This window comes from Phoenix dactylifera, chromosome 6 (genome assembly GCF_051530095.1).
Source record: "Phoenix dactylifera cultivar Ajwa chromosome 6, Ajwa_hap1_PhDact_Kaust_v1.1, whole genome shotgun sequence".
Classification (NCBI taxonomy): Eukaryota; Viridiplantae; Streptophyta; class Magnoliopsida; order Arecales; family Arecaceae; genus Phoenix; species Phoenix dactylifera.
The window spans coordinates 30191739-30462500 of NC_143195.1; the positions used below are offsets into that span (position 1 = coordinate 30191739).

General features: G+C 40.3%; 15 protein-coding genes and 2 long non-coding RNA genes across 33 annotated transcripts in view; 11 read left to right on the forward strand and 6 right to left on the reverse strand.

Moving 5' to 3' along the window:
* Window positions 1-6837: 6837 nt before the first annotated feature.
* Window positions 6838-8004, reverse strand: LOC103702768 (heavy metal-associated isoprenylated plant protein 45). Its single transcript, XM_008785327.5, has 3 exons — window positions 7613-8004; window positions 7390-7465; window positions 6838-7310 (listed from the first exon to the last, which is right to left on the reverse strand). Exons 1-3 carry the CDS (start codon window positions 7658-7660, stop codon window positions 6988-6990), a joined length of 447 nt encoding a protein of 148 aa, XP_008783549.1. The 5' UTR covers window positions 7661-8004; the 3' UTR covers window positions 6838-6987.
* Window positions 8005-17563: 9559 nt separating this feature from the next.
* Window positions 17564-18673, forward strand: LOC120110844 (copper transport protein ATX1-like). The gene is made up of 2 exons (XM_039126695.3): window positions 17564-17760; window positions 18292-18673. Exons 1-2 carry the CDS (start codon window positions 17637-17639, stop codon window positions 18555-18557), a joined length of 390 nt encoding a protein of 129 aa, XP_038982623.2. The 5' UTR covers window positions 17564-17636; the 3' UTR covers window positions 18558-18673.
* A 2169-nt stretch (window positions 18674-20842) lies between these two features.
* LOC103702895 (heavy metal-associated isoprenylated plant protein 44) lies at window positions 20843-27314 on the reverse strand. Its single transcript, XM_088723612.2, has 4 exons — window positions 25470-27314; window positions 22225-25118; window positions 21564-21639; window positions 20843-21406 (listed from the first exon to the last, which is right to left on the reverse strand). Exons 2-4 carry the CDS (start codon window positions 22252-22254, stop codon window positions 21090-21092), a joined length of 423 nt encoding a protein of 140 aa, XP_088579738.2. The 5' UTR covers window positions 22255-25118; window positions 25470-27314; the 3' UTR covers window positions 20843-21089.
* A 9466-nt stretch (window positions 27315-36780) lies between these two features.
* Window positions 36781-44074, forward strand: LOC103702766 (uncharacterized). 6 transcript variants are annotated; one of them, XR_603356.5, is made up of 6 exons: window positions 36803-37335; window positions 41709-41789; window positions 41894-41923; window positions 42033-42248; window positions 42320-42418; window positions 42555-43754. It is a non-coding gene; the product is annotated as an uncharacterized LOC103702766 (long non-coding RNA). The 6 variants fall into 6 exon arrangements; XR_015988026.2 differs by having other exon boundaries at window positions 36800-37335; window positions 41709-41923; window positions 42555-44074; XR_015988027.2 differs by having other exon boundaries at window positions 36800-37335; window positions 41894-42248; window positions 42555-44074.
* A 16346-nt stretch (window positions 44075-60420) lies between these two features.
* LOC103702894 (B3 domain-containing protein Os03g0120900-like) lies at window positions 60421-68018 on the forward strand. Its single transcript, XM_017841739.5, has 3 exons — window positions 60421-62405; window positions 66256-66453; window positions 67722-68018. Exon 1 carries the CDS (start codon window positions 60843-60845, stop codon window positions 61887-61889), a length of 1047 nt encoding a protein of 348 aa, XP_017697228.1. The 5' UTR covers window positions 60421-60842; the 3' UTR covers window positions 61890-62405; window positions 66256-66453; window positions 67722-68018.
* Window positions 68019-90612: 22594 nt separating this feature from the next.
* LOC103702765 (subtilisin-like protease SBT3.3) lies at window positions 90613-94855 on the forward strand. The gene is made up of 10 exons (XM_008785325.5): window positions 90613-90955; window positions 91150-91241; window positions 91324-91421; window positions 91502-91657; window positions 91745-92358; window positions 92485-92549; window positions 93242-93505; window positions 93595-93709; window positions 93853-94024; window positions 94115-94855. Exons 1-10 carry the CDS (start codon window positions 90848-90850, stop codon window positions 94654-94656), a joined length of 2226 nt encoding a protein of 741 aa, XP_008783547.5. The 5' UTR covers window positions 90613-90847; the 3' UTR covers window positions 94657-94855.
* A 6013-nt stretch (window positions 94856-100868) lies between these two features.
* On the forward strand, window positions 100869-106166 carry LOC103702764 (nascent polypeptide-associated complex subunit alpha-like protein 4). Its single transcript, XM_008785324.6, has 4 exons — window positions 100869-101010; window positions 101102-101174; window positions 104840-104973; window positions 105598-106166. Exons 1-4 carry the CDS (start codon window positions 100936-100938, stop codon window positions 105937-105939), a joined length of 624 nt encoding a protein of 207 aa, XP_008783546.4. The 5' UTR covers window positions 100869-100935; the 3' UTR covers window positions 105940-106166.
* Window positions 106167-108329: 2163 nt separating this feature from the next.
* Window positions 108330-125436, reverse strand: DCL1 (dicer-like 1). Of its 2 annotated transcripts, none has more exons than XM_008785322.6 (19): window positions 124068-125436; window positions 123840-123953; window positions 120431-120641; window positions 119891-120285; window positions 119581-119803; window positions 117993-118165; window positions 117765-117887; window positions 117424-117584; window positions 117086-117319; window positions 116833-116983; window positions 116407-116589; window positions 112154-112315; window positions 111975-112070; window positions 111256-111884; window positions 110809-110909; window positions 110533-110732; window positions 109531-110448; window positions 109228-109392; window positions 108330-109004 (listed from the first exon to the last, which is right to left on the reverse strand). In XM_008785322.6, the coding sequence occupies exons 1-19, from the start codon at window positions 125064-125066 to the stop codon at window positions 108444-108446; spliced, it is 5799 nt and encodes a 1932-aa protein (XP_008783544.4). In that variant the 5' UTR covers window positions 125067-125436; the 3' UTR covers window positions 108330-108443. The 2 variants fall into 2 exon arrangements, with proteins under 2 accessions (XP_008783544.4, XP_088579739.1); XM_088723613.2 differs by having other exon boundaries at window positions 120431-120600; window positions 124068-125391.
* Window positions 125437-131814: 6378 nt separating this feature from the next.
* Window positions 131815-162041, forward strand: LOC103702761 (serine/threonine-protein kinase ATG1a-like). 3 transcript variants are annotated; one of them, XM_008785320.5, is made up of 13 exons: window positions 131815-132377; window positions 132454-132571; window positions 132710-132768; window positions 136326-136390; window positions 152056-152149; window positions 152236-152316; window positions 152414-152525; window positions 156965-157016; window positions 157186-157325; window positions 157392-157756; window positions 159173-159461; window positions 159561-159631; window positions 161532-162041. In XM_008785320.5, the coding sequence occupies exons 1-13, from the start codon at window positions 132129-132131 to the stop codon at window positions 161766-161768; spliced, it is 1932 nt and encodes a 643-aa protein (XP_008783542.3). In that variant the 5' UTR covers window positions 131815-132128; the 3' UTR covers window positions 161769-162041. The 3 variants fall into 3 exon arrangements, with proteins under 3 accessions (XP_008783542.3, XP_088579740.1, XP_038982621.2); XM_039126693.3 differs by having other exon boundaries at window positions 131848-132377; window positions 156965-157001; XM_088723614.2 differs by lacking the exon at window positions 159173-159461.
* Window positions 162042-164902: 2861 nt separating this feature from the next.
* On the forward strand, window positions 164903-170904 carry LOC103702760 (protein DMR6-LIKE OXYGENASE 1-like). 2 transcript variants are annotated; one of them, XM_008785318.6, is made up of 5 exons: window positions 164903-165191; window positions 165275-165522; window positions 167361-167682; window positions 168832-169079; window positions 170036-170176. In XM_008785318.6, exons 1-4 carry the CDS (start codon window positions 164949-164951, stop codon window positions 169075-169077), a joined length of 1059 nt encoding a protein of 352 aa, XP_008783540.3. In that variant the 5' UTR covers window positions 164903-164948; the 3' UTR covers window positions 169078-169079; window positions 170036-170176. The 2 variants fall into 2 exon arrangements, with proteins under 2 accessions (XP_008783540.3, XP_008783539.3); XM_008785317.6 differs by lacking the exon at window positions 170036-170176 and adding an exon at window positions 170523-170904 and having other exon boundaries at window positions 164904-165191.
* A 3145-nt stretch (window positions 170905-174049) lies between these two features.
* Window positions 174050-178446, forward strand: LOC103699838 (aminopeptidase M1-D-like). Of its 3 annotated transcripts, XM_089924013.1 has the most exons (5): window positions 174050-174415; window positions 174488-174637; window positions 174723-174749; window positions 174835-174937; window positions 178269-178446. In XM_089924013.1, the coding sequence occupies exons 1-4, from the start codon at window positions 174182-174184 to the stop codon at window positions 174847-174849; spliced, it is 426 nt and encodes a 141-aa protein (XP_089780139.1). In that variant the 5' UTR covers window positions 174050-174181; the 3' UTR covers window positions 174850-174937; window positions 178269-178446. The 3 variants fall into 3 exon arrangements, with proteins under 3 accessions (XP_089780139.1, XP_089780140.1, XP_089780138.1); XM_089924014.1 differs by lacking the exons at window positions 174723-174749; window positions 178269-178446 and having other exon boundaries at window positions 174835-174977; XM_089924012.1 differs by lacking the exon at window positions 178269-178446 and having other exon boundaries at window positions 174050-174637; window positions 174723-174977.
* On the forward strand, window positions 178308-180620 carry LOC108511134 (aminopeptidase M1-like). Its single transcript, XM_039126692.3, has 6 exons — window positions 178308-178446; window positions 178544-178587; window positions 178766-178833; window positions 178915-178992; window positions 180133-180210; window positions 180318-180620. The coding sequence occupies exons 3-6, from the start codon at window positions 178771-178773 to the stop codon at window positions 180513-180515; spliced, it is 417 nt and encodes a 138-aa protein (XP_038982620.1). The 5' UTR covers window positions 178308-178446; window positions 178544-178587; window positions 178766-178770; the 3' UTR covers window positions 180516-180620.
* A 9180-nt stretch (window positions 180621-189800) lies between these two features.
* On the reverse strand, window positions 189801-190823 carry LOC148703207 (uncharacterized). The gene has a single exon (XM_088723323.2). The coding sequence runs from the start codon at window positions 190821-190823 to the stop codon at window positions 189801-189803; it is 1023 nt and encodes a 340-aa protein (XP_088579449.2).
* A 7811-nt stretch (window positions 190824-198634) lies between these two features.
* Window positions 198635-201087, forward strand: LOC103702759 (transcription factor SPEECHLESS-like). 2 transcript variants are annotated; one of them, XM_039126689.3, is made up of 4 exons: window positions 198635-198994; window positions 199330-199977; window positions 200068-200562; window positions 200686-201087. In XM_039126689.3, the coding sequence occupies exons 1-4, from the start codon at window positions 198914-198916 to the stop codon at window positions 200770-200772; spliced, it is 1311 nt and encodes a 436-aa protein (XP_038982617.3). In that variant the 5' UTR covers window positions 198635-198913; the 3' UTR covers window positions 200773-201087. The 2 variants fall into 2 exon arrangements, with proteins under 2 accessions (XP_038982617.3, XP_038982618.3); XM_039126690.3 differs by having other exon boundaries at window positions 199336-199977.
* Window positions 201088-218352: 17265 nt separating this feature from the next.
* On the reverse strand, window positions 218353-221674 carry LOC103702758 (flavanone 3-dioxygenase 2-like). The gene is made up of 4 exons (XM_008785313.6): window positions 221307-221674; window positions 220960-221207; window positions 219432-219756; window positions 218353-218882 (listed from the first exon to the last, which is right to left on the reverse strand). Exons 1-4 carry the CDS (start codon window positions 221502-221504, stop codon window positions 218640-218642), a joined length of 1014 nt encoding a protein of 337 aa, XP_008783535.3. The 5' UTR covers window positions 221505-221674; the 3' UTR covers window positions 218353-218639.
* A 31935-nt stretch (window positions 221675-253609) lies between these two features.
* On the reverse strand, window positions 253610-255487 carry LOC148703208 (uncharacterized). The gene is made up of 3 exons (XR_015988035.2): window positions 255226-255487; window positions 254594-254700; window positions 253610-253780 (listed from the first exon to the last, which is right to left on the reverse strand). It is a non-coding gene; the product is annotated as an uncharacterized LOC148703208 (long non-coding RNA).
* Window positions 255488-263618: 8131 nt separating this feature from the next.
* LOC103702757 (protein TRANSPARENT TESTA GLABRA 1-like) overlaps window positions 263619-270762 on the forward strand; it is a 12912-nt gene continuing 5768 nt past the window's right edge. For 2 of the 5 annotated variants that reach the window (XR_001879185.5, XM_026802869.4), the window contains exon 1: window positions 263621-264994. Coding sequence is in view for 2 of the 5 variants with exons in the window: in XM_026802869.4 (XP_026658670.3) it covers window positions 263898-264980 (1083 nt within the window). In the remaining 3 variants the exon portion in view is untranslated. Of the gene's footprint in view, window positions 264995-270059; window positions 270145-270762 lie in introns of all 5 variants that reach the window. The other 3 variants (XR_001879186.5, XR_015988037.2, XM_008785310.6) reach the window with 3 other exon arrangements.

A 270762-nucleotide genomic window follows, 5' to 3' on the forward strand; every position in this document is an offset into this window, starting at 1 on the left:
AATTATTATTTCTTAATGTTTAATTAATAATATGCTTTTTAATATTTCTTTAGATCTAAACCTTGATCCGACTTGACCTAGACCCAACTACAGTGGGTTAGGTATGGTTATTGTTTGTTTCTTCCAAAAGCTCTCACAAACCTTGATCCCGCAGTCACTTTCCGAGACACCTAAACTGACTACCCAAAAACATTTGTGTTGGGGGGCAGAGGAGAGCTCGGGATTTAGTCCCACATCGGAAGAGTAGCGGAAAGGATAGTGCCTTATAAGGATGGGCCACCCCTTCTGTCGCAAGGTGCCCCTGGTGGGACAAAGCCGTGAGGCATAAATTGCCGTGCACAAGCTGCGCACGATGTAAAGCACGTGCGTATTCTCCTAAAGCGGACAATACCTTACTCTGGCTGAGCTGCTCCAGCACTCTCCATCTATAAGGTGCCTTTTGGACAAAACCGTGAGGGTAGCGCACGACGCGCCCAAGCGGCTAGCACGTATGTGGACCCCCAAAGGGTAGCGCACGACGCGTCCAAAGTGGACAATACCTGCGCTGGGATGCAGTCACTTTTCCGCTCTAACAGATGGTGCTAGAGGAAGGGATCCTTCGAAACTTCCTCGCACAAATTCTTCCCGTTAGGAGAGCTAGTGTTGGGGGCCGGAGGAGAGCTCAGAACTTTAGTCCCACATTGGAAGAGTAGCGGAAATGATTGTGCCTTATAAGAAGGAGCCACCCCTTTTCTCACAAGGCGCCTTTTGTGGGATAAAGTTGTGAAGGAAAAATTGTCGTGCACAAGCTGCGCACGATGTAAAGCATCTGCGTACTCTCCCAAAGCGGATAATACCTTGCTCTGGTTGAGCTGCTCCAGCACTCTCCATTGTGCTGGGACGCAGTCACTTTCCTGCTCTAACAATTTGCATCCATTTTTTCAGGACTAACTGGGCCATAGGGTTCAGTTTCTCATCTTGAACCAGCAAATCCTGATCCCTTAACGGGCTTCTAAATATCTGACTCCGTCATATATAGGAGCAACTTGGAGAAGAGGAGAAAATTAAGTGGTTTTCTGCAGGATCTTTTGCAGAGGGAAAGAAGGGAAAAGGTCTGAACTGCCAAGTTGAGATTAGTAACCGAGGCTTTCGGCATGAAATTTCACTCATTGATGAACCCCTCCCGATGTCCCACCTCATAGGATAAGATATCTAGGTTTGTAAAAGATTTTTACCCTGGAATCCAGGTTTTTTACGCAAGAAATTCCCAGCAGGATTAAAATCTGAAGGGATAATACAATTCAAGATTCAAAACTCTGACCCCTTGCTTGAAGCGAGGAGGGGGTGGGCCACTAAATTAAAGCTCAAGTTAGGTCACGTTGAACTTGACACACCCTGAATGACCTTAGTGGGGGATCTGAATAAAGTTTACAAGCATGGCTAAATATGCTTAGCCAAGGGTTGGATCAAGTCTAAAATTGTCCCTTGAAAGGAAACTAGATTAGGTCTGTGTCATCCTTGTCACAATGTTGAACTGCCCTGACTTTAGGCAACTCTCTCAAAAATGTACATTGGTTCAAGTTTCTTTGAGCTCTAACGAAAGTACTGCGCTGAAACATCTAAAATTTCTAGCAAATCACCAATTTTTGTATAACTGATAATGATGCTTGGAAGTGATTGCCAAAACTGTCACTTGGGCTCATAAAGTACATTAATCAATATAAAAATAAATTGGAAGGCATGTTGCAAGAAATTTTTGTTGTTTATAATGCAAACTCCTTGAGAGGATCATGACTTTATATCCTATTAGATGGTATGAAGACTTGATATGTATGTTGAGATCCAACTCAACCTAAAAACTCAAACCATTAATTTTGAGCCCAATCATTTTACATCATTCATTTTCCCTCTCACCAATTATTCTATATGGGACTATGCCTTACACATGATTTTCAACATCTTATTAAACTCTTCGTCATCTTAAAATATAGAAAAATGTAAACCAGCCCAAAAAAACAGAATATATTTATGAAATTAAATGATAACAAGAGAAAAACTATTTTTAATTGTTATACATGCTTCCTCTAAAATTGTAATAGCCCAGTTCTCTTGGATATTGGACCGGCCTAAAGAGGCCAGGCCCATCCGCCCTTTGATCGCGGGCGACGTGGTCGACCGATCCTGGAGTGCTGGAGACGATGACTCCAACCTCCCCGATCGTGCCGGACCCCGAGAGAGTCCGAGGTAATCCAACCACCGGCCGGATAAGGCTGGGATCTCTCTAATTAAAGATCGCTTCCTCCTATGTTGAAACCATCGCAAAACCTCGAAGAGTGCCACCGGTTTCAATCGCTTCTTCCCGAGTTCCTCCCTCGATTCGTCGCCGGAAAGAGCTGCCAGAGCGCCTCGCCGGACTGAGGTAAGCATTGATCGCTTTCCTCTCTTTCTTTTCCTAGTTTCGTTTCCATCTTTGCTTGGGTTTGGGTTGGCAAATCGCCGCAATACTATCCGAAACAGGGGTGTCCTGTTTCGGCCCCATTTCTTCCGAATTGCATTGCCGCCTGTCGTCGTATTTGGTCGAGCTTCGCCGAGCGTTGTGGCTGAGGAACTGCCACCGAGGCTGCATGGGGCGCTGCCCCTCTTCCATTGCTCGGTTCTGTGCCCGATTGGGGAACAGCGGCATGGGAGGCCACGGCCGCCTCGCCGCAGGGTTCGCGCAGCACGGGCTGCGGCCACCTTGCCGGCAACCCACACCGCCCTTGGAATTCCTTTCCCTCGTCGCACCTCTTCATGGGGACTCGAACTCGGGCCATGCAACCCCCGAGTTTTCTCTCTTCGTTTGCTTTTATTTTACCTGTTCTCCGGTCACCGTCACAGTGGCCGCCGCCGTCGGCAATGACCGTGGCTGAGGCCGGCGGTGGCTACCGTCGGCGGTGTTGGCCACCATGGCTGCCCCTAAATCTGTCGGAAGAGGAAAGGGAGAGACGGGCTCTCCCCTGTTTTGGAAAGAGGAAGAGAGTCTCCTTTCTCTCTCCTCTCTCTATTCTATCTCTAGTTTCTCTCTTCTAGTGTCTGCTCTATTTGACCTGGGTAATTGGTAGAAGAGGCCTAGTGATCGACCTTGATGGACGCCAATAGGCAATCTAGGTTACTAGTCAACTGTTTGATTTTCTTCTGATGATCGAGTTTGATTTTGTAGAAGCAGAGTTATCTATGCAAATAGGTTTTGATCGGGATACTCTACTCCCTAGTTCATAGATCATGAAGTGGGTGCTCTGTTTAGTCAGTCTTCAGTTGAGGCAAGAATCTTTGTACGTAGTCACCAACATAAATATATATACATATTTATTGATTTGCACTGCTGGATTTGCATCACGAGTTTTATATTAACAAATTTGTTTTGACATGTAACTGTATGTTTTATATAATTTTCGGTATAAACATACTTGCATGATAGTATATATATATCAGATTTTGAAAACATGAATATATGAATAATATTATCTTGAATTTGAGAGAAATGTACTGCGTAAGTGGAAAATGATTTGGCAAGAGTAACATATAAATCAAACAGGTAAATATGGTTTGGACTAACCTTATCATGGAATAGCCTTCATAGGCTTATGTGTCGGATAGTGTCTATGGGCTTGCACATGGAATAGCCTCCACGAATTTATGCGTAGGATAGCCTCCACAGGCTTACCCGTGGGATTTTGTCCATGGGCTTATTCATGGAATAGCCTCTACGAGCTTATGCATGGGATAATGCTTATATGCTTACGCATGGGATAGCCTCTACGGGTTTATGCGTGGGATAGCCTCCACGAGCTTACGCATATAATAGCATCCATCGGCTTACACATGAGATAGCCTTCACGAGTTTATGCGTGGAATAACGTCTACGGGCTTACGCATAAGATTTTATTAGTCTTGGATGACTATTGGTTAGTCTAAAACCGAAAAAATATTGCTATAAAATCTGAAAATCAAGTTAATGAAAAATGAATGACATGACATAAGAAATTATTGTTGAATGATTGGTTAAATTTGATATACATACATACATACATACATATATATATGTGTGTGTGTGTTTGTGTGTGTGTGTGTGTCTCTGTGTGTGTGTATCTATATATATTTGCTTCTTTGATAAGATGATAATGAGGGTTTATGTGCATGTAATTTGTATAAGCTTTCTGAGTATTGATATGGTATTCATTTTACATAGTATTGTTTATTTGATTATTTTTCTATAACAGCTAGAAATTTTTACTGGGCTAAAAAAAGCTCATATTTTTCTTTGCAATTTTTTTCAGAATTGCAAATTGCATAATACCTGGCTATGGTTGATATCACAGGTGGAAGGGATGAATAGATAGAGCATTTTCGGTTGGATGAATGAATATGGTAATTTTGTACAAATTTGTTATTTATTATGATTTTTTGTTCATAGATATTGAGATCGTAATAAGTTTTTCGGGCCTAGCATATTTTGTAAGGCTGCCTTAGGAAGTTAATATACTTATAAAAGAGTCATGCTGCATGCATGGTGAGCTATTTGATGCTATTATTAAGTCTAATTAATAGTTCAATTAATTTGTGGCCTCCGAGTGCAAAAGAAAATTATATAAAGTATTCTAAATTGAATCTTTTTTTGCCAAAAGAAGATGAGCCAGGAGCCTATTGAGATCATGGATTGCGGTGGAGGCGAGACGACCTTCTAGGTGACTAATACCCAACCCCAAGTGACTTTACCACCTAAACCAATTTTCTCAAACTGATCATTAAGAAGTACAAATAAAACATAACCTTCTTTTTTTTGGTGGATATAAGAAGTTATAGGGTCCGTAAAGATACATCCTTGGCGATCAGCTCTCACAAGATCCTTCACTTGAGTTGGAACACAGTAAATGTGCTTCCCTTTGTGTCTGCTGTCAAGGACTCTTCTTTACTTCTTCCCTCAGATTCTTCTTCTCATTGCATCGGCAGGACAAGGAATCATGGAAACATCAACTACCCAAATGACGAGAGCATAATTTTTTGCATTGATTTCCCATCTACGGACTCTGATTTGTATGTAATCTCTTGTACTTTGTGATGTCAAACAGTTCCTATCATCAGATCATCTATAAGAAAGGGCACGAGATTCTCGTAAAATGGGACCACTTGGCAAATATATATGCTCTTATCCTGTGATTTGGTCTTGCATTCTCCACCACCCCTCAAAAAGCATCAGCTAGGGTGGTAGCGTCTCTCTCAGCTCCCTATGTCCTCTGCATCCATTGGTTGTCTGAAATGCTGCATGGTTGTACTGTCCTTTTAGAACCGAGGAAGATGGTGGACAAAGCATTTGGAAAAAACCATTAGATGGAAAATGGATGGCAATCAGGTTTTGAGCCATGTGAATGCCAATCTAAATGAATGAAAAGAAGATGCCTCCAATTGTTCGACGAAGGAGGAGTTTTATGCACCAATATGCTCTTACGTACAACTTGGCCTATCATTGCTCATCTAAGCGCCAGAAGGATATGGACCTTGGCATCTTGTGGCAAATCAAAAAGAGCTTTATATAGTTGGTTATGTGGAAAGGTCGCATTATAAAGTTTTATTTTTGTTCCCAAGTTAATTAATTTCTGGCTTACTGCCATTGAAACAAGACAGATCAAACATTGTTACAGGCTTGACAGCTTTTAGTTTTGCTGGCGAAGGCTGGAGTTGGTTTTTGTACTGCCAAAATATAGATGACAAAATTAACTCCATACTTTTCTGATCGACATAATTTCTGCAGTTTCTGATCTCATGAGTCATGTAGGTTACATTGAACATGAGAGAACCAAGAACAATTTTGTCATGGTTCCGACAGTCGATTCTACAATACAGCCAAATTTTTTGCCCGTACTTGGTCTAAATTCTGGATCAGGTCAAGCCTACGTTAGACTCAGCTCAGTCAGAAGCATTTGCAGACGTAGCAATGGCATGGTTTATTTGCAGAAACAGGACTAGATCACCACCTCCTGAGCTTGTTCTGGAGTATTGGTTTACTTCTTCTTTCTAGTTAATTTCATGCAATAATACCAGTCCCCTGATCAGCTTAATAAGCTGAACTTCTGCCAAACTTACTTTAAGACCTCAAGGTTCAACAAGGATGATGGAGTTTTTCTTTAAAAAAGGGAATGTACCAGAGAGATGGCATTGCCCCCAAGAGAAACTATGGATATGGTCCCGTGCAGATGAAGGATGGTAATCCTATGGAAAACAAAAACTGTTATGATGTTTTATTCCACCTGTGATTTGGGGGCTTGTGAGTATTTTTCGCATCGAGTGCTAGTATTAATTTTGTTTTTGGGAAAAGGAAGAGGGAAAACTCTTTGCCTGGAGTTATCCGAGTCCAGTTGCTCAAGAAAGAACTTTTCCAAGTTCTGAACCGAGAACCTTGGGTAGCTCGGGGTGCAAATATTGGGTTACTGTCAATTCACTTTTAGCAGTCAAGTATCATTGTAACATTTGTTTTGGCCTTTTTGAGACCTTTCTGTCTGTACTATTCTTGTAATGAATTGGTGTACATTAATTATCTTCTTTCTTTGCAAAAGGAACTTATGATGAAATATTGTGCAAAGAAGTCATCTATTGTTGTTTTCTCAGAAAATATGTATAGTTTTTTGTTATTATCATTGCTATAGCAATATGAAAGCTACCTACGAGTTTCCCAGATATATAAGCCTGATTTCTTTACCATGTTTCCAAGGTAGCCTGCAGCACAAAATTGCACATAATTTGCCAGATAGTGGGTCCATAAAGAACCCTAGAAATTCTATTCCATCTATTAGTTACCCTTTATTTTTATTTTCTTTTGTCTTTTTTTTTTGTTGCCTCGCTGTAGCGCAAGAATATATTCTGTGAGAGAAACATACATGAATCTTTTTCATAGGTAGAACCACTAGAGAAATCCACTTGTCTTTCTTTGTATTATCATACTAACTAAACATTAGAAAAACACAAGCGCCATCTTCACATGATCACGCATGCATGAACATTGTCGTCATTAAAGACTGCAGCCATCTGATCATCAACTATCACAGAGTAAGCTGGGTCAGGAAAATATCCAAGCACACTTGAGTTATATCCATGCCGGTAGTAATTATAAGTTGACGTGTACGTCGAGTCCTCGAGATATTGAATGGCAAATGGGTAGTACTGAGAGTCATAAGGGTACGGCCAGAATTCGGCCTTCCTTCCCGTCCGCCTCACCGCCTTGAGGACCTTCCTCTGATCCACATATCCAGTGACAGTCACCTTCTGTTTATCCATGTCTATGTCCACAGTATCAACCCCTGTAAGAAAATTTTCATCTAGTCACCTGGACTAGAACCTAATGATAACTTTTAGTTGATGGAGTTTGGCTAATCTTACCATCCAACTTGGAGATTGCTTTCCGTATTCTCTTCTCGCATCCTTCACAGTCCATGTGGACATTAAGCTCCACAATCTCAAGCATGCACCGGAGGAGAAGATAAAGAGTACATTAATTAGAACTAACAAGGAAAAAGAAATTCAAGGAAATGGGCTTTCGCGAGTGTTTAGAATGAGAAGAGTGTTAACTATGAGCTTAGATATGTGTTGCTGAGATACTTACGGTCAAGGCATTGGACGATGAGGTCCGCTGCCGTTGGAAACGGAACATGGTGTCCTAGGAGTTATGAGAGCTAGAGCGCTTTATATAGATGAGGAAAGGGGAGAGGGATCAATGTGTGTGATGCAATGGGGGGATTACCTTTTCCCAAAAGGAACATTGCTTTTCTGGCTGCAAAGGGTGGCTTACTTTACCCCCGGGGAACTTTTTACGTGAGAGCATGGAGGTAGAAGATCATACATATAACTTGATGCATTCTTGAAGCATTCAAACACGAGTGATTGATTGTGGTATGTTGTTACTCCACATCATCATGCTTTAAGCGAAAGAATTTTTTCTTTAGGAAATTAAAGAACCCATTTTATTTTTTGCATGTTGAAATTTACATTGATAGAAGGCATCGTATAGGGCTTGGAAGGGAATATTTGTGCCTGCAACTGAAAGAAAACGAGGAATTGTGGCGTTAGTTTTACGCCAGGATGTCATATAAGGCTTCCTTTCTTTTGTTACTGTGTTCTTCCTTACGTTTCTAGTTTGCCGATCCCTAATTAATTATACCAATATTAGAATGAAAACGACATTGTCAATTAGACAACAAAGATTTGGAAATAATGCACTGCAAATGGGTGAGCAAATAGAAGTTTTGATTGCGATATCAGCTTGTAGTTGCAAAATCGATAACTGAGTGGTGGCATAAGAGAGAGAGAGAGAGAAAGCCAGTTTTGGTTTCAAAAGATAAGAATATCTTTCGTGACAGCTTTTGGGGAGAATTTAGAGCAAAATCAATGATAATTCTGACTCTCTTCCAATTGTTTGATTCTTCATTTGGGTTCCAATTTTTTTTCCTATTTTTTTCCAGTTGTTCTTTTTCTCTCTTTCAAGTTGTCATGTAGTTTATCTATTTTAATAAAAGTCAGGTGGCTCCTTTTAGCCTCCCTTTATCATCAAAAAAAAAAGAGGAAAATAAGAATGAATGGAGTACTCTAAGAAGCAAAGAAACATAACTAGAAGACCAATATTGAGGCATGAAAGACATACTCCTTGGAATAGCTTATATTTCCTTAAAGATCAATGTAGAGAGCTAAGACTCAGTAGGCTATAATGAAATCCTATGAGATAGAATTTCCAAGTCAAAGCACTATATTTTTGGGTTCAATGATATACCATGAATATATATATATGCACACATGCACATGGTTTGAAGCATATTATAGATATATCCACCCACACTTTAATTACCAAGGCTGAAATACTTAGGGATGTCCCATTGATCCTGAAACATTTGATTGTTAGGTAGAGAGGTGCGATCATTAGAACAAGCCCCAGTTCATGTAACGTTGGTGTTGACTTTCTTTATCTATAGACCAAGGAGTTATATATGGCTCCCTTTCATTTGTTTCTTGCTTCTTCCTCTTGTTTCTAACCTGTTACTCCCTAATTTGGATGTTGGAATTCATTGTGACACTGTCAGTTAGCAAAAGATGTTGAAAATACGACAAACTGGCATAGAATATTGATGCGGAGGAGCAAAAGTGATAATTAACAAAGGCTTTGCAAATTTTATCAGTGTATTGTATATAAATTTTGTATCATAGAAAAAATGATAACCATGAGTTAGCCTTTAGGCTGAAAAAAAAAAGTAAAAATAAAAAATAAAAACAAGCATTGTGATGGGAGAACTGAGGCCGGATATGCCTTTTTTTTCCTATTTTCTTTTTATTCTTGGGTAAACATCTTCTATTTTCTTTACAAATGTTGATAATATTTCCTTATATGCATTTGAAATATTTGCTCATGTCTTGATTGCTCATTGCGAGCCTAAACTTTAGTTGTATACATGAAAAAACTAATTAACAAGGGGAGTCGATCAATTTTTCCTTTGAACATCATACTTCTTGATATTTGTATTACTTGGTTCAAGTCATACTATGGATGGTTTTTCTCTCAAAACAAACTTCATTCTACCCTTTTTGGTTGTTCAGTACCAAGATGCAACTATACTACAAGAAACCCGGAAGTGGTGGTCCTAGAAGCCTGAAGTGCACTACAATCAGAACAGGGTGTAACTTGCGAATCGAGCAAGGGTCAAAGCTTCAGTAAAAGAAAATGATGTAACTTGGAAGCTCATTTCCCTTGAAAGCCCTGGCAGGAGACCCATAGATAACTAAACAACCAAAAATATAACTATAAGGAAGAATTTTTTTATAAACCTAACAAATGAAAAATTATTGTTAGCACAATTGCACCAAGTCCCATCAGAACTCCTCTGGCCTTTATCAGTACGTAGGACGACGTGTACAACAGCAGTCGTGGAGGAAACGGCTCGATGACGTGGCAACAACCCAGAACGCACACGGTGGAAGGTGGCCCCACTCTCGGGCCTCGCTGGATGGTAACTCTCAACATGTAGAAGAGCGTTTGGGCCCTTCGCTGGAAACCCGAAGCCCTAAAAGATTCCTTTGGAACCAGAGCAATCCCTTTTTCCCCTTTATTCCTCAGTTGAAACGGAGGCTGGACGGCGGTGATTTTCCGCCAATCCACCCTTTGTTTTTTGGTGCACCGGTGCCACACTACACACAGTTGTGAGTACGCCACAAGCAATCAGAAAACAAAACATGAGCTAGGCCCTGCGGAATGAAGCCAGTGTCATCTAATAAAAAAAGCCTCGGAGTGATGAGCTGTGAAGGAAGCGACCAAGTCAACTGCACTATTCGTCTTCCGAAATATATGAGCAACCCAGAATGAGTCGAAACTATCCAGCAAGTGGCATACATTTATGACCAGTGAGTGTAGATCTGGCCTTGTACGCCCACACATGATCTACTTAATTAGAGTGGCAGAAACATCCTCCAAGAATATCCACCCTTTCAAAGCTACATTCGGATGCCACCACATGCTTCGAAATATTTGAGTTATGGACTGAGTGGCCCATCTAGTTACTCTGGAAGTGTCCTGTGAGTTAAGAAAAAAAAAAAATTGTCTAGAGCCTCAGTTATTTGTTGTTTTCTAATCCTTTTGATGTATTCAATCATCTGTTTAGCTTAAAAAAAAGAAAAGAAAGGAAAAAAAAAAAAAAAAACCTGAGCCGCTTCATTGCTGACCATATCGGCTGCGACCAGCAGCATCTCGGAGCCGGCATCGCTGGATTTTGGCGAGCTAGTTGCCCGAATCTTCTTCCTTCTCTTTTTCCTTCTCTACGCCGCCTCTCCTCTTCGATAAGCACGATAAAAAGTCGATGTTCTTCACCTCTCCTTTATTCTCCTTTTTTTTTTTTTTTTTTTTTTTTTGGTAAAAAATAGGAGGGGAGGGGGAGGGACCAGCCCACCCACGTAGCAGCCCCATTACTGGGCCCCCCTTCCACTAGGGAATGTTCGATACAGGTCGCAGGTTTCGCGTGCCTTCCCCGACCCGTGGGCTCACCCCACTGGGTTCACCGCCTCACGTGTGGGTACGTCACCCCAGCGCCACCTTGGTACAAGTGGAAGGAAAGCATAACCGCCAACAAGCCAGCCGAGCGTGGGGCATCCGGTCCCCTAATTTAATCGACGCCCGCGCGTTTCGAACCCGGGCAACTTGGGCGGAATTATCGCCTCCTTACCACCAGGCTACTACCTTGGTGGCCCTTTATTCTCCTTCTTAGATCTACTCAAAAATAGCCATGTCTCCCGCTGGATCCATTGTTTTTCATGTCTCTCTCTCGTTTTTCCTCTCAGTTCACTGCCACAACCATAGATTTTTTCCCCTTTTTTTTCCTCTTCAATCTGCTCGGAAACATCGAAAACCCTCACTAGTTCCATTGTTTTTCATCTCTCTCTTCCATTTTCTCTCGGATCATAGTTGTGACCGTAGTTTTTTTTTTGTTTAATCGCTTACCCTCTGAATTTTATTTCCCATTGACCTTCGCTTTCTGATCCATGATAAGATGGCGAATTTCTTCGCCGTATTGGCGAGATCCTCTGCCAGGTTGTCCTACATCTCCCCGCTTCACATTTTCTCCTTGGAGATAACCGCTACCTCAGATTTATTTTTTTTTTTTCTGTTTTTTGCTGCTTCGACTTGCACTGAATCACACAAAAAAAAAATGCTGGAATTAAAGAGCTTCATTTTTTTGCTCGGGAAAACTTCCGTTTTTGATCCAACTTTACAAACAGAATTTTGCAGGATTTTTTGTTTTTGTTTTTTTTTTTTACACGTTTAAACGGAATTAAAGAACATGGGAAGAGGAAGGCGGCCGCCCCCTACGTGAACGTCACATTAGAAAAAAGACCTATGGACAGGGAGAAGGGAGTTCTTATATTATTTTTTTTTGGGGAACTTGCTCAGCGGCCCATTTATTGGCCGAACTTTAACATTAAATCCCTGACCGGTTGTTTAACAACCGGTCCATATATATTTTAACATTGCTTTATGGGACAAAAATGCCCCCGCCTCTCCTATTCCCACCGAAGAAGGAGAAGAAAAAGGCAGCCGCCGGCCACGGCCCACCCCCTCCTGCGCCTGCCGCCGGCCACGGCCCACCCCCTCCCGCGCCCGCCGCCGCGCCCGCCGCCCGCCCCCTCCCGCACCCGCTGCCCCCTTCCGCGCCGCCGGAAATACCTCCGCCCCCACGGTGGGGAGGTGCCAAAGAAGAGGAGCCGCTGCCCCCCCCCCCCCCCCCCCCCCCGGTGGCATCCTGCGGCCGCCACCGTCCGACCCCCTTCCGTAGCTGCCGGCCTCGCGAGAGGAGAAGGAAGAAGAAAGAAGGAGAAGGGAAGAAGAGAAGGAAAAAAAAAAAGAAAAAGAAAAGAAAAAAAAGAAAATGAAAGAAAAAGAAGAAAAGAAAATAAAATAAAAATAAAAATAAAGTTAACTGTGTTCCTAGACAAGTTAACTGTGTTCACAGACAACTTAACTGTGTTCACAGACCTGGAGTCGACCCCTTAACAGCACGAGTCGACCCCTGCTCACCTGGAGTCGACTCTCAGGCTTTCCTAGACAAGTTAACTGTGTTCACAAACAAGTTAATTGTGTTCCTAAATAACTTAACTATGTACCTAGACAACTGTGTTCCTAGACAAGTTAACTGTGTTTCCAAACAACTGAACTGTTTTCCTAGACAACTGTGTTCCTAGACAAGTTAACTGTGTTCCGAGACAAGTTAACTTTGTTCCCAAACAACTTAACTGTGTTCCTAGACAAGTTAACTGTGTTCAAAGAAAACTTAATTGTGTTCCTAGACAACTGTGTTCCTAGACAAGTTAACTGTGTTCCTAGACAAGTTAACTGTGTTCCCAAACAACTTAACTGTGTTCCAAGACAACTGTGTTCCTAAACAAGTTAACTGTGTTCCTAGACAAGTTAACTGTGTTTCCAAACAATTTAACTGTGTTCCTAAACAACTGTGTTCCTAAACAAGTTAACTGTGTTCCTAGACAACTTAACTGTGTTCCCAGACAAGTTAATTGTGTTCCCAAACAACTTAACTGTGTTCCTAGACAACTGTGTTCCTAGACAAGTTAACTGTGTTCCTAGACAAGTTAACTGTGTTCTCAAACAACTTAACTGTATTCTTAGATACCTGTGTTCCTAAATAACTTAACTGTGTTCACAGACAACTTAACTGTGTTCCTAGACAACTGTGTTCCTAGACAAGTTAACTGTGTTCTCAGACAAGTTAACTGTGTTCTCAAACAATTTAACTGTGTTCCTAAACAACTGTGTTTCTAGACAAGTTAACTGTGTTCCTAGACAAATTAACTGTGTTCCTAGACAACTTAACTGTGTTCCCAGACAAGTTAACTGTGTTCCCAAACAACTTAACTGTGTTCCTAAACAACTGTGTTCCTAGACAACTTAACTGTGTTTACAGACAACTTAACTGTGTTCCTAGACAAGTTAACTGTGTTCCTAGATAAATTAATTGTGTTCCTAGACAACTTAACTGTGTTCACAGACCTGGGGTCGACCCCTGCTCACCTGGAGTCGACTCTCTCAGGCTTTCCAGAGAGCTGTTTTTCTGCCTGATTTCAGGGGTCGACTCCAGCTCTTTAGGGGTCGACCCCAGCTCTTCAGGGGTCGACCTCAGCATAAGTCTACAATAATTTTCTAATAACAGTTAACTGTGTGCACAGTCGAAATAACTGTGTTCTGGGGTAGAATAAGTATGTTCCGGGGTACACAACTTAACTGTGTTCCCAGACAAGTTAACTGTGTTCCCAAACAACTTAACTGTGTTCCTAGACAAATTAACTGTGTTCCTAGACAAGTTAACTGTGTTCCCAAACAACTTAACTGTATTCTTAGATAACTGTGTTCCTAAACAACTTAACTGTGTTCACAGACAACTTAACTGTGTTCCTAGACAACTGTGTTCATAGACAAGTTAACTGTGTTCCCAAACAATTTAACTGTGTTCCCAAACAATTTAACTGTGTTCCTAAACAACTGTGTTCCTAGACAAGTTAACTGTGTTCCTAGACAACTTAACTGTGTTCCCAGACAAGTTAACTGTGTTCCTAGACAACTTAACTGTGTTCCCAGACAAGTTAACTGTGTTCCCAAACAACTTAACTGTGTTCCTAGACAACTGTGTTCCTAAACAAATTAACTGTGTTCCCAAACAACTTAACTGTATTCTTAGATAACTGTGTTCCTAAACAACTTAACTGTGTTCACAGACAACTTAACTGTGTTCCTAGATAAGTTAACTGTGTTCCTAGACAAGTTAACTGTGTTCCCAAACAATTTAACTGTGTTCCTAAACAACTGTGTTCCTAGACAAGTTAACTGTGTTCCTAGACAACTTAACTGTGTTCCCAGACAAGTTAACTGTGTTCCTAAACAACTTAAATGTGTTCCCAGACAAGTTAACTATGTTCCCAAACAACTTAACTGTGTTCCTAGACAAATTAACTGTGTTCCTAGACAAGTTAACTGTGTTCCCAAACAACTTAAATGTATTCTTAGATAACTGTGTTCCTAAACAACTTAACTGTGTTCACAGACAACTTAACTGTGTTCCTAGACAACTGTGTTCCTAGACAAGTTAACTGTGTTCCTAGACAAGTTAACTGTGTTCCTAAACAACTGTGTTTCTAGACAAGTTAACTATGTTCCTAGACAAATTAACTGTGTTCCTAGACAACTTAACTGTGTTCCCAGACAAGTTAACTGTGTTCCCAAACAACTTAACTGTGTTCCTAAACAACTATGTTCCTAGACAACTTAACTGTGTTCACAGACAACTTAACTGTGTTCCTAGACAAGTTAACTGTGTTCCTAGACAAGTTAACTGTGTTCACAGACCACTTAACTGTGTTCACAAACCTGGAGTCGACTCTCTCAGGCTTTCCAGAGAGCTGTTTTTCTGCCTGATTTCAGGGGTCGACTCCAGCTCTTTAGGGGTCGACCCCAGCTCTTTAGGGGTCGACCTCAGCATTAGTCTACAATAATTTTCTAATAACACTTAACTGTGTGCAGAGTCGAAATAACTGTGTTCTGGGTAGAATAAGTGTGTTCCGGGATGATTTAAATATGTTCCAAGCTTATTTAACCGTGTGTCATGTTAGATTAAGTGTGTTCCAAACTTATTTAATTGTTTCAAGCTTATTTAACTTTATTTTTATTTTTTCTTTTTTTTCTTCTTTTTTTTTCTTCTCTTCTTCCCTTCTTCTTCTTTCTTCTTTTTTCTCCTTCCGCGAGCTGGCGGCACACAGTTAAGTTATCTGCGAATACAGTTAACAAGACTGTGCACACAGTTAAGTGTTCTTAGAAAATTGTTGTAGAAGTGAGCGAGTCGACCCAAGATTCTTACGAGTCGACCCCAGCAGCGCAGGAGTCGACCCCAGTTCAAACTTTTTTCTTTTCTTTTTCTTTTTTTTTCTCTTCTTCCCTTCTTCTTCTTTCTTCTCTTCCCGCGAGGCCGGCGGCGCCGGAAAGGGGTTGGGCCACGGCGGACGCTGGAGGAGGGCGGGCCGTGGCCGGCGACAGCCGCAGGACGCGGGACGACGCCCTTCTTCCTCTTCTTCGGCACCTTCCCACCATGGGGGCAGGGGCGGAGGCATTCCCGGCGGCGTGGCCGCGGGAGGGGGCTCGGGAGGAGGCGAGTCGGGCCGCCGGCGGCCGCGGGAGGGGGCAGGCCGCGGTCGGCAGCAGCCGCGGCTGGGAGATTACAGTTTGGAAAGTCTCTGAAATTCTTCTTCTTCGGAAGGATGGGAGATCATGAGGGAAGGGGCATTTTCGGTATCTTATTTTAAAATAAAAGGGGCTCAGGGACCGGGAATTACAGTTTGGAAAGTTTCTGGACCGGTTGTTTTAGATTTAATTAACAAGGACTTTTTGTTACAGTGGAGTCTTTAGAGGGATGGAAAAGTCAATTACCCTTTTTTTTCTGCAATGGATAATTAATATATTTTTAGTATGAATATATTAAAAAAATTAAAAAATAATAAATTTTGAAATGCTCTGGGCAACTTTTTTTTCCAACCCAAAGAATGATTGACCACATACAAGATCATTCAGTAGTTCGAATATTTCGTTGAATCCAGCCGATCATTGTAACCAAGTCCTGCTCTCCTTCTCACTCATAAGTAACCGAGTCATCTTTGCTCTCCTTTCCGCAATTATAGTAGCCGAGATCCACCCCAGCCTAATCATAATATGGTAATTTAAAGCTAAATAGTTTTTCTTACTCTTAGGCCTTGTACCCCTTATCTGGATTTTTTTTCTTGTTACCCTCTATAGATACACCGCATGAGTTCATACAATGCATAAAAAGTAAACGAGCTATCAGTCATTATATCCACTACTAGCCCCTGCCAACCATGTTATGCAGCCAACGATCATCACAAAAAAAAAAAAGTTTTACCACTTCGACAACCAAATATTTTTTTTTCTTTCCATTTGCAACTTAATGGTAGAAAACCTAATCAAAGAACGGTATGGTTATTAGTGGCTGAGCAGTTTTCCTCCATCTCAATCCATATGCCTCCATCTCAAACTAACCGCAGTGCTCTGTTACATGTGAGGCACCATTGGATCGTAAATAAGAGGTGTGGTGTACTCCACCCACCTCTGTGCTTCCCTTCAAGGCATAGCATGAAGATTCATATGGCATATAGAGCCAACCCAATCCTTAGGCGACTGAGGCGGTCGTTTAAAGCCCCGACCTAAAGAAGGCCAACTGCAGGTAAGGCCTCAAAAATAAAACAAAAAGAAAAAAACCCTCCTTAGTAAGTTCAACTTAGGTCGGCTCACTTGAGAAAATGTCTCAAAGATAAAACGGAAAGAAAAAATGTCCATCTTAGTGAGTTCGCCTTAAAGCATCCAAATGCATTGAGCTGCTCCTAATGGCATAACTATAGAAAACCACACATGACTGTATCAGGCTCTCCCTTAATGTAGTAGTTTAGATAAGACCGAATCCTAGTCTATCCAAATCCAAGGTCACCCACTTTCACCCTCACCTTTCTTTGGCGGATTTAATTATCTAAAATATTAGAAAGACAGAAAGAAAAAGGAGAAGGGAATACTAATAGATCTCCTAAAGGCTTTCATCCTCAACCTACCCGACCGCCACCACATGCTTCCCAACTTTCCGAGCTAAGATCCCCTTTACACGACCGCACACATGGGAGCCAAACCCCTCATCGTGTCAGCAGAGCAACGAAAACCTTAAACCACTGAAGTGTATCATGACACGTCTCATCACTCTTTTCCACTAATAAAACCTTTCCTGCCTACAGAATTGGACTCTCACCAGCCATCACATTGAAACTACCATAACCACGTCTCCATCAACAGCAGTGAAACAAAAAAGAAGAGCAAGGAGATCAAAGTAAAGAGAGACAAAGGAGAATGGAACCGCAACCAAGCCACGCAAGCCTATGCCTATCCTTGTCTTGTTATTGGTATGGTAGGGACTCCATTTGTTCTTGCTTTAGGGCTTCTCAGAGGTTATATATATATATATATATATATAGCATAGATAGCCCCATGAAGAGATGGTCATCACTTGAATACTTGGGACAGGCGCATGCAGGCTAGTTAAATGGCAGACTTGCAGATTGTTCCGGCAGGCAAGCATGTAGAGGCCCAGCATGTGGAGATGAAGGTGCCACTCTATTCCTATGGCTGCGAGAAGAAGATTAAGAAGGCATTGTCACATTTGCGAGGTAGATATCCAACCCATGCTTCACAATATCAAAGAATATCTCCTCCTCATTGGGAGTGTTTTGGAAATTCTAACTCTAGACAGCTCAGTTCATTTGGATATGAAATATGGATCTATATAATCTTCTTCCATTGGAGTAGCCATTGGCAAGAATGCCCTTTCTTGTGGGTCTTTTTAACATATGGCATTTTTACATTTTTAACAGGTATTTTGAGGGTTTGTTTATGAATTTAGGTTTTTTTTTATATCATTACCCCAATAAACAACTTGGCAGGAGACTGGAGACAAATTTCAAACAACAACAACATGATTTCTTGTCCTCCCCTTTCTGATAAAAAATTAACTATAAGTTTTTTTTTCCAGTTCACTGACCATATTCTTCATTTCCAAAACATTCATATTTGCCAAACTTAATGACATTAGCTCATATTCTTGGTTTTTAATTTAATGATCTAATTGAAACATTTATAAGTATTCCAGCTAATAGGCTAACGAATTGTTCTATTGCGTTAATAATTGTTCCATTATGCAGGGATACACTCAGTGCATGTTGATTACCACCTTCAAAAGGTGACAGTATGGGGGATATGCAATAAATACGATGTGCTTGCCACCATTAGGAAGAAGAGAAGGGAAGCTTGCTTCTGGAACCAGATGGAGACAGAGTTTAAGAGCAAGGTTGCTGAGGAAGAGGCTGATGCTGAAAAAGCTCCCCACCGTGCAACTATAAACATGCACAAGCTTAGGAAGTTGAGGAAGAGGCTGATGCTGCGGCTTGTTTCTTCTTCATTTCCATGACGAAGTAACTCAAGTTCTCTCCTTCCTTTTCACGCGCGCGTGTGCGCGCGGAGAGAGAGAGACTAATTAAATATATATCATAAGAGATTGGGCTATTCGAAATTTAGCCAACCCAATGATAACTAGAATGAACCCAATGGGAGACCTTGACTGATGGATTCTCTCTCTCTCTCTCTCTCTCTCTCTCTCTCTCTCTCTCTCTCTCTCTCTTATGTTGTTCATTTAAGAATATGAATGCTTCAAAATGCAGGTTTTTAATTTTTGTATCTGCTTGATTTTAAATATCATATACAAGGACAGATCGTCAATACCAAGCAGTGTTGGCCACGCAATTTGCCGTTCATGTTCCACAATGCGTATTCAAGATTCTTGTAGCAGTTGAGCTTCCCAGAGATGGGTAGAGCAATAAGGAGGCGGCCAAAATGTTGGATCATGAAATGGTAGGGGCTAACTTGGAGTGTCTGATCATGCAAGGAGGCAATGCATGCCAAAAAAATGCCAAGATGTTGGTGAGGCGGAGTCGGGCCATGCCCCTGCCCGAATGCGGCCTGATTTTTTTTTCGGGCTTAGGCTTAAAATTTTCATGATAATCTAGGTCTGAGGCTAACCCAAACCCAATTGGACCGGTTCAAATTACCCATTTGGACAAAAAATAGATCCGACTCGAATCTGATAATATTTTATAATATTAGTTCACAGATAAATGAGCTAGTTAAAAATTGAGCTTTTTCTTATGATACAACTAAATAATACATAATGTATTATTTTCAGCTAAACTTATCTTAATTTACCTTTTACTTTTTCATTATTCTTTCTAATTAAATAACAACATACAAAAATAAATTGACTCGGACTTGAATTCATATTTGAATTTAGGTTCGGGTTGAGATCCGGCCAATGATATATTTAAGCCTGATTTAAAAAATAAATGACTTCTATATTTAAGTCCAAATTTAGTTTGAATTTTTTTGGGCCTAGCCAAGTTCAGCCTAAAGTCCTAAAGTCGATCCGATGGCCCTCAGGCAGCCCATTTCGACTGCTACTCCGACTGAGTTGACGCGGCGCTCCACTAAAGCAGTAGTGGCATGAGTATTTAGGTGATTCCCGAGCCTAGTCTCCCAATTTCTTCCCCAAGTTACCGAGAACCAAGAGAGCCTCATATAATTCTATAAAAGCATATGCGCCGGAAGTCATGTTACCAAAGAATTCAGAAACCTTAGATATCATGTATAAGAGGGCCTAATCTCGTTCTCTCTCGCTTTCTTCAATTCTAAACTATACCTATGATATACTTCAAGTAGACTCTCTCTTCTTTTTTCCAAGCACTGATGAAAAAGATTACATTTTTAGAAAGAGCATAGACAAATCCATCAATCAGAGGGTATGAAATAAACAAAAAATTTGAATGTTGAAAAGCACCTTCAATATGGTCAAAACTAAGATTCACTGTCTCGGTACCGAACTTTGTACTGGTGCCATATTCGTACAATATGATTATAGTACGGTATAGAATTTTTTTAGTGTACCGATATGCTACCCATACCGAATATCGGTACCTAACCAGTATGGCGTACCACGGTCAAAACTGATATGAACCAAACTCAAATGTTGATTATAGTTACAGATGTTGATCCTACTTGTAACATACCATCTTCTTCTTCTTCTTCTCCTAGCAAGGTTGTCCAGCCAATATACTAGTAATGGTAAATAGTGGAAGAGGTTATCATGCTCCTAATGAAGGAAATTTTCGTTTGTGCGGTCCCCAAATAAGGAGATACTAGAAATCATCTCTAAGAAGCAACCGGGTATGTTAATTTCATTTCCAGCTAATAAGCGATCCATATCCTAATTTCAAGGTTTCTAAAAGTTCTTATCATTGCGGCCTAACTTCTCCATGGATTTTGCAACAATGATTTTTATATTTTAAATATTATTATAGCTTGCAAACAATTAGTTGGCTAAATAATATCATGTTTATATTTCTTTCTCTCTTTTTTCATGTGACCATAACAGATGGAAATGCGGCTCAAATATATAGAATTCCTGCGCATCCGGCAAGGCCAGAAAACAGTTTTTAAGTTCTAGACAGTGGACATTACAAGTCCATAGCAAGCCAGTGGTGTGATGAGCCACATGAAACGCTACCCTGTCACTTGACTGCTTACCCACTACGAACCTACCTAATAAGGTCTGTGTCTAAATAGTAGCTAAATCTGAGAACCTACTTGTACTTTCGTCCATAGAAACACTAGAATCTCATCATTTCATTTGCTTGGAAAAGCAGCTTAGCAAACCATAATTAAACTGATGATCATGAACCTTAATTACAACCAAACGCGGATCACAGGTGATACATATATACGTACATTTTATGCCTATATTTCACATGCACAGCTACTATTATTACCTGGTAAACATGCACGTACACTCTCCACAGAGCCACAGATCACCCCATGCACCCATGAAAATAATTAATAACCTCATGCATGCAATGCACCAACATCATCACACCAAGTAGTCTATCAATGGAGGTTACATGACATGGCATGCATTGACGTCGTCGTCATTAAACATGTTGCTGACACGGTCATCGCCTCGACGGGGCACCGGGACATGGCCGTGCTTGTCCCCGTTGTAGCCATGCCGCCGGTAGTTGTAGGTGTCACGGAACGACTCCTCGTCCCGGAAATAGTTGGCAGCCGACGTGAAGTAGAGCGGGAGGTCCGGGTTAGGCCAGAACTCTGCCTTCTTGCCGCTCCGCCGCACCTCCTTGAGCACCTTGTTCCGGTCGACGTACCCTGTAACGGTTACCTTCTCCAACTCCAAGTCCACCTCCACTGAATCAACCCCTGTGATGTAGAATTTTTCCGTTATACTTGGCTATTCTTTTTGCTCTGATTACATGACGTGTTCAAAGAATGATATAAATTTCATAATTTTAGATACAGGGGTAGTAGTAATTGGTACCGTGTTAAAACTTTGTTAATTAATTAGGATACTTGTTACCTCTAAGCTTTAAGAGAGCATTTTTGACAACTCTCTCGCAGCCTGTGCAGCACATCCCCACTTTAAGCTCCACTGTCTGCAAAAGAACAATTAATGGGAAAATGAAAATTTTTGACTAACATGAAGTTTGTGAAATGATACCTCGTATCATTGTGTTGGATTACATAATAGAACTTAAGGTTCTGAAAAAGAAAGAAATATACTTCTTTTCATATCCAAGTTAAAGCAATAATTTATTGATCTTTTTATTTATTTATTCATTTATTTATAATAGTCAAGCAGCAGCATCTCTCTCAAATGTAGGACATGTCCTACGAGAAGGGGAGCGTGCCAACTCAAGTACGCATATGCTTATTCAAAATTAACGAAAGGTTGGCAATCTTTGTGACAAACCCAAACCATGATTTTCTTCATTTGTTACCACATGTAGCTATTGATACAGTAAGAGAATTATTCCGATTCAACAACAAAACTATTCTGGCCATGCCTTCCTTCTGTTTATTGTTCTATCTAACAAGTGTAATACTTCTGTTTGGAGCAACCGTGCATATGTGATCAGATAAGAGAGAAGACTCTTCTGTTTTCTTTTATTCTCTAGATCGCAAGAACAAAATTATGTAATGGTAGCAGTAAATTAATAAAACATGAGACGAAGGAGAACCTGCAGCGAGAGGGGTCGTCCCTTGGCCATGTTCGTCTTGCTGATGTAGCTCTCCTGCTGTAGTAGTTGGTGTTGCTACTACGTCGTTGCCCTGATAGCCAAAAGGTACGTAACAGATGGTGGAGAGAAAGAAGATGATGGCTCTTCCTAGAGCTGTTGCCATGGCTCACAGGATGCATGATATAATAAGGAGGTTTGGATGGGATAAGAGATTTAGAAGGCTGGCAGCACAAGATATTCCCACCAAGGCATCGCTTCCTGTCATAGCATTATTAAATCTCTTACCTAATATTCCATTGGTTCCCCTCCGCACCTTCTTTCTTCTCGGCCTCGTGCTCAAGTTCTTTTGAGCCTGGGGAATGGCTCTCCTCACCCTTCGAAATAATTTAACCTTTGGGGAAGGGAATGCTAGCTCAGACCCTTGCCTCTATTTAATGCTTGAATTGTGGGTCAAGACCCGACCAGAAGGACATGGATATATAGCACCAAGAGAGATACATGCAAACATACATACGTACATACATACATATAGTTTTAATTAAAGGGAAACAGTAATGTGCGTGGATTGGGAGAAATTATATAGATTAGATGCGAAGGAAAAGTATTGTAATGTGTTCTTTATATATGCCTTCTCCCGGTCTCAGGCTACATGGCTGCGGACTTCGCTTCTCTGTTGTCGTCTCAGTTTGTAGCTGGCCGCGATAATTATGAGGCAGCGTGGTGGCCCGACCACTTGCTGCACTTCTTTATTTGTTACTTTGATCAAAGGCTGTGCCTAGCAAATATTGACAGGGAAATCAGTACATAGCCATTAGCGGGTTCGGTTTGGATCTGCATGGTGGATCCGATTTATTAATAAGTTGCACTTGCTTGAGTCTAATCCTCACTTAATTATGCACTTCTGCATTTCTGATTCTATGGATTGCCCATTCATTTGTAGCATAAAAGAAACCTAGCATTTTTAGCTAAATAACCCGGCTAGTTTTATTTATCTTATTTTATAAAATTTTAATTTATTTTATTTATTCGAGAACTATAATGGCCAAAACCAGGATGAGGACATGACCGAACCTAGGTCAACCATATCCAATTCTCAGTGCGTCTACCAGATTAAAGCCTCATACTCAAAGCCTAAATTATAATCAAGATTCAAGAGTGCATTGGCGCAACTAAATTCTTATTTCGGGTTTTGCTCATTGTTTTTTATTTAAAAACGGAAGTCATCAAGTTCATTGTAAAAACAAATAAATAATCATGCCCATTGTTGCCACCAGCTATGTATTCATCAAAACTGTATTCTATCTTAAATGAATTAATCATACTGTATGCTTCTGGACTGTATCCCCTGCAGTAGTAAATAGACTGAAAGGAAAGCTAAGACCAAGAGGATTACAAGTTGATTCAAAGATATAGAGCACATAGAAAGACAAAAGCAGTGCTCGATATGCCAGAGCCAACTTCATCAAAAGAGTCGAAGTCATATTTTAGAAAAAGCAAAAAAAAAAATGAGGTTTTAAAGTACTCTTTTAAGTACCATCCATCATTGCACTTTAAGTATCTATATACTTTTTTTTTTTTTTTTTGGTACAATGACTGCTCACTCTACTCTATTCTAATGTAGGTGCAATACGCTAGCTTCCACCGTGAACCTTTTGAAATCTATGTGGCTCATTTAATGGAATAGGCAAACACTGCATTTTTAAACAGCAAATTGGGAGCAAGTTAATTGTTGATAGTAGTGGAGGAGATTCTTAGCTTCCACATGGAACCAGGGTGTTTGTTATAAAATTTGTCACCGCAGCCTGCTCCTGACACTTGTTTCTCAGCTCAACAGAAGGAATAAAGTTCAATTTTGCTTGCCACACACTGACCTTCTATTTTCTTGTTTATATTTACTAATCATTTTAATGTCGAGGAAAAGAATGCATACTGAGAAGTTCTTGGATAAAGAAGAGGCCAAAGTAACTGCACTAAACACGGATAAGAGATTGCAAGAATAAAGCAATCGAGGTACAGCAAGCTGTTGACAACCTTCCATTTTTTAGAGATGTTTCTTTCTTTCTTTCTTTTCTCTTTTTCTTGGTGAGGACAACAGTAGACATGCTACCATTTCTAATCTGACTTTGGAATCATTTTTTTAAGCAAGTACTGAAGAGAGGTATGCCAACCAAGATAGGCTATGTTTACCTGATCATAGTTTAAATCTTATATGCATGCCCTCTTGAATGTTCAAACTTCAAATAATCTTGGAGAGTTATTACAGGTGTTAATGCTCCACATTAACTTTTATCATAATTACTAATAACGGTTATTATAATAAATGACGTTATGATCTGCAAAAGGCCAATCCATGGCTAAATTATGAAGATTATTGCTTTCCTTAAATATTATAAAAACCTTGTTATGAAGTTAAAAATGCTGAAATATTAGTTGTTTCCTTCTTATCCATAAACCATCCACCTGTTCCCTTGGTTGTGCTGCAGGAATATCATGTCATCCATGTTCCCTGAACTGATAAGCGTGTACAAAACAGGCTTGAGCAAAGATCTAGACATCCAAGAACCACAGCAAAATTTTGAATATTGTCTCTTAGCAACCATAGCCCACAATTTGGTGTGGAACATTACCATCATCATATGTTGCAAAAGATTTGTCGAACATTTTTTTGTTTTTCTTTCGAATGCAAAATGGAGGAAGTAAGGAACTTTCCCCATGATTTATTAGAACAGGATCTGTCGAACTTAGCAAGCATGCTGCTGAACATTTTGAAAATTATATCCAGATCATTGTTGTTTTCTATCCATGGTATCTCATAAGAAAAGTAACCGAAGCTTAATACGTGGTCTGATTTGCTCATAGGCTACCTTTTTGCGCATCCTCAATAAAAGCAAGCCCTGCAAAGAGAACATAAAGCAGACCAACTTCCTGAGGTGATGCTCTGTATTTAGATAGAAAGGAATTTACTAGATTCTTCAGAGCACTCTTCAAAGAATAACTATATCCCTTCTGAGAGTTCCTTTGCTATTAAGAAAGAAGTGGAATATATGCAGGTGCAAGGATTGGATGGAGGTGACAATTTTGTGCTTTAGTCAGTAAAAGAGGGCTTGGATAACCAACAGTTCATTGAGAAAACCTGGTAGACATCACTGTTTATGGATCCCTAAGTAATCCTAAAAATGCTTTCCAATAAGACAGGATGGTGGAGAAGGAAATTGGAGAGGAAAGGCAAGGGACTCAGTTATCACCTATCACTTTTACTTGATTCTGGCATGCACATGGTCGTCCTCGTACCAGCTGCAAACACGAAAGGAGGTTGGATGGCCCTTCAAATGCCACTGTTGATGTTGTTATTGTTGTATTTCTTGTTGTTTCAATTTTTCTTATTCATACATATTCATATACACATTCCAAGCTTTGGAAAACGCACATGATCTTTTTTTAATAAAAAAAAAATATTGAACTATGTGGAGTAAATTTATTAGGATTAGATTATAAAGTAATGTTTAATGATTAGTGAAAGAAATAAAAATTAAAAGTACAAACGATGAGCCATGGAAATTAGAATCTATGTCATCAATCATGATATACTATTATAAATATCTAGAAACCAAAATCATCATACCTATATCTCAAGTTAGTGCAAAAATGAACCATTAAAATTTTGTTAATGTACTAAAATATAAAATAGTTATGCAAATTAAGAATTCATTAATCTTGGCATCTACTTGATCTATGAGTTAGAGATCTCCAAAACTTCTTCAACTTTACATATTTTCAGATGTGCAGACCAATATTAAATATGTATTTCTAATTTGGATAGCCTATCATTGGTTTCAAAATGTTAAAAATTTTATTAAAAATTTATCATATGATGTGCAATCCAGCTCTATTTACTAAAAACATGAGTAGAAAAGGAAAGGTGAGACTTCTACTAAATCTTTTTTTAGGAACTTCATCTATGTAATGCATATGATGGATTTTCTCAAATAAAAGAGGCAATTGTTATGGTGCACCTTTATATTATTTTATAAAAAGTTAAGATGTCATATAACAGCAAGATTTTTTTTTTTTTTTTAAGGAAACAGATCTATTTTATAACCGCTAGCGGTTGGACTGGAAGGGACAGCTACTATCCCAACACTGTTCCATCACTCATCATCCAGTAATACAAAAGAGTAATGCAGCATAGACTGCAAAAAATCCAAACTTGAGTTACCACCAGATCACCTAATACCAGCAAGTACAAACCCCCTCATCCACCATGACATAGAGGAAAGAATTTGTAATTACTGTTATACCAGAAAGCTAACAATACAACATATTCGATGGCATCTTATATAACCAACCATACTGAAACTATATTATGGGATTCTACTACAGCCGATCTACCGCCTCAATTTTCGAATAATCTATTTTATATAGAATTATACAGCTGATCTATACTCGAATGGTGTATTTTTTTCCGATCTACCAAAGAAAATGGAAAGAACATTGTCAGCAGGAACAGAAGCTTGTCATCCCTTCAGGTACAGTGGATCCAGAAATTAATCATGGATCCAGAACTTAATCAAGCCTACCGAGTCCCTTCAGAACAATCAGGCTAGGCAAAATTTCAGGGGTACAAGTATCTTTATATGACATCATAGCGTGACACACTTTTCTTTTGAGCCTGACAGAGAATGCTCGAGTTTCCATGAGATTGAAAGAACAACACGGAAAACAACAGTCCTAACTTCATACTTTGTACACAGGATTGGTTAACTTTAAATACAAGGATACAGTTTCGGTTAACTTTATCTACTCGACAATGTGTGCTAAGGTCGCCAACCAGCGGATTATATTAGACTTAGAGTCAAAATTCTCAAACTATCAGATCATTAAAAATATATATTTGCATATATTATAAAATATTAAAAAATATATTTTAATTAATGTAATTCATAAATTAAAGTCTAAATAGGTCTAGGTCAATAAAATAAGTCCCAGCTTGAGCGTGGATCAGTTTCAGATTAAGCATCCTTGACTTAGCAAATCAAGTTTAGTTCAAATCTAAAGATCTTAATATAATATATATATATATATATATATATATATATATATATATATATATATATATATATATATATATATATATATATATATATATATATATATATATATATATATATATATTGGTAAACAATATACAAACTCTAGCCGACCCAACCCGCCAATTGGCATTCTGAAGGCTGTTAAGAGTTAGAATCTGATTGTTTGATCATAAAACTTTTGAGAGAAAAGCATACAAGACTAAATCGTATCATCCTGTAAATCATCACTGATAATATGATTACAAAAATTAATCAGGTTTGGATTTTAAAATTATAACTGAATTTATAAAAAAAAGATTTAAGAATTAAGATTAAAACAAATGGGTTTACTAGGTCATGGTTCTCAAAAAGTCTAATGAACTTTAGATATAGTAGTCTCTCTCTTCTTCTTTTTTTCTCCCAATCGAGGCCTAAGCCTAAATTGCTACATTAATTATTCTTTGAAAAAATCAGGAATCAAGTCAAGATTGATCACCTGATGAATTATCTAATATTCACTGAACAACAGCAATATGGATATCTGTTTAATGTTAGCTGATGTGTTATGTAAAGCAAAACAAATAACTGAAGCACTCAATCACCTGATGAATGATTTAATATTCACCGAACAGCATAAATATGGACATCTGTTTTATGTTAGCTTAAAGTAAAACAAATAACTGAAGCACGTCAATTTGTTATAGGCGTCACCTCTTAACTTAGAAAGAGACAGCCAAAGTTTAATATTCTGCAAGCTTAAAACTTGAAAAACAAAACGTTTTTTTGAGGCGTAAGGGAGGCAAAAAGCCATCAAGAATTTTTTTTATTGAAGAGAAAAAAAGCTACTTACAAAATTACATAAAGGAGGGAAGGATCAGCGAATGTTACAGCCCAGTACCTATATCTTCCTAAAACAAAATTTCCATCCAACAGGAAAAACTCCAATTCTGCCAAATAAAATATCATACTTGGCCTACAAACAAATGAAAACCCATTATTTACTATTTGGAAACCACTTAATATCAAGAAAGTAAATAAAAAATTTACAAATATGAACCTATAGTAATTTATTAAGTTTGTTCTAGGCCTCTAAGCTGTGGCCACCCAAGCCCAACCTCCAAGACACCATCTATTTTAACAATATTCTAAAGTGTCTTCGACCTCTCCATCCATTAGATTTTTTTATTTTACTTATAGTCTTTTCGTTTCAATAGAAATACTGGTACCATAGACATGCGTGTTGACCCCATCCACTGCCAAAAGTCTTCACACACAGCACCTTCCTAGTTTTCCCAATCAACGCTACTAAAGCTGACTTGATTTCCCTCACCACCAACCCCCATCATAACCTTCCTTTCCACGAAAAGCATCACAGTCCCCCCCATCTCCATTTGCCCCCCCATCTCGTTCGAATTAGGAAATCACCAGGCCAAATTTCCCCCTTTTTTCACTCCTTTTGTAACGAATTCGACACAGAGACTAATTAACAGAAATAAAGCTATCAATCCACACATAAGAAGAATAAGACCAAGCAGCCCAAAATCCATTCACATAACATGATTTACAAGCACAAAGAGAATAAAAAGAACAAGAAGAAGAAAAAAAATTTCTAACCGTGAAAGGCATTAAAGATGAGAATTATATATAGTGGAAGAAAAAGACAGACAAGCTCATGTATATACCGATCCAGGCCGCGAAGAACCCTAACCCTAACATCCGAACCGATCAACGGGGGGCTGCGGCTGCGGGGCGGGCGTAGGCGGGCGGAGGGAGGGGGCGGGGCGGGGAGGCGAAGGGGATGCTTCTGAGCATCAGGAAGCGCATCCGGCGGGGGAAGGGAGCGTCGTTGAGCAGCTGCTCCAGCACCCTCGCCACCAGCATCGTGTACTCCTGCAGCAGCTCCGCCACTATCGCCACCAGTATCATCTTTCCTTCCTTCAAACTCGAACCCTCCTTCTCGACGATGGTTACAGAAAGCGAGATATAGTCTCCTTCACAAACCTTACGGCGGACGTTCTTAGGGATTTTTTGGGGGGCAATCCGTATTTATAGGGATTCACAGAATGATTAAAAGAGGGTGGGTTACGGTGGGCTCTGCTCCTGGGATTACGTGAGGGTCTAGAGCGGTTTGGCGGCCGCGGGAGCTTAAAACCGGTGGGCTCCGGCCAAAACCGGTGAGGGTTAAAAAGCCAGAGCCCCGTCCTCGGCCTTATCCCATCACTGAGATCCCATCACCGTCCACTATCGTACACGTATGTCGGTTGAGGACCTTGAGGCTGGTAGCCTCGGAGCTGGGTGAGGGGGTGAGAGTTTGCTTAATCTCATGGGAAGGTGACTCTAGCTTGGTCGTACTTAAGTTGGATTCGCGTGACCGCATTAGGCTGCGGTTTTATATTTCCTGAGGCTGGGGTTTCATACTTTCATGGTGTTGATCCGCTTGCTATCAAGGATAATCTTTTCGGCCGTTGAACCGCTCTTGGATGCCAGAGTAGTCAGAAATGTAACAAAATAAAATAAATATGTTTAGTTGAAGGATTATATTTATACATAAAGTGATTATTGATTGTACTAAATTATTGAATAGCTAATGAATCAATCCAACTGCGAGGCACCATGCACAAAGCCGAATAAAATAGAAAAATGCGATAAGTATGCCTATATATGTGGCACTTCATGATTGGACTCATCCATCAGCCGAATGGCCAATCTAATTCAACCGATAATTAGTATCATACAAAAATTTTTTTAGGGAGCTCAGTAGTCATTGATTGCTTTATCAACTCTACCATGTATTTTGGAAGAACTCTTTTGCGCAACCACAAGATAGTTGGTACTTTCTTCTGTAAGAGACTAGTTTATCCTTAAGAAAAAAAAATAAAACAATAGTTCAATGGATCAATTTATTTGGAACGAGTCCCATGAATTAGGTGATGTCACATTAATGAAAACAATTGACTCAATTAGTTATCTCATAGGACTTGTCCTATTAATACTCCATATAGTTATCCTCTTAGAAAAAAGTTGGCCTTCGCCTCTGGGTCGTCTTTTTTAATAGTGGAAAGGAGAGAGCATGGCCTAATGATGAATACAGTGAGGAATATAAGATGAAGTTATAGTGCCAATGACCAGATTTCTCTCATCTTAGAGCGCATCAGTAGACAGTGCTACTAGATGAGGGCCTCAGGGTAGTGCTGAGGTCTAGAAGAGAATCCATTGTTTTGTCAGAACAACCCCAACTGAGGAAAGGACTGGTTATTCTGGCTACTATAGTTGCAACTGTAGATTTCTTGTTCAGGAACAACCTTGTGTTTCTCTCTTTTAAGATTTGCCAGCAAATAGCTAAAACTAATTGGTCCCAAGTCCTAATCTTAAGTTTGAATATGTTATCCATTCAGTCCAAAAGGAGTGCAGGGACCCAGATAGACTTGGTGAACTTGCAGTGGAGCAGTAGATTAATCGACTCAGTATCACCTTCACAAGGAAATACCCTTTTCTTGCAAGCACTTCCTCAGTGCGCTCGTGAGCTTACTGATTCTTTCTCCCCTTCATTGTTGTGGTTGTTAGGCAAATCAAGCTTCCAACTGCTTCATTTCCATTGAGAGTACACGCCGGCATTCTTCCTAGGAATTATTAAGTACAACTTGAAAAAGAGAAGAATACTTGCCATCCCCCATTTTGAATGCCTACCAATTCCAAAAGAGCTTTTCCCCGTATAGGAGATAGTCTCGCATATGATTTCCTGACTCTAGGTCCCAATAATCTGCTAGTATAGTAGGATGGACATGGCAATTCCATGCCCATATTGCTAAGAGTGAGCTTCTCATGTCTTCTAGCTGGGCAATTGAGCAGAGAAGAAACCCAATCAATCCAGAGTTTAGAAAAGCGTCTAGCTGCCAACAAGTTGAGCAGAAATCTCCAGTCAAGTTTATCAAACGCTTTCTCAAAATCTAATTCGCAAAGAGCCCGCTTCTGCCAGAGTTCTTGCAATGCATCACAACTTCATGCACTGACGAGAAATTCTCAAAGGTAAAACGTCCTTGCATGAAGGTTTATTGTCCATCATTAATCGGGTTTGGATGTGCTCTCTCCTTCTAGAAGCGAGAACTTTGGTCTTTGATTGAAAGGGAGGCGTGGCCGCCCAAGAAGCGAGAACTTCGGCGGTAACTTTTTGTTCTCCATTCAGTAAACTTTATCGGTCTGAAGTGCCTCCAGGAACAGGGCACAAGTATGCATAATTTAGGCAGGAAACATGTAGCTTCCCTTCATGAAAGTGATCAAATAGAATGAGGAGGTCTTTCTGTAAGAAGTCCTACAAATGTTGAAACAATATCATCAAGTAACCATCCGGACCTGGGGCCTTGGTGCTGCCAAGGCTGAAGACCGTCTTCTTAAGTTCTTCGGCCATGTAAGGGTGCAATTAAACTCTGCAGGTTGTGAGTTTCATTGCCATGCAACAGTTGCCATGCAAGGTGAACTCATGATTATCATGTTGCAAGTTTGCTTGATTCAGCACTCTGAAAATTCTTGGTTTTTTTTCGCCGTTATGGGGCCACTACAGTTTTGTCTCTTGCTTTCAAAAATTTGTATTGAAAATAAGATTTAAATTATTTGTTCTACTCATGTGCTTAATTTATTTATAATTGAGCCTTTTGACTTAGGGGACCAGATATAGTAGAATATAACAATAAAATTTTATGATTATAAAAAAAATACTAGAGACTAGATACACTATAATACAATAGTAAAATTTTATAATTTGATATATATACTAAATTTGAATATAATATTTAGATCTTATAATCTATAGGGATTACACTGAGGTGATATATTAAAATTATATGTGCAATATGCAACAGCTGTGGTATCCAAAATTATGCAGGATTATTTTGGATTTTTATTATGTTTAGAATAAGTGGCACCTTTTTTTTTTTTTTTTCATCATAAGCCTTTGGCTTAAAAGTCCCCTTGGAGCTCCAGCTTTCTCGGATGCCCATCCTGCCTACATCTTGAAGGATTTCTAGGGCATTGAGCAATTGTCACTGGTAACGGCCTCCAATTCATGTCCCTTCAGCCATCAATGTTGATGACTCATGAGGTTGGACTTTCAATGTCAGCACGTCACGTACCGCAGCACTGTTTTGTTTGGCAGCAGTCGTTTTGAAGTAAAAGCCTCTCCTTTTCGCGAGAGCCGCTGATTTTTTTCTGGAAACAATATCAAATCATCCTCTATTACGTGGGATATTTGTCATGATCATATGATGGAGTCTCCGTCTTTAGGTCAAGTCTCACAACAGTATAACGAAAGATAAGGAGAGGGCGATGTTTCCCTCATGGACTTCAGATGAAGAGATAGGAGACTTTTTCACCAAAAAAAAAAAAAAAAAGAGATAAGAGACAGCGTCCCATCGTTTTGTCCGGCGCTTCATGTGAGTAGGACAAGTCTGATAAACTGGATAAATACAAATTAAACAACGGCTATCATTCGGAGGCATGCGGCACCGCTTGGCGAATTCTGTGTGCTAGAATTTTCCGCCGAATCCTGGACTATTGACTGTGGAGGTGACCGAGTATGTGAGTTCAGCACAGTGGTTATCCCAGGGTTTGCTCGGAGTGATCATGATTCGGCCATGTTCGTATTTCTCCTCGATCATTCAAATCAGGTTTCTTTGTTATTGAGATAGGTGAATTCTTATAGATCTATCCCCCGAAGGAACCGGACATGATAATTTTTCATCATCCGGCTCGAGCAAGAACAAGAGTACATCGAACCCATATGAAGTCTTACCATGAGCGGATTGTATCCATTGGGCAAATATGGGTTCGATCAAGATTTGTTAAATACTTGTAGGCCCTTATGGTAGGCTTATCATGCTGCTTACGAATTAGGCGAGATGAAGCTCACCGTTGATCCATAAAATATACAGATTACTAGAAAAGTTAGGCTCTCATCATGCCTCACCCAGAAAGACAAACATAGCTGTTGATTGGATGGTTTCATATGTGACCGACCACTTCAGTAGTTTTATCTTATGGACAGTGAGTTTGTGCCAAGATTTTTATGTAGGCTTCTGCTTTTTAATTTTGTTGGCCACATTTGCACTCAGTGTGTGTGGGCCGTGGTTATATCAAAAAAAAAGATTTCTCTTTTTTTTATCTTTTCTGTAATCAAATTTAATTAGTTTAAATAAAGAATGGTTATTGTCCATTCAAAACAACTTATGAGTTACAATTGCAAGTTATTTTATACTTAATTAAGATAATTATAAGTATCCTAAATTGCAGACATGGTATTCTTATAATGCCACAAAAGCCTAACAAAAATACCACAATAATTCCCGGTGTAACTTTAAGTGGCATTTTTTACATTTCGCAGGCATTTTTTTGGCATTTTTTTTTTTGTCGTAGTTTCCATGATCTTTTTTTTTTACTGGTATATACTAAATAACTAAAATGAGTTAACAACTCCTACAAACAATATTTATGAACTAAGATTGTTCCATCTAAATTTTCTGCATATCGCCTGCTAACCAAGCACATGGCCTTGTTCTTCTTTTTTTTTTTTTTTTGTGGTTCTTTTGAAGTGAAAAAAAGAGAGGAGGTGCCACCAAGGTGGTAGCATTGTTGGAACGGGGTTTTGCTTCCACCAGCGTGGTCCAAGTTCGAAACACACGGGCATCGATTAAATGTTGAGGACCGGATGCTCTCCGCCCGGACACGCTCGGTGGGAATACTATCTGGTCTAGCTAGCACTGAGGTGGCGCTGGGATGACGTACTCATACGTAGGATGACCCACGGGTCAGAAAGGGTATGAGCAAAATTTCTACCCACATCGAACATTCCCTGGTGGAAGGGGGGCCAGAGGGGCCCAGTAGAGGCTGCTACGCGGGTGAGGTTTCCTCCCCCCCCCTCCCTTTTTCCAGCAAAAAAAAAAAAAAAGAGTTGAGGTGATTTTGTATGATCAACCAAACTTGATTGTCGGGTTGATTCTCCCACATCATGACCACATATCGTGCTAAGATATATCGGATCAACTACATATCATGCCTTCATTGAAGCAGGCCTTATTTGCTTGCAACTACTACATTATACATAGAGTATTAATTTAGGGCTCCATCTAGATTCGCCTCAACCTGAAAATGTCTAAACCACTCATTTGCTTGGTTAGAATTTATATATAATGATATGACTATGGGAGAACCATAACCTAATCAACTTGGCCAAACACATGCCAGTAGAGCACAACACCAGTTTAAGTTGGGTTGGTCTGTGGAAATCCTGACATATAGGTAAGTTGGTTCAGGTTAGAGTTAGAAGATACATATGCAAATTTGGATTATTATATGCATATAGAGCTAAACTATAATTTTAAAATTAAATAAACTGCTGAAGATAAAATAAAAGGACCATGACATTTTATTTACATTCAATAGCACATTTAAAATAATAGTAACCTCGCAAATGACAATGAACAAAAGTGGGTTTTATATCCATATAAAAATGAGATCAAATACTCTATTGATGCAACAACATCCAGTGCTAAGTTTTTACTTGGACAAAGGTTGAGGTGACTTCTTATTGGGCAACGTTGTGGTCTTTTGTTAGATGATAAGGAAAACCCGAGAAGATTTAAATTATTTCGTTATATAAAGTACATAGTACTAAAAACAAGTTTTACTACAAATGCCTTGCCTTCCAACCAACCTATTTTTTGATACATGTTCCAACCAACATTCGGATCACTAAATTTAGTAGCAAGATGTCACATAAAAAAAGGAAACAAAGAAAATGCTTGATTGACCTGTTAATGTAAACCTCTCTCCTCCATGAACTCGTCATCTAACCATTTTATAGTTAAATCGCCCATAGTCTACATCCAAAGTAGTAATATAATCCGATAGCTCTTCACAAGTTTTAATTAAGTTCAAATTTTTTTGATCTATTTTGCTGCAAGGCTTCAGCTAGAACAAATGATAGCGAGAAGTTACACTGCTAAGTTTCGCATGTTGCCCTGCGTGAGTTCCCAATTGCCAAGGTTGTGGGCTATGTTATATCCATTAGAAAATTTCCATCTTCATGAGATCTTTGTAATGAGCATCCTTTAAACACCATGAAACCTTCAGAGTTCAAAACATCCTATAGAATACAAATTTTAGGGAAAATTTACCACAAGCACACAAGTGGTGATAAGAATACAAATTCAGGCAAATTGGTTCTATGTTTGTCGACTTTGTTTGACACAAACCGGTCTCACAACAGTAGGACTCGGACTGTGGCCTCTAGATCTATTGGATCCTCTCTCTCATGTTCCTCCCTCCGGCCGGTAAATATACACATGCTTTAGAAGGTTTTATTTGAGCTTGGGCCTCAAAATAATTCATGTGAGGATCAATTACTCAAGAAAAAGGATATCATGTAATGGACTTCACATTCGGCCGGTATATTTATTTACTTATTTATTTTTTTCAAGTACTAGGATAGATTGAAGTATGACCTAATAATAGAGTAAAGATTGTTCGAACATATATATATATATATATATATATATATATATATATATATATATATATATATATATATATATATATATATATATATATATATATATATATATATATATATATATATATATATATATATAAAATATATTATATCATATCAATGTAAGAGACATTGCTAACTCAACTAGTTCACAACTTAGCAGCATAGAGAAGGAAATGAATGTTTTGGTCATCAATATGCAAATTAATTGCTTTTCAGTTAACAAAAAAGAAAGAAAAACCCAGGCTCTATATTACATTTATGTCGATCTCCATCCCAACCAATTACTATTAATCAAAGAGAGGAAAAGTAAACAAAATGGTCCAAGTCCAACCCAAAAATCTGAATTGGGCATTTTAAAATTCAGTATCTCACAGGCCAACTTGGCCCATTTTGTGAGTCCAAGACGGTTAAATCCAATAAACACCACACGTGTCCTTCCTTGGTTCCCTCTGCACCACGTTTCTTGATTTGGAATTCTTGAAGGGCTCGTTTGGTTCGCGGGAAGCATTTTTTCTCCTAAAAATATGATTTCTGAAAAACAAATTCCTACAAAGAGTATACCTAGAAAAGTACTTTTAGCATATTTGGTTGATTATGAGAAAGTGACAAATTTTCAAAGTGCTTATGTTTGGTTGACCATCCACTTTTCTGAAAAAATTATGTATAATTTCTATTATGCTCTTAATAAAAAATAGATCTTTAATACTTTTTTAATGCTGAAGGGTTTTTTGAGAAAAAATAAAAATGGAGTGATGTCCGCCTCATGGAAAAGTAACTTTTTTTCATGGAAAAAACTTTCTAATGTTTTTCATGAAAATTTTTTTTCATAAAATATGAAAATTATATTTTCATGAAAATACAACTTTTACATTTCTATTTTTTGAAAACTCCAACCAAATAAAACACATCTCATTACTTTTCCGTTGACCATACTTTTTCTTCGTTTTCGTTGACCGCATTTTCCCATCCCTCCCGCGAACCAAACGAGCCCGAAATCTCGATCCTTCTTCCTCCTCGCTAGGGCCCTCCGCGCCCAACGTCGAATGCTCCCGATCGGCCAGCGGCGGACCACCGTCACCGCTTCGTTCCTCCTCTTCCTCCTCCTCCATCCTATCGCCGTTGGCTCCTCCTTTCACTGTCTGTAGCCAATACCCCGCCTTCCCTCAGCCGATCTCCGCCGCCGGCGACTGGCCTCCCTCCTCCGCCATGGCATTACCGCTTTCCTCTCTTACCCCTGGTCTCCGCTCTATGCCAAGCAGTAGTGTCTTCGAAACGGCTGCTCTGTATTTACCCTAGTTATGCTCCGCTGGCGGTGGCTTGCCGGGGTCCGGCGATGATGGCCTGCAACATTTGTCAGGTCTTGAGAGTTACGGGGAAATAGGTTCTGTCCCTTGGAGTGGACCCTTTCGTGGAGAGGAAAGGGGAAGAGAGAAGGGTTTTGGTGGTAGTTTGTCTTGGATGGACCGCTCTTCGAGTTACTGTCCTCCTTGTTGTATGAAGGTATCTCTCTTCCTTTTTTTGTTGAGAAATAATGCGTTGCTTGCTTAGGTTAAAACCCTATATTGTGTTTATTTGATGATTGTCATTAAACGTTTTGGATTACGATTATGAAGCGACCTTTTTTCCTGCAATATCTCCATAAAGATTGTTTTGCATATCAATGAATAACCTAGCCGTAGAAGTACTACACATATGGCAAATTCTTGCCCCAGCTCTTCAGTGAGCAAACCCCTGAAGCACCTGAATAATGGTCTTATTAACAACTTTGGTTTGCCCTTTTGTTTGTCGACAAAAAACCAGCACATTTTGATACCCTTTTGTCTGGCGTACTGCATAATGCATATCAAAGTCTACTTAAATACCCTGTATCACATTAATGATGTTTTTTGCACAATCCAAACTGTATAAAGAACAACTCTGCTTCTCTAATGGCATCCAAAGTTTTACAGGTAATCCAGATTGCCATCTTACTCTATCAGCCATGACCACAAAGATTTAATCATAAACTTTCTAACTAGATTGCAATTATTCAGCTTATTAATGTTGCACCAAACACAGTTGTATGCATTAGAGTTTGCATCATTTTGCATGTTTGCCAATGGCATCATATGCAAATTTGATGGCATTTTATGTACACCGAAATGCCCTACAAATAAAGAGGCACGAACTTCCTTAGCCTCCGCTGGCTATCCTTTGGAATACACATCTTTCCATCCTTAAGTTGTAAATCACAATCCAAATGGTATCTATCAATGTTATCCTCTTCCTTGAACTGGTTATTTGTTTGCTTGAGATCACCATCTTTAAGATACCACACCTGAAAAACAACATGTCAAAATTTTTTTGAAGCATATAATAACTATACTTGTGTTTGCATAGGGCCTAGATAGCAAGTCAGTTGCCTACCTAGTTTGCATGGGTGGTCGTGTAGGTGCTTGGTGATAGTAAGCGACCCTCACCAAGGCCATTATAAATACAAAAATGCAATTCAATGCCCACTGAGATGACATGTATATTGTACTTGATAATGCTTAGTCTTCTTCATGTATTGGATTAGAAGATTTAATCATTGAAAGAATCCCATTCACTTGAAAATGATGCATTTGTTGCAACTTAGATTGAGTTTCCAAGTACTTAATGGTCCATGATTCGTTTGGGAGCTGATTTAAGGCCTTCTATCAATTTGAATCAAAGGGGAAGGGAGATTGCATGCAGGTGTGGTGGTGGGAGGTTTGGCTTGTTAGTGGTGGTAGGAATTTATAGGAAGATAGGGTTTCAGACAAAGTACGACATACCATACCGAACTGAGCAGAATGGAGTGTATCGTACCATATCGGTTTGGTACCGATATGTGGTACCGGAGGTGCATTGGTAGGAATTTATAGAAAGATAGAGTTTCAGACAGGGCATGCCATACTGTACCAAACCAGTCCGATGGTGAAAGCAGGGGTGGGGCTCTGTAGGAGGGGGAAGGTGGAAGAGGAATATGCTGAAGTAATGGAACAAACAGGGTAATAAGTTTGGTTCCGTTACCATATTCGATGCAGATAAACCAAGTAAGTCCGCACGAGAGTGTGGAATCTGTGGAAGCACATCTAAAGATAGGTTAGTTGATGGCCTCATGTCAACTCTTTGCTGGTCTTTGGCCTCGCAACTCTAACTTCTCCGGACAATACTTGAAGTTTCCGACCTTGCACCAGTCGCCTCTCATGGGATCACAGTTTTACACCAACATGCAAGGAATTACTCCCAACAAGAAATTGAAGGAAAGCTTCAAAACTTTATTTGTAATTACTTATGTCAAAAGAGGACAACTACAACCTGTTCATGGGTGAGATCTCCTTAAGCCAATAGGCTTTTCTAGTTCCTGTAGGATACAAATTCTTAAAGAAAATAAGAGATAAATATTAAATAAATAGTAAAAATAGATTCCTAATTCATAATATACTTCCAAATCATCTAAAATTAGTTTCTGCAAGAAAGAAGTATAGAGATTTGGGGAAAAATAAAAGAAAAATCGTCTAATAAATTATAGGCAATGGAATGGCATTTTTCAAATTTTCTAGAAGTTCATTGGCATTGATATGTGTTTGATTTATCATCAATAACTTCCTCATCGATCCTTGTTTTGCATGATTCAAGATGCATTGGAAAGCTAACTCATAGCCGGACGTTATGGAAGTGACTTATAAGAAAATTAATAATTTTGCTGATGTCAGTGAAGCTTCCTTTTGGACCGATGTGGTTGAATTATCTTTTCTAATGAGGTTTGAGATGAACTTTAAAATACAAACTTTAAGCTTCGACAATCCTCATTTATATGGGTTGCTCTAGTGAGATCTCTTAATACGATTCTGAATCTCTAACTTGGACGACTGGCAGATATGGGGACCCTTAGCTGCATCAAAGGAACAATTAGTATCGTAGAAGATATGCATTGTGTCTTCAAGTGATCTTTTCTGCAAGATAGCATTGTCTTGCTATGATTCATAGTTGATGAGTGTCATCTTTCTCAAGTAATTGTCCACCTTCGATCTTATGATTGCCCCTTCATGTAACCATTACCATGACCGATAAGACTCATTCAGTTATTTGGGGTTAGCTTTATTAATTCACATTTTCCAATAATTCCTATCAAAAGTTGCTTTTGATATTATTCTAAGCTTTTCCAAATTTTCTTATGCAACTTCCATGCACTTTTACCAAAGTCTTTCCTTCCACTTTCTAAATCCTTTGAAAAGATGATCTTGTTTCCTTACAGGAGCGTTTTTATAATTTTGCTGTATTATTCTATCTTTGGGTCTTCGATGCCCCTGCGCTCCTCAGCTTGGTGAAAGTGATGTCTTATTCTTATTTTGATCTTCATGAGAGGCTTCTTATGAGCAGCTTTCTTTCTCTCCTTAGCTGTTCGAACAGAAGGATACAATTTACTTTTGGACCATAGCCATGACAATGTTCAGCATACAGGTCACAGAACTTTTAAAATTTTGAGTCACTTACGATTGCAAACTATCTAAGAGCCAATCCTCTTGAATCTTTTTGGTAATATGTTTTGACCAACCTTATGAACTTTATGTAGAACTTGATCCATTGTGCTTCTTAGTTGTCTAGTTGTGTGCAAGAATTCCTCATTGCAGGTGATAAATTGGGATTTGGGCCTATATTTCCTGCCATATCTTATCCAAACTAGTGGATCAAACACCTGTCTCAAATCTCAATCTTGATATATTAGCTCCACCAAAGCATTGCGCCCACGATGAGATTGTCAACTTTCTCAGCTTTGCTATGTAAGAGCTCATTAAGTGTAGGACCCAATTCTTGGGTGCTCCATGATTATGAGAGCTTGGAAGGCCACTGCCTTCTCCATTAGAGTGATTGTGGTCTTGTATGATACCATAGCCGGGTAAGTCATCCTGTCTCCATGTTTCATGAACTTGGCCTTGAGCTTGCTAGATGGGTGCTTAAGGTGACAAATACATCATTGATGTTGCTTGCGAGTCCTCAAGCAAAGTCCTTCAATCTACAAAGGTGACATCTGAGCATGACATTTTGATTCTATATTGGCGAGGCCAAGATATGGGTTGGAGGCCTAGTTGGTTGTCCATATCAGCCTAGTCCTCCCATCTCCCTCGACAAATTCCTCATCATGTTGGAGTAGCAGGGGTTTGATAGGAATGCTGAAATGGTGGGCCTGGTGATGATTGATGATGGATGGGGATAGTCTGTTGGTGGAGGTGAAGTGCTGGATGGAGTAAGAGGCAGCAAGATTTGGTTGCTGCAAAGTTTAGCATCCCTTATCATTGTGGTGGCTTCAGCAATGAAGGATAATAGATGTGCAGTAGACTCAGGTGTGCCTGCTGGGAGAAACATTCAAGTTATTTTCTTATAATTCCAACCAAAATATTTAAAAAAGGATATCCAATCTAGATCCATTTATGGTAGTGAAGAATTACAGCAGGGGTTTAAATTTCAGCAAGAATATTTTACCAGGGACATTATATGAATAGCAAAACATAGAGAGCTTATCGCGGTTCATGTAATAAATGCCAAAACACTTATATTAGCTTTTAAAGGTGAAAAATTTGTTGCAGAAACATGTGAAACAATCTTCTTTAGAATAAGATGGTTCTATTTCATCTCAACTATTTAATTTCTATTGTTAGAATCATGTGTCTTTATTTCTAATGAGTTTGTTTGACTTGCAAAATCTTCATGGATAATCTGATTATAATGTTCACAATCTTGATATGCTGCATGCTCAATCTAATTTTGTGCTTTTTTTTTACACCAGAGAACTTGGTTGCACTGTTGAATCCTGTTTACAGCATTCCAGATATGTCCATGTTTATGAATCCGTCCTGTTTTTTGTGCAGTTTTTACATGTGATGAAAAATTAAAGCATGGGAGATCTAACACAACATCTTCCAACAACCAAAGAGAAGTTTGATCTCATTGTCTGTTTTGTATTGTTGAGCTCTACTTTTCTTTTCGAGTGTTGGTTAATCTTGTACATTGTTATCTTTTGCTGAGAATATTCAATACAAATTTCATTTTACAGGTTACATAATAAAAATGGTTCTTTTATCTGGTATGCATTTTGGCTGCTTTATTTGATGCTTCAGAAATATGTTCATTTTGCATGGCTATGTTCGCCAAATCCACTGCAATGAATTCTGCCTCCATATGACTGTTCTCAGGACTTCACCGGGGAAAGTTCTAATGTTTTTGGGATTGAGGTTGCACCACCTCAGTTTGAAGTTTCAAAGACTGATAATGGTCTGAAAATGAGCAACAATAAAGGTGCCAGGGGCCAAAGGCATGAAGTGTAAGAGTCAGTGGGCTTGGTGTTGACAATCATAAAGTCAAACAATTTTGAAGGTTTTGATACAGATTCCAGGACACACATGGCCCAGGTACTGCTTGAGCGTGTGACATCTTTTCTTCCTATCAGCATGTATGATACATGCCTATTCATTTTCTCCAGGCCTTAATAAGGTTTCAAGGGGAGGTTTTGACTAGGAAGAGGACCTTCAGACTATTTTACAAGACTCAGTAGCCTGAGGCCAAAGTTGCGTTGTGTTTGGTAAGTATGAACTTGCACACATGAAGCTTGAGATGGAAAATGAAATGCTACCAAAAATATTAAAACTTTGATATTAACTGAGGATTTATTGGATTTCCATGTTCCATCCCTGACAAAAGTTTGCTTCTCATTGCAGCAAATTCTCATGATTCATCAGATGTGGAATGTAAGCCCTCACAGTTGACCAAACTAGAAGTTTGAATTCGATGAACTACCTTAACTGGAATGATGACCAAACGATGCAGCAATACTTCAACCAAGGGGGGCTGATGGAGGCAAAAATAGTAGTACGAAACCTCATGAAGTTAAAACAAACCGGGCGGATCAATTTCGTAACTGTTGGAGGTTGTGGTGGAACAAAAGAAGCTCTGTGCAGCCATTGCCGCTGGACTGAACCTAGCAGAACTTAGCTGTCAGCAAAGCTTGCTGATTTGGGGTTTAGTCGGCAGAACCAACAATCATGTGCTCATGATGAACCTAGCAGTTACTTGAAATCCTGTGAAGTAACCACAAACAAGACAGATGTGGTTGATTCCTCTGTTATGGCTAGACTCGAGAGTTAAAAGGACGAGTAGATGCTTCAAACTCTACCGGTGCATAAGAGTATCCAGAAAAACTGGACTGTGGATGCTTGAGGCTGCTTGAAAACAAAAGAGACTGTGTGCAGAATTAATTTAGATAGTAGTGAAAATACAGCTGGTGTTACGCCAGCAAAGATTTCTGATTTGGCTTTTTTTCAGCAGAATCAGTAGGCATATACTCCAGATGAACCTAGCAGTTGTAGGCTTCGTGATGTAAAGACGTACAGGGCAGATGAGGTTGATTCCTCTGTCATGGCCTGACTCAGAATTCTAAAAGGATGGATTGATAATTTAACTCTATCAATTTGGGGGAGCATCCTATGCTGCTCCACTCTGTAGACGTTGAAGGTTGCTTGGGAAGAAGAGATGCCTTGTGCAGCTTACTCTTCAAGTGGTGCAAAAAATAAAAAATACTGCTAGGCAGAGAGTCAGAAAATTACACGCTGACAAGGGTTGCTGGCTTGAGCTTCCTGCAGAAGAACAGCGTATCTGAAGTTGAACCCAGCAAATCTAGCAAAACTTGCCGACTCGAGCTTCATGCAGGAGAACAGCGTGTCTGAAAATGAAGGCAGCAGAAGTTCAGTACCAAAGAGCAGTTCCAGCATCCAGCATCTTGCATCTTGATACAAATGCCAATGATGAAATTGAACTGTATATCAAAACAACAATTCAAAGTCAGCATTCAGAGAATCCCCTGTAAAAAGCAAAAGACAAGCTTTGGCCAGCAATATTTTGGATCCTTTGTTTCAAGAAAACAATGATAAAGCATGTCATAAAGGTAAAAGTAGGTTCTAGGAACATAGAGCCGCCCAAAGACAGCCTTCCGGCCATATCAGCAGGTTAGAAGACAATATTAGCTACAAATCTATTCCAGCTTTTTTTCCCCATGGATCGAGCAAAGTTAATTTTTTCTATCATAGGGCGCATCATCATAGAAATTTTTGAATATCGGGATTGGCGGATTTTTTTCATGGAAATAAGCCTCCTTTTTTCCCAGTGAAACCAAATCCAAGAATCACAATGTTCGGACTCGATTCTTGTTAAAAATTTTATGATTTTTATGAATAATTTTCAATTATTATTGTTGCGGACTAGATTGAATCGGGTTGGACTTGGGTATTAGGCTGTGGGTTGGACCAGATTTCAAAATTTTCGATTATTTCTTTCCTTATTGACCGGCTCTATTGGGTCATTAATAACTCAATAATTCTGGTTTTCATTGGATGCCATGGATTCACAGCAGAGAAAAGTAGGAGTTGGTTGATGGTGGGTTTAAAAGAAAAAAAAAAAAGAAGGTGAGGGTAAGTGCCCTAATTCCATGCAGAGAATACGAAAGGAGAGACAATTTGAGAAGGTCCACTCGATGCGATATTTGGTCTATTATCAATCCTCTAAATAAAATACATCATATAATAGTTATGGTAAATAGTAATAAATTATTACTATATTTGTAGAATCCTTTCATGAAACGTTATGGGCTCCAAACAGCTTCCATCAATACCATAGAGTCCAAATTTTATCCATCTCTTTCATTATTGATGTGACTATGGAACTCGCCGGTCTTGCCATCTTTGAACTCTTTATCACACTCTCCTTAATATGGTGATACTTGTTAACCAAAAAGAATCAGCCGAGGAATGAACTGAAAGTTTGAAACTGTAGCTAACTTTTATTGGTTAGCTTTTCGTAGTACAGTTGATGCGCATTATTAGATGTCTAGGTAGGAAATGACAAATTCTTGGATTGTTGAGTTCCACTGTGCAAGGACCGAAGAGCGAGAGATAGCGAGGGAAGCCGAAAACTTTGGTCCCCTCAAACAGCAACGCCTTTGACATCGGTAGTGTGGGCTGCTGTTGTGAAGCCACCACCATGGGTTACGCCCACAGTGAGAAGGCCCACGACGAAAGAAGGTGGGGGCCGAAAGGAAAGGGCTGCCAAATTATTTCACATCAAACACTCCACCGCCGAATCTCGCCCGCCAACTAAAGATGATTACAGGAACTGAGATGTCATCCAGCACCGTACCTTTGAAAAGTCCTCGCCCACGGACCAATCCCATGATTTGGACTTCTCGGCCCAACCAACCGATCCCCAAAACTTCTTAGGCAACCCTCAACTCAGAAACGATCAGATCAATCCGAAGAAAGTCCAGGTACATGTGCGGATGGAAATCTATATGAGCTGACAGCACTCAAAATTGTATTTCCTGCATCTTCTGCAAATCGATAGTCGGCATCCGAGGGAAGGGAGCTCAAAGAGAATTATCTTAGACCAAATAAAAAATGTTATGCCTGTAATTGTCTCATTCCGTACGTCAAACAACTCCTTAAGATAACAGCGTGCCTCTCCAGCCCAAACCGGACAAAAGAAGAAGAAGAAGATTTAGAAGGGGGGTTAGTATATATGCATATATGTACATATGATAATAAAATAGCCAGCAAACAGCAGGCGTCGTTTTAAAATAGAGGGAAGAGGTATTTAATCCGTAGTTTAAATGGTGGGTTGGCGTTAATAAATGGAGCGCGTTGGCAGAGCGAACAGCTGAGCAGCTGCTGCCGGTGATCTCCAGTACCTTTTTAGAGCATTGCAACCAGCAGCAGCAGCAGCAGCAGCTGCAACAAAGACAGTTTGTTTCTGCCTTCTTCTTTTTCCACACTACCTAACAGCTTGGATGAACAAAAGTAACTCTGAAACTCCCCCAGCAGTAAATCTAGCTGTGGAGAGTTTCTTTATTTCTTTCTTTTTCTCTCTCTCTCTCTCTCTCTCTCTCTCTCTCAAGCTAGCCGCGAGGATAGAAAGCGACCCAACAGCGAAGCTTCAACGGTTTTCGCACGGGGAGGAAGGGTGGGGTGGGGAGAGCTGACCGGCGGGCTGCCGCGCGCGTACTGGAAACGGGCAGGAATCATTTAGCCATCTACGTACACATGTGAAAGGGCCAGCCCCGCTTCTAAATTACGAGATGCCACCTATCCTACCTAATGTCAAGTAGCTACCCATCGGATTCGGAGGGGTATGGGGTGTGGGGGCTGCTACTGCTGGCGGAGGGACAAACAATAATTAGGCTATAACTGTTTGTTTGAAGGGCATTGCTCTTCTTAATTTCTAGCTGCTCATTCGACGCTGACACTTCATATGTGTGTGTGGTTGTGAGTATGGGCTAAATGGGCAAGCCTTGGAATAAGAGATTTAAGATCTTTTTATGTTAGCATAATTTCAGCTATAATTTTTATTTTTTATAAGCACGGTTCTGTATCAACCTATATTACTTTTTTTTGTTAGCATAATTATGTTAGAGTGACTTTAGAGTGATTATATAACAACTTGTATCAATCAGTAATATTTTTCGTTGTTAGTGAGATCCTATATTAGTCTATATAATTTTTTTGTATTAACATTGCATACAAATATATATATATATATATATAACTATTAAAATATACTGGACATGATGAGAAAAAATAAAATTATTATTATTATTTTTTAAATATTTTAACACTCTTCTTTATAGAAGGGAAAGGGGAATAAAAGGAGAGGGAAGTTGACCGATCGAATGGAGAGTGAACACGGCCGAGAGGAGAATTAATTATGGGGGGAAAAGGATGGAGTTTGGAACTTTTTTTTTTGTTTTTGGAGGGGATGTGGTCCAAGGCCTAGCTAGTTGTGTCTTATATTTAATGAGTACGAAATTAAGCACACCATGATGCCCGTGTACTCATGCTAATATATAAGACAAGGCCCTTCCATCTGAATAAATGATGATAGAGGGTTGAGAGAGAGAGAGAGAGAGAGAGAGAGAGAGAGAGAGAGGGGGGGAGGTAGCAGGAGGTGGAAAAGGAGAGAGAGAGAGAGAGAGAGAGAGAGAGAGAGAGAGAGAGGTAGCAGGAGGTGGAAAAGGAGAGGGAGAGAGAAAGAGAGAGAGAGAGGTAGCGGGAGGTGGAGGAGGAGATAGGTCCCCCCATGACGAGCCAGCTTTTAATCTTTGGGGCCAATGCCCATCTGGGTCATAGGTGTCCACTTCAGAAGACCCTTCCCTCTCTCTCTCTCTCTCTCTCTCTCTCTCTCTCTCTCTCTCTCTCTCTCTCTCTCTCTCTCTTCAAGTGGCTTAGCTAGGATCGATCATAATGCAGACATCTACAAGAGAGTGATGGGTTGGTTCCATGCCTTTCCATAGGAGTTGTCTCTGGGGACATTCCAAGTGGCACCCCCCACATGGCAATCCTGGTCGACAGAGATACCCTGCAGGCTAAGGGCATGGGGCTCCCAATACCGGCCAGGCAAACATCACCCCTTGCAGCATTTACGTACATGGCTCCGAAGTCCATGTTTCCTCTAGTCCATAACTTGGCAAATGCCCTGCCTTTTAACAGCGGCATCCCCAGCAACTGCCATCGATCCCGGCCCAGCTACCGGGAAGCTCAGGCCTGTTTCGTGTGCAAGACTCGCACCTCATCTGCCCATGATTGGTGGCCCCTTCTGGAAATCACTCCCAACTTCGCTCTCGGTGTATAGCCGGGTCCCACAGGATCATCACTAACCAGCAGCAATGGGGTCTAAAGCTAATCAATGGTGTCCCTACGATAACATGTGCCATTGTACCACCATCTCCTCCAACCCCGCTGTCATCTTCCAAGAAGGTCCCCCCCTTCATGAGGGAAGGCACGCATCACGGTGAGCCCCTAGCTAGAGTGGTCTCTTGGGATGCCTAAGATTCACTCAGGGCCTGTCGCAATCTATGGCAGTGGCGCAGCCCCTTGGCTTCCCATTTGCCGTATACATAGATCTTAGGAGATATGGGTACTGTTGTCTTCTACGAGCACACCCAAGGATTGCGGGTGGTAGGAGAGGAGTCCTTTTCCGGAGTTTGGGAAGGGGAATGGATGGTTAGTTGTCAAAGAGGAGACGCCCATTAGGTAATGTCCCTTCTGAGCTACATGGAAATGGAACGCTCTTATTCTATTCTCTGCTGGAAGGTAGCCCTCAGTATGCAGTTCTATGATGAAGAAAGTCTTCTGCTTTCGTTTAAGATGACTTCCTTTTCACCGTTTGCCGAATTAGTGTAACCCCATCTTTAGCTATCTATTTAAATACATGCAGGTAAATGCTTAAGTGTGTTGTTGGGCCTACTTAGTTTTCCATCTCTGTCGAGCTCGGCATGCCATCCTCTTTTTAACTAATATAGGCAGTAGACTTGTGGCTATGGTTGCTGAGGTAATACGTCATTAATACATGATATTAAAATATGAAATGAAGTAACTAGTACAGTGTTTACCATCCTACTCACTGATGGTCTCGATGCTACTGTGCTGTTTTAATTAAAATCAGTAATGAACAGTATACAATAGTACACAAGCGATGGATGAAATAAATACATTAGCAAATATTCATCATCCTGCTCAGTTCTTTGCAGTACCTTTTGTGCCAAGCATTCGCATCATAAAACTTAACCTAATTCAAAAATTAATGTTTGAGACAATGCCATATGATGCGCAACCTGGAGTTATCTCTACCGATACGACAGCTTATAACCCTTGTATATAGATGCAAAAATCCATTTGCCAAAGAATGCTCCAAAGTAAAGTGAATATCAAATTCCTTGAATATGATTGATTTATTTCCTATTCTAAGGATTGAGGTCCTATTCAAAGAGACCAATTATATATATGTTTGACGTATGCTGTAGACATAACAAGCTATCAATCATACCTATATAAGAGGTATAAAATGATTAGATATTTTTGTCCTTTCAGAACTTAGTGGTCTATCACGTTCCAATGAAACATGATTTACCGACATATATATCTGGAATAAAGAAGTGAATTTGGACTTACCCCAACGGTCATACCTAATTGCCTAGCAATAATTTTTCTAGGATGACAATTTCATGAAACTTGTGCCATAAACTTACCCCCTCCACCTTCGATGAGAAAACATATAATCGGATCCACAACCGATAATCCAAGCTGTTGGATGTGATCTATAACCTCTAAACTACTTACACATAAATAATCATCTGATTTTGAGATTTCTAGCCCATCAAGTGATCAAAAAATATATATAATTTAATTTTATTGAGACTGTCTAATTTTTTAACTACTTGATGCATAAATTGGGAGTCTCTAAATTATATGATTTGTAGTATATAGGTGATTTAGAGATAGTAAATCATATTTAACGGCTTGTATCATCAATGTAGGGTTCTTATTGTTGTATATAGATCCGACCAAATCTGAGTGGAGATCTATTCAAATGTAGCCAAGTCTAGATACATACATACACACACACATGTGTGTGTGTGTTTGATCAACCAATTATCATTAAAGACTCGTTTGATTTGCCGGAAAAGAAGGGGAGAAAGTGTGGTCAATGAAAAACAAAGAAAGACCTCTTATTTGGTGAGAGTTTTCAAATGACAGAGATGAAAAAGTAGTATTCCTATGGAAATAAGATTTCTATGTTTCATAAAAAAAAGCGATATAGAAAAGATACTTTCCTACCGGTTGAGAATTAGAAATTTTTTTTTTCAAAACTACTCTTAAGTCATCAATATTTATGGATAACATTTTTTTCTTTATTAAAGATATCATAGATATTTTACATAATTTTTTAAAGCAATTCTGAAGTGTAGCCAATCAAATATATATAAAAAACTTTTTTTTCAAGCACCATATTATTAGAAATGGGCTTTTCAGAAACAATATTTTGATAAGAAATTTTTTTTTTATGCGAACCAAGTGTCCTAAGAGAGAAATAAAAACCAAATACCGGTTGATATTAACGATACAAATCTTCTTTGTACTTCTATCAGCCTTGCCAGCACAGTTTTGTTATGTAACCTACCGAAGGGTCGTGGGATTTGATAGGTTTGGCAGCCAAACGTGAAATGCCCTTGGCCTTTCTTAGTTGGAGGAGTGCATCATCTGATTGCAGTAGCCGTTGGCCTTTGAAAGCTGCATGCATGGCCGTAAAGTATCAACATCATTGCTCAAGGTACAACTTCAAATAAGCCTCCAGAGCTTTATATTTCTTTATTTGTCCTATTTCATGTGCCCTTTCCTCATGGCATTAGTAGAGTATCTGCATCATTGCTCAAGGTACGACATCAAATAGGCCTCTAAAGCCTTATATTTCTTTATTTTTTTTCTAAATTCATCTGCCCTTTCTCTTGCTTTTCATAAACTTCATTATGAATTAAAATCTTTTATCTATTTTAGCCCATACTTTAAATATGGTTAATTTGCAAAAAAAACAAAACACCCTAAAAACATTTTCTCAGTTCTCTTAGTATTTTTTTTCTAAATATTTAATTACATCAACACAATCATAACAAAATTTGGGGCATCTTATCTACCAAAAAGAAAGGTGGTTGGCTAATAATAAGAAGTAGACAGAAATTGGTCTGAAAAATTTCGGTCCAATTGTGAGTATCACAAATTAATGCATGTCGCAATAAACATAGGCATCAATTTTCTATCGGTAACCACCAAAATAGTGCTTCGTCCCAGAAAGTAATGACATTTGCACATCTTGTTGATATTTCGTGGTTTGCATATGAAGACCTGTTAAGAATTTGGGTAAAACTTATTCAGGCTGATGCTAATAAAGTATTTTTGATTGGTCCCAGATGACACTGTTCAAGAAAATTTATCATGCTTTACATATCATTATGCTAATGATGGTACAATCCAACAGATAAGTTACTTGATTATTTTATATATTTCTCTTACACCAATGAACCTAGTTGTTTATTTTTTTACATGTAAACACTTAATTACTTACTGTCTACTCAAAAATGTTAAGTGTAATATATATTATTGATAAATTTTCGAACCATTGGTTAATAATTTATGTTTTTGGTGTTGGAGGTTACTTGATATGGCATTAGAGCTTAGATTTACAAGAGAATGTGAGTTCAAATCCTCTCCAAGTTAATTTTTTATTTAATTTTAATCCTTTTAACTTATTTATCCCTCCATTGCGTCAACCAAATCGCATATGTGAAGGTTGTCAAACTTGACATGTATTGTAATATTTTTTGGAGTCTAGTAGTTAGTTGAAAAATGTAAAAATTATCAACACAGCATCAAATTATTCAAAATATCTACCCATCATGAGTAATCAAAGTCCTACAAAAAATGTATAATTGCCCAAATGACTTTAATAGTTATATCAAATGACAATAAATAATGATGTAATGTTTTGTTCAAGTTACTATATGGAAAGAAGTGCGACATCTTTACCATATCAATCTCATTCAATCTCTTTTCAAAAACAAATGTATTTGATCGACCTAGGTCCCCACTCAAGAAAAGATTGGTAGGAGTAAGAAAGTAGGGCTAATTCTAGTTAAATTAAACTAGCCTTAGAAGGGCCATAACTGGGATAAATGCTTCATAATACATCATAAGGATATGGTGGTCCCAGTCAACTACTAGATTCCATCATTATCTTTTCAGAGTTTCTTAATAATCTGGTTTTATTTTGTTATCCAACATTGAAAAAACAAAAGGGGAGGAATTGCTTGATCAGAATCTTTGTTATCTATCTAAGCCACTTAATTTATTGGTTCTAGTTGTTTATCAGATGGCTAGTCATTGTCTAACATTAAATTCCAATTTGTTAAAAAGTCCTTCATCATAGCCTCGGGACAACTAAAACCTGTCAAAATGTAATTTTGTAAATTTTTCTTATTCTACAACAACAACAAGCCATGATTTGATTTAGGAGAATCCTATTTTTGAATAAAAACATATAAACCATGAAGGGATAATGTTTGTATAAACTTTTTGCTTATTTATCTGCTTACAAATGAGTGTTTCCTCCTAAGAGAGAAACTAATGATCCCTCTCGAAAATTTTAGATTTTTTTTTTGAGGGAATAGATAGAGATAATTATGAAGTTTATCACAATTTGAAATTTGACCTACTAGTATCATCCAAAAAGGATGGTTTAAATGTAAATAGAGGGAACAAAAGTTGTTGTTTTACTTTGTATACAAGTATTGAGTTATCCATCTAATCATCCGATCGCTTAAAAATCTCATCTTGAGATATTTTTCGATAGCACGGAAGTTATAGTAAAAGTTACTCATTTGATATATAATTTTCTGATTATGACAGCTTGTATGCGACACAATACAAGCCATTAGAGAAAGAATAAATAAGAAAGTTGCATATTAGCTATGTCACTTTTTTTTAATAAGGTGCTTATGCCATGATTAAGACTATTAAATATTCTTCAATCAAATTATCCCACTATCTTAACCAATATAATGCCAAATACAGTTCCAGTCAAATAAATAAATCAAATATCCAATAGAAAATCATTGGCATGTCTATATATTGTTGCTGACAGATTTTGCACGAGTTGAGGTATGCATAAGGAGGTCAGAGCTTAGACCTATTCTCATAGCTAGCGTTCCTTCAACCAGTGTTTTAAGAAAGCTATCCATAGGTACGGAGGGATTTAACACTCCTTCAGATTGAAAGGCATAAATGAAAGATTCTGATATCAATGTTGCCATAACTCATAAGTCCTTGCTGCAAACACAATTCCTCTTATTTTAATGATACATGTTACGGAAAGCCCTTGGTGCTTGCAAATCCCTCACACCTACCGTCCCTATAAAGAGTTGGTTTGGAACGAGAGCTCCATGCTTTGAGAATGGTTTTATATGTTCCATCAAAAAAACTATACATGTCTCATCTTGGATGACCTATTCCAACATTTACACCTAAAAAGAGGTATATAAATAATTTTTTTCCTAGGAAAGGAAAAAAGGCAAGAGATCTAATTTTGCAAGGCCGAAGTAGAAAACTTGCCCCCAATCCCATTAGAGTCCAAAACTGTGGCGGCTGGTCAGTACTGTATCTAAAGATATATTACTTAAAAGGTGAAGTAATAAAAAAAGAATTTGTACCGAAAAAGAAGCAAGGACGAGACCAACGAGGTCTCTGTAATATAAATAAACGAGTACCGTGCCTTCTTAAACTAGGTGAGGGGCAGGCGGTGTCGCTGGGCTTTTATGGGGGCGTGTGATCCCCTCTTGTTTATAACGTCAAGAAAGCGTTAGTTGTCACATCTTAGACTAATCCTCCCTCTTCCCGCCCTTTTATTGCTCTCATAAACCAACGTCAGGCCGAGATGGCCCGCTGACGTTGGTGGTCCGGGATTTTGCTCGCAATAACCCAAGCATGAAGTTTGAACCAATTCCATGAACCTCTCAAGTTTATTTCGAGGAAATAGATGTGTTGGTTCCCCTCGAGTACCTCATCTAGAGGCATTGGAGAATGGATGCATGGCATGCATGCACCAACGAGCAAAGGACAAAGGGAGCTAACGGGTGTGATGTGGCTAATCTAGGATCCATGTTTCCATGGCACATAACATGTCCATACCTTGGAAAAGTTATGCAACTTGAGGTGGTATATTATTGCAATTGAGTTTGCTGGCTGCGAAGTGGTCCTTTTAAATAGTTATTTTATATAAAGTGGGTGTTTGTATGGGACCCAAAGGTTAGCACCAACTTAATTTGTTTGCTTCATGGAAAGATTGTTTTTTTATTGAAATATTTTTTCTGCCAATCTGATTTCTAAAAATATAATATTTGAAAAAATAGTTTTGACATATTTGATTTACCATAGAAAAGTAGCCATTTTATTGTGGCGTATTTTTAGTTGAGCATCTATTTTTCTAAAAAAATGTGTAAAATGTCTATTATATCCTTAATAAAGAAAAAGATTTTATCCATAAATTTGAATAGCTTAACGGTAATTTTGAGAAAAAAAAAACATTCTAATCCTAATCAGTGGAAAAGTAGATTTTTCATATTTTTTATGGATTTTTTTTTCAATTAAATATAAGAATCTTATTTTTATGGAAATACTATTTTTTGAAATGTTTCTTTATTTTCTTGTTGATCATACCTTTTTTTTTTTAGAGAGAGAACCAAATGAGCTCTTAGATTCGATACCAAGCGAAAATGGCCAACTTATAAGAGCACAACTAAGCTTAGTTTATTTATTTATTACCTATCCCTTGCTTATTAGGCTAGTCGAAAATCTGACGGCAAAGGTGGGCGGTGAGCAGTCTACCAAAAAACATAAAAATAAAATAAAATAAAATAAAGGAGGTTGGCGTTGAGCTTTGGTATTGGGCCATCGCTGGGTGCTGACGATAGCCACTACATGCTGCTAAAGCAAGTTGGCACTCCTCATATAATGCACAAGGTTATGTGGTTTTAACAAAGCTAATGCATATTAATGGTGACAGTTGGGTGTCATGGAAATAGAAGATACAGGAAAACTGGGAACAGATCATGAAGACACGGAAAAATTAGATGAAAATAACTATGGTGTGTATCTACGTGTATGCATGGAAACTTTTATTAGGGAGTGAGTGGCTTGGCGTACATATGCTATCATGCCCTAGGAGGCTAGGATGGACCAAGTCAGGACCATCCAACGCACACTATTATTGGGTTGTCAGGGGCTGGTCTTTCTTCTTTTTTTTTTTTTTGAGGTAACAAGGACCGGTTCTTAAAACCAATAAAAATGCCAATAATGATTAGCTGCATGTGGTGAAATTTTTTGTGATGTCGCTTTATTGGAGTTTTAACACTAGGGCCAACGAGTAGATCTCGTGGGACTCCTGCAGCGGATCTTAAAGTTGTAGCCCTAAAGAGCTGAAGCACTTATATATTAAGGGACATGGTATGTGAAGTAGAAGCTGCACAGTGCATGCCATATTTGCTAAGAACAAGTTCAAAAATTTTATAAATTGCTCTATCCTATGGATGCTAATAAGTTTAATCGATAAAGTTATTGAATCTTGGATATCCATAACCATTACAGAAAAAAGAGGGTTTTCTGATGGTGATCCGCCGATACTATAAAGAAGCATTGTTAATTTAGTCATTGCGCCAAATTTTGCCAACGCTAGTGAATAGCGTTGGTATATTACGGCGTTTAAAAGCATCAGGAGTGGAAGTAGAACTACGACGACGCTTATAAACATCGTTGGAAGCTTAAGCTAACACGACGCTTTTTAAAAGCGTCGTCGGAAGCCTTAGTGCGCTTACGCGACGTTTTAGAAAGAGTCAGGGGCCTAATCGTCTCGAACCTAATCTTCCCCAAGACGACACTTTATAAAGCATCGTCGGAGGCCTAATCGCCCCCTAAGATGACACTTTAGAAAGTGTCGTCAGAGGCCGGCCTAATCTTCCCCCAAGACGATGCTTCATAAAACGTTGTTGGAGGCCTAATTGCCCTCTAAGACGATGATTTAGAAAGCATCGTCGAAGGCTAATCCCCTCCCCCCCCCACCCCGCCCCAACAAAATTCCTAACCCCGATCCCCCTTTTCTCCCCGATCCCAACCCCCTCCAACCCAGCCATCATCATCCCAATCCCCCTTTTCTCCCCGATCCCAACCCCCTTTCCTTCATTTGATGGCAATCCAGCTCAAGATCTCCGACTAGAAGCAAAGAGAAGTAGCGACGCCGGTAGCTAAGTGAGAACCCTAGATTTTCGTCTTAGGTTGCCGGAGGCAAGCTCCGGATCCTCCTCATCACCGGATTGCCGCCCAACCCTTTTCCTTCCCGATCCTAACCCCCTTTCCTTTATCTGATGGCGATCCAGCCCAAGATCTTCGACTAGAAGCAGAGAGAAGCAGTGATGCCGGTGGCTGAGTGAGAATCCCGAATTTAAGTCCCAGGTCTCTGGAGGCAAGCCCCAGATCCTCCTCGTCATCGGATCGCCGCCCAACCCTTGCAACAACCCCATCAACGACCACTACCTCCTCAAATCTGTGTGGCGCGGGGCCCCGAGTGGTGGAGTCTTGGGCAGTAGAGTCGAAGGCGGTGGAAGGAGGTGGATCGTCGCACGGCCACGGGGCCTTGGGCGGTGGAGTCGAAAGCGGAGGTTGGATTGAGGTTGGGGTTGGGGGTTAGGGAATGCTTCCTGTGTTATTTCTATTATAATTTTTAATTTGTAATTTGTAAATATGCTTCATGTGTTATTTCTATTATAAAAGATAATTTGACACAAGGAAAAGAAACATCATATAAAATGGGTATTTGTTGTAATATGTTTCCTATTGTAATTTGTAAAAGAAACATCAATAAATTGGGCATCTGTTGTTCCTCTTGTGTTATTTCTTTTCTAATTTTGTTCTTTTTTAAAACTTTTTGGGATTATTTATCTTGTGCTATTAGAAGAAGACGAGGTTAGAATGTTTGTTAATCTCTCTCTCCAGCTAGATTTAGAATTTTTTTTTGGCCCCTAGAAAAAAAAATTTAAATAATTTTTGTAAATAACTCTATTAGAATAAGTACTTTCAATGCTTAAAAGCGCCAGGAAAGCTTTCATTATTACCAACGTTTTTCAAAAGCGTCAACAAATAAAATTTCTACTCTAACATTGCCGATATTTTTGCGATGAATATGCATTAAAGCGTCGGTATATGCATTAAAAAGCGTTAGGATTGTTCTTGTTTTTTTTGTAGTGAACCTACATTCTAATTTAGCATGTCATCTCAATTTCAGCCAAGCCTCCTTCCATCTTCGCTCTATAAAATAGAATCTCATAAATTGCAATGTCTAAATTCATATATGGCATGCAGTTTAGATGGATCCCTTCCGCATCTATGGTGTGCAATACATGTCATCTGTTTTGCAAGTACCTACAAAGTGAATTGTGTTCATATGTAAAATAATTTTCTCTTCTTAGAAAAATGATAAAACAACTAGGAGGAAGAATGGTTTTTATTTCAATTAAGTTGCATCATTATAGACTTTTATAGGGACAAATAGATCCTCCAAGTTCCTCCTTCGGTAGACATAGTTTAGGGAAAAAACATAAACTTGCTTTGGAGGAGGAGAGCGGCTGACAATGGGAGGAAAATATCGACTCCTCAACCGTGAAGATGATGCGCACAATGAAATCCAAATTTCTTCAAATTACCAAAAACATTTTTTAACACTACCTCTACTACGTGCCTTTGTACAAACTACTTTCCAACAACAAAGCAACACAGCTCCGAATTCGTTTCATTGAGTCCACAAATGAAAGTACACAGGACCGAAATGTACCACCCTCTAATAATATGAACTTGGTCTCCCTCGCATCCAATTTAGCTAGTGATCGAAGGTATCATTGGAGGAAGCTAGAGACTTAGTTCAGTCACATCCAGTGAGAGGAAAATGTCAGGGATGCATGAAAAATTGTGCTGGAACAAGATCGATGGTCGAATCCATACCCTTCGGTGTCACGAAGCTCTGAGATGGCCTTTAGACTTGCCCGATAACCGAGAAAGGGAGTACATGTGGTGACCTAACATGCAAATATTTAATTAGGTTAAGTCATATTTTCATGTACATCAATTAAAAAAATGGCTTCACTCTGCTCAGTGTAGATTGGATATAAAGCTCAAGCCACTGCCATTATATCTGGTATTGAGTTAGCTTTCCAACCATCTTGAATGTTGTGCTGACGTATTCTTGACAAAGTTTGAGATAATTACAAAAATATCATTCCATGGCTTATTGATGTAAGGATAACTCTTTTAATATAGATAGTGGGTGGAGTTGTTGATCATGGTGCCCTTTGAACGAGTGTGATAGATCTCGATGGAAATAAGGCTGTCTTGATGGTTAGATAAACAGTTGCTAGGTCTTCTTAATTTGCCTTTAGTATGCTTAGTTATTCTTTGCCATTAGTTTCTAAAATTTATTTGCTTTCTTTACTCCTAGAGGGAACTTAATTTCTGTTTTATTATTTTTTCAAATTAACTTAGCCTTTTTGGTCTCTTGTTGAAGCTTTGTGCATGTGATGGATTAGATGATATTCAAGTTGATTTTCTACTAAAATGATGGTCTTTATTGTCCTTTCACCTTTGATGATTTGAGTTTTTTATTTTCTTTGTGCTTACTTGTTTAACTATGTGGATTTATATTATAGGGTTTTGCTTTTGTTTTTGTGCATGCACGGGATTCCAATTGATAGTTTACCTCGGGTTTTTTTTTTTTTTTGAGGGGTTTCGTTAGGTGCTACATGTGTACCTTTGATTTCTTATCTATGAATGGGTTAGAATCTGCCACATCCACCATGTCCATCTTAGAGGCATTTTGTAACAACCCAGAACTTCACCCAAAATGGCTAGCCGGAAGGTATTATTTGGGTTCCTTGATCCTGTATAAGTACCCAAGATCTACCCAGCGAATAACCGATGGGGGATTAAACACACGCCCACACGGGTCCTCACATACTCCCCCCGTTCAAGTCCTGGCGTTCTCGTCAGGCTAAGAGTTCATATCTATTCAAATCAAATCACAAACACCACGATTGGTCTGTGGTCAGCCCCAATGGATCCGTGTTGCAGTGTCCCCTAGTCCACATAGGTTATGGGCCGGGTCCGCTCTGATACCATTTGTAACAACTCAGGACCTCACCTAAAATGGCTAGTCGGAAGGTATTATTTGGGTTCCTTGATCCTGTATAAGTACCCAAGATCTACCCAGTGAATAACTGATGTGGGACTAAACACACGCCCGTACGGATCCTCACACATTTATAATAAAAAAAAGAAGTTGAAGAAAAGAAAACAAGTCAGTGGAGAATGGGAAATAGGATCATGTTAACAATGTTGAGGAATAATAATCCTACGCTAGATAGGTTCATAATTCTTATGATACGTATATACTCTTGGGTATATCCATCTAAATGCTCGGATTTTTAGATAAGATTTAATATGGTATTAGAGCCCACCTATTTTTTGCTTATCGAAACCTCCATGTCCTCATTTACTAATCCATATGTCACCCCTTGTCCCATGTGAGAGGAGGTATCGAGGAACAATAGTTTCATATCAGATAGGTTAAGAACTCTTGTTGTACGCATATATATAGTCTTGGAGCCATCCATCTAAATATCTAGATTTTAAGATAGAATTTTTACAGACATATCTAAAATTCATTTGAGAATAGCATTTATAACCAGTCAAAATCTGATTGGAAGTTCCAACTTATCTTGAGAGATTAGAACCCCTAGCTCTCTGAAATTAACATTATGTTTCCTAATGAATAATACCTTATCTATTAACCATTTTACATTTAAATTCATACTTCATCCAAAAAGATCTCAGTGGGCGTGTTTTAACTAGGGTTCGAATCCTAAATCTCTTCCTAATTATGCCTGCTGAACTAAGACTAGATTCAATTACAAATATGTTGCCAAGTGGAATAAGTTGGGGTTGTTGAGGTCGTTTTGGGGATTTGGAGATATATAAGATTCATGGAAGATTTAATTGAGCAGATTTAGATGCCCAGTGCTCCAATGACAAGATGACATATCCTTGTTCGAAACAATACCGGTTGAGGTGCCGGCTTCATATTCCGAAAATAGAAAAGGTGGCACACATCAAATAGAATTTCTAACATTTTCTGAATGCTTGGTACGATTTGCGCCATAAATAGCCACAATATCCTGATAGGCGATGGCGTTGGGTTTCCAGTACGGACTCGTTTCCCTCAGGTTAGAAAACACACCCCATTCTTCACGGAGAAAAAAGATAAAAAACAGGGGAAAGATCACATCTTTTGAACCACCAAATGCTTATTTTATTATTTCACCCGAAGGTCGCTCTGATCAGAGCTATCAGCTGAGACCTTGTTCATGTCATCAGACACGTCATGCATGGACGAGAAGGCGAGAACGCCCTCCCGTCCAAATCCAAGCGGGATGAGAGAAGAGCCAGGGTTACTACACCGGACTCGGATGCCGATCTCCTCCGTCAATAATATTAAACTCTGCACTTGGAGTCGTGGCCATCGCATGATCACATGTTTCTATTGCCTTTCCTTTCTCCATGCGTCGAGGCAGGGAGGGAGGCTTAATATTTAAATTAAAAGGGGTCAGGTTGGTGTGAGAAGACTCCCTACCCTCTCATGTACCTTCAGTTTTCCCTCTACACTCTTTAAGCTAACGCAAGGCCAATGCAGACCTCCTCCCTAGTTTTCCAAAAGTCAAAGAAACCCTAAACCGAAGCAGGACACAAAAACACTGACACCACTATTATTGCTCCCTCCACAAATCACGAGCTTTATATTCCTTGTATATAAAACACACCATCATAATATATATACTAGTTGGGGTATCACATAGTTTTGTTTATGAGCCCTGTATAATATTGCATGTGTAGATAGATATATGTTAATTTTTTTTTTGACACAATAGCAAATCAGTCTCAAGATCAAGTTCCCTAGAATAACTGGCTTTTTGGGGCTTATCGCGAGCCATATATAAATTCCCAAATGATGAGAGGGACAAGCTCCACATGAGCCCAACCAGATAATTCATGGGCCCCCCTCAGCCCCCCACTCCCCTCTCTCCGGTATAAAGCTAACGTACCAATCCTATCTTTCGTCTCTCTCCCTCCCTCCCCCCTAGCGGCCTGTGCTTCTCCCCATCCTCCCATTTGGCTTGTTGGAAGCTAAAATACCCTCCCCGCCCTTCGGGGAACCTTCGAGGCAATCGGTTGGCAGCGCCAGGAAACCACCCACGTCCGATCTATTCCCCCAAGGGATCAGCAGTAACCCGCCGAATCTACTGCCCTCCCTGATTTCCAGTCAAAGCTGAAGGCACCGACCGATCCTTTCTCCCTTGGCCTCCCATCAGATCTCTCGCTCTCAAGACAAATCATCAACAGGAATAGAGAAGGAAGAAAAGTATAGAAAGAAAAGAAAAGAAAGTGAAAGATCTATCATACCACAGGTGAGTAATAGTAGTAGCAGAAGCAGCACTAGTTTTTATTTTTGGTTCCTCAGCAGCTCTTTCAGACCTCAAAGTCAAGATGGATTTCACACATGGAAGAAGAGATAGGTTTTACGGTGAGGATGATGATTCCAAGCACCCACCTCTTGTTCCTTCTTCTTCTTCTTCTTCCTCCCCTTCCTCTTCCTCCACCGTGCTCCGATGGTCCGGTGGAGCGTCGGGGAGCGGAGGGGGGAGCAGCAGCGATGCTCCTTATGTAGAGAAGGAGCACATGTTTGACAAGGTGGTGACGCCGAGCGATGTCGGCAAGCTCAACCGGCTGGTGATCCCAAAGCAGCACGCCGAGAAGTACTTCCCGCTCGACATGTCGGCCAACGGGAAGGGGATGCTGTTGAGCTTCGAGGACCGGACGGGGAAGCCGTGGCGGTTCCGCTACTCCTACTGGAACAGCAGCCAGAGCTACGTGATGACCAAGGGTTGGAGCCGCTTTGTCAAGGAGAAGAGGCTTGATGCTGGGGATACTGTCTCCTTCGGTCGAGGTGTCGGTGAAGCCGGCCGCGACCGCCTCTTTATCGACTGGAGGCGGCGGCCTGAGGCTCATGATCCGCTGCGACAGCTGCCGCGCCTTCCCCTCCCCCTCCCGGGAGTGTCGCTGACCCGATCGGTGAGCCCGTGGGGCGGCCGGCTCTTCGTCCCCCCAGCAGCAGCAGTGTACGACCACGGCCATCAGGGGTACGGGTACAACGCTGCATGCCCCAGCAGCGGGCAGCTTCTTTTCTTTAGGTCGGCAGCGGCAGGGCCGCCACAGATTGGGGTGCAACCAGGCGGCGGAGGCAGCAGCGGGGATGAAGTGGTGGCCGGCGTGCCAATGGTTCTGGATTCGGTGCCGCTCGTCCACAGTCAGGCAACAGCAAAGCGGGTCAGGCTATTCGGGGTGGACCTCGACTGTCCTGAACCGGACGGCAGTGCCGTCGACGACAACGGTCTGCGTCTCAGCATGCGCCGGATGCAACCCCGTTCAACAGCCCCAGTTCCCCAGTGGTCCCAAGGTGGTGCCGAATCTTCGATGGCCTCCTCGCCCTCGCCGGGCAAGGAGAAGCAGTCACCGCTGGATCTTGACATGTGAAGGCTTCAAAGGAGGAAAATGGGGAGGGAGGAAATCATCATACCCCTCATGATCTCTATACCTGGAAGTGGGATGGACATTGAACTGAATGAGAGGAAGGTTCAAAGATTCTTTCTTTTTAGCGCTTGGCTTGTTGGAGCATGAGGAATAATTGGGATACTTGGCATGAGTGGGGTTGGGAAGAAAGGAAGGAAGCATCCACATTAAATTTTCTTTTCCTTTTCCTTTTCCTTTTCCTTCTTTTAGATTTCCTACTCCAACTGTAAATATATTATACGTATAGATCCCCCTTATGCCCTACATAGGATAAACATCTTCCATCTGTGTAACCTACATTAGTTTGGGGATTTGCCCTTGTTCCGTCGCCTGCGTTGGTATAAGCTCTCAAGCTTCGATATTTTTGCCTTCAGATTACTCATTGTTGTGCTGCTAGGTTGTTTCAGTCACATCCTCCTCACATAGCTCCAAATCACTGGGCACGCCTTAAAGAGGACAGACAGTTATGGAGCAAAAGAGGTCAGATCTCAATCCTTCTCCATCCATTTCTTATCTCTTGTGCATTGGGATTTTATCTTTGCCTGTCATGACAGCAACTCGTATGTTGTCATTCATGCATGATGGGTTATGATAGGAGTAAGATGTGCAGAATTCTCTCTTTTTTCCTTTAAAGAAATTATACTATTTTAAGTGGTCAGGCTTTAGTAATGGACTCCAATTGATGAAAGGAGAGTACTGCTAATGCTAATAAAGATTGGGACACCCTGTTTAATGTGTTGTAAGAATTGTAATGGATGTGTGTTGAATACCATCCAAGAGATCTTTAAGGTGGCAGAGAGTGAAGAAGATCGTTGCCAAGATGATCATGTACTTCATTTAAGAAAGTTGAATGTCGACGAACTCGCTAACCTTTCTGTTGCATTATAGTTATTTCTAACTGTACTGAGGTATACCCACAAGAGATAAGATGTTGGGAGCACCTGCAGTGGGCGTCGTATAAGAGGTAACCATAATAGGGAATGAGTGAAATAGAATTTTCGATATAAAGTTCAGTTGGTTGGTCATGTACTTGTAACACATACCAAGAAAACAAATAAAAGATAATCAATCAATAAACAAACGAATTAAAGGATAGCAGCTGAAGAAAAGTCGGTACTGCGGATCTGATTTCAAGATTTGTTTGGGATAAAAAAGAATTCGAATGTAAAAACTCATTCTCCATGACTACCAGTTTTATAGACAGACAGGGACTTGCTAATAACCTCATCCCCTCTTTTATAGCTTTGTCCCGGAAAAAAAAAAAGGCAAAAAAAAATTTTTTTTATTGGTTTTTTTTCCTTAGTTTGGTATTAAATTCTTAATTTTCCATTATTTTCATTTTATCTTGGTCTCCTTTTCCCTTTTCTTATTGATAGCTTTGACTTTCTCTTGGGGGACCTTGTGAGAACTAATGAATGAATCTTTTGCTCATTTCATCAATAATCTACAATTTGGAACTCCTGAAACTTAGATGAATTCCCTTAAAATATTTGAATTGGGCATCCTAGATGCCTCATGAAACTTGAGTATTTGCCTGCCATGTCTACAGGACTGTGGTGATAGGTCACATTACAATGCGCGTGATAATTCTATGAAAATAACAATAGCTACCTTTTACAATCAGGGAATGAATAAACATAGAATTTCTTTTCTTTAATCAAAATGGTGGGTGAAACTGATCGAATTTCAACTAGTGTGAGAGAAGATTTTGTAGGCAGTTTTTGTGGAAACTCAATTTAAGAAGGTGTTCAAACCTTTTCTTGTTTTTTAAAGAAGTGATGAGTGTTCAAAGGTTTTAGACACTGACCAAGCTTCTATATGTATCATAACTATACATACTTATCCACATTATTTTCATCATAATTAAGAACATTTACAGTAGTATGCATGCATGACTTAGTTGAATGAACCAAGTAATGGTCAATCAGTCATTATGACACTATGTATGGAAGCTGTTCCTCAGGATTGCCTCGATGCAGGGTGCTCCTAAGATATGAAAGCATAAGGTTGCCAATAATGGGATAGCTATTTCTTCTCGTTACATTCTAAGCAACAAAATTTTACTCATTCATCTTGCATGTAGATCATTAACTCATTATAATATTGATAATAGCTGTACAGTTTGATCATTAGTATTGTATAGATATCCTAGGTATCAAAAGATGATCAGTTATCCCATCTTTTGTGTCTGTAGAAGAAGAAAAAGAAACAAATATATATCTTAATTATATATAAGTTGGTAGATATTAATTATAATATAGCTAACTCGTTTTCCATTGTTGTTATAGCTTATTTATTCAAAAATGTAGTAACCTCCGTATGGTGGATATATCTTATAAATACATGTCTGAAATATCACCTTCATCGACTGTCCTTTTATCTGTGATGTTTTCTTCGTTTACTTGGACTATTACAAAGCTTAATATTTCTTGAAAAAAAAGAAACCGTTATCCTTATTTGAACTATCATATAACCTATCCTCTTTTTTTGGATAAAGAACTTACCCTATCTTTTCATCCATAGCTGACATACCTAGTCGTGAAACTAGGCCAGCACTTGACATCTTATGCTATACTACAACTGAAAACAGCTACATGTCTTTCGATTCCACGATGCATTGTGTGGCCACATTTGCAGAGAGACTGAAAACAGCTATATATCTTTCCTGAGGCACAGTTCGTTTGTTGAAGGCCAGCTTCGAGGCTGCAAGTCTCCTTTTACCTGTTTAGTTTTCTTTTTGTCTTTATACTGCTTGAAAGCTGAGTTTTTTCATGGTTGGCAATTTCTGTAGTAAAAAAAAGTTTGTGCATAAGATTATAGTACAGTTTGATTCAACTAGATTTTTTTTTTTCCAAGATTAGGATTTTAGTAATTTAGTCAACATTTTAAATTATCTATCTTTCTATGGGCATTTACCCATCTATCATAGGCACATGAAAGCTCGTGTAGTAGTAAACTTCTAACTCAAAGCTTTCCCTTACGTTCTACCAAAAAAAAAAAAAGCTTTCCCTTACTTTTTTTTCAATTTGTTTCTAATTATTATGCTTAAAGTTTGAATGAAGGTATAAATATATGAAATTAAGTCACAATACGAATCCTATTAGAAAAGGTTAAGGATTATTCTAATATAGGTAACTGCTGGCCATAATTTCCATTTTAAGGATTATTCTAATAGCTTACACTTTTTTTTTTTTTTTGATGAACTAGTAGCTTGTACTTGAAAACTGTAAGTGAATTATGTATGGCCTCATCATTATGATAACTTTCATTATGGACATGAAAACCTAAGATGGATTGTGTAAGTAAAATACTTTCAAATTGTAACCTAGAATCTTATCCAAAAAGGTTAGCCAGAAATTATCAATTGAGATTTTATTTCTATTTAAGTACCCAAAATCTTTCCAATGCACGACCAACAGATCGTCATATATTTAGCTAGACAGAAGAACTAAGACAAATTTAATCTATTCAAATTTAATTAACCTTCTAATTCTACCGCTAATTGAGTTAAGTGTCACATATTTGAAAGATGAAGATAACTGAGAAAATCATGATTCACTTTCAAAGGAAGATATGATATTTTTGAACTTGTTGAACCGCAATGCTTCTTTATCTGAATAAATCACACTAGGGAAGACTTATGAATTGAATTTATTTAAAAAATCCTAGATGAGATTTCATAATAGTTAGGCCAAGGAAAAAAACATGCAGGGAGTGGAAAAGTTCAATGGATTTAACAGGAAAAAATACATAAAAAATAAAATAGAAGATGAAAAATTAGAAGTTGTGAGTGGGCGAGAGAATTAGACCCCCCACACACAGTATGTCTCATTAGAAGAAATTTTCTCTAACAAAAATTGCTCGTTATAGTATTTCTCATTAGTAGTTCTCATTTACTATCTTTGCACTGTATCATAGAGAAATTTGAATCAACATTATTAAAAGATAAAACTAAAGGTTGTAGTAACACATATCGAGTCAAGCAAATTATGGTCCTTAAAAAAAAGAACAGGTTATTCGCAAAATATTTTTTTTTTAAAATACAGTTATTTTATTCAAGTCCACAGGAGTTAGGTATTTGGCGCCCCTCTCCTACTCATAAGAGGTCCTAGGTTCAAACTATATGGTGACATTTCCATCATGTTTCTTTAAAAAAAGATATTTTATGTAGCATGCATGCTCTTATAGCTCTTATTGTTTGCTATATATGTGGTGGTGCAGTAATATTCCATGATGACAAGAGCTTCAATTTTATCTATTTAGGATCCATTTGGACTTGGATTAATATCTTACTAATGTAATGAAATTTTCATGGCGGGGTTCTTGGCAGAGTTCAATTCTGATTGCATAGATCTTATGAATTTAATAAGATGGCAAAGCTCTGGGCAGATTTTAATTCTGAAGATATAGAACTTATATATCAATGTGACAAGATTTTCACGGCAAGGTTCTTGGCGGAGTTCAGTTCTGCAGAAAAGGTGGAAGTGGGTGGAGAAGCCTAGGCGACAAGCAATCAGTAAAAGTACAGGTAAGATAAATCACCTTTGCTACCACATTTATTATTTCTTAAAAATAGGATTACTTGTGGCTTGAAGCTACCGTAATCTCTTGGAACCATCCCTCTTCCATCACAATTTTTAGCTTAAACCTCTGCCATGAAAAATTATTGCACTGATAAGATCTTCCGGAATCCATTTAGGCTCATCCGGAATCCATTTAGGCCCTTAATATTCCTCTATACCTTCTACTAAAGAACTTTTAGTAACCATGCAATGTTATTGCAACTCAACCATATTATCAACTAACTACAAGGATGTGATTATTAGTGGACTTTTACATGCCTCGAAACAGAAGCTGATGTGCAAACCTAAGGAGGAATTAATCATTTAAAGCATCTGTACTTCCATCATAAGTTTGTCTAATTAAAATCTTAACAAACATTTTGGGTTAGACACCGCTTCTTAGCAACTCGAAATTATATTCAGGTTCTGTTCTTAAATGGTGTATCTCCAAAAATTTAGACTTAAAGAACTATAATGTTGATGGACCTATTGCATGTATTATACCCAGCAATCACAGGGGGATTAGTCTTGGCAAAAAGCCCCCCATTTGCCATATGTTCTCACGTTTCCTCTATCATTTATAAATTCTGGAAATACAATAAATTATTATGGTGCCATAAGTCTATCTCGCAGAGGGTTTATTGTTTTATGTCCCTTCTATAGATATAGTAAAATACCAATCTTTTACTTGATGCTGGTCAAATGCCAAAAGATGAAAGTTCAATACCACCTTTTGCCCTTTTCTTGTTTAACTACGTGTGACTTATTGATTTTTTTACCAGAAAGTTGTAATATAAACACGTCCATGGTGACCTAAGGTTTCAAGGATGGCACATCATGCAAGACTTCTACTACAGCAGACATGATGACGTTTATAATGCCACACAGATATTTTATCATATTATACCACATTTCTCATCCGAAAAAATCCTTGATATCAAAAAATACAAATTTTTTTTTAAATTCCTTAATCATCAAAATCTTCTTACATGGATATGATTTAAGGTTGATGTGCTTAAAATGAATTTCCTAGTGCAATATTCTTATTCCATATATTTTCGTTTTCATTGCTTGATGTAAGACAAATTGGTTACTCATTTAATCCTTAATTCTCATCTCTTTGTAGAGAAACATTACCTTAAGAAAATTACAACTTTTACAAATTCTAATTATTTAAATATCTCACTGCATGGACACTGATATGCTCAAAATCACTTGTTTTTTTATGAAACAGATGGCGCACACAATCCTTGTATATGTGAATACATCTAATAGAATCAGAAAACTGAGTCAGGATATAAGAGATATCAATTGAAGCCATGCCGCCAAAATGATCTGCAATGAAGGAAGCCACCTATTTTCTGGACACTTTCGAAACACTACTTTTTTATTCTATATTCTCATTTCCACAACTTTGCTTGAAACAAATTGTTCCAGAGTTTTGTCCTCATAGCCTTTTTTGCTTTAGAATAATCCTTGATTTCAAGAAAAAAGAGAAAATAAGTTTTTTTTTGGTGCAAACGACACCCAATATTTTGTTCAAATTTTATATGAAATCGTACCTAATCACTATTTATAAATTGACTTAGAAAATATCTATTTAAATTATAATTAGGCCCTTCTATTAGGCTACATCAACCCAAGTAACCATGGTCCATGGTTAGGTTAACTAGGATGGATATTTACTATTCTATCCCTAGAAAAAGGGAGCAGGAAAAAGAAATGGAAAAAAAATTTCTCGCTAATTAGATGCTAAAACCCCTCAAGATTCCTCAACTGCAACCCCCTCTGTTTCACCCTTCTTCATCCCCTCATTTTTCTCCTTGAAATCCTATTCGAGAATCTTAGGTCGAACAATCAATTGACAAGTGTTGCGACACCAACTAGACTGGTAAGGATGGCCCAAAATCTATCCCTAAATATTAGGGAGAAGGGGTTCCAATCTCCATATGCAACCGCATGGCCTCCCTTCACCAGCGACCACTTTCCTTAGGACTTCATCCTCTCCATTACCTGCCAGTGCTCCATCACCATCCTTATTGAGGATGACGACCCTATCAAGAAGACCATCAATGCCATCCTAATATATGGACCCTAATTGGGTTATCATTGATGGCAGCATCGAGTGGTGCAAGAATAATAGGCTCCACTTCCACAATATCTCTGCTTTCGTGCCATCACTGCTTGTGGCCTCCACCACCTCTTCAGAGGCATCTCGCTTGACAAAATGGTGCCCACCATAGCCCATCCCTTATGCTCAAGGACTACCTCCAGGGCTTGTCACAATGTCCATTACGTATCTAGGTTTACAATGTCCCCAATGTCACCTTTGATAGTGTCGGTAGTGCCAACAACTTCATTATGATAGTTCGTGTAAACATGACAAGATCTTCGCCAAGATATCCTTTACAACATTAGTGGTCATGCTAATTGCATGCTCACCAAGATCTTCATCAACTAGAATCACAATAAGTTCAACCTTCTTCCTTCTTCCCTGAGATTATCGCCAATATCTTCAAAGCTCTATCACCAACAAGTATAGGGAGGGTGAGTTTGTGGATAAGATCTTTAACAAGATTAAGATAAGAGGACTAGGAAGTGGATGGTCTAGTAGGTGGTAAAGCTCTTAGTTACTGCCTTCATGATGGCTACGGGGCCCCGGGAGGGGGGGGGGGGGGGGGGGGGGGGGGGGGGGGGTGGGGTTTAGATGATTGGGATAGGTTGCGATGTCTCAAGAGCATCTTTAATTAGAATGAATATATAATAAAAGTTTTAATTAAACAATGAGAAGTGTCTAATTGATGATGTACGATGGGACTAAAAAAGAAACATGAGGAAGTAAAGAGAAAGAAAAGGAGGAAAAAACTTTTGGGAAGAGGGGTAAATCTATCCTCCATGTATAACAATTCGACAAACATTTAAGAAAACGACTATCTACAAATCTATTAAGTTAACTAAGAAGGTTTTTTGCAAAAAAGATCAATATTTTTGGTGATCTGATTGGGAGAAGAAAGATTTTCTCAACCTACTCAATTCGAATCACTCAAAAAAAAAGATAAAAGAAACTGAAAGAACTAAAGTAGAGCTTAAGTACTCTTTCTTTCATTAATGAAAAAAATAATGACTCTATTTATAATGATGAGCCCGTCCTTGCACAATTCGGATTAGATTTTTCTTCTTAATTCTTTCCTAAAATAAACATCTCTATAGAAGTAAACTAAAAAAAGCTAAAATTCTTCCAAGAGGTAGATCTCGACTTCTACATCAATTCTGCCTGCTGTCGCTCCATTTGATTCTTCTCGAATTGAAAGATAAGCTCGATCAAAGTTTTACCAGAAAAGAAAACTTTTGGTTTGACCGATCTATTTCAAGTCCCAAATAATAGAATTTGGGCTCAATCGCTAGGGATGTCGTTGTCTAATAGGTATGGCATCACATCGTATATCTCAAAAAATTATCTATTTTTTTTCAAAAAATGATAATCTCAATCGGGTGTCACATAACCAAGTTTTAGCTTCCAAAAGCTTGGCCTACGATTTAGCTTCTCGATGTGACGGATCTTGCTCATATACCCTGTCCATCTCCTACTCATACTAACCAAAATAGTCTACATCGAGTTTGAAGATCTTCCTAGATCACTTTATGAATAATGGTAATAAAAGTTTATATATCATTTCAATAAAAAATTAGGTGTGATTTGTAAAAAGCTAAAATATTCCAAATTCTCTAGTCATTAACCACAACCATGTACTCAAAGATGAACCAGACAGTCTTTTTTTATACTATTATTTGTATTTCCAAAACTATGCTTAATACAAAATGGAAAATGTTTTCAAGAAAAAAGACCATGGGGCTGTAGAAAGTAGAGGCTAAGAGCTTCCAAGAAAAAAGACCATGGGGTGGTGTAGAAAGTAGAGGCTAAGAGCCTCCAAGAAAAAGACCAACATCTACAATGACCAACTTCCTGAGCATGGGCCCGAATAAGGTAACTATGGGGAGAGGGAAAATTAAAATCTAATTTTGCTAATACTGAGCTAGAGGTAGCGTCTACCAATCAGCAAAGATGTGAGTAACCATGGATTAGGGAAAAGAAGTGAGTAGACTCCAAGAAGCAGGAAGGCATGGGTGGGACGAAAGTGCTGAAAATGTCCTTCCAAAGCCATGTAATTACTGCTTGCAAGTCACCTTCTATCCATGTATCCCTAACCATATATAAAACAAAGTGGCTACTTTGATCCCTCTCCATGCTTCCTAGAGGTCATCCATTGGAGCAGTTTTGCCCATGGAATGATATTCGGCTGCATACATAAGATTACCTTCATGGTCTCTGATCAGAAACCCAGAGCAAATCATAAGCATTGCCTTAAATAGAGCCGTCAAAGTTTAGTTGAATATAACCATGCTTGGGGCCGACTGTGATGGAAGTATAACATCCAAATTGTGGACTAGCTTATTCAAACAAAAAATCTTGACCTATTATCTACAGTGGACAACTTTAGTTATTTTTACAGCCTTAAAAAAAAGGAGAGCCCTATTATTAAGGCACAAGCTAGTACAATTTTTTTTATTATTATTAGAAACCTATATGTACTTGAGCTTTCTGTCTATCTGAAGGAAAAAGGGGGCATGCAAAATAAAGAACGCAGCGATAATCTTTCAATAGAAAAAAGTACACACGCACACGCACACGCATATATATATATATATATATATATATATATATATATATATATATATATATATATATATATATATATATATATATATATATATATATTCTTGCCAAGCCACTTTCTTTGTTCTTATTCTCGCTAGCTAGACCCCTGATGACATTTGACTAACGAATAGTGATGAGGCCATTGCAGAAGTCTCTTGTCTGCGACACCTCATTTAATAGAAGCATACATAAAGGCGTACATATCAGAGCATCAGAGCACCACTTTTGTCCTTTTGTAGATGCTCTACTTATCTATTAAATATGAACAAAGATGGATGAAGTGATTGGAAAATCACTCAGGCTTGGGCGATATAGAATTAGTGTTTCAATTAAAAGATTTCGAAAAGATAAGTGAAAATGTAGACCAGGAGATCGATAATGCACAACATGTATGATATGAGCTACTGTTTGGATTAGGTGGGATATGGTGTCCACCAATAACGGAAAAATTTGTCACTCGAATCCCTTGAAACCCCATACATAGACAAGTTGGAGATACATTCTGTAGGCAAGACTTGATTTGCTCCCTTGACAGTAGGATGGGTCTCCACTGCTGAGGAAGCTTTGGACCCTAAGCAACTAAATCAATGGCGGGCGTGAGCACCCACTCTTATTACAGGTTCGTATAAGACTAACCTTACAGAAATTCCTGGAGTAGAACAGATCGTTCACTCTCAAAGGATGTCTCGCCTAAGATAGAAGGCAACCGACTAATGTTGTTAAATATGCTAGGATATAAATCAAGAGGCTTCATTATCTTAAAGTGGAAGAAGAAATAGTTATTTACAGAAAAAAAAAAATCTTCTTTTGCATGATTTTCTCCATTGGCCATTTTCCTTGGTAATTGACGTAACTCCCTTTAGTGGTTCCCAATGAACAATTTTAATTTGATTTTTTTCTCAGAGGATGATTTAGTAGTTCATTCGGATAAAAACTATTTATGCATGGCCTCTCTTGCACGACTCACAACTAGCCAGCATGATTTCTCCAAGTACCCAGAAAATATAAAGAAAATTTTCCATGTAGACATCTTAGTCCTAGTATGATTAAAGTTTAGAAGAGAAACTGGGAAAAAAAGTGCACTTACAATTTAACGGAGGGTTGGTTCCGCTCTCCAACACCTTGTGCACCCGGCCCCTTTCTTGCCCAAGGGAGGAAAAATTTCTAGATTGAGATGGGTATTAAACTGCATTGGGCAATATAACTTATATGAAGATGAAACCATTGATGCCGCCATGATCTCTGAAACCAACCTTACTGCAATCACAAGAAGAAGATCCGAATGTGCTCGTCATCACCCATGAGCAACATCTTGATTTTCCAAACCTAACTGCGAGTATTCTTGATGGAGAGGACCTCACAAGCATTCTCAGATGAGTTGAGGATCAAGTCCGTGGGGAATGTCCTTTTATAATGTTCCTAATCCATGAGAAACAGTATCAGAGCCAATTACAAAGACTGATCAGATGGGCGTTATCTCCATTACAGTTGCGTAAAATTTAACTTTATCACAGCCGCCACCAAATATATCTCATTACCTATTGGAGGCTTATCTTGAAAATTAGAGTTCAGATCGAATTAAAACAACTCAAACAAATTCCGATACGTGTTCATGTGGGTCACAAATGGCTGGACTTCTCATTTGTTACAGGACTCCACTTTAAAAGCTAGACCTCTAAAGACCATAGTCAACTAAAAAGGGTAAGAGAAAAGAAGAACATGGCTTTAGAATTCAAGAGCAGGTTCCATTCTTTAACCTGTTGCACTTCTCGTGATCAGACTATCACATTTTATCAGCATCCCACTTCATCTCTTTTCCAGAAAAGTGGCTCTAATAAAATGGGATCCACAAATAATTGCGAGATCAGAGCAATCTATGCTTTTTATGTGCATGAACATGCCAACTCCTATCCTCCATTATTGTCATCGCATCCATCCTGAGTATATAACATTTTATGTTATTTAAGTTTCTTCTATTTTTCAGAAAAAAAGTAACAACACAACGTAGATATACTTTTACCCCAGCTTCTCATCAGCGTTGGGCAATTTATTAGGCATCAAAGGATGGTTAAAAGAGGGCTAATGAGTAAGGCCCCCTTTGGCAGAGTTTTTGGAAGTAGTTCAATTTTGAAGCTTCTCTAAAAAAATTACTTTTAGGCTCCATAAAAAAGCTGTATTTTTACCAAAATATCCGTAATAAATTATTATAATTATATAAAATACCTTTTTATAATCCTGAAAATATGCGGGAGTCCCAACAAGAAACCCTAGGCCGTCTGCCCAGCCACCGTCTCCGGTGCCGACATCCTGGTCCTAGCCACATGAGACGGCCTTGTCCAGGTACAAACCCTTATCTCCTCCTTCCGCTTTTCAATTCTTGGTGGTTCTTGATTTAGGATTTCACGTTTGGAAAGGCCGGAGGGCCCTTCTACCCGGTCCTGACGGAAAGGAGACATAGCGAGCGGAGCTTCTTCGACGAGGCCCAGCTCTAGATCCTAACCTCGACGACAACTACACCAAAACTCTTGCCAATTTCACCAGCCGAGGCTTCACCGAGCGCGAAATCGTTAGTCTTTTTTTTAGCCATTCTAGAATCACAAACCCTAAAAACCAAAAAAAAAGCCCACCGCTTGAGGTGATTCTCTCCTTCCTGCACAGGTGCATAGCATCGGGAAGCTGCATTGCCGTTTTTTCCGGCACCAGCTGTACAACTTCTTCGGGACCGGCGAGCCAGATTAATCGATGGACGTGGAGATGGCGGCGGAGAAGCGGGCCGCGTGCGGCGCCAGCCAGCGACGGCAGTGGCGCCGTCGTGGGTTACCAGCCAGAGGGGCGGTTCGGGAACCACTACTACATGCGGCTACTGGAGGGGTGGGGGAAGAGAACATTGCTTTAGTCCACGGTCAACAGGAAGGGATTGAGGAATGGCACATGGCTCCTAGAAGGGGGAGAAAAACCTATTCTTTTAATGGCTAAACAGAAACTGGAAAGAGAATTTTTCTCAAAAAAATCAAAAAAAAAAAAAAAAAGCTTACAAAGCTTTTAGCCCAAGTGATTAGGTAACATATATAGACTATGATCTCTGCAACTACCATCTCTCATCCTCTACTAAACCATATCGATTTTTTGTGTGTCAAATATTTGACATTTAATTAACTAAGAATCCAGCATACTGTCCTAATGTAAAATGTACAAAATCAAAGACATCTCAAGGAATTATCAAATACACTCCTTAATAAGCATGAGAGAGAAAGTATAGGAAACAACTTAGGCCTTAACTCAAAATTCTAAGGCATAAAGTTGATTTCTCAAACTTCAGTTAACATCTGCCACCAGCTAAGTAGTGCCTGACCAATCTTAACTGTTGATCTTGATGGCTGATCTATTACTTAAACGGAGGAACATGATAAATAAGCCAAGTAAGTTCTTGATTACATCCATTTAGAAGGTTGTGTCCCCTAACCTCTTTGAGATATTTGAGCTGCTGCATTCCAAAAGAAGGGTTAATACCTATTCAGTTAGTATAATAAAAACTACCGCAGCAACTCGTTCAAAAGGGAGCAGATTATCTAAACATGACTACAGTGATTAGACCCTGAGTCACATACATAAAACAGGAAGAAACGAGCTTGTCATTTAATACTGGTCACAAGTTTCCATATTGAAGTAAGTCAAGTTATAATCTACGCAGACACATATGGGAGTCTATAATGGAATATGAAATAGACATAGCTTTAGGCGATTAATCTTTTGTATCAGTTGTGGAACCTATATCATGTGGCGACCATACATAACAGCATAATGGTCATTCTAATGGCCTCATGAAACAAACCAATGGGGCCTTTTTTTTTTTTTTCCCTGGAGACATCACTATTTATTCTAATATATATACACACATATATTCTATTGTATATCATTATAATATTACCAGAGTATGATAAGTTAATTATGACTCTGAGTGATGTAACAGATCATTTTGTACGATTTAAAGCGCATATATAATACTACGGTGAGGTGTTTACCAATGGGACCTGTTGCTGGAAATTGGACCCGGGGCAGTCTTCGGTCGAGGAGAGGGAGCGGCGATGAGTTCTCACGGCGGGGCGGCGGTCCGTCGGCGAGCGGTGTCCTCCGTCTGGGGCGGTCGGAGAGAAGGGGCGGCAGGTCCTTGTGGCGAAGCGGCGATCCGTCGGTTAGCGGCGTCCTCCGTCTGGGTGCCTGCACACGAACCGGTGGCCGGATTTTCCGGCGCCGGCCCTCCGACGCTCAAGTCAAGGAGGGGGCAAATAGTGTAGAAAGGGAGATATATAATGTCTGTAGAGTGTATCAATCTTCCAACCCCCTCCTGAGAGGCCAAGGCTCCCTTTTATAGGCGGGGGTCGGTTTACCTGCGGTGTAACAGGGCGAGGCCGTAGTACGGCTCGGCATGTTGTTCAGGTTGGCGCATGGTCAGGCGAATCATTGCTCTGATGTCGGCGGTGAGGGCGTCGTATAACCCGAACTAGCACGCTGTCAGACGAATTATTGCATTGGTGTCGGAGGTATGGCCGAGATCGGAGACTTATCATAGTTGACTAGACTCTGCTGGGCTGATTTGCCGTGGAGAGCTGAGAGTCCGTAGATGACAGGAGCCATGCGCATTTATGGTGGAGTAAGCCGGAGATCCGCATTTATTATGGAGTAAGCCGGAGATCCGCATTTATTGTGGAGTAAGCCGGAGATCCGCATTTATTGTGGAGTAAGCCGGAGATCCGCATTTATTGTGGAGTAAGCCGGAGATCCGCATTTATTATGGAGTAAGCCGGAGATCCGCATTTATTGTGGAGTAAGCCGGAGGGTTACAGCGACCATGCGCAGTAAATGCCAGAGGGGCGTCAGGGTATGGTCCTCGGCCAGACCTCTGAGGCGCACGGCCGTAGTAGGTGGCTGACAAGAGTAGACCTCGAACATCGGGGTTTTTCTTAGGTCGGAGGTCTCGAGGTCGGGCGTTCCGAAGCCGGACGCCGACTTCGGCCGTCCGGGGTCGGAAGTTGTACGGCTTCTTAGGGGCATTTATGTCATTTGGAAAAAAATCTTATTCCCCCCAACAGGACCGTTATTAATAATGTGGGATGATGTGGATAACGTGACTGCCTCTCTCTCTCTCTCTCTCTCTCTCTCTCTAGGGTGACAAATACTGTGACGAGAGAGAGAGAGAGAGAGAGAGAGAGAATGGAGTTCAAGCATTAACGTGGTGTCTTATAAGACATTTATAATGTCTTAATATAACATTCCATATTTCTTTTGTAATAGGAACTGGAGGGACGAAGGGTAGGCGTGAGAATCGATAAGAGTACGTCCAGGGTTTGCATGGGACCACGTTGAATTTTCTACGCATCTGAAGCACCGCTTTCCCGTGATCTTTATACCTCAACGCCGTTTTGGAAAAACCTTCCATGTCGAGACGCACGGCGAACAGGAAAAAAAAAATTGTGTGCAGATCGGAATATAAATGAAAAAAAAAAAATCAAAGAAGTTGAGAGAAAACGATTGAACGAGCCCAAAGAAAAGCAAAAAACTAAAAGAGAGTAGGATAGATTCTAGGCACAAATTTTTTTTAGTGGCTATTTAAAAAAATAAAAATTATAGACCCCTCTTATTAACGAAGTTGTCAATCTAGTGATTACAAAAAAAACATGGCATCCTCTGTTTTTCTTATTTTCATTGCGTACCTTTTATTGGTATATATTATATAGTCAGATTATACACACCAAGCAAATTAATTATATAGTAACCCAATATACCAATACAAAGTATACGACCAAGTAATACACACTTAGCAAATTAGTTATTTAGCAATTCAATACACATCTCTAAATAAGTTGATACATAATTTTTAGAATACTATATTTACCAGTACACACTACATGACTAAATGATACACACTTATTGACTTCCTAATACATACTGCAAGCCTCTTTCATATATACCCAACAGTAATCTAATGCACATCTACAGATAAATCGATATATGATTTTTAGAAGATACTTTGTATCAATATATACTGTATAGTCAGATGATACACATTAAGCAAATTAGTTATCTAACAAGCTTACACATCTCTAAATAAATCGATATATAGTTTTCAGAATATGATGTTCATCAGTATCAGTACACAGTACATAGGTTTCTACCTTTGTCTAATATGCCAAGTGTGTATCACCTTACTATGTACTGTGTATTGTTAATTATTATATTTTAGAAATGATTTATCTAGAGATGTGTATTGACTTTCTAGATGATTAATTTATCTGGTATGTATCACCTGAGCATATAGCATATCCTGATAAAAAACACATTCTGAAAACGAGAAAAAAGAGGATGCCGCATTTCTTTTTTTAATCACAAAATTGGCAACCCTATTAGTAAGAAGAGTTTTTGACTTTTAGATTTTTTCTTGAAGAACTAGAAAAAATATGGCAAAATAGAAAACCCACCCCATATTTCTTCCTCTGGTGCACACCCCGTATGATTTTTGTTCCTTTATACATATATCCGTCGTGACAATCAGCTCGGATTTGCATGCGGAGATGAGAACATATATTGCATGCTCATCAGCTTAGTTTTTTTTTTCCTATTAAATATTAACTCACTAATAAGCTCAATCCATGTAATTATTTTTCTTTTTTCAAAAATAAAATATATAATTATTTATCTTTTTGAATGTATTTTCTTTCTTCGATGTTTAGAGAAGATTATAGGATGAATTTTGTTAATTTATTATATTATAAATGGAAGCATTTGAGTGATTTCTCCATTCATATAAATTAAGTTTGCCAGTTGTGGTTTATGTTTAGCTAGACCCAAAAGCTTGAACCATTAGGTCTGGGATCTTAATACCTTTGACTTTAGTGATTTCCCCAATTATAAATTATTTTTTTCTGGATATGTTTTATGTCTAAATAGACCCAAAAGCTTTATATCTTAGACTTAGCATCTTAATACTTTTGGTTTTATTACTTTTTTTACCATTTATAAGTATTCCTATTTGTGCCAAAAAAAGTAATTTTGCTATATATGATTTGTGTCTAACTGAATTCAAAAGCTAAAGCTGTTAGCAAAAAAAAGAAAAATACTTAGGGGCACTTATATGAAACCAAAATGTTCATTAAATGTTGGTTTGACAGCTTCATTACTAAACACCTTTGTCTTTGGTACCACCACCTCTATGCCACACGGTAAATAAATTTTTCATATACGCAATACCCACTCTCTTTGCGTTATTTAGGGAAAATAATGGAAAGCCAATGCAAGAAGGCTTGATATACATATTAGATCCAACTGGATCCAAAAATTCAAATTATTAGATCTTTAGCTCGACCATGTCTATCGATGTTTTTCGCTTGCTTACACTTTGTGTAAGACTACATTTTACACATGACTTTCAAAAGGAACTACCCCAAAAGACTTGTTCTTCTAGAATTTAACATGTATATATGCTTTTAGTAAACTAAGATGTCAGCCTCTAAATCTATCAAACAAAAGAAAACTAAGGTGGCAGAACTAGTCCTTTTTGGTTAATTGTTTTGCAAACTTGAACCTCATAAACAAATAAATAATCAAAAATATAAATAAATAATAGTATAAATAAGGTATGCTTCTTAGAGAATTTTTGGTAAAAAAATTATTTTATTTTCGTATTTGTAGCTAAGGCCACATACTGACAAACAACAAACTTGGTATGTTAGTCGATGCACACATGGATAGTAGACATGCACACAATATAAGCCAATTCATATAGCTAATATATCCTTACAAGTGGCTCCAAAAAATAAGTGTATATAATGGTTCAAAAAAAAAAGGTTCCCTTTCATGAAAATCTTACAATTAGTTTTTTTTTTACAAATTCCCTTACAGTCAAAACATTAATTCATGGAAATATAACATTCCATATCTATCACTGTTGTGTCATGCAAATCGTCATTAAGCAAGCTAATATTTTTCCACCGGCTCCAACCACAACAGCTCAAAACATGGCAGCCGATCCGTTAAAGGGCAGGACGAGTGGGACCCTTCATGCACTACGATGGCTCCCACGCCCGAGCCGTAGAGTTAAAAAGGAAAAGTTTTAAAACGAGAACATAACTTGCCAGAACTCTTCTTTTTTAAAAACAAAGCACGGAGGCACAGAGAAGATGGATACAGCGGTGAAAAGTGTTGTGGGAGAATGGACCGTTGTGGGAAGTCCAAAAGCCTGGCCCCTTCTGAGATAAGGGACCTTTGGACATTGGCACTTTGGTGGGTTGGTACATTCTTTGCATGCCACCTTCCGCTGTTTTCCCTTCTGGTGTACGTTGGAGCAGTCCTGATCAAAGAAGGCCTTGCTTAGTGGCCTGCAAGAGCTGGCAGCGAGGCAGGTGGAGCAGGACGCCAGGATCCTTCTGCATGAGAAGTTGCTGTTCGATTCATGGTGTGCGGAAGGGCTACTAAAGCAGTACTTGGTCCATGTTTGCTTTAAAAAGGAGTTAGATTTCTACTCATGCTTGAACTAATTTAGCAATTAGGTATATGCCATAACCCAAGACTTCATCCAAAAAAACTAGCCATAAGATATTTTTTTAGATTTCTTAATTTTGTATAAGTACTTAAGATCTACCCAGTGAATAACCGATATGGGACTAAACACAAGCTCGCACCTGGGTTTAAGCCCTGACGTCCTCATCAGGCTAAAAGTTCGAATCCATTCAAATCTCATCATAAGCACCACGACTAGCCCGTAATTAGCCTCAATGAGCCAGTGCTGCACTGCCCCCAAGTCCACATGAGACATGGATCGGGTCCGTTTTGATACCATTTGTTACGACCCAGAAACTCACCTAAAAAAACTAGTTGGAAAGTCTTTTTTTGGATTCCTTGATCCTGTATAAATACCCAAGATTTATCCAGCAAATAACCGATGTGGGACAAAACACACGCTCGCACCCGGATTCTCACAGTATAGTTCTATATCAACCAAATACCGTCCAGTCCAAATCTTGTGGAAAGAAAAAAAAAACTCCATAGATCTTCTTTTCTTCTTGCAGTTCAAAAGCTAGGATTTAGGCTGAATTTGGACTTACTCTTAAAAAATACAATATAGATGAGCTAACTGATCCGATTTATGTAGGAATATCCAAACATATCCTGTATTTGTATAGTATTTTTTTTTATACCTTTAAGAAAAGTAATCGTATGTTTTTATAAATTTTGTAATTACATAATAAAAGAATAGAAATGAGTTGCCTGATTGATAGCTCTTATGAACTTGTTTTTAGGATAAATAAACCAATTCATGTCAAACAAGAAGGATGTGCAGGAGATTTTGGCCAAAAGAGCTCTAGGCTATTCCTTGGCCCCTTTTTTTCTATTTTTATTTTTCCCTCTTCTTAGAGAAAGCAAGAAAACCTGTTCGGCAGAAAGACGCACAAAAAAATGGAATTCTTCGCAAGAAATTGGTTGCTGTTGTGTTTTTTCTTAGATTTTTCTAATTATTTAATCTCATTTCATACATGCTTATCATCAACTTGAAGAATGTGTGCCTACAACTTCACTTTCTCTGTTGGTGAATGTAGATTAGTTATAGTTAACTCATGGATGATAATGAAATTATTTTCTTCACCTGATTCCCCATTACTATGCGTCCTTCCTGACAATCCTCCATATGATGTTTAATGCTCGCCAAGGAGCATACGCCATGCAACAAGGTGTCATACTAGTTAATACAAAGAAGCATGGTGCCGTCGAATCTTAGCTGAGGTTAGAGCAGAGCTCGGACGATCTTGAGATCAGCTAGAGACGAGTTGAGCAGACTGAACGAGGTGCAGGGGGTAGATCTGTCACGCCTCAGATTCAACACTCAGGTCTGAAATGGGACACGGCCGCACACGCCCTAGAGTAGAGCCCTAGAGACTATGCTAGGCCTAAAATATGAGCATAGTTCATACAACACCAACAATTAAACTAATCCACTTACATTAATTCTTCAATAGTTCAATTACAAATTTTTCGATATCCATCAATTTCAGCAAATAAAATAACTAACTAACTAACTAATGACTTGTTGCACGAACTCTACATCCCTCTCATTTGAGTCTATATCTCCTGTGACTCTGAAAAAAATAAGAAGAGTATGAACTTTTCTAGCCTAGTAAGAATCCCGAATTATTGCACCATAAATAATAAAAAAATAATCAATTAGCAACACTAGATAAAATGAATATTGTATCAATACTCAAAAAGCTCATGCACATAAGATCGCATTATCATCTTTTTAAAAAAGCATATATATATATATAAATATATATATATATATATATATATATAAGATATAATCAATTGTCCAATAATAATTTTTTATGTCATGTCATTTATTTCTCATTAACTTGATTTTTATATTTCTTTTTAATTAACATCCAATACTTTAGACTAACTAAAATCATAACTTGATCCACAACTAACAAAATGTCATGCGTAAGCCTCTGGTAGCTATCCCCATAAGTTAGCCCATTGGCGCTATCAAGATTGCACACATAAGCTCGTGGAAGCTATCCCCATGCATCATCAGCCCATGGGCACTATCTCATGACAAGATTAGTCCAAATCATATTTTGTCTGTCTGATTTTTATGTTACTCTTGTCAAATCAGTTACCACTTCTACCATGAATTTCTCTCAAATTTAAGGTATTTTTGTTCATATAATCATGTTCTCAATATTTGATACATATAATAACCATACGAATATATTTATACTAGAAATCATATAAAATATATTATCACTTGCCAAACCAAATTTATCGATATAATTTTTACGATGCAAATCCAGCGATACAAACTAATAAATACACACATACACACACACACACACATGTACACACACACACACACACACACACATATATATATATATATATATATATATATATATATATATATATATATATATATATATATATATATATATATCTGGTGACCGAGTACGGAAATTTTTTTCTGCCAAAGACTGATTAAAGACAATGATCATTGACCCGCTTCACGGTCTACAAGCTGGGATGTAGAGTACTCCGATTAGAACCTTCTTGCATAGATGACTCTCTTTTTACATAATCAAACTTGAATATCAAAAGAAAATCAAACAACAGATTAGTAACCTAGACCATCTACTGGCGTCCATCACCAAGTCCCCCAAGACCCTATTACCATCTACCAGGGTCAACTAGAGAGAGCGACACCGAGAGAGACAAAAAAGGAAGAAGGAAGAAAGAGAAACTAGAGAAAAAAATATTGTAAGGAGAGAGAAAGAGAGAAGAGGGAAGAAGAGAGAGAAATCCTCTCTCTCTTCTCTTCATGATAAGTCGTCTCCTTCTCCCTCCCCCCTCATAGGTCTGTAGGGTGACAAACTTGGTGGCCTAGCCCCCACTCGACGGTAGCCACAGACGACTGCAACCCCAGCCAAACCGGCGACCGGCGATGGCTAGACTCGATGGAAGAAGACCGAAACAGGGGTACCCTATTTCAGCTGAAATTTTTGGTAATTGCCAGCCCAAAATGAAGTAAGGCCCTATTTGGGGGAGCTTTTGGAGAGCCAAAAACAACTTTCTGGCCCTCTAAAAGTACTTTTAGATTAAAAAAATGATGTTTGGTAAAATTTTTGAAAAGCTGTTTCAGCTTTTGCGAAAAGCTGGAAACAGCTTTTGGGGAAAAGCTCCAATTTGGAGCTTTCCGCAAACGCTGTTTTTAGCTTTGTCGGGAAGCTATTTTTTGGACCAAAATACCCTCATTTAAATCACACTTTTTTCCCCCAAAATCCTCATCCCGCCTCTTCCTCTCTCACCCATCCTCTCCCTCTCCCTCTCTATCTTCTTCTTCCTCTCAACGTCGTCGCCTCTATTCCTTCTTCTTCTTCTTTTTTTTTTGGGAGCACGTGGCTGCCCACGGTGGCAGCCACCATGCCGGCCACCACCCATGACCGGCGATCCCTCTATATTTTCATAAAATAAAATAATAAATAAATTAAATAAATAAATAAAAAGAAAAATAATGAGTGAGTGGCAAATAATCTGATCTAAATAAATAAATAAAAATATTAGTAATTATTTAACCAATTTTATCACCTAGCTAGAAAATTTGTTAGAGAGATAAATGGTCATTAGAATGATGAAAAATTAATTTACACTAATAATTATAATATTTTATATATTTATTATTATATTATACTATAAATATAATATTATATTACATTATATCATAATATATTGATATGTTATGTTAAATAATTTAATATTATATTAAATTATTATTCTATAATACATAATGTTATAGTACTATATTATAATAATATTATATTACATTACATTAATATTATACTATATCATATATTTATGTATTAATACATATTATATTTTATTATGCTCTGTTGTATAATACTAGTAATGTCCTTTACAGTCATTTTGTCACACAAAAGTACTTTCTCAGTTTGTTTACCAAACACATATTAAAGTGTCACAGCACTTTAGAAATGTAGTTACCAAACAGGAAACAGCTTTTTATAAACGCTCTGCTTCAGACAGCTCTACTTCCAATAGCTCTACTTTCAAAAGCTCTACTACTAACAGCTTTCCCAAACATGACCTAAGTCGAAGGCTAAAATGGTGGAGAAAGAGAAGAGGATGAAAGATTCTTCCCTTGGTCTGGCGAAGCCTTCGACGGGTCTTTTCGGTGAGGAATCAAGGAGGAGACTTGAAGGAAAAGAGCCGGAATCGGTAGCGATTCTCGACGATTTCGGTGGTGCAAATCAAAGGAGGAGGAGGTGAACCTTAAATAAGAAAGAATTATTATTTGAATCACCTTGAACCACCAGATTTTCTAGCTTGATTGCAACCAGGATCGGGGAAGAAGGAGACTCCCAGTCGGAGTCTTCTTCCCTATCTCCCTTATGTGCAGTGCACGTGAGGAGTTGAGCTTGGAGCCCATTGGGCCGGCCTACAGGCCTATGGGCTGCTACGGGCCATTATAAGATCTGCTCCAAATGTGGTACGCAAAAAGTCCACTTGCCGAAGAGTTTTGGGCTGAAAATTCTTCGATGACTAAGTCAGAAAGGGGACAATAGTATGGAAGTAAGATATTTTAGTAGGTTGGCCGTCATGAAAGCCTCATCAAAGAACTCAGCAATGCTAATAGAGCACATAACCTCTAGGTCGGCCAGGAGCCGCATGGCCTTAACCAACTCCATCACCACTGCAAGGGTCGTCAAAATCGATTCCAACTCTCAGATAGACCAATGCAAGGAGTAAACCCTGGAGGCACGGTCCAGAGCAAAAGGGTGCTCCTAGCAGATGGACAAGCCCGGATCGGACCGAGCCAAGCCATGGACCACGAGGGCGGCCTTGGCAGTGACAACCAAAGATGACTCTCCCCTTGGCCTTTAGGGGACTCTGACTTCGGCGGCCGCAGCGGAAGAGGAATCCCTCTCAGCCTTCGGGGAACCTCAACTTCGGTAGTAGTAGCCAAAAAGTGCTCCCACCTCGGCCTTTTCCTCTGGGGGACCCTAACCTCAGTGGTTGCGGCCGAAGAGGACTCCCCCTCGGCTTTTCCTCTCGGAGAACCCCAACCTCGGCAGCAGCGATCGACTTCATCTTCATATTCCTCCTCTGGCGAATCCACATGAAGTCGGTCTTCATGGCGGTGAGAGATGCAAAACGAGAAATAAGGTCAAAAAGGAATGCAATAGAGCAGGAAGATGGAATAAGAGTTATGGAGGAGCTTACCTAGGGGGTCGGTTGAGCTTAGTCCAACGTTAATTAGGGTCTCCTCGGACAACAGCTCCTCTAGGGCAGAAAACTCGGATCGAGATTCCAGAAGTCTGTCCAAAGCCCTTTGATCGCCATCGGACAACCTCAGGGGTCGATTTAGATCAGTTTGAGACCCCTTCCACATGGTCTCAAACTCCTATAGCTACTCAGAGTGAACAAAAAAAAATCTCTCTTTCCATCCGTGGATGGAAGAGGGAGTATCTCGGATCAGATGGTGATCTTTTTGAGGAGAAAAGTGCCACCAGCTACTATCCTGAGGATGTTTCCTCGGAAAGAAGCATCCTCGAAAGAGAGAAGTCAAGGCCTAGATACCTGAGAGAGAAAAAAGAGAAAGGAAGCCGATCAGGACCCGTGAGGAATTCAGAACCAATTAGGTCAGGACATGGGCTATAGGCCCTCATCAGTTTGACAAAAAAGAGATGGAGTGGTAGCCTCAGCTCGGCCTGCAGAGTCTCCTCATCAAGCTGAGCCAAGAAGGAGGGGTTGAGGTAATTCGATCACTAGGACCGGCAAGCTCGAAGACGAACTTGTGAGGAACAAAATGCTAGGCTCAGGCGAGGTCCATCTCCTCTTGTGTGAGGATGGACGCGTCACGATCCGAGCCTGATTGGACCCCAAACTCAACCGAAGGTGACGGTTGCCAAGTCTGGAGAGAATAGTCTGACGACCAACTCCCCTCCGAGGCATTAACCTCACCGTCGCTCATGGTGGGGGAAATAAAGAAGAAAATAAATAAAAAGATGAAGAAGAGGACAAGGTAGTGAGGGAGAAGACAAGAAGAAAGGCTGAGCAGCCAAAAAGTGAAAACCCACCAAAAAATGGAGAAAAATGGAGGATGCTAGTGCTGGTGGATTGAAAGATTCGCTGGAGAACCACCTGAAAATTTGGACACTTGAGCACTCGGACGAAGGAGCAAGCAAAGCCAAAAATGGAGGCTGAAAGTGGGGGACACCCTCATATGGAGGCGCAGGCACCCCAATCAAAGGATCGATTCAGTTACCCAAGTAGATCGAGCCATGTGTCAGCTTGGGGTACGGCGCGGACAATCCACCAGATCGCTACATTAATAGCATCTTGGAGTCACCCCATAATGATGACGTCTTGGGATGGCTTAGATCCATCAACGTTTCATAAAGACAGATTGGCGCATTTATTGCCCATGACAAAAGTCTTGCCCTCGATCGAAGTGACAACTTGACTTCTATCATCCGAACTAAGATGCAGCTCAACCTCGAAAGTCGGCAAGTGTTGAAAAAAATATTGGGCACCTCAACCTCAGCACTAGACCAACCTCTTTAGCCTCGGACATAAATCAAGGAGAACAACGATAGCCCCGGTCGAGCAGCCGACCAACTGAAGTGATTGACCTTTGCACTGGCCGAGAAGCTGATCTACCGAGGAGCCATCAGCCGAAGGGAACGATCAGCACATGACGACAAGGATTGATAAGCCGAAGGAAAGCCTATAGTTCAGCACCACAGCCTACGCCCTACCAACACTACCCACAGCCCACATAGACTGGCACGCACACCTTGGTCATACTATCGGCCATTATCCGGCCATTATTGCGTGCTACATCAGGCCAAGTAATGACAAATCGGTCTTCCCTATATAAAGGGTCATCCCGAGGAACTTAGGTACGCATGTAATATTACTCATGGAAACCAATCCTTATTGAAATTCTCTCATTTCCACGTTGTTGCCTCGTTATTCTAACTTAGGCATCGGAGGGTCCTTCGCCGAAAACTATCCGGCAAGCAGACTTTTTGCAAGCCACATCCAGAGGAGATCTAACTCCTGCACCTCGACCAGCTTGCTCAGCTCTTCTCCGGCCTGAGGGTCATCCGAGTTGCACTCCGACTTCAGCCCAAATTCGGCGACAACAAAGCCTATCTATAAATTTAGCTATAAGAGTTGTTATCATAAGCACCACATGTTGATGCTATGATTTAGATCCAATACTTAAAGAACAGCAGCAAAGTAGTTTTACGCAATGTATTTTAAATTGTTGACTTGTTATCTGATCTATTTTTAATTAAATAGTCAGCAAGGTGGCTTAAAACACTTTGAAGTAGATCTTTTACGTATTCTTTTGGCATTAGTGTTACGGTGCTGCCTGTTTAGGACACTGTTCGGTCCAACAACTTTGCCGGGTGGGTACATGGCCATGGTTGAAAACTTTCAACAGTCCCAAGCAAGCACTGTTCCAGTAACTATTCCAAGTTGGACCTTAGGATTGGGTTCCCGAGTTTGAAAGTCCTTTTTTGCCGACAACCCGTAGCCTTTTGCAAATTGTTTCGCCGGATTTTGGGTCAAAAAGCGAGTTGTGGGTGGTGACTTCGATTGGTATAACACCAATGCCATTGCCTAGCTAGCCTTTGATATATTTTCGGTTATACTTTAGCCTTTTGCGTTGTGAATGGTCTGGTTATACATATGTATATATTTGTGCATGCATGTACAAATATATGTCTTTATATACATATGTATGTATGTTTGTCTTCGTGCTACAGCATTCTAACTTTGTAGACCAAAGGTTTTATATGTTTTTTGCTCACAATTTTGATCACTACTCTGGACTTTTTGGTTTTGTTGGAGTATCAAAGTCCTAATGGTTAGCGTGGAGAGGGGGGGAAAAAAGAGAGAGAAGAAAAGAATGGAAAGCAAAGGGCGGGCTTGAGTGAGACATTTGAACTCTATTTGTTGCTGTGAGTTTGGCAGGTCCCTGCGATATCTTGGGTTCTGAATTGCCGTAGTTGTGAGTCCGCTGCATTGGAAATGGGCATACAGATCAAACACCTGAGGTATGGGCCATGTCCATGGATCAGGACGCATGTTAATAGCCTTACACTTGCAAGATAGCTTGGCACCGGCCGCACAGAGGAAGATTTGCATTTTCGGTTCCTTGCAAGATGATTCCAGAGAATTGAACTTCGATTGCCTTCATGATGGAGGTGGTGCAATCAATGAGGACTGTGATGTTGTTGTTAAAGCATGAGTTAACGCTTAGATCATGTATAATTCTAGTAAGCATGATTTTGTGATTCAGTCAGTCTGCATGGGTCGGTTCCGGATCAACCCGGTTATAAATGGACGGATTTGGCATTTAACCTCGGAACCCAATGGCTCGCCCAAGATGATCCAATCAGTGACTCTCAGACCTGATATTGTTGATACTTCTCTATTTTTTTCCATTTGGTTGGTTGGCATTTTTTTTTCTTGCTTAGGGAAAGGGAAGAGGAGGGTGAGGAGAACCTCACCCGCGTAGCAACTCCCACTGGGCCCTCTCCCCGCTGGCCAGCACCATCTAAGTAAAGGCAAACTAGATAGCGACTCCACCGGGCAAACCAGACGAGGAGTATGCCGTCCCCACATTTAATCGACGCCCGCGTTTTGAATCAAAGCCTCGTTCCCACCATGCTACCACCTCGGTGGTGGTTGGTTGGCATTTAAAAGGGAAAAAAAAAAATCATAAAAAGTGCCGGATAAGATAAACTACACAATTTTAGAATATGTGATTGAATTCTATCTAGTTTTATCCTTAATTAGTTCATGCCTATCACATTTAATGGATTTCTATGTTTACCATGATTATTATGATATGTTTGAAATTAAATTCAATTTTGTTGTATGTGACCTTTTAATATCATATTTTGCTTTATTTTTTAGTTATTGGTATGATTAGCGAGCAAAAATTTAAATGAATTGGTGGATGGGCATGGCCACATGAATTTATATATAATAATAGGTTAGATATGGCTTTATATTTTCCAACTTAATTATAAATAGCTTGGTTATGGGTTAAAAGTTTTTTTGACCTGAACTTGGTCTTATCCGACTTAAACCCAACCTGATCCGACCCATTGCCACCCAATTAGTGGATCTAGGCAGTATTAGGCCATGTCCCATGTAATGGTCTCAATTGAAGCTACAGAAGAGCCTGGCCCAAATCTTGGTGGGTGGTTCGTTGTAACCACGGCCCAAAGCTGACCTAAATACTCACTATTTAACTGGGCTTTCGGCCCCTTGTTGAGTGTTTCCATAGCTAAATATTAGCATATTTGACTGCCCTAATGAATTCGCATTATCCAACAACATATGGATGAATTTTGCCAACAGAACGAACAACAATTCCAGTACTGTGAGAAGGACCGGACATGCACAACGTATGTGTAAATTACTGATCTTACCAATTGCATGAAGAGAATTACTAAAGAGAAATGGTTGAGTAAGACATGAAACCCAGAAAACAGATGAAAAAAGTTCAAAACGCCTATAAGCAAAACCAATTCATGCAAAACAAGAAGGACGTGCAGGAGATTTTGCCCAATAGAGCTCCAGTCTTTCCTTGGACCTCAATGCGGACTTATGTCTATGATTTGATCATATAAATTGTCCAGGATATATACAAAACTAATTTCTACGTATCTGACTTGACTTGAATCCTATCTAAATTGTATTGCATATTATTTTAACTCTTCGAACCCTTCACATTTTTCATAAAATTTACGGATTTTAATTTACAATTATTATTGATAAAATTATTTTAAGCTTACCAATGGTAATATTTACTTGATACTTGGACCTAATTTGTGCTCGATCCAAACCTTGGTGAATGTTGAGCAGGACCAGTTCTTGAATGAATAGAGAATGTGTACCCAGACCCAACCAACCCAATCCAAAAGATGGAACCTGGGCATGGAACAAGACCATGCGTATGCCAAGCCGGGACAAAATGGTTACTGAGAACTAGCCGTGATTGGAGACGGCGTAATATGTGACAGATTTGTCATACTAAGGGCACCAAATGGATGTTCTTCAAACAAACAAGGACTTGCCCCGCAGAGGAATAGAAGAAAAACAAAGAAATAATGCAATCTAGAAGCAGAGACTACTTGCAGGAATAAACTTTCATTAATAATGGGGCCATTTTTTATAAGTTGCAGAGTTCCTTCAAAGGACCGTTACTTCTAAAAGATCGTTGTCGAGGACCAGCCAAAGGCTTCCACTTTCTCCGAAAGTGTGGCATTCTTCCTCTTGGATGAAGAAATCGTGGCTGATTTTTACTGAGAAGGCTTTAGAATAGTCACTCCATCGCCATTCTTTAATGTCTTCCTCCTCTGATAGCGCCTGGTCTCTTAATAGGGAGGTAAGTTTATCGTATTCTTCTCTCCCTCTGCTACTCAGCCTTATCGATCTCATTGAGATTGGAGGCGCTGAAGAATTCAGCGACCGTGGTGTTGGGTTTCTTTGCGAGATGACATGGCGTTGGGTTTCTTTGAATGGTTCGTCGCTTCCCCAAGCATCGTTCCAAAATGAGATTTCATTACCATAGGGAGATTCCATTTCCTATGTACCTCGCACCAATTGCTGATTGCCACATCAGTGTCGTGAATTGAACATAAATCTCACCGGTGATTGGCAGCAATGCCTTCATTCCGTAAACATATCCTTTGTAACTAATCTAGGGAAGTAACAATTGTGAGCAAGATTTAAACAAAATTGACCGTAGAATTATGCTGTCAATGAATATGAGACAATATCTAGATAAGAAGAGAGTCGTTGCTGACGACAAAGATCTGCAATGATTGAGGCTGACGAGTGTGAACTTAGAGAAGACATCCCACCTCCCTGGCCTTTCCACCACCAAATGGTCACCCGGCATCATCCACTACCAAATGTGTGGCAACCAGAGAAGTGAATTCTCCAATTTGCTAATGATTTTATATTATCCATACCGACACATTTTTGCCGAAGCAGCAGCCATTGGCCTATAAATAAGGCTTTAGCGTATCACTTCCCCAAAACTGAAAAAAATGGGTTCCCAGCGTCCTCTCTCGTTTGCTTTACTAGCATTCTTAACTCTGCTTAGCTCCCAGGAGATGTTATCTGGACTCGAAGCATCAAATAAAGAATCAACTAGAGTAAGTTTCATGAATTATTATCTCATTGCAATTAATGCCATGGGCTCGTAGATTTTTCCTTTTTTTTTAATTCTGTAGATGAAGGATTGTTTAAATCCCACCCGTTCTCATTTTATAAAAGAATATGTAGACGTGGTGCACTATGGCCAACCAGAAAAGAATAAGTGGTTCTTTACTACTGGATTTCTGATCAGGTGTACATTGTGTACTTGGGAGAAAAAAAACATGAGGACCCTGACCTCGTCACCGCATCGCACCATGAGATGCTCGCTTCTCTTCTTGGGAGGTAGCTTTGCTTCACGGGCTGCTGTCTGTTTTTGGCCAAAACTTTTCTTTCAGATATTATAACAAAGCTCGTCGCATTCCAGCAAGGAGGAAGCTCTCCAATCAATTGTCTACAGCTATAGGCATGGATTTTCTGGCTTCGCCGCAATGCTTACAGAATCACAAGCAAAGAATATTGCAGGTTTGATGTGTTTTGTCATCAAGTAGCATCTAAATTGAGCTGCCTGGATATAAGCTGTTAGTGCGTGTTTTCTTCGGCAGAGTTGCCTGAAGTCGTTAGCGTGATGCCAAATCGAGTGCATCGAATTCAAACGACTCGGAGCTGGGACTACCTTGGACTACACTATCACCAACCTACAGGATTACTCCCCAAGGCTAAATATGGAGATGGTGTGATCATCGGAGTTATCGATTCAGGTCAGTCCCATTTCAACCAAGGTCTGGTAAACTTTTCTAATGATTAGTGGGAAATAGAATATTCTGATGCCAAAGTATGCTTCTCAGGCATATGGCCAGAATCAAGAAGCTTCAGTGACCATGGGTATGGTCCCATACCATCACGGTGGAAAGGTAAGTGCGTGGTAGAACCTACATTTGGTGCCAACAACTGTAGTCGAAAGATCATCGGAGCTCGATATTATGCCAGAGGCGTCAAGGCGGAGGACCTCGTCGGTGAATACATGTCTCCCCGGGATTTCAATACTCATGGGACGCATACAGCTTCCACTGCAGCTGGTGTGCCGGTGGATAGCGTAAGCTTCCACGGCCTTGGTGCGGGGATGGTAAGAGGAGGCGCCCCTCGTGCTCGGCTAGCCATATACAAGGCATGCTGGGGCCAGGCAGGGCAATGCTCCGACTCCACGGTGCTCAAGGCATTTGATGATGCTATACATGATGGTGTGGATGTCATATCCCTGTCGCTCCATGGAGATGGATATCCTGCTGGTTCGTTGCCTGCAGTTATGAAGGGGATCACGGTGGCTTTCATTGCCGGAAACCAGGGCCCCGTGCCACAGACTGTTAACAATGACGTCCCGTGGGTCATCACGGTAGCAGCAAGCTCGATCGACCGCTCATTTCCCACGGTCATCACCCTCGGAAACAATCAAAAGTTGGTGGTATGAGATTGCCCCTCTGTTTAGCGATTTTTCAAAGACTTGTATTATATGTAAGACCGTAGACTAAAGTAACGTATCACGCTCGCATTTTAGAAGTATGAGGTTTTTTGTCCTTTTTTTTGGCAGGGCCAAGGAGCATTCTACAAACCAGACAAAGACCACCAGTTTAAAGAACTAGTCTATGGAGAAAGGTATGGTAGGAACAAAATTTTGGCCTCTGTAGTATGACATTAGCTTCAATGTCCGTATAGTTATGCAATGTATCAGGGAGGGAGAAATGGGATAAAATAAAAAGAGTGGATGATAAGTTTTCTTTTTTTTTTTTGTTTTGGATCTATAAAAAACCGCCAATATGACTTGGGTTCTATAAAATTTGTTCCCTGGGTAGAAAGGTCCACAACTTATTGACGACAGCAGAGACCTTCAGGCTTCAGTTAATGATAAAGGTTTGCTAATGCTTTCTTAAAAGATAAGGTTAGTTAATAAAGATATGAATCTCAAGTCTGACATGTATTGCACTCAAAACTGTTTGAAAGTAAAATTTTCCATTGAAACCTAAGACACAAAAGGGACCTTATGAAACTTTAGAGAGGGAAAGAAAAAACAGAGATGTATGATGAGTCCCATCTTTGTCCACCCATAAGAATGATAGAGAGATAACCCAAATCAAATTTTAAAGAAAAATATGACACTGTAAATGGTCATTAGAAAGCGACATATGGGCCTAGATAGAAACAAACTGATGAAGGACGAAAGACTTTTTGGACTTCTGAAACCCTAACAGACAAGAATATTTCTCTCTCTTTAGTCGAAGGGGAAAAAATTATTTATTGCTACTATATAAAGTATAAACTCAGACTGAAAGCTGGGAAATTCATGGCAGCTGTGACGAGGAGTCTTTGAATGGTACTCACGTAGATGGGAAGTTTGTTCTGTGTTTCGATCCGCAAAATGTGCCTTCAACCATACCACGAGAAGTCATATCCACAGCAATCGAAACCGTGCTGAATGCTCAGGGCAAGGGTGTTATTTTTGCGCATTACACTTCATTCCTCATGGATTATCTTCTTTCATATCAAGGTCTCCCATGCATTGCGGTAGACCTCGCGATTGGGCAGCAAATTAAAGACTACATGGATTCTGCGAGGTGATATTCTCCGCTTGTTACCAACTTCAACCTTTTCGAGACAAATTTAGGAGCTCTCTAAAGATCTAATAGTTGATGATGATTTACAGGAAACCAATGGTGAAGGTAGAACCAACGCGTAGTGTTGTTGGGCAAGTGCAATCACCCAACGTGGCATCCTTCTCTTCCAGAGGGCCAAGTATATCATACCCTGAATTGCTCAAGGTACATTCAAGCATAGCCCATCTATCGTTCTATTTTTTTGTTGTAGTTCTTTGATAGTTTACATCCCATTTTTATCATTAAAACATGGTGTGTGTGTGTGTGTGTGTGTGTGTGTGTCTTTTTTTTTTTTGAAATTTAAATAGCCTGATATTGCTGCACCTGGAACCAACATATTGGCCGCGGTAGGGGACTCGTATGGATTTGACACAGGAACCTCCATGGCATGCCCTCATGTGGCTGGGATAGCTGCATTGCTGAAATCATCGCATCCTGATTGGTCCCCTGCAGCTATTAAATCAGCAATTATCACTACAGGTACCATGGACTTCAACTAAATAATTACGTCTCTCATCTTTTTGACATAGCATTGCACTTACATGTGCATGGTTGATGTTGAACATGAAGCATCCGTGACCGATGGATATGGACAGCCAATAGTGGCAGAGGGGGTTCCACGTAAGCTTGCCGATCCTTTTGACTATGGTGGGGGTCAAATCAACCCCAACAAAGCCATGGATCCTGGCCTTGTGTATGACATCAATCCTAAAGAGTACCTCGAGTTCTTTAACTGTCGTTTCGGCCTGCATGGTGGCTGCAACACCAAACAGAGACCTTTATATCACTTGAATCTTCCCTCAATTGCCATCCCTAATCTTCGAAAAACTGTGATGGTTCAGAGAACTGTCACAAATGTAGGCAAGGTTGACGCAGTCTACAAGCAAGCACTTGAAATCCCGCCCGGCATTAAGATGGTGGTGGAGCCTTCTGTTCTTGTTTTCAATGCTAGAAGCAAGGTTCGGACTTTTACTGTCACTTTCATGCCAACTCACAAGGAGCAAGGGGTCTACGGTTTCGGAAGCTTGACTTGGCATGATGGAAGTCATTCTGTGAGGAGTCCGATCGCAGTTCGCACAACTATCCAAGACTTCTATGCAGACACCTTTTAAAAAATTCTAAACCTTGCGCAACCTGTTGGAGAATGTAATAAAACAGGTTGCTAAGAATAAAAGAGAATCTTTACCGGTTCTCTAAGATTGTGTGAACTATTAATGTTGGATTTCAAGTCTTTTAAAATATAATATATTAGTATGCTACTCAGGTTTTTACCTTGGAAACATATATGGAATAATAAATTTCTTTGCTGGATCTTTGAGCGACTATTCACTTGCAATTAATGCATGTACACCGCTTGAAAATTTTGATTTTCTTTGCATGACCCTGTGATTTTGTATTTTACATGAATGGCTTCTTAGTTTTTTATCTTTTCCTGTCGATACCCTGGCCATTAAGTATTGTTAACAACTATCAGCCAAAACTGTTATAAGAGTCATTTGATCATGGTTAAAGATTAACCTTTTAAAAGAAGTAGAGCATAAAAGTAGAGAAATAATAATGCTGATCTCTAATCCAATAATTTTACATAATGACTAGAGAATTTACCCATCTTGAGAAGCACCCCTAGAAGCTGGAACACAACTCCCTCCAACAAGAAAGGGAGGTGCAACTGAAAGGCTATAGGTCAATTTGCAGGACACATTTTACAATTAGTTAACCGTTGTAGCTGCCCACAATCAACAAGTAAAATTGTTATTTTCTTAATATATTAGATTTATTTTTTGAAAATAACAGGGGGATGCTAATTATATATAATGGAAGAACTATTTATTTCAAACACTTGGAAAAATAAATATTATGATTCACAAATGGGTTTTTCTTCCCAACGGAAGAGGGATGCAACAACTAGATTATAGCTCTGTTTGCTATTAGAAAAAATATGTACTAATATATAAAACAAATGCTCTCCTGACAAAATGTACTACATGGCATACTGTTGTCTTCTACAGCTTCACAATGGAGCAGCCCTTTCTCCTTTCTCCTTTTTTTTTTTTTTTTTTGGTTGGTAAAAGTCCTTTCTCCTCTCTCAGAGTCACCTATGAAGCGGCCATCAGCTACCATTCAAGTCTCAATCGCAGTAGTGACATTCACTTTCAGCCATAAAGCCAAATAGCCAAGAGAATGAGTACACACAATAATTTAGCAGACATATTACATCAACACTCCTTTTTATATTGCAATGGAATGTTTTTTTTTCCCCCCCAAAAGGGGTGATATTGCACCAACATTTCATTAAAATATTCAATGACACAAACGCAAGGAGCTCCTGAAGGAGGTGCCTAGAAAAGACACGGGCAAACTAAAAAAGGCCGGAGAGAATAAGAAAACAGGGAACGCTATAGACAATAGAGGATCAATTGTAAATTACCAAAGTTTTTTAAGAAAAAGTGGGAGTGGATGCATCCCATTTCATTAGAGATTACTGATTGTTATTATAAATAGATGCAAATAATTTTAAAGAGATTAAATAGGTAGGAACTTAATTTCATGTCTCACAATATATTTTTTTTTTTTAAAAAAGATGGCAAATCAAGTTTCATCTCGCAACTGTAAAAGAAATCACTCCATAGCTATACAGCATATTACAATATAAGCAAAAGATTTCAAGCTTGAGGTGAAAAAAAATAAAATTAATTAACAATTGGGTCAGGATTGGAAAAATGCCATTGTGACAGTTCATGTTTATGGCTTAAGCAAGCTAACTCTATCTAAATCCTTGTTGCAAGCTTACAAACTTATATGTTTTGTTACAATAACTTTTTGCCTCAGCACAATCCATACATGGCCTAGATTATAGTGTACGGGCACATGGTTCTTTTTTCTCTTATTTAAGAACTATCAATAGATCACGAATGTTATAACTAACGATTAGCAAGTAATCTCTCTTCTTAATCAAACAAATTGCATTATCTCATGCCGTAAACTATCATGCTGAGAGTATAAAGTCTAACCATTACCCCACGAATGCTTTCATCTACACAGGTTGACGAAGGTCTAGTTGACTTTTCTGAGATATCGAAGGAATATCGACTATTACATGGAGAGAAAACTCAAAATTAGTCAATGGCATTAGTTCTTACGATATTGCGCATCACTGCTCAAGTCATCAACTACTTGTTCTATCATACTAGGGTTTCAAGAAGACCTAGTGCCTCTAGCACCAAGTCATCATTCAAATTAGTTCTCTCACATATCAACTTCAAAATCCACCCAATCCCCGTGCCCCACAACAGCACTATAGAGCATCTACTTTGTTGACCAAAACGAGAGGCATCTTCTTAGTGCACAAAGCCAAAAACGCCATTCTAGTGCTGCGTGGGGATCGAAATGAAAAGGACTGTAGCCACGACACAACATGCAAGTGACTTTTGTGCCGTCTATTTGACATGGATATCCATTCATCCATGTTCACACGTGTGGCCTCCATTTAGAGGACTTGTGTCCCAGGTAGATTTGCCTGGATCGGACCGGACCGCGGCAGGTTACCATCAAAGTTGGAAACTATCTTATTACGAGGACCCATGAGACCGTATATTTAATCCGAAATTAATTATATACTAGATAAATTTTAGATATTTATATAAAACTAATAAATTTAAATAATATCTTCTAACTATTTTTTTTTAAGATAAGATATTAAGTTGTTATACTTACCATATTTGTCAGAATATCATGGATTATGTCACTATATTTTGGAATATCACTAGGCAGGACCCAGCCTATGGTCATATACATTGCTAGCTTAGCTAAAGGAGTCGATTTCAAGATTCGCGCAATGATGCTCAATATGAGCAATCAAGGTGTTTTGAATGCCGAGAAAGTCTTGATATTTAATGAATTTATGTGCACTTCTCATGTTACGTCATGATATTGTAATAATGGCTTGTTTGGTTCTGCAACCAAATCTCCTAAAACTCTTAAAATCATGAATTTAAAAAATATATATATTTTTGGTGGAATGTCTCGTACTTACATTCTCATCTCTTAACCATCTGTACTCTCTACTTTCTCATTTTGACAGTCGTGCATGTTTTAGAATATATTAACTTTACTAGTTTGAAAATTTTAAATCAAAATACAAGATGAAGTCATGAAAATGACACAACCTTAAAGCATACAAATTGGTTTTTCTGAAGTAATATTTTATTCATCTCAGTTTCTGAAGTAGACACGAGAGTAGTATGGGATAGTATCAACTATACAGCGTTTGTCCTAAAGGCTAACCATATTCATTTCAAGAGCGATTCGACGATTGTTATTGGATGGACTTCGAGACAGACCTGACCAATGGATGTCTTGAGGATAGCTATGAGTTGCACTGCATTCTAGCCATTTATACATATCAATGGACGAATAGCCACTATGGATTGGATAGTTTTTTACGTGGCTAAGCACTCTAATGTTACATTATGGCCTGAATCTGTATCTATTCCTTCTCTGTCATGTGATGTTTTATTTTTTGATTTTGTAAAATGTATTCATACTAGTAGTATATAATCTTTCCATTTTATTAAAAAATAATAATAATAGTTTTTTATTTCCTAACATATCTTATTCCAAAAATCAAATTATGGATGTCAAATTATTTATAAATTCTGCTTCAATATTGGATGAAAGATTTTGAAAGTTGGTGAATAGAAATGTTTTTTTGATGATAGACAGTGTGGCCAACAAAAATCGCAGACTAGGGCTGGGAAAAGAAATGGAAGAAGAGGAAGGTACGAAAATATTTTTTATAGTCTTGGGTATCCCCTACTGGTTCCTTTCCGGTTTTCAGATTTTTCCGACACAAAACCTGATATAAGAATGGACACACGTGTCCTCCAAATCACTCACTTGTGCGAGTACATGAAGTTTCCTCACCATCGAGGGTGACTAACCCTAGTTTTGAACTTATAATGGAAGAAACTTGGTAACATTATATGATGCCTACCGATAGTACAATAAGTTACATGCTACAACCAAAACACTTCCAGATTATGACGCAAAACCCCAAAAAGACCTTTATGGCCTTTTAACAAAATGCGAGTTGATCAACCCAAATGGACCAGATTTTATATTATTTGGGCCAGATTGTAGGGCCATCCTGGCCTAGTGAAAGTCGCATATCATCGGCTTAACCCAGCCCATTTGCATCTTGATACTAGCATGACAAAAAAAAAATTGACTAAAAGCGAATCACTTAGGTTTGACAAGATTTAGGTCAAATAGACAGTTGATGGCATATTAATTTTATTCCATCTTCACATTAACACTTGGGTATAGGGAAAATCCATTAATTCAATATAGATCATGTAAACTCTCTAATTATTCATGATGGATCCTTGGAGTCAATCTGTCAAACCCTTTCTAATTTTACTAATAGTCTCAATCTGTTACCGTGGCATAACACATTGGATCCTTGTTATGAACTTCTCCGAATATCTACATGTTTCTTTTCTTTCTTTCTTTTCTCTCTTTCACGATGATCCTACCGTATGCTTGTTAAGAGGATGTGCAACTGGAACCCTTTCTTTAAATATTTAAAATTAATTTATCGGTCGAAAAGTTCTCTAGATAGTGTATTTGATATTTTCTCAATACATGGAATATATACGTGGCTATACAATTCTAAGGCCTTTTGTTGAGTCTAATATCTTATATGATAATCATTCAACACTGAATTTGGCTTTGGCCTGTTTCTCCAATAAATAACAAGTACAGCTTCATGATTCTTTATCCCTCAAATTCCACCCGACAAAGAAAATCAATGCAAATCCACTGCCACGAAAGCACCATAAATATTTTCTAAATATTATGCATGTTCTATCTGAAAATTGACCCGAGCAACAGTCCTTAAATTGCCCTAGTCTACAAGTGGCCAATCCAGGCTAGTTTACCTATCTGAAGTTTGCTCCATGACTCTTAAGTATATTTCTATCACTGGTGCTAGTATTCACCTAGGAGCAAGTTCGCCCACAAAATCTATACCTAGCCACAACCATGATCCAATAGTACCTGCATGCATGTATATCAGACAATCCTCAAGGTTTGGTATACAAAGTAGGCCCATTTTAAAGAAAGGGGCCCATTTCAAAAGTAGGCCCATTATTAGTAAGCGAATCCTGTCCGTTGTTTGACTACCATTTTAAAATTAGTCCTTTTTGCAGTTGGTATATGTTACGCATGTAATCTGGATGGAAGATAATTGAAAAACATGGCATGAGAGAAATTTCAAGTCTTTTTTTTTTCCCTTCTTCTTTTTTGTAGACATCAGGCCTGGTTTTTTAAATAAAGGCCTTCAAGGATGAGCCTATTTGCAGATAATATTGTACTAAATAATGTAACTGCTGGAATAGTTGACTGATAAAATGGAATTAGAAAAGAAAAAAAAAGGACAATGAGAGAAACCTACCAAAAGTTTTGAAACCAACATAGAGGACCGCAATTTTCCTGAAGAAAAAATTAGAAATGCTAATGGTGCAGTTGTAACTCATTACACCATGAAATAAATGACTTGGATTAAATAAAGGCCATGACTATTAGGGATGAAAGTAGATCGGATAATATTTGAATCTATTTTTGTATTCAAATCTATTTAAATATGGATAGAAATTTGACCATCCGACTAATATCTATATCCGTATCTATATCCATCAAAGAAAAATGGATATGGATATAGATAAACGACTATCCAATCCATATCTGAATATTCGATTCTATTTGTATCCTTATTTAATTTTATATAGCATTCGTGAGTTTTTAAGAAAAATAAATGATCATATTAATATGCTATTAACTTGATTTATTATCCACTTAGTAATATTTTCGACTTTATGATTATAAAGTTTAATTATTCGATTGGTATCCGTATTTATATCTATACTTTTGGTATTTGATCTGTATCCGTTTAAAACAAATATGGATACAAATTTTGCATCAACTAATATTTGTATATGTATTCATCAAATAAAATAGATATGGATATGGATATGGATATGTTAGTATCTTATCTGTATCTGACCTGATTTCAGCCCTAGTCATGGTAAATATGCCTTTTTGTATCGAAGACTTAGCCTTAAGTCCAGACCTGAGGAAATATGACCCGGCCGGCCAGGCCCAGCCTTCGTTGGTGGGCCCTGGTGGGGCTCGTAGGCCGGACGGGCTGGGCCAGTTTGATGTATGTAACTTCTCGACTCTTTCAGCATAGTGTTGATCACGTGCGTCGCACGTGCCAGAGAGCAGCAACAGATAAAAGTCCCCTTGCGGAGCCCCCTCCCTCTGACGCCTTCCTCGAACCGAGGGGAAAGGGAGCCGCCGCCCTGTCCCCCAAAGACACAGGAGAGAAGGAGATGCCGGGCCCCATCGTCCAAGGAGAAGAAGAGCAGCTCGCCTCGTCCCTCATGGAGGAACAGCAACAGCAGCAGGTCTCCTACCCCTATCCCTCTTCCTTCTCATCGTCTCTCTCGTGACCGAACTAGAAACTATGAAATGGGCGGGTTTTCTTTGTTTCTCCAGGACGATGCCCCCGTCGTCGAAGACGTCAACGAGGACGAAGACGAGGACGACGACGACGACGATGACGCCGAAGGTCCCCTTTCTTCTTCCTCCTCCTCCCCCTCCTTCATATACTGCTCCATTCTCGATTGGTTCCGTTCTTGTATTTATTCTTGTCTTCTTTCCACGTGAAACCCTGGTATTTTGGACTGCCTGCTTTGTATCACGGATTTTATTTCTTCTTCTTGGTTTATGGACTATGAGATAACCGATTTATATCTATATCAGATGATCTTCTGATTCAAGCTCCATTCCTGTCACGGAAGCGGATTAATTCTTTTCTCGTGGGTTTCAATTTCTAGTTGGAATGTTGTAATTGTCTTTCATGTTTGGTTGCATTTGTATTTCTTAATGCGTATTGGGGATGATAATGCGGCACAATCTTAAGTTTTCTGTCGTATGAAGGTCTCTGTTCAGACACAGGTTGAGACTCCTTCGTAAGGGACTCTGAGGTTAAGCTATAGTAATGCACATCAGTTGTTTGATCCTGTCACCTCAGCTTGCCAATGAGTTTCTGGTTTCTAAAGATAACTTACTGGAATAGATGTGTGTAGTGTGATCAGGGATGACTCTCTCATTGCTTGGCTTGTCTCATATTAAGGTCCGTATAAAGTTGACCACCAAGAGTGATTATATTTTTCTTATCAACATATTGGGCAGGTATTATTAATGCTGTAGGACATCCAAGCTATTATTAAAGAATAGTATTGATATTTAGGTTTTGGATTGCTTGGGGTATCAGGAAAACTAACCTCTCTCCAAATTTTGCACGATGTATGAAGACAATTGATCAAGGCTGTTCAATAAGTTTGGAATTGTAGCTTTTTGATTCCCTTGATTCAACCTATGATGGAGGGAAATAATCAATAACATTCTTTGTTCTTCTCATAGAAGATGATCATTGTTTTCTTGTGGTCGTCGACCTCTTTAGCTTTTCTTTCATTTACAATCAGTTCACGTTGAATTGCTAAGTTTGTGAGGGATCGAAGAGGTACAACTCTTTGAGGAGCCTTTTTTTTTTTGGTGAATCGGCTACTCACACTACCCTAGCATGAGCACAGCCAGCTACATCAGAGTCAAGCAAGCAACGCAAAGCAAAATGAATGGAAGACTGCTGAGTCCAAAGAAACTCTCCGGAGTGGTGCGCAGCGAGGAGCTTGAAGGGTATCAAGAAGAGGGAGATTGGAAACAGACATTTGTTTCAGATGGAACTTTTGTTATTGTTTGATTCTACAATTTGAAATTTACTATGAGTTTTCATGGCCAGTACAAACTCTTTTTGTAGGACTCATTTGGATTTGAGCCTTAAATGAGTCATAACATTTTCTCCTTTTATCTCTCTCTTCAATCCTCATTGATGTAAACTCTCATCTTGTAAGCATGGATTGAGAGTGAAATCTTCTATATCCAGGATTATAATGCAAACCATGGCTTGGAAACTTGGTATCAATTTTGGTTCCCATTTTTAACAGTTTGCGGTTTCAATTCTTTTGCTTCCAATTTTGTAGTTTTAGTTAAGAATATAAATAATATAAGTGTTAATTGAAATGATGGAATTGTAAATAAAGAAAGTAAATTAATTCAAGAAAATTGAACATCTTTTTGGAGTATTATAGATTGTCTGGAACCTTTGGATGTCTCCTTTCAATGATTTTGTATTAAAACATTCTAAAAGTAATATTTCAGAAAAAGATATTACAGATAAAGTTTAGAGTGTATTATATCGTTTGACTGTTTGATGGATACTGATATATGATAATCTGGATGCCTATTAGTTAAGTTCTAGGATATAGCTAAGCCTATATCAACAATATTACCCTCTGAATCTCTTTGGATGTGTAATACTTCCAAAAATATTTTAATACTTGCAAGAAACCCATATAAAATGTTCTACCACAGTAAAAGGATGAAAAGGGCAGAAAATCAAAATATACAATCCCCATAAATTAGTTTAACCAAATCCTTGAAATCAACCCCCGTTTTGCAAGTTTCTTATGTTTTAGAGTTGCGTATTCATAATGTTAACCCATTTTTGTGCTAGGATTTTGTCGAACATAAAGATACAGGAGGTTGAATCAATTTACAGTATAGTTTTTTCATTTTTCTAAATATGCAATGGATCTAGTTCATACTTCATAGCTACAAGAAGGAAAGTGTCACACACACAAACAGAGAGAGCTAATAGTGAGGGCTTATTTCAATTATTAACATGACCATTAAGAAATTTGTGGATCTATAGCATGAACTCCCCTGCAAGCTTAGCTGATAATTGGATAGGCCTCTACTTCTATATTAAACATACACTGATAGTTAAAAGTGATGAATTATTTCAGATGTTAACATAATCATTGAGAAACTTGTGGATCTATTACATGAAGTCCCATGCAAGCTTAGCCAATAGTTGAATAGGCCTATACTTCTACCTTATTTCACACTGGACATTCTATTTCAAGCTCTGTGCTATCTTTCGGTGCAAGGCATATTAACAGTTCATGGCCTAAGGGAGCCTATAACTAATCAAAAGCACCAAATAGCAAGAAGACGGTTTAGAGGAAGAAACAAAAAAGGAAGGAATATAGGGAAAAGCTGGTAATTATTATAAACGTTTATTCCTTGGCGATTTTATGTTATGCATAAATGACTTTGAATACTTTGCGGATATATAGACTAATTTGCACCATACTCTGTGCGATTTGCAAACTTAAGTGTCATTAAGCACATCACAGAAAATTGTGGTAGTGTAACTTCCAAAGCATTCTGAAGGGGAATCTTATGCTTCAGGTTTTTAGGGAAGTAATCTTATTCATAGCATAACTGGAATGGGAGACCATCTTAGATGCTCAGAGATAGCCATTAATTTTGGAAGATGTCTTTAGTGCCGTTGAAGAACATATTATTTCTTTTGGTACAAGTTTGAGATTTTTGAAGTTCATTGGCAGCATGCTCCCCTTAGATTCAATGAGTTTAGTTTAGTTTGGAGTCTTTATATGGACTATTCAGGGATTTCAATTGCATTGGCTCCTTTCATATTGTTCCTTTAGATGCCTTGAAGACATTTACTTAAGAAGCTCAAGAGTTTGAGTCGTGGTGTTGTATTTGGTGCTGTCTTGGTGACGGAATAATTTTTCATTTATGCGGCTGAAGTTCAAAATTTGAACTGACCTGAAGAAGTTGATCGGATTTTGACATGTCTTGATGAAAAAGCAGCTGGAAATTGGAAATTGGTTTCATCTTTTAAAAGGATTTGCTTTTGATCCTCAAGGTTGCCCAGGAGCATATGCTATTTCATTAATTCACCAAAAATTCATCTCAAGTTTCTGTTCAAATATTGTTTAATCTTTCCAATTACATGTTCAAATATTAGCCTCCGGTGGTAGGTTTGCCAGCTGTTATGTTTGGCAGTTCGTTCTTTGCTTTGTGTTCCATTATCATTGGAAGAATGATGAAGTTCAGTATCAGTCTTCTACTATTATTGAAGGTATGCTACTTAATTATCTTTTATACATTTTCAGCTTGCATAATTCTTTTGTCAGTTTTCTTTGCCGGATAAGATGCTAGCAATTCTTTGCTTATAAAGACGTGTTGTGACTGAAAGTTTATAATATGATCTGATTGGTAATAATCCACAGGTTCACAATTTGTGATATTCCTTTTGTTGCTTTGCTCTGGAAGTAATCTGTTCCTTTGATCTCCACACAGGTGAACAAGGAACAGGTGCAAATGAAAGCTCCAAGCAGAGCAGGAGCGAGAAAAAGAGCCGCAAGGCCATGCTGAAGCTTGGGATGAAACCTGTTACCGGTGTCAGTAGGGTTGCCATCAAGAGAACCAAAAATGTAAGTAAAAATCTACTCCTTCCAGAATCTAATGAAATTTAAAATGGCCTTTTGCTATAATACACATGTTCACATTCACAGGCATCAATAATTCAGACGCATGCATGCACTCATGCATGATGACTTATACCAAATTAATAATCTGTTATACAGTGGCTGAGAAGCTTGTAGCATCCGATCAAATGCTGCCTGTTTTTGGACATCAGGTGAAGAAAAAAAATTCACACGAACCATCAAATTGACCTTTAGCATGTGTGGAGATTTTAGTATACATTTGATTAGATGCTCCTTTGAGGAGCTTCAAAGTAATAGTTTTTTTACACAATTTAGTGAAACACTGTCGCATAGTTCTCATCAATGACAAAGGGAGGATAAATAGTTATATATTGTGAAAACTCTAATAAGAGCGTTAGAATACTGTTCTTTATTCATTTCATTAATATGACATTAATATATTGGAATTATGTAAAGAATTACTTAAGGACAGCACAGAAGAACTCGTAAGCAATATTAAGTACCACGAGAATAACATGAGAAAAGACATTATTTTCAATGCATGCCCCTGTCGACATATTGCCATTTGTATCCCATGACAATCACTTATGTTTCACTTGTTGACCTTAGATCTTGTTCGTCATATCGAAACCTGATGTCTTCAAGGGCCCGAACTCTGAGACATATGTCATATTTGGTGAGGCCAAAATAGGGGACCTAAGCTCCCAGCTGCAAACACAAGCTGCCCAGCAGTTCAGGATGCCAGACCTCAGCAATGTTATGGCAAAGCCGGATGTGTCTGCTGCTGCACCTGCTGATGAGGATGAGGAGGAAATTGATGAGACTGGAGTGGAGCCTCGTGACATTGATCTTGTTATGACACAGGCTGGCGTGTCTAGAGGGAAGGCTATTAAAGCACTCAAGACCCACAGTGGGGATATTGTTAGTGCTATAATGGAGCTCACTGCCTAATATTTGCTTAGAATTATTTCTTCTTGATGTCTTGTTAGAGTTTACCACATTTTCATCGGTATCATGTTGGCTAATATGAACAACTTGCGTAGCATAACATTTTAGTTGGTTTGAAAATGAGATTTTTCAAGTTGTGAGGTCGTGTCCTTATCAGTGTCTATGAAAACATTTCCATCATCACATTCTTTTCTGCTTGTATCATACTTAATGGATTGTGTTTCATTGCATCCCTATCTACTAACACCTTTGTTGCAAGAAAGGTGGTGATTTAGCAATACATCTTAAAACATGTAGGGAATGATCTGAATTGTACTTATGAAACTGTTTCCCACTTATAATATGGAGAAATGAGTTAAAATTATGTAGTACTTGCTCCAGCGTTGATCCGTTCTTGATTTGAAACAGTAATCCCAATTTTATCTTTATATATACACGCCCGAAAGCTTAATATCTTATTGTTGCCTGCAGCACCTAAATTCTCTGAAGATTGCTTGGTCAGCAACGGCTGTAATAGCACATCTTTGGAGCAAACATTTGTAAATATCTTTATTTGGGATTTTCTCACAATGGTGACATAATTGAAGCTCTGTTTCGATCGTACTTCTCTTTAACATATCAGAAGTATAAGGAAAATTTTGAACCTTGAGTAGGTAAAATTTCCCTGATTGAAGAGAGAGGCCATAATTCTGTTATCCAAAGTATAAGAGTAGCTCCGTCTCCTTACGAAATTTTGAGTATGTTTAACCTGGGATCTGGTGTGGCAAACAAGTGCAACCAAATGTGCCTCCTGTAGCGTTCCATTCCAAGCGTCTAATGAAGTAAAGGATTAGCACACTGATTGTACCGCTGCATCTCAAGCCGAAGGTTCTGGGTTTTGGGTTCAAATGTTGAGTGGTTATCCTCAAGAATTGGTTCCCAGGTATTGGCTGGATCTCAAAAAAATAAAAAAGTGTATCAGCTTTCCCCCTTCAGCTGGCCGTGGCCGTTCCATTGTATCATGTCTTCCCCATTGCAACTCTCTCCCTCCATCTTGGGTCATGAAAGTTGCCAGAATGAACATGATCCTGAGATTTATCAGGTTAGCGGCTGCACAAGCTTCCCATCCGCATACTTGACCTGGTGATCCTCGAGACAGCTTCCTAGCTAAGATCTGCAAAATGAGTGTAAGAAAATGCTTTTGTTCCAACCTTGGAGCCATCATTGAATTCTTGTTCTTTGCCATTACGCCCATTCCAGGATGGGTTTGAGGAGGAATTCAAAATTCTTACACAGATGAGCTTGTTCCCATCTGATCAGTGAAAAATTCTTACACCAACCTTTTTTTTTCATTTACGAGTGAGTATTGCGCAGAATTTACATGCAGATGAGTTTGAGTCCTCAATAACTTAGGGTAAAATTACTATAGTATAGGGTGGTAGGGCTGAACTTATAACCTTTCTTGGTTTGTGCTCATTTGCCACCCCATATGCCCAGGAGCGTGTTTTATTAATCATACTCATCCTGAAGCTGCTCAGTTGTGCAAAGACTGATGATTATATGACAGCTGTGATAGTTCTCAATTTTAACCAGTCCCAAGCTATTCCTGCATATTATTTCAGATGAAAGTACATACTGAGGATCCTGATAGGGCTTGTGATAATGAAAGTATATAACTAGGACCATGCAGGGCTTGTCATGAGGCTGCATGCACAAAATGACCATCTGCTTTCCCTCCCACAAATTGGTTGCATGCATTCCAAGACACCCAGAAGCACAGGCGCACAATTCAACATCAAAAGCCAATACTAATTTTTCAGGCTTAAAGCTATAGTCGATGCTTAAAAGGTGCTATACTTTCATTAGATGGTGTCAGAATCTTCCAGCCTGAGGCCTACAAAAGCCAGTACTAATTTTTCATGCTTAAAGCTATAGTCGATGCTTAAAGGTGCTCTGCTTTCATTAGATGGTGTCAGAATCTTCCAGCCTGAGGCCTTCATGCATAACGCTTATGACGGTTTATGAAGGCCTTCAATAGGTTAACTCTACTACTTCAGCAATGATTAGCTGCCTTCAGATCTGTTAACGTAGGTAAATGCATCATTCCCTGTCCAGATACTGGAAGAAATGATATGAGACGCTTCAACAGTTAAAAATATTAAATTACAGCAGCTATAAAGGTGAAGATGTCAAAAACTGACACCAGCCACATTCTTGGAAACTGTATCACAAACTGAATAAATTTCATTTCACCATGATGAAGCGCAAGATGTAGCACGAGTCCAAAACAAGGCTACCATGCATGATAATCGAATATCTACACTCCCTTCATTTGAAGCTCCAGCGAAGATGGGATGATCCAAGAAAAATCTATCATGAAGAATTTTTTTTTGTTTTTTGATGGAAATGAACCATGAAGAAATGAACCATGAGATATTAACCTTAAATAAATATCAAGGCATGTTCATACAACTTAGCACTGTATGAGAACCCATGAGGAATGACAATTACATAAACATTAAGTGCATTTATTTACTATCAGGATAACATCGGTTGAGAAGCTCAAGGAGGAGAACAGCAGCAGAGTCCTTTGCCTTCTTCACATTTGGCATAGGCTCCCCAATGCACTCATCAGTCCAGCCACGATCGGATGTATTTACACGGACTGCATAGACAAACCTTTTAGCATGGGCAGGGCCACCTTCATAAACACATCGATATTGGGGCATTGGCCACTGCCTTCTTAAGCAGATGTCATTAAGTGTTTGCCTTGTGAAGATCTGAACACCATTCTTCTTTTCTCCACTTTTCTCTGTATCCTTCTTTGATGCATTCTCCTTTTCCTTTTCCTTCAAGATCACAAGTGCATTTCTTGCAGCCAATTTTTGTGCCATCTTCTTTTGTGGGTTCTGAGCTACTCCCATCTGAACCCCATCGATGAAGACTTCGACTGTAGCTACATTGCCTGTACGTGTTGCTTTGTATTCTAAGCCCTCTGCCTGTTGCTGACAACGCTCTTGGAGTTCCCTCACTGGATGCATTGGTAGAGTTTCCGGGGTGACCATTGGATGTAGCAATGGTTGGAAGACCTTGAAAAAAGATGATAAAATAGACAAATAGAATTCAGGTTAAAAATACAGGAAATGTTTTTTAAAAAAAGAACATTGATACTTGACAAAGTCCAACCATTCATCACTCAACTTCTGCACGTACGCATGCATGCGTGCAGATGCATACACAAACACTTACATGTGCACACATATACAAACACGTAAATATTTTTTTTTAAAAAAAAGAGGAATTAAAAATTACCCTCCAGACTATTGAAGTGTCTAGTCCGTTGTCAAGAAAAATAGCACCTGCAATGGATTCAACAATGTCTCCAAGAACTTTGGGAGCCTTGCAGTCTCCAAGGCCAAATGAGTTGAAGCCTGGTTTTGACAGTTCATCTTGAACATCCTTCACAAAGTCCCGTATCTATAGAAAATTCAAACATATCCTGAGGCCAAGAACTATGGGGTGGAATATTCAAGCAATTTCATGAACTAATGCCTTTGTATGCCCGCATTACCCAAAAATATCAACAGAAAAAAAGGGAGAGAAAAATACACGAACCTGTGCCTCTAGGGCACTTGATCCATGACGAAGGTGCACATGCAACTTGTGCTTGACTGCAACACGAGCAAAGTTCTCATTATTCACAGCAGCAGCTCGCAAGTCGGTCAGGCGTCCAGGAGGCAAGTCGGTGTATGTGAAGAACAGGTGCCTTGTGATCAGATGATCCAATACAGCATCTCCAACAAATTCAAGCCGCTGATAACAAGAAACACCAGATGAAGGCCTCGAAGCATGTGTAATGGCTTCCACCAACAGGCCTCTATCTTTAAACTTGATAATTAGTGCAGCTTCTAATGCATCAAAGTCAACACTCCTCATTATGCTTTCTGGTATGTTGTGTGGCTTTGGACATGGAAGCTCTTGAGGGTCGAACTCCACCTGAATCCCAATCCATCTCATTAGGTGGTTTGCAGCATTCTTCCCACCTTCAACATAATACACCCCAATCAGCGCTTCAACAACATCTGCTAGGGTTTTGCTAGAGAGAACCCTATAGCAGCTGGAATCACCCTCAATCTCACCATCTTCCCGTATGTTCTCTTCATAATCATCATCATAGAAATCCTTTTGCGGCTCAGTCTCTGCAGCAGGACATTCCTCACCAAATATGGAGGATTCTGATTCCTTTATATCTTCATCAAAGACAGGAAGAACTCCAGGAGCAGCCCATCTGGATGGAGCAAAGCGATCGGCTTGGATATAGAACTGAAGTCGTTTATTTAGTGCATATTGGTATAGCACCATGTTACTCACCATCTGTTGCCTCATCCTGGTAAGCTGACCCTCATGCTTTTGAGGATATTTAAGGAAAAGAAATCTACTAACAACCCATTTCAGGTATGCATCACCCAACAGCTCTGCTCTTTCATAGCAGAAGGTCTCCTGACATGAAGCAGCAGTCAAGGCTTCCAAAATCTGAGAGAAGATTGAATACCATGTCAAGTAAAATGACAGTGATATAATTTGCAGGAATAGATGGCATGGGCAAAAATAGAGTACCCTGGCAGCAGGAACAGGATAATTGATCACATCCTTGAGCTGAACAGCAAGCAGCATGCTCTCCACCCTTCTCATTATTGAAGGCAACCTCTGAGCACCACGAACGAGGGTTCCAGGAAGTGGATGAAGGAGGCAGAGTTCAGGAGGCAAAAATACATAGTATGTTTTGTCTAGATTCTCTTCAGATTCACCTTCCCGTGCTACAAAAACAGAAAGTTATCATGGCCACTAATAATATCTAAAGGTGAAAGAAAAGAAACAAAACAAGTAGTATACCTTCAGAATGTTCAAATCTAGGGGAAAGGAGATTCTTGCAATATGAAACACCACGTCCACGTATAAGAGGTTGTTTCTTATGAATCAACTCAACTCCATACCTGTTAAGTGGCAAAAGAGGAGCAGAAATGGACAAAACAAATACACCCCCATTGTTGTGCATGAAGAATGAAAAGCATTTCCTTCTGCTCAAAGAAATAGCAAGCTACTGTCAACAAAAAATATGATTGAAGTGGGCAGACAAAGCCCTCATATTTCACATTAGACAGTAGCTAACTGATTCCTCAAAAGAGTAGCCTTTCACTACTTCAAGCACAACAATTCAGGTGTATTCTTAGATGTCCATTTCTGCCATGGACATGATTAGAAGGCTACGATATAAAAGTGAGAAAAATGAACCTTCGAAAAGATTGCTTTCGCAACCAAGAATGAAATGTTGAGACTTACTTTTGCCTGTAGTAATCAGCATATGAGCTGTACTCTAAAGGTCCTAGATAGCCCTCCTTCCTTGGGAATGAATTCTCTGCATTCATATCATCCTGCACAGAATCCACATAGAACCTTTTTCCTGAGTGTGCAGCAGTTACGATCTTCCCAACAAGATCCTTAATGTCAATACAAGAATCTGCCATAACCAATTTCCCTTGGCTCCAATAAACATCCTCCATGCACACCATAGTATCTCGATGAGGAACCAATCCAGAGGCTTTCACAACATCAAATTGCGCCACAGCCCCTCTGATTCCATATGTAGGGTGGGCTTTCTGACCATAAGCCATGCCATGACGTAATTTTCCAAATCCATACTCCCTTCGGTCCCCGCCGAGTGTTCGCTCATTAGTACCAAGATATACGTCTGGCCTTGCCCTCTGAAGAGGATTTTTCCACGCATCAGTACCTACTATGTTCTCAACCATATCCCAGTCAATCTCTTTGACAGGATCAGGAAACTTCTCAGCCATCACAGGGACAAAGAGATATGCTTTTGCAGGATCCCATGGAGTAGTTGAGGGATCAACATCAACATCAAGCACAATACTCATAAGTCTGACATGAAAGCTCTTCACTAAAACCAGCTGCATGAACACAACAATTAACAGTTCAATCAGAGACAAATCCCATGGTTATAACATAAGCTCTCCTGTATAGCTGAACAAATAATCAACCTGAGTTTCTGTAATCCTTATGGGTCCCTGGAAAACGAGAGATGCCTTTGTTATCATTGTTCTAGCAACAAAGAGATCCATCGTCGTCGATAAAACCTAGAAATCAATTAAAAATGTGAAAGATGTAAGATACAATTTCCAGTGTACCTACATAAGCTACAACAGTGCTTGAGCTATACCTCTGCATCCAGCTCATTGCCAAAAAGTACTGCAAAGTCTGAAACTTGTGTTAGGAATGGGTCCTTGGAAATCCCAACATTAACACATTTAACAGCATACATATACAACTGAAACGTTTCGGAGTTCTGGCAACCATCTCTCCCAGACAAAATCCATTCCCCCTGTGTTGATAAATAAGCTCAACAAGTTAAGAATATTGCTCGATAGCAAAAAGACACATATATTAATTAACAAATGAGGGTTAAAAAGATAAAATAAGGCAAGTTTGCACTACAGGAGAAATGGCCCATTATAGTACATGATATGATGATGGTGGTCTGGCCATTGCAGTAGCTAGCATCTCAACCAAAGTACAATGCAGCATGTACAACTAATATACATAGATACAATCATATATGCGAACCTAAAAGGCCAATAACCTCCTTATAGCTCACTTGAATCATATGCAGAGAGTTTTCTTAGGATAAGCAATTAGACTGTAACAATGTAAAACATTAACAGATTGGAAGTCGCGTGACAAACAAGATAATCAGAGAATAACAAAAAATGATCGATACTACACTGAGAGAATTACTAACTATGATTAGCACATCATGAAACATCACAATGGGCTTACACCAAGGATCAGCAAACTATCTTTTTATGCTGATCACAGATGAACTCATTGCTATTTTCAAGATGCACCATGGTGTATGTTACTTGCAAACGATATAGAGTTGACTGATGTGGGGAAAAAGATTAATGCTTAGGCGGATTTATGGAGGAAAAGGCAAGCCAAAAACTATATATAATATATATATATATATATGTATATGTGTGTGTGTGTATGTATGTATGTATGTATATATATAACGTGATTTTTGTAAAATAAAAATAAAGATGAGACTAGAGTCAAGACTCGTGGATTGGTGACCAAAAAGTGATATTTTATCGTCTAGGATTATCATACAAAACAATGGAGAGAGAGATGGAAACACACATTAATTACAGCTGGTTGTATGAAGTGGTAGGTGCTTAGGGTATATTATTTCATTAATCAAACCTTATATGTAGCAGGATGTTAGGAAACAAAGAGGATCAAAGAAAACAAGTTGGATGTAGTGGAAATAAGAGCAGAATGTGCGGTAAAACTAATAAGTATAGAGAGAGAGGTTAGAACGGCAAAGCAGCCATGTAAATTGCACTAATTAAGGACAAAGTGATGGTGAATTAACTATGATAGCATAGGAATGTATAATGAAGATCTAAGGAAGGTCCAATAAAATAGGCACTTTAGTCATTCTTGAAGGATGTAGGAAAAGGAGGGGAACACCTAATATAGATACTCCAGCAACTAAGGCATTTATTCAAACCAAAAGGCATCACATAGGTGGCAGTGTACACACTCAAACAGCTACCTAACCTGACAGCAAGGAAAACTGTAGGTGCCTGGACAAGATTGCTTAAGCATCCACCTAGGCAACCACCTTTGACAATCCTAGAATAGGCTTATATATTGCTAAGAAACCTCAACTCTCAAGTAAACTAATCTAAGCTGTAATCCAAATCAGTTAGAGTCGACTACATGAATCCTTTTCCGACATTGCACCTGATTTAGGGCCATACTTTCTAATACATATTGAGATATCAAGCCCTTACCACTTTATCCCAAATAATTTTTAATCTATCTCTATCCCTCTTTCCTTCTACATGTATCAAATCACTCCTTTATCCTTTATCCTATGTTGTACATATCCACACCATCTAAATCATCATTCTCTCAATTTATTCTTAATGGGTGCTACCTCCACTCTTTTATGAATGACTTCATTTCCTATTCTATCAATTTTCGTATTACCATACATCCATCTCAGCATTCTCATTCTGACTACACTCATCTAGTTCGCATATTGTTTTCTAACGGCCCAGCACTCTACACAATAAACCATAACTAGTAGTGTGGTTATCTTATAATATTTTTCCATCAACTTGATAGGTATCCTACGATCACATAATATCCCAAATGCACTTCTTCATTTCATCCAACATGCTTTAAACTCATGGATAATACCCTCTTCGATCTCCCATTCTTAGAAATAATCAATCATAAATACCGAAAATGATCACTTTTAGAAACTTTATGATCCTCAAATTTCACTCCACCATTTCTATTTCTAATTTGACTAAATCTACATTCCATATATTCCATCTTGGTCCCACTTAACGTAAAACCCTTAAATTCTAGAGCATTTCTCCATAATTCCAACTTATGATTAAGCCAACATTGGTTTCATCTACTAAGACTATATCATCAACAAATAGCATGCACCAAAAAACTTTATGATCCTCAAATTTCACTCCACCATTTCTATTTCTAATTTGACTAAATCTACATTCCATATATTCCATCTTGGTCCCACTTAACGTAAAACCCTTAAATTCTAGAGCATTTCTCCATAATTCCAACTTATGATTAAGCCAACATTGGTTTCATCTACTAAGACTATATCATCAACAAATAGCATGCACCAAAAAATATCCTAAATATGCCTAGTAAGCTAATTCATAACTTGCGCAAAAATGTAAGGACTTAGAGCAGATCCTTGATGTAAATTATTATGTTTGGAAACTCGCTAGTATTACTATCAATAGTTCTCGTACAAATAACACTCTATTCTATATCCTTAATCATGTAAAATTATCTAATAAACACTCCTTACTTTTCCAACACCTACCACAAGACTTCTATAAGGAGTCTTTACCATATGCTTTTTCTAAATCAATAAAAACCATACTAAGATCTTGCCTCTTTTCTCTATATTTCTCCATAAACCTCCCAAGGAGAAAAATAGCTTTCATAGTCGACCTTTCTGGCATAAAACCAAATTGATTCCTAGTATTTTTGTGTCACACCTAAATATGTGCTCAATCACCCTCTCACAAAATTTCATAGTACCGCTCATGAATTTGATAGCATGATAATTAGAACAATTTCGAATATCAGCTTTATTCTTATAAATTGATACTATAATAATCTTCCTTCATTTATTAGACATCTTCTTGATCCCTAAAATCTTATTACACAAATTAGTCAACCAAGTTATTCCCACATCATTTGAGCACCTTCAAACCTCAATAAGGATTCCGTTGGGTCTCACTGTTTTCCCTTTTTCATCATTTTCATAGCCACCTTTTACCTCAAATACTCTAATTCTACTTGTATACTTAACATTTTCATCCTCAAAGGGACTAGTAAGGCATCATAAATCTTCTACAAAACTTCCGTTGAATAGCTTATCAAAATAACATCTCCATCTTTCGTTGATCTCGTCCTCCTCAGCCAAAAAACTTTAAGTGGTTTTCTCCATTCCTCATTAAAAGTACATTTATCCAACATAAAAGGTTGATATTATCAAATCTAAGAGAAGATGGTTGCGATAAATGCTTTCAACAAATAATGTTAATTACTTCAATAAATCCTCTACTTCAAATTTGATAGCTTCTGATGGGACAAAGTATTAATTTCTTCACCAATTTATGATTAAATGATATCTATATTAGTTATTTTTCTGACGCAAGTTGATTTACATAAGCAAACGAAACACATGTCCATTCTCCAACCTATCAGTAAAATAAACTCCTGCAAACTTTATTGTAATTTCTAAAATAGAACAATTGTAATACAACATGTCCATGGAACAAAGTTCCTTGTTGGAACAATGGGTGAGAATGGGTTACCATTCTATCCAACATTGACCTAATTTTTAATTGTTCTTAATATTGACCTTAAAATGCTTGTGTTTGTAGACCTTCCACCCAATTAACCTGAGATACCTTGCTTCTTCATGCACCTCTAAGTCAGGACTAACCCATCCTAATTAGACCTTAAAGGTGCATGCCTCAATGCCAAAAGGCACCAATCAGAAAAATGCCCCTTGTTGTCAAACATTAACCCTTTCCATACGATTTGCTTTTGAAAAAAAAAAAAAAAGAACTTGTACCACATCCTTACAACAAAAATATTGGCCATATATGACCTTATAGAAAATGCCATGGAAACATATTTTTCTGCTCAATATTTGGCAATATCTGTCTGCAATGGTACTTAATCAAATTAATTTCTACCAACAAATATTTCTTTGTATAAATCTATTAGTCTGATAAACAAGTAATCCACCTAAAATAATGCTTTAGATGATACTTCGTTGCTAATATCTGCCAGACCCACAACAGTTACAGTGAAAAAGCATTACAAATTGGAAAAGAAACTCACCCTGAGAATGTCTGATACACCTTCAGGATAGAACTCTCTATGTCGTGCTGTTCCAGGAAGAGGATCCCCCTCGTCATTCTGTTCAACTTTTTCACCTTCATCCCCGCTTCCCTTGTCTGGCAAAAGCATGTCAGTGAAGGCCCCCATCTCATGTAATTTCTTACACGCAGCCAAACAAACAGCCTGCACAATAGAAGATGATGACAGTTCATATCTGTATATAAATATTACCTATATATGTTACAACTGTAAAAAGGGAAAAGGAGATTCAACGAATGCTTGACGCCGGTATCATATTCAGAGTTAGCACGAGCTATTTGGTGTCCCCAATAGCTCTTAATAAGAAAAAAATGAAAATGAAAAAAAGAAATTTCGCCTTCCTCTTCCAGCACAATCATATATTAAATAAATTACACCAAGCAATACCTGTTGTGCAAGGCGCATTGAACTGCATATGGGACCTTCAAGCTTTTCAAATGGAGCATTGCAAGGAAGCTGAAGCTTGCAGGAATACTCAGTCGAGCCACCTGGCCTCTCATGTCGTTCCATGATAAACTCCGGACGAAGTATTGAATATCTAATTGAAGAAAATAGAAGAGGTTTGGTAATTAAAAAAGCTATAACTCCGCATATATTGAAGAAAATCTAAATCAGTGGATCCTACAGAAACAATTAGAACCTGTCGCTTGGTAGTTGGGAACAGTAAAAATGGATGAGTCCAACAGCAGAATTTAAGCTGACAACAGCACCAGTTGATTCCACCTGGTACATGGAACCCAGTGATGTATCAACTGTAGCTAGCCTTGGAGTACCCTTAAGATGACTAAGATCAGTTCGTTCTATAGCTTCTTTTCTCAACGTTTCTTCACTATTGCGAGCATTCCTCAAAAATGTTTCATGTGACACATTCCCCCTGGCATAAGTTAATAAAGGTTCAGAAAATCTGAACTAACCAAATCTTAAGGTGCATACAAGAAAAAGTCACTGCCTATCTTTGATTTAATACATGTTATGCACCTCTCAAGCATCAATATGTAGTCAGATCCAGGCTTCCTTGCACGACCTCTAGACTGGATATAGGCTAAAACAGTTTTTGCAAGGTCAAAGCGAATGACAACATTGCACTGTCGAATATCAAGTCCTTCCTCAGCAACACTTGTAGCTACTAATAAAGTGACCTGCAAATCACATACACAACCTTATCCAACTCATATACGGTTTTAAGAAAGAATGCTATGCATCAACTAAATTTCAGGTGTATTGCAACCACCTCACCCTCCTGTACCAGCTTTTGTGACCCAATAAACAAATACCTCTATGTCATAGAATTAAGATAGAATACTGGAAGACAAACATACTCGGCCATCACGAAATTTTGCAATTGTGTCCTGCATTTGGCATGAACGCATTTCCTGGTTATTGTTGTGTCCAATCAAGCTCGCACACTTGATAAAACCGAGAGATGGAAGCTCCGTGAAGACCTGTATATGTACAGTAAATTATATCAAAAAACTCAGGCAACATCTCAGTTTTCTATCTCTCTTTTTGTAAAGATTATACAAATACATGGAAAATAAATATTTAACCTTGGGAAGAACCAATGCAGCAACAACTCGCTCCACAAAAATGATTGCACGGAAATCCTCTGTGTGTTGGTACTTCAGAAGTATTTTAATCAATGCCTGCACTTTAGGAGTAACTTTCCCATCTGCGACAGCAGCTCCTATTATAACATCTACATGCTCACCACCAGAGACAGCTGTGCAACGTGTAGTATATTGTGATGCAAAGAAAGTCAGATTTTTAATCATTGTAAATTATAAGTATTTCAAATGAAAGAAAATTAAACCTGTCCCAAATCTGACAGAAGAATATGAAATAAAAGTTAACAAGTAATATTATTTAAGCAAAATATAACAATGGAACTTACAAACAAGCAAATCTGATTTACTGAATTTTCATACCAAACCTAACTAAAAGGAGCTCCGGAAAAGATAAAAAGAACAAAGAAAAAACATAAATGTGTCCAAGACCCAAAACTATGTCAGTAGCTATAATACAGATTCTTTTTCCCCCACTTTGTGTTTCAACTGGATGTTGGCAATTATAATCTGTTATGCGTCACAAAGCATAGAGAACCTAGTATAAAATGTGAGCATCAGCAAGGAGTAAAAGTATGCAGAACATTATTACATGTTTACAAGGAGATCCTCCATGACCCTCTTAAAACTACAAGTGGATGGTAGTGATAAACCAAGTGCTCATCAAAAAACTGATAGACCAACTATGATGTGCATAATCAATCCACACTGTTCATCATAAAATATGGTAGATCAGTTATCCTCTAGTGATTTGGAATAAAACACGTAAACTGGAGCAGATTGGTGCAAACAAGGGAATGTGAACAATGTAAACCGACCATCACCAACTCATATTCTACAGAACTGCTTTACAAATCTACGAGATGGTGAGAAAAGATGTTACAAAGGATCAAATGACTGTAACCAACAAGCTTGGCAGTAATGCGTAGTTCAAAGAAAAAGGCAACTCAAAATCAGATATAGGCTCTGCAGAATAAAACATATAAGATCAGATCAGATTCTAGCATCTACTGAACAGGCAAAGAATATTGTAAATGCAAAGTAAATCCAACAGCTTGGTCCACTTCTGCCAACAATTACACAGGTTGGTCCGATGGATGGTGGAATCATAAAAAGCTCTCCAGTGAGGTTCTGCAGATTAGGACAGGCAGTCAATTTATCAATAATGATCGGTGGTGCTGAATTGCATGCAGAAGTTTTGGATTTGATAGTAGACTCAAGGTGAAGTTTGAACACAGGATCTGATACCATAAAATTTTAGAGCTAATGTTGGAGTTAACATGATATTTGTCTGATGGAAGCAACAACTATATTATACACTTTCAATTAAAATAGAGCACATCCTCGAAACAGACACATATGATGCATGGCAATACCATGGCTGTATAAGCAGTAAACTAAAGGTCTGTCTATAATAATTTTTCTGCAACCAGTCACAAGATCAAGAGCCACAATTAAAATTTATTTTTTTTTATAACTGAATAGAAGGAATAGGCAGAGTTAAACAAAAGGAATTAGGTAAACTGTATGCCTTCCTTAAACTTTTAAAAGATGAGCATGTGGCAGCACTGACCATGACTGTTTGGCAACTCTCCCTCCTCAATCTCATCTATGCTTTGAGCATCATTATTATGTACATCTACACTTTTTGCATCGCTGTTGGTGGCAGCTCCCTCATTTAACTGGCATTGCAATAAAGCAACAACCTTCTTAAGATATGATTCTTGAAACTTGATATCAAGCTGGTAGTTCGCCCTTTCATCATTCTGCAAGGCTGTCAAAAAGGAATATGCAACCTGGGACAAGGAAACCCAACTGCTAAACATGATTGCATGAAAATTATGTGCAAGCACAAGTAGTAGGTTATTTTACAAATAAAATACCTTATATGCGCACCATTGTCCCAGTTCACCTAAAGCATAATTTATAGCCCTCAACTTCTGAATTAAATTGGCAGCACCATCACTCTCTGTTCTTTCCGAAACACCATAAACCAGGCGCAATTCTTCTTTTGATCCAGCATCTCTGGCTCCCATAAATTGCCACTTGCTTCTCCGAGAACTGGAATGTGCAGCTTCTTCAACTGCTACTTCCATTTGTTTTATTTGCTCATGAAGGGACCACAAGGTAGCTGCTTTATCATACTGCACAACTATTTCCAAGGGCATTGGGACATGCTTCTCCAGCTCCCTTCGATCTTTTACCGTACAGACGATGGAATCTAATTTGCTTTCAAGATTCCGAATCTTGATAGCACAGTCCTCCTGACTAGAAACACCTGCATGGAAAAAATAATGACATTTTAAAAAGGTCAGGTGTAATGAGATATAGAGACACAATGACAGATGGGACAAAATGTTTGACAATGAAGAAGATAAACAGAGAAAATTGAAATATAAAAACCAAACCAGAAAAGATCGTACCCTTTAAGTTGACAGGAGAAGCTGTCATACCAAAGACAGCTGGCCTTTTATCCTTCGGAGTAGTATGATAGAATTCTGACATGACTAAAGAATATGGGTGTTTCTTTACAGCATGATGGCACTCATCCAAAATTAGAAGATGAATAGCTTCCATCTTAATTATGCTGTGCCTGAGAATGTTCAACAAAATTTGAGCTGTCATAACCAGCACCTGCAATGGAAGTACTCAATTTTAATATAACATGAAGATTCTGGTGCTAACAGGAAGGTCTATTTGACATCCAAATTTTAACTTGATATCATTTAATTATTTTTATGGCACTTAAATGAAGATGTAAAAACAAAGTCACTTGCTTCATTATGGTCTGAAATTTACATTAAGTATTGATTATGAACAGTTTCAATGAAAGGTATTCAAATATTGCACTTGCAAACTCAACAAAGGAATGGCAGGAAAAACTATGGAAGCAATAGTAGTTTTTACAAACTATAACCAAAGAAACAATGGAAGGAAATGAAATCTCATATCTGCAATAAAATAATGTATTTGCTAGTCAACAAAGAATATTCAAGATATATACAGTTCATGCAATTGTCATTTTGAATATTTCATATCTTTTCGTTTCTCGGATTACAAACATGTATCAACAGGTGAAAGTGTGCTTACATATAAACAATTGACATCGGCCTACATGAAATTGTTGTGTAGTCCCATATAAGCCTCACATTTAAATGATAGGCACATTCAGCTGCATTATGCATTAAATGGTTACCAAAACTGTTCACATCTAAATATAAAACTGTTCACAATCTCTATCATTACATGTGGACAATCACTAATGGCTGATCTAAATATAAAATCTCACAAACCTTTTCCAACCCAGAGGTGTACATAGTACGATAGCTGCTCTCCGATGTGTCTATATCGAAGGACTCGTTTGGTTCGCAGGAATAATTTTACCTCATTAAAATATTTTTCTTGGAAAGTTGATGCCTGAGCATATGATATCTACAAAAGTGGCTTTTGCACGTTCGGTTGACCATGAGAAAACGACATAAGAAACACACTTTGCAGAGTAACTTATATTTAGTTGAGCATTTATTTTCCTAAGAAAGTTGTATAAAATACCTGCTATGCCTCAATAAAATTGTGTAAAATACCTATCAAACATCATATGCATAATTTTTAATAGCTATTTTTAAATATTTTTAAATCTAAAAATATTTTTCAAATATTTAAAAAAAGTATTAAAAATATTTATTGGGATGAGTTTTTAGAGTTCTGATATTTTTAATAGTTAGATAACTTCTTTATATTGTGGTAATTTTTAATCGTATATTTTTAATAGTTTAAGATTAACTATTAAAAATAGCTATTAAGAAGATCATGATGGCTTAAGGAAATTTTTGGTAAACAAAATACCACAATTCTCAGCCCATGGGAAGTGGCTTTCTGGTATCCTACATGCAATTTTTTTTCATGAAATATAGAAAACTTATTTTTATGGAAAAACTACTTTTTCATCTCTCTCCTTTGAAACCTCCAACCAAACATGAGGTATTTTTTCACTTTTCCGTTGACCACACTTTTCCTCCTCTTCCCGTGAACCAAACGAGTCCAAAGTATAATTGATAGCAATCTGAAATAATATGACTTTCTATCATGAAGAATACATTAGCTCAAAGTACCCCCTTGCCCCCCCCCCCCCCAAACTCAATCCTATTTTGTTTGCCAAAAACTTGAGAAACACCAAAGGAGAACAATTAAGAGGCACGAGTTAACATGAATACAAGATCTTTTGTGTCTATCACTTAGAAGGATCCCACTTGAACAATCTCAAGTAAAAGCAGTTACCTTATGGTTGGCCAGCTATTAAGAGATTATTAGAATCCTCAGCACAAAACCCAGTTGGTTTTCTTTGAATTTCTGGACACAAGGCACTTTATACCATTACAACATATATTGTGATATAACATGCCTAATGACTAATATATTCACAATTCTTTTTTCCAAAGTTTTTAGGTGCTTCATTTTTTTTTTAAATAAAAGCTTTAATTGACTTGGAAATCCATCTATATTAAGAAGACTCCATCAAAGAGCACTTGTGCAAGTTCATTGCCTTGAATGTCAGCCAATTTGGAGACAAACCATTCTAAATTAGTGCTACCATTATTTCAAAGATCTGTGCAGTATGTGACCCTATACCATTTTTTCATGTTTAGACTTTGCAAGAATTTGACCATGAGAAGGTATGAATCCAAATCTTGGAAGAAATTGCTGATTTAGTTGTATTAATTTTTGAGTATCATTGGATGCAATTTTAGTGAAAACAGATATGAACACAAAGTGCAATTAATATTGATGAACAAGAAGTGATCGGCTTTCTTAGCTTGGCTCTATTACATGAAATAATGGATAGATAGATGAAGATAGTAAACAGAGTAACACTAGTTAGGAGGCTGGCCAAAACTGGGAGACCAGCCCACCCTAGAGAACAAGTTATTCTTCTCCCATCAAACAAGAGAAGGAGGGAGAAATGAGAGAGCAAAGAAAAGGAGAAGAGATCAAGAATGCCTTCCAATTATTCTTGAGAGATAGAAACAGTCTCCCATCAATTTGGATCTTTGAGAAGTTTTCAGCTTCATCCTTTTATTATTTATTCTCTCATGAGTATTCCATACATCACCTATGCATGAATTTGTGCTGATTGGTGGTATGCTACCCACTACTTCACTCTTCAGCTCACGATAGCCATCAGCAAGCACATGACACAACAGGAGGATCTAGAAAAGTGCATTTCCTCTATTTACCAAGTGTTGAAATCATATGCTACCATGAGATGATCAGACCAAGAATTTAAGCTTCTACACTGTACCCATATGGGTCAGGCGCTAGCACAATACTAAGCCTCTGAGGTACCATCTCAAGAACTGGCTGGCACCAGCATGAAGAAATAGGCAACAGTGCCACGAGATATACAGCGTATATTAGGCCAAAAAAAAACCCTTTTTTAATTATTTTACAAAGACAACTCTTTGAATGATAAATTGAAACGGAAAAAAAAAAAAATCAACCAATAACTCCTTGACTAACAAATCAAATATCATACGTTGCCGCGCAGAAAGTTATGTTGAGGTCAAAAGTTCCCCACAGAAAGGATCACTCGCACTCCAAAATATTAAGTAATGGAAAGAGCAGTATGACAAACAGAAGTACATTGTATTCCCTATTCCATAGTTTATCAAATTGTTCTATTGAGAAACTTCACGGTAACATCTGGAAACTGCCCAAAGCTCAGATATTAGTAAGCAGTTAAACAGATTTCATGCAGAATAACAAAATTTCATTTAAGAGACAGCAATTACTTTTTTAACAGAACAACATTGTACACAAAGAAGATAGCCTTGCCTGTTTGGATTCAAATTCACGCTGCCACCTCCGGGCATCCCAGAAATCTTGGCCCATCTCACCACAATAATGCCCAACTCTATACCCGGTCCTCTCTCGAATAACTTCTGCTTGCTGTAATGAAGATCTCAATTAACATCAGCATCATCTCAGAAACTAAAGCTCAAAATCCTTTATGGCATTCTCATTACTTTCAAAAGAAATGAAAAATATGTAGCCTTTCATCACCTGGTAAACAAGGGGAACCTTTGGCACCAAGAAAATTGCCAGCATTCTTTTGTTCTCTTTGAGCATTTCGGTGTAGACGCTCTTGATGAGGAGTACTGCGATCAGTGTCTTCCCAGCCCCGGTTTCCAAAAAAGCTATCGTGTTCTTCTTTTTGGCTTGCTCCAGGACATCAAGCTGGTACTGCCTTGCCAGCTCCTCCGCGGGCTTCTCCTTGTTCTCTTCCTGTCTCTTCTCAGGGCTCCGCCTCGCCTCCTCCAATCCATCCTGCTTGGCCTTCTTCGCCTCTCGGTTCAGCTCCGCCTCCCATGGCCCCACCCGGAACACCACCTTCCCCGATTTATCCCTCTCCCAATACCCTCTGCTGTCCCTCTCCCTCCAATCCCTATCTCTGCTATCCCTCCTTTCCGAGCCGTCCCGCTCCCTCTTCCTACTCCAGTCCCCCTCTCTCCTCCTCCGATCACCATCCTCCCAATCACGAGGCCGCCGCCGACACACGGGATCCCTGTACCGTCCCCTCTCCATCATCCGATCGCCGAAACGGGCTCTCTTGCCGTACCTCCAATCGCCATTCAGCACACCACCATCTCTCTTCGGCGCCCCGCCATCCACACCCTTCTTCTCCTCCCCCACTCCAACTCGCTCCTCACTCCTACTGCTCTTGGACCCGTTCTCCACCGGCGCCGGCAGTCCCCCGCCGCCTTCGGGGGCGGCGGCGGCAACTGAGTCCTCCTTCTGGCCCGCTTTCGTCTCGGCAGGCAACGGAGCACTCGGATCGCCATTAACGCTCTCGAGAATCCGATCTATCTCTCCAAGGAAACCATCCTCGCCCCCCATCTGATCGAAGGATGGCAGCATCGAAGGGTCGAAGTCGGAGAAGACGATGCCGGCGAGGCTGTCGTCCTCGCAGGCATCGAACCAGTAGGATGCCGGATCGCCGCCGCCGTTGGCCGGGGCGTTCCCAGCGCCCGCCGGCCCGGGCAATGTGGGCTCGCCCCCCATCTTCACTCCCTCAGCACCGCCACCACCACCAATAGCACTAGAATTTTATGATCCAACCACTTCAAGACAAGAGAGAAGGGGAGAGAGAGAGGCGGTGATATACCGTACAAATCACGCAAAACAGAGCGGAGGATGCTTTTGTTCTGTTGAGAGATTCGGCGGTGTATCAGCGCGACTCTCTCTCTTTCCCTTTCTCTTCTTTTATATTCCTTTGTTCTCTCTGACCCTTCGGAGTTCGGACAGGACGCGGCCCCGTCGGAAGGGGCGTCCTACTACGTGGTGCGAGAGACGACGACGAAGAGAAGGGAAAGAGGAGACGGCGTATAGATTCTTTCAACAGTGGGGGCCGAAAGGAGTACGGGATGGCCGCAAGCCGGTTAGGTTTACGCCTTTAGGGCGGTTTTACTTCGCACGTATGCACGTGGGAGAAGCAGCAGTTCAACTGCTTCGTGGGAGGTGGGCCGCTCGCCCAGCTTAGTTCCACGGTCAGTGGTTCTGATCACGCTACGTGGGTCTTTCAGGTGCATCTGATCCTGGATCGTACAAGTTGGGAAACTGATACTATATTCCTGTAACGAGAAGTGGATTGAATTGATATGCTTATTTTTTCCTTTTTTTTATTTTTTTGGATGTCAATGTTATTCTCCTAGATTATTTTCTTATTCATATTTTAATAGGGGACGGATGTATGAGAAATATGCTCCGGGATTACATTATCTATCTATTTTATCAGATGTATCACAAAAGATAGGCCTTTTAATATTTGCCTCATGGGGCATCTTAAGTAAGGCCAGAGCTCCATTGCTTTTCTGACTATGGTGATTGATGATATTAAATGCAAAGATATTTATTGCTGTTTGGAAGCTGACTGGCGCTCGTGCAAAGGAAATTCCCCTGCTACCCTCTCAGAAAACGGTTTAAAATAGCGCTGTTATAAGAGTATCAAAGGTGAGCCGTTGTATATTTTAGTAATGAGCATTCAAATAACAAATTAGCATCTGACTATTATTTTGTGATACATAGAAATGTTTGCTCTTGTTTAAAATTTAATTCTTGCTTTGGTATTTTAATTTTAGAGTAATGCCAGGGAGCCAGTTATATGCACATCAAGATCTCATTTTATATGTGTTGTGGAAGAATTGGCATCCAATCTAAAATTAGTGCCAATCTTGGAGAGTGGTCAGTTATTTACTTGCCCATCGAATATTATTAGGTATAAATAAAATTTTGTAGATACATAAGACTAGTGCCTCAAGGAATTTGCTTTAATTTTATAATGAGTCATCCATTTAGTGGGTTTCAGTGGTTATGTTAACTAAAGTTTCAATGAAAATATGAGATTAAATATTTAGACTTGCGCATTTTAGCTTGTAATGATTGGTAATCATAAATCATCATTAAATCCTAATTCACCGATAACTATGGGCTATAATCAATGGAGATCTTATCATATTCAAGTCGGATCAAACTCATATATCGAGATGTCATAAATCTGAAATTAATATAACTTGACACCCCCGCCCCCACCGCACCAAAAAAAAAAAAGGGCAAAGATTCTTGGCCCAAATTTATCTACAACTGATCCACTTGCTCGTTTGATTGACTCATATCCATTTAGCTTCGAGCTTTTTATTGTATGGATAAACTAATTTTTACAATAATCTATATTGCAATTTAAAACTAAATACATTGGATAATAATATAATAAATAAAACAACATAATAATAAAAACAAAATATTCTTAAGAAAATATTACATGCTAACATCTGGTTACTAGACAAAGAGGTATAACTGCCGAGATAACTAGACAACCCTATTCATTACTTATTATTTAAACTATTTAAGAAATAATATGTAACACCTTATGGCCTGATGGGTTCAGGAGTCTTCACCCAAACCCAACCTAATATGTTATGGTGTCGAGATTAGCTGACCTATAATATCTAAACTTGGCGTGTTCAAGTTGGGTAAACAGATTCATTCAGGTTAAGATTGCCACCCCACACCAACAATTGTATTAGAAATAGATTGTATGTGACTTGAGTAGCATGATTGGATGCTAATAACCCCTTCAAACCCCACATGCCGACTTCAACATTATAACCATCTCGTTTTCAAATGAGTGCAATACATGAGGAGTAAGTATCATAACAATGCTATCTATATGGTATCTGGCTAAATCTCACCAAAACACCTTATTTAAAAATAGGAAAAGGAGAGTGCAAAATAGCATAACCTCATTAATATCAATAATAAACATGAGATGTTTAATCATATAGAAAATATAGCAAGTTCAAATGGGAGGGGGTGGTCACACATAAATAAGGTCATAAATGTGAAATTAGCGACTAGCATGACTAAATAAAACCAGCTATATTTTTTTATATATTTTCCATTATAGATCAGTAACAACTATTATATGTATAATTACTTAATTTTGAAAAAAAAATTGAGAGTTTAAATAGGAGTCAGTATTAGTGTCATGGAAAAGTTGTTAATGTTCTAGGATGCCTCTGACGTGGGAAAAGTTCTAGAGCCTGTTAATGGTGGTTTCGCAAATCAGGATTAAACTTTCTCCGTATTATACCACATGGTAAAAGAAACATCGCTACCATCCATTACTATGAAAAACAATTAATATCTAGTGGGCCCATATAAAACCTACCATCCATCATAAAAATTAATTACTGAGGATATATTATCAATGAGAGTGTTGTCGTCTATTGCCATGTAGAGAGTAGCTGAGTTACATTCCCCAAAACTTAGATGTCTATTAGATCGATGGGCATTAGGACCTGTCGCTAAGTCCTAAGGTGACCCATTGCTTTTTTTGCTTCTGAATCATTGTATGAAAGATCTCCTTCTAAATTGAAGGCAGCTAGGTGTAACTATTCCACTTGTCTTACCAGAAGAGGTCACTGAATCTTCTATTAGAGGTAGGCACCCAAAAAACCTACATTTTGAGAAAGGTGATCGATCCTTGTGGCTAGATAGGGTAAGGGTTTCCAAGAAAATGATTCGGCAAAAGAGACTTTTTCCGATTCCACTGCTCAGATTGGTTTGAATGCCGCATCGGGTTGGCATATAAAACTAATCTTTCTTTTAATATACCAATTTTGAAAATAAGCAATGATACAAGGATGGTGATAGGCTGGTGTGGATGTTTGATCAATGAGTCCAGATCCTCTATAGTGCAAAACGTGCACCATAGAGAATTAAAACTAGAAGTGGCCAAATCTACATCAATTTAAAAGATTTTTTTCATTTATATCAGTGAAGAATTTTTTTCGAAAGTAAACTAATAAATTTGAGAAGAGGTAAAAACATTCAAATGTTGGTTCCTAAGAAATGTAAAGGTAATTTACTATGTAGGAAATTCTATATTTTGTAACATTCCCAAATTAAGGGCAAAAACAAATGAAAAATAAAATTTTGATTGCATTTTAAATATTATTTTATAATTTTAAACATATTTAAAATCAAAATTCGTTCTTATTTGACTACCATCAAAAGCCATTCTTTTAGATTTCTTAATTGAGATGATAAATTGAATGGCTAACCAATTTTGACACATCTCAGCCGTAATGTATTGCTGCTATTTTGTAAAACATAATGTGCTACTATAAGACACTGCAAATAGTCAAGCCATTCCATGTCTTAGTCTTTAAACGAACTATCAAAAACTATCCATTATGCTCTATAGCAACGTCCACCTAGCAGCACATCAGGTTTGTTTCATATCTCTTTTTTTTCATTTTTTGTGGAACAGTTTTTACAGTTTTTAGCATTTTAGATTGTATAGGTTAAAATGTGCATTAGGCAACATATTCGTAAAATATGTGGGTTCCGACCCCACATCAGATGGCGCTAGAGGAAGGGTCCCGGCCACGCACAGACCTTCCCGCTGGGGGGGCTGTGTTGTGGGATGGGGTTCCCAGTTTAGTCCCACATCGGATAATCAGCGGAAAGGTCTGTGCCTTAAATGGGGAGTGCAAACACCTCTTCTCACCGAGGGCCCTTTTGCGGGACAAAACCGTGAGGGTAGGGGGCAACCTCCGCGGACCCCCGCGCCGGCAGGGCTCGGGACTGTCATTGGGCCACAGCCCTGGGCGACCTCCCGCAGACCCGAAGCGGCAATCCCAGAGCGGACAATACCTCGGGGAGGACGCGGATGCTTTCCCTGCTCGTCCGGTGTGCGGGCTGGTGTCGGGGTTCCGACCCCACATCAGATGGCGCTAGAGGAAGGGACCCGGCCACGCACAGACCTTCCCGCTGGGGGGGCTGTGTTGTGGGATGGGGTTCCCAGTTTAGTCCCACATCGGATAATCAGCGGAAAGGTCTGTGCCTTAAATGGGGGGTGCAAACACCTCTTCTCACCGAGGGCCCTTTTGCGGGACAAAACCGTGAGGGTAGGGGGCAACCTCCGCGGACCCCCGCGCCGGCAGGGCTCGGGACTGTCATTGGGCCACGGCCCTGGGCGACCTCCCGCAGACCCGAAGCGGCAATCCCAGAGCGGACAATACCTCGGGGAGGACGCGGATGCTTTCCCTGCTCGTCCGGTGTGCGGGCTAGTGTCGGGGTTCCGACCCCACATCAAATATGTTGTTGTATTTTTTCCTAGTTAGATTTAGTTTCTGATTTCAACTCTTCTATAATGCATTTTAGTTAGGTAGAAATGAAATCAGAAGTGAAACAACGAGATTTTTTCTGTACTTGGACTGAAGCCGAGCTTTCATTCCTAGATTAATAGCAAATGCACATATCTAATTCTCTAGTTTACTTATCTTTCAACCATACTTCATATTTTCACCAACATCGGCCTCATATTCTCATTCCATTGCACTGAAATGACAATCTAAATAATGCAACGGAGCATGGGACAATCAAATTGCAGAAAGTTTTTGATCCAAATTCTAACTTCTTGGAAACTCTTTTTTTATTATTATTAAGATGGGTGATTTAAGCTATTTTAGTATGAATACATTCAAAAAAAAATTAGAGAGTAAAATATTCTGACGTGCTCTCGGAATTGGTATCAAGTTCAGGCACGAAGAATACTACTCAGTTCGCAGCTCTGTTTATCTCATAATAGACGTGCCTTGAAAATAATAAAGTGTCTCTCGCCGGTCTCCAGAAACTCTGTTTATATGGCGTTCATTATCCATCAAAGGTGCCCAAAGAGTGCTGATGAACTACCTTGACTCATGGAATAAATTGCATGTGTCCATATTCATGAAGCAAATTGAAAAAAATAGACATCCACACGTTTGCTGTGCTGGTGTGGGATTATTCAGAGAAAAGTTTATATATGAGTCAAAATCTATCTAGTAATATCTCTATATGCCGACTTCAAAAACAAATATAAGGATCATAGTGCATCACTCTTTGGTCTGCACTGGAATTATTGGAAACTAAGCTTATGCTACACTAATATAATAAGCACTTATCCGTCCTGGTGCCTTAAACTATGATGCATGGATAGCCTATTTTATCCTAGAGTATCTTTCTTATCCCAGTATCTGCGCTAGTAATATTTAATAAGGCTTCTTGTTCTTTTACTATCTACGTTGAAAAATCCACGTCGAGAGTGCATCAAACGCTTGCCCATGGCTTTTGCTACCATGACCTTCCCGACCACAATTTTTTTATTCCTTCCATGCATTTCACTTGGAAATAATAAATTCTAATGACACCAAATAAAAAAATTAATGGCTACCATCGTTTCCATATGGCAACTTCTCAAACGGTGAGCCCTTCTGCCTCTCCTTTGGTTCTCTTCCCCATTCCACTTAGGGCTCGTTTGGTTCGCGGGAAAAGAAGGGGGGAAAGTGTGGTCAACGGGAAAGTAATGAGATGCCTCTTGTTTGGTTGGAGTTTTCAAAGAAGAGAGAAGGGAAAGTTGTATTCCCATGGGAATGTGATTCCCACATTTCATGGGAAAGTCTTTCCCATGAGAAACATGGGAAAGTTACTTTCCCATGAGGCGGGAATCACTTCATTTTTACTTTTTCCCAAAAAGTCCCTTCAGTATTAAAGAAGCATTAAAGAGGCATTAAAAACCTAATTTTTATTAAGGGCATAATAGGAATTATATATAACTTTCCTAGGAAAGTGGATGGCCAACCAAACATAAGCACCTTGGAAATTTGTCACTTTCCCATGGTCAACCAAACATGCCAAAAATACTTTCCTAGGCATCCTCTTCCTAGGAATTTGTTTTCCAGAAATCATATTCCTAGGAAGGAAAATGCTTCCCGCGAACCAAACGAGCCCTTAGCTACGACCCTTCTGCCTCTCATTTGGTTCTTCAAAAATATTATTGTTAAATCGTATGGTTTGTAGTTAGAATTTTCCGCATAAGGACAGCACTTAATTATAAAAGTTGGTTACATTATTCAATGCGCTGTTTGCACGCTAGCGTGGTTCTCAAGCAAACGTTTACCCATTTTAATTTTTAGCAGGTGAGAAGGCTAATACAGGATAACTATCAAAGTATCCCCCAAAATCCTTCATCCGTAACCCAGCAACCGACCGGTCAACAGCTGGGCCGATTCTCGGACCCCAGCCGGTCCAAATAAACCGTAGGTCTGACCAGAAAAAGCCGGACTCCAAAGAGTTCCCAGCCGAAATGACCCGGTAATCTAAGCGCGTCCAAATCCATGCGCACTTGTCACGAAATTTTCCAACCCCTTTGTCCCTCGGCTCGACATGCCCCTCTCTTAAGCAGTACGACATCGTATTCTGCACCATTATCGTTCCAGGAAATCTCTGGGGAGCGTTTAACGCGGAGCCGGAAACTAGAAAACTGGGACCCACCTCGGTACCCCACTCGCGTCTTCTTTTCCCTTCGTCTCCGGTCCTCGTCCACCCCCAATTCCCCCGTCCGATAATGGGAGCCTCACTTTTCACAAGCGTCTTCCTCCCCAGATGAAGCCGAAACTCTAAGACAACCCCCCTTTCAAATGCACCGAGACTACGGCTTTCTCCAATAGGCCGATTGCTAGTCTTTCTAATGTTCTAAGCTTGTATAAACCAACTCCAAAGCCCATCAGTTGAGAGAGGATGGGGGAGAGTTGGGCGTTGGGGCGTGGGCGGGCGGTCGGGGACTACATTCTGGGGCCGAAGATCGGGTCGGGGTCGTTCGCGGTGGTGTGGCGGGCGCGGCACCGGCAGCACGGCGTGGAGGTGGCCGTGAAGGAGATCGACAAGAAGCAGCTCAACTCCAAGATCCGCGACGGCCTCCTGAAAGAGATTGCCATCCTCCGCCAGGTCTCCCACCCCAACATCGTCCGCCTCCACCAAGCCATCCAGGTACGCTACCTTCGTGCGATTAATTGTCTATATCACTGCTCTTATGTGCTAATTTTGGAGTGGTGGGTTTGAATAGACGGAGGATAAGATATTTCTCGTGCTGGAGTACTGCTCGGGCGGTGATCTCGCAGCGTATATACAGCGGCGGGGGAGGGTTTCGGAGGCGGTCGCGAGGCACTTTATGCGGCAGCTGGGTATGTGTTTAGTCTTGCGGGGTTTTGATCGAGTTTGTGGTTTGGTTTTGCATGGGTTCTTGTCGTGTTGCTGTTTTAAGGTTTGGTGTCTGGACTTTTGCTTTGATGGGTTTGAGAGTTTTGAGTATGTTCGTGCAGCTTCGGGGTTGCAGGTTCTTCAAGAGAACAACCTCATCCACAGGGACCTGAAGCCGCAGGTGGGTTTTTCTTTTAGTTGTGACTGTGTTATCTGAAGCAAGGCTTTTGTTGTTTTCTCGTTGTTTAATATTGTTGTTCTTAGATGCTACTGTTGAATGTCGTGTGTGATAAATTAGAAAGTGCACAGTGAGAATTATGCCTTGGAAAAGGGTATTTAGTTTCAATTAGAATCTTGACTTGATCGGTCTCGCTGCAGAGGAGTTGCCTCGTTATGCCAATATTTTATACGACAACTAGATGCTAACTCGTTGCTAGGTTACCAACGTCTCTGTGCATACACCTGATTAGAATATGCTGATAATGTGGAGGGACTAAATGCCTAACTTTCAGCATATAATCCTTCATAGATGATGCATGGGATCCACTTGATGCTGTTTAGTTATCATAAGACTATGGGGCTTATGTCATGGAAGTGGGTGATTTTGAGCAATAACAAAGAACTTTTTCTTTCTTTCTTTCTTTCTTTTTTTTTTTTTAAGTCGGCTGATTTTTTATGGAGACCTCATGTTTCTTGGACAATAAGAGAAAAAAAAGTAACAAAAAGGTAAATCTAGTTAGGTAGATGCATCATAGACTTTTCTGGATAGCGATTTTTCTTATAAGTATCATATATGTCGAAATGTTATGGTATTGACAGAGACATAAATCTCTCGATCAGGTCCTCCTCGACTTTGGTATCCCTCAGTAAGGGGCTCACATGACTAATAAAGGTTGTGCCGCATAATGGTCCTTGTTTTGATACCACTCGTAACAACCTAGAACCTCACCCAAAAAAGCTAGCCGAAATATGTTAATTAGATTTTTTTAAAGGAACTAACATACTATGATCAGCCCATAGTTAGCCCTAAATAGATCCTTTATTGTAGTATCTTCTAGTCCATATGCGATGACCCGGATTTGCTTGATACCATTTGTAACAACATAGGATCTCACCCAAGAAGTTACATTGAAAGGTATTATTTGGGTTTTTTTGGCTCTGTACAAGTATATAAAATCTATCCAGTGCTTAGCCGATGTGGGACTAAACACATGCCTGCGATACTCTTCCTGTTTAAGTGTTGGTGTTTTTGCTAAGCCAAGGGTCCAAATTCATTCAAATCGAATTATAAGTACCATAAATTCAATCATAAATACCATGATTAGCCCATCGTCTACCCAAATAGGCCCATGCTATAGTGTTTCTGAGTCTACATAGATCATCGGCTGGGTTCGCGGGTTCGCTCTAATACCATTTATAACAATCAAAGACCTCATCCAAAAAGGCTAGTCAGAATGTATTGTTTTGGTGCCACATGGGTTTATTAGCATGGGCCGGTCCTCCTCCCAATAGCTTAAGCTTTTGAGCTATGATTATATGACAAGTGGTATCAAAGCCAGGTTCATTATATATCACAACCTTAATTAATCATATAGGCCTTCCGCTGAGGAATACTAGGGTCAAGGAGGACTTGGTAGGGTCGAGTGGGACCCAGACCATGGATGGGCCTCTCTCTCTCAAGTAAGAGCCAATCGTGACACGAGATTGGGTGGAGGAGATTGTCATAGTCCCACATTGATTAATAAAAGGGGGGCCACATGGGTTTATTATCCTGGACCGGTCCTCTACCCGAAAGCTTAAGCTTTTGGGCTGAGTCCATGACAAGTGTGTTGGTTATCTTTCAAGAACTCAAACTTTATAGGTACAATGAAATAATTGGTCAGCTCTCTGATGTTTACATGCATCATATCCGTTATTTTATCACCTATTGAAGGTTTGTTCTATTACTTTGCTGTTTCGCTTATAATTTGTGGCTCTAAGATGTATGTGATTCCCTATGTAAAGCATGGTTTTCCAACTATAGTAGAAATTTTATAGTGTTGTTCCTTGACCACAGCTACAAGAGCACATATTGTGCAATTGATTAAAAAGGCTTGCACTCTTGTCACTTAGAATGGCAATGGTAGGTACTTCCATATCAGTGGATGCATTGTTAATCAAACATGATTTAATCTTCTAGTTGGTTGGTGTTTTGTACTTATATCTGCATGTGGATCAATCTCTGTGACCTGACCCATCCAGGTTCCTCAATGAGCTAACCAGCACAGTACATTTAATCACAAAGTTGACAAATAATGTGATACAAACCAGTTCTTGGGTGCAGGGAAATAATGATTTAAAGGAAAAAATTCTGAATTCATGATGCTCAACAGGATTACTGCGTTAATCACCAACTGTTTTATTTACCTCATAAGGTTTCATGGTCAAGCTTCCATGATTCCTTGACATAGAGTGGGATAGTCACCAAGGTTAAAGTTGATGAGTTTCCTTAAGCACTGCTAACATGGCGACTGCTAATGCCATTCACAATTGACTTTAGAAGAGGATGTCATGGAAGATGGCGAAGAAGTAAGGTTTTAGAAGTCATATTTGTGTTTTTAAAAGTCTTCATTCTCAGTTATATATCCAATGGATTAGACAAAACTTTGTTAAAAATGATAATCACACATGCTGACAATTTTTCCCTACCTTTCCCTGTATTGGTAACTTGATGGTATGGGTCATGTCGGTATGGTACATCCCTATACTGACATGGAGTACATTGCTGGATTCGGCACAGTAGCGACAGCATGTCACATCAAATGATGGAGAAGTAAAGAATGGAAGGGTAATCTCAAAATAGGCTCACTATCCATGAAGACTCCTCCTAGAGGATAAGAGCAAGATAATTCTTATAAGATCACAGTTCTAAACCAAAATGGGATACTTTTAATTCCAGACAACTTGCTCCTTCCCTTGTAGAGTACCCCTTAATATAGTCATGACTTTGACTTGTAGCTGACCTGCTTCAGGTTTAGTCAGGTTTTCTGACCTTAATTCAACACAAAGTGGGTCAAGTGTAATTCTGCTGTCAGTTTGGGTAAAAAATAACCAAGCCAATTAGTCTTCAAAACTTTATGGTAGGTGCCTTGCTGGCTCAAGGTTTCCTTGCCCTTAAATCACCCCCAATTCATAATGTTAAATTATAGCATACTATAAATTTTGAACTTTGATTGGTCACACTCCATGTGGGTGGATGAGGCTTGCGGTTTATGGCCAATAGGCTACTTACCTCTACCTGCCATTACTAACCCTTTTTCATCCAAGCTTTAAATTGGGATTACTGATGTTCCCTTATTTACTTGTTGTGGTCAAAAATTTTGTAGGAGAGTTTAAAACAAGGTACACCATCTCGGTACTGGTCCCCGTATAGGTGCCACCCTATCACTATGTCAGTACGCTCGGTCGGGGGCCGGTACGGAGTATCGGTACGCCCTCTATACCGTATACTAATACCGAACTAGTGCGGTATGGTACGCTCTATACGTCCGGTTCAATATGGCATGGGTCAACAATTTCTGTGCATCATGCATCATAATGAATATTTAACCATGTTTTACTTATGTGATGAGAGAGTTATGCTTGGATTCCAAATATTATATCTTCATGTTAATTTACATTATATGAGATGTTACAAATAAACCCAAATCTTGGTTAGTTAATTTCTATGTATTAACCATCTTATAATAAGCTTTGCAGAACCTTCTACTGTCAAGTACTGATGAAACCCCTGTGTTGAAGATTGGGGATTTCGGGTTTGCAAGGTGAGAAAATTGTATCTGGCATTCTTATCTTAGTAATATCTGAGCTAGATTTTTCTGTGCAGCATTTTTCTAAGATATTCTTATCTTTGCCGATACATCAATTGCGTAAAATATATTAATTATCCATCTACAGCCAATGACATATTATATTGATATTCATTTGTTAATTGATAATTAACACATCAACTATCTAGATTCTAGAAGATGCAAAGCTATAGATACATAGAGAATGTGCACAAGTTTTCTTTGTAAACATCTTTGTCTACTTTGTTTCATGCTAGAAGGAAAAGTTTGCTGTATCCATTTAAAAGGCAACTGCTTAATGAATTGATATTTGATTGAGGGAAAGTGATTATCAAATGTTTGTATGGTTCTGCTTGGATTATGTCATTTCCTCAGATCTGTGATACTTTTATAATTGTTTTAAGGTCAATTTTATAAATTAGTTAGAAATGACAACCACAAAAAATGTCTGCTAGGCCATAAGTTTTCATCCTATAAGCTTTCCAAAGAAGTAAAAATGTAATGATTATGTGATACTCTCTTGCAAGTGTGACCCTTTTATCTCTTAAGCTGGAAACTTTGGCATGCTAAAAGTGGACGTGCAGAGAATGTTGTCCAGCTGAATAATTATTATGTTTTAATCCCACATGTTTCAATCTGGATTCTTAAAGTTCTATTTGAATAGGACTCTCTCCATCAGAGTTTGTATAGGAATTTTCTTCTATGTTTCTCTTTTCCTTTGCAGAACACGAAAACATAATTTCTAACAATGTGGAAAAGTTGATTTCGTTGATAAAATAAATTCTGCACAAAGGATTTTCTGGAAAAGTAGAAGATAATGTCTGGTTTGACTTCAATCAATAATATTTCTGAGTCCTCTGGCTGATGATGTCCAAAGAAAACCATCTGAGTCAATTGGATGTTTTAATACATCTTTCTATTTGAATTTTACCCTAATTTGCTTGCTGTAATTGTAAACTCATGCCTTGGTTGAGCCTTCAAAAAGCTAAACTGGAGTTTTATTACTATTTTATATACCGTAAAATTGTTTTTCTTACTTGCTGCCAAATCTTCTTAATTAAAGCCATTCTGTTTATAATGGCCTTCTTGACCTTAACTTGATTAGTTGTTGGGGAATTAGTGGAGGATATAGTGACCTGAATGTTTTATAGTGCCATGTCCTTATGATTCAATTAATGGTGAAACCTTCAGCAGATTAAGGAGTGTGGCTGTCTTCCGTTTAATGGCCTGCTGTTTGCATTTCATGGCAAAACAACTTGTGGGAAAGATTATCGGTGGTTAGAAGCTTAAACAAGGAAATAACTCAGCCCACTGGTGGGCCATTAGATTCTATTACTTTTTCTCAGTTGAATACTTGGTTTCAATTGTTTTTGATGGTATATTATACTTCTTCCTCCTCTTTTTCTTTTTGTAGAGCCTAGAAGGGCTCAACTAACCTAGTTTTGGGGCCAGCCACTTCAAAGTAGTGAGAGGCAAGCTGGGATTATGTGTATCTGGCTTATGGTAAACAAGAAATAGAGGCAGAGCTTCTTTCTTCTTTTTTCATCTTTTTTTCTTTTTCTCAGCATACTTTTCTATCCATCCTGTCTCCTTCACTGCTGCAAAAGGGACAGCAGACTTTTTCAGTCCTTTCTGCATAAACTTATTCTTAATCACCTAAAACCTTACTTCATATTTAGTAGAATTCATTGATATTTAACCATAATTTCTATGGTCTTGCGCCAGAAACCCTCTGATTATAACTTTTTCTCCATTTGGCTTCAATTCAGTTCTCAGCTTTGATCATTAGACCTGCAAGCAGTGACTGAACCGTTCCTTCACTTAAATCCTATTTTGTTTCTAGACCTCCATTGATTCTGAACCTGAGGAACCTTTTTTTCCCCAGTTTTTACCATTAACCCTCATCTAATCTGCTTTGACACAGATTTGGACTGCAAACTGCTGTCCCCTTATTGCATCCTCTTATTTCTAACATGCCATACATAGATGTAGGTTCAGAAGGTCCAAAAGAAATATCCAACTAAAGCTTGATGTAAAATTGATGCAAATATCTTTTGGGAAATATTGAACAAAATTAGACCACAGGCGATATTCAAGGTTCAATAGTTTTGGCTTCTTGCTATCTAGATATGACACGAGAAATGGCTTCTGATAAAAGGGTTATTTTCATTATCGTGTGTTTAGACATCGAGGAAGGTAATTGATATAGCCTGCATGTGACAACTAAGATGTGGGAAGATTGATGTGACATTTCTTTGTTTAAAAATTCCGAAGTCATGGTAGAAGTAAAAGGTATTTTTGGATGGAAGTGGGGTAAGATAATAAAAAACTATGAATGATAAAATGAAGGAAAAGGGATGGATGTAGAGTCAGCACGAGTTAAAGAAACATAACAAATGAAAGGATCAAAACAAAATATTTTCTTCTTATATATATCATATCCTTGATTCTTTTAACACCACCGGTATTGGTCGCAAACCCGGATGAGAAAGGTGGAGGGCTTATGTAAGGTAACAGTCTTATATAAGAGAAGAGGCCAAAATCTTGAATCGAATCTGGATGCCCTCAGTATGCTGGAAATGGTTTAATTAGCAAAGTGATGATTGTGTGTAATACTTTATGAGGCATATTGTATTTTTTTCGTCCATTTCATACATGTTGGATATCTTTCATGTTAGCATGAGCTGTTTGACATGGTATAAGATACATAAAATCTTTAATGACACTATAAGAAACTCAGTTTCATCAGATAATTGAGGGAGACATAAGGTTATTATTTGTATGTCACAACTAAGTTTATGTCTTATGTCTTTTGACATTCAGTGGCTTTTAATGATATGTAACAAATGAAAAAACCAAGAAAATAAATTAGCCTATAGAGTAGAGTTTATGCTATTGTTCGAGGCCTGACATTCAGAGGCTTTGTGTTGAAAGAACAAAGAGAACATACGTTATTTACAAATATATTAAATTAAAATCAAGTTTCTGATCATTTCAGATTGTGGTCACTTTCCTTTTTTTATATTCAAAAATAGAAAATTGGAAACTTTGTTTCCTTTTTCTGTAAATTTTTAAAAATATGAACATGTTTGATATAGTTAATTATTTTTAAAAATATCATGCTTCTTAAAAATGCTTTTAAAAATATAAACATGGCAATGGTAGTGGAGGTGATGATGGTAACGATGGAGGCAATGGAGGTGTTGTTGGTGGGGGTGGTGGCGGTATGGGAGAGATGGTGATTGATGGCAATGGTGGCAAGGTCATTGGCAATTGGTCGAGGTGATAGTTGTCACGCCCCGGACCCGGATCCGTGACACGGCCGTGCTATTGCCGACTACCGCCCACAATAGCACGCAGCCTCATACCTGGGTAACAGGGTAGTCAAACCAACCAAATCTTTTCATATGAAAGCATTCTTAATACAACATGCTGGTCAGTACCCAAATACAGAGCTTCTATGTAGTTTATGTACACAAAAGTATACTTGCTTTACCCCAAAAGAAAGAAGCCCTGATACCAAATTAACGTGTCTCTGGCAGCTATCAGTGATGAGGATCTGAAAGAAAAAGTAAATGAACGGATATGAGCTACACGGCTCAGTAAGTAATCATACATAATCTTACCGGATCGAACATAACGGTAACCATGTTTATGCAGGGTTTGAGAAGCTGACATGCATATTTATCTAATCATCATCATGGCATAATATGTATGCAATTTAAAGGAGATAGCGGTTATAGCAAAATACAACATTTCATAAGGATATATTCAAAAACCCGTTGTAAAACAATGTATGCTTTGGCCAAGCACGTTCATAAATGTCACGGCCCGCCTGCGCAGGGCACGTGACTATCGGGCCCACATGAGGGGGAAACACGGGGCTCCCCTGCCAGATGTTGGCCGGTTCCGGGGCTTCACGCAAGCGTCCTTCACCCCTCACCGATTGTGCTTCTCCCCAAAAACACATCTGCAGGATTTGGAAGCACCCGCCTCATATACCCAGGCTCTGAAACGAGCCTCATGATCATGCTTCAAATATCATTTTCATAAAGTATGCATATGAAACCGTGCCCCCGGTATGCCGTGGTCGTGCTCTTAAATGCTACTGTGAAGTCATTCTTGGCCACTGGCGAGACCGGCTCAGTTATTAGGCGGCCACTGGCGGGGCTGGCTCAGTCATTCTCGGCCACTGGCAAGGCCGGCTCAGTTACATTGAGTCAGTAGCTCTTAAGAGTTCATAAATAATGCTTCGTATAGGTAGTACCTCATAGATGCTACGGCGAATTCATTATTGGTCACTGGCGGGGCCTGCTCAGTTATTAGTCGGCCACTGGCGGGGCTGGCTCAGTCATTATCGGCCACTGGCAAGGCCGGCTCAGTTGCATTCGGCCCGTAACATTAGTAGTTCTTAGGTACCCCCTTACAAGCAATATGCAGCTAGAGCAAATCATTATCATTCTTTACACTCATGCTAAGAAAAATCATAACATGGAACTCCATTCATTTTGCATGTATCACAAGAGCTATGAAAACATAATATGTGCACAACCATTAATTATGTGACTGACATGTACCACCCATGTTCATATTTCATAACTCATATTTTAGCATGTAATGCAATCCCAGTATTTTGTAGGCATAACGGAATATAAAGCATATATCATCATATCTTGTGTAACTAGAGCATGTCAGATACACATATCGTTCTTAGCCTACAGTACATACACGATTCACAACAAGATTAAAACAAGTTACTTACCCTCTTCACAAATCATGTATACAATTCAAATTGTATGAAAAACTCTGGTTCATCTTATAAAACGTAATACAGGATCTACGATAAGATTAAGGCAGATTACTTACTTCAATTCGCTTTCCAAATTGCTCAAGTCCAGGTGACAGATCCTTAATCACCTAAATCATGTCATAATAACAATATGTTATTTCCTTTTCTACCTGAAATTTAGCCCAAGCCTAATTCCTCTGTATTGGGGTCTTGGCTGGGCTCATAAGTCTTAATTGGCCTTCCGATTGGCCACTAAGCTTAATTCCCAGCTTAATTGGGTTTAATTTCGGGTTTAGGGTCACTGTGACCCGTTTGGGCCTGAGTCAGGGTTAATCCGGAATCAATTTGGCCCCCAAATTAATTACATTGGCTTGAATTGGGCTTAACGTGTTTCGGATCCGAACCCGATTCCGGTCCGTTAACCCACTCTTTTCTTTTCTCTTCTCATTTTCTTTCTTTTCTTTTCTTTTTCTTTTCTTTTCTTTTTTTTTTTCTCTTTTTCTTTCTTTTTCTTTTTCTTTTTCTTTTCCTTTTTCTTTCCTTTTCTTCTCTTCTCCTTTTTCTTTTCTTCTCCTTCCCGAAGCTTCCTCTCCTCCCTTCTTCTTTCATCCCGATCTCCCCTTCCTCTTTTCTCCGACGATGGGAGCACGACGAGCGGAAAGGGAGGTCGATGGTCTCCTCCTCACGGGGAGGGGGTCGGACCGCGATCGGCGACGCCCGCAGCCGAGCTCTCGGCTTCTTCGGTCGAGCCCGCGGCCGAGCTCTCGGCTTCCCCGGCCGAGCCCGCGGCCGAGCTCTCGGCTTTCCCGGCCGAGCCCGCACCGGCGACGCTCACGGCCGTACACGGGCAAGTCCCCTCCTCCTCTCCTTTTTCTCTCTCTCCTTGGTTCCGATCGGAAGCCCTAGCCATTTCGGCCGATCCTCCGGCCTTCTTCTTCTCCTCCGGCCGGATCTACGGCCTCTTCCTCCTCTCTCTCTTTCTTTCTTTCTTTCTTTTCTTTGGTCCTTCCCTCCGGCACCACCCCATATTCTCTCTCTCACTCCCAAACCCTCTCTCTTCCTCTCTCCATTCTTCCCCTGTGAAGGAAGAAGGGGGGTTTGGGAGGGCCGAGCCACAGTCGGCGGTGCCATGGCCGAGCTCGCGGCGTCCACAGCCGCGCCTGCGGCTGAGCCCACGGCCGCGCCTGCGGCGGCCCTCTCTTCTCCCACGGGGAAGAGATGCCGGGAGAAGCCGGCGGCACTGCGGGATGCCCGCAGCCGCTCCCCTTGGTCTGCCATCAATCCCCTTCCTCCCTTCTTTCTTTGTTTCTTTGTTGTCTTGCACAAAACAGGGGGAGAGAAGGAAGGGGGCTTACCTGGCTTTTTGCCCTTCCTCTTGGAGCTTCAGGGTTCCTTCGCCTTCGGCTCCAGGGCTTCGGCTCTCTCTCCCGTTCAGTGTTCTTGGGGGTCTGTGACTTAGGGTTGCCGGCAGAGGCTTAAATCATTGTTTAGAGGATGAAACCCCCCTCTGAGAGGTCCCATCCTCTCTTTTCCTCCATACTTAGGGACTGGCCGCCGCCCCCCTGGTCTCCGGCGCGCCGGCAACGGCTGCCAGCAGGGGGTGCGGTAACCCCTCCCTGTCGGTCTTATCCCTTCGTTTTTTTTTTTTTTTTTTTTTAAACATTATAACAGCACCGCCCACAGTGAAATTTGGGCCCAAACCTTAACTGGGCCTATTCCTTATTGGGCCTAGTAGGTTGTGGGCCCGGACATTACATCCTACCCCCCTTAAAATAAATTTCGTCCTCGAAATTAGTCATACCTTAAGGTTCAGGCTTTAAAAGTATTCAACCATTGAGTCATCCTCGAGATCTCAGTTAGTCTCTCTCTCGGAGTACCTACTGATAAGATTTTGACATACAAAGTCATGGCATCTCAAAACTTGAACCTTTCCATCTATGACACATAGGAGTTCTTTGATCTCTTTCAAAAGAGGACTAATCTTCCAACCTTAGATTTTAAATGCTATGATTCTTGGCCCAAGAAATTAATTGCTCTCGATTAAGTCCACACAACGGTCGTAATCGGGTTAATAGAAATAGGTGAGAGCATTAGCATCAAATACTTTTCATAATCTATAATCTTCTTTCTTCTCTTAACCCTGCCTACAATTTTATGATCAACTTTTATCCTAGCAAAACTTCAAACCCCTTTTAGATAGGTAGATCGAAGATGTCATAGCTAGGAGTAGGGAACATTTCAGGTCTAAGCCCAACCAAGGCACCATCGATTCGTTAATACTAAATTTAAGATGCCAAGATTCTCCCGGGAGTTGCCAATAATAGAAAAACTCATTGGTGAAAATTATACAGCTCTCTCTCTCCAGATTATTCATAGAATCAACATCTTAATTCTGAATAAGAAGATCAAGTTTCTTTGTCAAAATATCAACTTCTCTTGATTAACCGATCTATCACAAGATTAGATCATAAACAACTCTAATCCACTCTGGATAGAAATTCCTCGTAGTCTACTGACAACCTCAATTTCTTTCAACCAGATGGAGGGTTGATATTAATTAAAGAAGCTCAAGCTTCAAGTTTAGGAGGACGGAGGTTTATATCAGCATATTCCAGGTCTGAGATCAAAATTGATGATCCGTTAATTCTAGTCTCGAGATGCTAAGAATTTCTTAGCATGACATAAAACTGGAGAATCTAAGGTAGCACAGCGATATCCCAAAAAATCCGATCATTTTCTTTTCATTTATCAAGGAAAATTCTACTACAGAAGAAAACAGATCAAATCTTTTATTATTACAACTTTCCGAATCAATGGAATAATACTACAGACCAACTTAGAGAACTAATTCAGCCCACTATGTTTTCGCTGCGCATTCTGATCAAATTCCTTTGAATCCACAAATAACTTTTGATCAACATACTATTTGCCTACAAACAGAACTATTTAATTCCTCATCTGTATTTGCATTTCAAATCTTTCCTCCATCTTGATCGAATGTTACTTAGCCAAAACTTCTTTTTACTTTTCCATGAGCGAGCAAAGAAAGGGTATCCCAACATAAGATCCTCTTAAATAAGCGACAACGCTTTAAAATGAATTTTACATTTTCAACAACTTCATTCATTGAAAATAAGCCTTCTTTCCTAATACGAGATAAGCTCTCAAGTCATCTTAGGACATTTTAAGCTCGAAATTGTGTAAACTTCTAAAAATTATTTCTCAATATCCCAATCTTATATTAGGTATCTTTAAATTGCATGAACAATAATCTGCCCTACTTTAGCATGGCTAGAAGGTGATTCTGGATCTCACATCCCCGTTAAAAGAAAAGGATGTATACTTTTGTTGTAAGATCTCTATTTAAAAATCTTCTTCTATTGTACTCTTTCCACTAGACGATGATATGTGGAATTATCATCCATAAATTTTTTTTTTTTTTGTCAATACATCAACTAATATTTGTTTAATTGATTTATCACAGGATCACAAACTACTGCACTTTATCCAATGTAGAACATTTGAGCCTAAAATATTCTTCAACATTGAAAATTATTCTCAGAATTTACTAAATGACTTCCAATCGAAATATTAATCTTGCATTATAATTTGCAAAGATCTAATATTTCACATTCCAAGTAAACAAAGGGGAAACTCTTAGATCTCATTTCTCAAATATACTTTCTTTCTATATAATAGTTGCCTGCATAATTGTCATACAGATTTTATCCTTGAAGAATATTAAAAAAAATATCTTTCCTTGTCCAAGCCTGAAACAACTTATGAATAAACCCTATCCTGCCATCAAAATAATTAACTTCAAACTAGAAGTATCATCCACAGTACCCAGCACCAAGTTAAACTTCCAATATCACCTATATACTGATACATAAATAATCACAATGTACTTTAATATTCCATGGCTAGTATTCCACTTAACATCAGTCAAAATCTAATTTAATCATAATCCAAAATACAAATTATTCCGTCGAGAAATCTCCAAAATAGCTTTTTCTTATTTTGGCATGGCTCGTTAGCATTCTGATTCAAAACACCAAAATCCTTAGTAGTCTTAAATCTTAAGCTCTAATACCATACCTGTCACAATCATGCCCCTAGAATGGCTTTGTATTAGCCCTAGCTTCTTTCTTTTTTTGTTGCTCATTATCACCTATCAAAATATTTGTGTCAAGCAATTTTCGTGACCGACCGATGATACGACCAATAAAATCTTTTCTTTCCTTTCCGGTTATGCGGAATCTCACTAAATGAGACTTAACTACCCATTTCCTTATTAAAGCTTAAATTTTTTTTTTTTTACTCATGGTTAACCTATTGCTCTGATACCACTAGAATGTCACGCCCCGGACCCGGATCCGTGACACGGCCGTGCTATTGCCGACTACCGCCCACAATAGCACGCAGCCTCATACCTGGGTAACAGGGTAGTCAAACCAACCAAATCTTTTCATATGAAAGCATTCTTAATACAACATGCTGGTCAGTACCCAAATACAGAGCTTCTATGTAGTTTATGTACACAAAAGTATACTTGCTTTATCCCAAAAGAAAGAAGCCCTGATACCAAATTAACGTGTCTCTGGCAGCTATCAGTGATGAGGATCTGAAAGAAAAAGTAAATGAACGGATATGAGCTACACGGCTCAGTAAGTAATCATACATAATCTTACCGGATCGAACATAACGGTAACCATGTTTATGCAGGGTTTGAGAAGCTGACATGCATATTTATCTAATCATCATCATGGCATAATATGTATGCAATTTAAAGGAGATAGCGGTTATAGCAAAATACAACATTTCATAAGGATATATTCAAAAACCCGTTGTAAAACAATGTATGCTTTGGCCAAGCACGTTCATAAATGTCACGGCCCGCCTGCGCAGGGCACGTGACTATCGGGCCCACATGAGGGGGAAACACGGGGCTCCCCTGCCAGATGTTGGCCGGTTCCGGGGCTTCACGCAAGCGTCCTTCACCCCTCACCGATTTTGCTTCTCCCCAAAAACACATCTGCAGGATTTGGAAGCACCCGCCTCATATACCCAGGCTCTGAAACGAGCCTCATGATCATGCTTCAAATATCATTTTCATAAAGTATGCATATGAAACCGTGCCCCCGGCATGCCGTGGTCGTGCTCTTAAATGCTACTGTGAAGTCATTCTTGGCCACTGGCGAGACCGGCTCAGTTATTAGGCGGCCACTGGCGGGGCTGGCTCAGTCATTCTCGGCCACTGGCAAGGCCGGCTCAGTTACATTGAGTCAGTAGCTCTTAAGAGTTCATAAATAATGCTTCGTATAGGTAGTACCTCATAGATGCTACGGCGAATTCATTATTGGTCACTGGCGGGGCCTGCTCAGTTATTAGTCGGCCACTGGCGGGGCTGGCTCAGTCATTATCGGCCACTGGCAAGGCCGGCTCAGTTGCATTCGGCCCGTAACATTAGTAGTTCTTAGGTACCCCCTTACAAGCAATATGCAGCTAGAGCAAATCATTATCATTCTTTACACTCATGCTAAGAAAAATCATAACATGGAACTCCATTCATTTTGCATGTATCACAAGAGCTATGAAAACATAATATGTGCACAACCATTAATTATGTGACTGACATGTACCACCCATGTTCATATTTCATAACTCATATTTTAGCATGTAATGCAATCCCAGTATTTTGTAGGCATAACGGAATATAAAGCATATATCATCATATCTTGTGTAACTAGAGCATGTCAGATACACATATCGTTCTTAGCCTACAGTACATACACGATTCACAACAAGATTAAAACAAGTTACTTACCCTCTTCACAAATCATGTATACAATTCAAATTGTATGAAAAACTCTGGTTCATCTTATAAAACGTAATACAGGATCTACGATAAGATTAAGGCAGATTACTTACTTCAATTCGCTTTCCAAATTGCTCAAGTCCAGGTGACAGATCCTTAATCACCTAAATCATGTCATAATAACAATATGTTATTTCCTTTTCTACCTGAAATTTAGCCCAAGCCTAATTCCTCTGTATTGGGGTCTTGGCTGGGCTCATAAGTCTTAATTGGCCTTCCGATTGGCCACTAAGCTTAATTCCCAGCTTAATTGGGTTTAATTTCGGGTTTAGGGTCACTGTGACCCGTTTGGGCCTGAGTCAGGGTTAATCCGGAATCAATTTGGCCCCCAAATTAATTACATTGGCTTGAATTGGGCTTAACGTGTTTCGGATCCGAACCCGATTCCGGTCCGTTAACCCACTCTTTTCTTTTCTCTTCTCATTTTCTTTCTTTTCTTTTCTTTTTCTTTTCTTTTCTTTTTTTTTTTCTCTTTTTCTTTCTTTTTCTTTTTCTTTTTCTTTTCCTTTTTCTTTCCTTTTCTTCTCTTCTCCTTTTTCTTTTCTTCTCCTTCCCGAAGCTTCCTCTCCTCCCTTCTTCTTTCATCCCGATCTCCCCTTCCTCTTTTCTCCGACGATGGGAGCACGACGAGCGGAAAGGGAGGTCGATGGTCTCCTCCTCACGGGGAGGGGGTCGGACCGCGATCGGCGACGCCCGCAGCCGAGCTCTCGGCTTCTTCGGTCGAGCCCGCGGCCGAGCTCTCGGCTTCCCCGGCCGAGCCCGCGGCCGAGCTCTCGGCTTCCCCGGCCGAGCCCGCACCGGCGACGCTCACGGCCGTACACGGGCAAGTCCCCTCCTCCTCTCCTTTTTCTCTCTCTCCTTGGTTCCGATCGGAAGCCCTAGCCATTTCGGCCGATCCTCCGGCCTTCTTCTTCTCCTCCGGCCGGATCTACGGCCTCTTCCTCCTCTCTCTCTTTCTTTCTTTCTTTCTTTTCTTTGGTCCTTCCCTCCGGCACCACCCCATATTCTCTCTCTCACTCCCAAACCCTCTCTCTTCCTCTCTCCATTCTTCCCCTGTGAAGGAAGAAGGGGGGTTTGGGAGGGCCGAGCCACAGTCGGCGGTGCCATGGCCGAGCTCGCGGCGTCCACAGCCGCGCCTGCGGCTGAGCCCACGGCCGCGCCTGCGGCGGCCCTCTCTTCTCCCACGGGGAAGAGATGCCGGGAGAAGCCGGCGGCACTGCGGGATGCCCGCAGCCGCTCCCCTTGGTCTGCCATCAATCCCCTTCCTCCCTTCTTTCTTTGTTTCTTTGTTGTCTTGCACAAAACAGGGGGAGAGAAGGAAGGGGGCTTACCTGGCTTTTTGCCCTTCCTCTTGGAGCTTCAGGGTTCCTTCGCCTTCGGCTCCAGGGCTTCGGCTCTCTCTCCCGTTCAGTGTTCTTGGGGGTCTGTGACTTAGGGTTGCCGGCAGAGGCTTAAATCATTGTTTAGAGGATGAAACCCCCCTCTGAGAGGTCCCATCCTCTCTTTTCCTCCATACTTAGGGACTGGCCGCCGCCCCCTGGTCTCCGGCGCGCCGGCAACGGCTGCCAGCAGGGGGTGCGGTAACCCCTCCCTGTCGGTCTTATCCCTTCGTTTTTTTTTTTTTTTTTTTAAACATTATAACAGCACCGCCCACAGTGAAATTTGGGCCCAAACCTTAACTGGGCCTATTCCTTATTGGGCCTAGTAGGTTGTGGGCCCGGACATTACAATAGTGATGGCAGCATTAGTGTGGTGGAGTTGGTGCAAAGATAGCGGTGGGTTGTCGGCTATGTGGTGGAGGCGGCGATGATGATAGCGATGGTGTAGCGGCAGCGACAATGGTGATGGCAGGGCTACTAGCGATATGGTGGAGGCGACAATGATGATGATGGTGGTAACATGGTGAAAATAGTAGTGGCATGATGAAAGCAACAACACTGGCAGTAGTGGTAAAAGCATGAGTTTTTTTATTTTTGAAAAATATTAAAAGTAAGAATTTTTTACTTTCTTTTTTCTAGAAATAATGAAAGCGACTTTTGAAAAATAGAAAATAAAAACAATAGCTCCACCCATATTTTGTTGACTCAGTTTCTATGGTTTTATTTTTAAAATTAGAAAAAAATAAATAAAAGCAATGTCAAACATGTTCTAAATTTCAAGTTTGGATTTTTGGCTCGAAAAACTGTAGGTTAAGAGGATTGGTAAAACAATTTCGGAGGTTGGTCAATTGGAGAATTAACAAATTTATTTTTGTAAACTTAGATATACATAGTAGTTTTATGATTTCTAAAATGCTTTATCAGAGGAAGTGTTTCTCCAATATCTAATTGAACCCCATAACTGGATGGACACCATGCATACTTGTATTGGTTGCGGGGTGGATGTTGTTACACATGATATCCTGAGAATTTATAGGAGTTATCAGAGGATCTGCATGCAAGTAGTTGTATTGTCGCATAAAGGTACTTCATGATGTCCCAGTCTGTAGCTAGTCTGCGGCAATATTTATTAGCTAGATTACTTTCTACTAAAATACAAGGCTTACATGAGGTGTGACTAGTTCAATCAATTAAAATATGTAAGCTTTGCACCTTAAGTTGAATTTCAATCTTAACCTACTTGCACAGTCCATGACCTTATTTAGCTATCTTATTCTGGACCTATGGACCCATTTGGTTGGGATTTGGGATACTAGATGGTGCACATATGGTTGAACCCGTTACGTTACCCCCATGGGGCAGCAGACAGTAATGAGCTAACTTCAGTAGTTTAGTCAACTCATAGCGCATGTAATTGCCTTGGCCTTGAATGTCTCAGCATTGCCCTTGGGTGGCTGCGGGGAGGGGGCTTGTATGTGGGCAACAGGTGGTAGTAAAAGAGAAATCTCAAGGAAATCTGCCCCTAGGTAGAGAGGGCTAACTGCATATCTCAAACTGCTTTCTTGCTTCATCTCTCCTCTCTCCCTTTCCCATCTGGTTGAGCAATCAGAAAACATATACTATGTTTAGCATTTTCAGATGATGTTAGTTTGATAAAATGCAAGAAGTTGGAGGTTGGGGTCCGGTTTGCAAATGTGTAATCGCAAGATCCCTTATTTGATACTGTTTGAATCAACAAGCAAGCTGAATTGGAGAAAAAAATCTAATGCATCCATCCTTTGGATCATAAGTTGTGCAATGCTGGAAATTAGGCTCAATAACCAGCTATACTGTATTGGAGATCATCTTTGGCATTAATAAAAGTAGTTCATGTCTTATTTCAAATATCTATCTTTTCAATTACCCTGCTATAGTCCATTTGTTTTTGCATCAAATTTAGTGTTACATTTTGTATGTGTACTAGTAATAGACCAACTCTAAGAGTGTGCTAAATAGTTTTTGATGAGTGTATTTTGAGTTATTTGCTTTCATACTATGGATGGCAAAATTTAAGAGAAAATGACCTATATTCTTTTTTCTCAGTCTAATAGCATGGTCGGGAAAGAATTGCTAACACAAGGGGCTATCAATAAGCTGCTTAAGTCCTGACTAATCACAACAATTTACATCAGTAAAATTCAAGGATTGGAGTATTATCTGTCATTATGTGCTGATTAGGGGCCAAAACAATGTGTAATGTCCCAAACTCCCAATAGTTGACATGAATTGGCACTGTAATTTATGAACTATGTAAAAGGCTTTTCAAGCAGCAATTAAAATATAAACTTTATCCAACTTTTTAATAAATACTGATCAATTTTAACTGCTTTATTCTAATTCATAGATTTTTAAACTGATACATGTAAGTTTTAGCTAATCTGAAAAATCTAGGATCATAAGCCACCTAAATGTTTTTGTGAGTTGCTGTTTGGCATGTATATTTCACAAATTCAAATAATTTCTTATACAAATTAATGTCATGTTAGCATTTCTTTCCGAATTAACGACAAAAATAAGCTCATAAATTTTTATATGAATTACAAAGAGACATATAACTATGTTAACTTGTCAAAACACGATTTAGGTGTTGTACACATATTTTTGGTACTATATGAAGCTCATAAACTTGTATATTATGAGTTACTTTGGTTATAATCTTTGGTCAGATATAGAAGACAATTTTTTTTTATCATTACCATGTCCAGTCTACTCATCAGATCTTCAGATTCTTAAAATGAAAAGAGGAAGAAAGAGTTTCAATTGTCTCAAATAGAACGGGTTTATATTAGCATGGTTGGGCATGATTTAGAATGAAAAAGCAACTAGAAGCCTGTACTGCTACATACTATCCTTACTATCCTGTACCAATTTGTATCACTTTGATGCACCTTGATACTGGCTAAAGTAGAATGACATAGGTAGACACATTGTATACCATCGAGATTTGAGTGCCTGTATCTCGCTAATAACTTGTCAGAACAGTACGAATTGTACTTACACTATGGTACATCCAAGCACCTTGGTCACTAGTAAGAATGTATTTACTTACATATAAATAATAAATACTGGCATTTAACATGTGTGATGCACGTGGAATCTCATTTAATTTAGATTTTTGTTAGTAGCTTTATTTTCTTTGGAACTCTTACATGTTGACTTCTTTTCTTGGAATTCTCCTGTAATTATAACAGTCGGGTAGCTTTTCTTTTGAAGCTCTCTAACTGCTCACTTAGTTCTAATCTTTCGTCACTTGCCATCGAACCATCGAACCAACAACGGACCCTCAGAGAGTTCCCTTTAAATGTAGTAGGAGATATTTCTATATGTTTCTGTATATATCTTAATTAAGCTGAAAACAAGTGGGCTATGTGATCTTGAGCTTGGCTTGATACTATTTTGAGATCATCTCAGCACTAAACTTGGATTGTTGCTAGTTAAATGAACCTTCTTGAGTCAGACATCAAAACACGCACAGATGTGTCACTCAGATAGCAGCTATATTGAAGTCTTAATATGCTACTCTGCTAACTTCTTATTGGAAATAACTTTCTGCCAGGTATCTGATGCCTCAAGGGTTAGCTGACACACTTTGTGGTTCCCCTTTATACATGGCTCCAGAGATTATGGAGGATAAACAATATGGTCCCAAGGTGTGATAAAAGAACTTGTATATAGGTTGTACTTGTGAATTTCTGCAACTCTTTATATTGTTCAATTATGAAATGGATAAATGCAGGTTGACTTATGGAGTGTGGGAGCAATTCTGTTCCAGCTGGTCACAGGGAAGCTACCTTTTGATGGAAATACTCATTTTCAGGTTTATATTTTTCAATTATTTGTAATGCTTTGCATACAATAGAAACTAGTTCATGTGGTTCCTTATAATTCTCTTTCTGTTTCTCTTGTGATAACAGCTTTTCCAGAACATATTGGCATCTAATGAACTGCAGTTTCCAGAAGATGTTCTGATGGACTTGCATCCTGATTGTATTGATCTCTGTAGAAGTCTTCTACGTCGAAAACCAGGTAAAGATGTTCCATTTACTACATGGCATAATTAGGATTTCATAATCTTATGTCATTTAAAAGCCTCTCATAGCCAATCTATGCTGAGAATTCTTAATGCTTGGTTATATTATATTTATGTACTGGAAAGCATATGTGCAGACATCCAAAGGAAGTCTACCTAATTCTTGGATTTGATTCAGCACTTGCCCGTCATCACTTATTCTGTTAATTACTATATGTTTTATGTTGATTCAGGAGCTCAGATGTTGTTATCAAAAACTAAATGCATCACAATGGAGGAAAATGTTGTACGTTGTTCTACTGCAAGTCATCTGGTTTCATAGGTCTTGATACACATTTGCTGATCTAGTTTGGACTGATAATGATGGGAAGGTGATGCCGGACAGCAGGGAAAGAAAGAAAGAGAGAAGGAGAGAGGAGAAATAGGGAAGGAGAGAGGAGGGAGGAAGAGGAAGAAGAACTAGGCTTTGCACCTAGCCCAGCTCAGGGTTTCACATGTCAGAGCTAAAGGAAAGAGAATCAATTTTTTTTTCATTCATAGCATAACCCTAGACGATGTACGGTCCAACATATTTATAAGACCAAGGAAATGTAAAAGATCCCTAAAAAGAAACTAGTCTAACAAAAGACCCTCAAAATAACGAAATACTAAAATAAGCCCTATTGGCTGTCAAATAACAAAATATCATAATAAACCCAAATAACATAAAATCACTCCTAAAATAAAATCAAACTGGCTGGACCATCTTTCTGCGGCAACCGTAGACTCGAGTGACGGGTGACCTGGTACTAGTGTCTGCACCAGCTCCCCCTAGGTGGAAAGAAGTCGATCTCGACGAGCGTGGCTCGATGTAGCCCTGGTAGTACTCCAAAAGGTCCGAGTCAATTTGCTGAAGCTCATCTTGCATGATCCAAGTGGAATCAGACTCTGACCATCTGCTCCAACGAACCAAAAAGCGCTGGATGCCTCCATCTTTGAATGTTTTGAAACAGAACTTGAAGGTTTTTTTTTTGCCCTTTTATCTCGTCGCAATTCTGAAGAAGCATCAGGATTTGAGATATCTTTTGCCAGTCCCCCATCTGTTTTGCCATCCCTTTCGACAAATTTCCAACGTTCATTCTTGAGTAACAGTATCTCTATGTCACCATCATTGTAAGGAATCTTATACCTTTTTGAAACAGGATCAAAAGGATTGACAACACCATCATAAAATGCCATGTCATCTGGCCACCATACTTTAATCCTAGAGTCAACGAGAGGGGAAGGGGAGACAGTGGGGCTTGGGCGGCGACGGGGAAGAACAAGTGAAGAGCGGCGAGGAAGCGAGGAAGCGGAGTGCAGCAGAAGGAAGGGAGAGGGTTGTGGGGGTGGCGATAGGGCTCGGGGCGGCAAGCGAATGTGAGGGCGCGAAGCTGCGACGGCAAGGGCGGAGCGGCGGAGGCGGCGACGGCGGAGGTGGTCGCCGCAAAGGTGAGACGGCGAGGCGGCGCTTGGGCAGCGATGGCGGAAACGGAAGAGAAAGGAGAAAGAAGATGAACAAGTATTTTTCTTTTCCTCTTTTTTTTTTTAATTGGGATCCGATAGGGTTCGGGTTAGCAGGCACGACCCACTTCGGTAACCCATTACGCACCCGATACAAATTTTTTTTTAATCCGACTGGATTTGGGTTAGCGGGCGCACCCACTCTGGAGACCCACTACCGACTGGCTCCTTCGTGGGGCTTTGAGACTAGGGTTTGTTCGTTTACCTGCTTCCGTGGTGACGGTCAAGCTTGGGGCCGCGGGTGGCACGCGGCGGCCACAGACACGGGAAGCGGGGTGCAGCACGGCCTCTTCCAGACCCGAGCGAAGCTCCTCTTCTCGGATCTCATGGAGGGCAGTGCGGTGGTGCCCCTTCTCTCCGAATCCGGCCTTGGGTAGCAGTTGTGGCTGGGGTTTAGGCCGCGGCGGCGGTCTTCTCTATCGAGTTGCTGGGAGGGGAAAGGGGAACAGAGGCTGGCCATAGGAACAGGGAAGAAGGGTCTTCCTTTGTTTCCTCTGTGGAGCCTGAACCCCACGGGATGGCCACAGCCCACAGCAGCTCGGGCTCAGGGTTTCACATGCCAGAGCTCTGATACCAATGCTGATGCCGGACAGCAGGAAAAGAAAGAAAGAGAGAAGAAGGAGAGTGGAGAAATAGGGAAGGAAAGAGGAGGGAGGAAGAGGAAGAAATACTAGGCCTGGCACTTAACCCCGCTCAGGTTTCACACGATAGAGCTAAAAGAAAGGGAATCAAATTTTTTTCATTCATAACATAACCCTAAACGATGTACGGTACAATATATTTTTAAGACCCAGAAAATGCAAAAGACCCCTAAAAAGAAACTAGTCTCACAAAAGAGCCTCAAAATGACGAAATATCAAAATAAGCCATAAAGACTGTCAAATAACAAAATACCTTAATAAGCCCAAATAACATAAAATCACTTCCGTAGACCCGAGTGACCGGTGACCTGGCATTGGTGTCCGCACTAGAAGGTGATCCATGTTGTTTAAACTTTTGATGGTTTTCGATCTTGCATCTAACAGCTTGTCTCAGTATTTGGTCTGAGTTGGACCAGCTTGTATCAGATTCCGAAGGCTTTGTTCTGTGAACTATTTGGCTTGTATACTAATTTGGTAGGAACCACAGTTTTAAGTTTTTAAGTTTAGACCACAATGGTTTGGTTTCAATCTGGTCTGATTTGAACATGACCTCAGTTTTGGAGTTTCAATTGATGTTTAATAGCTTTATTAGATCTAAAAAGAAAAAAACTGGTGTACAAAAATTATGTATGTGATGCATGTAGGGGATTGGGAACCCATTTCTCTAGGACAAATTGAAGAGATAAATTATGTGGAAGCACAAGAATGTAAAAGATGTGGACGTGATACAATTAAGAAGAAAGCAACAAGGGGTAGCCTTTTAGGGATAACCAACAACAAACAAAATACCTTACATGTCTTCCTAATCAACCTTTGGTCTTGCACCCACAGCCTTCATAAGGCATGGTTAAAGAAACCCATTCTTGCCAAGGTCACTTTCTAAATTATAGCCTCACCACAGGTTTTTGCTCGGTGCCTCACGATACAAGGGAATTGAAGAGAAATCTCAACTTTACTCATAGAATGACAATAGTTTAGTATACAAGGTTAACAGTTGCAGGGTTCCATAAACTGTATGATTCATTGCTTAATCCATTCCAGACTTAAAGTGAGGAAAATATAAGAAACAACAAATTTTTTTTTCTTTTTTAAGCCTAATTGGATCTATATCTTTAGGAACAAAAATTTTCTAATGAAGAAAAGTAAGAAAAATAGCTCAGAAAATTGACAAAATTAGTCTCTGGGTTGGACTAGATATGGAAATGTAAAATGGTAATCACCAGCAACTTTGTCAACAAATTTTAGCGATCAGTGCTTATTAAAATGGCCACAACTTGATCATCTGATCTCCAATTAAAATGATTCTTGATGCGATGGAAAACTCTCCCTTTCAGCGTTGGGTCAAATGGAAGTGTTTTTATGCTCAAATTTCACATTGGCAGGCTCTCATGAAGCTTTCTGTTAGAGTGGTTGATGGTCTAGTTGCTTTTGATGGTCTCTTTTAAACCTTGTCGCAAGAACCTCAAATTTTTCCAGATTTATAAATCGGGACTTGATCTGGTCTCGAAGCCTGTAGTAAGAATCCTAATTTCGTATGTTTATGGATCCAGACATGGCCAGTTCTTGACGTGGTTTTGAAGTCCTATATAAGAACCCAGTTTGTTCGAGATTACAGATCCAGACCCAGAAGCAGAGGTTTTAACTTCTGACATTTTTCTTTTCCGGGTGTTCCCAGGCAAGGGATATATTTTCTGGACCCAGTTTACCCTGTGTTAGACTGGGTTGGTTGGACAGGTTGAACAAAATTTTGCCACCCTTAAACTGTATACAAATGCACATACACATGCACATGCACAGAGAGATAAAGATTATGGTGACACTGTGTATTTATCTACCCTTTCGCTCCACCTTATTTTAAATTTTCAAGATGCAGAGAATAAGAGGAAAAAGAAACAATAAGTTGTCACCAAAGTAGTTGAGGAAGAACTTGTTTGTTATGGATATAGCAAGCACTAGAGCCTTGAAATGGAAGACAGTGGGTTCTAATTTTGTTATCACCTTGTATATGTATTGAAGATACTTGTGTTTGTTAAACATTTATTTCTTGATGTGTTTTCTTTGCTTTTTACCACTGTATTATGCTGGGTAATTGTTGTTACTATTATCGAAAACATGCTGTAGAAAAAAAAGCTCCAATATGCTTTAATTCAGTCTAAAAGGAAGTCTTCTTTTTGTCTCGAGCCTGACATAGCAGGCACAGTTACACCACCAAAATAAGTTTTGACAATTTCAGTTTTTCAATTATTTTGCAGAGGAGAGACTAGCATTTGAAGATTTCTTCAACCACAGGTTCTTGGCGCCAAGGTTTACTTTAAACGTCATGTTCTTGTATATTAATTTGTGATATTAATGAGGAGAAATTTGCTTAATTGTCTCTATCAAAGAATTAAAGTTATGAAGTTCCTAAATCTATTTGATATCTATAAAAACACTTCAATTAAATAGATTTTGATGGTCTAATGTTAACATGTAGGATAAGTGGAACGGCTGTGGAGTCACATAATACTGCAGATGTTAACTTAGGAGATGATGATCCATTGAATTCTTCAGATGTGCATCCCATGAAGACTGAAAGCATGGATCGAGGGCTTTCATTCACAGATACTTCAAAAGGTGAGTTTTCAAGCTTGCTCTGAGGTTGTTTGTTGTTGACTGATCTAATCTCGAGTATATGTCCAGTTGCCGACTCCTTCGACTCTATTGAACAAGAATATGTTCTTGTTCCTGCTAATTTTGCTTCTATGGAGACTTTATTTTCTTCACTTGAGACATCCTTGCGAGATAATTCTACAACTAGACCTCCTAGTTACAGGCAAAAGATGACTGGCAAGGGTGCTGCTGGTCTGATGCAAACTAGGGAGCTAGCTGTTAGTTCTATTTGTGGAGTGGAGAGTGTGGGGAGCCATTTGTCTGCTCTGTTATCAACATCACAGACATCTACTGCATTGGAAGATGTGCAGGAGACATCATCATCGTATCATTTCACTAGGCTTCAGCTTCTAAGTCAGTATGTAAATGCCCTCACAGAATTAGCACAACAAAAGGTATGCAAGTTCTAGTTGAAGCTGCATGTATTCAATTTCTGTTTGGATGCTCTAGAATGCTCTAGAAGTACTATAAGTTTTGAAATCATGATAGCTGCAGCTGTATCAATTGCCAGTTATCTGCATCTTTTCTAGGGCTGAAAATTCATATCGTATCTGACTCTATTTGTTTCTGTATCTGGTCTGGACCGGAATCAGATAGAAGTTTTCATATCCGATTGGATCTCAATACGGCTACCGGTATTTGGTTATAATTTCTCCTGGATATGGATTCGGACCGGATTATAAGGATTTTCTTGGATCCGAATCCGGATTTCTGGTGAAAAATATATCTAAACACTACTTAGAGCTGGTATCCATGGATGGAGGTTGAAAACAGAATCAAAGGTAGTAACAAAATTTCAAAGAAATGAAACCTCAAATAAAGTGATTTGGTAGGAATAAATGAACATATTGTGTCAATTAAAGAGTAAGGCAACATTGTGCACTTGTACGAATTGTTTGCAACTAGAGAAGCCTAGTGCCAAAGAAGAACCCATAACCAAGAAGAAATGCTGGGACAGTTGTATAATGCTGGTTCTGCAATGGTCAAACAAGGAGATGCCAAATATAAGAGGAAGGCCAACAAACCAGTGATGGGAAGGATGGTGATGATTTGAGGTTTAATATCCTATAGAAGAATGAACAATCACAGCCTGTTTAACTAGTTAAGGGAAGGTATTTATCAAACTATCTAGCTATTGAGAAGATACTTGATGTTAGCTATCGCATGCCAAATGACGGAGGTTTTATTTCTGACAAAGTTCCTAAAAGGTGGGTCTAACTATCTCATTTTAGAAAGATCGAATGGACATATACTTTGATAAAGATAGTTGTGTTTCCTTTCTACTCTATTTTTTCCCTAAAAAATTGTGATAATCCTTCGAAAAGATGTATGTAGAGGAGAAAACCGAAGGTAGCATTTTAGCAAAAAAACCTAAGGTAGCACGGTGGAAGGTTGTGAGAAAAGATATGGAAAAGCTTGAAATAGCATTAGAGGCAGCCAAAATTGGAATTCTTGTTGAATAAGGACTCCTAAACCTAACCCCAAATAATTGCAACAAGGCTTGATGGTTATGCTTATAGGTCAGTGCTCTTTCTTAACGATATTAGGTCCTCATATTTTTTTTGGAACTCACCGATTTTTAAGTTCCCTTTGGATCCCACCTTGACAATTCTGGCATAGCATGGCAGTAGGATGTTGAACAAGCTATCTCAGTTTGGACACACAAATTTCATCAAACAAACCTGTCATATAAACTATTAAAACTTGACATGCTGCTATGGGGATGCAGCTCTTACCTTCTCACTAGCATAAACTGGAAAAAAATCTCTCGTTGAAAAGATGTATCTGATGATGAGTTGTGATGGTTACAGCTTCATGAAGGACTGCATCTGGAATCATTTTCACTTGAACTCGTGACTTTAGCTGTATGGAAAGAAGCCCTACGCATATGTAATTTATGGGTGGCCTCCAAAACTGAGACAGATACTCTCAATACTTCTGCTAATGAGTATCCATCTCATCAAAAAGGTCATATGTCTCTGAACATAGCAGAGGGAGTCGATTTCTTGAAGCCATCATCTGTTTGCTCATGGGCAGAGGAGGGATTTGTTGTTGCATATGATCGAGCTGAAGAGATCTCTAATAGCTTGCGGGATATAGGTGGTTTGGCCAATAACTGATGATATTTCTGCCAATCATCAATATGTTAAGCAATTTCAATTTACAGATTGTCATTTTAAGAACCATCATGTGTTTTAGGTGATTTGGAGATGCCAGATGCTATGGAGATTATATTTCAAACAGCTTTAGCTTCCGGGAAAAGTGGTGCTGTAAGTAATCAATTTCTTCCCTTTATCTGTTTAATTATCTTGATTAGCAACAGTAAAATGCAATGCCAGCTGATACAGTTTTTAAAAGGACTTCATGGGTGCTGGAGTTTTATAGTACAAATGACATGGACTGCTGTTGCTACTTTTGTCTCATCAATAGTCTTTCGCCTGTTAGACTTTATGCAGGATCAGACTCAAACAAGCACCCATCTACGCAATTTTCATACCATATTCTTGTCATCTTTTTCTTGCATAAGTTTAAGTGATTTTGTTACTGACTCGAAGTTCCTAAACAAAAATCAACATCTGAGTGATTTGGATATCACAAATTGTTTGCTTATGATCTTTTTTTTATTGAAATTTACATGAATAAAGGGTAACTTATAATCATAGGAACCCTGCTATAACATATAAGAAGATCTGTCCACTTGCTCAAAAGTAAAAGGCTTGCACTGGTAATAATGAAATAGTGCAACCTGTTTTGGAATGTAATCAGGTTGTCAATTTGATTACTGCACGCCTTTACACTTTTGGGAAATCCTTGGCTGACTCATAGTACACGTGATCTCTAGTTTTGGTATATTGATCCTCATTATTAACCCTTCTTGTTCATAGCCTATTATTTCAAAAAGGACTATACAGAAAACGAAGTCTCTCTCTCTCTCTCTCTCTCTCTCAATAATGATAATAGTAACAGCATGAAATATGATTTCTTCAATGCAGGTTTTGATAGTTTATATAAAAGTATGCAACATAACTTGTCTAAAGAGAACTAAAAGTGGGAAGCATGTGCGGGTCAACATAGTCACAGTAATCGGTGAATTTTTGAAAAATTTGTTATTCATAAATTATTCATGATTAGCTATTAAACCAAACTGTCTGGTGAATAATTCGGACATTCGTTAATGCATCATGAATTTATCATCAAATTCAAGAAAATTGCAAATAATTCGCAAACCCATGAATTATTCATGGAGAACAAAAAGAGCTCAGGTGCCATGATTCTGTGTACATGCTCGAGCATCGAGGAACCAAGGTGGGCTATGACACCAATATTTATTGTCATGGGATGGACTTGTGGATTAGAATTGCAAGAGTAGTAATAAATCGCCTTTTTTAGAAAGGGAAGCTAAAGGGCCATTCCTTATGTCCCATACTCTTTTCCTTCTCTTTTGTCCTATTCTTTCCTTCGTTACTTTTTTTCAACCTCCAACATGGCAGGGGCCCGCAACTCTTGTTCGCAGTTATAGGTTCAAGTCATTCTCAAAGAAAAAAAAAAATCTGTTCTGTTGCTGGGCTTCCAGAATTCATCATCAACAATTCTGATTATGAACTTCTATTATTTTATAATATATGTTATAAATATTTGTTTTTTTATTATTCTTTTTCTCTGATTTTTTTTTGATTTTTTTGATATTTTTGCTGAATTTTGAATTTTTCAACATTGCCGAATTGTTCCTGATTGCTGGAATTGTGACTATGCTGGTTGGAGAGCCAGATTCTAGATCAGGTATGATACGGATGACGCATGAGGCAGGTTCTGGCTTCTGAGTAAACAATGTCTTAATGTCTTGCCTGGAATGGGGAGGCAACTATTGCAAAAATAACACACATAGTTAGAGACTATAGTGGCATGAATATTCCACTTCCCCTTTTCTAATCTAGTTTAACATCCTGGTCTCATTGTAGGCGTTGGCTGTTGTGGCCAACTGAATCTAGGAAATTGCAACTCCCCAGGCTCTGTCAAAAACTTTCTGAAGTTGGCTTTGATGACATTTTTCGTTGTTGTCTTTTTCCTGTCATTCCTAGTTATACAATAAATGAAAAGTTTTGGCATTTATGCCTGTTGTTTTCATCTTCTGTTATCACTATTTTCTGGTTTAATGTTCCTTATTTTCAGGTGGATGAAGTTATGGGACACAGGAGTGGAGCAATTGCATCATACTCGAGAGCAATCATGTTGCTTACATTTATTATGGTGGAAGCAGTGTCACTCCCGCTGAACCCCACATTTTCACTCCCTCCGTCTGACCGGCAACGGATACAGAGATACATTATGAATTTAAGAAGCCATCTAGACAAGTCTCATATGGCACAACTAACTGACAAACCAACTAATGAATCTTCCAGCAAGTAAATAGCTATGACTCATCTTGGATAACGGCTAATCACAAAACCAGTCATTGTTTGTCAGACCTCCATATTCTAATCAAGTTTTCTTTTAGAGGTGACAAAGCTGATCCACGAGTAGTTGGGTTCCCTCAATGGTTGGTTACAGAGCTCCTCATATGCAAAGGAATGTACATAATCTGTCTTATAGCTTGATGCCATTGTACATAAAATAACTATAAACTGTGTATATAAATCATTGTCAATATCAAGTTGAATTTGTAATCTTTTTGTTGTTGAACTCTCAGTTTGGGATCATTCCTACTGGTGGTGCTATTTAGATGTTCATTCAGGTTTTTGGTTCATATCATGTTTGGGTACTCTAGCATGTTCTCAGCCAATCAACAGTTTGATCGAGCAAATGTAATTACTAATGTGAAGTTGCATCAGTCAACATCCCTACAATTCAGGGGTCTGCTCTTCTCAATTGCAATCCAATCAGGCTTTAAGCTCTTTCAGATTGTGTCATCTCACTGTTGGCGTGATAAATTTAATTAAAACCAGAATCACTAATAGATATTTCTTTTTTTTTTCCTGGTCCTGAATGATGTATGTCCATGCATCGCAATAGAGCCCTTAAAAGAATGTTACTTATGGTATGTTCCCTTGTTATTTCAGATTGTTTTACTCTTGATATGTCCCCCTGTTCAGAGCTTCAATCGGTATTTGCTTTATCCATTGTGTTGCAGAGCTTTGTGCCTCTGAAGCTGGACAGTTGTCACATTTTGCAAACTTGGCATACCCTTTATGAAAGGATCTAGAATATTTTGTGTTGGTCCATTGATGTTGCTCATGTTCTAATCCTACTCGGTGGCTAGGTCCCTAAATCCTTGTCCATTGGCCCATATCTTGGTTAAGCAGCTCCCTTTAATTTACAGGTGACTTTTGATGTCTCATGTTAGTCAGGGGATCTCATAGGTGGCTGGTTCAGTACGTGGACGGAGTGTGCAATAGGCATGGATAGTGTGGCGTTCTTCTGGCATTGGCTCTCTTGACCTGTCATAGCCTTGTGAGGGCTGCCTCAGCAGGGCCTCGGCATTTCACTGATTCTTGACATAAAAATATGAAAGTTCACTGACTCTTGACATGGAAAAAGTTGATGCAGGTTATAGGAGTGATGGATATGAAATAATGAGGCTGGGGCGCCATGGCCGGCATGTACTTGATTTCCAAAGTGGCTGTCACGCGCGTCTTGGTTGACGTGTTGTCATAGAAGCTTGGATGAAATCGAAGTCTAACCCAACACTACTCGCGCGCCAGCCTGAGAAAATGCTTGGAAAACAGGGGCCGCGCCCTGTGAAAGCAGAGACGCCCCCGTTTGTCTCGCCGCATCCGACACAGCTCCCCTCGCCACCGCCTCTCTCACTCTCTCCCGTGCTCTTTTCCCCTCGCACGCCTCCATCCCGCCGCCTCTCTCACGTCTCCTCTCGCTCGTCCACCCAACGCCGGCGTGCCTTCGTTCAAGCCCTCACTTGCGTTCCCGATCACTCTCCTGCCTCCCGCACGCCTTCAACCCCACCGCCTCTCGTGTTTCTACCCTCAACCCTCTCACCTCCACCATCCTTCACGTCCTCTTCCACCGTCTCTCTCTCTCTCTCTCTCTCTCTCTCTCTCTCTCTCCCTCCCTGCCGCTTTCTTCCCCATCCGTGTGTTTGTGTGTATGGGTGTGTGTTTGTGGGTGAGGGATTTTTCCTCTCACTCACTCTCCCTCAACCATTGTCTCCCTCCTGTCTTTGCAATGAAACGGCGCATGGTCGGCAGCCGGGCTGCAGGACGATGGCAATTTTGTGCTGCGACGAATGTTATTTTTAGGTTTAAAATTTTCAAACTTTTCTAAAATTTTTTAAAATTACTTTAAAATATTGGTGAGCATGTTTAAAAATGCCAACTTGCCTAAAAATGCGGTTGTTATGGGCGGAGAGCGCGGCGCTATCTTATATTGCAATTAAAATTTAAAACTTCTTTCACATGCCGACAAACCTGCGCCTAAGGATGACCGGCCATCGGGTTGTCCATTTCAAAATTTGCACCATGTCACAATACTTCATTTTCCTTTCACTAGACAACAGCAAAAGAGACATCATCAAAAGACTTGTGCATAGAAAATTGTACCTAAACCGATTGAAAATACTGAAAACTCCTCCATCAAGATGAACAAAATAATTAGATTACTTATTAAAAGAATAAAAATCAATGACTGGATGACTCTTAGATCCAATAGATTTCCTCATAGCAAATTTTTAGGACAGATTCCTTGCTCAGCCAGGCTCTCCCCCTGCCCGGCCCTTGACTAGCTACAGTAGCTAGCTAGGATGCACCCACACAAGAATTTGATACTGTGAATCTCGTGTCACATATTAGAACGGACATTACGCGTCTAGCTAGTGGCCATAAGCCTTGGTACAACTGGCTCCATTGTTGAGCTGCCTTCTACCAGAACCATGACGCCACCCGTCGGCAGTGGGAACAGCAATTCCATGGCGTCCTGTCACAAGCTTGGCCTAAAAAAGAAGAAAAGATAAAGAAGCTCTCTTACAGGATGAAAGGCCAGAATGCCAAATGCGGCGCCTACTCCACCGACTCTCCAAATGCGGCTTGATAATAACGTCAGAAGCCCACCTCACGGTTGACGCAAATAATAATAAATTCTGGCTGATGTCATTAAACTTGCGTTTCACACGTAAGCCAACAAAAAAGCATTAAAACACAAATCTGGCCCCAAGAATATCGCCAGAAGAGATAAGCGAGATTTTTGTTTTTTGAGGTAAAGAAGCCAGATTGACTAAAAAATAGACTCGGACATTATGATTGGGTTTTGGTTGTCACGCCAAACAAAAAAAGCACGCAAATAATAATCCGGCGCCATAATAATATCGCCAGAAAAAAGTTAAAATAGATTCAGAGATTATGATTGGGATAATGTCGGCATGGTTGCCGACCCCATCCATGTGTGAACACCAAGACGTTTTTCGGTTTTTGCCGAAGCTGATAAGCGCTTGTTGATTTGGATGTCCAGAAAAAACTGAAGTATAGGCCCACTTGGTAAGAATGTACATCACATCCAACTCTATTAACAGCTATTTATAGGAGATAAGCGAGCCAGTTAGTCACCAGAAACATAGCGCTAAAATCTAGGTTTTTCCCTAACATGTCTTCTCCCATGGCCACTACTGTTCCTACCAAGGTTCTCCTAAGCGATCTTGTTTCTTCCTTTGTTGAATACGTCCCCTCCAACTACATCAGGCCAGCGTCCGACCGTCCTGACCTGCTCAATGTGGAGACATCGGATACGACGATTCCTATCGTAGACCTTCAAGGCCTCGCCGGCACTAATCGCTCCCGGGTAGTTGAAGAAATTGGAATAGCATGCGAGAATGACGGATTCTTCCAGGTAGTACGTTGGAAATGGTGTTTAACGCGTCAGGTGTCATTTTAAAGCTTTGTCTTCCCTTTAGTCTGTGGTGGATTTTGTAGGTTACGAATCATGGCATCCCAAAGGATGTCATTGAAGGCATGCTACGTGTTGCGAAGGAATTCTTTCATTTGCCGGAGTCTGAAAGGTTGAAGAGCTACTCCGACGATCCTGCAAAGACGACCAGGCTCTCGACCAGCTTCAACGTGAAGACCGAGAAAGCTAGCAGCTGGAGGGATTACTTAAGACTCCATTGCTACCCTCTCGAGAATTTCGTGGACGAGTGGCCCTGCAATCCTCCATGTTTTAGGTACAGAAAAATCAAAACTTTTATACCATTTGAGATTACTTTTGTCTTTTCTCTTTATTTTTCCCTTAAGAAATCCATCTGCGTTCGAGATCATGGTTTGATATATACACACAAATAGTCCCACACCGATTATTCGCTAAGAAAATCTTGAGTACTTATACAAAAACAAAGAATCCAAAAAATATCTTTTGTCTTGCTATTTTGGATGAGATTCTCGTGTTGTTGTAAGTAATATTAGAGCGAACTCGGCTCATAGCCTGTATAGATTAGGAGAAACTGCAGTATGGCCTCATGGAGATTGAACATGAACCGATCGGGACCTATGCGATAGATCTTGAGTACTTATACAGGACCAAAAAATCCAAAAAATACCATCCGACTAGCTATTTTGGATGAGATCTTGAGTTCTTATATTAGAATTTTTTTGTATGAATATCCTTCTAAAAATTTAAATTTGCATGGATACCCTCTTCAAATTTATATTTATTTCTGTACCCTCATAAAACACTGTTTTTGCACAAATGCCCCTAATACAATGATTCTTCTAACACAGTTAATAAAAACCACATATATTTTAATTAAAAATAAAATAGAATTTTAAAATTACCTTTTTGTCTCCCATCGTGATTGTCTTGTATATGTTTTTTTGCACATCTACTTATTAAGAATATTTTAGTCATTTTAATTTGAAATCGTTAATTTTTTAACGGCATTAGATATCTTGGGTACATATGCAAAAATAAGGATAATAAGTATTTACGAGGGTTTACATGCAAATATCAATTTTGGGAGGGTATTCATATAAAATGTGACGTTTAGGAGGTATTCATGTAAAAAACTTTATATTTATCATATAATTACTCTATAAGAACAAATTTTATGGACAAAATAGTAACTCTTGGCTATCATTTGATCACGCTAGTTGAAATTATTTTTTGTTCAACTGATGGATCAAAAGTAATATTTCGTAAATATGAGTGCTGCTTTTCCATTATTAACCAATATTATCCGTCAAAACAACGATAAGTACTGTTGCAATCTTAAACTCAAACAATTACATGCTAGGCAGTTTTGATAAATAATAGTCATGTTGGCGGAGGCCGGTGCGGGCCAAATCAGCAAGGCTTGCCCACGGCGGAGGTCGGTGTGGGCCAAGTCGCAATCGAACGCTGGAGGGGCGCTTGGGATGGTCGGTTTAAAGACCATGGTTAAGTCTTCACTATCACCTACGGGTTTTAGTGAGATGGCAGCGCTTTTGATCTTAACAGTGGTATTAGAGCCAGCGGCACGGGTTCGGTTCCCAGGATAAGCGATTAAAAAAAAAACTCCTTTGCTAGGGGGAGGGAATTGTTGGCGGAGGCCGGTGTAGGCCAAGTCAGAACGCTTGCTTGCTGGGGGGATTGTTGGTGGAGGCCGGTGTCGGCCAAGTTAGAACGCTTGCTTGCTGCGGGGGGATTGTTGACGGAGGCCGGTGTCGGCCAAGTCGCAATCGAACGCTGGAGGGGCGCTTGGGATGGTCAATTTAAAGACCATAGTTTAGTCGGCCTTCGGCCCTACAAGTCGCATTACTTTGATAATACTCTATAAATCTTTCAAAATCTATTGGCTACAGTGAAATAATGTTGTTAAAGAGAACGTGGTTGAACGGGAGGTTTGGCAGCCTTCAACCAGTTCATTTTTCTTTTTCCTTTCGTCTGCACTTTGTTTCAAGTCAAAAAAAAAAAGGCAGGTGAAAAACGAAGCTCATCCTTTGACAAAAGTTAGAAATTTGTCATTGATAAAAAGTCTTATGAAATTGTCAACAGAAACCAATGTTTGAATGAACAATTGACCTGCAGGCAAGTTGTCGCCGAGTACTGCAAGAACGCGAGAGAGCTGGTCTTGAGACTGTTAGAGGCCATCTCCGAAAGCTTGGAGCTTGAGGGTGACTACATGGTGAAGGCACTGGGGAAGCAGGCACAACACATGGCTATAAACTACTATCCACCATGCCCCCAGCCGGAGCTGACCTACGGCCTGCCGGGCCACAAAGACCCCAACGCCATTACCATTCTTCTCCAAGATGGAGTCCCTGGTTTGCAAGTCCTTAGGAAGGGGAAGTGGGTGACCGTCAACCCAGACCCAGATACCTTGGTCATCAACATCGGCGACATGATACAGGTATAAATTGACATTTTCGTTCCATTCGTGGGCTTAGTGCTGCACTCCTTAGAATACCCGGTTACGTGTTCGACGAAGTCACGCCGGATCATTACGTGGGTTTCTCCTCTTCCAAAAACACACGCCTACGGTCTCTTCCAAGTTCGGGTATAGATTGGTGCGTTGGGTGGCTTGGTTTGGACTATCTCGTATTATGATGTAAGGATCGACCACGCGGCTCTCTACGTCATAAGTTGTCTGTAACCGGTGTCCAGGTGCTATGACGTGTCACTGACTCAGGGGTGATCTGGCTGTCGGACTAATAGTCTATGGTACATGCGTGTCCAACCCAAGGTCTCAGTTTGACCCGGAACAAATCATTTAGAAGATAAGGTTAAGTTTATCTAAGCTAAGGTAGGATTATAGACAATAATTGTGGTTGTTGCAGGCTGGAGGTGTATCTTTCACACCGAAGAAGGATTCATCTTCTTTCGCTTTGAGATCTATGTAGTGGATGATCTAATAGTGAATTCATGCGAAGGAAGATGAATCTTTTTATCCTACAAACAACCTAGATCTGTTGCTCGTTGCTTTCTTTGAAGAAGAGGGGTTAACTAAACCTGTACTTCTATGTGAGGGAGTATTTGGCAGGGCAAAACTGGATTACAGCCCAATGGCTGCATCCCCTATCCATGTGAGCTCTTGGTTTGAATTTTGGTAGGTTGCCTCTCACGTATTTGAGGCCAAGATAATTTTGATAACTGATACCACTATAATATATTCTATAAATAAAAGAAAAGAAAAAAAGCATATGGTATGGAATCATGGATTGTAAACTTGCTGCTCTTGGGAGTGCCAAAAAATAGAGTTCCTAATGAACTCCACTTAATAGTTCAATCCTCTTAAATGGAAATATGTTATTATGCTTCTAGCTAGTTGACTAGAACTGTGTTTAAATATCTATTCATGAATCTAAAAAGGAAGATGAGTAAGATGAATATAATATACATGGTTAAATGTTTATTAAAGTACATGAACATGGATAGCTACATATGTTTGTCTATTGCAAGCTTGTTGCAATTTGTGCACCACTATATGTTAATACACATAGAACTGCAATAAATAATTGCCATGACAATTTTTCTGACACATTTTGTATATTTCTCATAGGTTCTCAGTAATGACCGTTTTAAAAGTGTGCTTCATCGTGTGGTTGTGAGTAAGACAAGCGAGAGGATCTCTGTCCCTACTTTCTATTGCCCATCTCCAGATGCATTAATTAAACCAGCAGAAGTGGTAGTTGAAAAAGGGCATCCACCTATCTATCGAAGCTTCACTTATGCGGAGTATTATGAGAAATTTTGGAATCAAGGACTCCAATCTGCGAGCTGGCTCGACGTGTTTAAAGCCACCTGATAGTAAGTGCTTCAAATCAAATTATATAATTCTGATAACTTGTATCTGCTTTGTTGTATATTCTATAAATAAATAAAACAAAGAAAGTCGATGATATGGAATCATGGACTATAAACTTATACCACTTGGGACTGCAAAAGATAGAGATGATCAGAACTCTACATAATAATTTTGTCCTCTAAATTGAAACCAGATTATTATACTCCCAGCTAATTGATCAGAACAACTATTTTGTAAAATATTTAGAATTTTTGTATGTATATCTTCCTAAATGTGCAAAATTGCATGAATACTTTCATAAACTTACTATTTGCATGCATACCCTCATAAAATACTTATTTTGCATGTATATCCTTCTTTTTTTTTCTTTTTTGTATATACACCTATGCCATTAAGGCCATTAAAAAATAAATAGTTTAAAATTTAAAAAAATGAAATACTCTTATGGGTAGACATGCAATAAGAAAACTTTATAAGAGTATATATATGCAAATAACGACTTTATAAGAATATATTCTTATAATTTTTTTTTGCATGTTTACCCATAAGGATATTTCAATTATTTTAATTTTAAATTATTTATTTTTTATTCGATGGTATGAGTACATATGCAAATAAGAAAAAAAAAGAAGGATACACAAGTAAGATAGTTATTTTATGAAGATATACATGCAAATAGCAACTTTACAAAAATATTCTTACAAGTTGCATATTAAGGGTGATATGCATGCAAAAAAGAAAAATATTTATAATTCCAAAGGAAAGATAAATAAGATGAACACAATATACATAGTTATACTAAGTATTCTATTTTCAAATACACAAACATCGAGAATTAGCTAGGTTTGTCTACTATAAGTTGGTGCAATTTGCAAGCCTCTATTTATTAATACATATAGAAATTAAAGAAATAAATATTACGAAAACTCATTTAACATATTTTATATATTTTTTATAGGTTCTCAGCAGTGTCCATGTTAAAAGTATGCTTCATCGTATGATTGTGAATAACACAAGCGAGAGGATCTCCTTCCCTACTTTCTACATGCCTATTCTGCATTAATTAAACCGGCAGAAGTGATAGATGAGATAAGGACCATCCATCTATATATCGAAGCTTCACCTATGAGTAGTACTATGAGAAGTTTTGAATTGGGGACTCCAATTTGCAAGATGCCTTGATGTGTTCAAAGTCATCTGATGATAAATGCTTCAAATCAAATAATTTAAAGCATTCAAAATCATCTGATGATAAATGCTTTAAATTATTTGATTTAAAGCATTTATCATCAGATGATTTTGAACACATCAAAGGATCCACGTGAAAAAAATAGAAATACTGTTTGATTTTCTATATTAAGATATCCTTATTCCATGATGTAAATTTGCATTGTCGTTGATCATTGATGTGCATACTATTGAATTAAGTAATTTTTTTTTTTTAGGAGAACAATATATGGCAGGTGAGCCACCATTCAAAGTGGAACTCAAAATTTCTCTCTAGTGCAATCTCCAAGGATCTCCAAGGATGTTTTTGTATTTGGTGCAGCCTTTCAAGGATATACATGCATGAAGTTGTACTACTAGAGTTTTAGATTCTAGTTAATTAATATAGCACATGTGTGGAGTCTTCTAAAGAAGAAAAGGAGGCTACAAAGTCACATTCAATAGGATGCTTGCATCTTAAAAAAGATTATATAACTTCAATTCTTGACATGATATTTAGAAAAGTCTCCAAATAATTATATATGTATGCGCGGTGTCCATTTCTTAATGTAAGAAGCAATTATTGTGATAATAAAAATGAATATTTTGAGTCTTCTTTTACCTGTCTTCTCCATTATTCACTATTCTTAGAGCTTGTTAGTAGGTCAAAAAGAAATCCTACAAAATGTTACAATTTTATTTCTATAGTGGACATTTAGAAAAATCTCCAAATTATTATATATGTATATGGTGTTCATTTCTCAGTATACGAAGATATTGTTGTGATAATAAAGACAATTATTATCTTTGTTCACTAATCTACTCCTGCATTATCCCTTATTATTAGATTTATTCATGGGTTGGAAAGAGAGCTTGAAAAGATGTTGCAACTTCTTTTCTAAAGATGATATTAGCTTCTTTTTTTTTTTTTTGTAGATAAAGATGATACTAGTTTAGAAAACTCTCAAAGTCATTATATGTCTCCATGGTGTGCCCATCTTTCAATATCAGAAAATATTATTGTGACAACAAAGGCAAGTGGAGCAATAATTGGCTTCAATTATATGATTTGATATGATGTTTTGGGATGAGGACACGACAAGATGTCTAGAATTCCTAGGTTTTAATGGTCCATGTGAAGGGCATGTTAGGTATTGCATCCTTAAACGCCACAAGTATGGGCGAGGATAGGGTTTCGCCCAGGAGGCGCCAGTAAAAGGTGTTGTTTGAATCTAATTAACCCAAAAAATGAGTTGCCACCGTTACGTGCCCGTCCATCGCGCTCTCTTGACAACCCAACGCGGTCCCCTCGAACTTCCTCTTCTCAAGCTTAACACTTCTTTCCTCTGTCCCTCTCCCTCCCTCCCCATGACATGCCTCCAACCAGCCATGCCTACTTCGCTTTCCCCTCAATCTCTTGACTCTCCTCCTCCCTTTCTTTGGATGGATCAAACCAACTCTCCCCCTTTCCCTTCCATACTATTCTCTAGTAGAGACTAGAGAGAAGGCAGGGGTGTGCTTTGGGAAGAAGATGGGCCCTTGGGATGGACCATCATTTACCGTATCTTAGGAGAAGGAGAAGAAGGTGGGACCTTGGTGTTGGAGCCTAAACTAGAGATAGAAGCTCGATCGATCGTGGCATGGACTTCAGCGTTTTAGAGAAAAAGGTGGAAAGAGGAGGGGAAGCACCAAATGGAGTTACTCACGGCTTTTGCAGGAGATGGAGGCATGGCTAATGGAGATTGAGGGAATGGCTGGCCAAGCTTCACGAGAGAGAGAGAGAGAGAGAGAGAGAGAGGAACCAAGGCAAGAGCAGCAACGGAAGATAATATGTAGAAATCCTTCGAATGGACTCCTTGAAAACTTTCCAATTAGGAAATCTTTATTATGATGTACTATCATTGCATTATAATCATTAGCTGGTCTTCTGTTGCCATTTTTGTGCGACAAGATAATAAAGAAAACAATTTCCAACCATATTCTTCCGATGATATAATCACAATGGTTCATATTAATGTACAGTTTAATAATTTTGTATTAGGGAATCTGAGTACAACCTTTAATTCAACAACTGGAATAACATGAGATCTAAATACCAAATCATTATTGTCCATATCAGAAATCTATTAATGCGACTACATAAACATGGCCAAACACATAAACTATATGGGTAACTCTGCTAATAATATGTTCTATTATGAAGGGATATGAAATGTTGGGAGATAAACGGAACCCCTTAACCATTATCGAGTCTTGTCCATGTTCTTGAAGTGGATCCACGTTCAAGTTCTCCCGTTTACATCTACCAAGCACTAGTAATCTTGGGGTCCAATTTTAGTACAAGAGTTTCATTCTTATCATGCCATGTTAGTAGGGATTGGGTGATTCAAAGTAAGCCAATATTGCCATGTAAATTCGAAATGCCAATTTTGATGCATGGTTTTATTATTATTATTATTATTATTACACCAACAAGTTTGGCCTAAACCTTTTCCATAAATCGAAAATCACAATACCCTATTTTTAACAAAAATATATTAATTCAATTTCTTTGAGACTATACTATAGGGGAGAGAAACAATAAAAAATACACCAACCAATATATATTTAAAAAAATAAAAATATCAATGCAGTATGTCACGTTATTATAACTATCTATGTTGTTCTTGTTTTCAACTATTTTTTTTAAAAAAATATTAAGCGAATCAAATCCATCGTGCATCTAAGTTAACATCATCATCATTATATATATATATATATATATATATATATATATATATATATATATATATATATATATATATATATATATATATATATATATATATATATATATATTAGTATTATATATATAATTCAGCTAGTGAGGTCTGCCATGCGGTTCTCGGATATCGCTTGGCAGGATGTTGCTGCTATCTACTCGGCTTTATCACATTTGGCTGGACAAGAATGTTAGAGTCTTTGAGGACAGAAAGGCATCCCTAAGGTCCGTCGTGGAGAAAGCTCTCCATTAAGCTGCGGAGGTCACTGTAGCTATTGTGGTGGTTTCATCTGGGATGGCTAAGGATATCGAAGCCCCTTCTCCGCTATAGTAGCGCCCAGTTATGTTCTTGTTACTTGGGCGCTCCCATTTCTTGGCCATCTCAAAATGAACTTCGACGGTAACATGCCCATTGGTGGAGATAGAGCTAGGGTGACATTCGTGATTAGGGACCAGGACTCTAAGTTGGTCGCTGTCGGGGGGCATCAATCCTTCGAAATGTCAGCTTTTGGGGCAGAGTTGAGGGCATCATAGGAGGGGCTCTCCCATGCGAGACAGATGCTTGAGACGAGGTGCATCATCCTCGAGAGGGGCTCAGTCGAAGTGATTGAGCACATCCAGGAGGCGGTGTGAGAGGCTGAGCATCCGCTATTTCGCGACACTTGATAACTACCGAGAAAGTATTGTACCTTTTAGGTCATGCACTTGCTTTGTGAGACGAATAGAGCTGCTGATTGGATCACTTGTTTTACTACTTACTATTCAGAAAAGTTTATCTGATCTGGGTATGCTTCTGTTTCTCCATTTCTATGCGGTTTACTTTCTAGTGATTTAGCTAGTTGTGCTCGTGTGAGATTAGAGATTAGGATAAGAAGCCGATCTACCAAATAACCCCCCAATCATCATCGTGACATGGGCAGACTTACCGTACCCGACGCCAGCTGGCCGGCGAGTTCCGAACCTCCCTTTCGCTCCTCCGGTCCATCCAAACATTTTCTTCTGAAAAAACAAATATTAAATCGTCACCGGAGACTTTTCCTCCTCGCCAGATGACGGGCAGCCGGCCATCACAAATCTCTCTCCCAATCATTCCTCCGCTCGCCCGCTCCACACTTCGCTACTCCCAAATCCAGCGTCATGGCATCGCCGGCGGTCCTCCCCTTCAAGGGCAAGACCCGCCTCCCCAAGTCCGCCGTCCCGAGACGCTACGACCTGGCCCTCAAGCCCGACCTCGCCGCCTGCGTCTTCTCCGGCGCCGTCGACGTCCACCTCGACGTCGTTGAGGCCACCCGGTGCTTCGTCCTCAACGCCCTCGACCTCGAAATCGACTCCGGTTCCGTCTCCTTCCGGACCGCCGATCCTCACCCTAGGGTAAGCTCCAAGTTTAATGTATCGACCGTTGGATTTGGGTGGGTTCTCATCGCCTGCCGCCTTCTCCTTCAGGAGCTACGGCCCAAGCAGGTCGTCCTCGAGGAGGAGGATGAGATTCTGGTGCTCGTCTTCGATGAGAACCTCCCTCTTGGGAGGGGAGTTCTTGGAATTAGGTTCTCCGGCGTTCTCAATGACTACATGCGGGGCTTCTATATATCGAAGGTACTCTTCTCTCTCCCTGTTTCGACTTTCGGTGTTCCGCAACAACGGCCTTCAATCTTGATGAATTGTTTTTTGTTTCTTGAAGAACAAGATTCATTGCTTTGACGATGGTGTAAGAGCGATTTATGAAGTCTTATTTTGTGCCTGTAAACGGTGTCAAAAGATTATTCTAATATTTTTTGAGTCTTCGCTCTCAGCACGTTTGTAGTTGATGGGATCAAGAGGAACATGGCGGTAACACAGTTTGAGGCTGTTGATGCTTGAAGATGCTTTCCATGCTGGGATGAACCTGCTCTCAAGGCATAAGAATCTGATATTGTTTTTGTTGGGGGAATAAGATTTTTCCCCCCAAGTGACACAAATGCCCCCAAGAAGCCGCACAATCGCCGACCCTGAACAGCCGAAGTCGGAACGTCCGACCTCAAGACATCCGACCTCGAGACCTCCGACCTAGGAAAGTCCTGATGCTCAAGGTCTACCCTTGTCAGCCACCTACTACGGCCGTACTCCTCTGAGGTCCAACTGAGGACCATACCCTGCCACTGCTTCAGCATTTATTGCGCATGGCCGCTGTAACCCTCCGGTTCACTCTACAATTAATGCGGATCTCCGGCTTACTCCACCATTAATGCGGATCTCCGGCTTACTCCACAATTAATGCGGATCTCCGGCTTACTCCACCATTAATGCGCATGGCTCCTGACATCTACGGATCCTCGGCTCTCCACGGCAAGTTAGCCCAGCAGAGTCTGGTCAATCATGATAAGTCTCTGATCTCGGCCATACCTCCGACACCAATGCAATGATTCGCCTGGTAGCGTACTGGTTCGGGTCGTACGACGCCCTCACCGCCGATCCACTTTCATGATGGGATTTAACTCTTTATATGAACTCGGACTAGTGGAAACAGTGAAAGCATCAAACTTTTTGCTTAAGTTGTTCATTCCAGTCACCAGATTGGACATGACATTTTTGAGTTCTGGGTCTGCTTTCATTTCATAATTACGATTCGCCTGACCGTGCGCCGACCTGAGCCACATGCCGAGCCGTACTATGGCCTTGCCCTGTTACATCACAGGTAAACCGACCCCCACCTATGAAAGGGAGCCTTGGCTTCTCAGGAGGGGGTTGGAAAATTCCGCGCCTTACAAGCACTGTTCATCTCCTCCTTACACTATCTGCCCCCTCCCTGACTTGAGCGTCGGAGGGCCGGCGCCGGAAAACCCGGCCACCGGTTTGTCTGCAGGCACCCAGACGGAGGACGCCGCCCGCTGACGGATCGCTGCCCCGCCGTGAGGACCCCCAGCTCCCTCTCTCCGGCCACCCCAGACGAAGGACGCCGCCCGCCGACTGGTCGCCGCCCCGCCGTGGTGACCCGCAGCTCCCTCTCCCTCGACCGAAGATTGCCCCCGGGTCCAATTTCCAGCAACAGTTTTGTTTGATGGCTCACTAGTGTTAACCTCTGGGGAACACTTTTGCGTATAAATTGTTTTGATGCGTTTGGAAATGATTCTATTTTGGAAACGTGTCCGAGCATCCGAGAAAAAAGCCTAAGGACGTGGTTGAAATATAAGAAAAACAACTGGAAAAGCTGTTTAAATATTAATACAATTATGTAAAAGTCGCAGTTGATTAATCCCATACTAGTTTTTTGGTGGCTTCCCATGCATTACCAACAAATTATCTGTTTCCAATTATATAAGCCTTTTCATGCTTCTATTCATGTACCATTCCTGCTATTGTTTGCAAGGTGTAATTATTAGCCTTGCTTTTCTTTGCACTTTAAGAGCCTGTTTGGGAAATCCAGCAGGATTTGGCTAGATTTTCTATAGGATGTGTTTAGGTAAGGCCCCTATCAATCCAATCCCTCTCCAGCCCAAATTCTGTGGGAGGAAAAAAAAGAACTTCATAAGTCATTTTTTTCAATCCTGCAGCCCAACAGGCCTATAGACGGGATTTAGGCTAAAACAATGATGGACCTTCAGAATAAAATGGATTGGGTAGGCACATTGGTTCGATTCCTCTAGAAAATTCAGCCCAATCCTGCTGGATTTTGCAAACAAGCCCTAAGATGAAAATTGGCACTATCCTAGACATGAAATGATAAGAAAAACAAGAACATGACTGACATAAGTAATCAACACACCAAGGAATTTTGTTTCTAGACTTTGCCTGCCAGAATACCTTGCTTGTCAACCAGCACATTCTGGTGGCTCTATATTCTGATTCTTCCATCTATATTCTTTATCATCAAGGTTACTGTCTCAGAGGTTTTTGTCTGCCATGAGCATTGTTATTTATGGCATCATGTATTCACTAGCATTTCACTTTTACGGCTATGAAATATGATGTCTTCTAAGTTCTAACCTTCAACATCTCAACTTACCTACAAACTTGCCTTGTCATCCACATTCCACTATTCATCATCTTCATTTCAACTTCATCTAAATAGGCACACCACCTTATGCTCTAGGCCTATTTATCATTGTTAGGCACTCTCAATCATAACTTTATCTCTTTTCTTGGATTCTAGACCCAGTTCACCTCTTTTACTGCACATGCTAGTCACTCCACTACCTCTCTAGCTTCCAACCCAAAGTTCCAAAACCGGTACCAAGAACTATATCGGTACGTTATCAGTTCGGGTATAGTATGGTACGTACCCCATACCGAGACAAGCTTTTGACACTTTTTCTCACTCCTAACTATGGTATCATCCGGAACTAGGTGGTTATGGGTCAATATTGAGTGGTATGGGTGGCTCCACTCGGTTCAAACCTATATGGACTGGTTCAATTCATATACCCGAACCAAACCTCAATTCCTAGTGGTACCTTACCGGTACGGTACATACAGTTGGTATGGGTCAATATGGCAGAACTTATTCCAACCATTCCTGTTGGCAGATCTGTAGTTTATTGTATGGTAGATTCTTCATTCTGATGGCTGGAGGTCTACTTTGTATTTGAGGAAGAATGCGTGTGTGTGCGAGAGAGAGAGGGGGAGAGAGAGAGCAATAGTTTTATTAATTATATACCATACATAGCATAGTATGTTTTCCATGATGTAGTCTTTATTTATTTTATGAGATTGCAGCAATATAGGTTTCTTCATTTTGACTTGGGTGTCAAGGGTTCGAAACATGAAAACAGCCTTCCCGTATGTGGGTGTAAAGTTGCGCGTCCGACCCTCCTCAAACCCTACTGTGGCACGAGTCTCATGCATCGCAACGCCCTTTTTTTGTGAGGTTGTAAATGTATGTATTGCAAACAAAGTTGGTATGTCACCACCCTTATGTATGGCCTCTTTGTTTGTTATACAAATACATATACCTACATATATGCATACATGAGTGCATGCATACATACATCTATGTACATACGTACATATGACTGATCGCCTGACTGCAGTACTTGCTTCTCAAATTTCAGTTATTAAGTTAAAACTCTTATGTTCCAAGTATTCTTGACTATAAATTATTTTGATGACTGCCAAGTAATTACAAGTTTGATATGGCTGTTGAAGATACACCGTTTTATGTGTTAGTTCCCTAGTGGTAATTCTTAGGTATCAAATGAAAGTGGATATTTAATTTTAACTGCATTTGTACAAATTGGAACCTTATGTCCAGGAAATTGGGCTGGGATCATTGTTCTGGAGAGAGTCACCTGAGTACATTGATGCATGGTGAGATCTGGACTGCCTTGGCTATATTAGGTCATGACATAACATGCATCGAAGCATCTAGATGTTTTGATATCTTCGTAGAAGATAAGACTACTCCACTTCTTCCTCCTGATATAAGAAAGGTTTGCAAAATGTCCTTTTTATTTTTTTGTTGGTGGTTTTTGTTTCTTCTTGTAATGCTTTTGCAATTGAAATGCTGTAATGATGATTACCTTGTAGGCAACATATACTGCAGTAATGCAAAGTGTTACAACAACAAATAGGTATGGGCTTGAATCACTTATAAAAGTTTACAGGGAGACTGATATAGGACAGGAGAAGGCGCGATTGTTAAGTTCGTTCTTTGTGCTCTTATTTTTATTCTTTCTTTTAAGAAAAGGTATGTGGATCATGGGTTGCTTAGTTAAGTGTGGCTTTAACACCTACACTTTTCTTCTACAGGTGCCATGGCATCTTGTCCAGATCCTAATATTGTTCTCAAAACTCTGAATTTTCTGCTGTCCTCTGAGGTATTTCATACCTGCCAGTCAAAACTTAATGCCTATTGCTTATTGTAGGTTTTAGTTTACTTGATATGAACTTCATTTCAGGTTCGTGATCGAGATGTAATTTATGCACTTGCTGGAATAAGTTCTGAGGGCAGTGAAACAGCATGGAGTTGGCTGAAAGTAAATAATTTCCCCCCAATTTTTAGATTATAATATATGCATTAGTGGTCACACCACCTTTTTTGATCTGATAATTGTTTTATGTTAAGTTGTATTAATTCTTCACCATTCTGCTTATAACTAAATCTTTATGACAAACCTTCACTTTAACTCTTTTTAAATATGGTGTATGCTTTCATGCATCAAATCATATGCATCCTGTTTATGCCTGTTTGAAAGAAACAAGCCCTTACTCTTTTATATTGATATTTGTCATATTTATATTTGCATTGATGCATGAAAGGAGTATCAGTAAGTGGTTCTCTTGAGAACTCTATATTACCATATATTACTGCACTATCATCACATTTATTTAAATTTTTTTGATATCTGATTCAACAATGACTGATCATTCTTATGATAAGCTCAATGCATCAGTGTTTATATGATGATCAATGAAATTATTTTTTTTTTCAATATTGTACCCATGTTCAGTTCTTTAATTCTATTAAATTTGAGTAAATTTTAGATATTCCAAAACCAAATAAAAATTTCTAGAACTATTGCAAAAGGAACATCCACTACTAAGCGCGGCTTTTCCTCCTAAGAACGTATGCACTTTATTCTGTATTTCCAAAAAGATGATAGACCCGGTTCTTCGATTAACTGAAGACTATGCTCTATCAGCAGTAGAGAAGAAAGATAGGGCATTAGCAGCTTCAACTCGAGAAGCAGTATCCCCATCCGAATCCGAATCCGCTGGGGTTTCTAATCTTCGGCTTCGGGAAAAGAAACCCTCCGGGTTTCTTATCCCTCGTCCCTTATAACTCTCCTACGTCACTACATTAGTCTAGTCTTGACTTTACCCTGCACTTTCACTTAAAAGGAAGCTGGCCGCGTGAAAAAAACACTTTTTAGTGGAATTAGCCATTCCATTTCTTTTAGAGAGAGATTCTCTTAAGAAAGCTTATAGAATCAATAAATGGTTAGATGTGCTATCAAAAGATCTCATTCTTTGTTAACAAATTTTGCAATATTTGTGCTGTCTAAAAAATTTTCCAACATGCAGTAGGAAAACTTGTATTATTTCCTATGACATATGCATTCTTTAATTGCTGAGCATTATTCTTAATGGTTTCCGTTTCTTGGTTGTGGATGAAGGTGAATTGGGAGCATATATCAGACAGATGGGGACATCACATTCTACTAACTCATTTCATCCGTGACATTGTTACTGAGGTAGGTAATAGTACTGATTTAATGTACATTTTTCAGCTACTTTGGATTACTGCAATTTAATTCGAAATTCAAAATGATGTTTCATTATTCGTTGTTCCTGTGTGTAGTTCTTTGCTGATGAGAAAGCCCATGAAATTGAAGAATTTTTCCTAAGCCGCACAAAGCCTTCGATTGCTGGGACTATGAAGCAGAGCATAGAGCAAGTTCGAATCAATGCAAAGTGGAGATCGAATATAGAAAGCGAGCAAAACCTTGAAGAATTAATTATGAAATTAGCTCAAAAGACCAGTGGCACAGGTGAATGAACCATATAAGGCTAAACCTCATGAACGTTCGCATATTGTATGCTCTGAAGCATGTAAAGGGAAACTCGTTTTTCCTATCTAATGCTGCCAGATCATGTTCAGAGCTATGTACACGTGTGCCAAGATTAGTTGTCTAAGTCCGCTATGGAAAAATGAAGAAACTTAGCTTGAAGAGATGCATCATACATGTCTTCATGGCACTTCCATCGGATGAACCGCACAGTCATAAGTTTTCAGTTGGCGTTGTGCAAAGACGAGATATCTTCAACCTAAACGAGTTACGAGGAAAATTCTATGGCATTTAAAGCAAGAGAAGTTCTGTAAGAAAGGTATTGGAGAAAAGTGAAGCCACGCAAGGTGATTAAGCTCCCGAGCTCTAAAATTTGTTCCAAACCTCTGTTCTACTCGGGAACTTGCATAAGAGATGAAGTTGATGACAAGGTGAGGTGGGTGTGAGCTAAATGAAAACATCTCAAACTAGCTGCGAGCAAGAGGCATCAGGAACATTTCTCAGCAGTCAAACAACTGGTGGAGTGATGAAATATTAGGCTGCAAATTTAAATGTTCCAACACGAACTTGGGCCAGAACTTAAGTCGCAACTCCGCGCACCCGGCCAGGCTGAAGCCCAAACTGGGCTCAAACTCCCAGTCTTTCTTCTCCATGCTTGCACGCACTATACTTCTGGTGTGCCCTCCCCCACCATCCTAGGCTAAACCTAACATTCGCCAGGCTCGCCCAAACCCAGTCATGGAGGACAACGCCTTGCTTAGCATCGAGGCCAGAATGATCTCCTTCGCACCATCTTCACCAAGGGCAACTGAAAGGATAGTTGGAGATGCAGGCATGTGGAAAGCAGGAAGGTCGGTCAGTAGAACCGGAGAGCACTACGAAGACATGGTAAAGCCAGTGCTCGAGCAAACATGTGCACCACACGTGCATTGCAGATGAAAGAAAAATAAATTTATATAAATATATAATTGAGAAATTGGGTATCATATATCTTATTCTTTTTTAAGAATTTGTTCTGATCATATATATCAATTTATAGAATAAAAAATAGTTTAGAAATTATAAGATTAAAGGAGACGAAGAGGAGGGATAACTTTGTTAGAAAGATTGATTAGGATAGAGAGAGGAGGAATTTGAGGGTGCTAAATAGTATAATATGGGAGATTTGAATGAGGGATAGAGACTGCAAATTAGTTGTGTACATATTTGTTCTGAAACCACTAATGTATATAACAAGGTTTTCTTTATGTGAACTAGATAATATTTGATATTTGTCATTTTGACAGATCCAAAATATCCCAGTACTTTTTTTTTTTTAATAGTATAGACATATAAGAATCTAAAAGAGCCTTTCCAAAAAAATGATGGCTGCTTTCACTTTATCTAACCCACTTAATCTGGATAGAGTAGTAAAGAGTAGCAAAGATGTTTTGTTAAAATGGAGGGATATTAAATGGGAAGTTATCTCCATTTCTTGCTCGAAGAAAACATCCCAACCTATTTAAACCCTTTTCCTACATCAAATCAAACGAGTCCTCGGGATTTAAAGGAACACTGATTTTAGCAATCAATTCAAAATAAATGGATGGATGTTATGAGTGCATGCTTGAGAGAGAGAGAGAGTGTGTGTGTTATGAAAAAGGTAAAACGGATTTTATACGCCATCATAGAAGTTTCTAAAGGGTTAAAAGGACAGAAAGTCAGATCTTTCAGGGTGGCTGACAGTGCAAGAGTATAGTAAAATTGGATTCATCTAGAAATCGGTATCTTTTTTATGAACTAGAAATCCAATGTTCTGATAACTTTTATATAAAAATTTCTGTGTATTCCTGTTCTTTCGTCGGATTCCAAAAATTTATCGAAGAACGCCAATTTTCTGAACCAGCCTATACAGAACGTACCACGACCTCAAACCACCTGCTGCTAGCTCGTTGACAGCATGTACGTCTTCGCCCTTTCTTTCTTGTCACTCCGCTGACCAGTAATTGCCCTTGGTGATTGCCCGTAAATCATCATATTTATCTGCATGCATGGCATGGTTGAAATGCCGCTTCCCATCCTTATCATTGCAGAGAGAAGCGTCCAAAGGCTGTACGCGCTTGTGGCCGCTGCTCTGTTCATGCAGAGTCATTCAAATATTGGTTCTCAATTTTAGAGTACTCTCATTTACGTTTTATCTATTTTAAAAAATATTCAACTAATTTTTTAAATATTATAAAATAGTTCTATCATTCATCTTTATTAATAGAATGGTATCATGCAACCATCACAGGGTCGCACAAAATTATATAATGACCGAACTATTCTTGGCATCAATTGTTAGTGGGGTGTAAGTTCTGCTGCCGAGATGCTTTGAAACATATGTGGTATCTTATGACCCAAGTGATTCCTCTCCAATAACCGTAGCTCGTGCCTAAGAAACTTTAAATCAAACAGGGAGGAGAAAGAGGAGTGCGGAGAGGGAGACCATGGAAGCATCTCAATCAAGTTCTTCCATTTTCTTATCCTCCTGGCCGGCCGACTTTTGTCATTATCGAATAAGGCTGCCTTTGAGAACCTCATGGACCGTCAGAAACCTTGGCCAGCATTCCATTAGATGCAGGATGTCTGAAGTGTGTTGCCATTTTTCTGTTTTCATATTTATTCTCTGATTTTTGGATTGAATCTCCAGCCCCGACTTGGTGTTCCAGGTAAATGAGGCCTATGGTTACTTCTGTTGGCACGATCCACCTTCAAATATAGGGGACAAGATTATTATTAACAGGCTCTTACAACGGAACCTAGGCCCAGTTTTTTGTATGCCAGCATCCTGGGTTGTTATAGCTTTGTATTTTATGGTGTCTCAGTTTTAAATATGTTAAGGATCCTAGGCTGAATGCTTGTGGTTTCAAGACTGTCCTACGCTGGATGTTTTGGAGTTTGTCTCATGCATGTTGGATGTTTTCTTTTGGGGCCAATCTCAACTTATGTTGTAATATCTAAGCTATTTATGTAATGAGAATGATATTTTTGTCTTAAATAAATGGTTTCACTAGACCAATTTCTGCATTAGAAGTATCCCAAAGATTTTCGATCCCAAGCATCTTCCAAATGGCTAGCACATTTCAAGCTGAAATGCATACAAATATTAAGTAAAAATACAACTTGAACTTTAAAGTTGTTCCAGTTACACTCTCTATACCTTTCTAATTATTCCATTGGCACGCCATCTACTTTACTTACATTCCAGTTACACCCCCTCCACTTTTACTATATTGCAGACACACCTTTTATGATTTAAAAATGGCTAGTAGAGAAGAATCAAAATATAATTAAAACACTTAATACATCATCCATTGATACCTGTTATTTTACAAACAAATATCTTAGTAGATGCTGACTTTAGGTACATATCATCATGATTACACTCGGATACCTATTACATTACCTATTGGTATGGAGCAATTTAGAACAAAATTATAAGATATAACCCTTAGCACATCATCCACTAATACCTGCTATTTCACAAACAATACAATACAAAAATAATCAAATCAAAATCAAAATTTACATAATACATAATCAAAAGAAAAGAATCATTATATTGGCACACAATATCCAAAAACAGAGTCAAAACAAATTATACCATAATGTATCGCATTGTATCACATATCACAATGTATCACAATTTATCACAATGTTTCACATTGTTTCACAATAAACACAAACAGGATTGCAATAAACACCAAAAATGATCACTAAAGGTATCATACCAAAAATGTACTGAACCAAAAGTATCTCAATGTTCACTAAAACATTCATAACCAAAAGTATCTCAATATCACTAAAAATATATGGAGAACATCATGGTTGTGAATGTGCTTCCACATTTTGTGAGGAGGCAGGCTAGGAGGTTGCAAGCTATGAGGAGGCAATCTAGGAGGCTGCTGGCTAGAAACAAGTAAGCTAGGAGGCTACTGACAGGGAGGAGGCGGGCTAGGAGGCTGTTGGCTGTGAGGATAAAGGTTAAGAGCTTGCAATTTTCTTCTTTGATGGTCTTCTAGTATTCTGAACCTGAAAAATGCTAAAGCATAAGTACATATGAGATGTAGTGGCTGAGTAATGAAACATGAGCATATAATACCTATCCTCTCTTCCCTTTGTTGCAACTTTAGCTATTAGCTTGACTAGATCTTATGCCCTGATCCTTCTTCTTTATCTTCTCCTTCTAGAGCCTTTTCAAGTCCTAGAGTTAGGGCCCCATTATTGGCAATTGCTGCATCCCAAAGAGATGCTCTTTCTTTTGATTCTAGCAGAATCCTTTGGCTTATCCTTTTCTTCTCTTTTTGTCTTTTTGGGTCTTCCTAGAGGAGCTCTTAGTCGAGGAGGAGAAATAGTGGGGTATTTTGTCCTTCTCCAAGACTGTCTGCTAGGAACTGGTTGAATGATATGCTCATAAGCCATAGCAAATGTATCTTTGCTATACCAAGCACTAACAAAGTGTTCTACCTCCTTTCTAATAAATATAATTGCTACCACAGCATGGCAGCATGGGATACCTTATAAATCCCATGTCCTACATCTGCAAGCACTCTCCTCCAAGTCTACGATATATCACTCATTATGATGCTCAACTTCAAACTTCTGCCCTCCTCCCCATATACAATGGTAATCCATGGCCTCTAACTTAGCTCTCTCCAGCTTCTTATATATCTTGAGGCAAAGAGAACCTACAAATTTATCCAAGCCTTCTCTCTTATCTAGGAATTGTTGCATCAACAATCTTATTATAGTCTCGAAAAAGGTGATTATAGATTTGTCTCGAGCATCAATTATATACTTATTGAAGGAGTTGCATATATTATTCAGCAACATGTTGGACTTGCTTCTTAGGCTGAAGACGTGCCTTGACTACAATTTAGGTGGTTGTTGTGTGAGCCACTATCATTCCTTCTCATCAAATTGTTGAATCTCCTGCATGGTAGCTTGAAAGTCATATGAGTTCATCTCCAAAATTCGCTCTCGAATTTAGCACTTCTAAAATTTGCATGCAAGTGCCGCACCCAAAATATATAATTGACCCTAGAAACAACAGTTTGAAACGTCTCAACAGGAACATACACAAGTGTTGAACAAGTGAACAAGTTAGAAAAAAATAAGTACTATGCATTAAGTGTTGAATCATCTATGATCTATCACTACTCTCTAGTTCTATCCCTATAGGCTGCTCTCTCCAAGAAAATCTATATCAGCATTAAGCCTAGAATGCTTTGTCAATGTTTTCATCTCCTTAATAAGTTTTTTTATCAGATCAAATAAACCATCCTCATCGTTTGACTCTCTTAGCTCATTAAGGTGGCTTTTGGTAACCCAAATGGGATCACCAAGGTGATCTTAGATCATCGATGATCCTTATCCTAGGATGATCCTCGATGATTCTTATCCTAAGATGATCCTCGATGATTTAGATCATCCAGACCTCATTCGGTCAAGCTTGGTGGGTTACCCACTATTTCGATTAATTGAGCTTTCGAAGGATCTCGAGTTACTTGAATCGTCTGGAATCGGATAGAAAAGTCGATAATAGTACAAGCCGATGCTTTGGAAGTTGTCTTTGAGATGGGTTGGTTATTATTTTGTTTTATTTTTCTTTTTTTGTATGGAGCATTTAATCTTTTCATCTTAACAATAATAAATAAATAAGTAAATAATAAATATGATTGTTTAATAATAATACTAGCAATGAGGCTTGTATAATGTACATTTGCTGGACTAACCTATCTAGAAGCCAAATTAGAGGAACGTATAGAGTCATATTTGTTTGAGAGAGAGAGAGTGCTCGTATAGTAGCACGACAAGGTTAATGGGATAATTAATATATTTTTTAAGATAAATAGAAAGGGTATTCTTCATATTAAAAATGAGAGATGGAATCAAGATAAAATATGCTCTAATTTTTCAAAACCTTCACTTTTGTATATAGCATAGATTTGCACTATTCAGGTAAATATGATGATATATAATCTTTTAAGCAACTAGGAAAAAATATTATTCAACATGAATAATTTATCGAAATAATATTTTCATTCTTTTATTGGCCATTATTTTTAATTATATTAACAAATATAGATTATAATATTATTTTGCTCTTAAATAATTTCAACTAAACATGCCAGCATAAATATTAGTCATTATGGGCAGCATTTCATTGGGGGGGGGGGGGGGGGGGGAATGAAGCAAGTATAGGTCTTAGAATAAGTTCTATATTTACAAAGCAATTATAAGAGAGCACGTAAGAAGATCAAAACTTCCATATGACACAAATATAACCATTTCAATGGAAAGTTACAATAGGCTGCCACAAGCACGAAGCCATCATCTATATCTATTTTATTATTTTTTATGAATAAATAATGAACGCCTCGATAGTTATTCTAAGCTACTGCAGTCAAATAGAAATCATAAAACCTTCAAATAGATGCTTCTTCTTCTTTCTGTCAATTTTATTTTTAAATTTTATTGGCTGTATTGTATGAAAAAAAAAACAGAGACCATTTTTTGCCCTTTTTCCCAATGTAGCTTATTATCATTACATAACAGTCAATTAATAATTTTAAAAGAATCAATCAAATAGGAGTGTGGCATCATTGGAGCCCTGCATCGCATGCAACGGAAGCGAAACGCCGAGGCAATGGCTCGGCCCTGAGCTGCTCCATGAAGGCAGCTGACAGCCTTCCACAGTGTTGGTCCGATCCCTGTCAGATGCTTTTCGGTGACATGCACCGCCTTCACAGCATCCTACGAGGTCAAACCTCCGGACAGCTTCAGCTCAGACGTCGTACGCTTGTGCCCGCCACCAACTGCGCAGGGAGCAGCCGGAGATGAGGGCCGACCTACCTGCTACGCTCTGTTTTCCAGGACCAAAAGCATGCGGGGACGGAGAGCTGGCCATCTTTTCACCCTCTTATCACCGTGCCATCGCCTCTCTCCGGCTGGGGTGCAATCTTACCGGTAAGAAATAAACAGAACCAAAAACATAAACTGATTTCTAACCGTTATAATCCATTACACGAAATCAATTTCGGTGTTCGAAAAATCTAGAACACCTAAAACTTGAGTTTGAATCATTCTTCCAACACACCCCCTTGATTCAAACTCTGTAAACCTAACATTGATCCGAGCTTACTAAACTGCTTAATAGGCAAAGCTTTGGTAAATATATCAGCAAACTGTTCATCTGTTTTACAATACACTAAACTGATTTCTTCTTAAATTTTTTTGAAGAGTGTAGGTTCACTCTTGCTAGCCTCAAAACCTCTTCCACTAAAATATTTGCAGATTCTGCTGTACCAGGCCCTTGGAGCCTGTTTCAATCCATATAAGGCCTTCTTCAATTTGTAAACCTTTCCTTCATGTCCACAAACTTCAAATCCCACAAGCTGCTCCACATAAACTTCTTCTTCTAACTCCCTATTCAAGAAAGCAGATTTTACATCCAACTGAAACACACTCCATTATTTTTGAGCAGCCACTGCTAGGATAGTTCGGATGGTTTCAATTCTTGCCACAGGTGAGAATGTTTCAAAATAATCTACACCTGACATTTGGGCATATCCCTTCACAACTAACCTTGCTTTATGTTTTTGCAACGTTCTATCTGCATTATACTTGTTTTTTTAGATCCATTTTAAACCAATCTCCTTCTTATCAGCCGGCAGATCTACTAGTTCCCATGTTTCATTTTTTACAATCATTTCAATTTCATCCTCCATTGCTTTTCTCCATTCTTGATGCTTAGAAGCCTCTTCAAAGCTTATAGGCTCAACTAAAAAACAAACTAACTGACAAGTCTCATAAATTTTAGAAATGCTTCTAAATTTTTTGGATGACACTTCATTTGGCACGCCACTGAAACTTGAGTCTGAAACTCTTCCCCCTTCTGAAACTCTATCTCCACTGATACTAGGAAGATTGATCTCTTCCTTCTCATGCACATTCAATGGTTTAGACACCAGATTCTCAGTCCAATTCCAAAAAGTCTCTTCATTAAACACAACATCCCTGCTGATTTCTAATTTTCTGGTTATGGGATCAAGCAGCCTATAACCCTTGGTTTCATTGGCATGTCCAATGAAAATAAATTTTTTTGCTTTGTCATCAAGCTTTCTTCTCTTTTGTGCAGGTACATGTGCATAGGCTATGCTTCCAAAAATTTTAAAATGAGAAACATTAGGCCTGAAACCATACCATGCCTGAAATGGAGTCTTCCCATTGACTGATTTTGTGGGGGACATATTTAACAAATACACTGAAGTGGCTACTGCTTCTGCCCATAAAAACTGAGAAAGGCCACTTGCCTTCAGCAAGCATCTAGCTCTTTCAACAATAACACGATTTTTTCTTTCTGAAACTCCATTTTGTTGTGGAGTATAGGCTGCTGTAAGTTGCCTGTGAATGCCATGATTCTTGCAAAACTGACTGAACTGATTAGAGGTGAACTCCCCACCTCTATCAGTCCTTAAAATCTTCAATGGAAAGCCGGATTGCTTCTCTACAAAGGCTTTAAATTGGAGAAACATGCCAAAAGCATCTGATTTTTCTTTTAGAAAATAGACCCAGGTCATCCGGGTTGCATCATCAACAAATATCAAAAAATATAAACTCTTCCCAAGTGAAGGCACACTCATTGGTCCACAAAGATCAGCATGGATCAATTGCAATGGAGACTCAGCTCTCCATGCCTTGTTCTTTCCAAATGGAAGTCTATTTTGTTTTCCAAAAATACACTCCTCACAGAATTTATGATCTGCACATAAATCTTCTGGCAAACCTGAAACGAGTTTGTTTTTCCCCAAATACATTAAACTTTTCATGTTAAGGTGTCCAAACCTCTTATGCCAAAGGGAGTAATCAGTGGAACATTCAGCCCTTAAAGCTTTAGTTCCCAGGTCTGACATGAACAAGGGAAACAAGTTATTCTTAGTCCGGTTGCTGGTAGCAACTAGTTGTTGATTTCCTTTCTTGTAAATCAGGCAGTTATTATCATTAAATACAACATAATAACCCTTATCAATTAACTGACCAAGACTAATCAAATTTTGAGCCAAACCTGGTACAAACATCACATCTCTAATCAGTTTTGTTTCTGTTTTCATATTCACTGAAACTGTCCCCTTACCAAACACTTTAACTTGCCTATTATCTCCCATTCTAACTTCTGATTTCACAAATTCATCTAAATTCACAAATAGGATCTTGTTTCCGGTCATGTGATTGCTACAACTACTATCCAGAAACTAGATTTCATTACTTTGATCAATGGATGAAGAACAAGTCATAAATACAGATTCACTTCTTGTCCCTTCACCCTTCTCAGATTTATTTTCAGAATAGTTAGCCTGATTGTTGATTTTATTCCAACAAAAGGCTTTTAAATGACCATACTTGCCACAGTTATGACACTTAAAGGGGTTTTGATAGTTGTTACCAGAATTTTGTTGAAAATTATGACCGGATTGCTTGCTGAATCCTCTCCCAGAAAATCTGCCACGGCCTCTTCCACCTCTGAATCTTTCTCTAGTGTTATAGCCACAACCAGAACCTCTTCCAGGTTTGAACGGTCTTCCATCTGATACTCTTTTGCTGCCTTCTTTCTCACTTAAATTCATTTGAAATACTTGTTCAGTGACTACTTCCACTCTTGTGTTCAGCCGCTGCTCGTGTGCTTTAAGGGAACCAATCAAACAACTGAAGGAAAGCTGTGACAAATCTTTTGACTCTTCAATTGCAGCCACCACATGATCGAATTTAGGAGGTAAGCTTCTCAACACCTTCTCCACAACCATCTGATCTGACATATTTTCACCCAAAGATCTAGCCTGATTGATGATCAGACTCACCCGGGTAGAAAATTCTTGGACTGATTCAGTGTTCTTCATCAAAAGAGATTCAAACTCCCTTCGAAGAGTTTGAATCCTCACTGTGATCATCTTGTCTGAACCTTTAAACTCATCCTTCAAAATATCCCATGCATTCTTTGATCTCATTGCCCCCATGATTTTGGAAAAAATTTCTTCATCCACAACAGTTTGAATGAAGAACAAAGCCTTGCTATCCTTTTTTCTGTTTTTCCTCAATTCCGTTCTTTGAGCAGCAATCAACCTTTCTTCATCTTCACTGAATCCACTCTCCACCAAGGTCCAAAGTTCATTTGACATGAGAAATGTCTTCATTTTCAAACTCCAAGATTCATAGTTCTCAGTTTTGAGAACTGGTAGCATTTGGGAAGAAATGCTGATTGACCCCGTGTTCACTGCCATCTTCAAACAATCACCAGTTTTGATGATAAACAAGCACTGAACTCCTTTCTCCTTACTTCAAAACCTCGCTCTGATACCAATTTGAAGGGATCTAAACCATAATGAATCCAACAACAAGAGGAAGGAACACACAAAAAATTCCGAAAAACAAAATGGCTTGAGGAGAGTGATTCAATAACTTCTCATACATAAAAACTTACAACACAACACCCACATATATAACCCGTTCTATATGAGACGTCTCTTTCACACACAGTTTAAAAAAAAAACTTACTGATAAGAAAGAAACTGAACTAAAAACATAAACTGATTTCTAACTGCTATAACCCATTACATGAAACCAACTTCGGTGTTCTCTTTGACACGATTTAAACATCCAAAAAATCTATAACACCTGAAACTTGAGTTTGAATCATTCTTCCAACAGTGCGTAGCGACTGCTAATTTCCTAGGTATCCATTTCGACGGAGTTGCGGAAGAAGGTGGTATCCAAATATTTTTATTTTTTAAAATTAAATTAGATAGTTTTGATTAAAATTAAATAGAGATGTTTCTAATGATAAATTTAAAATTTTAAAATTAATTGTTTGGTTTTGTGATTTTAGTAATCTCTCAATTCGAAACTCAACCTTAAACTAAATTCAAATCTCAACATATTTGATATTTAATATCATTAATAATTTTTTATATTTTGTATAAATCTAAATTATTAATTTTATTAAAAATAACTATGAGATAATTCTAGCTCCATAATCTACTTAACTTGGTTATTTATATATGAAAAGTTTAAAATAAATAAAAAAATATATAGTTTTGGCTTTGCGGTTTGTTTTTTTAATGGCAGTTTATATTTTTTTATTTCAAAAATTATTCGAATACAATTTAGATTTCAGCGAGCGGTAATAGATTTAGATTTCGATTTTTTCGCTAATTGCGCCTGATCCGTCCAAAGAACATTCCTATATACCCTTAGAGCAATATCAGCATCACTCTTTTTTTTTTGGAGTAAAACAGAATTACACATAAATCTACCTGCTGATTGTTTCCACTACCCAGCATCAGGAGAGCTGATGTTTCACCTAAAAAATTATACTTGGCATGGTTGATAACACAAAAATAAAATCCTAGTCTATCTATATTTTCTATGACAAACCATAGCACCAATTGTCCCCCTAAATAGAGAGATCAAGGGATTTTCTTAAAAACAGTTTTATGGTGCTATATATTAAGTAGTGATATGAAACTAAAAGTAAAAGTAATAAAGCATTAGAAAATAAAGAGAAAGAAAACACAAGAGAGCATGAGATATAAATGGCTCTTTTATTCTTTCTTACTTTTCACCACTCGATACAAGATTACATATCATCTATTTATAGGCCAAAGGAGAAAGATCAAAGGCCATAAGATTAAAAGCCATAAATACATTAATTCATCATTAATGAAGAAATTGGAGGGTTACGAGAAGTTGAATAGTCATGGATGAATTCAGATGAATATCCATCTAGAGATGAAGATGAAGAGTCAAGATTTTATAACAAGTAGTATTTTTATCTTTGTACATTTTAATGTTATTTTTATAGCAATAGGCGGCCAAGCTAATATTAGAATAACATTAAGAAAATTGTTATGCATGCTGTTTGATGTCTGCATGAGATGGACTAGTTTCAATCTGTGCCCTTCAACCAATAATAATATAAAAATGATCGGTTAAGATATGATTGAATCTGAACAAGTAATACTGTAGGCTGGTTTCAGGTTAGCACATGTGGCCGCAGTGATTGCAGTGGGGCTGCGTCCATGCAATCGGTTGGTCCATGCAAAAGGACCCGGGACCCTGTATATTACGTAGGAGAAATTAATGCATGCCTACATTGCATCCAACACATGGCCATGCATGCAGCCAATTCTATAAACTCTATTCATCAAACATGCATCTTGGTGCATCACCATAGGAACAGTACTTAATTTTGGCTTCCCAAGATCCAGATTACAAAAAAAAAAGAAAAAAAAAAAACAACTATTCCTCATCTAGCTTCATACCACTATCTTGGAAACTTGAGAAACCAAGCAGGTGAACTCCAACCTTGCGAACTTGGAGATTTGCCCCAAGTTGGTGCATGGAGATCTCACTGGAAATTGGAGCAGAGGAATCGATTCAAGTTGGAGATGCAGTGAACCAGCCAAGTTTTCTCAATAAGCGTTGTTAAGATTAGCATAATGAAAACTGACCTAATGGATATTCATAAGATAGCTAATTATAATGACATTTTCTTTTTTCCCTGAGAGGTATTTTATAGTTTTTTGAGATCGGGCAGGTCTAGCATCACTCTGTCCCTAACTCCAACCTTCCCCATTTATGCCGGAATTTACGCTCCTGGGCAGACCAAGCTTTATAATGTGTCTACGTTGTTTGTTTATTCATAGGAACAGAACAGCAATATAGAATTTGATTAATTCTTGTTGTATCTAGGAGGTTCTTGATCCAGAAAATACACCAATACCGAAGCCAAATTCCAAGCAATCCATCAACTATGGAGTGGGATTTGGACTTAGAATAATCCAATTGTATCTTTATTTTTCCATGAGATTTTAAAAGAAGAATTGCCTGCCCAACCTAAACTGGCCATAAGTGTGTTTGGTTGAATCTATTAGATATTGAAGTTGGATGCAGTTAGATTTGCATGAAGTAAATGGCACACCAAAGTAGGCCTATAAACCATGAAAAAAAAATAATTATGATGCATAGTGGGCATGAGCAAAGCCAGCTTTTCTACCATGTTATAGTAGTCACTGTCTCTGTCTGTGAAGTTGGCAAACATCACATTCAGGTTTTCTCCCGGCACTCTGCTGGTAACAATGATAAACTTGATAATATTTCTAATCAGCTACTGAGCTACATGGGGTGGATGGTTTGGCTTGCAAAAATAAAAATTCGTGCATGACAGTATGACGTTGTTTCGTTGGACTTTGTAATAAATGTATCATCCTTGATTAATGAACACAGGCGTGCACTGTGAAGGCCATTTGGTCACCTGTTCACAGCTCCACCGTGACGTTTTACGGCAGCCTTTGGTGGGACTTTCCGCAGTTCCACCGTGAGGTTTTACTGCAGCTTTTGAACGGAGCGAACGCAGTAAAAAGATGAGGCCAGAGTCTATGGAGGACGGACCTCGGGAATATGTTTTCCGTGGTCAAAAGGTGGGTAATAATTGACTGAAACCAAGTAGCAGGAAATGACGAGGGTTCTTTATCTGATCCATTTTAAAGTTGAAAAAATCTCTCCATTTCGAAGAAGATGGAAAAGTATCCCAAAGTTTTTGAGTGCCCTTGAAACCAAACGATACTGCCTACTTCCGGCCCTCGCTGTTCTTCCACTGAGAATGTTTTGTCAGCTTCTTAGATTCGCTTTTCATGCATGTATAATCTTAAGATATGGTTAAATTATAATTCCTGCATGCTAATCGAAATCAAGGCATTGTTACAAGTAGTAAATTATTCTGGTAATTATAAAAAATAAATATTGCTCGTAAATATCATAAACCAGCAGGATTATGCCAAAAATATTAATCTGTACACGGTATCTCTTCCGAAACTATAACTTGGATGCCTAAATAATAGAAAAATGCTTAATTGAATTTATATGCTCTCTGGATTAAAGAGATTGAAGCTGAATCAACTATTCTTATTTGAAAGCAATATAACATGGCAAGATCTGTTATCTAGCTACGAATATTTTGCATTTCGACATATCTTTTATTGAAGGAATCCGTCTTAAATATGTATGCACCAAGAAATGCTTTAATAACATGGATATCTCACAAGAAAAAAAGATGCATGGCTGTATTTTTCTTTTCTTTTTCTTTTTCAGATTGGGAAGGAAAGTCCTTTCATTAGAGAAGATGAGGTCCTACCTAAGCTTATTCAACATTTGCACTCACAATTTAGGATTTTTACTCACCGAATCTTAGAAACTCTATTGTCTTGAGCTGACCCATCTAACAGTCAAGATGCCCACGTAGGATTGTTAGCTCAACCAAATTCAAAATTTTGACAGGGCTTCTAAGCTTCAAGCTAGAGTAACAAGAGCTATTTATTACCAGATCTATCATTTTGAATTATTACACATGGAACCATGACCACATTGCATTAAAAAGGTCTATTGGGCTCTATATTCCTAGGTGTCACATCCTTCCACTCCATGAGGCTTTGAGTTTAGAGTCTTGACGGGTGCATCTTTAATTCATTTCACCTAGTCATGAAAGTATATATCTAGACTAGAGCTATATTGATCTACTATCGTTTTGAAGTATTACACATGCAACCATAACTACGTTGTGTAAAAAGGTACATTAGGCAGTACCTAGCAGTCGCATTCTTTCTCTCCCTGAAGTAGGCTTTGAGTCTAGACTGACGCATCTCTAGTTTATTTTACCTTGTCTTGAAAATATCTAGAATTGAATCATTTATTTCAACAAGATTATATATATTGTGTGATAGATTTTGGGAACAAATGTTTACACAGCATTTTCCAATTCATAGAACGTAGCACATTCTGGTCTCTCTTATGTGCCTTATCATCAATCTATAGCTGATATAGATAGGCTTTTAGGATGAACTCCTGGTGTATGTCTTTTTTTGGTATGCTATATGTTGAAATCACCATTTGTCCCAAAAGCTTAAGCTAGTAGAATGAGATATTATTTATATATTTTATATTTTCTTACACTCTCCTTTGCATATGGGCTGGACTTTCTTTTTAATAAGCGAGCCAAACATGCGAAATATTTTTAGTAGAATGAGGTATATTTATTTATATATTTTATATTTTCTCACACTATACTTGATAATTTAACTAATTGATGATCACACGAATATTTCAAACAAATATGTTGCACCACTACATAAAGCTGAAGCCATTCTTTGGAAATCTAGGCATGCTAAAAAGATTCTAAGTTCTCTTGGTCTCAAAAGATTTTTTTGGCATGCCGAGAAGATTGGCCGAACGATATTTTGCTCCATAATCTAGTTTAAAGCCACCTGAACGAACCCATCATCCGACAGTCCTGAGAAACAGATTTTTATCATATCCAAGTAGATTCGGCTTTTCTGGTTCCAATTTGTCCGCATATATGGTGTGCATGCCACACCTCATCCTAGTTACGACCACTCCCTACCAATTCCACTTTGGAACAAAGGTTTTCCACCACCGAAATTGTTATTTATAACCGTTACAACAATTATAACAACCATTATATATCTCAAAAATGATTTTTGAAATTTTAATATTAAACTAATCATTGAAATAATCGCTTTTATAATGAGGCTACAATAGAAAATAATGAACAATGTCAGAAAAATAACAAGCGTTATCCTTCCACTCATTGTTTCTTAGATGAAATAATATATTTCTTTGAACTGTATTGGAGAGAATTATGGGGGAAAAAACTGAAATGAAAAAAAAATCATTTTACTGGAAGAAAGTACGAGTAAATATAAAGAGCGTTATTTATATTATAACAATCTCTTATAATAAAAATAATGATCATTATATTTTTTACATTATCTTCTCAAGAACAAAATGGAGATATAATTACCAGTTTGTGAGGCCGCAGTCCTCTTGAGGGAAAGAGCCCATTTGGTTTACGCGATAAATTTTTTTTCATCAGAATATTTCTTTTATAAAGTTGGTATTTTATAATATGATGCTTAGAAAAATAATTCTGACATACTGGGTTGATTATGGAAAAGTGATACATTTCATAGTGGTTTATATTTGGTTGAGCATACTCTTAATAAAGAAAAGACTTTATCTATAAATTTTGGTGGCTTAAGACTAGTTTTAGAAAATAATTTTAATTTCCAACTAGTACAAAAATAGTTTTCTTACGTCTCTCATAAATTTTTTTAATAAATATTAAAAATTTTATTTCTATTGAATGCTACTTTCGAGAAACCTACGCCCAGACAAATTTTTTTTGGACCAAACGAGTCCAAATAGAAGCGGTCCTATGACAATTGACAACCATTTTAATCCTTTGGAGAGGGCTTACGTCACATCCAATTCTTACGTACGAGTTAATTTTGGTAGTTAGGAGCTGAAGTATAGAAAGGGAACGATCTCATTGGGCCGCTGGAATTCGAGTACTGCCATCAAAAACTTGGTGTGGCCACCTTAAGCCTCGACTCTTTCCCTGGGATTCCATTTCCATTGTTGAGTTCGCCTTCCACGTATTCGTGAGAATGCCAAATGAACTAGTCATCGATGAGTAGCTCGTCTTTAAATCTTTTTTATCCAATTGAGTTCAATTTTTTTAGATAAGACATATAATCTATTAGTTTAACTAATATTTATAAATAATAATCCATCTATATATTTTTCGTAAGTACTCAATATAAGAGTCTTAATGAAGAATAATAGATTAAGATATGATGCTCGAGTCCAAAACAATCTCATATATCTTACACATATTCCTAACCACCTAAAACTATAAATTAAGCAAGTCCTTTGCAGGCTCATTAGATCATGACAAGATCAGAGCTTATGAGACTTCAAGTTCTCATCACTGTTAAATGTATTGTTTATGAACATTTTGAGTTTTGCTTGGTATAGAGAAATCAGTTTGATACTGTTTTTTTTTAAGTGTACTGACCCGACCCGATCGGTATTTTGTGCTGGATGACTGACCCGACCCGACCGGTGACCCTATTAGAGGGCAATCTTCTCATATATCTCTTCCTGGATTTTTCACTGGTCTCGCATGCTCTTCATCACCTTGTTAGATCCGAGATGCAGTCGACGAAGAAAGTGGCTCCTACTGGATGAAGATCACCGGCGAGAGGGTCAACAAGTTGGCCAGTTCTTATAGTACCCGGGTTTCTCATTTGGTCCGACCCGCGAAGCCCAGCGAGTGGCGGGTTGACCGGGTCGACTCACCCCGGGGTCTTCAAAACACTGGTTTGAAGTTGCGTTTGATGTTCATTTATTCGACCACGGGCTTGACCTGATCACAGTACGGGCTGAATTTGAGCTCGAGCTCAGCTCTTAAAATCCTTCGTTATCTCTGTGACATAAATTACGTTAAACCTTCATCCATGGTCTCCAAACTTCCAAAACACTGCCTGCCATCTATCCCCCCAAAAGATTCTCTTGCTCGAGAAACAAAATGAGTCCACAAGCTGAAAAGAGCAACGTAGTGGGGATTACCGCAAATGTCTTTCCTCTCATTCCTTGCTAGTATTTCTCAATAATTGCTTGTTTCCCTCTCATGCTTCTTGCAGTGACTCCAAAACTTCTTGTCGTCGCTTTGATATATATGTTTGCACTTTGCAGGTGTAAGAAAGAAAACTAGGGAGAAAACTATTAAAATCACCGCTTATCCGGAAAACTTAAACTTATGCGATGAAACAGATTTATTTATATATTTTATATTTTTTTATATTCTTCTTTATATATGAGTCGGATTTTTTTTTAATTGAGTAATCTGCTATTAAAATTACCACTTGTCCTAAAAATAGATTTATTTATATATTTTATATTTTTTTAATAAAAATCTGGCATCGGACGAAGATAGATAGGAGCTTGCAAACCAGGCAGGCCCCCACCCCTAACGAATAGCCCCTGGTCTTTATCCGACCCCTTCCCCTGGTCCCAAGTCCATGTTTTGCCTCCATATTTTCGTCCAAACTATTTTTCAGATACTCCACTATATGCTTTAAAGTTTAAACTGTAAGCTCTTACCTATTCCCTGTTCCCATTTCTCACCACACTCGCCGCTTCCTAATTTCCATTGCTTTCTTATCTCTCTCCATCTCAAGCCTCTCTACCTCCCTTTCTTAACCTTTTTTGTTTTTTTGTTTCCCTCTCTTCTATGGCTATAGTATTAGACTGTAACTTGTAGAGAGAGCAGGCCAACCGAGTCTCAATAATGCAGGCATGCAAGGAAGAAAGGAAGCAGGGAAGGAGCAGAGTAGCTAGTGTTGATTTGCCCCCTCTGCAGCCTTTCTTTGCGTCCATATTTATCTCTCCGAGTGGATGCTGAGGGAATTTAAGAAGCCCCTTTTTTATCTGTTTCGTGAAAGAGAAGTAACCGATGGAGAGTTTTCAAAGAAGAAGCGAGTCAGAGGTACTTCCCAACTCCAATGAAGAGGTTCAAGGACGCATTAACACCTTTGTATGTTCTCAATTTAATACCCCACTCTGCCCTTCTTAATGTTTCCTCTCTTTGTTAAGACCCCAGGATGCAAGAGATGTGGGGTGTTCACTGCCTCTTCTGAGATTTCATTTAATGCAATGCAAGTGATATATGGGAAAGTTTCATGTAGTAGAAGAAAGGGATAGACCCTGCTTTTCTTTGTTTGTATTCTTTTTGCACTCAATTGCACTTTTCTTCCTGGGTGAGAGGGAGCTGCTATGTCTGAAAATTCAGTTTATTAGACAAAATTCTTGCCCAACTTTGTCCATTTTAACTGTTCTTTTTTTCTCTCCTGGTTAACGTCTTGGTAAAAGATACAGTTGATTGGAGAAGAGATGAGCTCGGATTGCTTGGAACCGAAAGTCCGGAGCCCGAGTTCTGTTACCGAAATGAGCTATGGAAGCCTAATTCGAGGCCATTACCACCACACGCCCTTCCTCCAACTGCTCCAGAGCGCAATGCAAGCAGAGGAGGAGACGGAAGAACAGGAAGAGCAGCAACTCCACCTGCAAGTCGTCCAGCAACAGCACCAGCAAGCGCTTTTCACCTCCTTCCCACCGGAATCCAACTTCCAGCTCCTCCTACGCCTCCAGAGCCACGGCGATAAAAAGCGGATGGCCGAGATTGACTCCTCCCGGGCCGCGGAACAGCTGGAGAGCTGCGTCACCCACGCCTCCGAGTCCCAGTCCGACGCCAAAGGAGTTGACGGCCACGAACCCAGTCACCACCTCCAACTCCCCTCTGGAACCACCAGATCTACGGCGGCGGCCGCGCCGGCGGGGTCGAGGGAGCGGAAGAAGAGGAAGCGCTTGCGGACGGCGTCGGCGGCCTCGACGAAGAGCACGGAGGAGGCGGAGAGCCAGCGGATGGCGCACATCGCGGTGGAGCGCAACCGCCGGCGGCTGATGAACGACCACCTCGCCGCCCTCCGCGCCCTCATACCCCCCTCCTTCGTCCCACGAGTACGCTCTCTCCCTCACATCTCCTTCCAATTCCATCCATCTTTCTAACCGGACGGGGTCCTGATTTCACGGCATTGCGTTCGGGAGCAGGGGGACCAAGCCTCCATCATCGGTGGAGCCATCGACTTCGTCAAGGAGCTCGAGCAGCTCCTCGTCTTGCTCCTGGCCAAGAAGCGGCAGCGCACGTCGGCCGCCAGCACGTCCTCCGCCGCCTCCTCTTCATGCACGACCCTCTCGAGATCCACAAGCGAGGAGGAAGGTTGCCCCGCAGCGGCGCCGGCCACCGCTGCGTCGCTGGAGGGCTTCTTCATCTCGCCGCAGTACACGAGCTACTCGCAGTCCCAGCAGCCGTGTCGGCGCGCCAAGGAGGAGGAGGACGGCGAGGAATCGCCGGCGGCGAAGGAAGGGGTGGACGTGGAGGCGATTGTGTTGCAAGGGCACGTGAATCTGAAGGTGGTGGGGCGGCGGCAGGCGGGGCAGCTGGTGCAAGCCATCGCCGCCCTGGAGGAGCTCCGCCTCTCTGTCCTCCACCTCAACATCACCTCCCTCGACCCCTCCTCCATCCTCTACTCCCTTAACCTCAAAGTTAGTAATAAAAGTTCTTTCACCAGCCTTCAAAACTAAATAAGCTTAAGCTTTCTTTTATTTAAGAACTAATGCTGAGATATTTTATCCGTAATCTAATGGTTAAACGAAACAAAAACACAGATGGAGGAGGAGTGCAAGCTTGGATCGGCGGACGAGATTGCAACGGCGGTGCACCAGATATTCGGCTACATCAACGCCTCCCGATGACGCTGGCTGGGTCTTGTTGTCATGATCTTGGAGAGAGATGATGACATGGGCTAAGGGTTTAAGGTGGTCCAAGGCTAACGCCATTGCTACTGTTGCTGCACTGCGGTCTGCGGAGGGGTTAGCATCCAGGGAGCAGAGCGGGGCAGCAGCTTTTTCCTGCTCTCTGAAGACCGGAGAGGTGATAGGATTTTGTACTGTTTAGATCCATCCTTGGAAATGTCAGTCTCTCTGAGTTTTTTTTTTTTTTCCTTCCCCCCTCTCTTTTCCCTCTTCTCGAAAGTAATGGATGCGCCTTTTGAGATTGCAGGGGTTGAATTTCTACTCTTATGATTACTGATGATGCTCACGGTTGTTTATTTTATATTATTCTAATTTATTCTATGATAAATTATATTTTTTTGTCCATCAAATTTCAAAAATATTTTAAAACTATTTTTATAGATTAATTAGATTTTTTACTTTTTCAAGTGTGGTTCCATGTAGCCTCTGCAGTTTTTTTCAACCTATTTCTGGCATTGTAAAATTTTATCTTGATGATGCAGACCGAAGCTATAGTAAAATTTCTCATCAAAAAGTATTCAATTTTTGAATATCATATCATCATTCATTTACCATAATATTAAAATAAAATTTTTAATACTTATACCATATCATCGCCCACATCAAAAATTGACGCCGGAATGGCAATATTAAATCATACTTAAAAATTGAAAAAATATTTCAAAATTTTAAATTACAAAATTATTTAAAAATATTTATGTAATTCGGACAAACGAGAACATAATTTATCTTTTATTCTGTTGGTTTTTAGGTTTTCTTAGTGTTATGTTTGGCTTTCTCCAGCATGATGTGGAAGTCCTTGCCTGAGTTGCCTATCATGAGATGATCGTAACCATTTTTTGGTTCTTCGATTCAAGTAGGACATGGCCGTTGATTTATTGCAAAAATATTAAACTGTTTTCTAGGTCACCCCTAATCGTTAGCACGAGGGTTTCTCCTCTCGCAGTTCTTCGCTGAATGCATCTCTTTGCTCGAGCCAAACGGTCTTGCCCAAAACTATACCCCTCGATTCCTTCTCTCCTTAAAGAAAACGATACTGAGAACACCATCCATAAAATAAGGCAATACCACTTGAAACCGAGAAATTTTCTAGCAAACTATTCCTCTTCTTGTTGATCAAAATTGCTACAACCAATAGTTGTTCTTGGCGAAGCAAGCGGTCCGCACGCTCCTCTCGAATTATCCGGCAAACTTGTTTGGGCTTCCCTCTGTTGAAGGTAGGCAAGAGCAATAGGCCTTTTTGTAGGCTATTGGATCATGAGAATTCTTTGATAGAGCTCTATATTGATCACATTTAAAATTAATGTTGCTTTAGGGAGGATAGAACCGGCATTGGTCACATTAAAATCAGTTTAAAGAATATAAAAATAAAATTTTTTATTCAGACATGTAGCATAAGTTTTCAATGTTTATAAAAAGAAAATAAAAAAGCAGTTTTTAAAAATAATTTTTTATGCAATCTTTCTTGCAACCAGACTTATCCTTGATGTTTAGTCTATGCTCTAGGAGTCTAGCTTTGTTTTTCAAGTGGAATCCTGCTATCCCTACACACATACTAGAGACTAAAAATAAAATGATCATCAAAGATGAAAGGTTGATTTAAAAGCTTAATCAACAAAGCCCAAATGTTAAAAGGCAATCATCAAGGGTTTGATTCTTGATTGCCTTTTTTTCACTTTTTGGCATATATGAACAAAGTTGCCATCTATTACATATAAAGCAAGCTTTCTCGTCAAAGAAAAATGAAAAAAAAGGAAAAGTAGGTGGATGCTGCAGTCCAATCTAAATGAGAAAAGAATATTGAGATCATTACTATCATTGATACACTTCCAAAGAAAAAGGAAATTTTGATATAAAGAATATGCTCATCATTTCAATAGAAATTCTTCCGGAAAAGAATTTGAATAAACAATCTAGTAACAAAAATTTACAATCTCAAAAAATGGGATAATTAATTATTGGAGCCTTACAATCATTATGGAAGCAAGCAAATAAAAGTGTTTAGGATGATATACATTATCGATCTTTTTCTTATCAGCTTAAGCTTTTAGGGTTGATTGATTAGTTACTGTAGTATCAAAATCGAGGTTGCTGAAAATTATGAGTTCAAATCCTGCATGCCAAATATTTGAATCCTTTCAATATGGTCCCTTGAAGTGCATAGTAGACCGTCCATGAGGATGACAGTGTTAAGCTTGATATATATTGTTAACACCAACTTCAACTTTTGGGCTTCATTAGTTAGTTAACGAAATATCGGATCGACATGGAAGAAAATGCAATAAGGTTTTCTAAAAAATTAAAATATGATCGATGATATTTTTATTTTTTATTGTTGCACGTCTTTTATTTCTTCCAAAAAAAAAAAGCTAAACACATCTCGTTAAGATGCATATTATAGAAAAAACCCTTACAAGGAGATAGAGAAGGAAAGACATCCCCTAATTATTTGCTTATTAAAAAAGAAAAAAGAAAGTTGCTTCTTAGTGTTTATGCATCCTCTCCCATATTACCCTCTTGTGAAGAACTATCAAAACTGCTTTATGAGCATGTTTCCTCAAATTTCCTTGATGGTTATAACCTGAACCAAAATTATCCAAACTCATGACTAAAACATTATCGGTGTTTTCTAGTTTTTTGGGCTAATTTTCTAGCTTTGTAGGAGTTTAAAACATCTAAGGGTGTCAAAGGATATCGTTAACCCATGAATCCAATCTAAAACAAATCTTGAATATAGGGTTTGAGTATGAAAAACAATCTTAATAAGCTATCGGATTGGATTCGGATTCTGAACTTAGACTTGAAGTCTTATTATGTCGGGCTTGAGTTTGAAAAATCCCATACCCAAAACTCTGAATCTTGTGTAAGAAAATATAAAATATATAAATAAATCTACCTCATTCTATCACTATTCTTGTCCAAGCACGCTTAACTACAAAGTTCTGATGTTGTTGGGCTCACCCATTAAAAAAAAGTCCAGCCCATATGTGAGAAGAAATGTAAGAAAATATAAAATATATAAATAAATCTACCTCATCTTATCAGTTTAAGCTTTTGGAATGAAGTAGATTTATTTATATATTTTATATTTCTTATGCAAACACCTTTCTTTTGGCACCATGCCCACCTTTTATGCATTGTCATCTTATGCGATGCTGCAAAACCAAGTTGCTAACATTCCAAGGCCCAACTATGCATTCAAATGTTGAGAAAAATGTGCCTCGAAACTCGAAACGACTGCAAATTGAATTCGGCTCAAGTTTGCTTGAAAAAGTCTGTGCCAACTGAATGGAGTCGACTCCTGCAGAGCTGGAGTCGACTCCTATGAAGCTTGAGTCGACCCCAGGGATGAGAGGGTCGACTCGCATCTGCCACAGTGAAGAAACAGAGAGCAGTTTTCTGGGTTGCTTGCAGGAGTCGACTCCAGCCCTGCAGGAGTCGACTCCAACCCTGCAGGAGTCGACTCTCTCAGAAAGACAGAACGTGCCAGTTTCGGTGCTGATACTTGGAGTCGACCCGAGGATGTCCGAGTCGACTCGAACTTATCAGGAGTCGACCCCTGAAAGTGAGGAGTCGACTCCTGATCACGGGATTGATTGAAACGATGGCAAGATGGGTTTTTTTGACTTAGGGTTTTTCGTAGGGAAGTTTCCTTATGTGTTGAAAACCTATAAATAGGTTTTTTTGGTGAACCCTAGGTGAGATGAGAGCGGCCGTAGTGAGTTTCTTTTGGAGTCCTATCTCTCTTGTAAGCCCTAGGTGTGCAATCTCCAACAGGAAGAGAGATCATTGTAACCCTTGCTGAATATATTGAAATCTGTGTGTGTGGCCTCCGTGGACGTAACCCGTATTGGGTGAACCACGTAAAATTATTGTCTTTGTGATTGTTTGATTTTATTCTCTACTACTTCTTCTTCTCGATTTGTCTTTCCGCAGTTTGGATCCAGAAAGGGAATAGTACGATCGAAGGGTGAGTGCTTTCAAGCATCGCGCAACAACTGGTATCAGAGCAACGTTCCCTGTGTTCCAATGGCTGACGAAGGAAGATTGAGGATAGAGAAATTCAACGGACAGAACTTTGGTGTGTGGAAGATGCAGATGGAAGATTACTTGCTCTCAAAGGATCTGGATCTACCACTGGGCGGAGAAGAAGCGAAGCCGACAGACATGCCGTCGGAGAAGTGGGAGCGTCTTGATAAGAAGGCGCTCGCCGCTATCCGTTTGTCCTTGGCATCGGAGATCCTCGCCAATATATCCAAAGTAAAGACTACAAAAGATTTGATGGACACACTGGCTTCCATGTATGATGAGCCAACAGGAGCGAACAAGGTATTCCTGATTCGACGATTATTCACTTTGAAGATGAGAGACAGTGGGAGTGTTCATTCACATTTGAGTGAATTCAATACCCTATGTGCCCAATTGGAATCTGTGAAGATCACGTTCACTGATGAGGTGAAGGCGTGGGCTCTTCTAGGTCAGATGCCTGAAAGTTGGGAAGGCTTTATCACGGCTGTTAGTAATTCTTCGGGAAAGACTACAGCGAGGTTTGATGAAGTGGTAGCTCTTATTCTGAGTGAAGAGGCTCGAAGGAAAACCCTGGATCCATCAGCAAGTTCATCTGGGAACGCGCTGGCTTTTGAAGAACGTGGAAGGACTTCAAAGAAGGGAGACAGAAATAGGGGTGGACGATCCAAGTCTAGAAACAAGTCTAGACCTCTTGGAAAGTGCTGGAATTGTGGGCAGAAGGGTCACTTGAGAAAAGACTGCAAAGTGTCGAAGAACAATGGTGGTTCTGACACTAAAGCAAGTGCTAATTTAGCCGAAACTGCAAGTGAAGATGATGCCCTGATACTTTCCTGTGATATTCATCCGGAGTCGTGGATAGTCGACTCAGGTGCCTCGTTCCATGCTACTGGAAACAAGGCAATCATCTCAAACTATGTTGCAGGTGATCACGGCAAGGTGTATCTTGGTGATGGAAACAGTTGCAACATCGTAGGGAAGGGAGATGCTCAGATAAAGACATCAAGTGGGATGACTTTAACTCTGAAAGATGTGCGACATGTACCCAAACTGGCTCGAAATCTGATTTCGGTAAGTCAGTTGTCGGATTTGGGGTTTGTGACCACCTTCAATGATGATGCTTGGAAGATCACTAAGGGAGCCTTGGTGATTGCTCGAGGTGCAAGGTCAGGAACACTATACATGACAGCTGATACTGATTCCACCGTCAGTACTGCAAATCCGACTGTTGATGCAAGGACATGGCACATGAGACTTGGCCACATGAGTCAGAAAGGGATGAAGGTGATGATGACTAAAGGAAAACTGGGAGATCTGAAATCTGTGGATTTGAAATTCTGTGAAGATTGTGTACTATCAAAGCAGAAGAAGGTCAGTTTTTCAAAAGGAGGTAGTACCAAGAAAAATTCTAAGTTGGAACTCGTACATACTGACGTGTGGGGACCAACTCAAGTGGCTTCTCATGCAGGAGCAAGGTACTATGTCACGTTCATCGATGATGCTACCCGAAAGCTATGGGTCTACTTCTTGAAGCACAAATCCGATGTATTTGAGAAGTTCAAGAGGTGGAAGGCTTTAGTGGAGAATGAGACAGGTCAGAGATTGAAGTGTCTCAAGTCTGACAATGGGGGCGAATACTGCAGTGATGATTTTGAGGTTTTTTGTGCCTCAGCTGGAATTCGAAGACTGAAGACGGTTCCAGGAACGCCACAGCAAAATGGCGTTGCAGAACGCATGAACCGCACCATCAACGAGCGGGCACGATGCATGAGGCTTCATGCGGGGTTGCCGAAGATTTTTTGGGCGGAAGCGGTCAGTACAGCAGTGTATCTGATCAACAGAGGGCCTTCAGTTGCATTGGAGCTTGGACTGCCGGAGGAAGCATGGACTGGAAAAGAGGTGAAACTATCTCACTTGCGTACCTTTGGTTGCATCTCTTACGTGCTCGATACTGCAGACAATCGAACCAAGCTGGATGCAAAGTCAAAGAAGTGCACATTCATTGGGTACGGTGGTGATGATTTTGGATACCGACTCTGGGATGCGACAGATCGGAAAGTCATCAGGAGCAGAAATGTTGTATTCAATGAAGAGGTTCTGTACAAGGACCTGCAGCAACAGACGGGCCAAGGCGACAAAGCTGTAAAATCGGAATATGCAGAGCTGGATGATGAAACAATGTCTCGAGACGATGAAGAAGTTGCTGAGCCAGTGGGAGAAGCACAGCAAGAAGAAGAACTGCCAGCTGATATCCCGATTGCTTTGCGCAAGGGTAAAAGAAACAGAAAAACTCCGTCTAGGTATGCTGACTCCCTACAATACTTGTTGCTTACGGATGGTGGTGAGCCAGAAAGCTATAAGGAGGCTTTACAGGTCGAAGCCAGTGACAAGTGGAAGCTTGCCATGGATGATGAAATGGATTCCCTATCATCCAACAGGACGTGGGACTTGGTTCCACTTCCGAAGGGGAAGAGAGCTTTGCACAACAAGTGGGTATACAGACTAAAGCTTGAACCGGATGGTTCTGAGAGGTTCAAAGCGAGACTTGTTGTCAAGGGTTTTCAGCAGAAGGAGGGCATTGATTTTGACGAGATCTTTTCTCCAGTTGTGAAGATGTCTACTATCCGGATGGTGTTGAGCATAGTGGCAGCCAAAGACTTACATCTTGAGCAGCTTGACATCAAGACTGCATTTTTACATGGCGACCTTGAAGAGGAAATCTACATGAAGCAGCCAGAAGGATATGTAGTGAAGGGGAAGAAAGATTGGGTGTGCCGACTTCAGAAAAGTTTGTACGGGTTGAAACAAGCGCCTCGTCAGTGGTACTTAAAGTTTGATCAGTTTATGCTGAAGAATGAGTTTCAGAGGTGTAATGGTGATCATTGCTGCTACTTTAAGGGATTGAAAAGCTCATATATCATTCTACTTCTGTATGTAGATGATATGTTGGTGGCAAGTGCCAACATGGGAGAGATTGTGAAACTGAAGAAACAATTATCCCAGGAGTTTTCAATGAAGGACTTGGGTGAAGCCAAGAAAGTCCTTGGGATGCGTATCAGCAGGGACAGGAAGCTTAAAACGTTGAAGTTGTCTCAAGCAGAGTACATTGATAAGGTGCTGAAGCGGTTCAATATGGACGGGGCTAAAGCTGTGAGTACTCCGCTGGGCGCACACTTCAAGTTATCAAAGCAGGAGTGTCCGACTACGCAGGATGATCGAGATGAGATGAAGTATGTACCCTACTCATCAGCGGTTGGAAGCCTTATGTATGCCATGGTTTGCACGAGACCGGATATTGCCCATGCAGTGGGAGTGGTGAGCAGATACATGAGCGATCCAGGCCAGGAGCATTGGAGAGCTGTGAAGTGGATATTGCGGTATCTGAAAGAAACCAGAGACTTAGGACTATGCTATGGTGGTCCTGATGTTTGCCTATATGGTTTCGTGGATTCTGACATGGCTGGAGACATTGATGGCAGAAAGAGTACTACCGGGTATGTGTTCACGCTGGGAAGTGCTGCAGTTTCATGGGTTTCGAAACTACAGAAGATTGTAGCATTGTCTACGACCGAGGCTGAATACGTTGCTCTTACTGAAGCGAGCAAGGAGATGGTTTGGTTACAAGGTTTGATGAAAGAGCTTGGCATGGAGCAAGGCGATGCGAAGTTGTATAGCGACAGCCAGAGTGCTATACATTTGGCAAAGAATGCTGCTTTTCACTCAAGGACCAAACACATTGATATCAGATATCACTTTATTCGGTCACTCCTCGAAGAAGATTTTTTCCGGCTAGAGAAGATACATACAATGGACAACCCAGCAGATATGTTGACAAAGGTAGTTACTCTTGAGAAGTTGCACATATGTGCATCTTCTGTTGGTCTTCACAGCTAGAAGTGAAGACAGAGGTTCACACACATGGAGGATGATTGGAGATCATGTTGCTGATGGGGTTACGGTTGCTTCAGGCTTGTTTCTCGGCAAGTGGGAGATTGTTGAGAAAAATGTGCCTCGAAACTCGAAACGACTGCAAATTGAATTCGGCTCAAGTTTGCTTAAAAAAGTCTGTGCCAACTGAATGGAGTCGACTCCTGCAGAGCTGGAGTCGACTCCTATGAAGCTTGAGTCGACCCCAGGGATGAGAGGGTCGACTCGCATCTGCCACAGTGAAGAAACAGAGAGCAGTTTTCTGGGTTGCTTGCAGGAGTCGACTCCAGTCCTGCAGGAGTCGACTCCAGCCCTGCAGGAGTCGACTCCAACCCTGCAGGAGTCGACTCTCTCAGAAAGACAGAACGTGCCAGTTTCGGTGCTGATACTTGGAGTCGACCCGAGGATGTCCGAGTCGACTCGAACTTATCAGGAGTCGACCCCTGAAAGTGAGGAGTCGACTCCTGATCACGGGATTGATTGAAACGATGGCAAGATGGGTTTTTTTGACTTAGGGTTTTTCGTAGGGAAGTTTCCTTATGTGTTGAAAACCTATAAATAGGTTTTTTTGGTGAACCCTAGGTGAGATGAGAGCGGCCGTAGTGAGTTTCTTTTGGAGTCCTATCTCTCTTGTAAGCCCTAGGTGTGCAATCTCCAACAGGAAGAGAGATCATTGTAACCCTTGCTGAATATATTGAAATCTGTGTGTGTGGCCTCCGTGGACGTAACCCGTATTGGGTGAACCACGTAAAATTATTGTCTTTGTGATTGTTTGATTTTATTCTCTACTACTTCTTCTTCTCGATTTGTCTTTCCGCAGTTTGGATCCAGAAAGGGAATAGTACGATCGAAGGGTGAGTGCTTTCAAGCATCGCGCAACATCAAACACCTAACATTTCATGCATATAGGCAGTAGGCCCCGTGACGGCATGGTTCAACCGTTAAAATATTCTAATTGTTAAACACTTTTGACACATTGTTTTGCCATAAAGAATAACCTCTCGGCAGTATTGGGCATGTGTACCAGATTTTCATTTTTCGAACTTGAGATGAGCCGCTGTAATCCCACACTAAGGGCTTCGGTAAATAATAGCCCTCTACCCTGTGAAGATCCATATAGGCATGTGTTTAGTTCCACATCAGTTATTCGTTAGGTAGATCTTGGATAATTATACAGCATCAAGAAATCCAAATAATAACTTCTGGTTAACCATTTTGGGTGAGATTCTGAGTTGTTACAAATAGTATCAAAGCAGACTCAGCCTATAACCTATGTGAACTAGAGGACACTGCAATACGATTCTATAGGCGTTGACCACGGGCCGACCGTGGTGTTTGTGATTAGATTTGAATGGATTTAAACTTTTAGCCTGACGAGGACGTTAGAGTTTGAAGAAGGGGAGTATGTGAAAATCCGTGCGGGCGTGTGTTTAATCCCACCTCGGTTCAACGCTGAGTAAATTTTGGGTACTTATATAGGAACAAAGAACTCAAATAATAATTTTCGGCTAGCCATTTTGAACGAGGTCTTGAGTTGTTACAAACTCTCCTCTATGCGTATAGACCAAGATCAATCACTTTCAAGTCAGGCGTGCCTTTGGTATGCATTGGTTTGGTCGGTATGTTGCTGTAGTCTATTTGTCTCTTCTTTTCTTTTGCAGCCATCCACCCTTGGGCCAAGCATTGTTGCTATTCGAAGGAGACGTCTCGGCGGGCTAAAGATCGGATGGCGATCACAACTAAAGGAGTAGGCGGCAACCCTCCATCAAGCATAAAGAGCGGTGAATACATACAAATACACGCACACAAACATAAATATACATGTTTATGTATTCATCTATTAACTTTTTAATCAAAAAATAAGTATAGAGTAGTGAAATTGTAGGGCATCTTATGCTGCCAAGTTCTCCTATTCATGTCATTTATGGTGGTCATTTGTTGGGATTCATACTTAGAGCTTGATTGTTGGGGGATCTTTTCAATTTTCATGTCAATAAGAGTTTTTTGGGCTATTCCTACGTGATCAAGTTGAAAATTCATAGAATTTATGAACTAGGTCATCTATTTAAGTATAGTTCTGTATCATTCGAACTCCACCCAGCCCAAATTCTACAGAAAGAAAAAAAAAATCCTCCATAGATTTTTTTTATTTCTTTTTGTCTTCATGCACCCCAAAGGCTAAAATCTGGATTATGTTTGGATAGGCTCTTAGAAAATGTAAGCTAGGTGGTCCAATATGCCCATAGGATTTTTAGCCTAATCCTGTAGGAATATCCAAACGAACCCTAATAGTTGAATATATCCCCCCCTTTTAGATATATATTTTTATATTTTATATTTTATGGTTCATGGGATAATATTTTGAATGCATTAAGTACTTTGAAAAAATAGTAAAATAATTTATTAAATATTTGATTAGTGTCTAAAATCCAACCCAATATTGGATCTCTTTTGGGTCCAATATTGAATGTAGATCAAGAGTTTTAATTGAATTCAGATTTAGGTTTGGATCTGACAAATATACTTTTGATTTGGGTAATGAATATGGCTAAACCCAATCCAGACCTCACAGGTTGACACCCCTAAAAGCATCTCATGAAGCAAACCAGCTAGCATATCTGGCGGCCAATGCTGGAGACCATGAACAGGCACTTATATTACAGATGTGAGCCTTACTGTGCGAACAACAATATTTTCACTTGGCTGATTCTATGAGCCTCACCATTAGACAGTCTTCTTTTGTAACTGAAAATAAATAGTAATCATAAATTTATGTCTATGACTAAAAATTCTAAAAGAATCGAGTCTGATGACCCATAATAGCTTGTCCAAACTCAGTTCAAATCCTAACCTTTAGGCTACTGGGAGAAAGATTTTGCAGGTCTTTTTCCTTTTTCTCAGGATTGATACAGAACCATACAGTCCAATCCACGAATCCAACAAGATCTAAATTGTTGCAACTCATAAACATTCATGTAATTCATGACCAATCATTTACTAGATCAAGTATCATTCATGTAATTTGTTAATTGTTCAATAACTTGGAGAATTTTGTTGCTATGCTTGCAACAAAAACATCTATTGCAGAGTGTCAGCTCATGTCCACTAGATTCCCCTTTGCCAACATGATATTTGGGATATGCAAACTTCACAGAATGGCGATCAAATTATAACATGTCATGACAACGCCCCATCGGTGCCGTGATCCGAAGAGGCGTTAGAAGCATTGGCTCAATGACATTTTCTTATGTTCACTTATTGTAAATTACCTTGAATTTGGCCAGTTGGGAGCAGGGTAACGGGGATATGAACTACGTGAGAGTAAGGGTATGTTAGGAGTCTTGCCACTATAACATTATTGGTTGCCCAGGACCACTTGATGTCACAACCCTGAGAGTCAAATCTGGTAGCCTTATTAAGACAAAAGCATAGCATGGCACTAAAACATTATTGGTAGTTCAGGGATACTGTCATCTTCAAAAGGCAGGCAAGAGAATCTTTTCTACGTCATTCCAGTTTGGACTCGTATCAAACACAAGGGGTTAGCATGGCTCCCCTACATAGAAATTTTTGTCATGCACCACTGCACCAGAAAGATAAATCTGCATGAGATTTGTGAACAATTGCAAAGTTTACACGCATAGCAAAACAAATTAATACCCATAACGGTGAACGCACTTGGCAAGCCCTCCAAAAATACTCGGCAATCTCTTCGTCTCTTTCTTCTTTTCTTCCTTGTCTCTCTCTCTCTCTCTCTCTCTGTTGACTAGACTGAGTCAACTAATTGATCCAACCCGAGTTAACCCATGCAAGGGGGCATGGCTCTCCCGGTGACAGGCCTCGGGTGGGGGCGGAGTGGATATTGGAAGGATGAGGAGAAAGGAGGGAGGAAAGAGGACGAGAGGTGGGGTTTGGTGGGAGTCGAGGAGGGGACGCGGGGGAGCAAGAGAGCAGTCACCATGGTGGTGGCCAGGAGTAGCCTATTTTATTTAGAGGCTTAAGGCCGTTTTATCTTTGAGGCCTTTCCTGCAGTGGGCCGGCCTAAGGCAAACTTACAGAGAAGCATTTTTTTTTCCATTTTGTCTTTGAAGCCTTTCCTGCGGTGAGCCTTCTTTGTGCTGGAGCCTTAGGCGACCGTCCCAATCGTCTAAAGGTTGGGCTGGCCCTGGCGGTGGCCATGGGAGTGCGGAGGGGATGGTGAGGGAATGGGATAAAGGTGGGAGATGGGTTAGCTTCGTTAACGTTAACCAAGCTGGGAGGTGGGATTTGTGTTAAAACGCTTGACTTGGACCTGATTTGTTTGATAATCGGATTGAATGATACGAATCTATGGCCGGCCCATTTAATTTTAGATGGATCTGCCTATAACAATGAACAACAATAAAATTGAAAAAAAAAAAAAGAGATCGGAGAGAAAATTAAAGCGAAGAAGAGAACGAAACGAATCTTAATCTTGAGATCTACTATACGTTTATCTCATGAAGCATATGACGTACCTAATCAGCTAAATCAGAACTCAAATGACTTGCGAACCACCACATTTTCATCTTTTCACTTATCTTGCATTTAAGTGAGCCCTAGATTTGATCGGCCTTGAATGCACTAGGTTGGGTCGCCTTAATGACAGGGGTTCTTTAACAAAAGCAACAAGGCAAAAAAAATAATAAAGTTGATCAAGTCCAAATAGCCACGTCAACAATCACAACCTGAAAGAAAAGGAAATTGGGTAGGATCCATATTTGCCCCAATCTATATCTAACTTTGTTACAAGTCCAATAATTGCCCAAGATGCTTGGGTGTTAATTTGAGGTCCAAATCAAGCCTGGAATAGCCCAGTGACCCACTGCAATCTACTGCTGCGAGGCAACTGCAAACCTGACCCCTAATCAAAAAAGGCCAAAGAACGAAGCCCAATTTTCTTACCAGGATGGGCTGAAGCCAAGCCCATTGATCCATTGAGCCCCAGCGATGGCGGTATGTTCCAGCTTTAGTGGACATCCAAAGATGCATCTTCAGGATTTTTATTTATTTATTTATTTATTTATTTATTTATTTATTTAGAATAAATATCCTTGTACTCCCACTTAACTAGAATTTCCATCAAATGATGTTTTCTTGGAGAGTCTTGAGAGACAAAGGGGGTTTCCTCCTCAATTCCCAATTCATATCACCATCAAAGGAGGAGAGCATTTGAAGTTAGATGAGAAACCAATACATCTCAGCTTTCTCTCACAAATATATTTTTCACATGCCATGCACATGAAGTCACGTGAATCGTTCACCCAGAATAGTCCTTCTAGGATTGGGTTGGGACCTTCTAATATGAATAGTAATATGAATCGCTCGCCTAATTCAATATATGTAGGAAGGGACCATCTAATTCTACCAAATTTGAGTTTAATTTTATAATGAATACTATATTATAGATGGTGGTGGATGTATCTATAGATTTTTTAAACCACATTAAGTTCAACTATCTTCCTAGTGATGATAGTAAATTTGAGTATCTAAAACGCATATATGAGAGATAGTTCCTCTCGTGCAATTGCTAGAGATGAATTAACTGGTCAATTTCTTCAATAGAAGATCACCTAGCAAATTTTTGAGATGCTCATTTAATATATCCTAATTCACAATTGTTGACACTTCCAAAGGAAAATCCCATGAGGAACATTATCCTAAACAAAGTGCTTTAATGTTTCATAGAAGCATAACCATATAGAAAAGAATCACATGCTCCTATTCATGGATGAATGCACATACTTAAATTAATCCATGCATACATATTATGCCCATTACAAGTTGATACATGGATTAAGACAGTCATAATAAGTATTTACAAGGTATGCAAGTAGCAATCTAATAAAATTGAAAAGAGCTCATTTGTGCAGAATGATGACAATAATAATAATTAAAAAAAAATCTATACAGACTTGTCGAAGTTCTAGCCTAAATCTCGAACCCGAGTCTGTTGATCCGCAGAAAGAAAGAAATAAAAGAGACTCATGGCAATATTTTTTTTTTCATGGGATGACAAAATATCCTCTGAAGAAATGAGTGGTGGTCTAAGTTGTATCTCGTGTCAATGCAATCCTTGTAGACAATTCTGAGGTGGGCACTCACTCGAACCTAAACCCTAGGATACCTAAACCTTAAGCTTGGATACCACTCTATCACGCCCCCGAACCCAGCACCCAGGTCCGGTACGCAACCGGCCGCATGAGCCTTAGAACAATGCCCTAAAGATCGTACAAGGCCTAAGATGAACAAAAATCTAATAAATTCATAATTAATTAATTAATTCAAATAGACAAATCCAACATGTTCAGATAATCAAATTGGTTTAATTACAAGATCTTCAAATGCTCATTGGCATCAAAGAAAAATAAACTAACTAACTAACTAATAACTTCGATACTTGCACTCCGCGCCTAATTCATCCATATCTATGCATCCTGCAACTCTGAAAAGAGAAAGAAGAAGGAAAGTGAGCTTTACAGCCTAGTAAGAACCCCAACACATTCATACCAACACAATAGTAATATGAATTTGAAAACCACGACAAATCGATGCACATTTCATAAAATCATAAACTGGCTATCAAAAAGCTCAAATAATCAATATAAGTATGTACGTCAAACATCAATGAAAGTTCAGCCACATAAGAATGATATAGCATATGATAGCTCATAAATCTTCTTTACTGTTTTCAATGCTTTTTCTTTCCATTCTATATTAACTTGATCCGGATCAATTATCTTTCCGACTTGGGGCCAAATTCCGGTCACGTTTCTAGCCCGTGACGGGGCAAACCAATATTGTTACACTTAGAGCCTGTGATGGGCAAACCAACATTGTCACACTTAGAGCCAGTGACGGGCAAAGTAACATTGTCACACTTAGAGCCTATGACAGGCAAACCAATATTAACAAGACGGCCCAAAGTCAACGTTTATTTAATCAATTTCACATCCACACATCAATCCATTTTATTAATTTCCAGCTTTAGACTAATCCGGTCATGTTTCCAGCCCATGACGGGCAACCAATAATATCAAAGTTAGTCTATAGCACCACATCTATAAATCCAATTATGTAAGTGTAGGTTATGCGCATGCATCCATCCATTATGATACCAACTACAAGCAAATACGATCAAAATACAATTTAATATAAAATTATTTTTGCTTCTTACTTATCTGGATCATAGAACATCATATATAAATAGGTGCAAAAATATTTATATCATGTAGGATTGGTGTACAAGGATTCTTACCTCTTTGCTGACAATGAGACAGACCAATCATCTGCCCACACCGGGATCTACGAATCGTAGTACACGAATCCTACTCAATGACCTCTTGTCCAAAAGATTGCTCTACTACAGAACCAAATCAACATCAAAATATATTCGAGATATCCAATAACCCAAAACCCTCTTTTGATCATCTAAAGGGTCCACCAGCATCTAACACCCCAGGATTATCCAGCAATCCTCTAACCATGATCTCTCTGGATCAAGCTAGAGAAAGAAAACCCCAACTAGAAGAGAGAGAAACTAGAGAGAGAAATAATCCAAGTAGAGAGAAAATCTAGAGAGAGAAAGATCCGTATAGAGAGAAAGTCTAGTAGAGAGAGGAACTAATAAACAAGAGAGAGAATCTAGGAGAGAAAAGGAGAGAGGAGAGAGAAAACTCTTCCTCCTTAAAATAGGGGGAACCGATCCATCTCCCTCTCTTCTCGGTTCAGGGTGGCACATCCACCAAGGTGCCCATCCTCAGTGATGACGGCGGCTAGTGATGGCCATTAATAACTACGGCACCACCAGCGACGGTGGTCAGCTGGCACAAGGAAAAAGAGATGAAGAACCCAAAAAGATAGAGGATGATCCACAGCAAGTCGATCTAGATCTTGGCCGGCCCGCTGACTAGCTACCACCCAACCTTAGGGGTCCTCGACGACCGCAAAACCCAGCCAAACCCGGCGGCTGGTGGTGGTGGAACAAGGAAGAAAAGGGGCCAAGCAGAGTACTCTATTTTTGGATGAATCCCGGTGACCAGCCGGCTCAAACCCAAGAAAGGACAACATATAGACATTGAAAAAGAAGAAGAGGAAGGCAAGCGACGCTCACCTCAATCCGGCGACGTTCCAGCGACGTTTCCAGTGACGAATCAGAGAGGAGAACTCAGAGAGGAAAAACTTGGGACCGGCGGCGACTTTCGGCGGTTCAAGGGGTGCAAATCAGAGGAGAGGGATGAGATTTATATGGGCAAGATCTCCAAGTTCGATTCGAACTCGGAGATCCCTCAGGAATCCCTCTTCTCCGTCAGAATCGGGGAGGAAGAAGACCTTAGCCGGGGTCTTCCTCCCCGATTGGCTCCGTGCCAAGGACGGGTCAAGTTTGGGCCTGGCCCATTCGGGCCGGGCCACGAGCCCTTTTTTTTTGCTCCTTGGGGTATTACACACTTACTCAGCAAACCGAAGAATTGGTAGTTCATTTGCAAATCAATGAGAGTGAAGGGGCCAATCAGGATAATATATGACTTTGGATCTAGCAAAGAATGAGTCAACTATAGATTGGGGCCTCTCATGGGTTCTGCCACTAGTTTGATCCTCTATGGTGGCAACAGTCTCCCTGCCTTCACGGTGAGGTCTTTTGGTCCATGCGAGCGAGCTAATGGACAGCATAACTTTGCATCATTAGTTGCCACTGGTAGATATTTTATACACCCTAAGCTTGTGCACAAACCATGGTAACAACTAGCAATGAGGAAAAAAGGAGTGGTCCAAACAAAGGAACTGGTGTTTTAATTGTGAGTCATCTACCCGCAGAGCCCGTTATGTTGCTGCTACTAAGCAAGTTGGAAACTATTAAATGAGCGAGAGAAGGATCTGTCAAAGCTGTGAGTGGAAGGTAGTTGTCTGAAAGTGATCAATCGGCCCAATGGAAGAATTTGTAAAACCGAGCCTGCAATTGTTCAAAAAGTATGGGCGATAATGGCTCAATAGTCCAAGAACATCACGCCAGCAAAGGAGCTTACAATCTCCTTGGCGCTTGAGATACTGGCAAGTGGGGAAACAGCTTTGGGTCTGTGCCTTGAAAGTCTTCATCAGCTGTGATAAGGTTTTGGCTAGGGTGGAGAGAAAAGAGAATAAGAGATTCGTAGGGTGGTGCGTTGTAACGGGTCCTTTTAGCTTTATTCCCCCGTGCTCTCACCACATGGCCAGCACAAAAAGAAAAGTTCTTCATTTTGGAGGCATCCTACGTGTTGAAATCACCGCTTATTCCAAAAACTTAAGCTGATAGAATAAATAAATCTATCTCGTCCTATTAATTTAAGTTTTTGGGACAAGTGGTGATTTTAACATGGTATCAGAGAAGAGCTCCTGAGTTCGAACTCTGTCAATAGCAACTCGTAAGACTAGAAACCAGCCAAATTGTTCTCCACAAAATGCTGATCCTATCTCCAAGACCACAGAGCGAGTCGGCGTTGTTATCCACAGCCATAAACTTCAGCTTTAATTTCATAATCGGCAGATTTTTCGATCTGAATTTGAACCACGTAATAGAAAAATACAATACATAATAAGGGGAATATGATGGTCCAATGAGCAGGTACAAATTAAACAACCACTACAACATTTTACTAGGCCACAGTTGGAGCACATTGGCGAGCTAGTGGCTAATCTCCCCTCATGACGCAGGGGAAAGTGAGTGCTCTGAGAAGAAAAGCCACAAGGGGGGAAGGCAAAATTCAATCGAACACCTCCAGCCACCACCGTCGTCAATTGTCCCATGTGGGCCGCAGAAGGAGACCCAATGATTCAATTGATGACGGCATGGTGGATGCCGACTAGCCCCTAAAAAGCTCCAAGCAATGCTCCTGGTCCAAGTTCCTGCTCCAGAACTTCTTGTAGTACTCCTCGTATGTGAAGCTCCTATATATGGCTGGGGATCCCTCGCCGGTGAGTTTCCTTGCAGGGCTAATGACCGCACTGTTACATGGACAAACGAACGATGCCACCGACATCCTATCCATGTCTGAATTGACCACTGCCCGGTGCCGAACACTCTTGTACCTACCATTGCTCAGTGCCTGCATTAACAAATTCCAATCTTAAAAACTTTAATATTTAAAGGAATCATCATGCAAAAAAATCTAAACTATTTGGAGATTTTTGATTTTCTTCTCAATTTTAATTTATTGCAATCGGATCAGCGAACTTTTAAATTTATTCGATTCGAATTCTGGCTATGAATTCTGTCTCTCGTCGACAAGTTTACAAGTTTATATGGCAAAAGAGTATGATGCTTTAAATGGCATCACATGACAATTCCGCCGCGGGAACAAGATGGAAATCATAGTCAGAATTTGAATCGAATAAATTTAAAAGTTCGATGATTTGATTGCAACAAATTAAAATTTTTAAAAAAAATTGAAAATTTTCATATAGTTCAGAATTTTTTGCATGATTATTTTTTGTTTAAACTTTGCTTACCTGCTGACGATTTAAATACAGAAGAAATTTCCTGCATGTATGAAATGCTTGCTTTCATGCATAAGATGAAAGCACCTTGAGATCGTATGAAATGCAAATATATCTGTCTGGCTACTAATCAAACAGAGTTTTGTGAGCCATGTCACCTGTAGTTGGTCGCCTACGTTGACGACAAATGCATTGGGGTGGGGATCCACTCGGATCCATTTGTCATCCTTCAGAATCTGCAAGCCAGCCACCTTTGGGTCCTGTAGAAGAATCGTGAGAGCGTTTGGATCAGTGTGGGCTGGTAGACCAAACGTGAGCTCAGGCTCCGGGCACCGGGGGTAGTAGTTTATGGCCATGTGCTGTTCTTGCTCGCCAAGAACCTTCTCAATGTAGTCCTCCTCCAAACCCAGGCTCAAAGATATCAATCCAAGGAGTCGGAAGCCTAGTCGACGAACTTCCCTGCAGTAGCTGCTCACCACTTCCCTGGTAAGGGAGGAAGACAAAGCAGAGCAAGCTTTTGAGATCAATTCATAATTGTAGTTTACAAATAGATCGAGTGAGGTAAAGAAAATAAACTTCAAGATAGTAAAGTCTGGTAACTCTTTGTGTGTATAGGTTCAGATGCTACTCATGCGGACGCAGCTGCCTATCTTTAGCGCTTAGCATGCGACTTCACATGGATGGTCAAGTCCTTTGTGATAGCAACTCTTAGCCCAAGAGTTCCAAGATGCTCTGCTTCTAAGAGTGGGCTGTTTTCTTCAGCAAACAGACATGATCGTGGCCAATACGAGGCTTACTTTTACCCCCACTGACAAGATCCCAAGTGAAAATGAGAGCTGTGGCTGAGCCATGGAGCCAATCCTCCTTTTGATGAGAAGTCTCTGTAATGGGACCATTGCCATATTTATATTGATGACGATATTTATTCCGTCGAAATCATGATATATGTTGATGGGACAAAGGCTAAGTCCAGTAGATTCCTCCATAAACGATCTAAGGGCAGGCTGATATAATGAAATAGTAGTAACCATAATATTGACCTTATTTACATAAATAAAGATAATCTCAATCTTATTGCTAGGAGTGGTAGCTTAGGAAGGATTGGTTTATAGGGCTTTTTCTTATTCAAATTGCTTAAACAAAGAAGGCTTCTTGGAAGATTTTCCCATCCCAAAAACAGAGTATATGGTTCTTGGTACCATGTTCCTCCAAATTGTGCCGATGACGCAGAAAGCATCTGAGCAAAAGGACTCTGAAGTCTGCAGTGAAGAGGACAGAAATGGGTGCGATCCGCTCATACGCACAAAGCTCATATATGACCATCTTCTACCGCTCGATCCGATGACCTGAGAATTCCGACACGACATTGCGGCACAATCACCGTCCGATGGTCCTCGTCGGAGATGGAGATACGAGCACTGTGAGGCGAGAACATCGATAATCGCATGCTGCCAAATCGCCGCATACGAAGGTGGCGTTGCAGCCCCCACACCGAAGCTTTGTCATTCGATGACCGGGATCGGACCAGCCTAAGCCTATTAGCTTAGAGCGGCAATTAGCTTAAAATAAGAATTTTTGGCACCATTCGAATGGGTTCTAGTTTTCATGTGCTCCATGTTCCCGAGGAGCACCATGTCCAATTAAAGAAACAGAGCGAAAACAGAGCTGGTTCCAGTACAAACTTACCTGAAGGAAGCGGGTTTGGAAGGCCACTCTGGAACGAACTCCTCCAGAGGATAGCAGTGAAGCCGGAGATAGTCTCTCCAGTTGTGAACTGTCTCCTTCCTAACATTAAAGCTCGTCGACAGCCTTATCTTCTTCGCGGGATCATCAGAGTATAGCTTGGCCTTCTCCTCCGGAGGGAGGCAGAAGAACTCGAAAGCGACCGCCAGCATCTTGAGCATCAATTCAACAGGCATCCCATGGTTCACAACCTGTGGACACAAGATTAATTACAGTCAAAAACTTTCAGTGGTCACCGATCGAGAATTAATTCAGTTTAGGAGGAGCAAATTAAGGCTTGCGAGTGAGACCTGGAAGAGGCCATAGGATTGGCAGGCGTCGCCGATCTGGGAGATGATCTGCGATTCATCGTCGGCGCCGAGGTCGACGACGGAAATGTTTGCGTCGCTCTCGACTTCGGCGAGCCGGGGCCTCTGAGACTCCGGCCGGACATAGCTCTCCGGGAGGGTCCGGCGGTGGGGCGCGGTGGAGAGGAGTTGGTCCGCCATGAGAGGCCGGGTGGTAGCCCCTCGGATGGCCGAAAGGTTCGAGTGAGCGAGAAGCGAGAAGGGACGAACGAATAGAAGTTAAAACGGAGGAGTACCAGTTTTGTCAGGGGGCGTTCTCTAACCGGGAGGCGGTTCCGGTCGTAGCTTTCGCGCGAATGAATGATTCCCGTCAGCCAACCGTTGGATCGCGCAAGGGCCGCTTTTGTGTGCAAGGAGTGGAGATAGGACGCTTTGAAAGTTGTGTAAAACGCGATCCAACGGTTGGCGTAGATTAATCAAAGAGACGACCCGAACCCGTTAAGGGTGTTAAAAATAATGATTTATGATGTCAGCACATTCATTAGTGACGACGTCATAATTTTGGTGCTTTATATCGTCATCCAAATAGGTACATAGCTGGAAATTTTTTTTTTTTTTTTTTAAATGTCGGTCTGCTTTGGAATGAGGGCACCGGGCGACAACCGCAAAAAAGGTTAATTGGCATGCTCCATTTGGCGCACTCGGTGCAGCATATATTTTTTTTTTTAAGAGCAAAGATGCTTTCAATCGAACCGTATCGTTTGGAACGAAAACCGAACAAGAAAAATGATGTAGTCTGAAAAATATTTATCAGTTTTTTATTAATAATTATAGCCTTCAGATGTTTGAAGAACGAAAACTGAAGAAGAAAAATAATGTAGACCGAAAAATATCTATTTTTATTAATAATTATAGTTTTTAGATAAAAAATAGGATTGAAAATAAATTAGATATAAATTATATTTATATCCATATTTTTTAATAAATATAAATTTAAATACTAAATAGATACCAACATTAATATGTATATTTGTTCTATATAGATACGGATACGAATAGAATATTAAATATATCTATATTTATTATAAATGGATACAAACATGAATCAGATATTAAATATATTCATATTTTTTATTCGAATAAGGATATAAATCAGATTCTTTTTTGGATATTAATTAAATGTAAACTAGCAATTAAGACATGATTATAAAAGAAAGATTCAATTAAAAAATATAATTTTAATAAACATTCATAAATAATAAAATTAATAATTTTATAAAGAAGTAAACAGGATCTACGGTGCCTCCAAGACATCTCATGGCTATAGTCGGTTGCCATCGCCCGATGGAAACTACGAAATGGATGGAATTTTCAAAATCCTAGTTGCTTGAAGACGATAAAGAGGAAAAAGGGACGAAACAGATGAATGAGAAGTTTGAGCCTTTCAAGCGTACGGGGTGATTCGAAAGATTTTATTTAAATTGGATATTTCGTATTTGGATTACTATCTTAAGTGACGGTCATCCAATATTTGAGTTTTTTGAGTTTAGGTTTGGTTAGTCATTTAATTAGTTCTCCGATTTAACTTAACTTTAACATTTTTTTTTACTTACTCTTATTATATGGATATCCGAATCCAAATCTGAAAAAATCATGTGTATCCATATTCATATCCAAAAAATTTTTGAGCTGATTATCCGAATCTGTATCCAGATCCGACCGGGCCAAAAAAATAGTATCTGAATCCGATCCAAATTGGATACGAAAATGGATACAGTCGGAATATAATCCGATCCACTTTCAGCCTTAGTAGAAGATGTATTGTTTTTTTTTTAAATAACAATAACCTAAAGTTTTCACAAATATAGTGTTTAATATCCACCTTCATATGATTAACAATTGGTATCACAACTAGTTGGCACATACCTTTCTAAGTAGATGGTCTCAAATTCAAACATAATATTATGCCAAAACCAAAAAGGAGTAATTAACAAATAATTATCATATTCTAAAAATATAAATACTCTTATTTTATTAATTTGTAGTGTAATAAAATAAAGAAAGAATAATGAAACTACACATGCTTTTTTTTGTTATAGTTTTATGTAAGTTTAGATAGAATTCTTGCTTTCCAGGTTTTTTTTGTTTTTTTTTTCACTAACTTAGTTTGCCAGTTTTATGGTAGTAGACCCTCCCTTGCTTAAATATATCATTTAAAAAATTTGTCATCATTCAATTTTAAAAGATTGATGCCAACATAATGGAGGGTTGTAATATTCGTCAATCTCTAATGATCTTTTCAATTTTGTTTTGTGCCATGTCGGCAAAAAAGCTTAAATGATGTATTTATTTTATCTATTCTCACGTGTCTTATTCAAAAGTTTGGTAAGAACTTTAATAAGTTGATTTCAAGCTAATAGCCAATCATAATATTTGCTCCATCATTCAGTGTTGTCTTCTCAACTTTGATTACTGCTTACCATCAAAAATTTTGATTCCTGCTCCATAATCCAGATTTTAATGGAAAAAGGTTTTGAGATGATGATGATGATTTATTTTATTTTATTATTCTATGTCTTCTTCAAAAATTTGGTGCCAATTTGAAAAAATGTTGGCATAAAAACTGTCGGTTTGCTAAACTTCTCCATCAAGCCTTCTTAACTTTGAATTTTGCTCCATAGCCGACCATATATTTGATGGAGAAAAGACTTGGAGGATGATGATGATATTTTATTTTATTCTATTACTTCAGGGTGATAAGAAACTGTTCTACCGCATTGAATGTTTCTTCCGACATTTTTTTGAAAATAGTAAATAATTGCCATGGAGCTATACAGTAAGAGGGCTATGGACAAGTGATGGAGATGGATTTTTGTTATAAATTCATAATATCTTGATAATTAAAATGGAAAGGGATGCCTCGTAACTAAGAGTTTGTAGCAAAATGTATGTGCGTTTTAAGTACACATGCATGCAAAGTGAATGACACAAGAATATCTATTATATAGTTTTGGTTGGTCTCAAAAATATTAGCTATAATTTTTGCAGCTTTGGAAGAAATGCGGTTAGTATTATATGTGGATGATTTTTTTCCTATTCCTAATGCTTTTGCCCTTTACTGTTGCTTTCATCTATTTATATCGTACTGCAAGCTCTGAAATTTGCATGCAAAGAGATGGAACCCCGTTGTTGCATATGCCAAATTGTTGGTCTCATGTCAGTAATGGTGAAGAAGAAGAAGAGAGAAAAGCAAGAATTGTTTAGGATTAGGTCATCTCATCAATCATAGTGTGGCAATCAGTTTCTATAGTTACTAAAAGTACCGTTGATGGACATCTATGATTGGGAGACAACCTCTAATTGATGATGGGAAAAAAAAATTACATAGAAATTCTTTATTTCATAGTTCTTTTTAAACAGGTTTTTGGTTAATCTTGATTCTGTTGTTTTTACATCTATCATTATCGAAGTCCCAAGCTGAATTCTTTTTTTAAATAAATTTTTTAAAAGAAAAATCATCTCACATGGTTGAATGCTAGGCACATGAAAGGAAAGATGCTGCATCAAATTGTGGAATCACCATCCAATATTCCTTGTCAAGAAGTTCCGTCTTAGAAAAAACTAACCAAGAAATTAAAATAGATGATATGCAAGGAAAATTATGTGAAAGAGAGACTACGGCATCAAATTGTGCAATCACCACCCAATATTCCTTATCATAAGCTTCATCTTTGAAAAAACTAGCCTAGACAATTGAAATGGATGAGATGCAAGGGAAAATCACGACGACATACTAAAGAGTCATCTTTAGCCGAGTCTCATTTCTTTGAAAAATATCCTAGGCAGTTGAAAGTACAGGCAAATGCTGACTATGACAACACCATGTAGGATCATCTTCTTTACAGTGCAAGCAATCAATCATCTCAAATTGCATTTAGCTGCTAGTGTTACAACAAAATACTGGGGGTCCCTTGCCTAATAAATAAAAATAAAAATAATAAACAAAAGCTAGAAGGCCAAGGGACTCAAATGTGTTATCAAAACTTTTCTCTATGCAGCTGGCTTGCTGTATATGACATAAATAGGTTTTTTTTTTGGTAATGAGGAGCTGAAGCTAGAATAATTGTTCAGAGTACACGAGAGAAGCATTATGAGGTAGTAAGATACATGTGAGGACCCGTGCGGGCGTGTGTTTAGTCCCACATTAGTTATTCATTGAGTAGATTTTGAGTACTTATGCAGGATTAAGGAACCCTAATAATACCTTTTGGCTAGCTATTTTGGGTGAGGTCCTGAGTTGTTACAAATGGTATCAGAGCGGATCCAGCCTATAACATCTTTGGACTAAGGGATACTGCAGTTCGGATCCATTGGGGCTGACCACGGGCCGATCATGGTGTTTGTGAATAGATTTGAATGAAATTGAACCCTTAGCCTGACGAATATGTCAGAGCTTGAACGGAGGGAGTATGTGAGAATCCGTACAAGCATGTGTTTAGTCCCACATCGGTTATTTGCTGGGTAGATCTTGGGTACTTGTACAGAATCAAAGAATCCAAATAATATCTTTGGCTAGCCATTTTGGATGAGGTCCTGGATTGTTACAATACAACTCAGATATATAAAACATATATAAATGAGGCAATGAAGCACAATCCCAGATCTAAGGGAATGTCGCGCAGATCTAGGGGAATCATACTACCAGCAGAAATAGAGAAATCACCATGAAGAGCCTAATTTCGAAGCAAAGATGTCCTTCATGAGCAGAGGTGTGTCTCTGAGCCTATGAACAAATTAAAGGATATTGAAGCCATTTAACTACAACTAGAGAAGCACCTTCTAGCCAAATCTACTGTGCTCGGAGGACTGTGACAACTATATATAAGCCTAGCCGAGCAGCCACCAATTCGGTGTATGGAACTAAGGCTGCCGGTAATAGTTTTCCACCTGCAGACCTGTAAGCTACTCCAGCAGCATCGGAGTTAATCTTCGACACTCCAGATGGGGGAGGGAGCCAGACAACAATTTTCATCAGCATGGTATATATGCATGTCATGCAAGGTAGCACCCCCAGTGGCTCAATTGAGGGTGGCAAAATATGATCCGATCCGCTAATCCGACCCGTGTTCGACCCGTCATAAACAGGTTTGGGTTAGGCCTAAACAGATCCGGATCGTAACAAGTCGAGCTGTTTAACCTGTTTATTAATTGGGTCGAATACGGATTTTAGATGTCTGACCCGTTTAAATCGTTTAACCCGTTTAACTATTGGGCAGGTTAAACAGGTCTAAACAGGTTAAACGGGTTAAACGGGTCTAAACAGGTCTAAACAAGTCGGATTGGGCAGGTTAAACAGGTTGGGTTGGGCAGGTTAAATAGGTTGGGTTGGGCAGGTTAAACGGGTCGGGTTGGGTAAACAGTTTAAATAGGTCGGGTCGGGTTGGGCAAACAGGTTACCTGTTTATTAAACAGGTTAAACGGGTCAGGTCGGATTACTTGTTTATTAAACATGACAGGTTCAGGTTATAATTTCTGACCTTTTTAATAAACAGGTCGGGTTCAGATTTATGGTTTTCAGACCCAACCTGTATGTGACCCGACCCGTTTATGATCCGACCCGACCCGATTGCCACCCCTAGGCTCAATGGAGTGTGAGAAGAAAATGAAAAGTTTATTATGCATAAAATCGGTATACAGGATATAAGTCTTTCCTTACCAAATGAAGAGGGGTTTGCGCCCTGTTTTGAAACAGCCCCATATTATGGGTTATCTATATGTTTCCAAACCCATTTAAAATTAGCATTGGTTGCATTGAGCTGTTGCTGGTCAAGTAAGGCCTACTTTTGCCCCAGCAGAGTTGATCAGACTAGAATCCTTGCACAAGGAGAATGGCTGGGTTCATCATATCAGCGTTGAATAAGGATGCTAGCTGCTGCAAGTTCCATGTACAGTCTGAAGACATGAGAGCCTGAACATGCATGTTTATGTCCATATTAATATCAGTACGCCAAACACTCAAAAGGGTAGCAGTGATCCAGGGGTCCATTTAAACATTGAAAAACGACCCTGACCCAACTAAAGTCTGAAGGAATCAAAGGCATACCTGATATATTCCAAATTCCCTGCTTCTTAGCCATGGGCAAAAGTTGGCGGATCTACCCTTAAACTGCTCTTATGTTTGTTCGATTGAACTGGACATGCCATTTGAAATTGTTGATGGCTTGTCCTGATAGAGAGCCATAAGAATCAATGATTGCTTTTAACTATACAGTATCTTTAATGGTTGCCCTAATCACGATAAAGCAATCATCAGCAAAGAGCATACATGAAATAACATATCCTCCCTTACCCAGCCTATATGCTTGCACTACTTTGCTCTGGACTCCATACTATAGGATCCTAGAAAATGTACCCGAGCATAAAATGAATCGATAGGATGAGCCTTGCCGCAGCCCTCAAGTCGGCATTGGTTTGGTGTTTCATTAACCAAAGCAGCAAATTGGAAATCAAGCATGCAAGCCCGAATCCATTGAATAAATCTAGGATGAAATCTAAAGTGTACATCAAGCACATTGAATAAAAAAGGCATGAATACATTGATATGACATGAATAGGTTATTGTCAATTTTACGAATCATACCAACCAATGAATCCATTGATATGACATGAATAGGTTAGTGCTAGTTTTACGAATCATTCCAACCATGAAAGAACATACATAGGAGCCAGCTATGGAGAAAATCTTTTTGGCAAGAGTTTTGGGCCCCGTAGCATTGCAAGTGAATAAAGCGCCACTCAACTCCAATTCTCACTGATACGGTTGATGTGGGGTCGGAACCCCGACACCAGCCCACACACCGGCCGAGCAGGGAAACCCAGGGCCGGAGCCCAATGACAGTCCCAATGACAGTCCCGAGCCCTGACGGCGCGGGGGTCCGCGGAGGTTGCCCCCTACCCTCACGGTTTTGTCCTATAAAAGGCGCCTCGTGAGGAAAGGTTTTAGGCCTCCTCATTATATCATTATAAGGCACAGACCTTTCCGCTGATTAGCCGATGTGGGACTAAACTGGGAACCCCATCCCACAACAACGGTATTTTAGAACCCAGAAGATTTTTGAATATTTTATTTTTTTTATTTTTTTTGTTGGAACGGACATTTGATACGTTACGGATACGAACATACTCAAAAAAATCAGAAAGTAAAAGATTCCAAAGTGCTCTGGACATCTCTCTCCAGATTATAGAATATCTCTCGAGTGGCTCGCTACATAAGCCGCCTCATTGATCTTACGATATACATACATAATCTAAAATGTAACATTTTTTTTTAATGAACATGTATATTCTTAAAATCCTTTTGTCACGCGGAATCGCCGAAGTAGGAGAAGCGCGTTGCGACTTTTCGTGATCCCTTGCCGCGTGGAAGAACTGTCCGCTACGCGGAATCAGCGGACCCCGGAGAGGATTCTTTCCGATTCCAGCGGTCGAGTCACCCTCGCGTCCGTCTTCCAAACGAACTCCGAGCAGCAAATCATTTCCGTAAATGGGTCCTCCCTTCTGTGGGCCCTCACAAATGATGTATACACCTGCCACTTGTCAGTCGCCCAGTCGCTTTCTTTTGCCCATCCGGATGACGTTTCCCACGCATTGCTGTCAGGCAATAAATCCTCGGTTGATCGGACGGCTGCCATGACTTTTGGTTTGAACCAGCCGAAGAATTTAATAAATGCCTTGCCCTGTCATAATGCCTTCCATCTGCAAAACTGTTGGTTGTCATTATGACCGAGATAACGGCCTTCAGTTGACGGCTGTTAAAATGCTATTATATATAAGCCACTCGAGCAGGAAGTGATGGACTTTTTCAGTAAAATAATAAGGTGATTTGGTTGCGTCACTTTTAACAAATACAAAAGCTAGACAAGGAGGATCTATTATTAGTTTAACGATCATTGCTATAATGTTGTTTCTTATGGCTCTTTTTTTTAAAAAAATACTTACTTTAGGCCGAGTGATGTTTTGTTTTATACTAACAAGAAAATATGCTCATCTTATGGTGGGCACTCTTAAGATTTTGCCGAGATATGTGGTCCAAAAAAAAGACATTTTAAAAAATAGTATCGAGAAAAGATTACTATATTTGATTGGAGGTATTCTTATCCAAAATTATTATCAAATTTTTAACAATACTTTTTGTTGTCGTTGAAATTTAGCTTGAGGGTGATCATGCCGGAGGAAGTCAAGAAGCCGCTGGCCGGGACAGAGAAAGGGAGCCATCTCCTGGGCTCCGGTGTATCTGTACAAAATCTTGGCTAGAGATTCCAGCGAAGGCCCTCCAATGTCTAAGTTAGCAGAGTTTTTGGAGAGATTCTTGAGTATCTTTCATGTCCTCTTCTCGTAGTTTAAAATAGCATCTAATTGCTTATCGAAGACCTTTTCCTATCCCTTTTTATAGGGTGAGGGTTTAGGCCATTACCTGAAGTCTCGGGCTGAACTGTAAATAGCTGGCCATTAGCTGGAGGCGGTGTGAATCATGGAGATCAATCCCGCGGGCGAAGTATTCGGGATATATCTTTTTAGATTTGTTACGAGGATCCACCACGTCATTCTAAACGGAAGTGGTTGAGGTATGGTTCATCTTCATCATGGGAAGAGATGGTCTTGGCCAGATGGCGTGTGGCCAAGGCCAAGTCTCGCTTGAGGCATAAGGTTTGGGCAGTACTTGCGCACATCAGGGTATTGGCTGGTGTGGCAGGGTATGACTCTTGGCATATGTGGCAGGGTATGACTCTTGGCAGCAAGCATGGCGGGGATGTTCGGCCACATGTGCAGGCATGGGCGCATGCGCGGGTGTGGCTGCAGGCGAGGTCGGGCAGACTTAGAGGCCGCGGCATCTGTTTAGCGAGGTCGGCTAGGTCTTTAGCGAGGGCAGAGGTCGGCTCGACTCTTAGCGGGGCCAAAGCCTGGCTCGCTCGGCAGAAATTGGGTGGTTCCATGCTAGAGCAAGACAATCCATTTTGCCTCTCATCACTTTTAAATAAATAATACAAGTTATAATATTTTTTATTTTATTTATTAATTATTTATAGTCTACTTATATGTTTGCTATGAATATTGACTACTTCGAATATTAAAATATATTTGCACACGTTATACATATAATTATATAATTGCTGTTTAATTAAATATTTTAAATTAATTATACATATATCAAAAAATAATTTTTTATTATAAATAAATTCTGGCATGTTTTGCTATGTAAAAAAAGGTATTAGTTTAAATATTTCATGCTTATCTGGAGTGCTGGAAATAAATCAAGAAAATCTAGTAACTAATTAACTTTTGAAAACATTTTTAATCATGTGGAAAGTGCATGCGAGGAGATAAAAATAGTCAAATCATCCATTTGTCGCTCGAGCTGTCCGGACCACGCCACATCTCATGTGCAACAAAAAAAGACCGGCGGAAATCACGTTCACGTGGGAAGTCTTTTGACCCCAAATCAAGCGGACGCTGGTCCCGACGCTGGTCCCGACAGTCCCAGATCCATATGAGAACGTTCGCGAATTGGACGCGAAAGAAGTTCTTGTTAATTCTAGGCGGACCATTTTGCGATTGCGCCGATGCTTGGCGGATTACTAGAGCAAGTCATAGATGATATAGTGTGAGATCATATTAGCCGTATATTGAATAATTATTATAATAATTTAGAATCTCATCCAAAAATACTATTTTACCAAGAGTTCAAATCTATTCAAATTTAATCATAAAATTGTGTTTACTGGTTCATATAGGCCTGTTAGAATCCATTGATTGATTGATTGTGCCAAATTTAATCGGCCTTATCAAACTTCACCTCAATTATTTGTGATTAATTATGCCAAACTTAGTCGGTCTTTTCGAACTTCATTAGCCTCTTGGTCTATATAAAGGATGCTCCTGTACATTGCAATAGATAGACAGAATTAAAATTCTCTTCTCTCATTCTTCTTCGTTTTCAACAGAGCTGAATTCGCACAGATATCATTTGTAATAATTTATGACCTCATTCAAAAAGACCAACTAAAATGTATTTTTTAGAATTTCTTAATCTATATGAGCATCCAAAATTTACTCGGCGAATAATTAATATAAACCTAAATAGACGTCCATATGGATTCTCACAACTTAAGTAGCATGACAGATGAGGATTCTAAGTTTCACCAAGGCCATTGGTGCAGAGCCTGCACCACTCTCCTTGGGGATACAGAGTTGCAGCCCATATGGTGTGCACTGTGCCCACCCTTTTACCAGAATTGTGTGACTGCCATCTGACCATTAAATACTGGGCCGTCTCCTCTGATTGCAAGAGCTGTGGATGTGGGTTATTCCTTCCAAAATTAGGGCATGGTAGAAATGGCTGTAAAAGAAACGAGAGATTCGAAATTAAATAATAAGGGTAAAGCAAGGTGGTCAATGAATGACTCAAAAAACAAAATCACTATCATGTAACAATATATACCCGAAGGATGGTGGAGAGGAATAGAGTTTGAGATACTCCCTCCTCCCCCCAACGAAAAGCCTGTTAAAAATTGATACGTAAGTTGAATGTCCCATTCCAATACGTGGATAAGAAGCATGGACGAAAGATGCATACGAAAAGTGATTTGAAGAGAAAAGGGTAGCATAGCCCTAGTGTAGATTCCCATAGAACTCTTGAGCTCCTATGTAGAGCATAACTTCTCCAACTCTACCACCTCTTTGCAATATAGCATGGCCCTCTTCAAGCCTTTCGTCACTTAAGAATTGGAGTAAACACTCTTAATTCCGAGACTTTGGATGCCAATAGGTGAGAATCACGAAATCCTTGCTGAGGGTTCCGCCGTGATAAATTTCACCAAGTGGAGATATAGACAGTAAAAAAAGAGTTAGGTCGGCCGAAACTTTGAACTTGAACATTATCAACTGCAATATATAAAATAGACCGAGATAATTGATGTGGTCTTAAGGATAATCTTAATACAAAATTATATCTTGGACCGAAATAATATGGTTATCAATCTGATAGTTACTGAGCGACCATGCGTGGCAAAGTGATAACCTTCTCAGCGCCACCTAAAGGCCAAGCTTATCTTGTAAGCAAGGTAAAGCATTCACCCAAGCAAGACAAGCTTATCTTGTACGCCGTCCCAAATGTTGCTGTCATTTGACTCTAGAAGTCAATATGAAAATACTTGACCCCTGTAACTATGACAAGATCCAAAGCAGCAAGGGTTGCTACAGCTCGGGCTCAGCTTGGTAACGGATTCATCTGAGCTCCGTTCAGCTAGAAAACATATATAAGAAAACATTTTTTAAAGCTTGGCTTATAAAAGCGTCGAGCTTGAAGACCTAGTCTTTTAAAAATAAATAGGAGTCCAGATTGGCTGAACAAAAAGCTCGTATAAGTTTGGTTCATGTGACGACATGCCAAGTTTTTGGAGTTCAGAAAGTTCAGCTGACTTCATTGTCGATTCGGTTTTCAAATTCCTGCAACTCTAGTGGGGTTTTACGCATTTTCGGAGCTCTAATACACCTGAAGAAAATCAAAATATTTTGCTGGATTGCTTGACTTAACAAGATTCATACTTCTGACAATCTTGCTAAGAGAGTATGGCCTTACCCTCCCCTTCGTGCTCTCCATCAAGCTGCTAATCTGAAGACTTGTTTTAATCTTCTTTTAAACTTCCCCTTCACTGGACTCCGGGGACTATTTCAATTGTTTTTGATGTAATTTCAAAAGGAAATTGGACATCATAGATTAACCTGAAGATATTGCATCCTTTTGGATCTCATGGTTAAAGCTCAACAATTCCATCTGCTTTGTGGAAGAGTTGGACCTTGCTAGCTATGCCTCTTCGGTGGAGAATTTGGTTAGAGCAGACTAAAAAAATTCTTCAGTCCATGATGAGGAATGAAGGTCAGCTTATCAGAGAAATTATTCATTGTTGCCTTGCACTGGCATTCTACTGCCTCTTCTAGAGTGCATCAAAAGCTGATGTGCTTCAAAAATTTATGTTCTATTTTGGGGCTTTTCCTTGCATTCTTTTCTTATTTCATGAAGTGAACGAGGCAACCCATGTTTCTTCTCAAAAAAAAAAAAAAGAGGCATGAATAAAGACCATCAAGCTTGGTTAAAGCTTGATTGCCCATTTTATATAATGAGCTGACCCTGAGCAAACTACTACTTGGCTTGGCTTGCATGCTTGCTTGCAACCCCTAATAGCTGCAGCCACAATATTTTATATTAGTACCATTTCAGCATCGACAATTAACTTTTGTTTTAGTACTGTAAATATAAATTATAATGCTTTTCCCTCTTGATAAGATAGGAGGGGTTGAAAAAACGCCGATAACAATGCTATATAGAGACCATAACAGCCATTGCTTAGAATTTACGCTATTCTAGGAATAAAAGAGCTAACATGCATTAACACTATATCTACAGTAATATTTTGTTAAGATAAGGAATATTATTTGCATGTAACATGGTCAGAATGTTATCAACAACTGTTAGCATCTTCCTCTCTAAGTGGGAGGTTTTTGATTCTGATATGAGTGGTGATGAATGACCGCTTTATTCTCAAGAAACATTATCAAGTGCTAATTATTATTCTTGTTTATAATTTACATGTCATTATATGCTGCTATAATAATTAATAATGTTTCTTTAAGAGTAAGACTAGGATGGATCTTATGGTTGATCTTTGGCTTTTCCTACCAAAAAAAAGAAAGCTTCCTAGCTTTCCAAATCAATTCATTCATTCAGTTGTTGTATCCTTGAATCTATCCATCTATTCCTTATCTCTTTTATCCTAACAAATGGAGGAGGGGCATAGATGTCACGTTGCACCGTTATGACAATAGCGTTGTTGGAAATTCATTACTTGTCTATTTCATTTCTAGTTTATTTTTGTTTCTTATTCCAATACTAGTTGGAATAGTTTGTCTTTTAATACCAGTCGACTTTAGTTAGATTAAGCCTTAGACTTAATATATTAAAGTTTGTTTTTAGTTGGAATGGGATAATAACATTTTTTATTTTGTAGTGGAAGAGAGATTGTTGTTTTATAGATAGGGAGAGAGAATCATGCGAAGAGTCAAAGAGAATTTTTTTCGGTGAGGTAAAACGTTTTGAAAAGATATGGGACTTCTTTGTGAGAGGAAGTCAAACTCTTTAATTCTTTCTAAATTTATTTTTTCTTCCATTTTTTTCTTCCACTATTATTTTTTTCTTACAATTCCCTGTAAATATTATTTTTTTTGTATTTAGTGTTTATTTTAAATCTTAGTCCGGTATGATCAATCTATTTTAGATAGCTTCAGCATCTTAGATGACTTGACTTGCATCCTGATAGAAACAAAGAGTGAAGACCAATGAGGAGAAAAAATATGCCAATGGATAAGAACACGTGTGCCACCTACTTTGCCACCATGCGATGCCAAAATCTAGAAAAAGAATTACCGCCCCGCATATCGGGCACGAAAGACGGCTATTTTTTTTTTGTCCTTAGGATGTAGAAGAGAAATAAAGAATTTCCAAGCGACCATCAAACGTGCCCACTCGGAGTAGTGCTCTAGGTAAGGTCATAATTATTACGTGCATTGCTTCAAGCAATGGATGCTATCATTAATTGTGTTAGTGTTGGTTAAGTTGATGCTAATATATATTGATGGTTTGATGACCTTAATTTCCACATTGCAAACTCTAATCATCAAGTGGTTCGAGCCATAATTTCTGAGGATTTTCATGAAGGATCCATTGAAATGAATCATACAATTGTAAGTTCACAATGATAGTTGAGACTGCTGTTATTATTTTATTTTGTCCTATTTTGAGAAAACGGGGGAGTCTAGGACCATCTGAGATTGGGTTGGGGATTTTCTCCTTTCATTTATTTCAGAAGAAAAAGGAAGAATAAGTTGAGACTAGTTGAGACACTTCAGGACGGATCAATATACATGCCAACTTCGAATGTAGACAATTAAGAGCATGATTGACACAACAATTGGCACCACATAAATTGATTGAGCCTACTATATATGCTTCAGATAGACATCTAAAATAGTGATCTGAGATTAAATATAGATTACAAGAGACATCCAATCTCAACGTTGCCATATCAATGAGGCCTAGTGGTCTTAAAATTTGAAGTGATCATGAATGTTTTGTTGAAAGATAATGGTGGGTGTTAACTAGGCTTCCTTGTTATCTGAATTTAGAGTGTAAAACCTTTGCCCCTTAATTAGGAGCTTTAGTTTCTTAAATTGAAAATTCCTCGTCTGCTTGAGGGCATATTATTAGCTTTTCTAAGGCATCAATCTAAGATATCATAATTGGCTAGGAGGTGCTCATAATAGATCCTTCTAAGATCTTGCAGAAGATTATCGCCGCTCACCTTGTAATAAGGCAAAGCACTGGCCTATAAAAAGTATTAAATACCAATACATACAGAAAGAAAGCAGCAAGACTCCCATGTCAATTGACCGAACTCGCTAACAGCAGCACCACAAGTGTTGGATTGCCGCCTTAGAAAACCCTCAGAAGCCATTTCGGCTCATTTAAACGAACAAGAGTGAGTGAAATGGTTAATATAACCACCCAGCCCTAATTAATCACAAACAAACTTGACCTAGCTCGGCTCAATCTACTGCAAACAATTTCTTTTTCTAAATGACACCAACCATAATTAGGGCTAAAAACAGATCATATATTGACATATCTATATTTGTATTTATATTTTTTCAGCAAATACAAATGGTGCATAGATATTAGATAAATACAAAAATTAATATACATATTTGTTCTAAATGTATACCGACACAAAACGAGCATTAAGTATATTCATATTTATTTTACATAGATACTGACAGAAGTTGGATATTAGTTACATACATACTTTTTTAAATCTCAATACAAATACAAGTTGGATTTGTTCGGATATAAAACATTAATGCCATTTACATAAATGATATAATCACAAAAAATGGTAACGGAGTTGACTTGGCTAAGGATTGTAGTCACCATTCCGACTAGGTTTGTATTAAAAGAGTTTATAATATAAAAATATTAATAGATTATCTATATCAAATACTGCTTGTACTCTCCACTTGTAGCATAAATAAAAATATTCATAAATAATTTATTTTAAGAGAGCTTGTAAGAAAAAATATATATAGATATAGCAATATATAGATTTTATTGATATTTTTTAAATATTTTAGATCACAAATTAAAGCTCTAACAATATTATAAAGAATAAAATGGATTATATTTATATTTTATATTTTATAAAAAGATATTGATTTTTAAGAAAAGAATTGATTATTAGAATATAAAATATACATACTTCAAATGATTCCATTTAATGACTGGAATATGCTCCATACAAGTATAATGAACAATCATGATGCATGATATCCAATACTGTTCCAGTGGTTGAGTAGTTGGAAACCCATTTTCAGCCCTAACTATCATCCTTCATTTGCAAATGAGGACCTTCACTTTCCTCATTTGCAAATTAACACCTACATTATGACTGATTCTTTTCCAATAAACACCTCATTCTCCTCATTATGGAGAGTTACGGGCACTGACTTGGGAAACCAGGATTCTAATTTATTCACCTAAAATTCCACCATTCCTCCCTGGAGACTATAATAATTTCTTCTCTCCTTGTTTGCATGGTATTGGAACATTGACTACTAAAAGTGCCGATAGAATGACCAATAGTTCAGTCATGAAATAAAGCTAACGATTTGCAATAATATTTCGATTCTTTCCAAGAATATATCAGATCTACTATAATAAACTTAAGGTCCGCTGGGGAAATACAAACATCAGCATAACGCGACTGTTAACCCATAGGTATGAAAAGAAAAACATCTCTGCTTGCAACAAAGTGACGGTGGAAGCTTCATATGGACTCCCCAAAGGCTCGGATCCACGACGTCCTTTCTTTTTTTCTTCATCTGGAAATGTTGGTGTCCGTGATGAGGAAGGAGAAGGATTGCTGCAGAGTAAAGGGAAAACACTAGGAAAACGAATAGGGAACATAGTTTATAGCTTGTATAGTGTGGCCTTGCTTTGCCTGTGAGGATTTTTCTATTGGATTTTGGATTGCTACTTTTGGTGTTTGAAGATTTTGGTATTCAATGAACTAATGAAGTGATTAGTGTGACTGGGAAGTCTGGGATGGCAAAACTATTGAGATGGGCTAGAGAAAATTCAAGGTGAGTAGCATGTAACTGTCCTGTGATTAAAGTTTTTTGTTTCTTTTTTTTTTTCTAAATTGGTTTAAATGGAAGGTGAACTCTTCACGTTTTTACAGTACATGTACACACACACACACACACATATATATATATACACACATATGTACATATGCATGCATGTATCTATGTGAATATACGTACATACATATGATTTATAGATGGTTTATGCTTTTCTTGAGAGAATAAGTTATTTATTCTTTGTGATGTAACTCTTGAGCCTTCTAAACTACTCGTTTCGTCTTCCTGGTTTATGATTTAACCACATATCTAGGTTATTCTCCCTAGCATCATTATGCTTGCTTTGTTCTTCAGTTGCCTTTCATTGTATGACACCTTCATTTATATACAATTGTTAACAAAACTCTCTTTTTAAAGTCCAAACATTATTCTTCAACAAGTTCACCATATTTTCGACATTAATCTACGTCTTTTGTCCCTCTTCAGCGCAACAATAATTCCATCTGCATTTCGATGGGATTGCATCCTTCAGGTGTCCAATCCAAAAATCCACCCTCAATAATAATAATAATAATAATAATAACAATAATAAAAAAACTCTACTTTTGAAAGAAGCCCGAAAGAAGCTCAGTTGGACAATGGATGTTAATGAGGCTTTCAAGGCCTCGCATCCATTTGCCTGTAGCAGCGCAGACCATCATGAAACAGTGAGGCCTGATACAAATCAGCACGGAGTGACATGCAGGAGTATCAGGGCATATATAGTGTGATGTGCATGTACTGCATGGCCAGCATGGTATATACCATTTGCTAATGTACAAGTAGCTGAATTAGGTAATGATTTGTGACTTCGTAGTAGGTTGCTTGCATGCAGCAAGATTTTTATGTGTTAGGCTTTAATGCATGATATCCAAAAATCTATTGGCCAGATATATCCCTCACTCGATAAGAAAAAGGCCGATCTCCAAATCTCAGAATGCCCGAGAATAAGCACCTAAAACCCAAAGGCATCAATAGCTAGCTTAATGAGTCATTCCCTTGCATTTGGCTTGTATTATTTGAGTTTCTTGTTCTATATAAGTATCTAAGATTTACCAAGCGAATAACCGATGTAGCACTAAACACACGCCAATACGGATTCTCACATACTCTTTTTGTTTAAGCCGGGCGTGTGTCCTCACATGGCCATCTATGATTTGCCTCTAGCTTGGCGGTTCTGTAACTTAGAAGTTAATGCGCGATATCCAAAGATTCTGAAGTTAGATCATGTTTACTCAAAGAAAGGGGTTCATACGGAGAGCTTTGTTGCAAAAGATTTGGATGGCAGTAGTGAGAAGGAATTGAGAGAATTTCCATGTCACTTTTTCTGAGGACTTCTTGCTAAATAAGAAGCGATGTTGATAACCATTCTGCAAAGCTGATCCTGTAGTGTGGAACAAAGGCTAGTGTATCATATGCTGTTAGTGATATAGCTATTACTGATGCATTAACGACCGTGTTGCATACGTCCCAAGTAGTCTGAAGTAGATGAAGTGAAGGTGTTCTAAATGCTATGTCCACTGATTAACTTAAGATGAGTTATCATGTAATATTTGGATATAGTTTTGCAAATATCTTGCGGTTTTTGCCAAATCATAATGCATATAACTTAGTAGATTAGTAATGTATCTTCATGGCTGGGGACATAGAACAAACATGGTGAATGCTGATCGAATGATACGAGCCGAAACAGAGAATATCATGAACTATAGAAAGAAAACAAAGTGCCAACAAGCTTGATATGTTTTTCCATATGAACTCATTTTACCTACTGTACCCTATTGTTTTAATGAAAATCGATGAAGAAAATAATGAAGGCTATCAAATTGTGTACAAGAATTCAGAAGTATTTCCCTTTTTGCTGGCTAATGGATACCACTGCAATCAGCTTCCGTTTCATAAATCATAAACTTAAGATGGCATGTGACACATCTCGAAACCAGGCTTGCATGTATAGTAATTTTTTTGATGGTCCTCTTTTTTGAAATTTATGCAGTATCATTGCAGTAGAATAATTGATGGAGAGAAGGCTAGTTCTTTTTGAGGATTAGATAGAGAGTATACCCAAATTAATTCTAATTTTTTTCGCACAGTTTGGACAAAGAGACACCCCACATTTCTGGATTTAACTCCATCTCACTCATTAGTTGGTCCATAAAACATGGCGCAGATGATGGATCATGTTGGGGGGAATAAGATTTTTTCCCCAAATGACGCAAATGCCCCTAAGAAGCTGCACAACCTTCGACCCTGGACGGCCGAAGTCGGCGTCCGACCTCGGAACGCCCGACCTCAAGACGACCGACCTCGAGACCTCCGATCTGAGAAAAACCCCGATGTTTGAGGTCTACTCTTGTCAACCACCTGCTACGGCCGTGCACCTCTGAGGTCCGGCCGAGGACCATATCCTGACGCCCCTCTGGCATTTATTGCGCATGGCCGCTATAACCCTCCGGCTCACTCCACAATAAATGCGGATCTCCGGCTTACTCCACAATAAATGCGGATCTCCGGCTTACTCCACAATAAATGCGGATCTCCGGCTTACTCCATAATTAATGCGCATGGCTCCTGTCATCTACGGACCCTCAGCTCTCCACGGCAAATTAGCCCAGCAGAGTCTAGTCGACTATGATAAGTCTCTGATCTCGGCCATACCTCCGACACCAATGCAATAATTCGCCTGGTAGCGTGCTAGTTCGGGTTGTACGACGCCCTCACCGCCGACATCAATGCAATAATTCGCCTGGTAGCGTGCTAGTTCGGGTTGTACGACGTCCTCACCGCCGACATCAGTGCAATGATTCGCCTGACCGTGCGCCGACCTGAACGACATGCCGAGCCGTACTACGACTTCGCACTGTTACATCGCAGGTAAACCGACCCCCGCCTATAAAAGGGAGCCTTGGCCTCTCAGGAGGGGGTTGGAAGAGGGATACACTCTACAGACACTGTTTATCTCTCTTTTCACACTATTTGCCCCCTCCCTGACTTGAGCGTCGGAGGGCCGGCGCCGGAAAACCCGGCCACCGGTTCGTGTGCAGGCACCCGGACGGAGGACGCCACCAGCTGACGGATCGCCGCCTCACCACGAGGACCAGCTGCTCCTTCTCTCCGACCACACCAGACGGAGGACGCCGCCCGCCGACCGGTCGCCGCCCCGCCGTGGTGACTCGCCGCTCCCTCTCCCTCGACCGAAGATTGCCCCCGGGTCCAATTTCCAGCAACAGTTGGCGCTAGAGGAAGGGCCCGAGTAGCAGTCATGAAGTTGAGAAGTAAGGGAGCCTCTAACATCTTCCGGCGTCCCCCGCAAAGCCCTGGACACTCTGTCCAGAATTCTCCAACTCCGGCTGACCCAGCTCCTCAGATCCAGTCGGAACAGTTCGACGCCCTGGTATAGCAAGTCCAGGCCCTGGCCGCCGCCGTTCAGGGTCTGCGGCGCGAGGAAGCCTTACCTACGCTCCCCCCACGGGCCCAGGCCCCGCCGGAGTGTCTCCCCAACGGCCCGGTTTTCCCAAGCCAAAACTTGTATGGCTCCTCCAGAGCCAACAACGGAGAACGAGCTTCTCCCTGGAGGGAGTTACCGGGAGAAGGTTTCGACCGGAGGCCCCAACTTTCTGAGGCAGAGTCAGCCCCAGACCACCATGAGCCGGCGCAAACCACAGCGACAATCCCACGGATGGGGGAGCTCGACCGGAAAGTTGAGTATCTGGAGCGCCAGATTGCGGCGCTCCACAGCAAGAAGGCAAGACAAGAGGGAGACTTTGAGTTCACTACCAAGTCCCCCTTTTCCCTCTAGATCGAGGATGAGCCGGTTCCCGCGAGGTTCAAAAAGCCTCAAGTGGAACCCTACAGCGGGACGACTGACCCTCTCGACCACCTGGAGAGCTATCGGGCCCTCATGGCCCTACAAGGGTCCTCGGAGGCCATACTCTGCAAGGCCTTCCCAGCAACCCTCCGAGGGACCGCTCGGCTTTGGTTTTCGGGACTGAAGCCGAATACGGTGTCCTCTTTTGAGCAACTCGGCAGGCAGTTCGCTACCAACTTCGCTGCCAGCCGGCGCCAGCGACGGACGTCAGACTCCCTCCTCGACATCAAACAGAAAGAGGGGGAGTCCCTCAAGGAGTACCTGGATCGCTTCACCGCCGCTACGTGGGAGGTTCGCGAGCTAGACCAGTCGATAGCCATGTCGGCTCTGAAGACTGGGGTTCGCTCCTACCGATTCCTCTTCTCCATAGAGAAGAGCTTCCCGGCCGACTTCACCGAAATGTTGGCCCGAGCCCGGAAGTATGCCAAGGCCGAGGAGGCAGTCGCCTCCAGGCGGGAAGCAATCGAGCCCGCCTCGAAGAAGCGGAAGAAGCGCCGCGAGGAGCGCGGCCGGCAAAGGAGCCGGTCTCCCCGCCGAGAGAAGAGTCTCCCCAGACTGAGAAGTCCGCCCCGACAGCAGAGGCGACCTCAGCAGAGGACCCCTCCTCGACCGAGGTCCCCACCACGGCCTCGGACGTACCCGGGGAAGTACGAGAACTATACATCCGTCAACGCTCCCCGGGCTGAAATCCTGATGGAAATCGAGGGTCGGGACTTCTTCCGACCCCCGCCCCCCATGCGAGACACGGGATTCCCCCGAAATCCCAGGAAGTATTGCCGCTTCCACCGGGATCGCGGGCACGACACGGAGGACTGCTTCCAACTCCGGGACGAGATAGAAGCGCTCATCCGACGGGGAGTACTCAACCGGTTCGTGAGGAACCGACATGAGGAAAGGAGGCCTGCGGAGAATGTCGCACCAACCGAAAATTCGGGCGACAACAGGCCCATCGCCGGTACCATCAACATGATTGGGCGGGCCTCGACAGGAACAGCCGCCCAGGGAGCACCCCCGAAGCGCCCACGTACTGATGAAGTCATCTCGTTCTCGGACGAGGACTTAGAAGGGGTCGAAACCCCTCATGATGACGCTGTGGTCATCTCTATGATTGTAAACAGGTTTGATGTAAAGCGTGTCCTAGTTGACAATGGAAGCTCAGTCAACATTTTGTATTATCATGCCTACCAAAAAATGGGAGTGACAGAAGGGTATTTTCGGAGAGTCAATGCCCCGTTGGTTGGGTTTACCGGAGATGCAGTCCCGGTTGAAGGTGAGGCTAGCTTCCTTGTCACAGTCGGCCTCGCCCCCCGGGAGAGCACCGTGAGGATGGACTTCCTGGTGGTCCGTCTGCCCTCGGTCTATAACGCCATCCTTGGGCGCCCTGGGCTAAACGCCCTTCGAGCCGTGGTTTCAACTCGCCATTTGCTCGTGCGGTTCCCCACCGGCCAAGGAGTAGGCGAGGTCCGCGGAGATCAGCTGATCGCCAAGCAATGCTACATGGCAGCCCACACAGCAAAGCAGCCGACCGAGGCGCCGGACCACCCGATGGGCCCTTCGCTGCCCATAGAAACCCTCGATGCGAGGGACACCCTCTGGAAGAAGCAAGTAGAGCCCGGTGAGCTCCTTATTCAAATCCCACTACAAGAAAATTTTCCCGAGCTAACCGTGCAGGTCGGCTCCGGCCTCGGTGCCTACGAGAGGGATCGCCTCGTCAGCTTCCTGCGGGACAACGCTGACGTCTTCGCCTGGTCACCCGCGGACGTGCCAGGAATTGACCCTGAGGTCATGGTCCACCGACTCCAGGTGAGGCCAACCAGTAGGCCTGTAAAGCAGAAGAAAAGAGGCTCCGCCCCGGAACGACAACGAGCTGCGGCTGAGGAGGTGGACAAACTCCTCGGGGCCGGCTTCATCCGGGAGGTCTCCTACCCGGATTGGCTCGCCAACGTAGTCCTCGTAAAGAAGGCCAACGGGAAGTGGCGTATGTGCGTGGACTACACCGACCTAAACAAGGCCTGCCCGAAAGACAGCTTCCCCCTCCCGAGCATCGACCAGCTCGTCGACTCCACTTCAAGACACCAGCTGCTAACTTTTATGGACGCCTTTTCAGGATACAATCAAATTCGAATGGCGCCAGAAGACGAGGAAAAGACGGCCTTCATCACCGACAAGGGCACCTACTGCTACAAGGTGATGCCCTTTGGCCTGAAAAACGCTGGGGCCACCTATCAGAGACTGGTCAGCCAAATTTTTAAAGACCAGATCGGCCGGAACATGGAAGTCTATGTGGATGACATGCTGGTGAAGAGCCGAGCGGCGGAACACCACATAGCCGATCTCAACGAGACATTCGCCAAGCTCAGGAGATACCAAATGAAGCTTAACCCGGCGAAGTGCGCGTTCGGGGTCACCTCGGGCAAGTTCCTGGGTTTCATAATGACCCAGCGCGGAATTGAAGCCAACCCGGAGAAAATCCGGGCACTGCAAGAGATGTCGCCTCCAAAGACAGTTAAGGAGGTGCAACGGCTCGCGGGGCGGGTTGCCGCCCTGGGAAGGTTTGTCTCTCGGTCAGCCGAGCGCTGCCTCCCCTTCTTCAAGAGCCTCAAACGGCCGAAAGACTTCCGGTGGACAGAAGAATGCCAGCAGGCCTTTGAAGAGCTTCGGAGCCTTCTGGCCTCTCCCCCACTACTCACCAAGCCCCAGAAAGGCGAGATCCTTTACTTATATTTGGCCGTCTCCCCAGCTGCAGTGAGCTCAATCCTCGTCCGGGAAGAGGACAAGCTCCAAAAGCCGGTCTATTACACCAGCCGGGTTCTCAGGGATGCTGAGACCCGATATTCTAAACTTGAGAAGACCATCTTCGCTCTCATCATCTCGGCTCGGAGACTCAGGCCTTACTTCCAAGCCCACACGATAGCTATATTGACCGACCAGCCTATGAAGCAAATATTGCAGAGGTCGGATCGTGCGGGGAGGATCGCCAAATGGGCGGTCGAGCTCGGGGAATTCGACCTCGAATATCGGCCCAGGCCGGCTATCAAAGCTCAGATACTCGCCGACTTCATCGTGGAGTGCACCCTTCCGGACGACCCCGAGCGGCCACCCGAATCCGTGGAGGAGGCCCCGAGGCAGCCATGGGTCCTGCACTCGGACGGGTCTTCGACCTCGGGGGGCAGCGGGGCCGGACTTATCCTCACCAGTCCAGACGGAGTGGTGGCCGAGCAAGCTTTGCGCCTCGAATTCCCGGCCTCGAACAATGAGGCCGAGTATGAGGCTCTCATCGCCGGGCTCAAGCTGGCGAAAGAACTAAAAGTGGAAGACCTGACGGCCTTCAGCGACTCCCAGCTGGTAGTGAACCAGATCCAAGGAGATTTCGGAGCTAAAGAGCCATCCATGCAAAAGTATCTCCAAAAGGTGCGGGAGCTCATATCTGTCCTGAATTCTTTCAATATTCAGTACATTCCCAGAGCGGAGAACCTCAGGGCAGACCAGCTATCCAAATTGGCAACCTCCCGCATGAGCGAGCTTCCCAAGGGAACAGCGCTCGAGTATCTTCGGATCTCCAGCACGGAGGAACCCGAGCCCACCATGTGCATCGACTCCGAGCCAAGCTGGATCGATGGGCTCGTCTGCTACCTTCAGGACGGAACCCTACCTCACGACGAGACGGAGGCTCGCCGAATCAAGCGCCAGGCCCCCCGGTATGTCTTATACGAGAATAGACTCTATCGGCGATCATTTACTTCTCCCCTTCTCAGATGCCTCCGCCCCTCCGAGGCGGACTATGCCCTCCGAGAGGTCTATGAAGGGATCTGCGGAAATCACCTGGGGGGTCGGGCATTAGCCCATAAGGTCCTGCGACAAGGATATTATTGGCCCACACTCCAGAAGGATGCAACGGATTTCGTCTGGAAGTGCGATCGGTGCCAACGAAACGCCAATATTCAGCGCCGCCCTTCAGCTTTGCTGACCTCCATCATCGCCCCCTGGCCGTTTGCCCAATGGGGGATCGACATCCTGGGGCCCTTTCCCCTGGCCACCGGACAGAGAAAGTTCCTGGTCGTCTCCATCGACTACTTCACCAAATGGGTCGAGGCCGAACCCGTCGCCCGGATCACCGAGCAAAAGATGCGGGACTTCGTGTGGAAGTCCATAATCTGCAGATTCGGACTCCCCCGTATCCTTATATCTGACAATGGTCAACAATTTGACAATGTTCATTTCAGGAAATTTTGCTCTGAGCTCGGCATTGATCACCGCTTCACCTCGGTCGCTCACCCCCAGACAAACGGAGAAACTGAGGTGACTAACCGCACTATTTTGCAGGGACTCAAGGCTAGGCTTGATCGGTCCAAAGGACAGTGGGTCGAGGACTTGTACAATGTCCTTTGAGCATATCGGACCACGTTCCGACTGCCCACGGAAGAGACCCCCTTCAACCTAGCATACGGCACTGAGGCCGTCATCCCGTTGGAGATCGGCCTGCCTTCTCCAAGGGTGGAGTATTACGACCCCGACACCAATTCTTCCCAGCTCAGGAGTAACTTGGACCTCGTCGAAGAGACAAGAGAATTCGCCCGGGTCCGCATGGCGAGGTACCAACAGCGAACAGCCCAATACTACAACTTCAGAGTCAAGCCCAAGCTCTTCAAAGTGGGGGACCTCGTCCTCAGGAGAGCCGAGGCTTCTCGACCGACCGAGCAAGGAAAGCTCGCCCCAAATTGGGAAGGGCCGTATCAGATCGCCCGGGTGCAACGACCGGGGGCGTACAAATTGAAGTCCCTAGAGGGGACCCTGATCCCGCGAAGCTGGAACTCCGAGAATCTACGAATGTACTACCAGTGAAATCCCTAGGGGTTCAAAACAATCAGGACAATGGACTCAGTTCCTTTTTTGCAAATAATTCTCTCATCTTGGTGGCTGTAACTCTCTTCTAACGTTGGGTCGTCTGTGATCCTCAGATTCTCCGGCCAAAATCGAGATACCTCGAGGCTCGACCGTAGAGTCCCAAACTCCCTCGATCTCGAGAAGCATCGCAGGACGATGAAACATCGGCTTGACGCAAGAATCCCTCGACTAAGGTCGGGATGCCCCGAGGGTCGACCGTAGAGAACCAGACTCCCTCGACCTCGGGAAGAAGCCGCGAGGGGTGGAAAGGGTGGCTCCACCCGGGGCGCCACGAAGTGGACCCCCGGGAGCGGTCGACGATCCCCGATCTCCGAAGCAGACAATACTTTTCCTCGACTAAGGTCGGGATGCCCCGAGGGTCGACCGTAGAGAACCAGACTCCCTCGACCTCGGGAAGAAGCCGTGAGGGGTGGAAAGGGTGGCTCCACCCGGGGCGCCACAAAGTGGACCCCCGGGAGCGGTCGACGATCTCCGATCCCCGAAGCGGACGATACTTTCCCTCGACTAAGGTCGGAATGCCCCGAGGGTCGACCGTAGAGAACCAGACTCCCTCGACCTCGGGAAGAAGCCGTGAGGGGTGGAAAGGGTGGTTCCACCCGGGGCGCCACAAAGTGGACCCCCGGGAGCGGTCGACGATCCCCGATCCCCGAAGCGAGCGTTCCCTCGACTAAGGCCGGGATGCCCCGAGGGTCGACCGTAGAGAACCAGACTCCCTCGACCTCGGAAAGAAGCCGTGAGGGGTGGAAAGGGTGGCTCCACCCGAGGCGCCACGAAGTGGACCCCCGGGAGCGGTCGACGATCCCCGATTCCCGAAGCGAGCGATCCCCCGACTAAGGTCGGGATGCCCCGAGGGTCGACCGTAGAGAAACAGACTCCCTCGACCTCGGAAAGCGTCGCAGGTCGGTAGAGCGTGCCCAGACCCGCCGACCTGACGAAAGATCCCTCGACTAAGGTCGGGATGCCCCGAGGGCCGACCGTAGAGTCCCAAACTCCTTCGACCTCGGGAGGCACTACGGGTCAGCAAAGCGTCCACAGACCTGCTGACCTGACGCAAGATCTCTCGACCAAGGTTGGGACGCCCCGAGGTCCGATCATAGGGTCTCAAGCTCCCTTGACCTCGCAAAGAGCTGCAAACCAATAAAGCCTCCCCAAATCCTCTCAGCCTCGGCGGGCGCCGTTGGGTCCGTGAGAAGCCCGAGCCCCCCCCTAAAGTCAAAAATGACTCCGGAGGTCGACGAGGAAGGGAGGCAACCTACTCCACCATGCGAAGCATAACTCCGAGAATGCAAGAGGTACATCTAACTAGACGCCCTCCTTGTCAAATTTTATCTACGTACTGCTGAACGGAATCTCATCCAATGTTGGAGTCTTATCTCGCCCCAAAGCCGGGCTTCTCCGATAGGTCGGCTTAAGGCTGACCTCCTAACTACATTATGCGTGCTCCGTCCGCCAAGTCTCCACAATTTGTACAAAGTCTCCACAGATTAGGGTCCAACTCGGTTCCCCTACGTAAACTCCGATGTTTAGCTGAGAAAGTGGTCCCGGCCGCGAGTATACCAGCCAAACACAAAGACCAAGGCAACCTTTGGAAATCCCAGCCTTGCTTACCGAAACCTCGGCAGAGTCCGAGAACGATAACTATGAAAACATTCGGCAATAACTTGTTTATTAGCCCGCGCTCCCTACGAGAGGTTCGGAGTTGAGTTCGGAAACCCGACCAAACTCCCCGAATAGCAGCATGCATAGACCTAGTCCGGTCTTATTTGAAGGGCTAAGGCCCGACCTCAATGCCTTGGGATTTCTCCGAAGGCCGAACGCGACGACTTTCGCGATTCAAAGATCCGAGTTATGGGACTTAGAGAAATTTGCTAGAAACCCAAGCTCGGGGCCCCCTCTGGTCGGAATGACTGAAATCCGAGAAGGCCAAGGCACAACTCAGAAAGAAGGGGCACCTTCGTTAAACAGCCCAAAAATCAAAATACGGAGTCAGAGGTCGTCGAGGCGATTAGCTAAGGCTCTAGCCACATTCACGACAAGAAAGGGTGGAACGAGCACAGAATGACAAAAGTATTTTTTCATTGACAAAAGGCCGGAAGGCCGATTACAAAATTGGAGGTCGACCATTTAAAAGCCGACCCCGGATACAATGAAAAAAGAAAAAAAATACGCTAAGTCCTAAGCGGCGGGAGCAACGTCCGGGGGGTCGTCTGGCACGTTGATGATCTCGGGATCTTCAGCCGGCACAGGCTCGGGGTCGGGGGCAGGGGCCTCAGGTACCGCCTCCGGGACGGCGTCCGTCCCGGCCGCCGGAGCCGCCTCCGTGACGCCGTCCGCCTCGGCCACCCCCGTCGAAGGCTCGGCGGGGTCTTGTTCGTATATTCCCGCCTCGGATGTCAAAATGGTAGGAAGGCCTTCTGTGTCGGACCCCCAGCCCAGGTCCTCCCTCGGACGGACCGTCGAAAGGTCGTACTGAGGGCAGTACCGGCGCATCTGCAGCCGGAAGTTCTCGAAGCCCCGGAGGAACCCGTCCACCGTCTCCTCCTCCAACATGTCGCGGAACTCTTGCGACTCCTTGAAGAGTTCCACGGCATGTTCAGCTCGCTCGAGTGCCCTCCTCTCTCGGGCCTCAAGCTGCTCGATTCGGAGGCGGGAAACCCCGTCCTCATATTTGAGGGCCGCGACCTCGGCCTGGACCTCCCCCAAGCGCGCCTCCGTACCGCGCATGGCCGACCTGGTCAGGGCGTGAGCAGCCCTTTCCTCTTCAAGCGCCCCCGCCATAGCAAGACGCTCGGCCTCGGTGGCCGCCCTTTGAGTCTCGGCCCCGGCCAACGCCGCCTCCAGCTCGGCGACTCTTTTCTTGGCCGGCTCCAGCTGCTGGCCGAGCTGTCGGACTTCTTCCCGACAGCCATGGGCGATGAACGCCAAGGTGTCGAGCTCGTGACTATGCTGAAAAGAAAGAAACGAAGCTATTATGAGTTGGAAAGCACATAAGTTCGCTAGTAACTCAAGGAAATTAAGAAGGAAGCTTACCCGGACGGTGTTGCAGTAAGCACTGTCAACGACCTCCTCCAGCGAAATGTTCCGGAACTCGGCCCGGTCCGCTGGAAGCATCGCGCGCCGCAATACGGAGCGTGCGACCTCGGCATCATAGATGGCCGAGCTCCCCTCGGGAATAGGGGAGCCCGGCTCGGCTGACTCCTCCCGGAAGACCCGGGAAGGGCCCGGCATGCCCGAGCCCGAGGTCCCGGAGCCGCTCGCTTCGGGGCCCCGAGTCGGCTCGGGCCCCGGGCGCTGCAGCCGGATCGCAGACGGCCCCTCCCGCTGGGCAATTGGGGCGGGACAAGGAGGGGCCGCCGATGGACCCGCCACAATGGCGACCCGCGCCCGCCTCGGGACAGCTGTGGAGGCCCCCGCCTCGGGGCCACTCGTCCCGGCCGACGAAGAAGCGCCGTCCGTCCTCGCCCTCTTCTGAGGCTGGGGCACGGCTCCCCCGGCCTCGGCCTCTCGCCTTCTCAGGCGAGAAAAAAAGTGATGTGTTGCTGGTCGGCATATGGGGAATATCTGAAATCAAAAATTTCGTTAAGTGTTAGGCCAGTGGCAATAAAAACAAAGAACGAGGAAAGAAAGTAACGTAACCACCCTTACCCTCGGGGCGCGCCGAGCTCAGACCCACGCTTGCTAGGGCGTCCTCCCGCAGGAGCTCGGTCAGGTCGTTGCCCCTCCCGAGGGCTCGCACAGAGTCCAGGGTCCTCAGCTCCCTCCTTGAGGGCTCGGAGAGCTTGTTGAGGGCCTTCAACCGAGGGTGCCCCCATGTCGGGTCAAACCCCCAAGGCGCCTCGGACGCCCGGAAGAAAAACTTCCCCTTCCACTCATGAATCGAGGAAGGGGCGCCCTGAAAGAGTGACATACCGCCCCGAAAGGCGAAGTATAGCCACCCTGCGTCCGCCGGGTTCTTCTTTAACAGAAAACACCGGCGGAAAAGGCCTACCGAGATCGGAATCCCATGCCCGAGGCACAGGGACAAGAACCCGATTATGGTCCTCCACGAGTTCGGAGCCAACTGCGCCGGGACGAGCTGGTACTCAGCCAGCAGGTTGCTCACAAACTCGTGAACAGGAAAACGCAGGCCAGCCCAGAGCGTCTCGCGGTAGACCGCGATCCGACCTGGGGGCGGCTGCGTCACCCTGTCTCCCGGCCCCGCAGTTTCAAGGCGAAACCCGGGCTGGAAGAAGAACCGGGAGCGGATCAACTCCAACTCCTCCCCCGACAGGCTCGACCCTACTTCCTCGGGACCCAAACCCATTCCCACAGAAGAGCGAAATAAAAATTAAAAGCAGAGGATGAAAACTGGGGAGAAGAAGGAAAGAGGAACCCTAGCAATCACAAGGTAGGGACCTACTGGACATCGCCGGAAATCGCTCCGGGCACCAACGACGAAGTTCGGTTGAGGAAGAAAGCAAGGGAGGAAGACAACGAAAATGAGAGGCAGCCAAATAAGACCTTTAGGGCAGATTCATGGGGTTTATATAGACCCCCCTGACGGCCCAGATCAACAGGGTCGGTCCCCATCCCCCGACCGGGTTGCGCCACGTGTCGACCTCGGAAGCCGAGGCACCGTATCCACTCCGAATTAATAAATCGGGTACAAAATCGAAGCGTTGTCCCATCGGATCTCGGGGCCTCATCATGGGTCCGTAGAATCAAATCGTCTTGAGGAACGAGCGGGCGCCGCCCCCGCTCCCCTCATTTAATAAGATCTGGGACACGTGGAGCCCCGATGTGGCCTCCACCTCCCCGGAATTATGATCCAGTAACACGAAATCGGAAGCGTCCGACCTTAGGTCGTGCCGCGTGTCCGCTTTAGACCCTGTAATGGCACACTCATTGATGAGCAAGGGGTCTCGATTACGGGATCGAGACACCGCCTCGACGAGCTCGAGGACCCCCATCATTAATCCGCCGCAAAGCAATCTTGGCGATTCAAGAGACGCCACCCCCGCTTCAAGAAGCGTAACGATACGAGCTTCATCATAAGCTCGCTGAATAAAGCAACCTCAGGGCGCCAAAGGGCGCAGGTTTCGCCATAAAAACTCCGAGAAGCGCAAGGGCGCGGACGAGATGCGCCCCCCTAACTTTAATAATGGACTTTACTTCCTACGTCCGAGCCCACAAGCCGCTCGAACTCGGAAGTCGGGGGGTAGTGTTGGGGGGAATAAGATTTTTTCCCCAAATGACGCAAATGCCCCTAAGAAGCTGCACAACCTCCGACCCTGGACGGCCGAAGTCGGCGTCCGACCTCGGAACGCCCGACCTCAAGACGACCGACCTCGAGACCTCCGATCTGAGAAAAACCCCGATGTTCGAGGTCTACTCTTGTCAACCACCTGCTACGGCCGTGCACCTCTGAGGTCCGGCCGAGGACCATATCCTGATGCCCCTCTGGCATTTATTGCGCATGGCCGCTATAACCCTCCGGCTCACTCCACAATAAATGCGGATCTCCGGCTTACTCCACAATAAATGCGGATCTCCGGCTTACTCCACAATAAATGCGGATCTCCGGCTTACTCCACAATTAATGCGCATGGCTCCTGTCATCTACGGACCCTCAGCTCTCCACGGCAAATTAGCCCAGCAGAGTCTAGTCGACTATGATAAGTCTCTGATCTCGGCCATACCTCCGACACCAATGCAATAATTCGCCTGGTAACGTGCTAGTTCGGGTTGTACGACGCCCTCACCGCCGACATCAATGCAATAATTCGCCTGGTAGCGTGCTAGTTCGGGTTGTACGACGCCCTCACCGCCGACATCAGTGCAATGATTCGCCTGACCGTGCGCCGACCTGAACGACATGTCGAGCCGTACTACGGCTTCGCCCTGTTACATCGCAGGTAAACCGACCCCCGCCTATAAAAGGGAGCCTTGGCCTCTCAGGAGGGGGTTGGAAGAGGGATACACTCTACAGACACTGTTTATCTCTCTTTTCACACTATTTGCCCCCTCCCTGACTTGAGCGTCGGAGGGCCGGCGCCGGAAAACCCGGCCACCAGTTCGTGTGCAGGCACCCGGACGGAGGACGCCACCAGCTGACGGATCGCCGCCTCACCACGAGGACCAGCTGCTCCTTCTCTCCGACCACACCAGACGGAGGACGCCGCCCGCCGACCGGTCGCCGCCCCGCCGTGGTGACTCGCCGCTCCCTCTCCCTCGACCGAAGATTGCCCCCGGGTCCAATTTCCAGCAACAGATCACATCTCAACAGGTTTGATTCTGTTCTTACAATAATCTTCTCCTCTGTTTTGCTCTCACAATTTTGGTTTAACTAAAGCTTGAAAAGTTTATGCACCTTGGCCAAGCCTAAAACCTTAACGTGGCATTACTGCCCGATAATCTTGATACATCGAGCATGAACTTCTTCTACTTAGATGATTCTTTTGGTTTTTCGCACTCAGCTGTTTGATTGATGATACAAATTCGAAAATGATCCCTCCTACAAGGAGTTGGATACTATACTTTTGCCTCTCAGTTGACCACATATCATTTTATATCAAGTTCCTGTGAAACTTATGGAGTTTGAAGAGGTATAGGGAGAAGGAAAAGTATTCAGGAGCAAGTTGCTGGATTTTACAGTGAGGGTGATCAGCCATTAAATTTCACTAACCCACACAGGTCTAGAAAGGGAACTGCTGAAGAGTGATTGAGCTTCGGAGGGTTTTCTTTGTGGTTGGGCAAATCGCAGGCAACAGGGCTCGCTTACTCTTAATGGACCTTGGCCCCTCGGGCCGGCCCATTAGCCTAAAAACAAACCGGCTGTTCCAATCTCATCTGCTTGACTCTTATTCTCGTCTTCCATCATTAAAAAGTTCTGATATGTCTTTTTTTGACGTCTTTCTCTTGCTTGCATCTCCACCAACAAGACAATGCTTAAAGGTCTCTTTCCAGCCCCTTTAGCTTATTCATCTCTCGTTTTCTTATTATAGTTTAATGTAGTAAGATCATCTCAAGTCTTCAGTTCTTCCCATCAAACATTTCCTCCCAAAGTAATTCGCATTAGTAAAGAAAACTCTGTGCCCAAGTAGTGGTCCCGTTATGGACTTGAAATTAGACAAAATTAGAGAGTGTTGTTGTCACGCCCCGAACCCAGCACCCAGGTCCGGTACGCGACCGGCCGCATGAGCCCTAGAGCAATGCCCTAAAGATCATGCAAGGCCTAAGATGAACAAAAATCTAATACAATCCACAATTAATTCATTTATTTAGATAGACGAATCGAACATGTCCAGATAATCAAATTAATTCAATTACAAAATCTTCAAATGCTCATCATCATCAAGAAAGATAAACTAACTAGCTAGCTAATAACTCTGATACTCGTTCTCTGCGCCCAACCCATCCATGTATGCATCCTGCAACTCTGAAAGAGAAAGAAGAAGGGGGTGAGCTTTACAGCCCAGTAAGAACCCCTACACATTCATACCAACACAATAGTAATATGAATTTTGAAAACCACGGCAAAACGATGCACACTTCATGAGATCATAAACCGGCTATCAAAAGACTCAAGTAATCAATATAAGTTTGTATGTCAAACATCAATGAAAGTCCAGTCACACGAGAATGATATAGCATAGGATAACTCATAAATATTCATTACTGTGTTCATTTTTTTTTTCCATTCTATATTAACTTGATCCGGATCAATTATCTTTCCGACTTTGGGCCAAATCCCGGTCACGTTTCCAGCCCGTGACAGGGCAAACCAATAGTGTCACACTTAGAGCCTGTAACGGGCAAACCAACATTGTCACACTTAGAGCCTGTAACGGGCAAACCAATAGTGTCACACTTAGAGCCTGTGACGGGCAAACCCATAATAACGAGACGGCCCAAAGTCAATGTTCATTTAATCAATTTCACATCCACACATCAATCCCTTTTATTTACAACTATAGACTAATCCGGTCACGTTTCCAGCCCGTGACGGGGCAACCAATATTAACAAGGTTAGTCTATAGCACCACATCCATAAATCCAATTATACAGGTGTAGGTTATGCACATGCATACATCATAATATCAATCACAAGCCAACACAATCAAAATATAGTTTAATATAACAATTTTGATTTGTCTAGATCATAGCATATTAATTCAGATCGTAGCATATTATACATATATAAGTATAAAAATATTTATATTATGCAGGATTGGCGTACAAGGATTCTTACCCTTTATTGAAAAACTCAGACAGACTAAACACCCGCCCTTACGGCGATCTATGAATCGGGATCCGCAGAACCCTGCTCAGCGTCCTCTTGTCCAACAGATTGTTCCCCTACAGAACCAAATCAATATTAGAAATTATCCAAGATATATATATATAAAAACCCAAAACTCTCTATGGATCCTCTTAAAGGTCCACTAGTATCTAGCGCCCCAGGACTAACCAACAGTCCATGATCTCCCTATATTGAACTAGAGAGAAAACAAAGCAATAAAAGGGAGCAACTAGAGAGGAAGAACAAAAAAAAAGAATTGTTCTCTCTCTCTCTCTTTCTTCCTTCTTCCCGTCAATAAATTAACAGAGAAGAGAGAGTTGGCTCTCTCTCTCTCTCTTTCTTCCTTCCTTCCTCCCGATTGGAGGGTAAACTCCATGGCGGCGGCCCATGGTCGGCACCGTCCCATGACCGACGGCCTCGGCAGTGCCGGCGATGCGCCATGGCCGGCAACGGCTGGCCGGAATGGAAGAGGAAGAAGTCGCACAGGGGCTCGGTTTCTCCATCAATCCGGCGGATTACCGGCCGTATTCCCAAAGAAACAATGGCCCTTAGACAAAGGAGAAGGAGGAGAAGGACCTTACCTCATCTCCGGTGAGCTTCTCCGGCAAGCCCGACGGCGAACAACCCAAGCCTCTCACGGATCGCCTAGAACTCCAAATCTCTCTCTCCCCTTTTTTTTTTTTTTTGAAAGGATCTCTCGGTTGGTGCCCTAGGAAGAGAGGGAGGAGGTCTTGGAAGAGGATTGGCCCAAAATAGTAGGGTTTGATCCCCTCCTAAATCTCTCCTTCCGGTGGATTCGGGAGGAGGGGAAAAAAAAATTCCCGAAACAGGGGAGGGAGAGCATTCAATCGGAAGACTCCCTCCCCTTTTTTTTTCACATGTTGGGCCGCCCTTGCTTAGAGGCCGGCCCAACTCAAACGTGGCCTTTACATTCTCCCCCCCCCAAAAAAAAATTTCGTCCTCGAAATTGACATACCTGAGGTTTCAAAAAGCTGCGAATACTTGACTTTCATCTCTTCTTCGAGCTCCCAAGTAGCCTCTCTTTCCGTATGATTATTCCATTGTACCTTCACAAAAGAAATAGTTCGATGTCGTAGTACCTGATCTTTTCTGTCCACAATTCGTATCGGGATCTCCTCATAGGTCAAATCTTCTTGAAGATGTAATGGCTCATATGCTACCACATGACTCGGATCTGGAACGTATTTCTTCAACATTGACACATGAAAGATACTGTGCACACTAGATAAAATCGGAGGTAAAGCCAGTCGATATGCCACCTCCCCAACCTTGTCCAAAATCTCAAACGGACCAACATACCTAGGGCTCAATTTGCCACGAATCCCAAATCTCATCACACCTTTTGTGGGTGACACTCTCAAGAAAACATGATCTCCAATTTGAAATTCCAGTTCTCTCCTTCTATTATCAGCATAACTCTTTTGGCGACTCTGAGCTGTACGAAGTCGTTCTCTGATCACTTGTACCTTTTCAACAGTCTGTTGTACTATCTCTGGGCCTAACAATTTTCTCTCGCCCACGTCATCCCAACAAATAGGCGATCGGCACTTCCGGCCATACAACGCCTCAAAAGGAGCCATTTGTATACTTGCTTGATAGCTATTATTGTAAGCAAACTCTATTAGTGATAAGTGGCCATCCCACGCTCCTCCTAGATCCATGACACAGGCTCTCAACATGTCTTCCAAAATCTGGATGGTTCTTTCTGACTGTCCATCGGTTTGGAGGTGGAAAGCTGTACTGAAGCTCAATTTGGTTCCAAGAGCCTTATGAAGACTCTTCCAAAACTGTGATACAAATCTACTGTCTCTATCTGACACAATGGTAACTGGGACCCCATGCAACTTCACAATATGCTCTACATATAAACATGCCAATCTCTCTAAGGAGAAACCGACTCTGAAAGGCAAAAAGTGTACTGATTTGGTTAGCCGGTCAACAATTACCCACACGCATCATTACCTCGTAGGGTTTTTGGCAACCTGGTCACAAAGTCCATGGTGATATGCTCCCACTTCCATTGAGGGATAAGTAGAGACTGTAATAGTCCCGTAGGTATCTGATGTTCTGCCTTTACCTGTTGACATACTAGACACTAAGCTACAAATTGAGCAATATCCTTTTTCATACCACTCCACCAAAAATGTTTCTTTAAATTCTGATACATCTTTGTGCCTCCTGGATGCATCGTATAAGCCGAGCTATGAGCCTCCTTTAAAATTTCATTTCGTAATTCTGGAACTTTAGGGACGCACAACCTGCTACCGAATCTTAAGGAACCATTCTCATGCACATAAAATTCGCTTTGAACACCAGATTCTACTATTCCTCTTATCCTCTGTAATTCTGAATCCTCTTTTTGAGATGACTTAATCATCTCAATCAGGGTAGGCTGCACCATAAGATTAGCAAGTCGTACTTGAGGATCATCCAGTCGTACTTCAATTTCATATCTCTCCAAGTCCAACAAAATGTTTCTTTGTGTAGTGATCAGAGCTGCTAATTTACTTGAAGATTTTCTGCTTAGAGCATCAGCCACAACATTTGCTTTTTCCGGATGGTAATTTATAGTTAGGTCATAATCCTTTAATAGCTCTAATCCTTTGCCTCAAATTCAGCTCTTTTTGAATATAGATATACTTCAAACTTTTGTGGTCCGTAAAAATTTCACAATGTTTACCATATAAATAGTGTCTCCATATTTTTAAAGCAAAGATCACAGCTGCTAACTCCAAATCATGAGTAGGGTAATTCAGCTCATATAATTTCAGCTGTCTAGAAGCATAGGCTATCACTTTCTCATTCTACATAAGAACACAACCAAGGCCCCTGCGTGATGCATCACTATAGATACTGAAGCCTCCTGTTCCAGATGGAATGGCCAATATCGGAGCTGTCACCAATCGTCTTTTCAACTCCTGAAAACTCTGCTCACAATCCTCCTTCCATTCAAATTTTACTTGCTTTTGGGTTAGGCGAGATAGAGGCATGGCAATTCGAGAGAATCCCTCAACGAATCTCCGATAGTATCCCGCCATTCCCAAAAAGCTGCGCACCTCGGACACATTAGTAGGTCTACTCCAATCAACTACTACCTCCACTTTCTTTGGGTCGACAGAGATGCCATCCTTAGAGATCACGTGCCCAAGAAAGGTGATACTGTTTAACCAGAACTCATACTTCTGCAACTTGCCATAAAGCTCGTTTTCTCTAAGAGTTTGCAATACTATCCTCAAATGTTCCTCATGCTCTTGTGGGCTCTTTGAATAGACAAGAATGTCATCAATAAACACCACCACAAATTGATCCAGGTAGGGCTTGAACACCCGATTCATAAGATCCATAAAGGCTGCCGGTGCATTTGTTAACCCGAAAGGCATAACCAAAAACTCATAGTGTCCGTATCTAGTTCTGAATGCTGTCTTAGGTATGTTTTCAGCCTTTATTTTCAACTGATGATATCCGGAGTGTAAATCAAGTTTTGAGAACATTTGTGCCCCTTGCAGCTGATCGAATAAATCATCAATTCTCGGTAGAGGGTATTTGTTCCGTACTGTTACTCTATTTATTTCTCGATAATCTATGCAAAGCCGAAAACTGCCATCTTTCTTTTTCACAAATAGTACAGGAGCACCCCAAGGAGAAACACTAGGCCTGATGAAACCCTTGTCCAACAGCTCCTGTAGTTGTTCCTTTAGTACTTTTAATTCAGCTGGAGCCATCCGGTATGGGTCCTTAGAAATCGGTCCAGTGCCAGGAATCAAATCAATGGAGAATTCAACCTCTCTATCAGGAGGTAATCCTGGCAAATCCTCTGGGAAGACATCAGGGAATTCCCTCACAATAGGAATGTCTTCTAGTTTGAGTTCTTCCAGTTGAGTGCCCATTACCATAGCTAAGAATCCTTCATCACCTTTCCGAAGGAGTCGCTTGGCTTGTATGGCTGAGATTATTTTTGGCGGAGGTAATATTCTGTTGCCACTAAAAGTAAACTCTGGATGACCAGAGATTTGAAATTTTACTATTTTCTTGAAGCAGTCAACAGTGGCATGGTATGCCGCCAGCCAGTCCATCCCAAGGATCAAGTCAAAATCCTTCATCTCTAGGACCAGTAAATCTGCTTTCATCTCCCTGCTTCTCATATTCAAGATACAATCTTTGCAGATAGAGTTAACTAGAATTACATCTCCACTAGGGATGGAAACACAAAATTCAGTCTCTAATGGCATGCAAATCATTGTATTATTTCTTCTAACAAAATCGACAGATACGAAAGAATGAGTAGCTCCAGGATCAATCAAAACATAAGCATTGGTGGATGAGACTTTAATCATACCTATCACCACAGTGTTAGAGGCGTTGGCATCCTATTGTGTAAGAGCATAGACTCGCCCTTGAGTTCTAGGCCTCTGCTGCCCTCCTTGTGGTTGTCCATCTTGAGATACTCGATTTTCTGGTGCTCCCGAAATAGGCTGAGGTGTCCGTTGAGTCTGTTGCCCACTATTATTAGGGCAGATGTCCGCCTTGTGGCCCTGTTGGCAATACGAAAAGCAATTCCCTTCGAACCAGCTGCAATCCTTTCGATAATGGGGGCCGCCACATCTATAGCATCTTATAGTACCTTTTTGTTGAGTTTTATCACTCGCAGTAGTTTGTTTCTTGGGCCTTGATTCAGTATTTCTGTCCTGCTCATTTTAAAAACCAACCTGTCTGTTCCTCTTTTTCATAATCTTTTCCCTCTCTTCCTGAGTGTCATTCAAGCCCCTTTCAACTACTAAAGCTTTGTTAACCACATCCTTGTAGGAAGAAAGCTCGAAGGTAGACACCTGTTGTCTGATTCGAGCTCTAAGTCCACTTTCAAACTTCTCAACTCGTTCTCTTTCATTCTCCACCTGTCCTGGAGCATACCTAGCCAGTTCTTCAAACTTTGCAGCATACTCCGCGACCGTCATGTTCCCTTGCTCTAACCGGGTAAATTCTCGAAATTTCTGCCGCCTCACACTTTGAGGAACATACTTGTCACGGAAAATCTCCTTAAATCCTTCCCAAGTCAAAGATGTAGTGTTCTGTCCCATCTTTCCTCTTTCCACATTCCACCAAATATCCGCTTCTCCCAGCAGCATAAATGTAGCAAATGTGACCCTATCCTCATCAGGGCATCTCAGGGCATTGAAAACTTTTTCCATTTCATTCAGCCAAGTCTCAGCCTCTAAGGGGTCAGAAGTGCCTTTAAAAGCTGAAGGTGCAAACTTTTTGAATTCGGCTAAACTAACATGATGTTCCTGCCGACTTGCAGCCCCCTGTAGATGCTGAGAAGACACCTGCTGCTGGTGCTGTAACTGTTGTTGCATAAATTGTTGCTGCTGTTCCATGAAGCGTTGTTGCATCTCCATCATTCTCATCATGTCTGATCGGGAAGCAGCTTGTTGTTGCATCATTGCTTGCATCATCTGAGAAGCACTCAGTGGTTCATTAGGCTGAATTCCAGGCTCACCCGCGGTTCCTGTCCTTGGAGTTTCTGGGGTTTCCATCTCCCGAGCACTACCAACAGGGTTGACGTGATGTTCCTGCTGGTGCACACTCCTGGCCGGCGAGGGTGGAGCACCTTCTTGTTGTTCGAAGGGCGTCCAAGCAGCAGAGCCATCGGCAGAGCGAGTCGGCCTCCTATTACGCCCACGTCCACTCCCTCGTGCCATATCAACCTACACAAGTTACTTTCAACATCTTAAGATTGCAAGGAAAAATATATCAAGAGTGCATTAGATGTCCCCCCCCCCCCCCACTCACACTCACTCAAATCTAAACCCTAGGATACTTTAACCTTAAGCTCTGATACCACTTTGTCACGCCTCGAACCCAGCACCCGGGTCCGGTACGCGACCGGCCGCATGAGCCCTAGAGCAATGCCCTAAAGATCATGCAAGGCCTAAGATGAACAAAAAACTAATAAAATCCACAATTAATTCATTTATTTAGACAGACGAATCGAACATGTCCAGATAATCAAATTAATTCAATTACAAAATCTTCAAATGCTCATCATCATCAAGAAAGATAAACTAACTAGCTAGTTAATAACTCTGATACTCGTTCTCTGCGCCCAACCCATCCATGTATGCATCCTACAACTCTGAAAGAGAAAGAAGAAGGGGGTGAGCTTTACAGCCCAGTAAGAACCCCTACACATCCATACCAACACAATAGTAATATGAATTTTGAAAACCACGGCAAAACGATGCACACTTCATGAGATCATAAACCGGCTATCAAAAGACTCAAGTAATCAATATAAGTTTGTACGTCAAACATCAATGAAAGTCCAGTCACACGAGAATGATATAGCATAGGATAACTCATATATATTCATTACTGTGTTCATTTTTTTTCCATTCTATATTAACTTGATCCGGATCAATTATCTTTCCGACTTTGGGCCAAATCCCGGTCACGTTTCCAGCCCGTGACAGGGCAAACCAATAGTGTCACACTTAGAGCCTGTGACGGGCAAACCAACATTGTCACACTTAGAGCCTGTGACGGGCAAACCAACATTGTCACACTTAGAGCCTGTGAAGGGCAACCAATAGTGTCACACTTAGAGCCTGTGACGGGCAAACCAACATTGTCACACTTAGAGCCTGTGACGGGCAAACCAATAGTGTCACATTTAGAGCCTGTGACGGGCAAACCCATAATAACGAGACGGCCCAAAGTCAATGTTCATTTAATCAATTTCACATCCACACATCAATCTCTTTTATTTACAACTATAGACTAATCCGGTCACGTTTCCAGCCCGTGACGGGGCAACCAATATTAACAAGGTTAGTCTATAGCACCACATCCATAAATCCAATTATACAGGTGTAGGTTATGCACATGCATACATCATAATATCAATCACAAGCCAACACAATCAAAATATAGTTTAATATAACAATTTTGATTTGTCTGGATCATAGCATATTAATTCAGATCGTAGCATATTATACATATATAAATATAAAAATATTTATATTATGCAGGATTGGCGTACAAGGATTCTTATCCTTTATTGAAAAACTCAGACAGACTAAACACCCGCCCTTACGGCGATCTATGAATCGGGATCCGCAGAACCCTGCTCAGCGTCCTCTTGTCCAACAAATTGTTCCCCTACAGAACCAAATCAATATTAGAAATTATCCAAGATATATATATATAAAAACCCAAAACTCTCTATGGATCCTCTTAAAGGTCCACTAGTATCTAGCGCCCCAGGACTAACCAACAGTCCATGATCTCCCTATATTGAACTAGAGAGAAAACAAAGTAATAAAAGGGAGCAACTAGAGAGGAAGAACGAAAAAACAGAATTGTTCTCTCTCTCTCTCTCTCTCTCTCTTCTTCCCATCAATAAATTAACAGAGAAGAGAGAGTTGGCTCTCTCTCTCTCTTTCTTCCTTCCTTCCTCCCGATTGGAGGGTAAACTCCATGGCGGCGGCCCATGGTCGGCACCGTCCCATGACCGACGGCCTCGGCAGTGCCGGCGATGCGCCATGGCCGGCAACGGCTGGCCGGAATGGAAGAGGAAGAAGTCGCACAGGGGCTCGGCTTCTCCATCAATCCGGCGGATTACCGGCCGTATTCCCAAAGAAACAATGGCCCTTAGACAAAGGAGAAGGAGGAGAAGGACCTTACCTCGTCTCCGGTGAGCTTCTCCGGCAAGCCCGACAGCGAACAACCCAAGCCTCTCACGGATCGCCTAGAACTCCAAATCTCTCTCTCCCCCCCTTTTTTTTTTTTTTTGAAAGGATCTCTCGGTTGGTGCCCTAGGAAGAGAGGGAGGAGGTCTTGGAAGAGGATTGGCCCAAAATAGTAGGGTTTGATCCCCTCCTAAATCTCTCCTTCCGGTGGATTCGGGAGGAGGGGAAAAAAAAATTCCCGAAACAGGGGAGGGAGAGCATTCAATCGGAAGACTTCCTCCCTTTTTTTTTTCACATGTTGGGCCGCCCTTGCTCAGAGGCCGGCCCAACTCAAATGTGGCCTTTACCGTTGTTGCAGAATATTTGTGCTTGTCTACCTTCATAGCTTTGCTCAACGTAGCTTTTTCCACATTTTTTATAGAAAAAGGAAAAAAAGAAAATAGACATAGACAGAAAGTTTTGTATCAATAGAATCACTAAGTTTTATAATTCAATCTGAAAATCATAGGAGCCTTGTTTATATTATGTTGGCCAATATGATACTTGACTAATCAAATAATAGGTAACTTGCGTTCTATTGCCAGCCACTCCAACTAGCAAATTTAATACAGATGGGTTAGGATTTGCTTACTGAACTTGGCTTGACTTTGGCTGGATAATTAATTTTATGTTTTATTGACAACTTTTTTGCCTAAACAATTTGGTAAGAAAGAAGCTATTAATTAGATAATTGAAATGTTCGTGTCAATATTATTTTCTGTTATTAAAAGTTATTTCTTCAAGTATTATTTTTAATATTTCTATTAGTTGCAGAATATTGATTTTTCTTGGTCAGAGCCTAAGTTTTAAAAATTGTTTCTAACTAAAGGATGTGAGTTGAGTCATACATTATCAGATCAACTTTTCTATTAAAATAACAGATATTTTACTCAACTTTTCTATACAAATAGGTGCTCAGTCAAATATATGCAACCATGTAATGTGCGGCTTTTATATGGTAAACCAAACATGCAAAAATAATTTTTTCAGACATCATATATTCAAACAAAATATACCAAACAAATATGAAATTATTGAGATATGTAAATAATTACATATTTAAATAAGTTTAAAAGTTTGAACCTGATCTTATCTCGAAACAAAATTTACACTCAAAACATTAGTGGGTAAGAATTTTTTTTTTTTTTTTTTTTGGTAACAATGGATATGATTTATTTATTGAAACACGGATCTGACCCGGCCCGATAGCAGCCCAATCCTAGACTTGCCTTCCAGCCCCCGCGCCTTTCAACCCCCTTCTTCTCTGCGACCTTTCAACCCGCGTGCACGTGGGAGTTGAACCCTCAGCGCCCCACCAAAGCTGACCGTTCGCTGGACCAGTCTCCCACCCACAAACCCTCTCCGGTCTCCACCACTTCACCTTCTTCCTCCTCTATATCATCAACACACGAAATCTAATCAAACCATTAAACCGGTGCTGAAGCAAAAGCCCACTCCTCGTTTCCACTCTCCATCGTGCCGAAAGAGAGCGAATCGAACCGGATTAAATGGAGAGATCGACCCAAGAATCCCCTCTGACAACGACGACGACGACGACCACGACCACGACGACGAACCCTAACTCGGCGAACACGTACACCTTCGACTCCCCCCACCCGGTGTACGCCATGGCCTTCTCCTCCCTCCCGGCCCCCTCCCCGCTGCGCCTCGCCCTGGGCTCCTTCATCGAGGACTACGCCAACCGCGTCGACGTCGTGACCTTCGACGAGGACGCCCGCGCATTCCGCCCCGACCCCTCCCTCTCCTTCGACCACCCCTATCCGCCCACCAAGCTCATGTTCCACCCGAAGCCCCTCCCCAACTCCTCTTCTTCTCTCCTCGCCTCCTCCGGCGAATTCCTCCGCCTCTGGCAGCTCCACCACCACGGCGACTCTTCGCCCAAGGTCGAGCTTCGCGCCATCCTTAACAACAGCAAGTCTAGCGAGTTCTGCGCCCCCCTCACCTCCTTCGACTGGAACGACGCCGAGCCCCGCCGCATCGGCACCTCCTCCATCGACACCACCTGCACCGTCTGGGACATCGAGCGCGGCGCCATCGAGACCCAGCTCATCGCGCATGACAAGGAGGTCTACGACATCGCCTGGGGCGAGGCCGGAGTCTTCGCCTCCGTCTCCGCCGACGGCTCCGTCCGCATCTTCGACCTACGCGACAAGGAGCACTCCACCATCGTCTACGAGAGCCCCCGCCCCGACACCCCGCTCCTCCGCCTCGCCTGGAACAAGGCCGACCTCCGCTACATGGCCACCATCCTCATGGACAGCAACCGCATCGTCATCATCGACATCCGCTCCCCGGCGGTGCCCGTCGCCGAGCTGCAGCGCCACCGCGCCAGCGTCAATGCGGTTGCCTGGGCGCCGCAGGCTGCCAGGCACATCTGCTCCGCCGGGGATGACGGCCAGGCGCTCATATGGGAGGTGCCGGCCTCTGGGCCCGCGGTGCCGCCGGACGGGATCGATCCGGCCCTGGTCTACACGGCGGGAGCAGAGATCAACCAGCTGCAGTGGTCCGCCGTGCACCCGGACTGGATTGGGATCGCATTCGCCAACAAGGTGCAGCTGCTGAGAGCTTGAAGACTTCTGACGAGGTAAGCTAAGTGCGCCCTTTCTTACTTGTTCCCACTCTTTTATTTTTAGTAATAACTGAATGGTTTTTTGAATTAATGATTGAATTAGTTTCCGGAAAGGAATTAGCAGGTATAATGGTAGGGGAAAACTCAATGTCATCTCTCAAGCACATAAGTGAACGCAAGGTTTTATGAAAGAACTTTTTGGAAGATTATTTTGAACAGGGGTAAACCTGTCTCTGATCACATAACTGGGTTGATGAGTATCGCCTTTCTGGTTTGAGTGTTTCTGTGGCATAAACATCTTGAGTTGGAGACTAGAATTAGGTCAGTTGGTATAAAATAAAAGGGGGTATTGGCAAGCTTATACAAGGTTTAGAAATCCAGCTTGTCCACATGGGAAAAATGTCGATATTGAAAGTAAGAACGAAAGGAGAAGTTCAGACATGAAATTGGAGTATGTTGACTTTAAGATTTTGAAAGTAAATATAAATGAGCAAACATCCAATTCATGCTAATTAAAATGGAAGAGGAACGCTGGATTTATACTAGTTTGGATTCTGTTTGGTTTCCAGCTCCTCGTCATAGTATTGATAGTATTTTCATTTGAATTGTGTACGGGACTCTCTTTCAAAATTGTCAAAATCTTTAGCTATTTAAATACATATGGATGTATTCGAAGTAGCCATGCTGTAACAAAAGGAGTTGGCATCTATAGTGCCAGTGCCTGATCAGCATGCTACTAACAGGCAATACATCAATCATTGACTAAAACTACATTTGGTGTCTGCATATCACAACATCATAAAAAAGATAGACACAACTTATTCCATCACTCAGAATAGTGTTGGAAAATGAATGCTTATGTTTTTTTCTAATTTTTTTGAAGTGTTGCTTGCCAATTATAACTAGCTAAGTGAAAGACACAAGGCATGCACCTTATGTGATCATCTCCATGAGATGTGTATGTCCTATCTTTCTAGCCTCCTTGAAAAACCTAACTTGAGGCATCATAATGTGGTAATGTTCAAGCTCAGATGTTCTACAGATGATCTAGATCTGTTATAAAAAAAGACATAATTTTCTCGATATTTGCTAAAGATTTTAGCATGAAGGAACAGAATCATTGCTGATCAGCCCTGAGTTCAGAAAGATCCAAAAGAAAAATAAATGAGGATGGGAGAAGTAGAAATATATAAAATTTCTTGCAAATTTGAACTTGATTTACAGAAGATTTCCTCTCTTTTATAATCGTAGACGGTATAATATATTCAAAACAGGACTCATAAGAGACAGAACTTTTCGGTACACTTACCGAGCCAAAAGAAGAGAACGGTAGTAATATATTCAAAACAGGACTTATAAGAGACAGAGAACATTTTGGTAAACTTTCCTAGCCAAAAGAACTTGAAAATTTTGTGATACAGCATGTGATCACTCTCTGAAACTTAAAATAGAAAAACCATATTATTGTTCTAAAACATAATCTTGATGATTTAGAATCTTTCACAACACAAACTTGACTTAAAGTAGGTCCTGTTACTGATTTTCCTACTCAGAGCGAGTCCTGAAAACCTGGTAAAAAAATCCAAAAGTTGAGTATCAAAATTAAAGGAAATATAAAAATGCCTGATCTTTTCTCCAAAGACAAAGAAAAGACCCCTGCTAGCTTAAAATCTGCAAAACTGAAATTTAACACTTTCTTTTAAACAAATATCCTATGCTTTGCCATGAATACATGATTATCCTCAAAGTTTTTATTTTTAATATTACAATTGATCAAGATAATAAATGAATAAGCGGATGACTTAATTACTTCTATACAAGGTGATGTTGCTTTTTCCTAGTGGAGCGTATGCCTTTATCAACTTATGAATAATGAGGTTTTAATAGAACACACAGTTATAATGAGGTTTTAAGCCATGAAAGGCTGACTTTCTTAGGAACAGCCAAGGCAATATCTGGGCGAGAATAATTAGATTAATTAATAATTACTTTGCTTTGATTCTGAATATCTGCTTCGACTACTGGAACATACTTTTAATTTAGTTGGTGTTAAATGCTATTTGTTCTAAAGATATGTAGGCTTAATCTTGGACTTGGGACCAAAAAGTGGTAAATACTACTGCATGAAGTTGCCAATGACAAATAAGGTTGTTATTCTGATAATCAACTTGGCCATGCACTTGAGGTTGTTATGTGCCACATCATGTGCAACTGGAATCAGTATATATATATTGCTAGACCCAGGCAAATGCTTTGCATATGATTATTTCCATGATGCCCTTAGTATTTCTTATTTACCTAAGAGAAAGTGCAGATGGTCCTTGTTCCTTGTTCCTTGATCCATTTTTTTGTTATTTTTGTAATTCGATAGATACACTCCCAATTTAAGATGTTTCTCTCCCTTAATAAGAAATTAATTAAATGGGGATATCTATATTAAGGAGGGAGTGGTTATGGTGTTGTCAGGGTGGAAGAGGTATGGAGACCTCTGGGACCTCATGAGTGGAGCTATCCAAAGTTTCAGTTATATAACAGAATAGAATAGATAGCTTGTGAGTCCTGAACCTACATATGTTTTTATTCATGTAATTTGTTAAATACAGTTCGAGTTTGGAAGGTGCGGTTCTCTCTTTTTCCCCTCTCCCTCAAAGTGATAACTAAGGTGTTTCTCACATCCTAGTGGCGGTTGCTTAGCTAGAAGGGATGAAAAGTATCAGTATTCGGTTGATCTAAAGGCTTTCAAAGGCTTTCGCCATGCTGCAGGGAGAATAGGATGTATCTGGATAGATTTTTAATTTAAGGGAAAGGAGAAATGATGGTAACCCAGGATTTTTAGGGGTAGGATTAGGAAGTATTAATTGAAAGTGAGATCTAGGATTAGGATGCAATAAAAGAATTTGTTGACAGGTTTTCCAAGGGATTATGATCTGAAAGTTAGGTTCAGGCTTTTGCAATTATGTATTGAGATTCGGATGATAAGGAGGGAAGGATTCATGCTTTGGATTTTCTAAGATTTAAAGTGATTTTAATGACATCAAGGATCATCCAAGTACATGTGGGTTAAGTCCAAATTTTAGCGTTTGGTCTAAGCACAACTCAGAGCGTATGAAGTAAGAGCGCAGAAGATATCAAAGAATTTTAAAGAACAGTAAGTGGAGAAGTTAAAGAAAGAGAGAAGAATCAGAGATCGAAAGATCAGCCAAATGTGGTTTAACTTGGTTTTCTTTGTGCGCCCTCCCCACCCCCACCCCCAACCCCCCCACGCAAAAAAAGAAAAAAAAGAAAAAGAAAAAAAAAACAAAGGCCACCTAAACCAGCTGGCTGCACTCCTCCTCAGAAAGACTAACAAGTTATTCCCCCGTTCCTGCTCACCCACCATGGGCGCCTGAAATGTTGCCTAATAGGTCAATAAAGAAAAGGAAACAAAATAAAATAAACACACTATGGAAAACTTGGCCTTAAAGAAACCCTAAAAGCTTTCTAATGCTTTCTGAGAACTTCACTAAGACATGCTTGGATGACTTGGCCTGCTGGTGATCTCCAAACAGCAACTTATTTGGGCCAAAGTATTGCAATAAGCCTCTAATTTGTGCATACTGGAGACTCTATACCATAGAAGTGGCCCCAAGGTTCCTGCTTGATTGCCTGCCCGTTTGGGACTGTGGCCAAAAACAGTGAACAAAACACTTTGTTGCCTGCTCCTTATGCTCCTGTAAGCAATTGTAACTAGTAATGGTGACATTGTGCTGCTCCTTTCTTCCATTACTTCTGCCTTTGTGTATTACAGGTCATTCTTCGATTAACATTGCATCACCAGACCTAACTTTCTTTGCTATTATAAGTGGGTTGGGTTGCTTCTATTTTGTTACGATACCATATGTCTGGTTCTTTGTCTAGAGAGAACTAGACATAAAAAATGGTTTGGCTTGATGAGATCTAAGTCTACGCAACCCACTTACACACTTTTCTTTTTTAACTGATGAATATCGAGTTCTTCCTATTGCTTCAAAAGAGAACGTCTACTTCTTCCTAATTAAGTAGACAGCATATAGAGGCAAATGAAGTATGGAGTCAATCATGTTTCATAAGACTTGATGTGCACACTAGTGGTGAAAAGTAATAGTTAGGCTATGTGTGACTATTGTTACTATAGTCTTATTCAGGTTATACATGCATAAACATAGGTGGAATTTTTGTGTAGTGTCCTGCTCAACAAAGAATGAAGTAAGTGTTTAAGCCCTAACTTATCTCAGTTCATACATTTTACTTAAAATCATTTTAAATGTCTTTTTTATTTTTTAATATATTTTGGCTGTACTTTATCTTGAATGTTTTTCAGTCAGAGCATATTAGCTAATAACTAGCCAATACATGCATTCCATTCAAGATTTTGAATTGGAGAACCTTTAATAAATAGCTAATTGCTCCATATCTTCCTGACTCTAGATGTTGAGCATATGAACCAAAATAATTCATGTTTATTGGTAGGAGATTATGATATTTTGTTTTGAGTGTCACTCAAAATGTAAAGTTTCTGTTTCTTTTTTTTTTTTTGTTGATGAATCTTTCATTAAATTGTTAGAGAAGTTTAAAAATTTAGGAGACAAGGATGATGACACTAATAACTTTCGTATTCACGGACCAATTCTAATATCTATACAAAGATACAAACCTATGAAGGTCATGAGAAATGATGATGCCCAACCTTCCATCCCTAAATTCAAATAGTATCAAGTGTTGACTCATGTAGCTTGTTTCGTGCAATTTGATTGTCATCAAGTGATATGATCTACTTCAGTTTGAAAATTGTTTATTTTTGTTTGCTTTAGTTTCAGTATCTTAAATATATATGTGAACCATTAGGAAGAGATATTTTCTATGAGTTTTGTAACTTTTCCTGAATTTTAGATTATTAACACATCACATTTCTGAACATTATAGCAAGATCTGACTTAGGGTGAGAGTCAGTAAGATTAATATTTAATCTATATTTTAACTTCTGGAATAAGCAGATCTTATGTACAGTACTTGCATGACTCCAATGTTTTATATTCTTTTGGCAACCACATCTTAATTTCAGCATGCACCTCAATCTTGTCTCCATAGATGAAGGAAAACTGGGAGTCTCGAAAAATTTGAAGCAACAACGTTGAAATTAACCCAAGGTTTTGGTTTCAAACCCTGATCAAAATTTGATTTTGTTGCTGTTTGGTATATAAATAGATCAGAGTTATAGGGATAAAAGGCTTTAAATTGTATAATATTCCTATTGTTATTCCCCTAAAAGATGATTCGTTGCTTGACCAATAGGGTGACTCATCAGCACATTCACTTTAGTTCTCCTTGAGTAAGAGAAACTGAATTCTTTTGAATAAGATTTAGCTTGAGAGAGAAGCCATTTTCTAACCACTTCTTTGCCTGCAAATTATTTATTTGACCTTTGTTATAGAAGTCACATGAATCTTTTTGCATATAATGTGCACTTATCATAGATCCAAGGTCACCCTTGTGGATCTTTAGTTGGAATAATGAGAACAATCACATTAAAATTTGCTTAAACAAATTACAAAATAGAATCACAAATCTACATCGGCCTTGCATCATAAATTCTTCATCATCTCTAACCAAAACAATGAACATAACTATCTAGATCTCCTTAAGGCCCATTATCTTGACAAAATTCTGGGAAACAAGATTTGTTCTTCCACCTGTGATGACTGAATTAAAATACCTCTCATAACATATTATTATTTTATGGAAGTTTGCCTCAGGCTTCTGCTTTA

Bases quoted from the DNA above. Each gene is read 5' to 3' on its own strand.
- LOC103702761 (XM_008785320.5), top strand. From the start codon at position 132,129: ATGGGGGAGAGTTGGGCGTTGGGGCGTGGGCGGGCGGTCGGGGACTAC. The intron at 132,572-132,709 runs GTATGTGTTTAG...ATGTTCGTGCAG, and splicing joins GCACTTTATGCGGCAGCTGG to CTTCGGGGTTGCAGGTTCTT. The intron at 159,632-161,531 runs GTAAGTAATCAA...CCTTATTTTCAG, and splicing joins CTTCCGGGAAAAGTGGTGCT to GTGGATGAAGTTATGGGACA.
- LOC103702768 (XM_008785327.5), bottom strand. From the start codon at position 7,660: ATGTTCCGTTTCCAACGGCAGCGGACCTCATCGTCCAATGCCTTGACC. The intron at 7,466-7,612 runs GTAAGTATCTCA...TGCATGCTTGAG, and splicing joins CATCGTCCAATGCCTTGACC to ATTGTGGAGCTTAATGTCCA. The intron at 7,311-7,389 runs GTAAGATTAGCC...ATTTTCTTACAG, and splicing joins AGCAATCTCCAAGTTGGATG to GGGTTGATACTGTGGACATA.
- LOC120110844 (XM_039126695.3), top strand. From the start codon at position 17,637: ATGGCAGACTTGCAGATTGTTCCGGCAGGCAAGCATGTAGAGGCCCAG. The intron at 17,761-18,291 runs GTAGATATCCAA...TCCATTATGCAG, and splicing joins GGCATTGTCACATTTGCGAG to GGATACACTCAGTGCATGTT.
- LOC103702760 (XM_008785318.6), top strand. From the start codon at position 164,949: ATGTCTTCTCCCATGGCCACTACTGTTCCTACCAAGGTTCTCCTAAGC. The intron at 165,192-165,274 runs GTAGTACGTTGG...TGGATTTTGTAG, and splicing joins AGAATGACGGATTCTTCCAG to GTTACGAATCATGGCATCCC. The intron at 165,523-167,360 runs GTACAGAAAAAT...ATTGACCTGCAG, and splicing joins TGCAATCCTCCATGTTTTAG to GCAAGTTGTCGCCGAGTACT.
- LOC103702895 (XM_088723612.2), bottom strand. From the start codon at position 22,254: ATGGCCAAGGGACGACCCCTCTCGCTGCAG. The intron at 21,640-22,224 runs GTTCTCCTTCGT...GTTCTTTTGCAG, and splicing joins GACGACCCCTCTCGCTGCAG to ACAGTGGAGCTTAAAGTGGG. The intron at 21,407-21,563 runs GTAACAAGTATC...TCTACATCACAG, and splicing joins TGCTCTCTTAAAGCTTAGAG to GGGTTGATTCAGTGGAGGTG.
- LOC103702759 (XM_039126689.3), top strand. From the start codon at position 198,914: ATGGAGAGTTTTCAAAGAAGAAGCGAGTCAGAGGTACTTCCCAACTCC. The intron at 198,995-199,329 runs GTATGTTCTCAA...TCTTGGTAAAAG, and splicing joins AAGGACGCATTAACACCTTT to ATACAGTTGATTGGAGAAGA. The intron at 200,563-200,685 runs GTTAGTAATAAA...ACAAAAACACAG, and splicing joins TCTACTCCCTTAACCTCAAA to ATGGAGGAGGAGTGCAAGCT.
- LOC103702894 (XM_017841739.5), top strand. From the start codon at position 60,843: ATGGATTTCACACATGGAAGAAGAGATAGGTTTTACGGTGAGGATGAT.
- LOC148703207 (XM_088723323.2), bottom strand. From the start codon at position 190,823: ATGGCAGTGAACACGGGGTCAATCAGCATTTCTTCCCAAATGCTACCA.
- LOC108511134 (XM_039126692.3), top strand. From the start codon at position 178,771: ATGGCATCTTGTCCAGATCCTAATATTGTTCTCAAAACTCTGAATTTT. The intron at 178,834-178,914 runs GTATTTCATACC...ACTTCATTTCAG, and splicing joins ATTTTCTGCTGTCCTCTGAG to GTTCGTGATCGAGATGTAAT. The intron at 178,993-180,132 runs GTAAATAATTTC...TTGTGGATGAAG, and splicing joins CAGCATGGAGTTGGCTGAAA to GTGAATTGGGAGCATATATC.
- LOC103702765 (XM_008785325.5), top strand. From the start codon at position 90,848: ATGGGTTCCCAGCGTCCTCTCTCGTTTGCTTTACTAGCATTCTTAACT. The intron at 90,956-91,149 runs GTAAGTTTCATG...ATTTCTGATCAG, and splicing joins CAAATAAAGAATCAACTAGA to GTGTACATTGTGTACTTGGG. The intron at 91,242-91,323 runs GTAGCTTTGCTT...GTCGCATTCCAG, and splicing joins CTCGCTTCTCTTCTTGGGAG to CAAGGAGGAAGCTCTCCAAT.
- LOC103702764 (XM_008785324.6), top strand. From the start codon at position 100,936: ATGCCGGGCCCCATCGTCCAAGGAGAAGAAGAGCAGCTCGCCTCGTCC. The intron at 101,011-101,101 runs GTCTCCTACCCC...TTGTTTCTCCAG, and splicing joins AGGAACAGCAACAGCAGCAG to GACGATGCCCCCGTCGTCGA. The intron at 104,974-105,597 runs GTAAGTAAAAAT...TGTTGACCTTAG, and splicing joins CCATCAAGAGAACCAAAAAT to ATCTTGTTCGTCATATCGAA.
- LOC103702758 (XM_008785313.6), bottom strand. From the start codon at position 221,504: ATGGCGGACCAACTCCTCTCCACCGCGCCCCACCGCCGGACCCTCCCG. The intron at 221,208-221,306 runs GTCTCACTCGCA...TTGTGTCCACAG, and splicing joins AATCCTATGGCCTCTTCCAG to GTTGTGAACCATGGGATGCC. The intron at 218,883-219,431 runs GTGACATGGCTC...TTGTTAATGCAG, and splicing joins ACGTAGGCGACCAACTACAG to GCACTGAGCAATGGTAGGTA.
- DCL1 (XM_008785322.6), bottom strand. From the start codon at position 125,066: ATGGGGGGCGAGCCCACATTGCCCGGGCCGGCGGGCGCTGGGAACGCC. The intron at 120,286-120,430 runs GTACGATCTTTT...TTTTCCATGCAG, and splicing joins TTCTCCTGTCAACTTAAAGG to GTGTTTCTAGTCAGGAGGAC. The intron at 112,071-112,153 runs GTATAGCTCAAG...ATTGATTTCTAG, and splicing joins GCAATGAGCTGGATGCAGAG to GTTTTATCGACGACGATGGA.
- LOC103699838 (XM_089924012.1), top strand. From the start codon at position 174,182: ATGGCATCGCCGGCGGTCCTCCCCTTCAAGGGCAAGACCCGCCTCCCC. The intron at 174,638-174,722 runs GTACTCTTCTCT...TGTTTCTTGAAG, and splicing joins GGGGCTTCTATATATCGAAG to AACAAGATTCATTGCTTTGA.